This window comes from Nilaparvata lugens, chromosome 5 (assembly GCF_014356525.2).
Source record: "Nilaparvata lugens isolate BPH chromosome 5, ASM1435652v1, whole genome shotgun sequence".
NCBI classification, from domain to species: domain Eukaryota; kingdom Metazoa; phylum Arthropoda; class Insecta; order Hemiptera; family Delphacidae; genus Nilaparvata; species Nilaparvata lugens.
In genome coordinates, this window is record NC_052508.1 from 3757439 (window position 1) to 3999147 (window position 241709).

Genomic DNA, 241709 nt, shown 5'->3' on the forward strand with positions numbered 1-241709 from the left:
GGTAAGTTATCATAATAACTGATTCATTCTCCTTCAAACTGGCGTTGTTTTCTGCATTTTTTTAACAGCTCACAGATTAAAAATTGACAATCTTGTTGTGAAATCTCTGATAAATCGAGAGTTTATCAACTTCCAACCTTGGCTTGGATTATTTTCAAAATCAATTAGAAGAGAAGTTTTGGAGGTTGTCTGATATTGTTTTCTATTTTTATAAATAAATTTAGATATCATTCAACTTCCTATTCATTAAATAGAATTCATTATTCCCAATCTTAAAAAATTATTTATTCAATAACATCTGAAAAAGATTGTTGTCTTTAATATTTTCTATGTGGATTTGAACATAGCCTATTGTATTTTTTGTTCTATATGTGTGACATGGTTCAGGTATTTTCTATGTGGATGTACAAACTTGTTTCTATCGGTCAATATATCTATAACTCATTGAAATTCCTTGAGAGGAATTCCTTTTTACTAGCCTAACTGAATGATTAGAATATATTTATCTTATCCAATCCCAGGATAAACTCCTCTAAATCTATAAATCCAGCTTGAAAAGTGGCAGTAATTACTTGTATTTTTACGTCTGTAACCTATTACGTCTATTAACCATTTGATTAATAATTAGTATTCTCATAGAAGTGTAAATAATTATACTGTAGTCTTTTATGCCGAAAAATTCACTGATTTCAAGTGTCTGCAAATTTAAATTCCAAACTCTTGATGTCATGTTCGCAGTATTCAAACATGTTGTATATTATGAATGATCAAGTTCACCTTGCGTGACATGTTGTGGCACGATAATAACAAATATGAAGGTAGATAGATAAAACAAATATCATACTCGTCCTTGTAGATCACGTGACCTTCACGATTTCATGTTATAGATGGAGAACACAAATATTATTCTAGGTATTTCATTTGTTGCAGGCATGAAAGTATTCCCAAAAGAATCTCGGATGCATGTACTTATATGACTTGGTTGTTGAAAGTAGCCTATGGCAGCAAGGGTCGGGCAGTTATGGTTCACAAGCAAAACGGCCAAATGGTCATTACCAGATCTGCATCCCAAATACTAGACCATGTGATAACTGAAAAAGAGCTGTGCGATCCTGTTTATAAAATAATCATCAATTGCGCTAGAAGTATTGAAACTGAATTGGGAGATGGAATCAAACGTTTCGTCTTTTATACGAATGCAATTTGTAGAGTGTTGACTAATGATTTGAAACATGATGTTTTTAGTGAAAAATTGAACCAGTTAGTTTGCATTCAAAATGCTGTGAAACTAGCTGAGTTGGAGTACTCTGGAAAAATTGATGAATTAAATTTAGATTCATTGAGAAAAATCATCGACAACTTCTTTTCTACTAGATTTGCAGCTCCTGTTTGTAGTATGTTCACTAAAGTTGTACATAAATGGATCAGTTCATTCTCCAACATTGATGAAATTGACGATAGTACAATAAAGTTCATACATGAAAATTTCAATGTCCTTTGTAAAAGATACGAAAACCCTCATCTATATCAGATTCATCCGTTTGTAACGGAATTTTGTTGAAAGGAGAATTTATCAGATCATCTTCAATCCAAACCAAAGAATTCAAGAGTATTTTAATTGTTTATCACCTAACAGAAACCGAAAAGCGTACTCTTAAAAATACGGAACATGACTTGATGTCAATTTTGAATGAAGTGCTTGGCAAAAATCTATCTAAAACTCTGCCAATTTTATTGATCACGAATATAATATTATCAGACCCTGTTAAATGTTTTATTCGTTTGAAAAGAATATCAAGCTTACAGGGAGTTTTGGAAGAAGATGTTGTATTTTTGCAAAATCACTCACATTCTTATTTTAAATTTGGTGATTTTATAATTGATTGTTCACTCCTGCCTAGCATTAACACATTGAAAATATCTCCTGCCAATGTATCTCAATTGAATATAAGTTCACCCACTAAGGACATTGGAATTCAGTTGCATTCTTCTCTGTATAATTTGATTACCTTATTGAACTACACAATTAGTAATAAACTGTTGGTATTTGGTGCAAATAGTATCTTTCTAGAAACTTTATATTATTCTCTGTCATCCAAGGCGGCGCATAATAATTTACCACCGATTGTCAATGGTAGAAGAATTCTGAATAATTGGCATGATTCTGTGTCTTCCAATATTTCCTCATTATCACTTAATGAAAAATCTACCTCCTATGAATTTGTTTCTCACTCCATCAAAACTATTTTAGACTGTAAATACATGGATAACGATTCCTTGATATTATTGGGTAACATCATTTTGTCATTTTTCAACTCTCATACTTTTGTTGAGAATTCTCAAACGTTTCTAGAGCTTATTCCTCTAGAGTTGGCAGTTTTGCACAGGTCATTATCAGCTGCCGTCAAACTTTTGAGTATTGATAGAATCTTGTATTCTAAAAGGCTCAGCTGAGTGTCTTTTGACATTCAGACATGATGGAAGGATATTAGATAATATTGTTCGCTCATGGAGAATCATGCCAATATCATTCACTTTTTTATGACAGAGTCAATTTACCATGTTTTCCTGTGAGTAAATTTTTATGTTTCTATGATCAGTTTATCTGCAATACTGTACTCGTATTTTTATATTATTGAAAATTATTGTTCTTTAATAAATTATCCAAATTAAAAAGTACTGTATTTATAATTTCTTCCCGATCACTTTTCATATCTATATATATAAAAGCGAAATGGCACTCACTGACTGACTGACTGACTGTCTGACTCACTCACTCGCAGAACTAAAAATCTACCGAACCAAAAACGTTCAAATTTGGTATGTTCAGTTGGCCCTTTAGAGGCGCACTAAGAACGGATTTGGAAAAATTTCCAAAAATACGCCCAAAATCTGCGTTTTTCAAGCGTTTTTTTAGTGTTTTCTCAGCTTTATCGAGAACAAGTGAACAGAAAATGTTAAAATTTAGTACAGAAGCTCAGCTAGGGTGTAATAATGTTGTGTTAGGAGGAATTTGCAATAACGTCAAAGATGCGCCCAAAATTAGCGTTTTTTTGCTTTTTCTCAGATTTATCGAGAACAAATGAACATAAATTGTTCAAATTTAGTACAGAAGCTAAGCTAGGGTGTAATAATATTGTGTTAGAAGGCACTTGAAATAACGCCAAAGATACGCCCAAAATCTGCGTTTTCCATCGTTTTTTGCGCTTTCTCAGCTTTATCGAGAACAGATGAACAGAAAATGTTCAAATTTACTACAGAAGCTCAGCTGGGGTGTAATAATGCTGTGTTAGAAGGAATTTGAAATAACGCCAAATATACGCCCAAAATTAGCGTTTTTTTGCGTTTTCTCAGTTCTTTCATCAAGTAATAGACAGAAAATGTTCAAATTTGGCAAAGAGGTTTAGCTATGGTTTAAAAATTTTTTGATGAGGTGACTTTAATATTTCATCAAAGATACGCCCAAAATCAGCGTTTTTCTCAGCTTTTCTGCGTTTTCTTAGTACTTTGACTTTCTAATGGAATGAAGCATGCTCAAATGAAAAATGCAGGCGAGCGAAGCGAGCCCGCTGATCTCATTTTTGGACGATTCAGTCGGGGGTCCAGGGGGCGGAACCCCCTGGCTAGACGGATACAGCGAGCGAAGCGAGCCTGACGGCTAGTTCATAATAAACAACGGAATGTTCTCTGATCCCTAAACATTTTTGAATTTCAAATTATTGTTAATCAAATTATTTCTTGAAAATTCTTATGAATTGTAGGATAAGCTTATTGCTTCAAGAGGGCCTTTTTCTATATCATAGGAATTATTCATAATTCTTATAAAACAGATCAAATCTAATTTCCCAAAAATATTAGAATATATGGCAAGAATGAAAAAAGTGATTACAATGAATTACTCGTATAACAATGAAGATTTTTTTGATTTATTGTTCACTTGCCAATTATTATTATAACATGGAAGTACCGTCGATATATTAAAAAAATTACAATATTCTTTATAATTCAATTACAAATCATTATCTTACAATTAGAAACTATTCAAACTAATTATTTACATTAAAAGAAACTCGTTCGTCGTTCCAATTGATTAGGTTCTGTTGAATGTACATTAGACGAGTTTTTTTCATGAAGATTGATCATTTTACCAGCATCCATTGCTAATAATATTATAGCAAGGTGCGTTACTGTCATGATAATGAGAGGGAGAATTTGAATGAATTCTTCTGGGAATGGTGAATATTCCAATTGACATATTGACTGAGGTTTCTCTTTTCATACTTTTCTTTGACCCAAAATGATTGACATTTACTGAAAATGTCGGCAATTTAGTCCAATTTCTTTGTGCATTTGAAGAATAAGTAGCAGAGAGGACAACAATTAATAATCAGTTGAAATTTTTGGATGCATTATAGAAATAAAATTATTTGCCTCATTTTATTATTCGATCATTTCTATAATGGTAATTAGAGCGAATTAATGTTTCTTCCCTGACGGATTGATGCAATTAAATGCCTTATTCGATTTATCTTCCTAAATAATACGCCTGGAAGTCGAGCCATAATAAATTGAACACATATTGGTCACAACTTACATCTGCTTGAACTTAAATATAGGAACTTAGCACTTAATTATTGGTGAAACGTTATCCGGTGCCGTATCTTCACTAATTCGCATAGTAATTATTATCAAACATTTCATTGAAGAATAACTAATAAGAAATTCCCGAATTCAAATAATTTACTCATGAGTATACTGACTTAGGCTACTCAAATTATTCTAGAAAATATCTAGTTTGATCATAGCTCTCATGATATCATTCTAATGTCGCAATTATCTATATTATATTGTCATACATCAAATTCAGAGTCATTCACGGTTCTTATGAAATGCATCATTGTCAAAAGTCCATTATCATTAATTTTTAGGAGTCAAAAGTTGTCTGATGAATTAGAACAGTTTCAATTTCCAGAGCAATATTACAGTATTTCATACGATAGATTTTACTCGCATACGGTAAGTGCTGAAGTACGTTCAGTCTCGGTCACATAATGTTGATTCCTGGACCTCTTCACCTTTTCTACAGAATGAAGATGCTACTATGCATAACAATAACTTTCGATTAACCAGCTGAGGTTTCGCCAGCTATTCTTCTCAACAGTCTGAGCACGCCGTAATTTTATAATCAGGAATACAACAGTCAGACATGCGCATATGATTTGGCTAATTCCAACTTCCGCCCGCCCCCGCACCGAAAAACTAGGGACCTTCTAAAGCTGCGTACAGACTTATGAACACGCACATTTCGCTTTTCATCATGCTATTGTTATTCTATCTGTATATTACTGTTTCTGTACAAAAACAGATATAATAAACTAGCTATCGTTTTCGTGGCGCATAAGTCTGTGCGCACCTTATCATACCACATCTGTAATTTGTAATAATAATTGTGAGTAGCTTATTAGATTACAGAGACCTCAGATAGTTCACTCAACAAACGGTACCAAGAATTCTATTCTTTTAGTTATTATGACTCTCGAAATAATTGATTCGATTCAAGTTTTGGTTCACTAAAACGCCACAATATGAAATTAGTCCAATCACCATAACTTATCTCACAACACCTCAATATAGTCCAATCATATCAACTTATTTGACCCAAATACAGATCTTTGATAAGTCCATATTGGCGATTGCTTGAACACAATATAATTATGCTTGTTGATCGCCTCAATTCAGTCCAATCATCACAACCTATCTTACAGTAAAATTGACTCGATTCAATTACACTAGATTTGAGCTCAGTCTGTTTCGTTGAGTAATTGTTGTAAAAACGTGAGGTACTCCTGCTCGCCCATCAGCTGTGAATCGCGTCGTCGTCGCTTCTTGCTGAGGAGATGTCCGGTGACTTCGATGCAGAGCACTGCGAACCGGTTGTTGCAGGAGAACTTCTCCTGTTCGAGCAACCGGTTGTTGAGCAGAGAGGAGGCCAGACCGAACCGGTCCATGCTGTTCGAGTCCCAGGCGTCGCAGTACAGGTCGATCGCTCGCTCGCCCGACGGAAACGAGCCGTGCCAGATGTATTTCTGCGGCCTGTAATTACATTCGTTCGTTTCATTAGAGAACTAAATCAGATAATATAAAAAGGTGGTAAATAATGGAAAGAAACTATATACAAACTAAAAATCAAAGTACCCTTCTTTAATATATATTTTTAGAGTAAAATAAGGGTACTTGGGCATCTCTTGAGAACGAACTCTTCCTGGATTTCCAAACAAATAGTAACTTTCTTTATAAACCGAAAATCTTAGCCTTGGTGGATTAAAGAAATTGAAGAAGATATGAATGAGCATTCATCACTATTGTACGGGACTCAAACTTGGACACTGACAGCTGAACTTGACAGAAGATTAGAGACAACTCAGCCAAAAATGGCAATAAGTATACTCGGACTTCGACTGCGACAGAGAGTTAGGAACACGGACATTTAAAAAAATGATTAATGATCAATCTGCAGCAGGAAGCTCATCTAATCAAGTGGAGATGGGCCGGTCACGTGGCAAGGATAGAAGCTGACAGATGGGCGAAGACATGCACGGAATGGATACCACGGGACAAGGCCAGAGGAAGGGGACGCCTAGCACTCCGGTGGAGGGATGAACTTTCGCAACGAGTTGGAGATTTGTGGCTGACCGAAGCTAGAGACAGGGAAAGATGGGCAAAAATTATTGACTGACTCTGAATTGGAAAGTGAAAAATTTTATAATGTGTTTAATGTGAAATATTGTATTTGTTGCCAAACACATATACCTCATAAGAGAGGCTTTCGTTCTTTCAAGAATGCTATATTATTATTATTATAAACGAGCTCCAAATTTCAATAGAAGACCTGAAGGCTAAGTCCGGAAACTATCAGAAGCTGAAAACCACAAGTCTTCAACAGCGGGAACCTACCAGACGACGGGCAATTGTGATTTCTGATGAGGAGCATCGCAGGAAGTCGGAGAAATTACTGGAGAAAATTTATGGAGAAAAATACGATAGGGGAGCTCCAAGGCAATAATAACATTTTTTAATTTGTTGAGCTTATGTAGTCCAATGCGGATTTAACTTGAAAAAATAAGGGCACTTTGATTTTCATATAAATTCAAGTAGGGTAGCCCTAAACAAGAAAGTTAGCTATTAGTATTATTGTATTATTATAAGTTTAATTGTCTCCTATGAAAATTCTTATTATCTTCTCAAGTCGAATATAATGAATTGACTTTATACAGGTGAGATCACAACGCTTGAAATAACTGAAATACAGTTATTTATGTACTAGCAGTGATTGGCGAAGTTTTTGGATTAGGTATAGTATAAAAAATGAGTGATGATTAAAATGCATTAATGAATGCAATTACTTTCTGAAAAAGCTCTAGAGAGAGTAATTATGGTAAAAAATTACAGCTACTACCGATACCTCAAACGCTGTAAAGATTTATGTGGAGGGTAATTTTTCTAATAGCGTTAAATTACTCTCTATTCTCAAGACAATTGGGCTCTGACTAGCCTATGGGTGTAATGTTGTCTAGTTAGGCAATGACCAATCAGCAAAAATGTCTCTAGTCAGATCTTATATCTGACCTAAAATACGAGTAGGCCTACTAATAAGTATCCTCTTTAAGTATCTTTAATACAGTATAAAATTGAAAACTGGAAATGAATTCAATACGGTACACTGGAAAGCTGGGATGTGACTTTTCGTCTGTTACTTACCATGAGAAATCGGTTAGTACGTTTTTCCCATTAAAGCTGTAAAGTCTTGGTTGTTGTTGGAAAAATGCACCGTCGCCATTGAAAATATCTTTCCATGAGTTGAACAGCACGTCTCCCTGAAATAATCATTGTGAAAGTTCAATATCTATGGCCAATATGTGGTTGTTGATATATTTAGCTAGAAACATATTTTCTATTGTTAATACCTTCTTTGGACTAGTTTACAATCAAAATCCGGAATGAATTAGTAAGGGGTAAGCCTGTTATTTCATTTCCAATCATTCTATGATTATTTATTTTGATCGTTGACGAATGAATAAATGCTATTGCTATCCAGTATTCGACTAATATGCAAATTATAATTCTAAATTCCTAATAATAGGTAGCCAATTTGAATAAAATTTTTATCCTTCATCAAATACTATTTCTGTTAATATTAAACATGTCTTCACTCAAAGCCTAGTGTACGAGAGCCTCAAGATTAATTTAAAATAATTCTAGGCTCTGCTAAGGCTAGTTTATAGGCATACTCTCCTTTGACTCTGCCCACTTTCTCCTCAGAACTGTATATAACACTAGATAGAAGATTTAGTCTCTTGAGTGTTTTTCAATAGATTATCATATTGATTGATAAGGTATCATATTGATGAGTTGAAAGATCTTATTATATATAATATTGAACTTCCTCCTACACATAGATCTTTATTCTTGTAGATGATTTCCTTTATATCTTAATTGTAATGTAAATCCCATTTTGGGAAATAAATTGATTTGATTGATTTGATCTGATATTGCAAAGGAGAGAAACATTCTATCATTAGGTAGTCCTACTGTACGAAATGTCATACACAGTGTGAGCTATCTACTAAATCATAGAGGCAACAGCATGAATGCATGTAGCAAGTAGCGTATTGGCTACGGAATCTAACTAAATTTCAAAGTCTACTAGCCTATTGACAACCGTCAAGTCTTGGTCAGGGTTAGTGTTGGATACAAAATCTAACTGAGTTTCAAAGTTCACTAGCCTTTATATTGACAACCGGCAAGTCTTGATCAGAGTTCTTGATGATTGAGTCCAAATTCTGCACTCTGGACGAGAGGAAGGCGCGGAATGTACCGTGCAGACCCGCTCGCCTCGCCTGCCTGTAGCACGCGTAGTCGGCTCCTCTCAGACCCTTCACATCGCCGCTGTACGGCTCGTTCAAAGCTGCCATCCTCAACTGAATACCATTCAAATAGATAAGCTCAAAATTTAAACCATTCAAGACAACACGAGCATTACATCACACAAAAACTATAAAACTATTCAAGACAACAATTAAAATTACTTCACACAAAAACGAAATTAACCATAGGCCTATGTGTTTATATAATTGTATATATTTGATCATGTTGACCCTTCCCGAAAGTGATTGTACTCTAAAGGATGTGCAAAAGGCTAAAGTTTGAATTTTTAGAACAAACCATTTAAATTTAGTAACAGATAAATTCATGAAATTTTGAGGATGAATTCTCCATGGTAATGTTGTTTGAATAGAACAAAAATTCCCTAAAAATATCAATTTTCGAGAAAGTGATTCATTTACCAAAAATAATTTTCAGTAGATTTATTTGAAGTGAATCATTTCAATCAAGAACCCAGCTACTCTTGCGCTTGAATAAAACTTGAATACAGCACCTGATGCCGCTTGAATAAACATAGATACAATTGACAGTTAGTTTTGAGCATTTTTCTATGGTGGCTTCTTTCATTGTATTCCATTCAAATAGCTTATTGGAATACTTCTCTCATTCTGAATTCAACTGATCTTCATTCTTCCCCTGAAATTATCAGAACTCATGCTGTGTGTGTAGGATATAATACTATGATTTTTTCAATTTTTATAGCTTTATTTTGCAATTTTCTTATAGCCTACAAGAAAAACATGAAATCAGGAATTACTTTATTTTAATTTAGGAATAATCAGACACGTGGTGCACATTCAGACGCTTTTAACCCAACATCAGTCCACCAATATCTTTACAATTGGGATAAGGCATGTCCATTCCATAGTAGACATTTATAATAGACCATTCTATATTAGTATTTTTACTTGAGATGGCCATGACTTATGCCTTTGTGAAAGTGATATTTTTATTTTTAACAATAGTCTTTGGGAATTTGGATATTAAACATTTGACCCAAAATATATAGTTCACGATTGGGGTTATCTTCAATTCAGCTCGTAATATTTTATTTGGAAGTATGATACTCTCGTTCGGTTATAGAACCAAATATGCTCTCATAACTTGGGAAAACAAGCCAACACCGAGAAAATAAGGACGGTCTAGGCAAAATTCTGTACTAGGATAAAGCTAGTCAATTAGTATATATCAGTATATGATAGTGGTATCAATAATGCTTGTTTTGTCAGAAAATAAAATTAGTTTTCGAACAGGGAATGAATTAATAAAAATTAATAGTAGTAATCAATAACTTACCATCTTGGGATTCCACTTTTATGTGAGATCATGAATCAAAAAGAAAGATCGATTAGCAGGAAGGTTTTAATATATGATTTCAAAACTCCACAATTTTTTAATACCTATATAATACCATAGAGAAACAATAGCGTAAAATTATTCTATTGTTTCTCTATGATAATACGCAATAGCTTTTCAATTGTCGAGGTCTGTTTTTCCAATAATAAACAGTTACGAATATCAATGAATACATGAATCAAATCTGATTATCGAATTCCACCTCTTGATAAATCATTTCAGTTATATTGCTTGAATATATATAAAATGGTAATGTATAATGGTAGAAATAAATACAGACCAATTCAAAGAAATGAATGAACTACATAGAATGGATTATTGCCACGTCTCCAGTTTATATTATCTGTTGTTAATATTAATATTAATTGCTTCACATCAGGCATTGCTATAGTGAAGTCAACGTTACAATGGCAGTATTTGATTAAAATTGGTGCTGCTCTACTTGTCTATCATTCGACAAAGCAGATAGCTCTACAACGTTGCCAGATCGTTTTTTACCAATGCAAAAATATAATTAACAAAATATTTAATATGAATATGAACATTTATTATTTGAACATTGAAGAATATATTTTCTCAACGAATAAAATAAAGTTGTAGTTATAATATTACATCATAATAGTTATAATATTATAGTTATTATTGTAGTTATAATATTACGAATAAAAATAGTTGTAGTTGTAATATTACATCAGATATACCAGTATCAGCTATCCTCTATAGAAGGCAGTGGAAAGGTAGAGAATTGTCAACGCTGTTCTCCTATCCCTCCACTGTCATTATAACGTGGACCTCACCATTATGGCTGACAGTATAGACTTATAGTATAGTTATAGTTATATTTATAGCTGACAGTATAGGCTTATATCCTTTTTCTTCTGCACTTTCTACTTCAAATCCAATACCTTAGTTCAACAATAATTTCAAACGACAGATTTTCAATTCATTCATGAACTATTTGAAAAATATTATTCTATACTTTACCACAGGTCCATCCTTTGACGTTAAGGGCTGATTATTGATCAAATTTGATACTTCTAATGGAGCTCCATTGTCGTCTGTGCTCGGAGTGATGGAAGGTTCTGTAGGCATTGGAATCAAAGATCCCAGCTAAAAACAATAATTTCGTTATTATATTTATTTCAACAGTAACAATAAATCTGTGGCAATTATTGATACTCTAGTTGTATTATAAGGAATTTTCAACTCTTATCATGAATCCAACTTTTTCTAATTCTCTCTGAACTAAACATAACAGTTCCATTGTCAAACACTCAAGTAATATATTTGATTGTATTAAATAATAGTAACCGGTCAACCGGTACTTTTGCTATTCAAAGATAAAATTAATGGAAAACTATTTTCTCACGTTAAACCATTGGAAAAATATTGAGTTTTCAATCAATACACTATCACTACTGGTACGATATTATGATCTTTCATTGATTTAAGACTTTATAGATACTATGAATTATCTTACTGCAATATACTGCCATCCGTTTTTCACCCTCAAAAGTAGAGCTTCTTCATCGATGACGTATGCTAAAGTTCCCACTGGACTCACAAGTGTCATCTGCCATTGAAAAAAATTAATATATTAGTTTCGAGAACAATTATTGATGGACATGGTATACCATGCTTCATTGAGAGAAAGATTCTGATCATTTATTCTATTTTATTTCAGTACTATAACTACTGTAAGAAGACAATATAAACTATCCATCTCTCTAACAAAAAAGTTTTTTAACCAGATCACTCCCGTGTTATCAGATGGGCACGTTAAACTGTCGATCCCGGCTGAAGTATGACAGTCGTAAGGCCCATTGACGGCTTAAATTATATATTCAGGCGGTGGGTCCTTCCCGCAAGGGACTCCCCACCAACAAAAGCCATACGAATTTACATTTTTCTAACAAAAACCACTTTTACGTTTTCTTTTCAAGAAATAAATAATGTTCTTGCTGTATAAGCTCCAAAGAGGGAGTTTTCCAAAGAAGTTATTAATTGAAATATTTTTTGTCTATTCATGTGATTAATCAGTAGCCTACAATATTTCATAGGATAGCAGAATATACTAGTTTCAAATGATCTTCTGGGGCTCCGCAATATGTTTAAATACATAAAAAACGGTACCTTCTCATTTATCACTTCATTTATTATTCAAGAACACAACATGTTTTTACTCTGAAGTCATTTTCAAGAGTCAAAATTAATCTGAAAATTTTTTTGAAATCTTTTGGAAGCTGAAAACTAATTTTCCAACCAATCATGTAACTAACCCAGTAGAATGATAATTACAAGGATTCTGAATAGATATTTAGAATGGATACAACAAATTTGAACACATTTAATGGGCTCTCACAAATAGAAGAAGAATATTTTTGGCTCACCTTCGATAAAGCCAGAAGAGTTTGGAAAGTTACCGCTCCAGGTACAATTTTCGTCTGTTCCAAAATCTCTGTAGCAAATTTATCAGGAAGCACGGTGCGAGATGACGTGTGGTCTGAAAATAAACATATATTTCATCATTTAATTAAGCTTTTTGTTTTTGACGAGATGTGTTCGTGTGAATGCTACAGGTTTCTGTATTGAATGGAAGTTAATTTGATGAGTATCATCCAGATAAATGATAGTTTCATTGCAGTTTATGAACTCACCTAATTGAAAATATCTACAAGGAAATTAACAGCAAGGAAATATTTCTAACTTTATTTAGTACCAGTACCCAAGAATTGAAGACTAGCAGACATTTTCTTTATTCAAATGAAATTCATAGCTAACTGACATGAGCCTCTCTATATTCTCCTCAATAGGAGACCCTGACTAAATGGAGCTATAATAAGTGCAGAACCGGAATGATGATATCGCATTCCCTTATAATAGAAGAATACTATTATTTCATGGCAGGAAATTTATTGTAATAATGAATTCAAATCTATATTGATTAGAACTTTAATTCCATATTAATCACATACGTAACGTATTTCATTAGGACTTCATGATTTGCTAGTTAAAAATAATCCCAAAGTACTCTTTTTCGAAAAAACATTTTTATATAGAATACAAAAAACAACTAGTTTTGGATGTTCAATACATTTTAAAGTTTTTCTTGAAAATGGATTGAACATCCGAAACTATAGTTGTTATAGTTGTTTTGTTTATTTTAAATACAATTATTTAGAAAAGTTTTTCAATAAAGGTTACTATGACATTATTTTTAACCAACCATATAGGGGTGATTATCGCTATCATTGAAGAAGTAAAATTGAGCGACAGGAATCACAATGAATATCTCCTTACCTGAGAATCCTGTTTGAGGCATTTGATTTGAATTTTTGATAAAATGTGTTCGTGTGAATGCTACAGGTTTCTGTATTGAATGGAAGTTAATTTGATGAGTATCATCCAGATAAATGATAGTTTCATTGCAGTTTATGAACTCACCTAATTGAAAATATCTACAAGGAAATTAACAGCAAGGAAATATTTCTAACTTTATTTAGTACCAGTACCCAAGAATTGAAGACTAGCAGACATTTTCTTTATTCAAATGAAATTCATAGCTAACTGACATGAGCCTCTCTATATTCTCCTCAATAGGAGACCCTGACTAAATGGAGCTATAATAAGTGCAGAACCGGAATGATGATATCGCATTCCCTTATAATAGAAGAATACTATTATTTCATGGCAGGAATTTATTGTAATAATGAATTCAAATCTATATTGATTAGAACTTTAATTCCATATTAATCACATACCGTACGTAACGTATTTCATTAGGACTTCATGATTTGCTAGTTAAAAATAATCCCAAAGTACTCTTTTTCAAAAACAATTTTTATATAGAATACAAAAAACAACTAGTTTTGGATGTTCAATACATTTTAAAGTTTTTCTTAAAATAAAATCTTTTTGTTTTTCTTGAAAATGGATTGAACATCCGAAACTATAGTTGTTATAGTTGTTTTGTTTATTTTAAAATACAATTATTTAGAAAAGTTTTTCAATAAAGGTTACTATGAGATTATTTTTTAACCAACCACATAGGGTATGATTATCGCTATTATTGAAGAAGTAAAATTGAGCGACAGGAATCACAATGAATATCTCCTTACCTGAGAATCCTGTTTGAGGCATTTGATTTGAATGTTTGATAAAATCGTCATTATTACCCCTTTCCAAGGTCGCTGACCGTCCCTGTAAGAGGAAAGATTATTCAATAAATAAATTCCCAATCACTAAAATGTTTGATTACCTATCAAATTTCACCTCAGTGAAATGGAATTAAAAAATCCTATAATAGTAAAGTGGGGTGCCTGCTATTTGTGAAAAAAAACAATTTAAAAATACAAAATTATTTATTTATTTATTTATTCTTACAAAAATCTAGGAGTGCAACAGGCATAACAGCCCAAACGCACTCATGAATACAGGAAATACATTATTAAAAATTATTACAAAATAATAGATATAGATAAATACTAGAAAAGTAATAAAAGAGAATGTTTAAAATGGTACATGTGAAAAACAGACAAGAAGAATAGTATAATAGCTACTTTGAGAAAGAAGAGAATAATGTTAAAGGTAATGATAAAACTAATTTTGATTATTCAATAAGATCAATCATAACCACATAAATAACAACATATAACCTACGTATTACATATGGTACTAAGAGAAGTGATGAAAGAACTAGAGAAAAGGGATCAAAAGGGAAGTGGAAAAATATGAAAAGTTAGTTAGTGGAAAAAGGGTGACCATGGAGAGAACAATGAAAAGGCCATTGTGAACCAGAGTAAATTAAGAACAACAGGTCTATATTACTCTTCAATTGAAGAATGGTGACATTTTTCTCTTGAAGCTCCATTTAGACAAGGAGAAGAGATCCACCTGACCATCACAGCAGAGGAATGTACGAGGAATACGATTCATTGGTGAGTAATAATGACCACCGTGTTACATCTACAGATTGAGAACTCTTGCCGATTACGATTATTGAAGACAGGAACCTTAAAGTTCAGCCTTGCCAACAGATTGGACTGCTCACGGAACCGTTCACAAGACCATAGAGGAATAAACAAGAAAGTACCTTCCGTCTGGATGCCAAAGTCTCAAAGCCGAACATGCTGCGCAACACACCAGTTGGAAACCCCAAGGACAAGGACGATTCAGTTTTCTACAAAATAACAATCTCAAAAATTTATTCTGAACAATTTCAATCTCATGTATCAGACCCACCTGATGGGGATCCCAAATCACCGCGCAATATTCAAGCAAGCTCCGAACAAGGCTAGGAAAGAGAGCCATCAAGCCTTCAACATCTCTAAACCCAGCCGTAGATCTCATGATGAAACCCAGCATCCTATTAGCCCTACCAACCAAAGAATGGACATGGGGAGCAAAACTCAGAGAAGAATCAAACAATACACCCAGATCCTTGAAACTATCGACTCTAGAGAGTTGAAAGCCATTAATTCTGTAATTAAAAATAGGATAATTCAGCTTACGAGTGAAGACCATAAATTTACATTTGCCAACATTGAGATCGAGGCCGTTATCCGTGCACCACCCCGAGACAAAATCCAGGTCACTTTGCAGCAGAACAGAATCATTATGGCAATCAATCCTCCTGTAGATCTTCAAGTCATCAGCAAACATCAAACAATTGGATTGCAGCAGGCAGCCAGGTAGGTCATTAATAAACATTAAGAACAACAAAGGACCCAAATTACTACCCTGAGGCACACCAGAGGAACTGACATAAGTGCAAGATTTTAAATTCAAGACAGAAACATAATTAAGACGATCACTCAGGTAGTCAGAAAAGAAACTAACAAGCCGAGGCACCAAACCAAAACTAGATAATTTACAAACAAGCCGCTTATGACTGATTCTATCAAAAGCCTTGGATAAGTCAGTGTATACTACATCCACTCTACCCCCAACATCAAGCGCCTCTGAAACATCAGCCGTGAACTCAAGCAAGTTAGTTGTGGTTGAGCGACCCCTCAGGAAACCATGCTGACTATCAGATAGAAAGGGACTAATATGACAAATCACACAATCATAAAGCACTCTCTCAAATACCTTAGCAAAAGGTGACAATTGAGTTATTGGGCGGAAGTTGGATATGTCATTCCTTCTTCCAGACTTAAATATGGGAATAACCTTACCAATTTTCCATCTGGTGGGGAACACTGAAGACCTCAAGGACAGATCAAAGATGAACTTCATGGGAGGACCCAGTATTTCAGCACAACCCTTTACAATAAATGGAGGAACATTGTCAGGGCCACAGCCAGAACTAGGTCTCAGATTACCTATTGCTGCCAATATTGTACTCAGGTCAATAGAAGCAATTGAAGGGAAGGGTATTAATTCCAGGATTGATGTTGCCATCGTCGATATCAGCCAAGTGTGTGTCATCAGAAAAAACTGAAGAAAAATATTGAGCGAAGCCATCCGGCAAATCATGCAAACCAAAAACCTGATCACCCAAATGCATACCTTCATGAGTAGAGCCATTAGCTCTCCTTGAGTTGACAAAACCCCAAAAGCTCTTGACATCACTTTTGATACCTGACTCCACCCTGGATATATAGTTACTATATTGCCGAGCAATCAACTGCTAGACCCGAGTTCTCAAGCTTTTAAATTGTTCCAAGTGGTATAAAGAGAAACTCTTCTTTTTAGCACACCTATTCTTCCTTTTCATTAATCCAATTATTTCAGCATTAAACCATGGTGGATATTTAGTGCCTCCGGGCCTGACCCTCCTCTTTGGCACACAATTATCAAAGCACTCATAGATGAAGTTGTAAAATATATCAACAGCTTCATCCACACTAGAAGAATTATAAATAAGTTCCCAATGACAATCTCTCAACTGAGTATAAAGCATGAGATAGTCCGCCCTCCTGAAGTCATACAGTTCAATACAATTCGAACGGGAATTAGGAATGTGGACAACATCTGAACTGTAATGACAAGCGATGGATGGTGAGCATCCTCTGGAACCAGGAAATAAACACAACGCTCGACATTAATGTCAATGCTGGAAAAGACCAAGTCCAAGATACGATTATTACAATTAAGAACTGTATTACAGAGAGCCAGCTCATAAAAGTTAACGAAAGAGGCCAATCTTCTGGCAGAAGGAGAGCCCAGCTCCAAACAATACCTATCATTGGTAATTTCAGGTAAGTTAAAATCCCCCAAAAAGATCAACTTATCACCATAGCTGCATAACAAGATTCCAGGTGACTCAAATAGGTATCGAAGTACTGAAAGCTGGAAGAGCAAGGAATGTAAACAGCGATTACTGTATGGGTAACACCCTCAAAGTTGATATTAACACCAAGACTCTCGTACGGATCAAGAGTTAAACAGGGACATAGATTAGAGCGAACCCTACGATTAACAGCAATCAGGACCCCACCGCCCATACCTTGAGGCCTATCTCTCCGATAAATAATATAGGAGTCGGTGAACAACTCACTGTCCATGATTCCATTACACAACCACGTCTCAGTGATAACAATAACATCATAATCAGAAGCCAGGAGTGAAGTCAGAAATGAGTGTGTCTTTGTCCTCAAACCTCTAACATTTTGATAGTATATTGATATTGATTCATGCTGCTCATTTACTCTCTCCATGACAGTAACAATTTTTAATAAATAGAAGAAAAACAAATAGAATGATTGGATGGTAATAGTACTATTAAAATTGAAAGTACAAATTAAAATAGAATAAAAACTATTAAATTTTATAAAACTTTTAAGTGAAAAAACACTCACATTATTTGATGTGGCGACGTCCGTTTCGTGCTGGTATCGCACATTTTCAAGCCAAACAGGAACTGAAGTGTTTAAGGTTATGAGGGTGAAATTTGGTTGGGGTGGAGGGGAGTTTTGGTGGTTAATGGAGGAGTATTTAAATGAGTTTGTCAAACAGGGTGTGGGAGGAAAAGTTGATTTGGTCATTTAGAATATTGCTTGGCTGTTGTTTGGTGTGTTTGTATATTTCAAACTGTTCTAGTACATTTAATTTTCTGTTTTTGTGGGAATAGTGGAGTATTTCGAGGTTGTTGTCTATGTCAGGGTGTGTGTGGTCAGAGGAGATGATGTGTTCTGCAAAGGTGGAATGGGAGGACGGATGGGTTATGGCTCTTGTGTGTTCTTTGAATCTTATATTGAAATTTCTAGCTGTTTTACCTATATAGAATTTGCTGCAATCTCTACAATTTAGCTTATAAATTCCTGGTCTATTGTATTGATTTTGAGAGGTGTTGTGTGGGGACAAAAGTTTTTTCAGTGAGTTTTTTGTTCTGTATGCAACCTTGTATTTTATTTTCTTGAAAGATGCTGCTATTTTGTATGTTTTATTGTTGTGGTATGTGAGGGTGACGAATGCTGTATGATTATCAGTGTTGTATTTGTCAGAGTTTTGTGGATTGTTCTTGTTGTTTTTGATTTTTTGTAGCAGTTTGTCAATCATTGAGGGTTTGTATCCATTCTGTTGTGCAATATACTTTATTGTGTGCAGTTCAGTGTTGTAATCTGTGGTTGTCATTGAGATATTTATTAATCTGTATAGCATGTGGTTGTAGGCTGCAAGTTTGTGTTGGATAGGGTGATTTGAAGTGCAATGGATTGTGGTGTCGGTTGTTGTGGGCTTTCTGTATATTTTGAATGTTTTGAATGATTGGTTCTGTTTTGTGATGGTGATATCCAGGAAATTTATGCTGTTGTTGGTTTCTAATTCAAGTGTGAACGTCAAATTTGGGTGTATGCGGTTGAGGTGGGTGTGTAGTGTTTCAAGTTGTCGTTTGTTCCCCCTGTATAGTATTAATATGTCATCTACATATCGGACCAAGTGAGTATTCTATTGGATTGGATGTGTGATTTGGGATCATGGTTGTGTAGGATGTGTTTTTGTTCTATAGTGTGAATGAAAATCTCTGCTAGAATGCAAGATATGGGTGATCCCATAGGGAGGCCATGGGGTTGAAAATAAAATTTACTATTGAATTCAAAATAGTTTTGTGAGGTTACAAGTTTGGTTAGAGTTATTATTTCTTGCATAATGTCCTGTGGGGTGTTGTTTGATTGTAGCATATCTTCTAGGTATTTTATTGTCTCCTGTATAGGTACATGGTGTACAGATTGGAGATGTCAAATGAAGCCAATGTTGCATTATGTGGAATCTGGATTTTTTGCAGTTTATTTGTTAGTTCTATGTTGTTTTTTACAGCAGTGTGTTCATGGAATGTTATATGTTGTCTTATTGTTTTATCTAGATGTTTTGCTAGGTTGTGGGCCGGGGCTTGTATGTGGTTGATTAGAGGTCGAATGGGTACATCAGGTTTGTGGATCTTGGGTAGGGCGTTCATTTGGGGGCTGATGGGTTTATGTTTTTGAGGTGTTTTTTGTTGGTATGTGGTATAATATGTTGGGTCTGGTTGATGGCATTCTAAACCCATCAGCCCCCAAATTGAACGCCCTACCCAAGATCCACAAACCTGATGTACCCATTCGACCTCTAATCTGTACACCAATGTACCTATACAGGAGACAATAAAATACCTAGAAGATATGCTACAATCAAACAACACCCCACAGGACATTATGCAAGAAATAATAACTCTAACCAAACTTGTAACCTCACAAAACTATTTTGAATTCAATAGTAAATTTTATTTTCAACCCCATGGCCTCCCTATGGGATCACCCATATCTTGCATTCTAGCAGAGATTTTCATTCACACTATAGAACAAAAACACATCCTACACAACCATGATCCCAAATCACACATCCAATCCAATAGAATACTCACTTGGTTCCGATATGTAGATGACATATTAATACTATACAGGGGGAACAAACGACAACTTGAAACACTACACACCCACCTCAACCGCATACACCCAAATTTGACGTTCACACTTGAATTAGAAACCAACAACAGCATAAATTTCCTGGATATCACCATCACAAAACAGAACCAATCATTCAAAACATTCAAAATATACAGAAAGCCCACAACAACCGACACCACAATCCATTGCACTTCAAATCACCCTATCCAACACAAACTTGCAGCCTACAACCACATGCTATACAGATTAATAAATATCCCAATGACAACCACAGATTACACACTGAACTGCACACAATAAAATATATTGCACAACAGAATGGATACAACCCTCAATGATTGACAAACTGCTACAAAAAATCAAAAACAACAAGAACAATCCACAAAACTCTGACAAATACAACACTGATAATCATACAGCATTCGTCACCCTCACATACCACAACAATAAAACATACAAAATAGCAGCATCTTTCAAGAAAATAAAATACAAGGTTGCATACAGAACAAAAAACTCACTGAAAAAACTTTTGTCCCCACACAACACCTCTCAAAATCAATACAATAGACCAGAAATTTATAAGCTAAATTGTAGAGATTGCAGCAAATTCTACATAGGTAAAACAGCTAGAAATTTCAATATAAGATTCAAAGAACACACAAGAGCCATAACCCATCCGTCCTCCCATTCCACCTTTGCAGAACACATCATCTCCTCTGACCACACACACCCTGACATAGACAACAACCTCGAAATACTCCACTATTCCCACAAAAACAGAAAATTAAATGTACTAGAACAGTTTGAAATATACAAACACACCAAACAACAGCCAAGCAATATTCTAAATGACCAAATCAACTTTTCCTCCCACACCCTGTTTGACAAACTCATTTAAATACTCCTCCATTAACCACCAAAACTCCCCTCCACCCCAACCAAATTTCACCCTCATAACCTTAAACACTTCAGTTCCTGTTTGGCTTGAAAATGTGCGATACCAGCACGAAACGGACGTCGCCACATCAAATAATGTGAGTGTTTTTTCACTTAAAAGTTTTATAAAATTTAATAGTGATAATTATAGTGGAAACAAGATGGATAACCAACAACAGAATAAAAACAGTTAAGATATGGAATAAGATGAACGGATAAACCCATTCCGCACTCATCACCGATAATTAAGTAAACAAAACTAAACTCAATCTAGACAAAACAACCAAAAATTAATTCCAAGATAAACATAGAAGGAATGGATGAGAAAAAAACAAAATAAAGCACGGGTTTGCTGACCCAAAATTAAATAACTTGATAGATAGAAACTCTGTGATAACTAAGTACCCTAAACCATGTACACTCTCTCATTCTCCTTTCCTCGCTCACTCACACACACACACACACACACACACACACACACACACACACACACACACCACACACACACACACACACACACCACACACACACACACACCACACACCACACACACACACACACACACACAACACACACACACACAAACTCACAACCAGACATAGCCAGCGCTCAATAGAAAAATATTTAAATCATGCAGAATTCAACCAAATAAAAAAGACAAGAATTTCAGTATTTAATTATTCATTGTTAATGCAGAAGATGAAGGAAGAGGCAATAATAATAAACAAAATTAGGTTGAATTACTGGAAAATAATAATTCTCAATTACTTGGGAAATATTGCAATTCAATTCTTGAAAAAAGCTACGAAGGTGTATTATTGTTATGATATGGTATACAGTACCTATACATATATGAATAGAACCAACCAATAAGGTATAATAGAATAAATATTTTCTTGCACCAGGCAAAGTCATCAAGTTTCAAGTTTTGTTTGTTTTTCAACTGACCGGTGGTCCAACAGGTCCCGGGGGGCCAGGTGGTCCGGGAGGCCCAGGAATCGACACATACTTGATTCCATTCTCCTCTTTTATCGTGATGGAGCTTCCTGGCTCACCCTTCTCACCTTTTATCTGCAACATAATAAATAGGTCTGCTTAAACACAAGATTTTCTCTCCTGTTTCTTAAAGCTTCTTTCTTCCAATAAGTTGATTAAAAATGTAGTCATTGAGAAAACGTTATAGATTTTAAACCACTTTTAAAGCCAATGAGTAATGAAGACAACTTTTGAATCTATGAGCTAGCCTTCCGGTGGGCGCGTAGCAGCACTCCGTGCTGCCAAGTAATTATTCTTGTAATAAGTAGGATGACATTCATTTTACAATGTTAGGACATTCAGTACCTACAGTTGCCAACATTGGTAATACAATCCACATGCTAGATGTTGTTTACATTGATTGTTTCAGTCGTGAGTTGAAGACAAACACATAGACACGCCCTACAGGCAGCACTCTGTGTTCCTAATTTTCAAATATTCATATATGTTATTTTCTAAGAGACAATCCCAATTCTTTCAAGTTTCATTATCAATTATTATATGTGCCTTGTATGATGTTTTTTGATATTTTGACAATAGCTGAAATAAAATTATTATTTTAATGTAATCAGTATTCGTATTCAATTCAGTGAGTAACAATTTCCAGTATATCATTATTGAAAAGTAGTATAACATGTTCAAGATATGACTACAATTATCCAAATTGATTGTAAAATTACTTTTTATGATATAAACATCCTTTTTCTCCTAGCCTGAGCTGTATGAGGCTTAGAAACTAGGATATTTCAGAGGCAGCACTCAGTGCTGCTACGCGCCCACTCATGCAAGTTTCAAGGACGCGCCCACCGGAAGGCTAGAGCAGTATGAAAATGGGTTTTAATATGAAGGCGTCCGTCACTGAAGCGAGTCTCAATATAATGAATTTCACAGTTTACCTGAGAATAATCATAACAGTATTAGCTTTGAATGAGACCAAATCACAAAAAACAATGCTAATTAATAGTACATTGAATTTCAATAGCGCAACAGTCAATCGAACTCAAATCTTGTTGCATTGCCTCCTGGGTGTTCTACAGACATAGGCTAATCCTTTCAGGGCCTATATTTTTTATTGTATGTATTAGATGACTTACATCATTAACATTAAGTCAAGTTAATAAATGATCTGTATTTGTTCATTTATTTTAAATTTTTATTAATACAAATTCAAGAGAGATACAGTTTTGGGCTCTGCGGCCTGCTGTTGTCTTCTTCTGATCATATTCTAAAAATCATGCTCGATGACTCAATAAATTAAATAAATAATGAAAAATAATGATAGGCTGATCATTATAAAATACTTGCAGTTTTATGTAGATAGTATTTTATAGCATAATTACCAAAATTGGTTTCACTCCAATATTGTTGAAAACAGCTCGACCTGGAACTCCCTGCAATTTTCAATAATTTCTGAAGTTGTTCACTAAGAAAATACAAATGATAATATTACAACTATCATGCAAAACTCATCATAAAATTATAAAACAATAAAAGTTGAAATGTTTCCATCGTACTCACTAACTTATCCTTTCAATTGGGGTGAGCATGAAAGTGAGAGAAGAAAAAAATTGATAAAATTGAAAAAAGTAGGCTTGACAAAATATTGAAAAGCACGATATTATAATAATGATTCAAGGAACACATATTATAGTTCGTAAATAGCTTTGATATATTGATAATTTGAACACATAACCATCCCATACATAAACGACCCTGAACTTGAATGTAGAAATGAATATAGGTGTTAAGAAACCCTGTCATATTATTGAATGTGAAATTTAATTAAGCTTGTTACTGACAGGCATTTCTCATATAATGTGATGACTGAACCTGAATTATCTAAATTATAGTTTTCTAGCTGATAAGTTTATAATTTATCCAACTAACTTTACGAACTACCCAACTCACTTACATAAAAATTATTATGGAATTGATAATAATTGTTCATAAGAACACGATCTATTTTAAATGAATTATTACATAACTTATGCTATCATATAAAAACTATATATTTATGATATAATAATAGAATAAATATCTGTTCTATTCGATCACTGTGATTATTGTATAATACATAGTATTTCATAGTTATAAGTTGATGAAATTTAAATAATAATTATTATCAAACGAAAATCCAAATCATATGCTGTAAATCACCCCGAAGACTTCTGCTACTGCAAATATAGACAACAGGCTTAACAGCTAGATGAAAATTCGATGAGAGCTACTACCCAAAAATTGAATATTTAAATAAAAAAATAAAAATTTACATAGCTTTTTAACCACATCAAGATATACAATGGAATTGGAATTATTTCAAAAATAATTAATTTTTTTTGATAATTTGTTTGACATTAATCATTTCTACTATAAAGAACAAATTGAGTTTTAATAACTTCAATCTTACAATGAACAAACAATATTATTTGAAAAGCAAGCTTCTGAATCAGTATTGAATAAAAAAGTATAGGATAGTATCAAATCCTTGAAAAATTCTTATGGTTAATAATAGGATTGCAATGAGTTGATAAATTCACTAATAAAACTCACTGGAAGTCCAAGCTCGCCGATTGGACCAGGTCTACCTGGGGGTCCAGGAAGTCCCGGCTTGCCTCTCCGACCTCGCCTTCCAGAATCGCCTTTTTCTCCTTTCACCCGAAGAGCATCTCCTGAAACAGGTCCTGGAGGTCCTGGCTCTCCTTTCAGTCCTGGAAGGCCCTGAGGACCCACTTCTCCTGGCAGTCCTGAGTCGCCTGGTCTCCCAGTTTCACCTTTCTGTCCTGTAAGACCCTAGAATCACAAGAAAAACATAGTAAATACTTTTTTCACAATCGACGGTGTTGAATCTCGAACTCAATTCGCTGGAATGTCTCTTTAGTACGGTATACTAATTTTTTTCCATGTGGCGTTCTATACAACATAAGAAGTTATTCCACAGTGACGTACCATGAAATATGTACATTGCCATTGTAGAACTAACATCTTATGTTCTGTGGGGCGATAAAACGCAGGAGTTGCACATGGAAGAAATGGGTGTAATGAAGAAACATTTGATTGTGGAAAAAATAGTAAATTCTATTCAGGTGTACTTTGGAATTGATGCAAATTCAAGTAGCTTTTATGGTCGTCACATTTTCTGGATAAATGCTGTTAAAAGGTTTTTGTATGGAAATCAGAGAAATTTCATTAAATGAAGGTCTAGTTGGAAATATAGTACTGTATGTATCCTAGAATGTTATCTTCCTCTTCCTAATTCATCGAACTAAATCATAACACCATAAAAATATTTATTCAATAAACTTTTTGAAGTCTTCAATTTTATAAATGGTAATATGAATGTTTTGTTCTGTATCATTCCTTTCAACCATATGTTCTGCTTTTTCTCTATTAATAATATAAATTTATGAATATTCAAATCAATTTAGCACAATAAAATTCTTTGAAAAATAAAAAAAATATTCACAGAAATATAGCTGTATTTCGTTCGAAAGGTGCACATACTGTAGTCATATAGGTCTCAATACTGTATTTTATAGGTCTCAATACTGTATTTATAGGTCTCAATAGAAGTATCTCCAACTTTTATAGCTGTTAATTTGAGTTGTGTAGTTCTGAGTACACGCGTGGGCGTGGTGATAAACAAGATACAAAATTTGAATGCAGGCGGGGTATTGTTAATTCCGAACCACATAAGTATAGAATTCAACCCTGAATACTCTCCTTCTAGTATTGAATATCCTATTAGGGAAAGATAACATATCGAGTAGGCTCACCCGAATGTGGTATGTGCTGGTTTCGTAAGACAAAAAGTTAATTTTCTCATTATAATGAAATCTCACGAAAATGTTAACGAGAGAAACATCGATGACAACAATCATCAATATTCTAAAATAGTAGTATTAATACATCTTCGTCATTCATTGTGATTTATTTGAATTATAGTGATTGTCATTGTAATTATTTTCTGAAGAAATGATTGAGTTGCCTAATAAGTCACCTGTCTTCCTGGAGAGCCAGGAATTCCAGGAGTTCCAGAATCGCCCTTCTCTCCCTTCTCACCCTTCTCTCCTCCTGCTCCGCGGTCACCTTTCATCGACATTATTGTTTGATCTGCAAAGTCAATTTAAAAAATGCGCGTTTAAATATGAAACTAGTCAAAAGGTTGAAAATCTATTGAAGAAATATCGCAAATTCATTTGGTCAAATACAAATTGAAATAGCGAGTGAATGAACTCATTAGATGGGTTAGTAAACTACGGTACCAATGAATTATAAATCATCAGATGATGTATTCGTCTATTTCTCAATCCCAATTGCTTTCTATTAAAGGTATATTCAGTAAGAAAAAATGGAATCTTTGAAGTGATGGTTAGTCATGCATGGAGATGCATTATTAATTCATGTTTTATATTTACCTGTTATGCTTTCAATGTATTCAAAGCTACTAGAACGACCTGCCGGGCTTCCAGGAGGTCCAGGGGGACCTGTCATTCCAGTTTCACCTGAAATAGTAAAATCATTAACCATTGATGGAAAACATATATTATTTAGTTACAGAAAAATTAATTTATTATCAACTTTTCATCGATGAGTATTTTATCCATGCACCTCTATTTTACTAATATTGGAAGGAAAAATTGGATGATTATAAGATCATATAAAGATTCATAAGATTGACATTTTTTGCAGTAACCTTGTTGATATAAATACATTCAGTTTTGAGTACCGTAATCGAAAATGAAACGCTTGAAAATATAGAATAATGAGCAAACCTTTTTGTCCCTTGGGGCCTGGTAAGCCGTTCTCACCAGGGTAACCTGGCACTCCATCAACTCCTGCCGGTCCCCGCTCGCCCTTAGATCCAAAATCACCTGAAGGACCTTGGTTACCCTGAAAATAATTCAATAGGTTTCTGTTCTGAATTTGAAATATAGGATGTTTCCTCACAACATTGAACGACTCACTTGCCTTGTTTTTAGTATTGAAATGAATTAGCCTATGAATGCGAAATCAATACATTTTTTCATTGTGTATGATGCCCACATGAGTTTTTAGCATGTGCATGGGTAATGGGAAGTGCGAGGGTGGATTCTTTGTTCTTTGTATCCAACATTTTCGAAAGGTTTGGAAGTTCTAATAATTGATTACAGTCATAAAATGTGGGGTACGGTATTCAACAATCCTCCATTTACCTCAAAGTTCATAACAATCATTTATACTAGTTTTACAAGCATCTTTTTCTCAGCAAAAGCTCATTGTATTTGTATTTTCATAATATAATATCGTACGGTACCATAAGTCATATGATACTGTAATACTAACGATAAAATAAAATAAAAAATGTTCCAGAGACTGTGATTCTGAACGAAATAACCTCTTTCTCATAGAATACCATGAACAAATCACATTCTCACATTCTAATCTATAAAATTCCAGGAGATTTATAATTTCATTGAAACTATAAAACTCTGAAATTGACTTCATAACACTCTACAACATTTATAATCTTTGCAATATACAGGAAAATAACTGACTCCATACATAAAAAAGTTGATAAAATAGTTATCGGTACCGAGTATATATATAGTGAAGTCACTAAAATAATTATTAAAATAATACTCATGTATTATTAAGCATGAATAATTGATAACCATGTGATACGGTACTTTATTATTATCTCCCTTGAGTCGTTTATCGCCTGGCTCTCCCAGTTAGGTACTATAGTTTATGACTTACCTATTTATTAAAGGGTTAGCGCCTGCTTTTTCATTCTGCTACTGTAATTATGGTTCAATGTATAGGCTAAATGAATTAACCATAGTAATTAATATATGGTGGTTTATATTATAGTTACCGTACTGGAATACAGTTATTATGATAATGATGTATTACCTTGTCTCCCTTTTGGCCTGGCTCCCCTCGCTCTCCCTTCAGTCCAATGAAGCCATGGTCTCCTTTCGGCCCATGGCTACCAACTGAACCCGCTTCTCCTTTTGGTCCAGGTAGTCCAGTTTGTAGTAATTTCTCTATCGTCGGATCTGATTCCTAAGCAAATGGTTAATTGGTCGGAATTAGTGATAATTAAGTTGTCTATGTATGAAAAGTGTAAAACATATAGTAGGCTACATAAATTCTTACACCAAAATGACGTCTTGCAGACCAAAATAATTTTGAAAAATATGAGATATTGAATCACTGACCGGAGCATGCTTTAGAATCACATGGGATTCATTGGCAACAGCCCTATTTTCAACATAGTATCCAATTTATTATGGTGATTACGCTACATTTCAATAAATTATCATTTTTTATTAACTGTAGGAAAAAACTTGTACAGTATACGTTTCAGGCCCAAAGTCTTTGAAAGTTGATTTGAAAGCATAGGCTTTACTGACTTAAAGTAAAGTTAACTATAACTGAAAGTTAGATGTGCAGGCCAACATAAGCGATCACCCTCCCAAATGGAAAACCTGCTGCAACTTCAGTACTTGAAGGACATTAAAATGTGATTGGGCAATTGAACTGGTTGCCTAGGGTACCCACCTTTGAACTGGTAAACATTGATCGCGAATTCCATAAATCCTGTAGAAAGAAACAAATTGTTACAATAGAATAGAAAGTAGAAACTGCAGAATAAAAAATTGGTTATATATTATGAAGCCCACTTTATCTTTAAATAGTTTAAAACAAACGGATATTATATATTTTTTGACTAAGGATAATGTTTACCATATATCAACAAATTAATCAAATCAAATAAATTCAATTTTTATTTGATCAACCATTACTAAAACAACTACTGATAATTCAATACCTAGTCCACTAGAGTGGATTATCTTTTTTATTCGCTTGAAATGCTGTTATTTTGACAACAACCTCACTACAGACTGCACCAGTTATTAATTACGCGAAAAAGGATTGAAACTGAAGAAAAATTTAAACATAAAATCCTACAATACCGGTATCAATAATGATGAATGGAACGGATTAAAATACAGGTAGGCCTAGTTTTTAATATATTATATTCTCCAGTGGAGTTCGGATTGGTTGATCAGTAAATATTTTAACTCAGATTCTGGATTTGATTCTATTACAGGACTACAATATTATTAACAAAAATGATGCAAGTGACTGATAGTGATTAATTGATGTTAGTCACCTTTCAGAGACAAAAGCTTCAAATGGATTTTTTTTTAAATAAAAATTTTATTGTCTGGCTCTCATCATATATATTCATGAATCAATATACCGAAATTTATCTATAGCCTACACCAACATTCCCTGTTACTTATTTTGTAAACATCCGTATCTTCCAAAAAAACATTCAATCAACTGTTGTCAAAACTTCCTTTCCATATTCCATTCATTAAAATGTTTCAAAATGGAACATTTTACTAAAAATTCAAACTCTTTAAAAATACACCTATGAAACCTGTTCGTGGAAGCATTCTTCATGGGAAAAGGTAGGTATTTATAGCTGAGATGACGTAATTATTTTTCCAACTATAAGTCTATATATAGGCTATGTTTTCGTATGTATTCATAAATGATGATTATAAAAAAATCTTACCTGAAGCTCAGCTATATTGACGGATCCAGGAGGACCCGGAGGCCCAGGGGGTCCAGCAACCCCATCTTTACCACGATCCCCTGAAAATAGCTAAATCTATTTGATTCTCGACAATTACAATTAAATAGTACTTTATTAATTAATAGACGAGAACTGTTAATAAGAGGAAGATTTTTTAAATCAATTCTACCTTTATAAATGTATTGTGTATGTATTGAATGAAATTCAATCATTGGAAGTCTAGTATATTGAAACATTTTTTTCAAGAAATACACATTGAAACAGATTATTTTAAGTTTATGTAAAATGTTTTGAGTTGATTGGCAATAGGAAGAACATTCCAACCTTCTAATGAAATCTACCATTAAATTTGATAATTATTGGAGTTCTAGTGAATTAGCACAGTTTTGAAAATAATAATAATGCATGAACATATATTTATTAACATGAAACTTACCTTTTTAATACTTTTTAAAGAAATTGGGAGTAATAATGTACCTTTTGGTCCTTGAAGACCTTCAAAGCCTCTGGTGCCGCTGTCACCTTTACTGCCCTTAGGACCTGGAGGCCCGGGAATGCCGATATCACCAGCTGCGCCGGAAAGACCCTGCAGATCAGAACCATCAGTTCAGATCATCAGGCACATATTACACATTTCATCAGAAAATTAACATTAAAGAATTTTCATGCTTATCGACTTTACTTCACTATTTGAAGGTAACATACTATATATAAAAACAAATATTCATCATCAATATTAGGCCTATGACATAGGCTATCTGATAAGTTTGAGTGAACCATGTCCTCCCTCATAAGGGATGCCTCTTACTTTGAAAAACCCACACAGGTTTTCTAACTGTTGGAATTATTATTCAAAAACATAAATTGTTTAGCATACAATAAACGTAGCCTATAGTGAATATCTAGTTGTAAATGATATGTAGTAGGAGGATTATAAATTTATTTACTGTATAAGGCTCAACTCACACTCACGCAAAGAGACTCGAGAGCATGTGGTAAAATGGTGACACTCAGACCATTTGAAAACACATGCTCTCGACTAGAGTCGAGTCTCTTCTCGACCTGAGTCGCGTGAGTGTGAGTTGAGCATAAAAGTGTATCTTAAGAAAATTGTATGCATAATTATTGTTTTTTTGAAAAATAATATGAATTTAATTTGATTTGAGTATACAAACTATTATACTTTACTTTCACATAGAAATTTCCTCACCATACCAGTATAAAATTAAATACGGTTCCTACTAACTGTTCAATTTTATCTATCATGAGGCCTATAATCTATAGTTTCTAGTGTTCTATGACAATTCCAGTCATTTTCAAAGTAAGGCGTTTATTTTCATAGCTAATAATGAACAGATTTTAGTATGAATATAAGGATAACATGACTACACTCAATTCAACTATCTATTGGTTATTGATTATTGTTAAATAATCAACCTTTGTTATTGATTATTGATTATTGTTCTCAATTAATTGCATCAGTATTTGTTTCAATAGAATTATTAAATTTAATAGTTGTATATCGATTATTACATTTCATAATGTGCAAAAAATAAAACAAAGGATAAAGTGTAAAATGAATTTGGGTTTTTATTACAATTCAATCCATTAATTGAAATCATTTTATTTTTTTATTGTCAAAATAAAAATAACATCAAGGTAAGTTACCCTTTTCATATTTTGTTTCAGCTCATTATCATACCTTTATAGGCCTAAGTTAGTTCTATTTCAATAGAAGTTGTATTCTTTTACAATAAATTGAATACTATAGGCCTATTGTTATTATTTAATACAGTAATATTGAATGCATATCATTCAAATGTTTGGGAAATAAAGAGTGAATAATTTCACACAAATCTACATAAGTAGGCCTACTTCGATATTGAGATAAGTGATATAGGTAATGTTTTCTACTACACATTCTTTCAGATTGAGAAGATCTACATTGCAGTGTTAACATGGAAAGTAAGAATATGAAAGGAGAGAGAATATTCAATATTAGTGGAGTAAAGTGCGTACTGGTGCTCCAGGTAGGCCATCCTTGCCGTCGAGTCCTGGCAGACCTGGAGGTCCGGGAATCATGTCAGGAAGGGCAAAGTTGAGCAGCATCTGCGTGAGGTTACATGAGCAGGACCCCGGGGGTCCAGGTGGACCTCTCACTGCCCCATTTTGCTGCAAAACCAATTCATCAATTTTTCTCCAGTCAAACAATCAAAATTACCACAAACAATATGGAACCATATCGGCTGATAAAATTAAAAATCAATTCAAGGGTGCATGACATTATTATTTTATTCTCATGAGATAATCATCATCATAATTCTACTACATTGAGAAGCAAAGTTTCACTAATGTATTATAAGAGAGAGAGAGAGAGGGAGAGAGAGAGAGAGAGTCAAAGACTCTCGACCATGCGAGCTGGTCATGCATAGCCTATTTCACAATATCTTCCTTGTAGGCCTACAATTATTTTTCATTTTAAATATTCTAGGAAATAGTGTAAAGGTGAAAATGTGTTCCGTACTAAAGTAGGCTAAAAGTAGGCCTACATCACCCATTCTTTGACTCACTAATGAGAAATGTTTCTTAAATTTATGTGGGGTATCATAATCAGGACTTGGTTTATCATTAGTAATTTCTTTCGTATGTATTTTATAGTAATTATATATTTTCTTTTGTAAATAAACTCGTCTGGTTGCAATTTATAGGTCAGAGAAATTAAAGGAATAGTTATCTCAGTTTTATGAATGATAGAAGTCATATAGATTAGAATAGAACCAAGATCGAAAGTGGCGAGAAGAATACTGCATCCTTTTTCCAATTTCTTCAGCAACAAGCTAAATTTAATATTATAAAATCATTTTATTCAATATCTCATTTTTGAAAGTTCGCGGTACCTGCCGGTATTGTTTGATACCTGATTTCTCCTGTTTTGGAGACTTTTACGTATCATACATAATTTGGAAATCTAAATTTTTGTTAGTTGGATTAGTTGAAGTCTTCACTAGTGAATGGACAGTGAGATAATAAAATAAATAGAAAATACATGCGGATAGCGCTTTAATTTAAACCCAAGATTGAGTCTGTCGAAGGTTGATACCTGAATTAGCTTTTATATGATAGCCTATAATAGTATATACAGGAAAGTGGAAAAAACTGTCTTGCAAACGATACAAAATAGCCTAAATATAAAATAAAGTAGTCTAGTTTTTATCTCTTTTCAGTAGTATTAAATTTATTTACTTCATTTCACTTGAAAATGGCATAAATGTCCGAAACATGTAGTGATAAAATATTTCGAAAAAAGGGTACTGAGATTTTTATTTTCTTTATATTTAAAGTAGTCTATTGTATGCTTATTAAATTACCGTACCCTAATGAATTAGCCCGGTTGCACAAAAGCCTGTTAATTTTAATTCTGATCAAGTCCGCAAGAACCAATCAGAAAAGGCTTTTGTACAAATAAAGCTCGTGTGATTGGTTCTAGTTGCATTTCATCACGGTAAAAAATAAACAGGATTCTGTGCAACCGCAACCTGGCCAAACAGCAAAATAAATGAATATCTAGTGACTTTTGCTGATTCAAAAAGTTCTGTTTCACAAAGTTTAGAATTATTGTGAAACAGAAACATATGTAATATAGGGGGTCTATGTTTACCCACATGCAAAATAGAGGACAACGACAGAATAGGATAAAGTGAGAAAAGTAAAATATTGTATGCTAATTCATTTCAAAATAGTGCTTGTCTATTACTGTGTGCACATCCCACTGACGGGATTTCCGTTATCAATTGCTGTAAACCATTCAGAATAACAATTCTTATAGTAAGTTAGTTTTGATAAAACCAAATTCTGCTCATGGCTGAAGCAGTTATGGACTGTCAAAATTTTAAAGAATCGTATAAATATGGCTTAAAAAGCCCAATAAACGAAAACCAAATTGACTTGGATTAAAAATTCAGTCTTTAATAAGTAAACTCATATCTCAATCTAATTAATGCTTTTGCTTTTTTCAAATATTTTTTGAGGATATCAGGTCAACAAGGATCTTTTTTTTGACAATATTGTTGATCAGGTTTTATTGCTAATCATTGGCAACTCAATTTCAAAATGATATTCTTGATATGCTGATCGTCTCATACACATCATTATATTTAAAAAAATTGCATAGCCTATAATTGTTTCAGTGACGAGTAAGCCCCATCAATATAATCAACAAACCAATGCAAATAAATCAACAAGTAAATATTCAAGCATTATTTATTCATAATAAGAAAACAATATTTCAATACACAAAAATAAGTAGAATGATTGAGTAATTTAATCCAATAAAAGTTATTTTTTGTTAATCAAGCTACCTCTAAAAACTTTAGTCTAGGCCCTACTTATGAAATGTTCATGTCACGAGGATTGGAATAAGTCTTTATTGCGTAATTATTGTTTAAACGTAACTTTTGGATGGTGGCTTTTCTCTCACATACAACGGTACAACTGGAAGGAATGTCAGAAATGTCCTCTTTCAAAATGTCGTAATAAACAATTCACTTACATGAACTCTGATATATGAATTTTGGGAATGTTCCGCGGTTACAAACCACTTTTCAGTAGCACATACTGTTGAAAATGGACGATCACTCGAAAATGAGTTTTGAAAATCAATGCTGGTTAGTACCTTCTGAGATTCAGGAAACTTACCATTTATCGAATATTGATTTTGAATACTGTAATCCAACATATCCCAAATCTCCACAGATTCGCTAGTGTCTATTATAGCTAGGGTCTCAAAAAGATAAGTTATTTTCTTGCAGTTTACATGAATCTCACCTGGGATGGAGTTGAAGGCTACCGGTGTGCCATAAAAAAATATCAAGTTATATGTCAGTTCACTATCATCATGAACTTTTAAAAACTTTTTCTACAACTTCAATTTTAAAATATGAATCTGTTTCATAAAATGATTCTATGACTTTCAGATTGTGTTTTTTCATGACCTCAAAATGGTAAACGGGAAAACCATCAAAATAATCATTACACTTTCTTGTATCAAGTTCGACAATTCTTATCAAAATCCAGTCTCCACAAAAATGTAGATCTATGACAGTATATTCTGTAACACGTTTACATTGAAGTTCGCCCGCAATTTTATCCTCTAAAACCTTGTAAACCTCAATAAATGATCCAACCATGGAAGGTTTATCGTAACATATAACCATAAATCCATCTTTGAAGCATGTTATATACTTTCGATTCTCATACTGATATCTTCCATTATCAACTTGGAAATTATAAGTGAATTTTATAGCTTGAGATTTCTTACACCAAATGTACGATGAGTAACGAAAAGAAACAATTATATAGTAATCGTCGATTGAAGTATAGCTATGTCCTTTAAATGGACGTGTTGATTCATGTCTATTCAATGTCCTCAATGTTTGCACTTTGCAGCAGTCACAGGTTTTGTCACATGTGAGGAAAAGATATTGAACCTTGTCCTTCATTAACCACAACACATGATTTCTCAATATGCAAATACTTTGCACACACTCCATCCCGTCTGAAGGTTTGAATACTGATAATGTGTAAACGATTTTTGGTTTTTCTTTGAAATCCATTAATAGTAATACTTTTTCCTTGTTCTTACGTTCTCCTAAAATTGGGTAATAAACACAATCTTGTGGCGCTCTTGAAGGGTAATTTACTTGAACAAAATAAAACTTTTCAAAATCATATTGCTCCGGCTTAAAGATATATTCGGTAAAAACACCATTTACCCAATTGTGTTTCAGTGAAGCATGTTGCCGAAAAACGTTTTTGAAAGAATTAATCGGTGATAACAGGCGTTTATTATCATTAGGCTTATCAAGAGACTCTACACTTTTATTGAAATTCAGAACTGAATCAAAGCAGTCCGTGAAGGAAGCAGCATTTTCTTCTTGACTTTCAACATTTGGAAGCCAACTCCTACCAAAACATTCAATTACCAGTTCTCTCCATAGCTTTTCGCTATTAGCCACTTGGTGCCATAGAAAACATACCTCACTGCAGGCCATCAGGTCCTCCTTGGAAAGATACGAAAATATTTTTTCCAAAATTTCTGGAGGCACCAGCAAAACCTCATCATTGGAATCCATCGTTGCACCCCGCGATAATTGTATTATCAATCTTCAAAATATCAGAACCAACAATGTAATCTTTCGAAAGCAACCAACTTCAAGAAATTGGTTCTATGTAATAACAGCAGTTTGAGCTTTGAGTCACTTCCTGCCAATAATAATTCAGCTGTTTATTCTGACGTCCAATCCAATAGCTAGTCAGTCCATATAGAAATGTATGAATTGATTTATAAACAGCTGTAAACATTTAGTTGAATCTCGTTCAAACTGCGCTTAGAAAATATATATTTTTACTTTCCTTGCCCTATTACCATAGGTGAGGAAAGTATTGCTTTCCGAAAAAAATTAAGATACCCCAATTTCTAAATTTCTATACGTTTCAAGGTCCCCTGAGTCCAAAAAAGTGGTTTTTGGATATTGGTCTGTATGTGTGTGTGTGTGTGTGTGTGTGTGTGTGTGTGTGTGTGTGTGTGTGTGTGTGTGTGTGTGTGTGTGTGTGTGTGTGTGTGTGTGTGTGTGTGTGTGTGTGTGTGTGTGTATTAGTGTATGTGTGTCTGTGTACACGATATCTCATCTCCCAATTAACGGAACGACTTGAAATTTGGAACTTAAGGACCTTACACTATAAGGATCCGACACGAACAATTTCGATCAAATGCAATTCAAGATGGCGGCTAAAATGGCGAAAATGTCGTCTAAAACAGGGTTTTTCGCGATTTTTTCGAAAACGGCTCCAACGATTTCGATCAAATTCATACCTGAAATAGTCATCGATAAGCTCTATCAACTGTCACAAGTCCTATATCTGTAAAAATTTCAGGAGCTCCGCTCCATCTATGCAAAGTTTGATTTTAGATTTTCAATTATCAGGCTTCAGATACAATTTGAACAGAAAATTTCAAGTGGAATAGATTGAGCATGAAAATCTCTACAATCAATGTTCAGTAAACAATATTCACCTATAATTGAAAATAAACTCTAAATTCGAAAAATGTGAATATTCAATTGCAAATTATTGTTGATTCTATTAAATCATTCACTATGAAGAGATAGCAGACCTCGTATGTCTCCAGCGTTACTGCCCTGTCACCAGCTGGCTCAAATCTTTGAATAGTAGACTTGTAACGCGCGGGAACACTAGCGTCAAGTGATCAATTTTCATAACGGCAAGGAAAGTTGTGTGAGTGCGCCACACCAGATTTTTTATTATGTTCGTATTTCCGCAGACTATTTGGCCGTGAGCACCAAAGATTGGGACCTTGCCTGTGTATACCTTGCCTGGGACGCAGGACCTACCTACTACATAAATGAAAATGCTCTTTAAATAGTAACTGTATTTATCTAAATGAATTAAATTAATCGGGTTGGTCTAATGGTAGGAGCGTTACAAACTACGGTCTGCTAGCACCATAGGTGTTTGTGTAAAATAAGTTGAGACTTGGCCCTCCATCACAAGAAATTAGGGTTGCCAAATCGTGTCAAATTGCAACTTTCTCAAATTTCCAATTCAACGTCAGAATTGGATGTAGAATATTATCCCCGATATCCTAGTAGTGCTAGAAATGTTTCAGAGTTGAAGGATCAAAAGGAAATTTAACTTTTATGATAAAATTGGAAACATCGCAAAAATTTGTTTTCCTTTTGAATATCACCTCTCTGAATATTGGGGCGTCGTAATGCGTGATAATTTTATATCAAATTGGCGGGGAGAATGTCTCCTTTCTATTGGTGTCTGGATAATTTTTATCCGACCTATAGTTATTTTTTAATTGATGTTTATGTTCGTCAATGTCGAAACATTTCGAGCAGAAAACATGAAATTTTCGACATGCTAGGAACTGTTTTGTTTCAAAAGATGAGTAGGTGGTGAAAGCGAGAAAGTTTCTCAGAAATAATTGAAATTATTTTTCCAATTGTCAAACGTGCCCGGAAGAACGTATTTTGGCCTCTCAGAAGTTTCAAAGTCAAGGATAGCGGATGAATGGTGTACCACCATAGGCTATCAATAGCTGGGATCAACAAAAAAAATCTGGTGAGGCGCACTCACACAACTTTCCTTGCCGTTATGAAAATTGATCACCTGACGCTAGTGTACTCGCGCATCTCAAGTCTACTATTCAAAGATATGAGACAGCTGGTGATAGGTCAATAACGCTGGAAACACACGAGGTCTGCTATCTCTTTGTAGTGAACCAACAGTTGCCAATAGTTTGCAATTAAATAATCACATTTTCTGGGATTTTAAGTTTATTTTCAATTTTAGGTGGAAATGTTACTGAACATTAATTGCAGAGATTTTCATGCTCAATCTTTTCACTTGATTTTTTTTGTTTAAATGGTATATGAAGGCTGATAATTGAGAATCTAAAATTAAACTTTGCATAGATGGAGCGAAGGTCCTGAAATTTTTACAGATATAGGACTTGTTGCAGTTGATAGAGCTTATCGATGACTATTTTAGGTATAAATTTGATCAAAATCGTTGGAGCCGTTTTCGAGAAAATCGCGAAAAACCATGTTTTTGACAACATTTTCGTAATTTAGCCGCCATCTTGGATTGCATATGATCGAAATTGTTCGTATCGGATCCTTATAGTGTAAGGACCTTACGTTCCAAATTTCAAGTCACTCCGTTAACTGGGAGATGAGATATCGTCTACACAGACGCACATACACTCATACACACACACACACACACACACACACACACACACACACCACACACACACACACACACACACACACACCACACACACACACACACACCACACACACACACACACACACACACACACACCACACACACACACACACACACACACACACACACACCACACCACACACACACACACACCACACACACACACACACACACACACACCACACACACACACACCACACACCACACACAACACACACACACACACACACACACACACACACACACACACACACACACACACACACACACACACACCACACACACACACACACACACACACACACACACACCACACACACACACACACCCACACACACACACACACACACACACACACACACAACACACACACACACCACACACACACACCACACACACACACACACACACACACACACACACACCACACACACACACACACACACACACACACACAACACAACACACACACACACACACCACACCACACACACACACCACACACACACACACACACACATACAGACCAATACCCAAAAACCACTTTTTCGGACTCAGGGGACCTTGAAACGTATAGAAATTTAGAAATTGGGGTACCTTAATTTTTTTCGGAAAGCAATACTTTCCTTACCTATGGTAATAGGGCAAGGAAAGTAAAAAATACAGAACGATTGAAAAATTCAGCAACTGCAAGTCACATGATCATCTTCTCTCTATCTATCTATCTTGTATCTATATAATTATATAAAAGCGAAATGGCGCTCACTCACTGACTGACTCACTCACTCGCAGAACTAAAAATCTACCGGACCAAAAACGTTCAAATTTGGTAGGTATGTTCAGTGTGCCCTCTAGAGGCGCACTAAGAAATCTTTTGGCGATATTTTAACTCTAAGGGTGGTTTTTGAGGGTTTAAAGTTCTTTTAGCATGTATATTCTTCTTATTCCAATATCTTAAAATTATAATATTGAAATGTCCATACCATATGTTAATATAGAACTATAATCTAGAGAGAGTACCTCTTCTAAACAGTACAGGTAACTAAATTCAAAATTTTGTCAGGTTGGCATTAAGTTGAGTTGACTTTGTTAGGTTGGCACTAAGTTGAAGATTGAAATGCATTTATCCAGGACCTCCTAAATACCAATTTATCCAATTAGCCAAAATTAGCGTTTTCTCAGCTTTTCTGCGTTTCCTCACCTTTTTCAATAATTGATGGAGATATATTGAAAAAAATCAGTACACAGGTTTAGCTGAGGTGGAAGATTTTTGTTCGCCAAAGATACGCCGATATAGTAACAGGTGTTTCTCGTGATCAAATTGACATAATACGCTCAAATTCGGTATAGAGGTTCCGCTGAGGTCTACATGCAGGCGAGCGAAGCGAGCCCGCTGATCTCATTTTCGGACGATCCAGTCGGGGTCCAGGGGGCGGAGCCCCCTGGCTAGACAGATATGGCGAGTGAAGCGAGCCTGACGGCTAGTAAAATAATAAAACTGACAACCTCGCCTCAAATAATCCAGTGTTTCATTACAGCCTTTCTAGAGGCAATCAGCTGCTCACGTTTGAAATAATTCAGTCAAATATCTCGTAAATTTCCAGCTTTTAGCATACAATTTGGTACACAATGCATACCATGCAGCTGTTCTCCGAACTTTAAAATTCCTTGGAGTCAAAAAAACGATCTTCCGATTCCTTTTGACGATTGGAAAATTAATTACAATTATTTCTGAGAAACTTTCTCGCTTTCACCACCTTTTTATCTTTTAAAACAGAAAAGTTTCTAGCATGTAGAAGAACTCATGTTTTCTGCACGAAATGTCTCGACATTGATGAACATAAACATTAACTGGTAGTTCTGTGAACAGTAGACCTCACGCAGTATTCTCATCCACAAGTACCTGATTGAAACTGTAGACCTTATGGAAGTACAGTAATAGACTGGCTTCTCCACACATCTGTATAATCACTTGTCAGCTGATTTATGATGAATAGTTCTATAGTCTGATTTTTACTTTAATATTGGCGTATGAAGGAAGTTCCTTTTACTTTCCTTGCCCTATTACCATAGGTAAGGAAAGTATTGCTTTCCGAAAAAATCTGGTGTGGTACACTCACACAACTTTCCTTGCTCATATTCGAAACTACGATCAGACTTTTGTATATGTGTATATATAATTGTTTTCAGAGTACTTTTTCCTTTGTGTAAATTGTGGAATTCAATGATTTTTTCAGTCGTCATTTTTTTAAAGTCTTCAAAACAGCTGATCTACAGATAAAATATCTCGACTATGTGTTCTTTTTATGAACTGCTCTACCTACCTACCTCATGCACGAGAAGGAGGTTACAAAGTCCATTTCTCAAGGATGGAGTGGACCCCCCATTAGTTTCCCAGGAAGGAGACTCATGCCAGTTAATAGAGCTGATAAATAACTATACAGAGTATGAATTTGAAAAAAATCGGTCAAGTTATTTTGAAAAAATCGTGAAAAACATGGTTTTTTAGTAATTATCCGCCATTTTTCTCAAGAATATTACGGAGCTCCTGCAATTTTCCAAGGAAAAAACTCATGTCATTTGATAGGACTTATGAATAGCTTCCCATGGCTTGAATTTGAAGAAAATCGTTAGAGCCGTTTTCGAGAAAACTGTGAAAAACCTGGTTTTTGGTCATTATCCGCCATTTTTCTCAAGAATATTACGGAGCTCATGGAATTTTCCCAGAAATGAGACTCATGCCAGTTGATAGTGCTTATGAATATCTATCCATGGTATGAATTTGAAGTAAATCGTTAAAGCAGTTTTCGAGAAAACGGTGAAAAACATGGATTTTTAGTCATTATCCGCCATTTTTCTCAAGAATATTACGGAGCTCCTGAAATTTTCCCAGAAATGAAACTTATGCCAGTTGATAGGGCTTAAAAATAGCTATCCATGGTATAAATTTGAAGAAAATAGTTGGAGCCGTTTTCGAGAAAACCGTGAAAAACATGCTTTTTTAGTCATTTTCCGCCATTTTTCTCAAGAATATTACGGAGCTCCTGAAATTTTCCCAGGAATGAGACTTATGCTAGTTGATAGGGCTTATAAATAGCTATCCATGATATAAATTTGAAGAAAATCGTTAGAGCCATTTTCGAGAAAAACGTGAAAAACATGGTTTTTTAGTAATTATCCGCCATTTTTTCCGCCATCTTGAATTGGATTTTATTGAATTTCTTATTGTCGGGTCCTCATGGTATAGGGACCTTAAGTTTAAAATTTCAAGTCGATCGGTTAATTAGGAATGGAGTTATCGTGTTCACAGACATACACACACACACACATACACACATACACACACACAGACCAACACCCAAAAATCATGTTTTTGGACTCAGGGGACCTTGAAACGTATAGAAAACTTGAAATTGGGGTACCTTAATTTTTTTTGGAAAGCAATACTTTCCTTACCTATGGTAGTAGGGCAAGGAAAGTAAAAAATTGAGGTACCCCAATTTCCACATTTCTATACGTTTCAAGTACGTTTCAAGGTCCCCTGAGTCCAAAAAAGTGGTTTTTGGGTATTGGTCTGTATGTGTGTGTGTGTGTGTGTGTGTGTGTGTGTGTGTGTGTGTGTGTGTGTGTGTGTGTGTGTGTGTGTGTGTGTGTGTGTGTGTGTGTGTGTGTATGAGTGTATGTGCGTCTGTGTACACGATATCTCATCTCCCAATTAACGGAATGACTTGAAATTTGGAACTTAAGGTCCTTACGATATAAGGAACCGACACGAACAATTTCGATCTGATGCAATTCAAGATGGCGTATAAAATGGTGAAAATGTTGTCAAAAACAGGGTTTTTCACGATTTTCTCGAAAACGGCTCCAACGATTTTGATCAAATTTATACGTAAAATAGTCATTGATGAGCTCTATCAACTGCCACAAGTCTCATATCTGTAAAAATTTCAGGAGCTCCGCCCCATCTATGCAAAGTTTGATTTTAGATTCTCAATTATCAGGCTTTAGATACAATTTAAACAAAAAATTCTAAGTGGAAAAGATTAAGCATGAAAATCTCTTCAATTAATGTTCAGTAACATTTTCACCTAAGATTGAAAATAAGCTCGAAATTCGAGAAAATGCTATTATTTCAATTACAAACTGTTGATTCTATTAAATCATTCACTATGAAGAGATAGCAGACCTCATGTGTGTCTCCAGCGTTATTGCCCTGTCACCAGCTGGCTCAAATCTTTGAATAGTAGACTTGAGATGCGCGGGAACACTAGCGTCAGGTGATCTATTTTCATAACGGCAAGGAAAGTTGTGTGAGTGCACCACACCAGATTTTTTCCTTTTATAGTATCCTTGAAATGCAAAATTTCCAAAAACCTTGTATATACGTCGACGCGCAATTAAAAAAGGAACATACGTGTCAAATTTCATGAAAATCTATTACCGCGTTTCGCCGTAAATGGGCATCATTATATAAACATTTAAAGATTTAATCATTTGAACATTTAAACATTTAAACATTTAAAAATTTAAAAATTTAAAAATTAAAAATTTAAAAATTTAAAAATTTAAAAATTTAAAAATTAAAAATTTAAAAATTTAAAAATTTAAAAATTTAAAAATTTAAAAATTTAAAAATTTAAAAATTTAAACATTTAAACATTTAAAATTTAAACATTTAAACATTAAACATTAAACATTTAAACATTTAACATTTAAACATTTAAACATTTAAACATTTAAACATTTAAACATTAAACATTTAAACATTGAACATTTAAACATTTAAACATTTAAACATTTAAACATTTAAACATTTAAACATTTAAACATTTAAACATTTAAACATTTAAACATTTAAACATTTAAACATTTAAACATTTAACATTTAAACATTTAAACATTTAAACATTTAAACATTTAAACATTTAAACATTTAAACATTTAAACATTTAACATTTAAACATTTAACATTTAAACATTAAACATTTAACATTAAACATTTAAACATTTAACATTTAAACATTTAAAACATTTGAACATTTGAACATTTAAGCATTTAAGCATTTAAGCATTTAAGCATTTAAACATTTAAACATTAAACATTAAACATTTAAACATTTAAACATTTAAACATTAAACATTTAAACATTAAACATTTAAACATTAAACATTTAAACATTTAAACATTTAAACATTTAAACATTTAAACATTTAACATTTAAACATTAAAATTTAAACATTAAACATTTAAAATTTAAAAATTTAAAAATTTAAACATTTAAACATTTAAACATTTAAACATTTAAACATTTAAACATTTAAACATTTAAACATTTAAACATTTAACATTTAAAATTTAAACATTTAAACATTTAAACATTTAAACATTTAAACACTTAAACATTTGAACATTTGAACATTAAGCATTTAAGCATTTAAGCATTTAAGCATTTAAACATTTAACATTTAAACATTTAAACATTTAAACATTTAAACATTTAAACATTTAAACATTTAAACATTTAACATTTAACATTTAAACATTTAAACATTTAAACATTTAAACATTTAAACATTTAAACATTTAAACATTTAAACATTTAAACATTTAAACATTTACATTTAAACATTTAAACATTTAAACATTTAAACATTTAAACATTTAAACATTTAAACATTTAAACATTTAAACATTTAAACATTTAACATTTAACATTTAAACATTTAAACATTTAAACATTTAAACATTTAACATTAAACATTTAAAAATTTAAAAATTTAAAAATTAAACATTTAAACTTAAACATTTAAACATTTAAACATTTAAACATTTAACATTTAAACATTTAAACATTTAAACATTTAAACATTTAAACATTTAAACATTAAACATTTAAACATTTAAACATTTAAACATTTAAACATTTAAACATTAAACATTTAAACATTTAAACATTTAAACATTTAAACATTAAACATTTAAACATTTAAACATTTAAACATTAACATTTAAAACATTTAAACATTTAAACATTAAACATTTAAACATAAACATTTAAACATTTAAAAATTAAAATTTAAACATTTAAACATTTAAACATTTAAACATTTAAACATTTAAACATTTAAACATTAAACATTTAAACATTTAAACATTTAAAAATTTAAACATTTAAACATTAAACATTTAAACATTTAAACATTTAAACATTTAAACATTTAAACATTTAAACATTTAAACATTTAAACATTTAAACATTTAAACATTTAAACATTTAAACATTTAAACATTTAAACATTTAAACATTTAAACATTTAAACATTTAAACATTTAAACATTTAAACATTTAAACATTTAAACATTTAAAACATTTGAACATTTAAACATTAAACATTTAAACATTTAAACATTTAAACATTTAAACATTTAAACATTTAAACATTTAAACATTTAAACATTTAAACATTAAACATTTAAACATTTAAACATTTAAACATTTAAACATTTAAACATTAAACATTTAAACATTTAACATTTAAACATTTAAACATTTAAACATTAAACATTTAAACATTTAACATTTAAACATTTAAACATTTAAACATTTAAACATTTAACATTTAAACATTTAAACATTTAAACATTTAAACATTTATACATTAAAAATTTAAAAATTTAAAAATTTAAACATTTAAACATTTAAACATTTAAACATTTAAACATTTAAACATTTAAAATTTAAACATTTAAAATTTAAACATTTAAACATTTAAACATTTAAAAATTTAAACATTTAAACATTTAAACATTTAAACATTTAAACACTTAAACATTTGAACATTTGAACATTTAAGCATTTAAGCATTTAAGCATTTAAGCATTTAAACATTTAAACATTTAAACATTTAAAAGTTTAAACATTTAAACATTAAGAGAAATGCCAAACCGTTGACTTGAATCTTAGACCTCACTTCGCTCGGTCAATTAAAAAATAACTATAGGTCGGATAAAAATTATTTACACATTTACACATTCAAACATTTAAACAAATGCCAAACCGTTGACTTGAATCTTAGACCTCACTTCGCTCGTTCAATTAAAAAATAACTATAGGTCGGATAAAAATTTGCACCAAATATGCTACCCTACCGTGGGTGAATGACCTCTCCAACATTCAATTTCAGGGTGGTCATTAATTTCAAAGCCTTCTCCTCAATTTTGAGGAGACCTATTTAGCATTTCCAGGTATTAAGACAACCAGAGGATCAGAAAGGACAGGCCCATTGTTAGAACGCATGCATGAATGCATAATTGTGAATGTGTAGTTTGAATGGCATGTGGGAAATGGCATGTTTCATAGGATGACGACCAGCACTTTTCAAGCATGGTTATTTCAACACTTTCAACCAGGAATTTTAGAAAGTTGTGCACGTGGTAATTGAGGATTTTTGAAAAGCATGTGGCAGAACTAATATTCTGAGAGGTCAATGACAAGCCTCAATTGGAATTTAAAGACCTTTTTGTAATTGAATAAATAATGAAATATCAAGGGTAATGTAAATAATGATCACTAAAGCTGTATTTTGATACCGGTAATCCATATTATATGTTACATTACTCATGAGTATTAGGTAGGCTGTTTCTTATAATATAGGGTAGTGCACTACAAATAATTATGTATTAAATTTTTTAATTTTTACTGTAGACTACAATTTATTACTTATGTGATTGATGTTATGTTACTATGTCACATTTGAATTTAGATTGATGTATTTGGCACTTGTGAATTTGATGCATTTATTCTCATTTTTGTATTGTTTGTTTTGTATTGGTTTTGATGTAATATTGATGTATATATTCATATTATCGGAGTTGATTAAATCTTTAAGAGAGTAAAGAATTATTGTATGTCTTGTTAAAGAATCAGTTTCATAGCTGAGAGTCAGGGAAGATAATTTTTTTCTTGAATGAGCTTCAGCCTATTTTTTTATTACAAACTCTAGATTATTATTCCTCTGAAAGAGAACTGCGAGTAATTAATAAAGTTTGAAGTAGAGTCCCCAATATTGTTAAATACTGGAAAGATAAATATTGGCAAGTAGTGGTGGTAGTCACAGATCCCTTATGAAGAGGAACCCCACACATGAGCGACAGGTTGACACATTAGGCTATATATGGAGGAACGAGAACGTCCCAAGCCAGTCTTGAAGAATTGGTCATTGAGAGGTGTCAAGTGTCCTGTGTGGAGGTATTCTCTGGGATTGGCAAACAGCTGCATCAGATGTCACAATTCATAGGAGAGTGACGTGATCAAGCTACAGTGAGTCTTATCATCAGTTTTATTCTTGACACATACTAGGATTTCAATTATTGATCTGTGACTCCACTAAAGCCAAAAATAGCAACAACCTTCCAGTTTCCTTTTTCAAGTAGGGTTTAACAAAGAATTATTAGTAATTTCAGAGGAAGAGTTTTTATTCAATTCCATAGATTTCAAATTTATTTTAAATTATTGCTTTTGAATTTCAGTTTTGAACATTTCTTGAAAGATTTAAATTCTATTGATAATTGTATATATTGATTTTAATTACTCACTAGCATTTCTTGGATTCTATGTTATTATCAAATTCAAATTGAAAACTTCATTTTCAATTTTTAAATTGATTACATTTTTGAGTAAATTTAGTTTTGAAGCTCTATTCATATTTAATTTTCTCTCATTTGTGAGGCTTCTCAGCACTATTGCAACTTTATTTCATTTTCGTCTATTTGAATTCTCAATATAGTTTAGCAATAACTGATTGATTTCTTGTTTTATTCAACAAATCCCAAATTCACGACCCAGAGTGAGAGTTTCAGGTTATGTTTATTTATATTTTATCATTTTACTAGTATTTATCTATCAACTATTATTTTCCTAGTCAAAAAAGACTGGGTGGCGCCCAAAAGAAGCCATATATATTGGCAGATTATTTATTGAATTTAATTAGTTAATCCTTATTTGATTATTTTTTTTAATTTCGAGGTACTTTACTTAAAGAGCAAGTTGACAAAGAGCTCAAATTATTCAGACACCAATACAAAGGAGCCATTCTCCCCGTTAATTTGATATAAAGTTATCACGAATTACGACGCCCCATGATTCTGAGAGTAGTGATATCAAAATAAAAACAAATTTTCGTGATGTTTCCAATTTTATCATAAAAGTTAAATTTCCTTTTAATCCTCCAAAACTGGATCTTTTCTAGCACTACTAAGATATCTGGGATGATATTCTACATTTTATTCTGATGTTGAATTTGAAATTTGAGAAAGTTGCAATTTTACACGAATTGGCAACCATGTAATTTATTCGGATGGAGGGCCAAGTCTCAACTTATTTTACACAAACTATTATAGTTTGTGGATTCGAATCCCGCTGATGGCATGGAAGTTTGATCATCTCATGAATTCACCAACGCTCTTCCCATTACTCATGCCCAAGCAAAAAACTTGGTGCCATGTAGGCATGCATCACCCGCAATAGAAAAAAATATTTTCCAGGCATAATTTATACTAATAATACTTAGATTGGCTAATTAGCGATATTTTCCGTCTCCGAGCTATTTCTGTTCTAATATGAATTTGAATTCATACATTCAACTCAATCATCTATCGCAACTAAAAAATGATCCATTATAATTCTCAAAGTTTCATTCAACTTTGAATTTAAGTACCGTATTTTAACGTTTCATTCAAGTAGTTTTGGGCTTGAGCCTTTATACTTTTAAGAAAGTTGTGTAATTCTGAATGATTGAATTATCTAAATAAATTGCATTGTTCTTCAAGTGAATAGTAAAATTCAAGTGAATTACATTTTCATCTCTGGAAATTGGAAAACCTGGAGGCCCTGGAGGACCCGGTGGTCCTTCGATTCCTTCTCCAGGTGGTCCCTGAAACAATTCAACAATATAATTATTGAAGATTAGCAGGTAACCCGTGCTCCGCAAGGGTCCAATTGAAAACTTGATCTTCTGAAATCCTGAAGAATACAAAAATGCCTATAACCATCCTCGGTAGATTTAGAACCTATACACAAAATTTCAAGTTAATCAGTCCAGTCAATACCTACTATTGCTAGGTGGTAATAGTAATACTGTAGTAGGTATTGGTCCAGTACTGTAGTTCAGAAGTCGTGATTCGTGAATTTTTTTATCCCGTACGTATATAAGCTAATTCTTCTCTTTATTATAAGTTTTAGGAATGTCAGTTACAAATATAAGCTTTTTCACTAAATAGTGAGCCAATTTGGCTAAGCAATTTGAAATTTCCCAGATGGGAAGAAGAGTTACAAAGGAGATACATAGCTAAAAATGGTAGAGCAGATATTTTAAAGAAATAAAAAGAAGAAATCATTCTAAGAAATACAAAATTTATTGGTTTACAATATTTAAAAAGAAATAAATTTGAAATGTATAGTTTAAAAAGTGATATAATTTAGGCTATGAAGAAAAGGAAAACAGATTATTATCGAACAAGTCTTAATTATCTTATATAAAAATGAGTTCCTATTTATTTCAATTTGATTAATTTTTGAAAACTATTTAGGTACAGTATTTAATATTTTGAGGATTTTCCTCTTGGTTTGAATTCTCTACATTTTATTTATTATTTTTAAATTCCAATAAAAAAGAAAAACAAGACATTATAACTAATAAAATGACGAATGATTAATTGAGTACGATACCAATCCCCTTTATGATGACCATCTCGTCAGCTTTGGCTGGAAGGTGAGGTCTAGAGGAAGGTCCAGGTCCTGGTCAGTCAGAGTCTTTGGATGTTCGCGAGGAGCGGCACAAAAAGAGACTGACTCAAAAAAGTGGAAAAAGTGGGAAAATCCAATATGAAAATGCCAGCTGGTGGGGAGACTGGAAAGTTCCACCACTCTGAAGCTCTGCGATTTTTCATTCAGTCAGCGCAATTTGGCTTTCTAGTGATCCTGATTTTATTATTGAAAATTAAAATAAAAATAAATTTAAATTTTGAAGTGCTTTTGGAGCTGTCAAAACCCATGGTTTATGACACATGTTGTGAGTACATTTTTGGAAAAAGTACTTGGAATTTTTATTTCTTGACAATCTAAAATTGGTATGAGAGAAATGAATTGGAAATAAATGAAACTAATCTAATCCTATCTTTTCAGTCATACATGAAATATAATTGAATATTCAATATGATACGAAATGAGTCTTGCCTATACAGCTGCACCACAATAATTGCTACCGTTCTGGCAGCGGGAAATGATCATTACTGAGTTGGGGTATGCCAATACCTACTATTACTTAATATACCTACTATCAAGTGATAGTAGTTATTGGGTATGCTATCTCATCTATTGTTCATATGCTTTTCCTCCAACTTGATTGTTTCACTATGTATCAGCAAATAATCAAATCAATAATTAAACGGTATATTTACTCTCTGGTATCAGCCTATCAGCGACAATGAATACCATTCCATTCTTAACAAATCTTATATTAAAATATTGCGGAGGAAAGGTTTATCCACATAGATACTAGTAGTTCTTTGAACAATTATTGTCACTATGCGTACGCCAATATTCCCAAAATACTGATTATTTGGTTATGGCTATATGACTAAACTTTTCTATATACTTTTTCATCCAACGTTCAGAACAGACTATCATTAATTTATACATTACTAGTCCGCATTTAGCCGTGAATAAGGACTATAAAAACATAAAGATATAATCTAAACAGTCGACATGAGTCTTCCACCTTCCTTGGTCGATTATACAGAGTGGGTGAAAAGTCCGAGAACGGCCTGATATCTCATACACAAAGGTAATTTCACGGTGGGTGTTATTGGGGATCCTACTCATATTGAAAATACTACTTTACTATGACTTCAAAAATTTGGTTCGCCATCTTGGATCCGCTATTTAGAACGCAACTTTGTTTTTTAAATGGGAAGGTTGTCATGCGATACATGATTTCGATACGTAATTTCAAGAAAAAATGAATGGCGAAAACCGCATATCGATATCTCAAACCGTTTCGAAGATATTCACATTATTAATAAATACTATTAAAAGCAGAAAGGGAAGAGAAAAGTATGAGAACGGCTATCTCATGGAAAAATGTGATTGCGTGGTGGGTGTGATTGGGGATCCTACTCATATTGAAAATACTACTTTACTATGAATTCAAAAATCTGGTCAGCCATCTGCGATCCGCCATTTAGAATGCAACTTTGTTTTTTTCCAAATAGGAAGGTGGTCATGTGATACATGATTTCAATACGTAATTTCAAGACAAAATGAACGACGAAAACCGCACATCGATATCTCAAACCGTTTCGAAGCAGATATTCATTCATATTATTAATCAATACCACTTATCTATTTCATTATTCTGATTTGATGGTATTGATTAATAATGTGAATATCTTCGAAACGGTTTGAGATATGGATATGCGGTTCTCGCCATTCATTTTTTCTTAAAATTCCGTATGGAAGTCATATATCGCATGACAACCTTCCTATTTGAAAAAATAAAGTTGCATTCAAAATGACTGATCCAAGATGGCGGACTAAATTTTCGAAGTAAAGTAGTATTTTCAATATGATTAGGATCCCCAATAACACCCACCGTGAAATTACCTTTGTGTGTATGAGATATTAAGCCGTTCTCGGACTTTTCACCCACTCTGTATATGCTACTGCAGTAGAAGTAGCTTACATATATAATCTAGAGAACTAGAAAAACTACACTTTATATTCAACAGATTATAAAATGTTTCAATGAATGCAGATATGCTTTATAAAAGACGGATGTGTTCTTTTGTTATTGTACTGCTCTTGCTATCAAATCAAATCAATATCAGATTTATCATTTTTGAAAGTATTAGAATTATCATGATTATTCAACCTGATAGTAAAGTTATTCTGATTACTTACAGGTGGTCCTCTCTCTCCTTTTTCACCTTTCAGACCCACCGAGCGGTAGCTGTCTGTAAAACAAAGAAAACATCACGTATTGTGTTCCTCCAGCTCTTCTACAAACCAAACATTAAAATACTATCACTAATCCACCATCCTAAATCTTCTCATATTGTTATGGAGTGATGGTAGAAGACAGGGGAAACACATTTCTCATAATCGACAAAATATTAAATCAAGGCTGCTAATTTTTATTGTGTACTAAAACGTATATGAGGAGAACATTAGAAAATCGAAAAGATATATTGAAATATAATTCTGGGAGTTTTGGATTTGACTAAGTTCTATGACTTACATGCATAAGATATTTTATAGAAATAAAAAATAAAAATCCAAGTATCCTTTTTTAAAATTGTTTATTTAGGAAATGCTACGGCCATGATGCCATTATCAAGTAATTGAATGAAATTTTAGTTTTATTCAATTACTTGAATTCGGCATCATGGCCGAAACATGTCGTAAATAAGCAATTTAAAAAAAGGTTAATTAGGTTTTCATTTTTTATTTCTATTCAAGAGAAGCGCTAACGAAAAAATATGATATAATAATTGAGGGAAATTATATTAGAGGTAACTCCAGGAAATGCAGATTTGGATTCAAAAATCTGATAGCACTCATATTTGGTTAATGAGTGGACAGATTATTTTGATTGAGATACATGAATGAATAACACAACACAAGACTCATAAGTTCGAAGTTTCTGATTGCAGAACATAGTTGCATGAGATTGAAACACCTTGAGGTGGGATGTCTCGAAAGTGATTCCTTGAACTGCAGCCCCAAGCTCATTATTAATTAAATTTCATTCTTGCTCGGAAGCTCTTACAACAGTCAATAATAATACTGTTGCCTCTTCGTGAGTCGAAACACCTCTGACATGAACCATGCATGGTTCTCAGAAGTGAACTATTTATTTACTTAATTTAAATTTTATAATAATCATCTTTCATCTTGCTTTTGTATTTTTATATCCGATGGAAAATAACATTTATTTATCAACTCTGTTGTAGTTCAGACACTGTGTTACTTGTGAATATTTGAAAAAAACACAGTGTCTGAACTACAACAAAGTTATTATATAGTGTTTCGTCATGGAAAGAAACATCAATTTATTTATTATTCAACGAATGCAACATATCATAGTAAGAAATACCGTTTATTGTATCTAAGCTTATTATAGAACAGAATATTATTTTCTAGTATCAATGCTAAATTTCGAAGCTATCGCTCCCAGAAATGAATACGATAGCCTATTGAAATTTGATAAAATTCTTAAGAGATTTATTTCTACTAAGTTATATGGCATACAGTAGTTCCATATCAGTATCTCCCATCAGTTTTAGAGGTCTATTATAAAAGTGTGGAGTTATGTGTCCAATAGTTTATAAATGTATTTATTATTGTGTGTCACAATTCACGAAAGTAGCAAGGGTAACTTTTCATTAAAATAATCTCATTTTGACTAAGCTCTACATAAGCTTTTCCAGCTTTTAAGCTGAATAGAATTTTGGAATTTTAAGCTCTTCAGGTGAGAGAAGGGTTTATGACAAATATTCTCTTAAACCTCTATCATGGCTTAGGGCAATCACAGGGCAATCTTCAGGGTTGAATCTGCATATGTCATCAAATTTTGAGTTGTACTGAGATAATGGTTAGAAATGAAACAGAAATCATAATAAATTGAGTTTTAAGAGTAACTATTTTCAGACTTTTGAGAAGTATTTTCACAGTCACCATGCGATAGCAGCATCCCATCTCTTCAAGAATAGATGGTCACCAATAACTGACACTTCACGGCTATGAAATTGATCTCTATGAAATTTGCTCATCTTTCAAATATAATATCATCTTCTCCCATGAATGGTTCTACAGGGAGCTTCGTCTACATACTACTGTAGGTCAAAGAAAGTCTCACACATGCTTTTAAGAATCGTGAAGTATTATTCAACACGAGAGAATCTTTTTTGAATGTTCACTCTCGAGATGATTGTGATGCTGTTTCAATATCATTGAATATAATAATACTCGTATAAAATAATAAAATGAAACCTTCTGAAACTTTCACCGAAACATATTTGTTCACACAAGGTGTGTTGAAGTAGAATGCTTTTTTGTAAACTGGCATATAAAAATCAATCCGATTTTGTTCACTTACCTCCATTGTGGTCTACTACAGGAGAGATGTGATATGTATCTTGATTGAATTCGTTTTCTTCATAATTGTAGTTTTCAGTCCGTTGTTCTTTGGAAGCACCATTTTCATTAATCTGAAAAAATAAACATTTTTTAGAGTAGAGCTTGTTAAATGATCAAATTCAAATCGAAAAACAAATTCAATGTGACAGAATAAAGCACAGGTATTCAAGAATGTCATCGTATTTGTTCGAGACTGGTGTATGTACTGGTATTTGAGATTCAAGATAGTTTTGACCAATCTTGTTGATCTATTACAATCATATTATTATATGCTCTGCAACTCAATTCACAAATAAATATGAAAATATATACTATAATTATTCGAATCATTTTATTGTAACATTCGCTTCCTTCTTTGATTGACATAGTAATATCGGGGCACCGAGTTTCGCTAATTTTTATTTATTGATAAACAGAACACAATTCTCTAAAATGATTGTGTTTATATTTTACAGCTGGCTATACGTCAGCTTATGAATGCTATTTTACTTTCCTTGCCCTATTACCATAGGTAAGGAAAGTATTGCTTTCCGAAAAAAATTAAGGTGCCCCCATTTCTAAATTTCTATACGTTTCAAGGTCCCCTGAGTCCGAAAAAGTGGTTTTTGGGTATTGGTGTGTGTGTGTGTGTGTGGTGTGTGTGGTGTGTGTGTGTGTGTGTGTGTGTGTTGTGTGTGTGTGTGTGTGTGGTGTGGTGTGTGTGTGGTGTGTGTGTGTGTGTGTGTGTGTGTGTGTGTGTGTGTGTGTGTGTGTGTGTGTGTGTGTGTGTGTGGTGTGTGTGTGTGTGTGTGTGTGTGTGTGTGGTGTGTGTGTGTGTGTGTATGTGTATGTGTATGTGTATGAGTGTATGTGCGTCTGTGTAGACGATATCTCATCTCCCAGTTAACGGAGTGACTTGAAATTTGGAACGTAAGGTGCTTACTCTATAGAGGTGCGTACAGACTGTCGCTCTGCTCCGCAACCGAACGTCACTCCAGCAGAGCGATTGATGATCGACCGGTGTGTGTGTGTGTGTGTGTGTGTGTGTGTGTGTGTGTGTGTGTGTGTGTGTCTATGTGCGTCTGTGTACACGATATCTCATCTCCCAGTTAACGGAATGACTTGAAATTTGGAACGTAAGGTGCTTACTCTATAGAGGTGCGTACAGACTGTCGCTCTGCTCCGCAACCGAACGTCACTCCAGCAGAGCGATTGATGATCGACCGGCGAGCAACAGTGGTTCGACCGGGGAACGCGAGAATATCTAACATCTTCCGTAACGTTCATGATTGGTGCGTGGGCGGTGCGACTGTGGTTCGATGGTGGTACGAGGGCGGTACGAGGGAGGAGCGTGCTCGGTGCGGGCTGGAAGCGCGAGTATGTGTACGCTGCTTAAGGTTCCGACACGAACAATTTCGATCAAATGCAATTCAAGATGGCGGCTAAAATGGCGAAAATGTTGTCAAAAACAGGGTTTTTCGCGATTTTCTCGAAAACGGCTCCAACTATTTTGATCAAATTTATACCTGGAATAGTCATTGATAAGCTCTATCAACTGCAACAAGTCCTATATCTGTAAAAATTTCAGGAGCTTTTCCCCATCTATGCAAAGTTTGATTTTAGATTCTCAATTATCAGCCTTCATTCATATAATTTAAACAAAAAATTTCAAGTGGGAAAGATTGAGCATGAAAATCTCTGCAATTAATGTTCAGTAACATTTCCACCTAGAATTGAAAATAAGCTTGAAATCCGAGAAAATTGGGATTATTAAATTGCAAACTGTTGGTTCTATTAAATCATTCACTACGAAGAGATAGCAGACCTCGTGTGTTTCCAGCGTTATTGACCTATCACCAGGTGTCTCATATCTTTGAATAGTAGACTTGAGATGCGCGAGTACACTAGCGTCAGGTGATCAATTTTCATAACGTCAAGGAAAGTTGTGTGAGTGCGCCACACCAGATTTTTATAATTGATTATGATATTTCGGGGATGCGATATTTTGATTTTCCACAGAATCATTCGCTCACTTTCTACTATCCACAGATGACGAAAGTCTCAGCTGTTTCAGCCAAGGATGAATTATCCTTTTAATGTCCTTCAGCAATTTTTTCCAAGGATGAGAACTAGAAGTGCAATCGAATGAAACCTATCGATCATAAACCTACTATGTTCCAAATTTCGTGAAAATCGTTAGAGCTGTTTTCGAGATCCGTTGAACATAAATAACCATATAACCAGATATAAAAATATAAACAGATATTATACAGAAATTGCTCGCTTAATATAATAGGATTTCTCAACATTGATTAAATGAAAGGGGTTATGATTCCTCAACTTCACCCACAGTACTGATACATTATTGTGAGTTGTGCATGGAAATCGCTTATATGTCTTATATATTTGGTTCGAAAAGAAGGAACTATAAGGAGTGGAACAAGTTAGACAATGTAATATATCGTATTATAAAATTGGCTGGCTAACCAAACATAATTACTACGGTATTGCAGGTGTATTAAAGTAAATAAGTTTTGACTGAATGGAATGGGAAGTCGAACGTGGATGGATCGCAATGGATCATTCGGATTGCCTTCAATTGATTTTAATACGCGAGAATTTTTGGAGTTGGATGGCAGAATCCATTTATTTTATTTTCTTGATCTCGCTTCAAGGTGCTTAATAGGGATTAGGGCTTTGGTTTAGGGAAGGCAACTTTAGGAATCTCTTTGTTGTAGGGGGGATGGGGGACTGATCGGTTACAATACTGAAATTTCTGACTTGTAATCGAAACCTCTTCACGAGATTATCGTCATCTTCCATCAGACTCTGCTATTAATATGTTGCTTCAAGTTCAAAGATATTTTGAAGAGTAGTCATAGCGACCATAATGGTCAATGACCTGTCACAAGAATTGCACTGCCGATCCCAATCCAATATCACAGTCTTTGTATCAAGTCATGTATTATAACAAACGCATCGCTTTGAATTATTCTCTTGGGGTTGAAAGGTGAGCTTCATAGGCAACAAACAACAAAGCACCTATGTCAATAATACATTACAACCTGCTGGATATAATTGAACAGTGTAGGCTATTCAGTACTCAGCGCTAGTAGTGAATAGCAAAGTAACAGATGTGGAGCAGAGAATGATTCGCCTGTCCAATACATATTAGGACATTGATTCTCGATGAATAGCTGATCAAAGCTTGTCAATTAGGATGTGAGCTCCCAGTTTTCAATTCAAATAAGCAACTGAAATGCTTGATATTCCAGGGTATGTATTTACTCGCAGATTCATCAAGAGTAATTCAGGTATGATAATGCGGATCGTTTGATGTCTATTGAATGAAATACTGACATCAACAACAAGAGATTGACTTGCCTACTGATATGAAAATTCATTTGATCACCTTAAAAAACAATCGATAAACTTTGAAACCTGTTCAAATTTAATAAATTTAAAACTAATATAACACAATAATAAATTACTTCCAATTTTTCTTCATATTCCATCTTAGTTGAAGTTTGTTTGTTATAAGCTTAGGTTGAATACTCATCTAGTTCACTATCCATGAAGAGCTGAATAATAATTGAATTTATAATAATTAGAAGTGATATGATCATAATATTATTATTCCAAGTCCAGCTCATAGGGGCAGACTATGCAAAGGGTTTGTTCCGAAACAAAGACTGCCAAACTTTGCGTTTGGGAGAATCATACCGTTCCATGTCCTTTTTGTTTGAATTTATACAACTATGATGGTACCCAGATCTATGAGAGAAGGAGACTTCAAACAAATGTAGGATACAATCCAATAGATCCTGTAAGGATTATAATTATTCGAAAAAGTTTTCCTCAACACTCAGAAAGTATGAAATGTGTTCATACTAATTCATTGAATTCTATACTATCTGCCAACACACAAACCGACAACATGAGAACAAGAAGCACAAAACAGAGTGAATAAACAAAAATCCACAGAAATGAGGTGAATTTTACAAAAAAATGGATTTTCGATAAAAATTATCATGAAATAAGGTGATCAAATACATTTTAAAAAACTCTAGCATAATAGTACACAGAGGAAGTATTTAAAGGAAAAGACAATATACTACTGTAGTATTGTTAGTGAAAGACGAGAAATTACATGCTCATTAAAAGGCAAAAGTATTTACAGGTATATACTAGTATAGTTGATGAAAGACAATAAATTTCTTGCTCATTAGAAGGCAAACGCACCCAACAGCAGACAGTCGGAGAAAAATGCCTCCCAAGGTGTTCGAATGCTGCAACGAATACAGAAGTTCGTATGTGTGGACAGTGTGGTGTCTGTACAGGTCCGCTTACATCTGCATGTTGACGTTTGATTTTTCAGTCTGTTGCTGTGTGCATTTGCCTTTAGTCATTACTCTCGTATAATAATATTTCACTCTTTACTTACATTACTTTACTTTTCTTGTTCGTCACAATTACTGAACTGCATTAAGGAACCGCAGTATATGAACCGCAGTATATGACACGTCAAAGTTTAATCCAATATCTACCATCCCTCCTATTTCAACACAAGAGATCCCTCATAACATAGATCAATCAAACATTATTCAACAAGGAAGTCTGCTAACCTGTACGGACACAATACAATAAGGAATTCCCTGAGTGTTTTTTTGAATTCCTTCAAGCCATCAATTTCTCTTATGTGAGATGGGATTGAATTAAATATTTTCATTCCCATATAAAACGGGCCACTCTCCAGCAGGCTTAGTCTGTGATGTGGGTAAACAAAACCTCTGAATCGTGTATTATGGGGATGACTCCTGGTTCTCCTCATACATTCGTCTATTTTTAAAAACGAAGATTGCTAAATCTAATATATAAATAGCAGGAGCCGTCAGCAATCTCTTTTCCTCAAAATAAGGTCTGCAAGAGCGCATTGTATTAATCTTATAAATTATCCCAATGACTTTCTTCTGCAGTATGAATATTCCATTATTCTCTATACTTTTTCCTCAAAAAAATAACTCCATATCTCATAACTGACAAAAAATAAGCGTGATATACAAAAAGAACAGTTTTTTCACTCCCTACTCTAGCCATTACTCTTAATGCAAACAAGGCTCTCTATTCAATTTACCAGTGACATGAGAAATATGTAGCTTCCATTTGGAATCACTCTCCACCATCAGACCCAAGAATGTCGTGAAATCAGAATTTTCAACTCTACTTTGAGTATTTAAGTTTATTCCAAAACTTCTATAATCTCTTCTATAAAAGGGAATTACTTTAGTTTTTTTCTAGTTCAAACTAAGACTATTCTGAACAAACCACGAATCTAATTCAGCAAGACACCTCTCAGCCTCTCTTATCAAACATTCACTGTTCCTACTGGTGATTAAAGCTGTAGTGTCGTCCGCAAAAAAAGAGAGTAGGAAATTGACGTGACTCTCGATCTCATTAACATAGACCAAATGGCGAACCCTGCGGCACTCCCTGAGACATAGGTAACCAAGAAGAGCTGCATGTTTCATTACCAACAGATATTGACACTCTATGGAACCTCCCCGATAAATATGACTAGAACCATGAGTATTCCTTCTTCCCATTTACACAATAATATTTCAATTTGTGCAATAGAAGATCATGTTGAACATTATCAAAATCTCCCGACAAGTCACAGAAAATACCCAGAGCCTGTTCAGAGTCATCCCTAGCCTTAAGTGTACCCTGGTTAATTCCGAAAACAGCATCTTCAATGGATCTATCCTTTCTAAATTCAAACTGTGACTTGCAAAAAAGAGAGGATTTTTCAAGAAAAATAATTGAGCTGAGTATGAGAAGCCCGTTCAAAAACTTTCGAGAAAGATGAGAGCAGAGCTACTGGTCTAAAATTAGCAACATCATTCTTATCCCCCTTCTTGTACAAAGGTTTCAAAACAGCGTATTTCAACAAGTCAGGAAAATGTCCAGTATCAAAAGAGAGATTAATCAAGTATGTTAGAGGCTTAAGTATGAGATTACATGACTTTTTAATGATGAATATAGGAATGCCATCCAACCCCGCTGAACTCTTATTCTTTAAGCCTGACATTATTTTGAGAACCTGCCCTTCCGATAATGGTTGAAATCTGAACTGTCTAATACCCCTATTATTCTCTATTCTATGTCGTCTGAAGGCTTGTCCTCTGAGTTGCAACTATGTGCTTTGGATTTCCTGTTGAAGTGCTCATTGAAACATTCTGCAACCTGTACAGGCTCGTCAACTAAAACTCCATCCGCAATCAATTTTGGGCATTCGTTTTGAAAGATGAATTTCCCATAGTATTCCTTATTACCTGCCAAGTAGCCTTTGTAACATAATCCGAATTCTTAATCACACTATCAAGATACTTTTTCTTGGCCAAAGTAATTGTTTTTTTCAGTACCTTACTATACTTTTTAACATATAAATGAAAGCTAGGATCCCGCCTTGCATCATTCTTCAAAGACATTAACAACTCTCTTTTAGTTTTAAGTGAGATCCTCAAACCTGGAGTCAACCATTTTTTCATTGAACTATTTTTTTCAATCTTCATGGTTTTAATTGGAAATGCCTCCATGGAACATTGATTGAATCTAGAGAAAAACTTCTTGAAACACAAATCACAGCTAGAGGATGAAAAACAATCTCCCCAAGTTTCAACATTCAATAAATCTAAAAAGCGTTCAACATTTTTGCTTGAGAAAATTCTCTTACTTATATACTTCTCATTCTCACATTGTTTTCGACCAATAAGCCAGACAAATATCGCATGATGATCAGACAAACCCAAGTCAATCACCCCACCCACAACGCTCTCAGATACAACATTGGTTATTATGTTGTCAATACAAGTTGATGTAGTATGAAATGGCCCTGATTGAATTCCTGTTGGACTATTGATCAAAAGAGTAAACCCATGAGAAGACAACACATTAATGAATTGCTTGCACTGGATCGAGTAATGATCCAAGACATTGATATTAAAATCAACACATAGAAAAACATTCTTCTTCACTCTATAGATACTTTGAAGATAAATCGATAGATAAAAACTGTATCCTTGAAAAACTAGAAACTAGCCTGTGTAGATATCTAATATCTAGAGCTGAATAGATAAATAAATGAATACTCTGTAGATAAATAAATAAACTCAACTATTTTCGTCAAACCCATGAGTGAATGAATCTATTATTACGATGTATTAATCAAAGTCGTATCAAGGTAGAATTTGTATATCATATCTCACCGATATCACAAATTAGATTTGCAATAGAGTACACAGTTGATATTAAATATGGATGGATTATCAAATTTTCTTCTACAAAGTGCCGGGATCAAGCACCTGTGGTGGAATGAGAAAGATAATCAACATCTTTAACTAATTACGCAAGGAATATATCTGGCAGTCGCGTTACGGTGGAAGACTCTAATTGGGGTAGTCAGATACATTCCAGGAGGATAATATTGCTTAGAATGTATGCAAGGTTCGTTGATGAACTACATTGCAGGAAGAGTGATTGTTTCATTACCGCGAGGTCTACAAGTTATTAATACGACGACCTATTAATATTCGCTGCCATCGTCTGGCTGCCGGATAACAAATTTTCCGAGCCGAGATAGATTATTATTGCAGCGAGTAGCAAGCGGTAAGCAGCTAAGTCGGCATGCTATTAGCTGATGGTATCCATCATGGGCGCAAGCCGCAAGCAAACATCCAGCGCAATTCTGATAAGCTGCAAAGCTTTGCTACAGTTCTACTACAAAAATGCATCTTGACTCACAACGTTCATTCTGTTTCAAAAGTAAAACAGTTGTAGAACTCCAATCATCCGAAACAATTGGTTGACCTATTTCTTATAGAAATATAATTTTAAATGATCAACGATAATTTCGATGAGAGTTGAGGAAGTATAGACAAATTTCCACAAAAAACTACTGTTCAACTGGAGAATGCTGTATTCATTTTTAAAACTTACAGATAAAACAGATTTATTTTCAGATAAAACGGATTCATTCGAAAGTTGAGAAGATTTTGCAACGACTGTCTTTCATTTGGATGAGAAGGATGACCGTATGCATATGCAGCCTATTCAACGGGAGTATTCTGTGGAGTGAACGAATAATAATTGCATTGTTGGTGGTAAACTTATCACATAAAAGCAAGGGTTTGATTTGGATTTGTTTAAATAGCTACATTTGTCAGGCAAGTCATGTATCTCTTCAATTCAGGTAACTCTAATCAACACAATCAGGTTAAGAAACCAGAGTGAAGCATTCAACTGCACGTCACACCACTTATTCCGAGCAACAGTTAACAAAGTAAGAACTGCCATGATGGTAGCCAACCTCCGTAATGGAGAAAGTACCTGCAGAAGAAGAGTGAATTCGCAATAAACTCACTTTATTAAGTGGCTGATACCTTCTACAAGAGCAAAACTATCGAATTTTTCTCTACTCTGTTTCATAGTCAAGTTGAAGAGATTGGTAGTGATGATGGAGAGAGGAAGAAGTGAAGAGTGAGACAGAATTTCCAGATTTCTACCAGCACATTGCATTCTGTTTCAGTGCCATAAGGAACCATATTTTACTAATAATCTCGTATCATTGTGGAGGATAGATTGCATTGAGTCACGGAAGCAACCAGCATCCAACCACAGCCAGTGATTAGACTCCAGACTTGAGTAGGAATTGACAGTCCTTTCAGCGGCGTTGTTGCGTTGGGAATTACCGGCTAATTGACGTATATGGCTGAGTTACAATATTGCAGTAGCTAGCGGTGGTAGCAGCGTAGGTGGGCCGCCATTTTGCCATTATGACAATCGGGCCCAAACAAGATGCCGATGCTAAAGGGTGCCCTGGTTAATTAAGCAACCGCTCACAACACTGGCTATATAGCATTGTTGTCGAACATTGTTGTTAACGTTGTTGACGTTTATTTGTGGGATCGATCGGCCGGCGTTCATAGAGCAAATCTGATGGCCAATTGATGTGGGCTGTTGCTTGAGCTGTGCCTATTTGCTTAAGTGTAGTTGGTCACCAGGGCCGGCCGGCCGGCTGGCTAGTCATCCCCCGATCGCCGACAAAATCAATCATGCCGCTGCTGATGGAAAACGATCACACTGGGTGAGAAGAGAACCGGTTCGTAATGGAGTAACTCTAATTTGACACCCTTCAGCCTCACATTGTTGACTTCAATGCTAATCTAGTACTCGAGGTTGATATACTAGGCTAGAATGGGTAAATATAATACTAGGCTACCACATGTCAACAACACTATGCATCGCCACAGTGCAGAGATTAATACGGCACTAAACAGAATCGCAATACTGATACGACATTGAACGGAATCGCCATACTAAAACTTGAATTGGGGGAAACTACAAAATGTTCATGTTGTAAAATGTTTTGTCAAAGTGATTGAAAATAATTATAAAATAAAGTTTGTGGAAGTGGAGAAGTCGACAAAAAGTGGAGTTGATCAAAGATTGAAAGTTTCACAAACCAGCTTCGCTCTGATTACAATTCTGACTTATTACATCTGCTATTCATGGTACAGTATTATATTTCACCTCATCCACTTCCAATCTTTACAACTGCTTCTGTAATAAATACATTTTCTTCTAGACACTTCTAGGTAATCTAATTAGTGTATACCCCGTTTTGAATCAATAATGCCCGGGAGAAAATAAATTGAAACTAAAATTTTAACTTCACAGCCCACTGTCTCTCTAAGCGCTAATGAATGTTGAAAATACAAGTCACTATTTGATATGCTACGATACGGATAACATTCTGCTTTTAATAACAGCGTATGTTGCAACAGCATAAAGTAGAATCCCTGCGGCACAAATAGCACTATTGTGAGGCTAGGATAGTGCAAGATGCTTAGTTCTGGAGCGCAAACAGATATTGCTTTGAAGTTTGCGGGCTGTATTGTGTATTATGAAACTCAATACTGGATCGCACCACCCTATTAGAGCTCCATGTTAAGAGTTGAGATGTGTACCTCAGGAGACACAACACTGCCGCTAATCTAATGTGTTCAGCATGAGCCAATTTCGCAGGTAAGATCTTATACCTTCTCAGCCTATTATTGATCTGATCAATACAGTCAAGCGAACCTGAACTTACTTAATGTCGCTATACACATGAAGCGTTTCTATCTTTGATTTTTTTTTGTGTCATAAGAGCAACAATGAGAGCTCTCACATATTGCACTTTTTCAATAAACGAATAAATTATTGGAAAATGGTGATAAATCCAAATGAAAATGGGATTATTGTTGGAGATGAATGACATTCAAATCAATTCTTTCTGTATAAACAATTATTCTTTTAAAAAGAAAAATTTTAAGACCAATACAGCTAAATCTTTTTCTATTCTAAATTTAATAGTATTCCCTAAAATCCTTAAGACCGTTCGAGTGAGGAGTTCTATTGTGATGCACACTTTACAATCTCTTTATAATTATTAAATACATTAGTGAGATTAGTATGGTTCTTGAAGTAATCGGAAAGGTGTTTGGGAACGATCAACCCAACGATCAGCGTAATACCTCGATGGAAATCATATTATATTACTAGTGGTTATCAGTAATTTCATTCAGTCCAACCAGCTCTGAAAATGATAGTGAACAATGCCATTAAAAATCATTTCAAAACTGTTATAAACTGTTATAGCTTCTGAAGAGTTTGGAACCCACCTAATATTGGTATAGATAAATATAATTTTATTGCGGTTCAACATTACACTACCGTACTTATGGACGTCAGAAATTATGGTTTAGCAAACATGATCAATTTATATAACATGAAGGGCTAAATTAGAAAACTCCAGTTGAAATAACATACAAGAAAACTATAACATATTAGGCTGCTATGATAAATACAGCTATTACAAGATATATGTATTTACAATTATGAACCATTGAATGAAAAAGACTAAGAAATTGTCAAAAACCACTGATTTATTGATAATTAGAAAGACCGGTTTCGGTTATTACACCATTGTCAATCTCTGATAAAATAAATCAGTGGTTTTTGACAATTTCTTAGTCTTTTTCATTCAATATGAATAATTACCACAATATCAACTTCTCAACTACACAAAAAGTGAAAAAAATTATGAACCACCTTTGAGTCATCTCTCATCATCATTCCTCCTATCATGCATACAGAATCCTTGTGCTTATACAGCGTATGTGTGCCGTAAGAAAAATTATCAAACGACGTTATGGAAGGTGGAAATATACTTGTACCATGCTAGTAGGAGTGGAGATATACTTAAACCATGATTGACTGATTCAAAGTGAAATTCAAAAAGTGACCAAACAGGAAAATCAAATTCCCAACCAGCAGGTGAAGAGTAAATCAACATAATTACATCAAAACAAGGCTACTTCTGGCGTCACTAATGTGATCCAGCTTGTTTATCTATCTCGAGGGAGAGCGGTAAATTGTTGACTTAGAAATCCAATAGCTCTACAGACAGTCGCAGTAATTCTGGACAAGAGAGAAAAGCAAAGAAGGATGCCGCTGCTGCTGTGATTGGAGCAAGTGTGTGGGGTAAATTAAAGATTCCTACTGGCAGCGAGCGAGGAGCAAGCAGCAACCGAGGAGCGACCGAGCAGTCCGCTTTGTTCGCTCAGAGCATCGCGCGCTTTCGCAAATATTTAACTGAGAGTGAGCATATATCCTTTGCACGTCCTTGTTTATATGCGATTACGAATCGGGCTTGCTCTCACGAAACAACTTAGTTTACATGTGTACCGGTACATTAACGTCCCAAAGTGAAATTAGAGCTCGGCGCACAGTTCAACTACCAAATTAATGTACACCTACAGCTTCACTGACCACAATATTACAGCATAGGAACACTGGTGAGGCTACCAATAATTTTGGTTCAATAGCTATGACATGGAGTCTCTGATTTATGCACTTTATATATGGAAAACCTTATGATCAAGATTGGTTGCTATATTGAATGAAAACGAGTCGATATTGTCAAAACCACTAATTTATTAAATCAATTTGAGATACTAGTATTGGTTGTTACACTAGTTATTATCAATAACAAGTGAACTAAAAGCTAAATAAATAGAAGCCTAAACATTAGGCAGCAGAATATTATATAGTACTAGCAGGTAACCCGTGCTCCGCAAGGGTCTATTTTAAAATTGGTAAACTGAAAACCGAGTGGAATCTTGAAGAGTTTGAAGTAGGCCTACAACCATCCTCGGTTAATTAAGAACCTATATGCGAAATTTCAAGTTAATCAGTCCAGTAGTTTATACGTGATGATGTGTCAAACATAATTTTCCTATCCTGTACTTGTATGAACCAGTTCTTTCCTTTATAATAATATAGATAAGTTCTTCAACTTGGTGCTAACCTAATAAAGTGACAGAACTCAAATATTGTTTGGAAACCTTCCTCAACTTAATGCTAACCTGACAAAACTGGACTGACTATTGATTTAGTTGCCAATTTTAACCATCTCTTTCGAAGAGATAGTCTCTCTAGATTATATTTCTATATAAATTAATATGGTTTCTATTCATGTCTCATGAATTAAATTTGAACATTAACTTTGAAAAATCAAGAAGGAGAATATAAATTTTGGCTTCGAGGTGCACGAGATTGATATTTTTAGAATCTGCAAAATTTGGATATCCAAATCATTCCCGTTTGACGCGACCAATGAAGGTTGAACTGTTCTGTCATTGGCCGAGACTAGACACTCCCAAGTAGGCCTACTCTAGTCTCGCCCGGCCAATGACTGTAGAGCTCAACCTTCAATTTGTGAACAGCTAATGGACGATCGTGAGACTTCACTCAATGTTTGAGCTTTCAGTATACCTTGGGGCTGCTAATGGGCGATCCAAAAGTTTTTGACAACATCAAGTCGTTCCCATTCAATTTGGATATATATTATAACAACATCACCTCCAACAACACAGAAAATTGGTCTCCTCCTCCTCTCAGATAATCATTTCCGGAAGACAATCACTCAATTGTAGAATTTGTTTCGCGAATTACTCCAAGTTTATTCGAATTTATTCATTTAGAGTTTGATAAGATTGTTTTTGTTTTAAATCAAATTGCTTTTATAAAAACATGGTTGTTCTAGAAACTACAGTAAACGATATTGGGCGTGAAATCTATTTATTTATTCAATTTATTCAATTTCGTTTCCTGGAGAACATTGAAATCTCTTTCTATACTACACACTGTTATGAGCTTTGAGCTTATCTATGCATCTATTAGATCTATTGATTACACGTTAAAAATAGTATTATTTGATTGAACTGTGAGTCTTGGATGTAGATATTTTCACAATATAAGATTAGTGATGATATAGCTTATATGAATTGGCACTATTGACAGTCATTGTGGTAGTTCCTTCAGAATAATATTTCAGCTATATCGAGAGCTATTTTTATGTAATGAGAATATGAAATATATTCATATGTAATATATACGCTACTATTCACAATTGGATATTAGGAAAATCATCAACATTCGTTAATCAATTGTTAGAGAAAAAAATCCTGATTTTGAAGATGAATAAAAATTTAGATTACCTATAACACAAGTGTGAGTATTCCACCCTCTAGACAAATACAAAATAAAATAATCATATCTCACTTATTATCCATGTATAGTGGGAGAGATAGCCTGTTTCCACAGATTAAATAAGTAATATTAACTTCCTTTATGCTGTTTCCTAAATGACTCAACTTCTCAATGTTCATAGAACCCGACTCGGTTTGCGGTTTCCAAAAGAACCTATTAGGACCAATAATGCAAGTGAATTTCGGTATTGTTTGCAAGTGAAATTCAGTCGAACTCTACATAACTTTGGAGCTTGACTTGACTTGAACGCTACAATAATTATGTAACAGGCAATTTGTAGCCTATTCTCCTTCAACTCGATAACTACGCGCCATCAATGGGTGGATTTTGTGGTCCGATGAAATCAATTTCCTTCTGACGAATCTCTGCCACACCGTTTCGCCATGTTGCTCGCCTACTACCAGTTTGGGCGAAACTTTATTCTCAAGAAGAGAAATTAAAGTTTTTGTATGGTCAGCAGTTGGGCAGAGAGTGAGAGAGAGGGGAGACTGTAATCACCGACCGTCTGCCGCAGAACTCGATTCATTACTTCTTTTTCTTCTGCGTTCAATTTGCTTTTCATCGATTTTCCGCTCGCACAAAAATTAGAGACGCGTTTGTTGTTCATATGCAGCTGAAGTTCAGTGCTCTGCTGAGCGCTGCTTTGCCTCATTCAAAAAATGATCAATTATTTCTTTCATCCAATTCCTCGTCTGCCAAATTACAACATAATTGATTTGAAATCGGCCAGTATTGAAGTGGGTTTGATCAGATAAATAAGCAGACGGAGGAATCTATTATCTCCGATCGTAACTGAATTTTATACATTCCGTTTATCGCTCAAAGCGTTGAATCAAATTGACTTTCAACTAAATTGCATTCCTCGAGGGACATTTATGACTGATCACCTTCAGAATAAATTTTGTTCATTACTGGCTTATTGAGAAAAGATGCGAGTCTTCCCAGTCTCTATTCTCAGCTTGAATGAGCTCACCGATGAAAATTAATTTTACAAGATTCACACTATGTTAGTGTTCATCTTAAGTATTCATTTATTCATTAAGAGTCTGTATGCAAAGTTTCAAGGAGGAGAAAAATATTGAATTATTCAAGAGCTTTCCTCGACGACCTCTCAATAAGCTTTTTCAGAGTAATCCTACTCGCTACCAAGAAAGTTTTCCACCATTTATTCTTCCCAAGAATACAAATTTTGATTATTCAGTTTCTTTACTAACTAATTGATATTCCACAATACTATTATTATGATACCCACAAGCCTCACGATGTTCTAACAAATGAAATTTCTTAAAATTCAGTTTAATAAGAAACTCATCTTATGCTAAGGATGTTGTTGAAAAGTTTTCACGGAAAATGAATGAAGGTTATCAGGGTACTTGCAGATTTCTATGCAATTCTTGTGATGCATGATTAGAAGAAATGTAACCAAAATTCAAAAAAAGGTAACAAAGTCCATTCAGCTTATACAAGTCATGAGATACTGACATGATACTGTACTTAAGTTGTAAATTAATTCAGAAAATCTAGCACATGCTCAAATTTACATCCCTTCCAAGAAATGATTTGATTCGAGAAGATTCAATCGATTTCAGTGATTTGCAGTTCTACGCGATGTAGCTCTCATTGTAAAATCTTGCATCTTTTCAATCATTTTCCACTTAAATACACTTGGAGATTCCTGACAATTGAATAAAAAAGGCTCGAAGCAAGTTGTCACTATCACGATAAATAAAAAGTACCGCGGCTGCTACTCCATTATCAATCACTGATAAACTCAGAGGGTGACACTCTACTTCACTAGAGAGAGATTCATAATTGAAAGGCAAGCGAAACTGGTACTTGGGAACTGGACACAACTTTTACCATGCAGATAACTTGGAAAACCTTTTGGAGTATAGTAAAGAAGATCGAGATCGGTTCTGGATTATTACAGTGAATTATGAACAAACAACAACAAACCATTGAGATGACAAAACACAACCATCTGTCGTAAATACTATACTTGCAGTGTAGAGGATCTACACGTTGACATTTCTAATCGCGAGCTCTAGCTCTAGCCTACTTGAGCAGACTGCGTGGCAGAGGGCTTTAACTCGAAGATAAGTATTATTACAGTTCAATCTAAGTTCAACACGCCTGTACTTCATTCGGTAATCCCTTTATCCGCTTCGAAGCTTTTTGAGCAAGAATGGGCCGATATGCGCACTGCTAGCAGCTACATACGGAATAAGGGTATTAACCTACTTCTTATTATAAGCCTGTGCTACTGAAATGCGGATTTTCGGCTTTTTCATTGCACCTCGCCATCCGGCTGATTACAGTGAAATAATAATTTCCGATTAGGAGCGTGTTCATCAACTATTCATCAACAACAGGTGAATTTCTTTTCCTCCGCGAGCCTCAATGGGAAGGCATTGAAATATAGAATCACAGATCAACTACTCTTGTCTGTTAATACTAAGGAGTACCTCATACAGTCAAGAGGGGCATGAAACTGTATTAATATTTTATACCTAGACAGAGAGCAATAATATGATAGAAGTATAGAGTTGATAGTCTGAGTATTGTTAATAATTTACTCAATAATTTATTTAAGTGAAATAAACAAGTATAGAGTAGTAGAGTTCATAGAGTGGCCCATAAGTCCCTGTTAGGAGCTGAATGAAAGTCCAAATAGAGTGAACTTTTTTAAATGCAGCGATTCTGGGACTTGATACATGCCTGTTTATCAAATACAGTATATATTATTTTGGATGAAGATGAAAAACTTGAGAAAGTCTCAATTAAAATGTGTTAAGTAATTTGAAGACATTGATTCCTTTGTTTTATCAGAACGAATATTTCGTGAGTCTTACTGGATTATCGAGCCTGCTTTTTTATTAAAGATCAATCAATAAGACAATTATATTGTCATTTTGAAATCATAAAGGACAATTCTTGAAATAACAGATTAATAGAACTTATTTTTTCTGGAAGTTAACAGTGTTGAATCAAAACTGAAAGTGAAGACTACTATTGCCGTATGTGTAGACAACTTTTGTAATCCGTTTCGGAAATTGAATGAATTGGAGAGATGAAGAAATAGAAAGGGAATTATTTTGTCATGATACAAAGCTACGGAGAACGAATACTGATATAGATCCAGGTTTCTTGCACTGAAATTTGTTTTGTAGACGTGCGAGAATGAAAAATCACGTATTACAAGGTAGTAGGCCTACTTATTATATAATCAAGTGAGCTGGTTTGTTTGGCCATAATGTTGCAAGGAGTTTCTGATTCTAATTTAAATCGACTCTCAAGTGCTTCTCAAGATGTTACTAAGCTATTTTCTTGCATGAAGCGTAATCGGATTTGCAAAAGAAGCTTACAGGATCCCTGGACAATAATTAGGCTGAATCTGTAATCTGCAAGTTCCCCGTAGACGCATCATCGTCATTATTAATCGATTAGTATGAAAGATGAATTTGATGTCACGGCATAGTTGAATAATAATAATTATTATTATTACATTAAGTAATTTATCATCCGTTTACGCGTGAAGTTTTATTCGCTGGAAATCCTACTGTTTGTTTCGTGAATATTTTTTCAGAGTTACCCACGCAAAATTGACCTATGTAAATCGATAGAATTTAGACGCAGGGCTGTCTAAAGATTTGGGAATTTGGCGCCCCTAGGCTCAACATTTTTTCCGCCCTGACTCTAGTAAGATTTACTTTCGTAAAACATAATATTACTAAAATCTATAGCAGTCAGATTATGTGAATTGCTTGAGCACCATATCACCATGCAACTTCATATTAATCATTCTTAATGTATTTTTTTTAAGAATACAATGGTTTGTTCACTTTGAAAATTAATTCTTCATGAGAAATGATTCTAGCAGAGAAAGGCAGAATTAACTCAAGACACGAATACATGGGAGTGGCTTTGATAATGTGAGCCACGCCCCAAAATTAAAGAGCAGTCTCAAATTCTAATTCTATTCTAATTAAAATTATATTCTTTATTTCACACAATAGTGTATTTTACAAAAAAAAATAAAAAATACAATCGTAGTTGTAATACAAAAATAAAATGAAATACCCCTGTGTAAGTCTCATTACACAATGACTTATTTCACACAAAAGTGTATTTTACAAAAAAAAAAAAAAATACAATCGTAGTTGTAATACAAAAATAAAATGAAATACCCCTGTGTAAGTCTCATTACACAATGACTTACATGTGACATTCTCAAGGTGCTTACTCCCTTTTGGTAGTAACCTGGGAAGGTAAAATAGTGACTAATCAACCCATCGACCAATCAGACAGCTTCTTAGTTTTGGAGGCAAGGACTACTGAATCAGCCTTTTCTACATTTTTTTAAAGAAGTTTCTATTTTGATACTAACTGGCAGTCTATTTTTGACCCAGAGAAACTCACATTGACCATAATTGAAAGCAAATCAATTGTTGGGAACTTAATAAATGAATTATTGCTATCTGAGATGTTGATGAATAGTTTTTCAAAAAATTTTGGTTCAATGAACTTTGAATTCGTAATGTCTTATTAACTTGATTTTTCTTCTCAATTCAAAAATGTTGAGTTATTAATTTTCATTTCCAGTTTTCTCTCTCTGGTGGTGCGCCCCCTGAGAGCTTGCGACCATAGGCCATGTCCTACCGGGCCTATTGGGAAATTCTGTCCTGTTTAGACGATTAGGTACGTGAACGGCTTTTACGTGAGTTCAGTACGGAATAGTCTAATATTGATTTTAGAATAGTTCTACAGCAAACAAGATACAAGGGAAATGATAAACTCCCATGTAGATAGAACTGAAGGCAATAATATCACGATAGTCTAAAATGCCTCACAATCCAATCGCAAGAGAAAAGAAATAATATTGGCATCAAAGTTATACGTTTTTCATCATTAGGGAAATAATTATGTCGAAGAAAGCTTCAGGAATAGAAAATCTCAAATGTGCTAAATGAGTGAATCCACGCTGATTCATTGCAGACATTCACCTGATTTGTGGATGATTGAGATGATATTTGATGTGAATGAGAAATGTTTCTCTTATGAGGCTGAACCATCTCGGTTTAAACGAAGATCCATCAGCTATTGGTTTAAACCAGGAATCAATCACATTAAAATAAATGCGATCATACCTTCATGTAATTTTAGTTTAGTGTTGAATGCAGATGAATGTAAGAAGATGAAACATAAAGGTAGGTATAATGAACAAGAAAAAATAGAAGTACTCTTTGTTCTTGATACTAAATTTAGAGTCAGAAATTGCACAACAATTTTAGAAATGAATCAACTCAGATGAACCTTTTTGAAGAAATAAATCAATCATTAATGAACTCCAGAGTTCGAATTCTGGTCTTCAAATCTCAGTTATCAATAATGTGATCGGTGCTAGCAGAAGATACTGTAGCAGTAGCAGCAGGAAAAAGTTATCAGAAAGAGTTTCCTCGCCGGCTGGAAATTGAAGAGAAACTCGTTTCCAACGGGAGAAGACGCACATAAAATGACGATAGCAAGAAGTGACCAGCATTCTGAATAGGCTGGGAAACTGCTGCACTCCGACCAGCACTCAAGTCTCAAATCCAATATTATGGGCATCAGCGTAATAAAATTATTGGGTCAAACATTCCCAGAGACCTTACAGTCTCCACAGTGTATTATGCAAAACAATTGACAACGACAATCATTATTATTTATGCAAGAGCTTGATTACCCCAACACATCTACAATTTTAAGCTACCAATAAATGAGAATTGATTGTCATGAAATTATTAGCATCATGCTGTACTGTACCTCGAGCTAATATAGCCACAGCACACTGCAACTGTACATACTCCAGTATACATTGGAGCCGTGAACGTTGTTTATATTCGATACTGAGTTGTTAGTTGGTTTATTTTGTTACGATGAAATTTGGACCTGGCAGTTGAACTGAATGCAATTTTCAATGCTGTATTCGTAATGTAGGTAATACAAGAATATCACTAAAATAGTAACCATGAAATTCCATTGGACTGACGAGATCTGACGATAAAATAAATGAGAGTGGAGCTGCAGTCCCAATGATTAGATCAATGTCAGTCGGCTTACTATGGAAGATATTATTTAAATTGATTATTGGTACTATATTGGTTGGCTTGTGAATATATGATATATTATGTTTTATTGGTCAACTCAATAACATTAGTTTGGTATAATTACACTAAAATTAGTCTGGCAGTTTGCAGGTAAAGGGTGGAGTAGCCTGGATTTGGTTCTGGACTTCTGAAATACCTCTCATCAACTGGGTTCCAAAGTATCTTTACAAATATTTACAGATCTTTACAAAGTATCTTCCAGATATCTTGTACTTATAACAGTTTTTAATGATGAACTCTTTAAACAATACTCAAACTTCTTAATCTTAAAACAAAATAATGTCAGAAATAGAGAAATAATAAGCTTGAAACTGCGTTGATTTAATCTCACGCTTAAAAGAATAATGAACGATGTTCGGCTGACTCTTATAAAGTCCAAAATAGAAATAATAAGCTTGCATATATTCTCACTTCCATAAGTATATTCGAAAACACTATCCTAACTATGGAATTATTCTGAAAAAATAGGGACATTTCAAATCTTTCAAGTGTGGAGTAAGAGTTGAGGGTGAAATGTTTTGAAAAAGACTACGTTATTTGCCAATCAAATTAGGCACCCCTAGAAATATTTACTCCACAATAAGCATTTTAAGTCCCGTTGATGATGATGTGGGAAGGAATGATAATACAGTAAAAACTATATTATTATTTCTCATCAGGAGTTTCATGAGTTGAACAATGATTGCTACTATGAGATAAAGAATTATTTTCTCAGTTATGTGATACTGCTGCTATTGTAAGCTATAACTGCTTTAATGCCAATTATATACAACAACATCGATCGAGGGTTCGGTGCAGCCTCTTTATGTGAGGCTGGTTCATGAAAAACACATTTGGAAATCTGAAGCTGAAAACAAGGAGCAGACATGAAGGGCACGTAGTCGGTATGATGCATGATGGCAGTCTCCAAGGGCAGAAAAGCAGAGTCGGTGTGATTTATAATGAGGCATTTAGTCATAAACGTGTTGTGCGCCGTATACAGCTATATGTTCAGTACAGCCAACTCAACACGACCGTCCAAATTATTCATAAGTTTGCCAAGCATCCCCCATATGTAAAACATGTAAACAAATTGTTAACAGTGGTGGGGTATCCAACCACTCACCAAAGAGTAAACGGGGTACATTGCGCGGAACACTCATTGCAAACTAACTGGATAACAGATAGCTGGGGGTTTGGAGGTGTTTGGGGTGCTATGAAAAATCCCCTCACCTTCTTAGTTGGTCTTGTATTTCGAGCCGTCATACAAAAAAATGCTTGGTATCATCACATTGTCGACCATAATCGGTGTTTGAAATTTTTAGTAATTTGTTCATTCTTGAAACAAGCGATACAAATTATTAACTGTTCCACATTATTCGAAATGGCTAGACAAAAAGAAACAAATCAGTGAGTAGCAGGTTCATTCTTATCGTGCACAACTGCACTTTTCTAGTGAGCTCTTTGAAATGAATTAGACCAGAGAAAGGCCTGAATAGACTACAAAGCCCATAATGGCATTATTGAAATGACTATTTCTTGACGTGGGTCAATCTTAATGGCCTTTTTATCTCTCACCTGGATATTTCATTGAAATTGAAATCTAATATCTCATAGAATAATGAGGTGGTATTACAATAATAATGTTTAAAATTGATGAGCTGTTGATTATCATCGAAATAGTTTTTTAAAAAAACCTGTTTAGTTAGGTATGAGATTCTCCAATCTGCTTATGTTTCAGCTCTTTTCCGAATGATAATTATTCCTAATAATATGAAGGTTGTGGAAATGCAGGCTATCTAAGGAATGTATCAAGGAAAATAGATGAGAAAGATAAATCTTTAAAGATTTTTTGCTTTATGAGGAAACCACAAATGCGTGCATATGCAAAAAAGTGTTGTTGGTTAGTCTCTTAGAAATCGAGCTCTGATTTATTTAAAGGCGAAACGAGTATAAGCAAGCATACCGATTCGAAAGTGGTTGTTGCACAGGTTTTGGTGAACGAAGAGCATCTGCCTGCTTTTCTGTATGGTTGTATTATAATCTTGCCAGCTCGCAAGTTGTGGAATTCAGTTTGCCGCGTCGATACGTTGAGCAGAGAAGCCGAGAGACTCGGGCATTTGAACAAAACTTGTAGCCTAGCAGCGGATTCGTGGAGGGGTGACGAGACCACAACGGTCCGTTGCCAAATTTCGAAACAGGCTGATCTCCAGGATGATTATTCTAAATTTATTTTACAAAATGAACTTGTGCAACCCTGAGTTTCAGCGGCTACGGTGGGCTGAGCAACCGAAAAGTGGCCTGACGGAGTATTGTTCGTCTAACCAGTAAGTTCGGGATCTGCGAACACTGTTTTGTGATCAGTGAAGTTTGTGAAAGCTTCATTTGTAGACCAACCCGAACTCTCAAAAATTATGAGTCGGGGTCAGCATACCACTACCAAACCAGCATTAGCAAGTGTTCACAAGTTCAAATTCGAAATTGATTGCTGCACCGTCAGTCCCTTGATTAAATTCAAATTTTATTATTTTATGTTCATAATATTCAATTCTTAACTTTTTATAGCACATAAATGTAATTTCAGTTCAGAATTATACCGGAAACTTTCACAATCTAGGCATTGTGGTTTAAACTTGCTGATTATCATTTGTATTGGATGGAGTTCCTAATAACATTGTAGATTGAGAATTATTTTAAAATTATTCCTCCACCTGATATTCATCAACCTTCATGAATCAGAGAAAAATTGTTTCTATCCTAATCGATCAGGGCCTAATCATCAATCAGATGTGTGGAACACATGAATAAATTAAAACAAATGAAAATAATTGAGTAAAATAAAAGTGAACTTGGTTCTGTTGAAAGAATGCTTTTCCATGAATGAGGATAAAAATGTCTCAAAATTTCTCACAAGAATTTAATGTACTTTGAATGCCTAATTCAAATTTTCTAGAGAAGACCAGCTGCCATCTTCTAACAGGCTGACAATTGATTGCTCTTGTAATAGTTTCAGAGAATAACTCTTGAACCTGTGATAATTAGCTATTGCAGATCCGTTTTCCGGATCATGCAATGCTGTTCAATATTAATACTATTCAATCTAAATCATGGATTCTTGCTGGTTGAATATTGGAGGTAGAAGATCAATTATTGGAAGGCCACGTACGAGATGACAATAACTACGTGACTTGTTAATGTATGAAATGCAAATTTAAATAACTTACTTGAATTCAAAAAACTATTGTATAAGCTGTTTGTAAGTCGGAACAGGCAATAGTCTAATCCTTGCACGTGAGAAGATGATGGATTCAATAGATCATAGTTTTGTTGTTGATAATGCACTCATTCATTTTCGCAATGCAAGAATCTTGCCAACATGGATCTTATCATTTCGCTGTGCTTTCAAACAATGCTATTATGATCAAGACGTATGACATATCAATGGTATGTCAGTAGAGTACGACAATGATTGATTCGTCTCAACCCGGGAGACAAACATCTGAACGAGTGAGTTGGCAGTGATTTTATATTAGTGGAGACGAGATTGTTTGTGCTGTCGACTATTGTTGGGATGTCGGCCACAGTCGGCTGATACCTTTGTGCCGGTTTATCAGGAGCAGGCTCTCATTAATCCGGCCGTGAAAGACATTGGCGCTGCACAATGCTTTCCTCACACACTGAGTCGTCGTCGTCGTCGTCGTCACCAAGGTGATGCTAGTAGTTGTAGTTGGTTGAGACGAGGCGGCCGCCTGAGAAGAACAACGCCCAACAATGAATGCTGCCGGTTGCTTGTTGGCCACAATGCATGTGACTTTCGGCGAAACGTCACAAAGCATGAATTATTAATGGCAAGTGAATAGGTTTAAAAAGGCATTAGTGCGACGTGAAATTTGTGAAGTGTCATTTAACGTGAATGGCGAATCGCTCATGCGGCTCATACGAGTTGGTGCCGCAGTTGTACGTCTGTAACATTGTCAGCATTGTTCAAGTGAGGGAACATCCATGCTACATCCAAGGAGCACTGTCAAACTGAAGTGAATCTCACGATAGAAAACACATCCACATTCGCGAGAGACAAGTGGCAAGGCGTTGCTTTGCCTGCTCTGGTTGGTGACAGCCGAATAAACTACTTATTCGCGCGTTTCCTTCTCGGTTCATCATTGTTTCCCCGCCAAGGATTTGTCAATTTCAAGCGTATCGCCCGCGCGGCGCGCCATAAATCTCGACTATGATGGAACGCCTACTGTCACACCAATCTTGTGTTCTCATAGCTGGCGAATGTTTTCGCACAATATAAATCTGAAAGGATTATAATTTGAAATATTGGCCTGGTACGGTTGTGTTTGCTCAAAGTCTTCACTTGCCGCAATTCTGATTTTTTCAGACGGCTTGCTGTTATTGGTGGTGGTAAGACAACCCAATAAATTGTTTCAGACCCAAAACTAATTTTTCATCGTGAAGTGGAAATATACTTGACATTGTATACATTTGTGGTTAAAATAACTATACATTTTACGGATGAAATATCGTATAAGAGTATGGGAAATACATTCCATTGTTTAATGGAAAAACCTTATAATCATATTCTACATTAGAAACTGGGAGCTGATATTATGAGGAGTAGAAATCGAATCAAGTTTGAATGTGCTTCGAGAGGAGGAAGAGTGAGATTTGAGTAATCAATTCAAAGGAGGAGCAGCAGTTGAGTCTTGTTTGAGTGATTTGTTACTGATATTGAATTCAAAAGTGGAAGGTTCCTGCTAATGTTACAGATTTAATAATTATGACCAATCTACGTAATCAAACTGATGAAATGATGTGCAATAATTCAGAAGAAAATATATTCTTCTTGGTCCAACAAACATTAGAGAATCAGTATTAGAAAATTTTATGGAATGTATTTGAAAAGGAGACCTAGCATAGAGCTTTATAAGTGACAGAGAATCGAATCCAGGTGGAGAAACTACAGCATCTTATTCATGAGACATTATAGATCATGATTAATTAAATGATTATTATGAGAAAGAGACTGACTCAATTATTCTAACTCTCCCACATTCTCTGTTGGAACTCTTCACTAAAGACTGAAGATTGTTCAAAGACCATGAGATAAACATGATTTCTCTGTCCAATGGAATTTTTTTTATTTGAGTGAATTGGATAGTGAAAAAGAGCTACTTTCATGAAATCTCCTCGATTGGAATACTTCAAAAGCAACATAGAAACAACAAAAATACAACAGAGAATAGTTGAGTGGATAAATCCAGATAGATGCAGATTGATGCTGAGCATATTCTTAAAATTTGTTTGAGAAACTGATTTAGGAATCAGAATCACAATTTCCCAGCGATGCATAAAATTAATGAAGCTGTGGAAATCAGGAGAACAAAAACTGAACCAATTTATCCAACTAAGATTTGCAAACAATGAGCGTGCTGAAATAAAAGTCGGGAAAAATAATTCATTGAGTGGGCTCTGCTCCTCCAGTAGGAAATGATGTTGGCTTCCAACATTCTTTCCGCATTTTGTTTAGAAAAAAGACGTCTGAGTCAGAAACAGAAGGATGTTGTCATTTGAATTGTAAATGCGTTCACCAGCGTCCCTTCAATTAAGAAGCAATTTAGATGCATCCTCTTTCAAAATAAATCAATTAAACTTGAAACTGATAGGTCTGTTTTTGAAGGCTGAGTTGGAATGTTGTAATTGCAATTCAAATTTCTTATTCGCTGCGGGAACGAGCCTGTCAACACTTCTCATCCCTCTGATCATCGATTGATAAACAAAGCTTTCTTCCTCAGCCGTTCAGGAACAAAAATTAGGAGATAATAGAGAAAGTTGGTTTGAAAACTTCTATAAAGCTTGCAATACATTGGATTTTAGAATAAGATCCCATTATTTCAGCAAAACATTGTCCAATTTTGTAAACAGACAAATACTTTATAGAAGACCAGAGTTCATCAAATAAGAGAACGAGCTTATCAAATTCTCTGTAGAGTATAATCTCCAATTCATACAACAATACAACATGTCAGGTGAATTGGAATAATAAGAAATATTCTAAATACAATGGAACCTTAATGGAATGCGAATGGTATTTAAAAATAAAGGTTCAACTATAACATCATAGCCACCTCTAATACAAGGCCCCGGCCTACGATATTGCAACGTCGCAGTGTAGTCCTAGAATCTAATACATGTTTGGTGAAAGAGATTTTAAAAAATACCAGCTGATCTTTTTCACCAATCATGTATTAGATTCTAGGCCTACACTGCGACGTTGCAAAATCGAAGGCCGGGGCCTTGTATTAGAGGTGGCTATGATAACATAGACTATGAGAAGATCTGATTAACAATAATGTTATGTGTTTTCATGAATAATATATACATGTATTGTATCTTGTTGAACACTCATTTATGAAGAGTACTTTTCGTTATCTCTCATTCCTTCTTTCTCATTATAATTTATTTTTGATAATCAAGTTTAGACAGCACAGCAGGAATACAGTTTCAATTTTGCCATCATATAAAATAACAAAGTATGTTGAGAGAAAATTTATTAAACATAGTATTAGTTGTACATCATGAACTTTCAAGTTTCCCATTCAAGAGTGAACAGATTGATTGGCTTATATCTCTTCATTAATCAATTCTGATATCTTGATTGCTCCATAACTTTCAAGTTTCCTGTAAAATAGTGAACTGGAGAATTGATTCATACCTCAACCAATGTACTGTACCAGTAAATAAGGAGACTTGGAGATCAATTACGATAATTTAATCAACGAATACAGAGAGTGCGTGATTCTAAGCACACCTACATGTGACTACTATTTACTTGGAGCGCTCCATTGGTGTATCCCAGTCTCAGTTGCTCGGGGTTGATTTGGTTGACTATAAATAATAATCTGCGAGGATGGCAAATCGCAACAGTAAACACGGCACACACTGAATCCAGCCTGCCGTGTGTTTGGTCTGCACTCTGCCTGGCTCTGGCTCCTATGGCTTTATTATCAAGATTTCACGAATAACGAGGATACAAGCAAGAGTGTTTGTGTTGCATCCCCGTTGCTGAATCCCCGGCTGCAACGACGATATTCATGAGTTCTTCTGTCATCATACCTATTTCATATGTATAGCTATAATATGCAGTACCAACACGCGATCAAGCGTATCATTTTGACTTCTCAACAAACAATACAGAAGGTATGTTATGAAGCTATGCATAACATTAGTATCAACAAGCAAATACCTAGTATATACATATTATATATTATAAACAAAATCATGTTTCATTATTCAACGAACTGGAATGAGCATGGTTCATTATTCACCGAACAAAAATTCATGTATGGTTCTACAAATAGAATGTATTTCATCTCAAAATATCTTTAAAATTATTTCACTCTAGTAAGGAAAAAATAATCGATAGGGTGATAAGATATGAAATAAGATGATTAAAAATATGATGCAATAGGAACATTTAAACCAAAGAATCTTTGTAACTTTTGTGATTATCCTGCATTATAAATCAAATCAATTGTCGGAGAGATATTCTTGGAAGTGATACTAGTAATTTATTGTTGATCATTTTGAGTCTACTCTGATTCAATGTCAAGCCTTACATATTGAAAAATATAGACTTATACACTCATGAAATACGAATGTAATACAATGTCACATTGGAGAAAAATAAGAATACATGGAGAAAGAGAATACCCGCAAAGCCCTTAATATTAATGTTCTTGAACTCTAGTGATTGTATACAGATACTTAAAGGGAGAAATGTCTGCTGTTCGTTTTAACCCCGTTTGGAGCACATCATATCTAAGTGGTTCAAAGTTGAACGAAGTGTTAGCATATGGCCCTACGTATAGTTACAAAAACATCGATTCTTGGACGTACGATTTATTGCCGTTCTTATAAATTCTATAAGATTGAACAGATTATATCAAACAGATGTTGTTTGTTAAATTCTTCCGGTCAATCTGGTGAAATTCATAAGGACAGCAAAAAATCGAACGTCCAGAAATTGATGTGTGTGCAATTTTGGCAGAAGTATAATTATGGGAAACATTTAAGCATCTATCCACGCTGAGAGAGTCATGAGCGTTGGGATGGCTTGTTTCTCCAACACGAAGTATTGAAACAGCTTTATAGTCGTAATACGACAGTAACTGTTGAAACATGGTGTAAGAATGAAACGACATGATTATCAGAGCATAGAAGACAGTTCAATATTGCTTTTATAGAAGGAGCACTTGCATTGAATGAAATACATCAGTTTGTTGAAATTGCTAGAATTTCATACTAACAGAAAGCTCCCAAATACACTGACGTAAGCAAGTTGGCCAATATCCTTCTTGCACCGTGTAACCTCGTCCTATTGACCTGCGTCTACTTCCGGAAAGCTATAAAAATACAACGAGTAGTATCAGACGCTAAAATGGCTTGCAATTTTCTTTCGATCGTGTAATACAACGGGGAATTCAGGTGCATTGCATCGAGCTCATGGGCAAACTTGATGTGAATATAGAATTTGCCAATGTAGTTACTCTCAGATTGATAATACTCTTGTAAATTCCATTAAATGATCGATCTAGATCGAATCTGCTTCTTTTTAAAATTCAAATGCGGAGCTCATGTAGGTTATATGGGAGGTTAGTTCGTGATCGAGATCTACATGATCATACTAGTAACTAATAGTAACTATTAGATTCTTTACATACATCAACTATTGTATCTCTATGTAACAATAGTTTCATAGAAACTAAGGTTCTCTATGATGCTTTGCATCGACTATATTATACAATGCTGGCAAGAGAATGTTAAATGTAGTATGATCTTCCGATTAGGAGGAATTGTTGTACCATGTATAAACTGTTTCAACTTCATGTAAACTATCATCTTGAATTATAATTCATATCAAGATCACTTATACCATTATTGTAAAAGTAGAGTATGGTATCAATATTAATATTCATATTAAAGTAAATTGTAGCTAGATGTAGTAGAAATTTTCGTTTTGTTAGGTTATGAACAGAACAGTCAGATCGATATATATGTAGATTCCAACTCGCTAGCGTTCTTTCATGTCTATGTATATTTATTATATCCATCTTATTGACGTGCAAATCATCATTGCACAGTTGTTTAGTGGCATTGGCCTCCTTCACCGCGACCTACTCGTTCTGTTCGCATCTTTTAGAAAGGCTTCGATGGGAATTAACTGTTCAGTTCTCTTCAAAACATTGAGAGATTATGGGAAAAGCAACTGATAAAACACTGTTGCATGAATGATACTTTTATGAAATAGAGAAATTCATCGATACACATGTCGATACACATAGCATTTTCATTGAGAAGTATACTAGTGTAGATAAGCATTAATTGAGTCAGAAGTTCATTCTTAGTTAAAACTTGACTCTTCAGTTCTAAGATTTCTATGATAAATACAAAATTATCATAAAATTATCTCATAATTAACTTGTAACTTGATGATCTTTAAATCGACTAAATAATATTTAGTAATATGGTAATATATAGAAATATATGGTAATATTATTACCAGTGAACGTTCAAAATTCATAAAAAATATCGGGGCACCACGGTAATCATAGCCTCCTATAGATAGTAGTAAGCCATGACAGAACACAATTCTCTAAAATGATCGTGTTTATATTTCACAGCTGGCTATACATCATCTTATGAATTTCGGGGATGCGATATTTTGATTTTTCACATACTCACTCGCTCACTTACTTTTTTACTATCCACAGCTGTTTCAGCCAAGGATGAATTATCCTTTTAATGTCGTTCAGCAAGTTTTCCCAAGGATGAGACCTAGTGCAATCGAATTTTTATATCATAAACCTACTATGTTCCAAATTTCATGAGAATCGTTAGAGCCGTTTTCGAGATCCGTTAAACATAAATAACCCGATATAAAAATAGCCAGATATAAAAATAACCAGATATATAAATACAGAAATTGCTCGCTTAATATAATAGGATAGCCTTTTACTCACCAATTCTTGAATGGGAGCATCTGTTCATTCAAGCAATTCACGGTAATATCAACAAAGAGGCAAAATATTATTTGTTCTAAAGCAAAAGTCGGCTACTATTAAGTTTTCTGCTTTTGCTTGTTATAATATTTCAAGAGGGATCTAATCGTCTCTCTTGAATTGGATAAGTGAAATTGAATTCTGCTATTAGATTGTTCTGAAATTCGTTTTCAAATAGCAAGAACAAAGGCAGTGAGTGAATGGAGTGTGGAGAATTTGTTGCTGTTGCAGTTGGAGAATGAGGATTTAGAGTTACATTTTTGTTCAAGCAATTTATCACTCCACAAAACAACAACAACTTGTAGGAAGCAGCTTGTATGCTTGTAGCCTCCCTATAATTTATTTGAAAATTTATTCTTGAGACATTTCTGTATTCCAGACAGAGTTTTTTTCACATTCAAAGTTTATGAAATTTATGTACATAGGAGATCAAAGTCAGAACGGTTGGGGCTTGTTAGATAATTTCCTCACTCAAGTCTTGTATCCGCTTCAAAGGAAGCAGCTGTGTATGGTCTCACACTCTGCAGTGCACTGCATCTCCCATGTCAGCCAAGTGAAACAAACTGACTCTATCCAGAATCCCTCTTGTTCAAATGTGTCATCTCTTTCTCAATTATCAATTTGAGTTGAAAGATTATAGATCAACTTGAGATTAGCCTCTTCAACTTTCTGTGTCAATTTAATAAAATTGTTGAAAATTGAAATTTATCTCAAATTGAATCACAAGGTTCACTCACTCATTTCATACATTGTATCTTTCTTTCTTGTTTCGATCAAAACCCAGGTTTCTTTTTGACAGTTAAAGCACACGAAAATCTGCGAATATAGAATATGAGGAATTTAAGATATTGTTTTCAAATTGAATTTGATTGGGTTCAACACATAGTGAATTTTTTGAATGCTATTTCAAGACTTCAGTTTGCAGTTTGAATCGTTCCTTCACATCTATGAAACAAATCATAGATGAATCAACGATTCTTCATGCTACGAATCAATGCTTCTTCAAATTATTTACCAAGTATTTGTTTTATTTGAATTTACATTGTAATCATTCCCTTGAGTAATCGTTAAGCACTTGGATTGCATCAGAGTTTTATTTTATCTTTTTCACAATATTTGTGTCTGTTCTTATTCCATGCATCCAAAATTGCTGTAAATTTGCTAAAGTTTTCTTATATTGGAATTCATAGAAGACGTGACTGGATCAAGAGGCTTATTCCAGCCAAGCCAAAAATACTGCTTGAGATATTATTGTTTTGTATTTTCTTGTTTTCTTTTGCAATAGAAAATTTATTATCTATCCATGTCATGAGTTATTGACCAATATTTCAACGAAACACACTTAACTAGATGTTTAATGTTTTCAAAATGTTATGGTTTCTGGCAAATTTGTACTCCGCTTCAGAACGCTACATGGGTTGGAGGTACTGTGAGACGAAACTATTTTTTCCATATATTTTCAAAGAAAAGCATAGGCTTTGGTTAAATAAAGAATTTTTTCAAGAAAATGCCAAGATGACACCTTGATTAACCTACAATAATCCCCATTAAAATCTATCAATGAAATACAAGAGGAAAATATCAGCCTGGAAATATCAGAAAGGTTTTTGGATCCCAAAATTTCTCATAATAAAGGTGATAACACCTAGATACATTTCTGAGAATCAACATATAATACATTCCTTTCACAAATATATGGCAGAACTTAAATCATCGCGTTTCAGGTAGGATGTAACAAGGAGAAGACTGATTAATCACAGATTAGCAACATCGATCAGTTACAGATATTGCCATGTAACAGCTTATTCCAATTAACTAAAGGGTGATTGCTTCGTAGCATCGATTCCCATCATTAATTTGTTAATAACGTTTCGTGATTCCCTCACATAATGTTTCATAGTTGAACATGAATGTAACCATTGAAAAACGATAGCATAAGAAGATATCCCATCGTAAAGGGTGATATTCTAGATTTCAAGCCAATTTTTTGTTTACTCAAGCCTATTACTGTCAACCATCTATTTATCACTGTTTTGGCCGGGTGAGAGTGTAAGAACGACACAGTATGAGAGACTGGCAGCGTCACAGAGCTACACGAAAAGGAACTACTAGGACTATCGGCTTGATAATAATTGAGTTAACAGTGAAATTACGAACATAAACACCCTTTACCATGGGATATCCCTCTACGCTATATTCTCCCTATGATGTAATATAGTTCACAGAATTTTTAATATTCGTCCGTACCTCATTTCAGAGTTATTCGTGGAATATCATTCTTCAAATTTTATATATCCATTAAATAGAGTAATGAAATTTATTACTGATATCCATTTATCTATCAATCATATGCCTCATCTTGAATTCACTCGAATGAAATTGAAAATTCCTTGTTCGAACATGAACAAGGGAGTAGAATTCATCAATTTATAAAACTGAAGTTGAATTTTGAACCTTTTTTTCAGCTTCCCAGTGGCTTATAATTATAAGTATTTCCAATTTCGTAGAATTGGAACACTGGTATCTTGCATCTTGAATTGACGGAAATTATATTGGATGAAAAAACAAGAAGGCTCCAACGCCCATCAAAAATTTAATTACGCCTTGTTTGAACAGTTTGCAACTCAGCAACTGAGGTTTTCTCAATTTCACTCCCGTCATGATTGCTCTCCTACAGACTCGAAATGAATTTATTGTATCAACTTTATGAAGCTTTGACTGACAATTTGAAAATCCGGCTCAGAACATTTCCAACAGTTCTGAATCATGCATGATTAACTTCATTATTAATAATTCAAAATTTCTAATTCATCATCAAGGTATTGAGAGTGAGAAGTTCAACTTCATCTTATAGAGGCTTCAGGAAGACGCCGGAGAAGAGAGGAGATTTGGAAATAAAGATTAGAAGAATATAACACTGACATCCCAATTCTATGTGAATCCAACTGTATCACAAAAACACAATTTCGGATTTAATATAATGATGAACTAAATGCGTTTTACAGAAGATGGAAAATTTCATGATGTCATCAATGGAGAAAAATATTATGGTTAGGTCTACGTATAAACCTTCTGCCCTCATCTCTCACAATGTATAGTTATGACCTAATGAAAATTATTCCATTAATATGTGAATATTTCCTTTTTTTAGTTATAATAATGTGAAATATCCCTCCCATATTTTGTTTTGAAACATTCAAATTTGAAAATGTACCTTGTAAAAATATTCAACGACTGTGAATTTTGTGAAGTGAAAAACTACAAGACCTAACCCTATTTCGGACTATGTGTAAACTTATCTAAATTTGGGTGAGGAATAGCACAAGGCTACCTTATTTTTCCTCTCCCTATCATTTCGATTATGTACTTATTGTATGGATGAATAAAAAATTGAGAATGATAGTTTCAACCTTTATTGGACTCGAAGTAATGGCAAGAAATAATGATATTAAGGCATTTTTCCCCAATGCAACGGTGCTTTGAGTATATAGCGATATAATGGAATAGGAGAATCCATCATCAGGGAGAAAGTTTTATATTAAGTACCGCATGTACCTATCAAGTATATTCAAGTATCATATCTACTATTATAGATATACTCAAATACCCCGGAAAGAATAAAAAACGCAAAATATGTTGAAAATATCATTATACTCGCCACTCGTATCATCATTAACTTAAAACCTGCAGTACTTTCAAGTTTCCCACCATAATTATTTAGTAGTTATTACATAAATACTATAAGAGGGAATTTCTTACTACTGCTTTTATTTATAAACGAATTATGATTATGTTGCTTACAGAATCGAATGTGATTCAATTTGAAATATTTTCCATTTCAAAATATTCTCACAGCTCATAACTCCATGAGTCTTGAGAGAGAACCTTGAAACTGATAATGGAAGAAGACTTTGCTCTCTTTACTTTGATATTTTCTCTCCATCGATTTTTTTCTCGTACTCCCAGCCACAAACGAATCAGAAAGTATACAATCAATGGCCACGCCAATTACGCTTAATTGGGAGCATCACCTATTAGAACTGGTGTCACTCGACAATAGCGAAGAAATTGACTGTCAACACCAAAAAAACCAAACACAATTGGTTTCTTGAGACACTTCCAATGGATATTCTACCATCCAGAAAAAAGCTCTATAGAGTTGACTTCTATTATAATTAAGTCACTATATACTTGATGCTGAGTTTGGGTGCAAATAATGACTGTATAATAAACTATACTCACTGGTATTATCTATAATATTAATTAATATTATCCAGTACTATCATAGCTTCTTATTTGTTCGTTTGCTTATCCCTGAACTCCATACTGTTGACCTTACTGTTCTTACTTGTTGAACATACTGTTCAACTCAACATGTTGACCTTGAACTAAATTTGTGTTTGGAGTGTTGCCTATCTTGCCCCTTCCAACTCGCTGCAAGTACAGTACAGCACCACAGTTACTGAAATATTCACACAGGAATGAGAGTGATAACTGTACTGTCCATGACTTTTCTACTTTTCATAGAATTTAATATAAAGTAGAGTATTTCCAAAAGATAAAAATTCATGATAGTTCTTTGACAATTCAACTTGTTCTTTGATGAACTGGAATAATTCAAACGAATTATTAGTTCGAAGATTTTTTGAACTGGAATAATCAATGTGAATTCGGATGATGTTATGATTTTGGATTATTAATAAGGATAGAATTCAAAATGTTTTCCGTGATTATTGTGATGGAGGGGATCTGATATCAACAAAAATATATTTTTAATTATTATCGCCTTTTCATAAGTTAATGGTTATTTAAATGAGAAATGGGTGACACGTGCTCTTGGCATTTCAACAAATTGATTTTATTTAAAACGTTGAGGAAGTTCCACCGTATGATCGTTCAATAAAGAGCAATGACTGCTCCAATTCATCAAGATTATTGAATAATCAATCCAACTAATCGCGAACCATTTTATCATTTTGCTACGATTATTTCATATTTAATCATAGAGAAAAATGGACATTCATAGCCAGGAGGTGATGTATACTGTCTTAGATAATACAGAAGATTCAAGATAGAGAAAGATTTATGTGTAGGATGAAAGATTATGAGGAAGATGTTAATATTGTCTCTGATGAGCGGGTGAATATCAACTGACTGGTCGATTTTTCCCAGGTCGAACAGTAATAAATCTGTGTATAGATAAGATTGATAATATCTAAATAATACACTTATGCTGTTCCATTGGGAATAAATATGTTGTTCCATGATTAAGAAGGGAGTACTTTAAGCAAATTTATGAAATCAATGTTTTGTGATTGGTTAAAATCATTATTAAATACTAATATTATCCTGATTATAGGATAGGATTGCTATCAGTTAAAAAATAGAATGATAAAGTTGAGCTCAGTATAGATAGCAGAATGGATAAAGTCAGTGAATATCTCGCAATTCATTCACATATAATGCACTAATAAATTCCACCTTCACTTAATTATCCTATATTTCTTTTATTGCAGTTACCTTTTTATTTTTCTTCCAAACCTCAAATAAATTTACTCAGATTCATTCTCTGTCTTCTACTCTGAGATTTTTAATTTATTCTTCTGACCACAAATATAATAATATTGTAATTTTTATCCTCTAAGCCACATAATGGAATTCATCATTCAGTAATTAGGCTACTTATATATTTTAGTGCTTCAAATAACACTTTTGAAGTTACTTTTCCTTTTCATTTATACTATGTTTATTTGTATTTCCTTTCATATCTTGTTTCATCTATTCATTTCTTCATTGAATTTTTTACATTGAAAATTAATATCGATACTCGCTGCCAGCACTCAAACTTCGGTTTTGCAGGCAGCACCTAACATGTTATTTTGTTTTGACAAAGTTGTTTTTCGTGTATATTTGAATATTGATCAATATGTTTCTTTTTAAATTTGTATTGAGGATTATTATTTTTGTTGTATTATTTTTGTTGTGGCGAAATAAATTTGATTTGATTTGTTATTATAAAGAAAGATAGAGCTCAGTATTATAAAAGTTTATTCGTGATGAATTAAAATTGTTTTCTCGAAAAAGTTATTTTTTACTAAATTTTTATTCCAGATTCAAAGTTGCCACGTTAAAATGTATCGTATAACCAAAGTATTGTGATAAGATGGAGGCCTTCAATGCTTCGAGGGACATTTTTCCCTAATAATGGATGTATCACGTTACTCAGGAGCTGTCTGTGTTTGAGACGAATCTCTTAAAGGCCATCACAATGAAACGTTTTTTGTGTGGGATCTTTGACAGCGAAAAATGAGGAATGAAACTGAGAGCTGAAATACGGAACATTTCTGATTGTTCTCTCTCGTATATCTTAGCCTTCGGCAAGTGAACCATTGAACTTTGTGTTCTTGTCCTATTATTTTTCCCATTCTCACGAAACACATTTCATTTCTCCCTTTTTGGGTCTTGAGACTTTTCTTGAAAATAAGAAGCAATAAACACAACTCGAGACAGGATTCATTTCTCTAATGCGTTTTGCATTAGGCGTTCTCATTCCGTTACAAATATCTTACTCGGTTTCTTGCAATGCTCCGGGAATAAGGGAGACTTGATTGATGAGTTGCCGCCTACTCTTCCCAAGCCGCTTATACAGAAAATAATGAGGCAGCACCTGATTAACATTCATGTGGACGCTGGAATACCTTTATTATTGTGCAATCACCAATCAGTGAACAAGTACATATTGATTGATTGATATTCAGTAATTATGCAACAGAGAATCTGTGAATCCTTACAACTTTACATAATCTCTTGTCCCAGGAAAAATCTTGAGATGATGTTATGTACTTTAATGTTCTTATGATCAGCTCCGATGGCACGTGTCATACTGTAAAGTTCAGTGAACTCCTGAATATTACAATCATTTTTTATGGAAATTGAAGGTCGTTCACACCTTTATGGAATCCTGAAGTCAATAAAGAAGTGATAGATTCTCAAACATTTTAATGAACAGTATATTTTGGAGTATTCTATTCAAAATTCTATTTTCTTCTCTTCATAGCTTCAAGTGTTGTCATGCAATCTACGTAATAAAAATATTCTTGAGCAAGTCAGATTTTGTAGATCAATATGTGTTGCTTGTTGAATATTTTATTATTATATTGCCAAGCCAATACTGATTCAATGTTTTATTCATCACGATATCGATACATATTGTAGCATTTATAATATAGTATTTTACCATACATTGACGAAATATTTCGCATATTAAGATGATACGTATCAAGAAAACAAGGAGAATTGAAATAATAGTATTGCATTCAAATTTGTAATTATAATTACTTGAACGAGAAATGAGAATCCATTTTCCGGATATCTGAGAGCAACAATATGGAGTTTTCTTTAATCAATTAAAGTTTCATAAATTGAAAAATTGAATACCGGTACCCCGAAGATACTGTTCATAAATTTGTATTACTATTTGCTATCATATTGAAGGATTTATTAAGTTTCCATGGTACCACAAATCAGAATATTATTTGTGGTTGTATAATATCAAAGTGCTCTTTGTTTTTCTATTCAATAATTTCTATTTCATTATATTCTTCATATTTGTGTGCTGCCACAGGATCTGTCTAGCTTCTTAAAACTAATAGCAGTGTTGAACTTGGTTCTTACATTTGAAAAATGGGCCTTCTTTTTAATCATGTCAATTTTTTGTACCATCAGATATAATAGAAGTATCACGAATGATTAGAAACGAAAATCGATTATTAGAGAAAGCTTTCAATCTCTTAGTATCATGTATTCCTCTCACATCATGAAGACATTTAATCAATCTTATATGGCAAAAAGAGAAGTATGCTGAAAATGTAATCGATTGACAGTTTCGAGTGTAGTTCTATACTTGAAGTTGAACTGATGAATGTGTTATTGCATTTTTGTCTTCTTCTGTAATAAATTTCCATTTCTCCTCCCAACATGTTTGAATCAACGACCAAAAATAAATCGACGTAGGAGGATAAATGAGATGGTGTAAGAGGGAGGATTTCTACAATATGTGAGCCGTCTGTTGATTCCAACCAACAAATATGCTTGTATGTTTTCAAGAGAGAAAACGTCATGAATATGAAAAGGATTATATCATGTTTTTTCTGGCTACAATCGATTGCGGTGTTTGTGGTTACATCGTTTCATGGATTGTTGAACTCTCGCTCCATCACAGATTGTTTCTCTCCTCAAACCGTAACATTAGAATTCTCCCTATAGGCTACAAAATATTTCAACTGCGGTTTGCTCTGTACATAAAAGTGCTTCGTTACCATTCGAAATTCTCCATTGAAGATCAGTAGAGAGAAGTTTCGTTAGATTGATGTTTTTATTCAGACTATAAAGGAAAGTTTGTAATTTAGGATGGATGGATAGCGGATAGTGAATAATTTTCATACAACAAAAACCCATCACGTACGAAATGATTTCCACTCTATAGAATTTAGTTGAATTCTTCCAAACGAGTACATCACATTCACTACTCTCTCCATTCAATTTCATAGATACATGACACAAAAAATGATCTATGTTTTGTAAAACTTTGGCTTCAGTGTTTACGATGAATCCAATTCAACATTCTACTGATCAGGAATTTCAGAGCATGTTCTATCATCAAATCTTTTGTATTCGTTTGGTACTTTTATTGGAAAATCTTTATGATGATGTTGGTGTAAAAAACAGTTAGTGAGCCTCTAGAATCTAGCAATCTTCTAGCAATCAAACTCTAGCAATCTTCTAGAACTCAGTGATTTAAAGTTATAGAAATGAATTATTAGAGAATTCAAAAAAATTACCATTCAATTGTCACTATTGCCACTATCTTTACCATTTGGTGGATTTCACTAATAAGTCAAGTGTCTAATACTGTAGACCCTTGACTTATTAGTGAAATACAATACTATGTTACTCACATTGAATCGTCTGAGATAGAATCACCGATTCAATATCGAAGTAGATTGATTTGCGTAGTGAATAGTTTGAAGCAATGCAAATGACTTTGACTTCAGGCTATATAATTAGATACTGTATCCATGATATTGATCTTCTACTATATACAGAGCACAGAGGTGATAGTTTCAACTCAAAGCTTGAACAAAATTGAACATAGGTTCAGTGTCACTGTCGATAATTTCCGTTTTATAAGCTTGTCTTATTAGCTAGCATGCATTTTTCCTATCAGTTTGTTATGTAACTAGATATAACTATGATACATTTCTTATCTTGCATGTAGCTGGTTATTCAAGATGAATGAATGAATGAATGCAAAATATACTATCAAATGAAAAACTTCCTGAGAATCTCTTGTTATGATTCACCTGTTGTTCATCAATAAATTATGTCTGAAGTTTGGGCTTGACTAGTTATTATGGGTTATGCTAGGACTATTTCAACTTTTGTTCTCCAAAATCGGAAGCAAGATAATAATATCTTGCTTCATTCTCACAGAGAAGTTCCACCACATCTCCTAATTTCGAAAAAAGTGTTGAGAGACTTATACAAAGAGGTATTGAATATACATTTTTCGATTAATATAGGCTCAATTTTGGATATAATTTATACTAGAAGACTTATAACGTACATTTATTTCCTGAAGCAGATCATGGCAGATTCAAAATAATTCATTGAAACTCCACTGACATGCAATCGAACAATTTGCTCGATCCTTCTCCATCCATACCATCTCCAGAAGGGTTTGAATGAATAAGGTTTTTCGAAAAGGTATTTGCCAACTCTTTATCCAAGGAAATTGAGTTCATTCGTGGAGAATTCGCTGATTTTCTACAGCTTCAGCTCTTTACTCAACACCTCAATAATGTTGGGCAACTTTTACTCTACCGCTTTTCACCAAACTTGGTAAAAAACCAAAACTTTTCCCTATTCAACGTTTCCTTTTTGAGGCAGCGAGGAATTTTTCTCCTCTCAGCGATTGTGAATGAGATTTCTGCACCTAAGGTTGACTGCCCAAACCTGTTACATAGGATTTTGTGTAACGAAAAGAAATTTTCTCATCTCCTTCTTTCAGAAACGTCTTCGAAGCTTCTACTCCGAATATGGCTTGCAATTTTATACGTCAATAGTCTTGAAAAAAAAACATGCAGGAGAAAAGTGAGCGGGTGGAAATGTATTCTAACCAAAGACAGTTGGAGAATTCCACAAATACCTTATACAAGTTGTTAAATTTTTTAACGTCGACAAATCAAATCAAATCAAATTTATTCACCAATTTAACCTAGCAGTTTTATAAGAAAATGAATAAATTTTTGTTAAATAAGAATTTTTTTACAAAATAAATAATACATGCTTACTTCATCCAATTATATGAATATGAGTATTAAAATGTTTTTCCATTTAAATATTCAAATGTTCATTAGAACCGTGATGAGTTGATACAGCTCGATATGTTTTGATGTTGAATGGTAGCTGGATAGAACATTATTTCTCTATTAAGAATAGAACAATTAAGCTCATAATATTCTCACGGCTTTGATATTTCTTACAAGTTTGCCGTATTTTGGAGTGAATGTTGTGTGCCTATAAGTAAGTAAGTAAGTTGTACACAGCTTGTTACGAATGTAAGTTATGATTGATTATTACCTAGATATATTTCAAATTTGATTTTACCTCCCACCTTAGAATTCATTTCAGAGAGTAATTAATTGAAAATATTCGAGGCTGATTCAAAGTTTTGCTAAAAAAATAGTTCACGGAGATGATGATTAGGTTTCAGAATAATGTAGTCAGCATAAGTTTTTTGTACGTTCTAGAATATAATACGGTGAATACCTTTTTGGTATTGGTTTCATGATTCTCGAAAATACTAAGCTTTCGAAAGTTACCAGTGTGATAAGCAATCGAAGTCAATAAAAAAGTGAATAGTTACACATCGAGTTGAGTAAACTTTCTAGAAGTGCACCTGTGTTATCATCTACACGTAACACAACCAGTAATAAACACATTCCCAACAGGAAGATGTTTGAAGAAGAATGAAAAAGAGATTGGGTGGGGAAGCAGGTGGGAGGTGGGAGTGTTCGTTTGAGAGGAAAAAGAGAATCCTACAAACATGGAAAAAGGTTCCATTTTGAGCCTAATCCTTGGGCTGGTTGTTGGATGATGGCCATGTATAATTTATCAAGTTGCGAGCTTCGATTGCAATAGTAACAAGTTTAGCCCGAGTTGGGTTTGTGATAAAAAATTGACCAGTATTTGAGGCTATATCCAGCTTATGGAACGATTTTTCAGGTCTTCTATTTGGCGAAAGTTCATTTCAAAAGGTATTTGCCCATCACTTCTCACGTAGATAGCATACTCTGATTTAAATAGCAATCTTCAACAGATCCGATAGTCATGAGCAAATAATTTTTCAACACTCAATAAAGAGATTCTAATTTTGAGTTGTTGTTCAGGGCTGGTTAAATAAGTTCAATTTGAGATCGAACATTGGAGCCAAATACAGAATTATCTACGGTCAATTGTGTTGCTTGAAACAATACGTATCCAGTTCAAAAATGTCGTTGTAAACCTTACAAAATCTCTCTAGTTCACACCTGACAGGAACTCATTGAATAGTGGCATAATAGATGTGTTGAAACTGCCCTGTAGTAAAGTAATAGCAGTGGAATTTTTTGATAGGAGGATGGGGTTAAAAAGTCAAGCTTCGGCTTTGCTCGTTCACAATATTGGTAGATTCTGTTGGTCATTCATTAAACCAGCATTGATTGTGTTATTTTCCTCTTGATTGCTACAATTTGTTCAGTACAAATTGAGTTGATAGGGAAATTGTGTTCTGTTGTCTGGTATTCATGGCGAATTCAGTTTGCTTACTTTCTGTCTCACTTGTCTAAACGTCCAAAGGTGCGTACAGACTTGGGCGCCACAAACACGTGCTATTCTGATTATATCTGTGTTTGTACAGGAACAGTAAGATACAGATATTCATTTATTTAATCATTCAGAATTATTACACAACTTACAGAACAGGGCTCAGGCTCACGCCCAAAACGTTTCCAATTCTAATTTATACAACAGTTCAAATGTAACTAGGTATAAGATAAAAGGGGCATCAGCTGATGAGAATTGACATACAAGCGCATAAGTCTGTAGGCCTACGCACCTTAAGGCTATCATGACTCTTTCATTGATTGCTCCATCCACGCATTAAATTTACGAGTATTTTGACCAACTGAACTTAGAACGACTTCGAATCGTGTGTAAATGAGTGAATTGAAAAAGTCTACTAATTTTTTTTATAAATATGATTAGAGGGATCTCTTCAAATCCATATCTAGATGAAAAATAAGTCAACCTATAACCTATTTGCTCAAATACATAGTGGAAATTTTGGAAAGAAGCTGAAAATTTCAAATAACGTTTGAGTCATTCAATAAGAATACTGTTCTCATAACTTTGAAAAAAGGTTCAGGGGAGGGTCCATTGTTTGCGATCTGAATTAGTGCAAATGGAAATTCACCTATAACTTATAAAAAAGACTTTAAGCTGAAATCCTGACTTCACTGTTTGAGAACTGAATCGCTGCATCAATTTACTGAACTAAATAAACCCTATCATTTTTATGACTGAGTATTTCGTATGAAATAAGGAAGCGGTCAGCAAAGCGGACTCTGTGCACGTTACACCGATCAACTTTGTTCGCCGGAAAAACACGCGAAAATGAATGGCTCGTTGTCAGAGCTGAGCTCACAAGTTGTAATTGAGTATTCGGGTCTCGTTGGTTCAGTTAGACCACTTTATTTTCAACCCCCTAACGCCACAAGGGCTGCAACAGTATTTTCTTTGCAACACAGGAAACGGTCCACTGTCTGTGGCTTTAATATTTCTGGAATACCTTTCCATGCAAATGTGAGTTGTATTTTCCACCCAGAAAACTGGTTATTCTAAGCTCTGCAACTTCCAACTAAAATGTTCAAGATTTTGAGATTATTCTGGAATTATTTGACGGTTGGTGGAAAAATTGGAGATAAGCATCAATGGTAAGTATTCATAGATGCAATGAAACATTTTTTGGGAGAAATAGCATTAATATGCCGTTCATGTTTGGCTTTTTTCGCCACCAGGTTGAGAACCAGCTCTCATCTTCAAAGCAGTGCAATGACTGCAGCTACAAGAACCAACTGCGATTTTCAAAAGTTCTTATTCGCGAAAAAATGAAAATACTCTGCAGGTTTTGTAGTATTTTTATTTTGCTAAGGTAATGTGAAGATTTCATTCAATCCATTATTCTTAGTAATTTATGATAATCTGTATTTTTCCCTGTTCTGGATTTTTGTATGTAATTTGATAAGTAATATTATTTTGGCAAAACAAAACTGATTTGAAGTTGTATTCAACATTGAAGTTTTAATCGTGTCTTACCTACGTAGTTCAAGAAATGAATAGAAACTCTCACACTAAAATGAAGTGCTGAATTCTCCTGGAGATAGGAAAATGTAAACTTCATATATCTAAAAACTATCAGATTACTCATTATGAAGTGAAATTCTACTCAAGAATGAAAAATGGGTAGATAATCATCATAAACGTTTACAGTTGTAATCACAATGGAACACATTTTAATGCTCAAACCCGTTAATCCTTTGTCCATACGAGGCCGTTGTAACAAAGCCCAGTTATCATGGATAGATGATCAATTATGAAGCGTAATAAACTGATGACCGAATATTAATTCCAATCGTTTGATTATAACCTCAATTATGGGGCTGATACGGCGAAGCTGAAAGCTTGCTTGGCTGGCGTGCTGTGGTTTATCGTATCCATACCGGTAATTGAATAGGAATCCATAGCACGGATAGGAAGCACTTACCGCTAGAAGTGAGATTTCGTGTTATGGCCGGGGAGAGTGGGAGAGTGAACACCAATTAAATTAGTCGAACCCAATAAACTTGCTCCTACGTATCTGTCAAAATTGTTGTGTGCTGTTTCTCGACTATCCTCTTCCTTTCAACAAGCAAATATCAATCCAAGGTGGATTTATGAGAAGTCTCTGTGTAGTAGTGAAGGGGTTATTGTGGTAGATTTCCATATTGAGTTTGATCACTCAAGATTGCAACTGATATATCGGTGACAATTTGGATAGAAATCTAAAAATAGGTTATAGTTATTCACATTAAATGAGAGGTCAAAAAATAGATCAAGTATTTTCATTCATCAAGAGAAGTCAATGTCACAATAGAAGAAAAAAGTTTTTTTACGATGGCAATTCTTCACAAGTATAATAAGCCCAGGTGATGACGAGGGGATGGATCAATAACGAGATGATGAATAGCTGAAATGAAACTTGAGAATGAGTAGCTGAATGAGAGAGAAATTGATCTTTAATTACCTGTCAAATTTTGACTATAACCTGATTTAGATAAAAAAATAATGGAATAAATCATATACGTACTTATGAACTAAACCTAGTAAGACCTATGTGATACGTTGTTGAGTATGGTGAGGAGGATGTTGGGTATTGGAGTGATGAGGAAGAATGTAACTTTGAGTTTAGAGTTTCTATTGTCTGTTCAATGTATTTATTCTTCAGATGTTTTATCCACAATTTTCATTGATATCACGTATCGCACGAATGTATCATGCAACTTTTTAGATGAGGTGGATTATAACCATTGAATTAATTCTTATGAACGGTTATGTTATGAGCTATACTAAAATACCAGCATACGCTTGAAAAAGCAGTTATTTTCTAGAAGAATAATCTTCTCTATAATATGAATTGGCAGATGCTATAATTTATTAGACAAGAAGATAATTCTCTTATTCAATATTGGAAGTAGCAGTTTACAATTGAATTAGCTATTGTAGATATGAAAAAAGAGGAGTGAGAGAATATGGGTAGAATATTTCAGTTGGAAGAAAGAGTTGCCAACACTGTGAAAATTTGCTTACTCGAGAAATTGAATGAAGCCGAAGTTTTTCATTATGAAAGCATTGCATCAGTGAATTCAAAAGTGAGAGCCAACAGAAATCAGAAAGGTCAAATATTTGAAACTGAAGCTTGATCTCGGAAATTTATGAAAGGTATCGGATGAAGTTTGAGAGAAATTGTTCGAATTTGAAAGCAAGAAGGGCATTGAATACCTAAAATATTCAAAACAGCAGCTAGAGATTTAGAATTTGTTAAGAGATGTCAAAGTTCAGACGTGGGTTCATTTTATTCAACCGTTATCAAGGACTGAGAATTAATTTACTAGATCGTGATATCTTATTTATTCCTAAGAGAGAGTCGAGGACTGAAAATGGTAGAAGCTTGGAGAATACATTCTACAAAATTAATACATCATTCTGAGATCCGTGTCCATTGCTGAAAATTTCAAGCAAATTCGAAGGAACTGTATCAGTTATAATTTGAACAATTATCCTAGTCGATAAGTATCGGAAATAGTCTAACTACTCTTTGCTCAGTATGTGTTTAATTACTTGCATTTATGAATGACTGGGATAAAATGAAGACTTGTCTTCAAACTATATTGTATGAGAATATTCGAAGAAAAAAGTGAACCGTATACTTTTCGATCTCTTCTTTTCAGAATTCATAGCCTATTGGCGCATTGAGATTTTGAACATTATGTTTTGACAAACAGCAAATTTTACTTGATTGATGAGTATGATTACCACATCAACTCTAGGGTTATACTCGGGTAATAATCAATGATGATGGTGAAGAGAAGTTGTCCCATATATAAATATTTCAATTAATCTAGGAGTGATTTTGATTCGAATGTTTGTAAGTGGAACTGGCCTCAAGCAGCCATTTTTCAGCAAAAATTTTTATTACAAAGACAAAAACACATAATCATAAAATGATTGAAAATGGAAAAACAGGTACATAGACCTTACTCAACTATAAGAGGTTTGTGCTGTGAAGTCAAGCACTCATAATCTTTGAGTATCATCGAATGCCAAATATGAAATATATTCATGTGTTCCATTTCTCATAGTATGAAATTGAGGAATAATCTTTTTCAGGGAATACCTCCTTATTCATAAAATTCATCCCTTGATGACAAAATACTGTAATGATGTCAAGATTATTTCAATGATCTTTTTCAGAAATTACTTCCTTATTCATAAAATTGATTTGTGACACCTTAAAGACAAAATACTGCAATGATGTAAAGATTTCATGGGTGGAGACGGAGTAGGATTGTACTGCGCAGCATAAGGAGCAAACCGGAGAGCATGTGACATATTGTTGCGTATTATGCATGCAGATCATAATCTTGTGACAAAGCTCTCTAATCACTGTTCTCTGGCACGAGCTGTGAATAACAAGACAGAATCTCGCCTGCAAGTGTAGGCCTACGCCTTCTAATTGTTTACTGAGAGCCATCTCAAAATTTTGAGTACCTACTTCCTATGTTTCGAGTTCGTAAGTGATTTGACTCCAATACGAGAGAGAAGATTAATAGATTGGAAATAATCATGGGTTGTGAGGGAGGGTGCAAAAAAAGTCCAACATTAAGTTAGTGGAATTGAAATCGAATGCAATCGTAGATCAATACTTGGAATCGGTTCTCGGTTGAGATTATCAAGTATATATTGTGGGAAATTACCTATTATTGTGAAACAGGGATTGGTTCATTTAATCAGGGTAGTTTCAGTTTGAGAAACCTACTCAGTGATTAACACGTAACGACTGAATCAAAACGTTTTTCTTGATAGAAGATAAAAATGAGTCATACAAGATAATATTCATACAACATACGATAGTAGATGAATAATTGAATTCATCCCATTTTGAGCTTCAGTGGGAAGATTAGGACTAGAAATAAGATTAGGACTAGAAATAACGAATAATTATTAGTCACAGTAAAAGATCCAACATGAATTTCATATTCTTGCGTATGATAATATGTATAATTGAAAAATGTTGAAGTGACACATTACAACAACGAATAATTATTAGTCACAGTAAAAGATCCCTCAAAAATTTCACATTCTTGCGTATGATAATATGTATAATTGAAAAATGTTGAAGTGACACATTACCTAGCTAAATTTAGACTATTGTATAAATTAGAATTGGAACCGTTTTGGGCGTAAGCCTGTGGTACTCTTCTGAAATTTGTGTAGACTAAAAACCTATTATGAATGGTTGAATAAATAAATTATCAAACTATCCTAGAATTGGCACATTATTGAAAAATGTTATTTTGACTTATAATTGAATTGACCCACTTCCAAGAGATTATTAATTTATCGATATCATGTTTCCCGTTCACATTCTATTCTCCAAATTATTGAATAATAAACAAATGGGCAGAGCAGAAATCCAAATGCTGTTAGTATTTCTATGAGGGTGAGTTGAGACAACTTTCACACTCTTATCAACAAGTCTTCCACCCCATTTTTCAGTTTGTTGAATGAAGCCCACTACTAAATATAATCAAAAAGGTCTACGAGGACCGTTTTGTTGTAATAGGGGTGATGAGTTGTTCCATATCAGTTGACCAGCTAAGCATTATGGAAAAAGGTTTCGAAACATAAGCGTGGTTTGTGCCATTTGAGTAAGAATAGGCACGATCTGTCGAGCAGAGGCGAAGAGCCACAAAATATTACATTAGGAGTTCTCAACCGAGAAGAGCACTGGTTTCACTTATCCATACTAAAATATTTTTCTGATCTCGCTTTTGTTGAAAAGCGTCCTTCTGACTCTGGTTGACATGACTGTTATAAATAATGTGTGAGGGATAGATTTCGAAAATATATTTTTGGAGGTGAAATAATATTTGTTCAGAAAGTTCCATCATGCACTTTTTTTCTTAATTATTATAGGAACTCGATTAAAATGTTGTCATTATTTTTATCAGTTTCGGTCAAGAATCATTACGCAGCTAAAGTGTCACCCTTCTTACAGGCTACTGTCAGTCAACAGCTTGGAATGCATAGAACTCTAAACTCAGCCAATAGGTGTCAGCACTTGTTGGATGGAATCTCGACTCCGCCTACAGTCTCTCCTGATTGGTCGACAGTTTGGAGCATCTAACTCTAAAATATTCCAATAGGTCGCAGTATCTGCTGGATGACGAATTTACAAGTAGTATCCTTGACTCCGCCTACTCTCTTCTGATTGGACGACTACTCATAATGTGAGTAATTCCAAACTATGCCAATTGACAGCAGTACTTGCTGGGTGATGAGTTGGAATATAAGTATAGAAATATAATGTTATGATGTAGCTTGTAGTTGTTTGTGAATTTCTGGCTCAACATTTTCTTAATTCAAATTATTAAAATTAAAAATTCAAATTTGAAATTTTCAATTTTATTATTGAAATTATCAAGCTTTCTAAAAATATTACTAAATTAATGTTATTACTCAAGCAATTGTTATCACTGTTCAGTGATACTTAAGGAGTGTTCTCGGGACAGAAATGTGAAGTGCGTGACATACACTACACATAACTTCCATACACTTTTGGATTTCATTACGATTGAAATTTGAAAGAGGAATAGTAGGTATAAGCTAAGGTTAGTTTTCCTCTTTCAGATTATGATATCCATTGTCATCATAGATCATTGTGATAATTGTATTAATAAATAAAATGATTGAATCAAGAATGTTATTGCATTTATTCAAATGATGATGAATCCTTAATAATAGTTATTTCACCAAAAATCCAGATACATTTTCTCTGTTCATTCAACATAGAATCTCCTGCTAGCTTCTAGCTGATGTCACTGTTATTAATATTTGCAGTAGCAATAGCAGAAGTATCCGGGGGAGTTCATAGCAATTGATTCGGATTCTCGTACAAATAATTGCAAAAATGCTTGTCAGTTCAATATTTTCGAATTTATTGAGTCTTCAATGCCTCTGGGAAAAAAGAGGAGTATATGGGCTTATAGTTCAATTAAATCTATAATCTGCTTTCAAAAGGGAGAAATGTATTAATTGATTGGCTTTTGAGTTGAAAATGGATTTATTTATGGTAATATTAATTGAAATAATTATAACTATTGCAGGTTTCAAATAACTGACGTACCTCAGAATTGGATGTCAATTTTTATTTCTTCCTCTTTGGATGTTAAATGAAAGCAGTAAAGTATAGAAAGAATAAAATAATATGAATAATAGAAAGCTATGATCTAGTTCGATATATCTCCATATAATTAAAAGCATTGGGTTTTAGCATGTCCATCTATCATTGGATGTAATTATTGGCAAATTTCAGAGTTCAGTTTTCAAGTTTTGAATTACATTTTGTTGCAATATTTTCATTATTTTCTGTTTTTAATCTAATTAAATTCTAAATGTTGGTTTCTCCACTTCTGGACTCAGAATTTGATTCAAAGTGAAGCAACATGAAACTATGTTGCAGACATAAGTTACTTGTTACTTCTATCAGAATTCGGAAAGGGGACAGTTTCGGGCTAGGCCTGTTGGTACCTTTCTGATCATATATTTGATATGTGTATTATGAAATGGATGGACATAATTATTGTGTATCAATTGTGTCGCTACAGAATAGATAATGTTTTCATCACTACATGTTTTGCACTACTACAGAATAATACAAAAATAAAAAGTCATGAGCTGGTTTGCTGCTTTTCCATATACAAAAGATCAAGTTTTAACAAGATTATCTCGAAAATTCTTTTCAGCATTCATTACTATTTCCGTGACGAGATGTATCGGAAATTGGCAGTTGAAATTGAACAAAAAACTGCTGAATCCTTTTGTTGGCGTATTTGACATACGATGTTATCCTTTTGTTCTTGGAATTATTGTCAGCCGGTCTGGAAAACTCAGCGAATGTTATGATACCGCCCGAGAAGAATTGCTTTGTTGATCCTCACTGGGAATTGTCCATCATTTGAAGCGGTGCGACTCTCTCTCATTTGCAATTTTACACTTTTCCAAGAGCCGACTAATCCCATTTCTCTCTTCCCTTTTTCCCTTCTCCTTTTGCACTCATCCAATCAATAAACAAAAAGAGACTACGTAAAACAAAAAGGAAGAGTCTTCCATGGTCGATCAATACAACAACGATATTTTTCAATACAGAAGATCATAGGATTCAGTTAGTTAAGTATCAATAATTATCCAATAGATGAAGCAACCGTGATCAAATGTAATTTTCTCTGTAGTGCTAATGACATATTTTTTTAATTTCGAATGATAATAAAGTTTACCGTCTGTGTTCCAGCAAATACCTGCGACTATCAAGAGTGTTTGTTTTCCACCTTCCACCATTCAAGAGCACCTCAATTCGATAACTAAGTTATAAGCAAACGATGAGCAAATTGATAATATATTTTAAATACTTCAATTTCAATGTTCAAACCATCACATACTGTACATGATTCTAAACTTTTTCCTAGAGACTGAGGATTTCTACTGCGATTATAATTTTACGTTGACTAAATTCCTTACTTTGTAACTTCAATTTTATGTTGAGTGAATGAATGAACTAATTTATTTAAAAAAAGTTGAATTGAATTTTAGTATTAGCTGCTCATAGTTGTGAAAGCTCTACTAATGATCATAGATTGTTCTGACGTGAATAAAACTGTGACTTGAATTCAATTATTATATCCAGTGAAACATTATAGTTGACTACGTATTCTTTAGCTGTTCCAATTAAAAAGTTTCTGTATAGTTTTGGTTATAGTTGATACATCTCATTGCTCATCAGTATTGGATATTTCATTCTTAATCGATATCTCTGGTGTTCTATGTAGGAGTTCTTCTCTCGATCAGATCAAATTGAATGTATACCGGTATGTACTTGGAACAAGAGAATATGATAGAATTGGATTTCTGAGCTTACAAGTTTGATGTTTGTACTGAACAGTTATTAAGTAATAATCATTCACATTCATTCCATGAAGACAATTTTTCAGCTACTCGGAATGAAAGATACTTGAAGTTGTAAGAAGCTTATTATTCTGGGATTGATACAATCGTGATGATAAACTTTCTGGCGTGATAATTATACTTCTCCTTCGGTTGATGTGAACTATGAATAATGAAAGAAGCCATTCCACTGAATGAGGAAGCGCTACGAATATTGTTGTTGTTCGTAACTCAAAACTCTTGCTGAGTGGGGAATGAGTCTGTATAATTATTATTTCTTGACTTTCATCTCAACACGTTTTGCCAAACTTTCCAATGGTTATTGCATCAGAGTCTTGGTGGAGAATCTTGAACTACGATTACTGTGATGAACTATTTTATTGGAATAATAAAAGTTGTTTCAATTTATTCCAACTAGGAAGATTGAATATTTTTAAAAGCTTATTTAAGCAAGTACTGCACTCACAAAAGTATTATCTAAAGCTAATTCAGTATTTTCAAAGCAGCCTATTCCTGAATAGAGAACCAAGTTAATAGAGTAGTAGCAATCCTTTAGAAGTAGCTAAAAAACTTTTTATTTTCAAAACTAGTCTTGAGTGTATTAGTAAGACCTGGTTGAAATTCCCTTATTATCACAAAATTCCGCTCCTTTGAAACTATTACTGAGGACTGAGGTGAATTGAGCTTAAAAAGTCTCAAACCTGACTAGAAGGGCGTCTTGATAAAAATGTATAAACGAGCATATAATTTGATTTTGTTTCAATCTCTTTTGAAAATGAGGTAGTTTACAGGCTTACGTAGCATTGGCTAAGTAATGTGCTGATCATTAATGCATTTTGATATTGATGAAAAATTGATTCTCAACATAAAAAGTGACTCAAATAATAATGTATTCACAGCAATAATCTTATTGTCAATTATGTATAGTTGTAGAGCACAACTATTGACGTGGAATTTGCATGATTATTCTACGTGGAATAAGCCTTGAATTGCCGATCAGCCTTGCAAATCCTATGCTCGAGATATTTAATAGTAAGCAGTAGAGTAAGATAGGAGTACAGGGTTGCTGATTCTCTGTCGTTGTCCCCTATAGATGATATCTGATGTAATATTAACTGTTCTTTCTAGTTCAAAGTAATCAATAATTAAGATAATAATGATTATTATAATAATTTTTTCACCAAGAAAAATATTTTTATGATTGAATGATAAATCTTCATAATTTGGATTAAAATATTTTGTGGAATGATTGAATTTCCACATTGTAAGATAACGATCTGGCAACGTTGCGGAGCTAGAAGAGAATAGCGCTATCTGCTTTGTCGAATAATAGACAAGGATAGCAACACCAACTTCAATCAAATACTGCCATCACAATGTGAACCTCAGTGTAATGTTCTATCTATAATATTGTTGGTGTTTGTACCTATAACTGGAAAATAGCCATGATATTGTTGAGAGCTCTCTGCCAGGCTTTTGAACTCCGTATTATCTTGGTTGTTTTGATCTGAAGTGCCCTCTTCACTCTCTCATCTGACCTTGAAGGGTCAATGCTATTGTTGAGTGGGTTCTTCATTTCCACAAAGTGAGCTCACTGCTCAAATTTCTATCAACCACTCGAGAACTGAAGTGATTTCGGAAATGAAGATCAACTCAGGAGAATCGATTTCCAAGTTTAGTGTTTGAAATTCTATCATAGCCTTCCAAAATATGAAAGGCGCTTCCCTTGTAGGACTGTATCATGAGCATTTTACCACCAGTGTTTTTCCCGTGAGGAAATTGAAGAATGCAACCAATAAATGGATTGTGAACTAAAATTATGAAATGAAAATAGAATTACCTTGGGCGAATGATCACAATACGTTTCTGCGTTTCTACGATCGGCTGAGATCTTGAGCTCCTGAATGGATCCCTTTTGAAAAAATAAAACGAGAAAATTAAATTGATGAGAATGATAAATCATAATAATAATAATCAAAATCAAAGAACAAAATTATAATCATAATGATTCAAGTAAGAATAAATAAAAAATGAGTGTTAACCTTCAACCATTGAAAATGAGTTATCTCAAATTTGAATTTTGAATACGTTTCTGCGTTTCTACGATCGGCTGAGATCTTGAGCTCCTGAATGGATCCCTTTTGAAAAAATAAAACGAGAAAATTAAATTGATGAGAATGATAAATCATGATAATAATAATCAAAATCAAAGAACAAAATTATAATCATAATGATTCAAGTAAGAATAAATAAAAAATGAGTGTTAACCTTCAACCATTGAAAATGAGTTATCTCAAATTTGAATTTTGTTATACGTTATCCGTTAGAGGTTCCTTAGGCCTAGCCTAAAATCATTTGAAAGTTGTGGTATTGAGGCTTGTATACAATCTGTATTTGAGTAAACCTGTTTTTTTCGTTAGCGCTACTCTTGAATAAAAATAAAAATAAAAATTTAAGAACCATTTTTTAAAATTGTTTACTCGCAACATGTTTCGGCTATGATGGCATTATCGATAAAATTTCGATACATTATCAATCTATTCCTAGAGTAAACCTTTTTCGTCCATTATATAGTGTAATATTTAATATTCAGTTTTATGAGCTTCCTTGTTGAATAGTGATTGATTGATGTATGTTATGTGGGATCTGTTGTGTTGAAATAGGAGGGATGGTAGATATTAGATTAAACTTTGACGTGTCTTATACTGCGGGATCGTTGCTCCCTTAATGCAGTTCAGTAATTGTGACGAACAAGAAAAGTAAAGTAAAGTAAAGTATAATACAGTATTTATAGTATGAGATACTATAAAAATACTATCTTTACTGTTTTATTTCGAAAAGTGATGTGAACAGCATTTAGATCTGGGACAAACACAAATCATGATATCATGAATATTATTTATATAGTTCGATTACAATCTCAATCTCAATGAACGTCGGTCACTTGCATATTTAAAAGCTGTAACAGCAAGTAATAAAACGAACGATTGTTGTAGGTTGTAGCCAGCAATGGACATCCAATAAAGCGAGTAATAATGCGTTTTCCCAGTACAGTAGTTGTAGGAGAATGGGCTACGCTCGGCTTGGAGTGTTGGGTGGGATTTCAAGTAGTAGAAAGTAGCAGAAAACGGAATACGAACGGCTAATATGGTGAGAAGTGCGAAAGCGGCAAGCGATAAAAATGTTAAAATGAGCGGAAAGAATGGGAGATGGATAGATGGGAGTGGGGTTGAAGGAGAAGGATTGGGAGGAGGAAGTAACTTTTATGGCGGCCGAAGTTCAGAGGTGAGGTCACAAAAGTATGGAAGGGGGTTGCTATTTTACCGGTCCAAAAAAACCCGGGGAGTTGAGAGTTGTTCAATGTCTGTGAGCATTCTGCGGCTAGTCTTTCGCTTTTTTATTCAGCTCACCCCTGTTATGCTCTTGATCCGTGCATTTCCACCGTAATGGAGCATCCTACATCCTAGCAGCAGCAGCAGCAGCAGCAACAGCAGCAGCAGCAGCGCAACGCACAGCGAGCATTGAAATGTTTGCAACGGTCGTTTTCTGAAATGTTTGCAGGCATGTTTCGATTACTCCAACGCCTCTAAATCAAGTCCCTTTTAAGCTCTCCAATTGTGCGTTCATGGATGGCATAGATTTGTTCGTTTTGAATGATAAGGATCGGTTTCATATTTATATTGACGTTTTTTATCTCATCTCTGTGAAGCTGTAAATTTATTGATTTGTACTCTCAGTTGTTCCTAGTGTCCATCCAAGTATATCCACTTACATCTAAACTCAGTGAATGAGAAAATTCTACGTATGATGATAAATCATAGTATTTCTTCTTTTTCTTGTTGTTGTTATTGTTGTTGTTGTTGTTGTTGTTGTTGTTCTTCTTCTTCTTCTTTTTCTTCTTCTTCTTTTTCTTCTTCTTCTTCTTCTTCTTCTTCTTCTTCTTCTTCTTCTTCTTCTTCTTCTTCTTCTTCTCTTCTTCTTCTTCTTCTTTGCTGGTATTTCAAATGAGCGACTTATTGAAATAGTAATGTGGATATATGCAGAATGAAAATCCAGTAAGGTTCTACTTTCAATTTTGAAGTAATCTTCCAAAAATATTCTTCCTGACGTTGTGTTTTTCATTTCCTATACTATTAAACGAGCAACTCCTGTTCATATGTTCAGATGTTTGGATGTTTAAATGTTTAGTTGTTTATATGTTTGTATTTCACCGGATCTCGAAAACGGCTCTAACGATTCTCACGAAATTTAGAACAGAGTAGGTTTATAATATAAAGATTCAATTGCGCTAGGTCTCATCCCTGGGAAAGCTAGCTGAAGGACATTAAAAGGATAATTATTATTTATCCTTGGAAAAACAGCTGATAATAATTATTTCGTCGTCTGTTGGTGATGGAAGTGAGTGAACGAGTTCATGTGTGTGGGACTGTGTCGAAATTATGACTCAGCTGTTGAACTTTTGTAATCATTCAATCAGGTACTTAGTGTCGGTTGCAAAAAAGCCGGGTTATTTTCAATCCTGATTAATTCCAGTAGATCCATCTTTTTGAAATGGTCTTCTCTGATTTGGTTCACGTGAAGTTATTCAGGATTAAAATTTAACCGGCTTTTGTTTAACTGGGCCTTTGTGAGGGAAGTTTTTGCATTCCTCTGGGAATTAATCTCAATTTACTGTGATGAGATAGAACATTTCTGTATGAATGTTACTATAATTTCTTCTTTCATAATAAATATTTCATGCTTTTGTACTCCAGAGCGAAGCTCGGTCCTCGATATTCTGATAGTAAACGCTGACTTAATAAGATTATGCTCATTTTTGAATTGTTACATGACTAGTTAAATTTGGTGGTGACAGAATGGTATCAATTGCATTTGCCCGAGAACATTTATATGGAGAATTTGTTGAATAATCTCAAGTTTATAATTATATAACTCAATTTTCAAGTAGATTGAGTTGTGATCGTAACTATGTTTGGATGAAGCAATGAATAAGCATTGAAAGGCAATCAATCATGAGCAAATATGTTCCTCTCTGAAAAGTTACAGTGACATGTTCATTGATTTGAAATGCACGGTTTACCCAAAAAAAGATCCAAGGTGTGGAATAAAATTCTGTTCAAATCAATTCAATATGATTGCCTTCTCGTGGTTATATCAACCCGAACAATCTTACCTAATTTATGATGTTGAATTCTGTATTCATCTACCATAGAGGAATCAAATACCTACAATTTTCAATTTAAAATTCTCATTCAGTGGAATGATGTTTGAACCCAATTCTCTAATCGAAATTCTCGCATTTCTTCAGACATGGCATTAGTTCCTCAAAAATGGAAATTCATAATCCGCGACAAAATTCAATATCATGATCTTAATCCAGATTCAATTTTCGCTTTTGATGAGAGGCTACAATCAAGGTCTTTCGCAGACGCGAGATTTAAAAGGGTGAAAAGACGAGAGGATGAAAATCTTTCTTGATCTCTCACTCCATTTCACTTTCTCTCACAAACCCTCCCTGTCACTCTCTCTCTCTCTTTTGCTCGGAGGATTGTCTCATGCACTCTGCAGACTCAACAAGAATGAGCATTGAGGGCACTTTTTACTCCAAGATGATAAAGAGAGGGATTATGAAGATCCTTTGAACGTCAAGTGATTGTACGTCATCAGTACTCAACAGGTATTATATAAAAGAAAATCTCTCTCAAATGCGTTGAGGTTATTCATTTTGAAGGTATAAATCCTTCTTGAAGATATCCATGGAATGTAAGTAATAGAGCATATCATGTTTCTACACCTCCCATTTCCTCCTATTTGAAAGATCTGTAGTAGTGATATTGAATTCTTAGCTTGTTGGTAATAACATGAATTTTATCGACTGATTCTACATTGAATGCAATGTTTCGAATTTCTATACGCAGGTATCTCCCATGGGCATCGTTCTTGGAAAATTCTTTGCATTTTGTTGATTGTTGTACATTTGAGGAAGATCAAGTATTGGATTCGAGATGAAAAACTGTCATATCTGAGAATCCTATTATAGCAATTTCTGTATATTTATATCTGGTTATTTTTATATATTGCTATTTATGTTCAACGGATCTCGAAAACGGCTCTAACGTTTTTCATGAAATTTGGAACATGATAGGTTTATGATATAAAAATTCGATTCCAATAGGTTTCATCCTTGGGAAAACTCGCTGAACGACCTTAAAAGGATAATTCATCTTCGACTGAAACAGCTGTGGATAGTAAAAAAGTGAGTGAGTATGTGGAAAATCAAAATATCTCATCCCCGAAATTCATAAGATGACATATAGCCAGCTGTGAAATATAAACACGATCATTCTAGAGAATTGTGTTCTGTTTATCAATAAAATATTGGGGCACCGAGCTTCACTCGTTACTTATTTATTGACTTTTGAAAAACCGAACACAATCCTTTAGAATGATTGGAGAAGGACTAACAGGCACAGCCCAAAACTTTTTCTTCCCGAATTTCGTTTTATACACTATAAATAGTCGAGAAAGTAGGTTATGTTCCATACACTTGAATTCAGGTTCAATTTTCTGTTCAAACATTTGAAAACAAAAAAGTTCTAATTGAGATTATTTACAAACCAAATTGAATAACAAAATAACACTCACTAATCACTTAACATTGTCAAATAATGATCAACTTTGAAAAATATGATATACTTTAGTTTAGGAGGATAATCATGTCATGTCAACAAATCAGATTATGTTGATCTAGTCGATTAAATTGTCTAGCTCGATAACATTTCTCGCTGATTGATTATGATTACACAGCTGGAAATAATTCTCTCTCTCTCCCACACAGGCACACGCATCTTCTGTTATCGAGAGACGACGAAATTATCATCTGTTTTTTCATGGATGAATTATCCTTTTCATGTCCTTTAGCGAGTTTTCCCAGGGATGAGACCTAGGACAATCAAATTCTTATATCATAAACATAGTAGGTTTCCAAATTTCGTGAAAATCGTTAGAGCCGTTTTCGAGATCCATTGAACATTAATAACTAATATCGGAGGACCGAGCTTCGCTCTGGAGTGTAAAAGCATAAAAAAGTTGTAACGAAAGATTGAATTTATAGATCATATTTATTTATTCACTTTCTCAGTCGTACAATTATTTTTACAGTTATATGAGGAGGCACAACAGGCTTATGCCCAAAACTGTCCCTTTCCAAATAAATACTTCAGTCCAAATCAAACTCTAGGTTAAGCTACTATCACTTATCAAAATAGCAATTTATTCACACTTCAAGAAACAAACACATCATCAATTACAAATAGATATACTATGATTTCGATTAAGAATGATATGCTATGTTTGCTACAGTATTTGTTAATATACTATGTACTATTCTACACTAACAGCATCTAGTTATTATTTTGAACTTTCTGAAGTAAACATGTTTTCCAAAAAAAGAGAGAAATAAACGAAAATTATTTTTTCTTCCTGAATTTTTTTCGTGAGATCAGCTGAATGATCCCACACATGCACTTCTTCACACACTTCCATTACAGACGACAAAATTTCCAGCTGTTTTACCAAGGACGTATTTATCCCTTCAATGTCTTTCAGCGAGTTATCCCAGGTTTTCGACCTAGTGCAATCGAATTTTCATATCATAAACCTACTTTGTTCCAAATTTCGTGAGAATCGTTAGAGCCGTTTCCGAGATCCGGTCACATACAGATATATAAAAGCATCTAAACATATAAACAGAAATTGCTCGTTTAATAGTTTAGGATATAATCAGATAACCAGATAGCCAGATATGAAAATATAAACAGATATACAGAAATTGCTCGCTCAATATAATAGGATAAAAATAACGAGCGGAGCTCGGTGCCCCGATATTAGAAGATTAATGAAGGATTATTACAAATTAATTATTATAAGACGTTCCATAATGAATTTCCATTATCTTGGAAAATATAACTCAAAAATTATAACTCAATTTTCATTCATCTCTCAATTAAAAATGATCCTTATGTGAATGTAGATTGATCCATCAATCAGTAGCTTAGTCAGGTTCAGGAGCAGAAGTGTGTGCAATTCCAAGAAAAAAATTTTTTTAAGAATATTCTTTCCTTAAGGGAATAATGCTCCAGATCTCTATAGCAAGGCTTAAAATTGGTGTATCAGTTCATTACCTTGTGTTACCAGTTACAACAATGATTAAGACGAAATCTCTCTCCCTCTCTCCGTGAGTTATTATTGTTTATCTTTTTCAATGATGAGAGAGATCACCTCGATCAAATGCCAGTAGAAAAATGAAGGTTGTTCAGAAAAGACTAATTAGAATGGATCAATAATTAGTCCATTAAAATTGAGATTTAATTTATCCTTTCAGTGGAAGAGTCTCACGGTTATACTGATTTATCAATTGAATTGATTATATTCCCTGATTATTGGTGATTGATCCATTGTCAATCACCAATAAGATGATACAAAAAATCAGTGAGACTCGAAATCCTGGTATATCAAATGCCAAGTTCCCTCTGACACTTGTAACGTATCAAAATCTGATGGGTAAATAAACTCCCTATTTGAAAGAAATTTATAGGTCTAAAGTGGAATAATAAGTCTTGTATCGCCAAATGCGATAACGTTTTAAAAGATTAGATAATATCAGGTATCATGGCTAAAATTAGAACAGCCGAATAGCAATAGAAATAATTTGCTACTTATATAATATTATATAAAGTATTGAAAATTTGAGGTTAGGCGTAAAATATCTATTGGTCGGCGACATAATGAAAAGTAGAACTTGCCCACTTGCCTGCCAACCACTACCATGGAATGTCACCAAAATTTGTAGAGCACAATACCCTTATTGTACATTTTAAAGACTTAAAGTTTTAATCTAATTATTAAATTTCCATAAGACTTTGTGATGCTGTTTTAAAGCAAAAGTCATGCAAATATTTATTTAATCCCTTGGAAGAGACGACTTCGGCCACCAACAATCCAGGACTATCAGGAATTTCGGATCGTCGCCGACAACTTATAAAAATTCAGCACGTGAGTGAAAAATAGTTGAAATAAAAATAGGGCGCCCTCAGTGCTTCGAATGAAATAAAATAAAAGCTAGCTCGTCGGAAAGGATTTAAATATTAAGAAATTAACACAAAAAAACTTGCGCAAGTCTTGAAAGGGTATAAGAAATACTTGTAAGAATGAGTCAATTTATATATCAAAAGTACATCAATTAAGAGAATATAAGTTCTAAGCTTGTAATGCTAACATTCACCCAATCATTGATTTTATAATACAATTCGTAATAATATAATGTAGCTCTGGTTCTTGGGATAAATTGATTTATCTAATTCCATCAGGTGCCGAATCTTACACCCTGAGATATATATATTTATTATCGAGAAATTTATTGGGAACTATAGAAATTAATGTATATATAATTATTGATTTGTCAATTTACCATTCTCTGATTTGGGAAATAATATGTAAAGTAGGATTATCCAAATCGACAAGCAACAGCAAGTTGATGTCAAAGCTGCATGCAAATACATGCATATGATCAATGAATTGAAAAGCACATGGTAAAGTTTCGTGCTATAGAACTGAAAATAGTGTACTGATCTGTGATATTTTATTTGATTTTGTTCTTGTTCTATTGTATATTTTGTTGCTCTATATATTTTCGATATTGACCTGATTTTTTTAAAATTATTTTTCTAATATATGTATCAAATTTTTTATGGTGTACCATTCATTTTTACTCCCCAATACCATAGAGTATAAATCTTATAATTATATATTCGTTAATAATCAGTATTAAATTATTGCAAGAGCTCCTGTATGAGCCTATTAAGATTTTAATGAAATTGTATCCTAGAAAACCACGACCAGATTTTATAGTATTCAATTCTCATGCTCTACCGATTTACGCCAAGCCGAGGCGAATCGTTATTCATAAAAAAAAAAATAACGTCATACACTTAAAGTCAATAATGCAATTGTACCTCCCTAAAAATCCACAGTATAACCTGTTCCACTATCCAATTGACAATGAGAATTTGAACTACTCACAAGAATGAATGTCCTTCGACAATTGTATAAGATTTATCCGATTGGAAATGCTCAAACCGAAATTCTAAATAAATATCACTTAAAAATTAACGAAAACCGAATGATTATGAGAAAAAATAACGCTTGAATACAATTTCGACGCTGGAGGAATTCCAATAGTGCTTTCCAGAACGACGAGGAGTATGTTGGTTCTCCATGTAAAATGATGTGATATTTGAACATATTATGAAATCGAGAATCTCTTATCAGAATTCGTCAAAACTGGAGACTCCAATATTGAGGTCAGTAGTTTTTCGAACAATGTGTGTATTGAGCTTCAGAAGGACGTGTTAACTATACTCATAGTGAACTACTATAGAGTAATCATTATACTCATTGGATGGCTCTAATGAGTTGAAACTAGTTGTGATTTGATATAGTAAAAGGGGTACCTGATAACTTTTATAGTGTTTCAATAATTTCAGTAGCCCTATAGAGAAGAGAAAAGTGAGTGGACTACTATACTCTATACTACAGTTCATAACTTTCTAAACACAATAACAAACAATATCCTTTGGACACCTCGTTTGGCGACCCTAAATTCTGCAGTTTATTTGAAGGTGCATGCTATGAAAAGCCGGTGATATGAGTTTGCACCTTGCTGCGGGACTCACTCATAACAAGCGTTGATTTAGGACACTGTTGCTATCGATTTCCAAGTGTAGACGTGCGACGTGTCACAAGTAACACTTGCAAGTGTCACAAGTAGAATGTGCAACGTGTCACAAGTAACACCTGCAAGTGTCACAAGTGCCACGTGCGACGTGTCACAAGTGGCACTTGCAATTGCGTCCAGGCTCCTTGAAACGTTAAACTCATTAGGAAAGCGCTTATGGAGGAAGATTGTGACAAGCTTTAAATCTATCACGTTACTAGACACAGGACAGATTGAGTGCCTCCGTTGCAAGCCAAAGAAAAAGTCCATTGGTGGAGTGGAGACCGCAGCAGCTATAAAACAAGAGCCTGCCGTGATTAAAAGTGTCTCTGACATTTTATCCCCTTGTTTTCGCAGCACGCAGCAAACAAAGAAGTTGCAAGACGGAGAGAGTGGGAGGCAACATTCATTCAGAAGTTGTAAATTATGTGGAACGGAAGAGAAACTTTGATTGGATTTTTATACTGTACTGTCACAGGAGAGCCATGGATCCACAGGACACACTTAACGATTGTAATGTACTGTAATACTTTATCTCTAATGATTTTAAACTGCCTCAAGAGTAGAAAAACTGCGCTGTTATTGAATAAAAGTTTGGAAGCGGTTAGCGAATCTTAAACAAACTTTCTATTCTCTCCCAACTGGCAGAAGAGATAAATTATTGTTTTCCCATAACCTTCCTCAAGGAATCTCTCTTGCACAGTGGAAAGTTCCTTACTCGTGGATTCAAAATGTGGAAGTGGGAGTTTAATGTCATAAATCCTGTCACAAGTTCATAAAACACGCTTGAAAGCTATTCATTCTGATTTTTCTACATTGAATAATTCAAGTTATATTGTTCAGGCTATCACCATATTGAAAATCCTATATTGCTACTTATGCAATATGAAGTAGAATATAATAGAGAAAATATAGTATAGAATTACTAGTCTATGATAATAATCGGTAATAATAAAGTGTTAGCAATTGTAAGTGATTTTGAATTTATAAGATTAATCTAGTAGATATTCACCATTAGTAAATATTTATATCTATCATAGCAATGATGGAATATTGATAATTTTTCCAAGTTATCATTTCAAAAACGAATATTATTTAGAATCATTTCTCTATTCTGGAAGAACTTGTTCTATAGAAGTATATATTGATGATAATTTCAGGAAATCACTTAACACTGAACAGCAAACAACCGATATTCAGCTCTATTGAACGTCACTTTCCTAAAGGTACGTACAGATTTACGCGCCGCGAACACTTTTAATCAGATGCCAAGCTTTTTATATCTGTATCTTACCGTTTCTGTAAAAATACAGATATAATCAGCTGATTAAAAGTGAATTGCTCATGTTCGCGGCGCGTATATCTGTACGCACCTTAAGGCACAGCCAAATCTTTTCTCACTCATAAAATCTACCGTAATTTCTAATCTGGACAAATTTTCCTCACATCGCTTCCAAAACTTGCTTTAAAGATTGACTAGATGACACCCACACATATGATTTACATAATTATATAGAATAACATAACATAGGCTTATAGGTGTGCATTGACAGTAAAATAGGGGCTATCAGTTGGCTCTGAGGCTTATCTCCATTCCGCTCGCAGCATCCTGACACAGTTAGTGGGTGTGGGGTGTGTGAGAGGAAGAAGGGAGTATGATTGTGATGAGGAGGAGTGGGCTGGAGAAGCAGCAGTTGAAACCCTAGAGATGGAGATGCAGGTAGAGGTACAACTCGTGAAACCCTAGAGGTGGAGGTAGCCTGGTGGCACATATGGATCACGCTGCGAATATACGTGATCATTGTGGAATTGTATTGGAGAACGATTCAGTTGCGAGTTGATACTCTTGTTGCTTGCCCTGAATGTTAATATACCTTTCGAGTGAGTATTTTGTTGACTATAGTGTGAGCAAATTCGATAGTATTCGAATACATATACAGTCAGGCTACTATGCAAACACTCTAGGAAATGTATTTGTCGTATTCAGTATACGTTCAGCAGTGGTATTCCCACATTAGTATGAATTCTATTAGTACTCAGCGGCGTGGAGTATGGGGTTTTTATTTATTTGAATATTTTCACTTTATAGCAAGTCGAAAATATGAATAATTTCTCAAGAATTAACTTAGAAAGAGGTTCAAGAACCTTTAGTCTACGATTCCAGTAGTATCTTTAATCGTTGTAAAAATTTTAATACTGAATCCGATTCGTTTTGATAAAGGAGATTCTCTTGTCCCTTTCCTCTTGGTTTCAATCTCTACCAAATGTTATTAAGGTTGCAAAATTCTACTCATGCCAGACTTTAAAATAAAAAATTAATTCGTTCATCAAGAATAATATCTTTTTCAGATATGAAATACAGTGATCTACGAATAGCTGAACTAAAAACCTTACACTGAAATTACAAAACATACACAAGGTACTCAATAAATAATAATTCAGATACTCAATAATTTTGGTCAGTCAGCTATAGTCAGTCGAATATAATTATACCTTCTTCCAGCTTGATAATAATAGATGATGTAGTTGTATCACCTTGTTACATTTTTATAATACTAGTAGTATAGTTTACCTAATTCATTCGTTCCCAAGCTCCTTTATACATAGAAGTGAATAAAGAATCTTCCTCATCACTAACTATATTATATAAAGAAAAAGAGTTGCCCAGTGACACTGTGATAGAAAACTCATATTCCAATAGTTTATAACCAACCTGTCATTAACTACCCTAATATCAGTTCATCAAAGGTCTGCAGATAGTATTGTATTCAGGACAGTACAAAAAATATCGGAATCCAACTAGCATAGAAAATTTTCTTCACATAATCGTAGAAATTTGAAAGTAAGATTTTCTCCACTCGTCAGTATGCAAGAGCACCATAGCGTATCGTTTTTCACTTTTCAACGAAGATTATCATCAATTCCACACGCATTACGAGGGCCCACAGCAAAATAGAATATCAAAAGATCCGGTTTTAGACGTTTTTATCTCGTTTAGCAGACACACAGATGTGCTTCCACCTATTCAAACGGCCATTCATCTGCACACAAAACAAGCGTGGGTCTCTGAAATATTGTTCGGTGTTTCCGCGGTTTTGTTCATGTTTTAATGTGTGAGTGTGTATTTTGAAGGAAGAGAATGAATTACCTCCGTCGACCAACGGTTTCTATCGCGCCTCTTGCATGCGTCTGTTCTATATCGTTCAGTGTTTCAAAATCGTATTTTTCTTATTCTCCGAATATCAGTCTTCTATCTATCTATTTGGAATTTTGCACCACCTAGGAAATATTAACTTCATGAAGTATGTATAGAAATTATTCATTCTAGAAGACAGATATGGTACCCGACGTACAGTTTGAGAAGAAACTTTACCTTAAAAATCATTGCTTTCAGTTTGAAATAATGAGAATGCTGGCTCGATGAAACTGCACTTTCATTAGTTGAAAATAGAACAATATATGATTCTGAATAATTTTTAATACTTTGATTCCGGATTCAACAGCAAAGAAAGTTAAACAATGCTTTTGTGCTCATGAACACTATATTTAATCTGAAGTTGGGTTTCTGGGTATTATGAGAGGCACGAAGGAGGAGATAAAGATTGGTGAATGGAAGCCACTGCCTTCCATTTTATTATTGATATCTGTTCATTTTTTATATTAATTATATATCCACTACATTCATGAATATTTTACTCTTCATACATCGTAGTCATGTATTCCAAGTATTTCAAGTGCAGCTGTACATTATGTGATTACATTGAATACATTATGGAGCCTTCCCCCTTTAAACAGTTCCTGTACGGGATTGCCAATCGTTAGTGAGTAAGATTCTTCTTACTTTTGTAGTCATGATTTGAAATTATATTGATTTTATTGGTTTGCTTCAATGATGTAATAAGATTTATATTAATTTTCGATGTGTTATGCTCAAGTTATTCCTTGTGAGGTATAAAAGTGAATGATTAGTTGTAAAAAATGAAATAGTCTCATAATTCGCTTTCAACAGACAGTAAAAAGTTTTCAAAACCACGATAAAGCATGAAAGTTTTGAAAAGCAAAGTTTATGTGAACTCAGTTCATTATTCATACGCTAGCAGTGTTCAAGCTTGTAGAACATTTTTATCCGAACAGAATATTCCAAACGAACAAAACTTTCATTTAATGACAGCTGTGAGTTGGAGTGCAGTAAGTTGTTTTGGATGAGCTGCTCTAGAAGTGGTACAAGTGTGATAGATTACAGGGCTCTTCTCAGGACCATGAACAAATTATCCGGTCAGATGCTTCAATTGTTAAGCCATTTATTGGAAAAACATCCATCTTGTTTCATCTCAACTCCTGATGCCCGCAAATACACTTGATGGTCTTGGACGGGACGGCTGAACTGGGATAGGGTACCTATTCACTTGATAAATGGTCGTTGCTCGACACAAAGGTCTAATGAGTGGAAACGTGCTGCAGCCGCTGTCTCGGCGGCTCACTATTGACAGAGGTTAATTCCCTAAGTCAAGAAACTGTTTCGATTTGTCCGTGAATTTGTGCTTTAGTCAAGTGGTGCTCAGCTCTAGCCATACAACTTGCACAATCCTCTATTCAACAATTAACTTTTCATCTGTTGTTTGAAAACTCGGAGAAAGAGTTGATTTTGGTCATGCACTGAAATGAGTTCAGCTGTGTGATAGAAAACCATTCTCTCACCATTCCAAATGTTATTTGCTATCCTCTTGTGGAATATATCACAGATCATTTCAAGCAAACTATTTGAACTATCTGATTGAAGCTGTCAAATTGGGTCGAGAGTCGAGGAAATATTATGTCAAATTCGTGTTAATCAATCAATTATCTATTTCCAAGTGAATGATCACTGAAAACTCCCCAATCAGAAGTAGACCATCAAAATAATCATCTCAAGTATATTATGTTGATAATATACCAGGAAATCTTTCAAAATGTTCTCATTCCAAGTTTGATAGCGTGCTCTTTAATTTCTTACATATATATCTACTAAATCACTCTTACTGGGAACTTCTAAATCACTTTCAACTTATGACTAGTTAAGTTTCTGATGATATAAGGCTTTAATATTATAATTTGAGCTTTCGCCTTGTTTGAGAATTTGACGTCTTTTGAGATGGGTATTCTCATTTTGATTATTATTCAGTTTGCTGAAAATAAGCTTATGGAAAATAAGCTGGGAGTAATGGAAAAGAGTCCATCAGTTCGCTTCTTCAAATACCCTCCTCTTCTGGTCCATATTTTTGATGATTGAAATTTATGAGTGACGTGGAACGTGCATCTCGTAACTGTAAGCTAAGTAACTTCGCACATCAACACTTCTACCTACGTAAGAATTAGAGCTTTTCTCATAGAAGAAAAGCAAGATCGTAAAGAGAAGACAGTGCGAAAACTGTAATGAAAGCAACTTCAGCCACAAACTACAAACAGCTTCCCGGGGAAAAAAGCTAGAAGACGCCCGGCCGTTGGCAAGAAAGTGTGTGCGAATGGCTCCATCTGTTCTCAGCACAGTAGTTGGGCCTCCTGTCTCAGAATAACATACAATGCCACTGTACTGACTGATGAACGTACTCTTATTTATGTACCTCGAGAAATATGTACAAAGCAGCTATTGAAATACATTACAACAACAGAAAACTTTATCCACACTCAGAAATTGCCCTCTTTTAAAACGTTCTGCTTGATTGCTAGAGATCAACGAGTTGAAGTTTATGTTATGTTCATAAAAATTAGGCGAAAATCTAAACGTACTCATATTTTCATTCTTTTTCTACTACGTTGAGTTGAAAAATAAGAAAACTAGCGTATGACAGATATACAACACATATGAAGCTCATGAGTCTCAAATGCCTATTTTATAAGTGCTTAATAAGCCTATTTATAAGTGCCTATTGATATGCCTATTCAATAAGTGTATAATATACACTGTCTGTTTACAATTTGAAATGTTATGTAGTTTTTGAACAGGAGAACATACTGACCGCCGTCATTTGCTAGTCCATTCAGCGTGCAGCATTTGGAGGCGAACTAGCGTTACACATAATTTGAGTTATAGAAATTGATTGCTGGAAAATTTTTGATATTGAAGAAGATTTAGACTCGATCTTTCAATTTTCACAAAAAAGCATTTTCAAAATCATCTTCACCATTAAAAAATGTCCAAAATTGCTCAGATAGTAATCTATCACATATAAACAATCCAAAGATAAAATTTCTGTTTGAAATTTGCACCCGAAAAACGTTCAACTATGTTGCTAAGATGGTTACTTTTTCAAAGAATTGATACGTTATAAGGGAGGATACGTTATTAATTAGGAAAATATAATGAGACACGTGGGAGGAGAGTGGAATTGTCAATTCTGCTTTGAGGGAAGAGAGGAATACAAAAACAAAAATTATTCTCATTCAGACTTCCTTCTTTGAAACGTTGCTTCCCCTATCATTTTTCTCAATAACTTTTACACTACTATATTAAGATTATTCTCACGATTTTTTATAATTTTAATAGCTCAACATGAATTTGTATTTGCATGATAAAACAGTTATCGATTGCACGAGAACCAAAATCATGCTGGCATACTAGCAATTGTATTTTAATACCTAGAATCACTCATATTGGTTATCAGTGTATTGAAGTAAACGCTTTTCTAGCTACGATTTTTCATCAGAGATAAATTGATCGAATATAAGAACGAAGGTTGATGTTTTCAAAAATGTTGATCTATCCTAGTTGTATAAAAAACAACCAGTAATTTGAGATGATACAAAATAAACTAAATATAAAAAGAAATAACTATGAGTGGTATAATCCCTCCTCTCTACATTTGCACCCAGAGTACCTGACGCTCTTGTTGCACCAATGCAAACTTCCAGGAAGTTCAATTCTACTAATTTCCAATCAGTTGAACTGATTGTTATTGTCATCATATCTCACATTGCTCAGATGAATTATAAATGGTGAATCTTCAGAGTCACCCAATCATAAATAGATAGGCTATGATGATTCTACAATACATGAATGATAATATTCGCTTCTGCTACACTGCACATGGCAAAAGAGCGACAATTACAGAGTGTCTAGTCATGTAGGATTAATCCAGTTTATGTGAGGGTATTGTCATTCAGAACTTCAAACGCACATGTGACTATGTTGGCTCGGCCTAACTCATATTTCGTTTATCAAGTAGTATTAATTTCATCGATGCTATAATTCAACTTTCATGATAATATTATAATATATACGACCACGTGGATAACAAAGTACCTTCTATTCATCATATCAATTATTAAATACCTGTATACGATAATTCAATTCTTATATCATAGTTTATATGGGTCACACAGTTCATATCCAGGATCCTACGCAATATGAACTATATACGAGATCGATATATGATAAAATTTTAATAATTTCAAACTCGTATTATTATGTCCATGAATGGATTACATAAGAGGATATCGTACAAGCGCATACAACATGCATCTTTATGTTGTCAGTACTATTCAGTATTATGTTGTCAGTATTAATATATATCACTTAATAAGTACATTTAAATCACTAGCTGTCAGATAGAATAATCATTTTTGTTCCACTATGAATTTATTCAATGCTTCTTCCTCAGGATTCATTTTAATAATATAGTTCATATCAATAAGTAAGTTGAGACAAAGCAGCCTCTTTTTGGTAATTGAATTTCAATCATCAATAAATTAGAAATCCAGTTTGTGTTTACTCATTCAACCACGAATTTTACACGGAAAACTTTTTAAATATTTTCCTAGTGTTGATAAAGAGTCTAAAGAAATAGTAGGCCTACCAATGTATACGATTTTTTATATTATTGTCCATAGAATCAAAAATGAATGGAGAATTATATTTTTCGTGCAATATTCAACTAATTTTTGATAATCAACTAACATATATCAATTATTAGCAAAAACAATTTATGTTTAACGAAGAGTGATTGATCTTAATGAATAGTATAAAGTATAGGCCAAGGAGAATATCTATATTTATATACAAATAAAATGCAGGTAAAAACAACAGGCATTCACCTAAAACAGCTCTAAACCTTAATTTGGAATATACAGTCTAGAGGTTATGTAAAAATGATAACTTAGTACAAATACTATCTTGAGTATGAATGTATAGAACTATTGATATGTTGAGAGTGAAAAGTAAGGAGCATATATTGGCCAATTTAGGCTACTGATGGTATCATCATAAGCAATAATGATGACTTTTGTTCGAGTCCTATTCTCCTTGTTCTTCCAAATGATGCAGAACCAGCCTTGTATCGCGGCTGCTACTTATCAACAAACTTCGACAAGCGCGCTAATCATGGGCCCAACCACTACTGAGCGATTACTTCCGAATTGTTTGCCGGAATAAGTGTATAACTTCGATAAATTGCAACGCTTGGCTGGCGAAGAACGGAGACGTGACCCAAAGATGAAAGCGCTTGATTAGAATCCTAAATGTGGTTGGAGTGTCAAAGAACTTTCGGGAAGAAAGGCTCATGAATTGCAGCAGTTCGGCTGCAAAGAAGAAGGGAGGAGAGAAGTGAAGCCGGGTTGTTAGGCGAAAGTAGTGAAAAGGAAAGGAATGGCTGCAGAGAAAATAGACAGGCAGCATAGTGAAGAAACAGGAGTTTCAAAAGGCAGTGAAGCCGCCTTCTCACGAGCTGCAACTACGCGAAAAGAAAAAAATGGAGACGGCTCGTTTTGGTTACTAAACTCCTTTCTCGACAAATTTTTCTACTTTTACTATATATTCACGGACCTGAGTTTTTTCTCATTGGTTATAAATCAATATCCTTCTCTTTAATTCTCTATTCTGTTGTGGATGTTCCAGGTTTCTACTTGTAGGCTACTAATATATTCTATGATACATTTAATGAACTCTTTTTACGTCGTATATTTCAACATTAAAGATATGAAAATAGTCTTTTTATTCTTTCAATTGATAATATCCATAAATATGATAGAAAACGAAATATATGGTGGATTGTATAGCCACAATTGAGTGGTCCGAGACGTCGCAAATTCACCTGCTATTGCTAGAAATGGTAGTGGGTACGAATCATGAATCTCACAGAAATTTTTGTCGGCAACAGCAAAAATAGCTTTTTCTAGAGTTTTTAAAGAGTTTTATCACCAAAAATTCCGTCACAAATCATCAACCCGAATTTCTCTGTTTATGAAATATAATCCTCATCAAACTTGCAATTTGTGTATATGAATCTTATCATTTTATTCAAGTTTATAAAATTATTCTACGAAAATTCTATTGATATCATCGTAATTACTCTATACAATTTCAATAAGTCATGAATAATCGTTATCGCACCACTACTTCCAGACAAAAAACTGGTTCACTTCAACAAATAATGAATATTGGCATATTGTCTATAGTAATGAGCATTTCAATGCAACGCAAAATAATTCATTTGGATTTTGAATTATCTTATTGATCAACATACTTATCTTATCAATTAACGAGCTATTTAATTATAGCCTGTTTTTCATTTCCGACTACTGTCTTGTTTACTCCAATAAATAAATACATTTGGAAAAATCTTTTTAGAGAAATCAGAGGACATATTTTAAAATGTGAAGTATTTCTACGTGCATTTCGATAATTTTCCCTTTAATTGATTTCAATAACTTTTCAATGAACGTGCCTTTCAATCATGTGAGAATACAATCATAGAGAATTGATTCATAATCAAACGAATAATCGATACTCGTCAAAATTTCTCATAACATTCAAATATGAGTTGAAATTGAATTTCCCTGCCCGTGCCTATTCAGTGTACATGCATGAATGCTTGCACGAGTCGAGATGTCAGCACACAGAGAACGAGCTTTTAACTCGACTGAGAATGGGGTTTAATCCTGTTGAATCCCTTGAGGTGAGACATGCATGCTACAACGCAAACGCAAAACTCCTCCGACTTCCTCATCAAGATGAATTGTGCTGGAAAAATATTCACCTATACTAAGAGGACTCCATCTCAAGATTTCAAATATGAAAAAGGATAATGGGAAGGAAGGGAGTAGAATCGTGACAAAAAGGTTGGGTGATTGCGAAAAAGCAAAAGGGGGAGTAGTAGCACACTGCACACTGCACAGAGCTCAGTGCACACTGAAAACGCTGCAATAGGGAAGTAAGTGTAGTTGTCTCGTGCTAATAATTCCGGCGTGAATCTGCATTGTGAATAGTGTCCATTGTTGGGAATTCGCAGACTTTTCACGAATTCATCTCCAGCTGGAAATGAATAATTCGGATTGAAGTCGACGAAAAGGGGCTGTGATGATAGTGATTGAGGCGAAATCCAAGTTGAAGTTTCTCTCCAATGATGATTCTCAGCCTCAATAGAGAATAATTTCCAATGCAGAAAAGGAACTAGATACGATACTTTTGAACAAAATCAATGCTTCAATGCTTCATTATAGGAAATTTGGAACAAGCTTGAAGCTAGGGATTAAAAATAGTATATAATAGGATCGAATGTGTGAGTTGTGAAAAATTAAAAATTGATAAGTTGAATTTTCAGTGATGGATCAAGATACAGAAAATCTTTTGATAGTTGAGTGACAGTTTCAATTTTTCAATCCATTGGAAAAAAAGATACATCGTAGTGAATGTGGTGAATCAGTGTGCATGCGACAGGCACACTGCCCAAAACCGCACTCCACACAAAATAATACAGAAGAAAAAATCTGGTGTGGTACACTCACACAACTTTCCTTGCTCATTGAACTATTTAAAATTTTACATCTATTTTCGCTTAAAAACCTTTCCCCTTATTTTGATCAAATATTTCTCTTGTAAAAAAACATCCACGGAACAAAGTGCCCTTTTTATAACCCTACCTTAAAATTTCTAATATAGTTCGCTAAATAAACCTAAGCGTCATTATCAAACGAGAATAATTTAGGGGAATAACATAATGACGATTGACGGCAACATATTTGCAACTACGATCAGACTACCGTATATGTGTATATAAAATTGTTTTCAGAGTACTTTTTCCTTTATGTAAATTGTGAAATTCGATGATTTTTTTGAAATTCGTCAAAACAGCTGTTCTACAGATGAAATATCTTGACTATGACTGTGTTCTTTTTATAAACTGCTCTACCTACCCACGGTATATGGAAGAAGAAAAAGTAAAAACCGTGTTCCTACCTACCTCATGCACGAGAAGGAGTTTACAAAGTCCATTTCTCAAGGATTGGGTGGACCCCATTAGTACCCCAGGAAAAAGACTCATGTCAGTTGATAGAGCTAATAAATAACTATACAGGGGATGGATTTGAAAAAAATCGTTAGAGCCGTTTTTGAGAAAATCGTGAAAAACATGGATTTTTAGTAACTGTCATTTTTCTCAAGAATATTACAGAGCTCCTGCAATTTTCTCAGAAATGAGACTCATGTCAGTTGATAGGGCTTATAAATAGCTATCCATGGTATAAATTTGAAGAAAATCGTTTGAGCCGTTTTCGAGAAAACCGTGAAAAACATGGCTTTTTAGTCATTATTCGCCATTTTTCTCAAGAATATTACGGAGCTCCTGAAATTTCCCCAGAGATGAGACTCATGCCAGTTGATAGGGCTTATGAATAGCTATCTATGGTATGAATTTGAAGAAAATCGTTGGGGCCGTTTTCGAGAAAACCGTGAAAAACGTGGTTTTTTAGTCATTATCCGCCATTTTTCTCAAGGATATTACAGAGCTCCAGAAATTTTCCCTGAAATGAGACTTATGCCAGTTGATAGGGCTTATGAATAGCTATCCATGGCATAAATTTGAAGAAAATCGTTAGAGCCATTTTCGAGAAAAGCGTGAAAAACATGGTTTTTTAGTAATTATCCGCCATTTTTTCCGCCATCTTGAATTGAATTTTATTGAATTTATTATTTTCGGGTCCTCATGGTATAAGGACCTTAAGTTTAAAATTTCAAGTCAATCGGTTAATTAGGAATGGAGTTATCGTGTTCACAGACATACACACATACACACACACACACATACACACACACACACACATACACACACACAGACCAATACCCAAAAATCATGTTTTTGGACTCAGGGGACCTTGAAACGTATAGAAAACTTGAAATTGGGGTACCTTAATTTTTTTTGGAAAGCAATACTTTCCTTACCTATGGTAGTAGGGCAAGGAAAGTAAAAAAACAACTTATACAGAAATCAAACAAACTTCAGAATTACATTCTAAATCTTAAAATGAAATACTAATCATTTATATCATTATATTCGTATCGTACAATATAAATAAGTTTAATTAAAATAAGAAAAAAATTAGAATAAGTTCAATATAAATAAGAAATAAAAAGAGTTGACTCACAGTTGGAAAGTTGGAGGAGTTAATTAAATATATATCGTTCAGGATTCACTGTCTCAATCAAGTGAGACATAATTTTGATCTAACTCAATGATGGAAACTCAACAAAGAATTATGATCCAGAATTTCACGATTCACTATTACTCAAATTTACTTGTATGTTATTTTTCAATTGATCATCAACGCTGACTGTATTGATGGTACAGTCGCCTTTCAAGGCCATTCACCGCCATCTCACATCTAACTACTCGAATACATATTATAACTAGAGTTTATAATAATTGAGATTGTACCGTTTGTTATGGTAAGAGGTAGATTTCTCAGTCTGTTAATCCCCGCACACACATCGATTTTTGTTCGTACAATACTTTGCTGTCCTTATGAATTCTATCAGATTAAAAGGAACTTGATAAACATCATCTGTTTGAAATCATCTGTTTAATCTAATAGAAATTTAATATCGGGGCACCGAGCTTCGCTCGTTATTTCTATTTTTTTGATAAACAGAACACAATAAATTCTCTAAAATGATCGTGTTTATATTTCACAGCTGGCTATACGTCATCTTATGAATTTCGGGGATGCGGTATTTTGATTTTTCACATACTCGCTTTTTTACTATCCACAGCTGTTTCAGCCAAGGATGAATTAATTATCCTTCTAATGTCGTTCAGCGAGTTTTCTCAAGGATGAGACCTAGTGCAATCGAATTTTTATATCATAAACCTACTATGTTCCAAATTTCGTGAAAATCATTAGAGCCGTTTTCGAGATCCGTTAAACATAAATAACAAGTTATAAAAATAGCCAGATATAAAAATAGCCAGATATGAAAATAACCAGATATTAAAAACCAGATATAAAAATAATCAGATATTGAAATAACCAGATATATAAAAGACAGAAATTGCTCGCTTGATATAATAGGATAAGGATGGCAAAATACTGTACGAAGAAAAATCGATGTGTATGTGCGGGGCTGTAGGTAGATGAGCAATGCAACATTCAGTTATTGTTGTCGCACAGTATAGTTTTTATCTTGGTCATTCACCAAATCAACAATCCAAAAGATTTGACTGACTTAATTGCGTCATCAGTTGGAAAATGCAGAAGCCAATATAATGGGAGCCAGGAGACAGTCGATAGCCAGGGAACAGTACTGTATGTGGAAAAAAAACATTTGAAACTTCATTCAAGTCTTTTCCAATATTCTAGACGTGAGTACAATTCCATATAAGTAGGGTACTATTTCAAAGCGCTCCACTTATGTGCAGCAAGTATTGTCTGACCAGAACATAATACGAGTTGAACAAGATTGAACACCTGGAGTAACGAGTGAGTGTGCGAATTGGTATTCGCATGGCGTACAGTTGGCGAGCGAGTTTCATGATTAGAAACTGATGCAGCTGAGCAGCAGCAGCAGCAGCAGCGCAAAGAGCCACTGTAACATTTCAAATTAAGGGCGAATGGCGCTGCGTGCTCGGGACGCAGATCGCCTAATGTTCTTCGGAAACTGTCTTACGCTTTGGACATTAGAAGATGCCTCAGAACCTGATATGCTTGCCGCCAGAGCTAGACTAGACTCAACTCAACTCGCCTTTGTAACGCTCTATTTCCGTAACATGTTCTCTTTTCGTGCTCGGAAATCTGATTTTCTTCCGATCAAATGCCATGTAATAGCATTGCATTGATATTTCCCGGACGCCTCACCAACCGACCCTCCACCCCTTGCCTAAACTTTCAGAATTTATGTCGATCTTCAATAGGTCCCAAGGGAACTTTTGAACAATGTTTTTGGAATTTGAATTGTTCATATTGTGGAAATGAGATTGATTATTTAGTTATGGCGCAGTTGAGTTAGGTCATTTTTCTAGTAATTTGAGAATGAGGTCATCTATTAAAGTGAAAAATAGAGTCGGAATAATCCTGATTGAAATAATAAAATCAATCTCGATGCATGTAGATGTAGATGAAGCCAAGTTGATTATCCGACATAGATTGGTACAACTCATCCAAGGTAAGAAGCTTGCTAAGAGTAACAATATTAAATTGATGGGCCTATATCTCATGAATACATAAGTGATTGTTATTTAATTTTCTCTCAGCTTAAACTTACTAATTTGTTAGTTAATCATCATAATGATAAGAATGAGATCAAAGAGGAAGGCTGTTCCATTAACAAAACGAAAAAATCGATCAGAATCGATTCAGTTTTCAAATACCATTGCATCATGTCTATTAAGTGTTGGAGTTGCAGTTCATTGATGAAGATTCAAATATTACATTCTTGATAATTAAGCACAAGTAATGTGTTGAAATGAAATCATTTAATATCCGGTCGACGTGAAGTGAAATGCATGATTACCTAAAAGAGGATTACGGTAAAGTTTTTTCTTCAAATAAAAATAAAATATACAATACATACATATTGTATTGTTTATTCATAATACAATATCACACATACATGCATATACATGAGAGCAGAAAAAACAATTATAAAATTTCTAGGCATTACCAGCAAAAAGAAAAATCTTTGCCCGCTGGTGAGAGTTGCTTAAGAAAATCAAAGATTTGATTCTTGCTACAAAGTTGTATGTTGCTTGAAGATAAGCTGAATTTGGGAATAGGGAATAGGGAATTACATACGATGCCCAGAGTATCATGATTATCATAAAGGGGAACAGTCCAATCACATATTAATGAATAATTATAGTAATCCCAGAATTTAAGCTAAGCTAAAATTTTATGCTAAAAAAGTGGGTCAATCATGACTAGGGACTCAGTTACCAAGTTCACATGCATTGAGATCATTGAACAGACAAAATAGCGCTGCATAGGTCAGCATGTAGAAAATGTGTATGAAGAATCACGCAGGCCATTATCAGAGCAAATAACGATGAAGATAAATTGAGGTGTATTCATGGGATCCCTTGCTTTTTGGTTGTTTTTGTGAGATGTCATTAAAACTATGACTCCAACACTGGGTATATGAGAATGTATAGCTTTTCTGTGAAGTTCAAAATTCTCATATGAAGAAAAAAACGGTTCAAAACAGCCCTAATAAACTTCCGTTCACACGAGACAGAATTATCTAAAACATAGGAGCACTGAATGACACTACCATCACATGCTGAAATAAAAATAAATTTTTGGAGTGGTGAATCCTGTTTTGTGTTGAACTCTACATAAAATATAGCTTTGATCTTGTTTTACTGGCTTAGTACATTAAAAATGGTTACATTGTTGTTCACTGTTTCTGGTATATTTGGGTACGTTGAGAAATAACATGCTCGCAGAAACCAAAATGATGTTGTGCCCTCTCGGCACTCTGATGAAATGAGTTTTAATCAATATTAAGTTTCAACTTATTCATGAACGTATATGCTGATCACATTATTCTCCATTCTTATTAGGTTTCGTATTCTCTACGTACAATGCTTTGACGGGTAATATAGAGGTGTAATTGAGTGACAGAAAGAGCGTCATGGAACAAATGAGTGAAGGGTACTTTTGAAGAGTTATGTAAACCCAATATGAGGGTACAACAAATATTACTTCTCGAAATTTGCAAGTCGTATTCCTCAAGTTGAGTCCATTCATTCGATTGAGAACTCAAACTCAAAAGCTAATTGGCAATATTCACTATTGGTGATCACCGAGCAGTGACCCTATCCCACGAGTTAGAGGGTCTCAGATTAGCTAGATTACAATTTGTACCGCATATAAAATTGGATGAACATAACATAGAAGGTTGTAAAGAAAAATTTTATTTGGCTAACCCTATTTTCTTCTTAGCTAAAAAATAAGAAATGGCACTTGTACCCATTGTATTCTACCCCCTCGTATTTAATAAGTGTTTGAGGGTAAAAGGAGCGGTTAGGGAGGTTGATTTTTTGTTCTTGAATGACAATATGTTGATATTATTAGAAATGTATTGATAATTTTGGATAATGGATACAAATAACCAAAGCTGAAGTACAGGACAAACTGAAAAACAGGATGGAATGAATGGCACCCGGTTTGGTGAGTCACATATAGAAACTCAACTTAGGGAGAAATAGCATAATTAGTTTTTTTATTTCAAGCTAAGTTCTGTACGCCATTCAGGTTCACAGGCTAGCGAATCGATGTTCATAAGCTGAAATGTAAAAAATGCATCTTTTATATATTTCTGAACTAAATATATAGTGAGTGCAAACGAGTACAACTTGTATAGATATTCTACAATCATAGGCCTACACTGGAATTGCTCCATAATCCTTTGAAAAAATATTACCACCAGCTTACACGTCTTCAACAAAGGCTTGGAAAAGCCTTTGAAAAATGCAAAGGTTCAATGAGCTATAAACATGATGTTTTGTTTTACTAAACTTGCTATCCGAAAGGGAATTTTGTAGTTGAATACTTAATGTTGGGCAAATCCCTGATAGGCAAAGCAGTAATCTGTAATTTATGTGCGAGATAACCTGGCCTCTGGTGTATTGTGCTGCAGCCAGCCAGGAGAGAGAATTAAATATCTATTTCTTGCTTAGTGAGCCCTCTAAGCCCAACTCGGCTCAAACCTATAAGCGACGGCTTCTTTAGTAGGTATCCCTATACTCCGCCTTTTCTCCCTTCCTCAATAGTGAGGTCTCTGCATGTCTGGTTACTCTAACTCCATAGATAGCCACTGTTTTGATAATACCATCATTCAACTAATGAGCTGTTGAATACCGGTACCTTCTCAACCCTCAACTATAACATCATCAATCACCATTTCTCAACCACATTGATCGATTGAAGTGGAGATCAGTGTGTTCCTATTAATTTTTTCATGTGTTTCGAAATAAAATATTATTTTATAGCTTTCCACAATTAGGTACATTCAAACTGATCATCCCCCCTCAGAAGCTCATTTTCCATAGATATGATAGGATGCAATTATTCGAGTGAATTTTCATCCATAGAAAATCAATCATTTACTCTCATATCATATTCTTCCCAATGCTCCCCCAATCAATGAATATATTCCTCTCAAGCATCATCATCGTCCTCATGGATTAGGCTTTTCAAGCCTGTTCCGGCGTCCATCTCTTCCTCGGTCTACTAATACTTTTTATTCCCATTGGCTTGTGGAGTGCGTCATTCGATGGGAAATTGTCTTGTGGCATTCTAAGTACATGATCTGATCACTTATTTCTATATGTTTTTTATCATAAATATTATATGTTTTCCTCAAGCATAGAAAGAAAACAAACTTTCTACCGTACTAAACTGATTTATCAACTACGACTTGAATAGGTTACTTTCAATGGAAATTCGTGATAATATCTCTTCTCATAATCCAATTAATAATAATTTTGGATCAGTTAATGACAATTCCAATGAGAAATATATAATTTAAATCACAAAATATGAACTACTATAAATACTTGAGCCTCAAGCGGAAGATACTATTCGTGCTTGTCGACTCCATAACTTCCATGCATAAGCTAGAATAAGTCTAGTTCTGAATTCATGTAGCTCTGTGACTATTGATAGTTCAATAAAATTTCTCTTTTTTACATTCTCCATTGTATTATTTGTACTTTCTATCACTATAATAATTCTTCACAAGAATACTTGAATTCCACTTTCAAAATAAGTGAAGGAATGAATTTACTTACACATAATAGCTTGAGATCTCTCATTGAAAATATTTTTTGGATTTATATTAAAATCAATTATTCATGAACTACTATATTGTTCACTGAAAGTATTCATTAATTCAAATGCAGCTTCAAAGTAGTTTTGAAATGTTTATTGCTTCTGACGGAACTGCTATTATTGTCTATGAATTAATAAGGAAGTTGATATCCCTGAATCTTCTATTGAACATCATAAGTGATCGATTCTGGTGTGTCTTCCAAGAACTTCCTCGGGGCTGTCCTTTGATATAACCAGGCACAGGCCTACCATCAAATAACTAGCAATCAAGGTAAGAAATCCAAGTTGGTGTTTATTCACAAGTAGTGGTAATGGCAGGAGTTTAAAATAGTTTTGCTGCAAGGGTTGAAATTGCTTCATGAGGAAACCATTACATACAGCCTCCTTCACTTAGCCCGGGGCAATCTACCAGTAGACAGCCAATGAACGAACCGAATGAAAGCCATTACTCTGTTTAGTTCCCAGTCTTCTGTATCTCTCTGCCTTCAAACTGTGCCGCTGCTTTCAGTACTACAGACCCAGCACCCAGCACCCAGCACCCAGTGTTCCCTTTCTCTCAGCACCAACCAATCCCGCAATGTAATTTCGTCAGAAGATGTGCTTCTCAGAATTGTTGTTTACTTGAGCAATCTTCTGAAACAATTACAAGAATTCCTGACCTTGTTCATTCCGCTAATTGATCGAACTTTGAATATCAATAGAGCTTGGAGATTTTGTCATGTCTTGATAGAGAAAGATGTTTATTGTGATCGTCTCTTTTTTCCCAACATAACAGCATGTTTCGCGGGTGATTTCGTTTATTATACTTGGGGTGTGTAATTTCAAAATGAGTTTTTGTGTAGCCTGTGGCATTACAAAATCTATTTTTTCATTTTTTCACAATTTAACAAAAATAGTTCTCACCTCTACAGAAGAGTGGATAATACATTGTGAATCAAGTGATGGAACAAATTATTCTAAGAGCTTGTTCATAATATTACATAATTTCCATTAACCGATGGCACAGGATCGTTAGACAATTGAATACTATTAATGTAAAAGTCAGGAGTGCACAAAACAAATGGTTACAATTATTGAAGCTATGAAGACTCTTCCGTTGATAGGATAGAAAAAAATTAATATAAAAAATATTTCATTTTTATGGCAAAATATGCTACTTTTCACACAGAGAACAACAAATAATGTTCTTATTTCGACTAGTTTCAGAATATACACCTAGAATATCATTAATATTCATGTTGGTGATGAAGACTTCAACATGCCATTCCCAGTTGGACTGACATTCTAGCACACCACATTTAATTATTGTTCAATAATATTTTATCACTGTCGAATAGTAGTTGAAATGGCTTCGAGCATAACGACAATCAGAAGAGACATTTATGACATAATTGGACCAATTAGTAATTACTGGATACTTTTCAAAGCAAAATAGAGTGGAGTGAACAGGGAATTGACGCAAATTTGAATAATGACAATATGTCAATTTATTAGAATTCAGTCTGCTATAAGAACGATGTGATGATATGAACTATAAATGTGTTGGTTGAAAAATATGAGATTCGATTGAGTGTGTTGATGTGTTCTCTAGAATATTCGATGAGTAGAATCCTGTAGTGTTCTATGGAAGTATAGAAGTGTAATTGTCTGGCTCAGTCAGGTAACATCCCAGATACGTTATAACCCAATAAATAAAGGGCTGTCATTGAGGGAGATGCTTTTTCGGGTAATTAGCCTCTACTATATATCATAATATTATTGTTTAACGGCTGCAGCGGGACATACATCATATATATTTCGGTCCAGTGAGACCGTATCATTATTCCACACACACACAATGGAGAGCACTCATGTTATATTCCTAATAAATAAAAACAAGAGCCAAATACCATTGGAATAATCAGCAACCAGTACTAACACAGCCACTGCATTAGTCATGAGAACTCAATGCTTTTCAGAATGAGTGTTCCAAAGGTTGAATCTGAAAGCATTGGTGCTTGTTTATCCTCTCTTTTTGTGTGCTCAGACCAGATCAGAATATAGCGAAATTGGTGACAGGTATCAAGTTTCAAGAACCAATGAAATGAAGTGAATTTACTTCGTATTTGTTCTATATTGGATAGTGAGTTTAATGGAAAGTATTCGAAATGCACACTCTTCATTGAAAAGAGTGTACTAGTTTGAAAAAATTGATTACTGAAACAATCAATACGGTAATACTTGCAAATCCTATTGATCAACTCCCGATTCGTGTTGGATATCATATATTTTATCCAATAATTGAGTGTATGCATCTCCACTTCATTCATCCATTGAGTGATTTAATCTCAGTGAAATCAAACTTCTACTTATTCATTTCATGAATATCACATCGCCTAAAGGGCAATGTGATAGTAAATAATACACCTTCCGAAGATAATACGTTCAAGTATGGAGAATCAATCTATCTACCTCTCAATCATTTGATGCCTCTCTATTCATTCACATCTCATTCACATATTATTGACATGTGAAAGATAGTTACTGAGAATGACAGTGAATCACATTCAGGATACAGTTACATAACTTCTTCTTCTCAGATGTCAGTGAATAACTAGACTCAATCTGATGGAGATGGAAATTAAGTATGGGATATGAAATATCTGCATGTTTATTTCAATCCAAGATCAATAATATAATAACTCATAGCCATTTTCATGGATAGTTTTGTTTGTATATGGCATAAAGACAATATAGAATAATTTGTATATCATTAGTATGATCGACATCTGTTATTATTAAAAAAGATTCCGATAGATTTTTCGACGGTGGAATGCAAACTTCTCGTCGAATATAATAATATATATTAAAATAATTTATTATCTCAAATCTGTAGAATGCTGTAATCAAGATCCCTCTCGAGAATCGCAACAGCTCTCTGCGTCTGTTGATTTATTTTAATCACTATATAATACAGTAACTGAGGATAAGTACCAACTTTTGTTGAAATGTATACCTGGGGAAAGGGTATGGATGCTGACGCTAGATACCCTAATATTTTTTGAGGGGGAGGGGGACTCACAAATTAAATTGTTTGATGAAATTACGAAATTGGGTTTCAGAAACTGAAGACCATAGTTTTGTTTTTGAGGGGTTTGGTTTTGGTTTTACTCATTTACCCATGAGTATACTGTTTGGAATACAGTATTTAGAGCACGCGAAGTAAGAATATATTCATGTAAACAAAGTCGGAAACCGGGGCGAATGTTCCAAAAGTAAATGTGGCTGAGTGATAACAATTCAAAATGCGCTCATTTGATCCGTAGATCTATAATTTGAGTTAACGAGGCATACCGGATTAATTCATAAACGCATATTTGGAGCCGGCCGCAGCATAGAGCTTAGTGTATTGCCGAAATTGCCTAGATGTATCCGGACCCAATGTGTTTCCAGAGCTTGAGCATGATGAAAGCATGGAATATGATGCCGGAAGCTAATAACTCACAGACAATAATTTATCTCAAAGTCGTGTACAGCTATTTCGACTAATTTTGACCTCTGAAGAATTATGCATACTTCACTCATCCTAGCATTTACAGCAATGATGATTACAATTCTACATTGGTACATATATTGGTACTTTAATATTCCCCAGAGCAGTGGAAAAAACTGGCACAGCTTAGTATGTACTAGATAATAAGGGCTAATATAGCACGATGAAAATTTCTTGCTGAGAAAGAGCAGAGGTGAATATTTTTAATTGGAGCTAATTAGTTATACTTCTCTCCACAGTTTGGTGAGTTCTGTTTGTAAACTCTACAAAATTTCAGATACAGAATACACATATTGAACAGATTTGTCTATTTACACCTTGACTAGGAACGCCAAGTAGAATGGGGAAACGTTTCCTCGAGCGTTTTGTGAAGAATGAATCTTGCCATACATTTGAAATAGTATTTTTTAAAAATAATCCTGACAAAGATCAACAAACAGGAAACAAAAGTTTTGAAGAGATTTCAAGGTGCTTAGAGAAGATCAAGAAGAAGGATATCAATCAGTTTCGTTCACTTTGAATCAAACAACTAAGTTAGCCCTCCTAGCGATTCCCAGTTTACTAAAATCCAGTCCCTATGAACTGGATTTACCCAATAGGCTCGCCACTATGGGCGCAAGCTCTAAGGGGGCGCACAACTAAAGAGAGGAAAAACCTGCTGGAAATAAAAATGAGAAGACATAACCATAGAGAAACGATAGCATAAGTATTTTACGCTATTGTTTCTCTATGACATAACTCAACATTGACCGGAGAAATTTATTTGAATTGACTGAAGAAATCTGGATGATAAGTCTTCATTATTTACAATCAATGACGATCAAAATAATTTTGGGTTAAACTCTCAAAAATAGTCTGCCAGTTAGTACCAATTTAGTGATTACTTGCAAAATACCTAGTTTCAGGCCTACTCAGAAACAGACTAACAGTTTAAAGATAAATTGGTGGAAAGAAACTCTCTGAACTCTCAGCCCCGCCTTCCAGCTTCACTACTAATAGGAAGCAAGTAGCTTGAGAACGTCACATGCTAGTCGTTGTTCAATGAGACTGCTCATTGGAATGGGGCGTGGCTTACATTAGCGTAGCTACTCCCATATTTTTTGTGTCTTGCCTTTTGGCGTTTCTCCGCTAGATACAGTTTTCACCAAGATTCTCAAATTGAACAATCATGTACTATTTCAAGAAAATTACAAACATTATAAATAAGTTGCATCGTGATAAATGGTGTTCAAGCAATTGACATAATAGGCCTGGTATAGACTAAAGATCTTTGAAACAGGGGATACCTTTTATTAACGTTCAAATTTCACTCTAAATTTGTTGTTTTTAGGTCATAACTGTTACTGCTAGGGCATTGAACATAGCTAGCATTATAATATAGCCTATACTATGGAAAAATAAATTTTTGCGCTGAAACGAGGTGATAATGTTCTTCTAACCTCTGACATGAACAATATTCAACAATGTCTTGCAGATTGAATAATTCATCCAATCAAGAACACGTATTGCCTTAATTAGAAACGTCATGCATTTTCCTATTTCTTCCATATTGAAAAATCATTGAGCAACTTCAATAGCATTCAATATTACATGGGACTATCCAAGAAGGTTGACATCCAGGAAAAGGAATTAGAACGGTTTTAAAGAAGTGAATCTTTCTATTGGAGTCTGCGAATAACATTTCCAAGAATAATGCTCTGGATTGATGATATAGCAGAGCTGAACACTGGTACAAGCAGCTACAGATATATTACAATAATTGAAGGAAGAGTAATGGAAGCAAGCAATCAAAAGGCATATCAGTGTCTTCAGGCCTGGTTTTAAGGACAAATTTTATTTAATATGATGGAGTATCAGAACTCTATTTAATGCATCTAATTTACTAATCATTGGATTCAATCAGTGTCCCAGAAACCAGGCCTGAGTGTTTAACCATCAGTGTTAGTGTCGAGGCCAAACCTCAAGCTCTACTACTTGATTTAAAGAAACTTCAAAAATAACAATACATTTGAACAAAATCCTCACTTTACCTTATGATGATTATGCAGCTTGCTCCGTGGAGGATGGTGCTGATTGTTGATCTGCAGATTGCGGTGATTTTGTCGGTGATGGTGTGATGATTGCAAGTCTCCAGCGTCGTTGGGAAGTAGGCCTATGCTATTACCACTACTTTTGTACTTGGACGGAGCACTGTCTGATATCATTTGAGCGTCGCGACCTGCCTCTTCACTGCTGAACCAACCCCGCGTGCTACCCACCATTAGAGAGAACATCGCGCCGATTCCTGTCGAGCATGTAATGCCAGTACAATCAATGCTTGTCTCAATCATCTGCTGCTCTCTTTCCCAAGAAATCTTCAGCCTTTTTTTCTATATTTATAAAATCATCGCCCACTTTTCCAGCTATTTTCAAGATAGCTTAGACATTCGTCCTTGACATCTAAGGATTATGAAGGACTGTTTCATTTGAAAAATGAAATCAAATTTCCACTTTGTTCTATTAAAAGGTTTCCGCATCAATGGATTGTACTATTTCGGGAGTCTTCTCCCGAAGACATTTAATTGTGTGAAGCTTTGAATTATTAAACACATTATTCATTTCATTTGATAGATGCTCCCTATGTTCAATAGCATTTAAAAAAGGTTTCACAGAAACTGTGTGATAATAATCAAACCTCTATCAGGCTGATAAAGCTATTAAATCTGGAGAGATATCTTTGAATAAATTTTTCATTCCGCAATGAGAGAATCAATGAGTGATCACTTCCTTCTCGTCATCAAAGAATACAAAATTAAAACATGACTATTGACTATTGAAACACCGTCTGCAGTCTGTTGTGACAAAGCCGTATTTTCTTGAAGGAAATACTGTATTGTGATTTCTGGAGAAAGATGCAGTTTCTATAATTCACATAAAGATTGTATTTCATGAATAATAGCTGGATAATTCACTATCCAATTAATCTAGCCTCTTCATCAATACTAATGAATGTTTCATTCTTAATCTTTTTTTATACCATTAAGTTCTTATTGGCATTGCCTTTCATTGAATATTCCATGAGAGCTTGAATTTTATAGATTCGGTTTTTCTGAATTGATAGACGTAGTACAGAGATAGTGAACAATAATTATTCTTAGTATAGCTTCGACGTTTAAGAAATATCGATAGAATTTCTCAATGTACCTAGAATAATCTACTTATTTCCCATGAATAGAATAAGCTTTTGAAATATCCAATTGGTAAAAATATTTCTCTACCATGTGATTCAATTGTCTTCAGGCCTGGTTTCCACCATATTGGAGAAATCTCCCCACAGATTATCAAACATTTTTCAGAGAGATACTGACACATCCACGTTTCTGTAATCCTGAATGGATCAAATAGGTCAATACAAAACAATTTCTGATCCATCTACCAAGTTTAACTTCTCCTGAACCCTTTTATTTTGAAAATTCACTTCACTTTGCAAACAGCAATCGAGTAAGTAATTGTGAATAATTCATTTTGAGTGACCCCTTTAAATTTTGGTTGGAGTCGAACCCAGGTGCAACGATATAATGAGGATTAGAAGCAAGAAAATAAGTTCAGCAATAGCAATGGTGGATGGACAAGAAAATGAGGATCATTCCATCACTTGTACTCATATTTTTTTGACAAAAATATATACAAATCCTCCCCAACTAAACTTGTGAGAGAGTGAGTGTTGCAACAATGATGAAGAACTCTCTACTGCACGTACAATACAGGATATGAAAAGAGCAAGAAACCGCATTATTAGTTTCAATAAAGCACATGACTGTGAGAGTACTTGCATGTACCAACTGCTTTACAACAGAGAACTTAAATTGTGTTATTTTCTCTGAAGCAGCATCTGTTGTCTCAGTACAAAGAAACTTTAGACGCGATATAATTGTTTAGATCCTTTTGAAGCGGATTGCTCAGCTAGTACAATAATTTCAAGAAACTTTACAGTGGCTAATGGGTTGCGGGGGACAAAATACTGAGCACTAATAGAAACGCATCCCATTGTTCTGTACCCACTGCTATTGTGAAAACGAATGCTCGTATGCAATGAATGCATAGTCTCAATGTTCCTTCATTTTCAAAAGTGAACCTTAAAGAGTGTGGGTGAGTAACAAATAAAATCTATTCAGTTGCTCAACAGAGCCACTAATTAGCATATAACATAACATATTTGTTGAGAATTTTTTTCCAAAATATTGTGTTACGTCTTCATTCTTCTCATTCATATTCCTCGGATAAGTTCATTAAATTGAGAGCAACAAATTGACAACAATATTGCAAATTATAAAAATGAAGATAATAAATAAATACAATTACACGTTGTACCAAGAAATCACAATAACTCATCTACATCAATAGAAGGATAAATAATTTCAAGTACCCCGAGGACTAAAAGTCCTGTTTGGGGCACCATCATATTTTTAATTAAGAAAAAAATAAACAATGAACGACAAATCATCAACATTATTCAAGAGCATTAGACTACATTTTCCTAATGCAAATGATTCACATTGATATTTACAAGAATGCAGGAGATTGAGAATGGTCCATTATACTTAGAAAATTTTGAGAAAGTTCAGGAGACATATTTTTTAAATAAGTGTTATTATTTTTCAAGTGGGGGGTGAATTTGGATGAAAATTAATTTATTAAAGACGGTACACAATGAATTATTTCGGCCCTAACTTCTATGAGAAAGAAAGTTCTTAGGAATTACTCATTTATGGAGGTACTGACTGTCTGATTGCCTCAGTGAAGCCACTTATCTTACTGGGGAACAAGGATAAAGATACCAGAACGCTAAAGACAACTTTACAACAACGCTGCGTTCAAGCTTCATTCAATGGATTTCCATGCCAAGACTAGTTTGTTCCAAACAAAAAACGTTCCTCAGCAGATTTTTCCAAGGGAGAGTGGATTAATTATGCAGAGATAATTTCATTTGGACCATTCCGAGTCAGCTCGGCGGAAAAACACGGAAGTTTGTGATAAAAAAGCGTTCTCCAAGATACAGCGAGTCTTTTGAGAAGTTCTCACTACGGGACAGCTTGGAACGAAGTCAGGTTCAAGATAATATCCTTATCAAAGTGGGTAGAGTGAAACTTATGGAGTCTTTCTGAAAGTTGCCAAATGATGAATGGAAAACTTGCAGACTCCTGATCTATTGCAGGGACTATATCCAGTTTCTCTTTCATTTCCCGCTTTTCAATTAGCAGGTTTTATTTCAACTTGAATGAGGCTTTTAAATTATTATTCTGATCTCAATCTCCACAAACAGGAGATTGCAATCAATTCGGGTAAAATATCCTATTCAAATAAACTTCATAGGATTTTCAAATTTATCAATCATCCATAGCGTTTCAAGAGATTATAAAGACACTCAATATGATGACTGTAAACATTCGGAAGTCAGTTGAATAAAAGATTAATGGAATCATGATAAAATGATATTTAAAAAGTACACATAATTCTCATTTCTGTCCGATTTGATGGAGTGTCATCGACGCGTGTTTACTGTCAGGCAAATGCATTCCTTATTACTTCAATGGAATGGAATGTGGGACACGCACGTGTGGGCGTTGATGCTGAGATATCGAGGTATGTTTACAATTGAAAAACTAATGAATGTTACTGTGAGTCAAATTAATATTACGAAACATTTCATCCTCAGACTCTGCTTGATATTTGAACCATCCATGAAATCTTCTTATTCCAACATGGTAATTCATGGAGAATACTTTGAAGCTAAGTTTACAAGCGTTTTTCGAATTGAATCAGGAAAGCAATAATATTCTAATTGGGATTTCAGAGACAGAAATGAAATAAAAAAAGCAATGGAATTTCAGAGACAGAAATTCGGGTTTTCTTCACAATCCAAAATGATTTAATTTGAAAATAGAGGTGTAAGAGACTTTATATTAATTTCCATCATTCTCTGTGAATGGCAATTTTCGCTTTCAAGTTATTGTGAAGAAAATATAAAATTAACATTTTTCTTATCATTCTTTTTCTGATCAATTTTTCATCGTATTTCTATTTACTGAGAAATAAACTGGTTTCATTTTTTCATTTCTTTCGTAGTTTTTATACTGTTCTTGGAAGTGACGTTTCAGAACGTCTTCAAAGTTTATTGGAACTAACTCGTTTGAACTATATTTCCATCCATATCTGTATTTTATGAAGAATACATTTTTTATCACTTTTTTAGTGATGTTTTAGAAGTTCTTCAAAGTTTTTTTGGCACTAATTCTCATTTTAAAATTCGTGGGTGCAAATTATTGGAATGGTCAGGAGATACAAGTAGTGTTGAACGTTGGCATTTAATAATGGAACTGTCACTGAAGAAAAATATAGTGGACAAGGAATTTCACTCTATTGCAGAATTGAGTAGCATTGACCGGTTGGAGCCAAATAAGCTGCCAAATGTTAGTGACAGTTCACAAGGGTCGGATAGGGAGAATAGGGAGGCTGCGAGTTTTGCAGGCCCAGGTATGGCAAGGGACTCTGCAATAAAGTCACCGGAAATAAATGGTATGGCTGCGTGCTCGAGAATGGAACAGTTGCGCAAGTTATAACCCACTTGAAGCTATTTTATTTTTGCAATAAAACAGGACACGGCAATAGTATATGTGTGGACTCAATATGTATATGAATGCTCGCATATATATGGGAGTTCACCTACTCTATCAAACCCATTGTAGTTTGCAGTTTTTCTTTGTACCTGTGATTTAGCTTCTCGCTTTATTCCTAATTCACACAGCACGACTCCTCCTCCCCCTCCCCCACTGAAGCATCGTTTGTCTACACAAACAATGTTTATAGTGTTTTTGTACGACTTCCGTGCTGCATTGTGTTAATGTACCAGCGCTGTATAATGCTGCTGACACATGAATTTTAATATTATACACCTCAATTCAAACATCCCCATATAATGCAGCAGAATAATAGTCTGGCCGTCTAGCGTTCCCCTTCCATTTATATTTGAGAGGAACACATTTTCAGACTGCGCTTAATCCTAATTGAAATTCCGTGACGATTCCGTTTCGCAAGCTTCTTACAAATTGAGCGCACTTGCCATAAAACGCTGCACAACTCGATAAACTTGATGGAAAACTTCATGTTTCATCATATTAATTTTTGCTAGCTGACAGCAAAGTTTCATCTAGGAAATTGAGTCGAATCATCACAATTTATTCTCCTGAGGCTGAATCAGAGAGAACAGCAATGAAAAGTGCATCCACTCGATGCCAGTTAAGAGGCAAGGAGATTGATACAGAAGAGATGGGGGATGCATTTTTACATTATTCGTCTGTGATCTGAGCTACTTGCTCTGAATTAGAAGTTTTGTGCGATCATTCACGTAGAGTTGCACAAGTAACATATACTTGCCTTATTCCCACTGACCATGTGTGAACAAGGCCTGATACTACATCCAAGAAGCTTGATCTTTTTTATCCCTGTATGAATAACAGAATCTACTGAGATACTTTGAACTGAGTCAATTAGAAAGGCGATTACAGAGAAATGAGGGGTCATGAAGTAGTAATGAAATATCCAGATGTTTAAATAGAATTCGCTCGTAATTGTTATGAGAAAAATGTATGAAGAGAACAGTTAATACGCTTGAATATTCATTGTGAAGCCCATTGGGAATAAACAATATGAATTTGATTATCAGGCACTCCTCTAGCCCTTCATGAGGACGTAAGAGTTACTGTGGAATAATCAGGCACAATGAGAGGCAGTAAAGTTTCAAAAGTCCTACAATGGAATTCCTCTGGTTTAAAAAAATAATCATTCTGTTTCCGAGCTTAAATCGTATAAGTGGGTGAAGTGTCAGGAACAAAAGCAATGCTTCTCCAGAAATACGTTCTATTGGACGAAAATTCAGCGATAAGTATCCTAAAATCTAGAAAAATTCATAAAAACACACTTGAAATAATAAAAACGTTGGAACGCTCATCTTTGGTATTCTGTTTATATTCAGCTCAATTCAACTGGAATAACTGGGAAGCTGCGCTTTTTTGCTACGGTTCCAATTGGGAACGCTTTTGAAACTGTTCTCACCAACCATTACTTGAAATGTATTTCAAGTATTCCAAAGAATACAGTTCAAAAATAGATAAATACTTTAATTCAAGCTCACATAGAAATTCAATGAACTACTTACACTGAATGAAATGGATGAAATCTTTCTAAATAGAGATATGGAAGATAAACTCCTATATGTACTTCACTTGGAACAGTCGGACCTCAATTCTAGAGATTTGAGAATAACGAAATACAAATAGATGGAATTTAAGCGTTGAATTTAACATGATGTTGACGAGAGATTCAAAGAGTGATCTATGGAGAATGAGAAGAGAATGTAGAGTGGACAATGTAGATAGAAGCATGACACTCTAGTTACACACTATAGATTGTCTATGATAGAAGTCAAATTCGATAAAAATATTCTTCACCACAGATTTCTGGGAAATCAAACGTTGGCTGCGCAGCCAAATCAGGAGACTTGGAGAAATGCAATCTTCATTCACCATCTTTCTTCCATTATCACTATCACAGATCTACTTCCTCTTAATATAACTTTTCATCTCTCCCATATTCTCGGACAAATTTCTAGGAAATGAGGAGGTCAGATGTGAATTCAGAAATTTTTGAATAGTTACTCCTCTGCGAAGACTTGCAAGCCTGTTATGATTTATAGAACAGTGTGTTGTTTAATCAAATTATGAAAATGTATGCATTTATACAAAATACTTATAAGGAACTATTAATTTGGACTGAAAATTTCAATTTAGAGTTGATTGAGTTATTTTTGAGGTCCGACTGCCAATTAGTAATGCAATCTTCTAAACTTTTATGCTTATTTCTACCATAAAAATAGTAAAGAATTTGATGGTTCAACAATTTTTTGATATTAATAACATAACTATATAATTAGGAAGTTATTATTGAGTAGTAGTACTACATATTCTGTATTGAAGGATATGAATACCTAGTAGGGTATCAATTAGTTTAGCTAGTAGAGTTTTATCAATTTTAATACTTTTTTAAACTCAATCAGAATGTGGAACCTTATAGTGAGAATCGCGTTATAATGTCAGTGGAATAGGACCCTACTGTTGCCAATTATCCTTCCACAGCCTTCAGCTTTCTTCTATGATATTTTAGTTAATCTGATCTGATCAACTAATACTGTTGATTGATGTTAAAAATGATCTGTTCTATTCAAGATATATTCTATTTGTGAAGAATTTATATTTTTGATGATTTGTTGATATATTTCCATAATTGAGATTAAGTATTCCATTAGTTGATCATATTTCTACAAGTATTGAATTATAAAATAGGCACCTGCTGGGAAACATCCTAAGGTTTAGCAGGACCATATTCTAATCTATTTTCGAAAAATTATATGATTGATTGATGAGTCTACAATCAATTTGACAACAGTGCGGGGCTGGAAAGGATAGAGGATAAAGGATAAAGGATAGATATCTGCTTGGTTCAATGTCAGAGAGGTCTAGTGTCAAATCAATGTTGATCAGATGCTGACTTTATAACCTGAATCTCACTGAAGGTACCCCTACTTTAGAGTGATGATGGTACCTGTAACAATGAGAGCGGCGATCACTTTTGACCTAGCCGAAACCACAATCGCCATTCCGTTCAATGTCAACACTTTCGGAATGACAATTGAATTTTCTCTGCTATGTTCTCCATCTGTCCCAATGTTCAATCAGAAATAACTATTCTACGACGATCTCATATGTGATAGAGCTGCTGCTTCCTATGCAGCGACGCATACAAGACACAAAATCTAGCACTTCACATTGTAACTTATCATATTAGATCAATATGTGCGTGTTGTTGCAGACCAGACACTGTACTGCAATAAACAAACTACACGAATATTGCATTAACTTTTCACATGGGGATCAGTTCATTTCAAAATCGTACAATGCAGCTTGATAGAATATGCACTTCGGATTGTATGTATGAAACTTCAAAAGCGGATTAGTTTGTTGGAGATCCGAAATTGGACTAGTAACGGATTGGTATGAAACTTTCCATTCCTGCCAGCTAAAATAATAAAAAAGAACAATCAGACTGATGGAATAGTTCAGTATCACTGATCCAAACATATTGTGCAGCACATGATAAATCATATCATGACATGCTTCAGTTATTCCCATCCATACTTGTTTGTAAATGTGATGTGCATCTACCTCTTCAAATATTAAAGTATCTTTGAAACTCGGGTTGTTCATTCATGATTACAACTCAAATCATCCGTTCTGAATCAAACCACTTCAAACCTGTTTTAAAAATCTGTAATAAAGTATAACCAGCCAAATATAAGGTGTAACTAAAATTAATAAGGGTGAAACCAAATTAAATTACGGTAAATTTTTGTGTTGCGTAGGTGATGGATATCCATCTAATATAGTGGTAGATATCCACATTGAATGGGAATGACTTTTCAAAACCATTAGTTTATCAATTTCAGACACTGGTCTCGGTTGTCCAGCGTAAACATTGAGCAACAGCAAATGGCGGGTGCCCTATTAGCCCTATTTAGCCATTAGCTGTTGACCAATGGAGGTTGAGCTCTACTGTGATTGGCCTTGGTTACTAAGGTGGTTTTCATTCAATTAAATAACGGCGGAAAAATTGATGTAGTGGAAGTATTATGAGGATAGCTTAGAGCAGTTGAAACTTTCGGAAGCAAAATCGAAGTTTTACAGGCTGAAAGGTCAAAATCTAAGTTTGTTTAATATGGGCTAATACAGGTTAATAGTAGACTACCTCCATTCATTCTGTCATTATAATACTGTTAATTGATAAACTCCAATTGTAACTTTCTGTAATGTAATTAATAATTAATTAGTCATAACTATGGTTTCTGCTTGAGCTTGTCCTCGAAATGTGGACACTTTTTGAGAGATAAGTGATGATGCAGGCTCAAAGCGCGGACTATATAGGAGCTTTGGTCACAGTCACAGTGGAGCGAAAGAGCATAATGAATGCAGTCACTTGTCAGCTCATTAGATGCACTATATGAGTGGAGTGAGTGCTTTTGCAATTATTCTCTTGTAATGTGTGAATTTGCAAATGTTGAGGGGTGTGTTGATGTGAATTTCATTCAATCATGACACTGAAGCTGAATCATTTGACGAACATGACTTGAATGATAAGTAGGTTTGGAATTGCTAAATAATTCATAGTTTCCTATTATTTGGTTTAGTTGGAGGTTTGATCCACGGTATTTAGATAAAAATATTCTTCTATATACCGTGGTTTGATATATGCCATTCACGTGACAGTTGTAGCTATCAATATAGGCAATAATCTTTTCATCACATCGTTCACTGGTAGGTGAACGAAATCAGAAATTTTATTCATCATTTGAAAGCAAGTTTTAGTGGAATTTCATGAATACCAAGTTGATTCCACATCACATTTTGATCAATTCTAACATGATTTTCCAAGTTTGGATTAGTGATACTGATGATGAATTAATTTTCCTTTATTTTATACAATTTATTCAAATATCTAATACATTTTAATTCACTTCAAGATACAAGTTAATGGAAAATCTAAAATCATCAAACAATAAAGGTGACTTTCCTGACAATAAATATAATTATTTTCACCTATTCAATAAATATAATAGTAATACGCCACATTTGCAAAGAATGTAACCATGCATAATCACCAACAGGATCACTCACAAAGTTGTATGTTTGGATAGTGAACAACAATATTATTGTATTTTAAATATCAATTTTCATGAAACACCCTTTTCGGATGGAATTTATGGAAAGGTGTCAATATTATTCCATGGTTTAGAATGTCTGAATTGATAATCACCGAATTAATAAATAATTGATTTTACATCGATGTCATGAATATTATAGGTATTTAATAATATTTTTGAGAGATCAATAGAATTTTATAGTTCATGGAGTTTAAGTTCATGAATATCCTTGATAGATTAAATCAATTTAAAGAACTAAAAATTGACATGAGAGCAGCTTTTACCGGGAAAATTTGTGAAGCGTGATAGTGCATGGATGGAGGAGTATGTGTCACAATTCAACAGCAATGCGTTTTTAGCAGCAATTTTTTACTTGGTTTCACAGATAAATTTCAAAAACTAGAGTGCATACAGATAGGTTTTTCTGAAACGACTCCACCATCGGGAAAAGCCTCTGCTGACGCGCAGAGTTTCACGGAATTGCTCCAACTATTTTTGATATTCTGAGCACGTTTAATGCGTTTTATACGATAGAATTAGAGTCCTTTTTACGAGTTACTACGAATATTATTATGCTTGTAAGCTATTATGATCATGGTGGGAGTAAAAGTATGGTCGCTCTCCTAAATTGAATGTACAAGAAAATCAACTGCCAGACAATGGATTATGCTAAATTCTCACCAACTCATTATTAATCATACAGTAAGCTCTCATGAGAGTTGTATCCTTACTAAGTTTCTCAGACATTTCGTAGACATTGAATTTTCAAATCTGTAGCGAAATGAGGAGGAAAAAATTGAGGGATATCATTACCTAATCAACAAGAAATAATAACAAAATAATCAAGTTAATATTTTAACTAGGAACGGGTAATCGCTTGGAACTCTAGAATGAAAATACTAATACAGTATTTTTAATCCATCTTAAGCCCAAACAATGCTTTCATCCTACTACCCTTGTCACTTGCTATTTTTATTCCTCATCCTCCTTTGTCGAGATGAGCTGTCATATTCTGAATATAATAACGTGGAAAAGGTATAGCAAGAGATTATGTTTTGTTGAAAAGTCTCTACCTAATTTTCAATTCATAAAATTTGACCTTTCTGGAACGAAATATTACTTTGCAGATTCCATGGTTCTAGTCAAAAAAATATTACCCATTGGTAATAAAAGACCTCTCAGTAACTGAGTTGTCTAATTGATGATGATACTACAATATAAAACAGGAATTCCTGATAACATTCCTCAATAATTTATCAATACACCCTGTGGAACGGAACAAATTTAGCTAAGTTGGAACTAAGATACGTATCAAAAGGATACAAATGTGGTATTATTCATATTCCATTTAATAAATAATGGAATAAATTATAGATTAGATTAGTTTATCAAAACTTATCTATTTCGGGAAAGTTAGAGCATGGAAACTCCCACCATTCTGTTATCCCTATTACCAATATGTATTGTACATGATTCATGAATAAACTTTGATTTGACTACATGGCAATTTTTCTATCGTATCTTCAAATGACTTCATGTTTCCATCGAAATTTGAAAGAATCAAGAAACTAAATATTATACCCACATTGAAATAAAAACATTGCTCGATTGAATTTCAATAGAAAGTACAATATTATCAATAATCACATCATGTGATGATTATAATAATCTCTTGATTTATTATAGAGTTTCAAGTGAAACTGACCCAAATTTCGAGTTTTTGGTTATTATAATGATGGTGTATGAAGGCATAAATCAAGTGATTCAATAAGGCTAGCTACACACACATCGATTTTTGTTCGTACGATTTTTGCCGTCCTTATGGATTCTAGCAGATTAGAAAGATTATGTCAAACAGATGATATTTGTCAAGTTCTGTTTGATCACATAGAAATAATAAGGACGGTAAGAAATCGTACGAACAAAAATTGATGTTTGTGTAACTGGCTTAAGCTGAATCATATTGATCGGCGTTATTGAAATTTCGAAAATACTCAATACTATCGTTTATGCTGAGTGCAATAGAAGGACATGTGCCATCGATAATGAGACACTTTGTGTGTGAAAAGCAGGTCACTAGTGACACAAACACGCGCGCCATGTGCAATTTTCTGGCAAAATAATCATCACTTCAATGATTATCGGACTGGTGCAACCGCATTGATGGAATGTGGGTCAGCAGCATCAGGTGACGCCAGGGTTGGCTTCAAGTGGCAATGAAAGATAGCAAATTGGTGGTCGGCTGATGCCGGACTGACTGACGAATTCCATCCGCCGAAATGGGCTGAGAGCTGAGAGCTGAGAGCAGGGCAGAAAGCAGAGCACTATCTGCGAATGTCATTGCATTCACTCAGCTATGATGAACGCAGCCGCCACCGCTCTTGTTTGGCTGGAAACGTGTTGCGGTATTTCTAATTGGAAACTAGTTGGAGTGGAACTCTGTTCTAGATGTCTCTGGTATCAGTATTTTTGGTTATGTGTTGTGTTGGATATCTACGAAACATGCGACTCTATTTAATTTCTTCCTCAAAATGATTTTTATTTCTACTTCGTCATTTTTAATTAATGATTGCTGTTCTCTTGTTGAGATTACTTTTTAATTTCATTACCACAAAAATTTATTCATTGCAGCAAAGCGAGTAGCCCTTATTATTGTTTTGTCAATCAATACTTGTTATTGTTTTAGTAATCTTGATTGTTTGTATTATAATAAACATCTTAAATGTTAATATAACGATAACGTTTCATCAAATTATATAGTAATTTGATTTTATCATTAAAACCACCAAAACCTATTACATATAGTTTTTTTTCCTCCGTTACATAATTGGTAGAGGTTCCTCTCCTCCAGCTTACATATTTGGTGGAGGCGTCCTATCTAGCTTACATATTTGGTGGAGGCGTCCTATCTAGCTTACATATTTGGTGGAGGCGTCCTATCTAGCTTACATATTTGGTGGAGGCGTCCTAGGTGGCTTACATATTGATAGAGGAACCTCTACCAAATATGTAACGGGAGAAAAACTATATGTAATAGGTTTTGGTGGTTGTGATGATAAAATCAAAGGGGAACAGTTCGCTTTATAATTTATCGAAACGGTATAGAATTATTTTACGTTATTAAACGTTATTACAGAACAATTCAGTTGAGGTCTATTTTGTTAATTGAGCATAAATTTATTTGAATATCCATATCCACTTCGGGGAATTCTCTTATCCGATAATTTCGCAAACAAGACGGAAAAAAACAAACACTGTCTGAGAAGACAAACATACTGAGAGCACTCTTCAGTGCAATTCATTACTTGGAACAAGGTATTGTATCAATTCTATTGATAATTATATGGTTCTATATATTAGATTGAGATTTGGAACATGATATTGCAGTCGGAATTCTATTGCTGAATATTGCTATCGATAAGATTTAGAGTCACAGAGGAATGAGCATTAAGTGGGCACATATCAACGATATTCAGTGGAACAATTGTATCAGAGAATGAATCTCTTTGTGTTTGAAGAGATATGGAGCCTATCAGTGTTAGACTGGAATATATGAGAAGCACAGATTGGTTCATCAATTAAAGCATGCAAATCTTGGAATCCAAAATTATGATTTTCAAGAACTTCATTCTTTTGAACCTGACATTTTAGTTCCACAATATTCATGAAAGAATAAAAAAAGAGTAGACAATAGTAAGAATAACTCTTCAAAGCTGAAATCATTTGTTCAAACTTATCCATCAAAATATATCAAGAAATATGTTTGTGTTATGATAATGATGTACTTCCATGCACATTTTCCATAAATTTGATATTTTATGTCTCCGATTTGAGTTTTTTTGTTGTTCACGTGATAACAAATATCGCTTAGAGAGATTACAAAGTAGATAAAATGCGAAATATACAATAGTTCAATACAGAGAAATCAATATAGAGCTTTTATAGAGTTTTACACTCGAATAATAATGAGCAATTATGTTTAATGTTTATCACCGATAAGAAAGTAGAGAATTGCATCTCATATACTCATATCACATGCAGATGAACAAGAGGCTGCTATATAAGTAATATTAAAGAACATACAACTTTTTGAGTGATTGTACAATCTGTTTACAACGACTTTATGAGTGCTTCAAATATCAAATTGATTGATCTCCTCTAAAGAAAAAACTTTCACAATAGCTCAACTTATCAAATAAAACAGTGTTCCCACAATCATTTGGAATGTAGTGGCAAATCTAATACAAACGTATTACAGAGTGCAATCGAAGCCTGACAAATAGCTTTTTCACGCTTGACCCGGAAGGAGATGAGAAAAGCCACGAGTGGAAAATGGGGAGACGCGAACGCAGCACGAGTTTTCCGAGTCGGCTTTTCCGAGACGAGTTTCCCGAGCAACAGGGTTCGACCGGTTTTTCGACAGGCGGACGGAAAGCAACTGAGAAATGAGCGCTTGAAGCTCACTCACTCTGCGCAGCGCATCCCCAAATTCCTCCTGTAAGAGGAGTATTTATCCCCCACACCCAACCCCCTCAGGTCAGGGATGAAGTTTGCCAGGCCATCATTACTGCCAGCCTGCCACCCCCCACTCCATTCAACTTCTTCGCCTCTTTACATCGCTGATTGTGAATGAGAGCCAAATGATTGGCTCCAACTTGACCAAACACTCGGGACTGATTGTCCAACTCGCCATTCATAACATCACCTGAGTAAACGAGTCGAAAAAAGTGAAGGCCTCATGAATGGCTGATTCCACTCTTTGGCATGACATCGACTCAATTCATCCTCAACTCTACAAACGAAATTCTTTTCGCACTAATGGGAAGGAAAACATTTAAATGAGTAAGCTTATCATGAAGTCTCTCAAATCAGACTAGGTTCTGACCTTTGAGCTGAATCAAAATCAATAGAATATAGTTTTTTTACTCACATTTCCCAGAGATTGGTTTGGAAAATCAAATCTGAGGTCTACCTTAAGCTCCAGTTTGGTTATCGGATGGGCACTTTGTATTGACGGTCGCGACTGAAGTATTAAGCTGCCTACAGACTAAAGTGGCGCTAACTAACTTTATTTAACACGCGCATTCTGCTTTTCATCAGCATATTTATGTTAATTAATAAGATACATTAAGATACTGATAGATAATTATTATAATGCATACAGCATTAGCTGATGAGATTTATATCTAAAGTCTAGTTTATACGATGCCAGTTGGCGAGACAACTGTCATAAGGCAACTGACTTGAATGAAATGATTGTCTTCGTATAAACACTTCAGGCCAATTGTCTTGCCAACTATCCCGACAATTGGCCCGAAATTCAACCTTCTCCGGGAGTAGATTATGGACAGTCAATTGGGCCCAGCGAGTCCCCCACCACTCGGAATCCTAGTTGTCGTGTCAATTGGCGCCGTGTGAACGGTGTAGGCAGGTAGCGCTGTCTTGTTTTTGCCAGTTCAGCTGTTCAGTCACAGCAGATGACGAGAACTCGGACATGTTTAGCTGTCAACTGACGTGCCAATAGTTGGCCGCATATAAACATCTTCTCGTTTAAATGGCCTGGTCTCCGACAATCCGCAACCAAATGATGACAATTATTGTACAAAGGCAACTGTCTCGCCAATTGGCGATGTGAAAACTAGGCTTTACTGTTTCTGTACATGAACATATATAATAAGCAACCCTAAATTGATGAGAAGTGGAATGCGCGTGTTCGTGGCTCATATGTCTGTGAGCACTGATCCACAGTCTATTGAAATATAATAATAATAATAATAATAATAATAATAATAATAATAATAATAATAATAATAATAATAATTATCCTTTCCTTTTCCCTTCGTCCTGGTATCCCCAGAAGAAGGGAGTTTATTATAGAAAATATAACAAACAAAAATGAAAAATACACTTATAAAAAGAAATCTTACAATCAAAACAAATGAAGAATAATAAAAAAAGCAAGAATGACAAAAGATAGAAGATTCCCTTTCAGTGGAAAATTACAAATATTATAAACCAGACGAAATATAAATTCTCCAAAACCTTCTAAAGAAGGTTTGACTGGAGGAGTCAAGTTTTACATTATATTAAAAAAAACATAGAAATAGTACATTGATATAATCAATCAGTGATTCCAAAATAAATAATTTTCAATTCAAATCATATCAAAAGAAAAATAGTTGTCAATCTTGAGTAGAAAAAAAATTAATTGATAATTATTCATTTAATTGTATTGTGTAGCAATATGTAGCAATAAAATAATAAAACAATCGGATTTCAGTTGTTGCTTATCACAAAAAAACATACACAAGAAAAAATATATAAAAAAAGAAAGAATTTATGAAGATCATTCAAATTCACTCAAATTATTTAACAGAAAGTGTTTCATCTTATTTTTAACAATTGAAATTCTATCCAGACCAATTAAATCATCTGGCAACTCATTGAAAATAGTTGGTACAAGATAACTAAGTTCACATTTACCATGATAATTATTGTATTCGGGTACAATAAACCTCTTATATGCAGCACCTTGTCTTCGCTCATGCAAAATTCTACTTGACATTTTATAGTTATTAGAGAAATAATTATTTAATAAAATATCATATCTGAAAAGGTCGTTTACAGGAAGAATGCTATATTTTTTAAACAAATTTGGCTCAGGGTAACTCTCTTGTTTTGAATGAACTATTTTCAGCAAGGAATTTTGTAATCTCTTAACTCTATCAATTTCATAGCCACTTGCATTACCCCAAACATTGACACCGTATCTTACTACGGATTCAGCTAGGGCTTTATAAACAACTATCAATGTCTTCTTTGAGACAGATCACTGTAAGTTATATAACCCAAATAGACATGAGCGAAGACGCTGGCATACACTATCAATTTGATAATGTCTATACACTATCAATAATAATAATAATAATAATAATAATAATAATAATAATAATAATAATAATAATAATAATAATAATAATAATAATAATAATAATAATAATAATAATAATAATAATAATAATAATAATAATAATATAATAATAATATATAATAATAATAATATAATAATAATATAATAATAATAATAATAATAAAATAATAATAATAATATTGATGCTCTTGGGTCCTTCCTGCAAGGGTCTCTCTATACTAACAAATAGCCATGTTATTATTAATCTTTGTTATTATTATATTATAATCACCCAGGTCTTAAAAATCGAATAATTTTGTTATTTTGATGTTTCATATAGACAAATTTGAAGATAACTGCGTGGTTTCACTAGTTATTGAATAATATCTGTCATCCAAACTATGATATTTGGAAAATCATAATGTGAAATAAATACTTTCACAGAGTGATTACTTTCCCGTATGCCTTCACTCTGCCCTTTCTCTTCCCTTCCTCACTCACTTTTTCTCTTCCCTATTTCTTAATAATATCCCATTATTATTTTATTGTACTGTTAAGAACTGAACACTCGGCCTTTGCGCTCAGGTTCCTCGAACCTTGCAGCGACTTCCCGTTTTTAATATAGTTATGTATAATCCTATTTAATGGTATTTTTATTTTATTTTATATTGTATTTTACTTTTTTATGTTAAATTGAATTATATGTTGATCTTCTATTCTTCTATTGATTTGTTATGAAATAGCTCTTTATTTCTCTTTTAACTTCTGTGTATGTGTTGAGGCTCTTGAGGTGATTGGGGATGCTGTTGAGGATGTTCGGTACAAAGTATTCCGGTATAGCCTTTCCCATTTCTGTATAAAAGTCTGGTGTTCTATAGTGCAAGTGTCTTGTATTGTATCTATTTTCATTGGCCTGTCTATAATTATTTTCGAAGTAGTATTTCTGTAGTATTATGAATTTGTACAAGTTTTTGAAGTTGAGTATCTGTATTGCATTTGTGTCTAGATTCTGGAAAAAATGTCTTCTTATTCTGTCAGTCAGTTGAACTACTGGATTCAAGATATAATTCGGAGCATGTCCATAACGGTTATTCCATATCTTACTTGAGATTCCACTAGGCTAAGGTATACTGTACGTTTTGCTTTCATTGGTAGCAGATATTTTAGTTGGAAGCATCTATGTGCTATATACCTCAGTTTTTTAGCCAACACTTGTGAGTGAGTAAACCACTTCATATTCGAATCGAAATGCATTCCTAGGTACTTCACTGTATCTGAGTGTTTGATTTTGTTGCAGGTACACGGGTTGTTAGTTTTAAAACATTCGTATTTGTGGCTAGTTACTCTATTGTTTGGATCGATGGTATCTATGTTCAGTTTTGGGTTATGGAATACTATTGTTTTAGTCTTTGAACTGTTTATATGGATATAATTGTTATGAAAGTATTTTGTAATTGTGTTTATATCTCTCTGTATTTTTTCGGCTGCAACTGATAAGTTTTTATGTGTAGATAAGATTATAGTATCATCTGCATAGTTGTAGACCTCCCCTTTGAAATCACAGTTTTTTAGGTCACTGATATACAGATTGAAGAGCAAAGGTGATAGTGGTGAGCCTTGAATGACCCCGAAAGATTGCGATTTTGGAGTACTATTGCTCTTCCCAATTTGAACAATTGTTTCCCTGTTACTAAAATAACTCTTGAATATTTCCAAATCTAACCCACATACTCCCATTATATTCAATTTTTTAAGGATTATTTCATGTTGGATCGTATCGAATGCTTTGCTGAGGTCCAGTAGCACTGCCAAGGTCAAGCTTCTTCTATCTATATTCTTATTGATTGAGTATGACACTTTCTCCAGTAATTGGGTTGTGGACATACCAGGAACAAAACCATATTGGTTTCTATTTAGTAGGTTATGCTGAATGGAGTATTTCATAAGATCATCATGAATGATGAATTCAAGTATTTTCATTAGAATTGAGATTGCACCTATTGGTCTGTAATTTTGAATATATTTTTTTTGGCCGTTTTTATAAATAGGTTTGAGTAGGGTTGTTTTCATTTTCGTTGGGATTTTTCCTGTTTCAATTATTATGTTGTATAGGTGAAGGAGAATTCTTTTCAGGTATTCAAAATGGTCTCTTATATGTTTTGGTTTGATATTATCAATTCCTGGAGAGGCAGTTCTATTTAATTTTTCCACTATACTATGTAATTTATTCATCTGTATTTTTCTTATTATGGTATGTGGTTCGTTTCTCAAGTCAAGTTCATCAGTTTCAATCGTTGGCACGTACAGCTCATCTGTTGATATGTTTCTGTTCATTTCTTCTATCTTGGTTTTGAAATGTTCATTGAAGCTATTGCATAATTTATTGAGATCTTCTTCTTTCCCGATTTTGAAATTCTCCCTTATTATTGACTGGATTGGTTTCTTCCTCACATTGAGTATCTCGTTAACTGCATTCCATGTTTTCTTGGCATCTCCGATATGATCTTTGACTTTATTGTAGTAGTGGTTACGCTTTTCTCTACGTATTTCGTTAGTTAGATTGTTTCTGTGGTTTTTATATTCATTCTTCAATTGATTATTATTTGGTTGTCTTTTTAATCTGTTCCACAATACATCTTTCATTTTGATTCGGTCTTTAATGTGTTCGGTTATCCATGGCTGGGTTTTTCCATCTCTCTTATTGCGGATTTTTATTGTAGCTTTTGCATAAATGGTTTCAAATTTTTGAACAATTGAGTCATATATCTTTGTTGGATCGTTTGATGTTAAATGATCATTCCAGTTAGTATTCCTAATCATATTCCCTACAAGCCTATCCGAGATAACCTGTATTTTTTCATCTGTTACTGATGTTTCTGTTCCAATTCCATTCAGCTTGAAACCAATCATATAATGATCTGCTATTTTCGTTTTAATAATCATTGTCTCTATCTGATTTGGGTTTATTCTGGAATTGATGTGGTCTATGCATGAAGACGTTATATGATCAGCATACAGTTCTTCTCTGGTTGGCTCTTTTATTCCATTTTGCAGACCAGCTGTATACAATATATTAAGATAGCTTTCTGATTGTGGATTGATGTTTCGCTCCAAGATATCAATGTTCATATCTCCCATGATTATAATATTCTTTTTGCTATTCACATGTCCAGTTTGCAGCCAATTCTCTATTTGCTCATTGAATTGGTTAATACTTTTTGAAGGTGGCCTGTAGAATACTGCAATCAAACAATCTTTCTTGTTCATTGACAATTCAAATAGGAGTGACTCACTAGCAGGAAAATCGTAATCTATTATCTTTATATTCAATTCTTTCTTATAATATATTAGTATGCCTCCGCCAGCTCTTTCTTCTCTGCAGTAACTCAAATGATTATAATTTGGAATATCATATGACTCTATTTCGTTCTCTTTTAGATTGGTCTCAATCAAGATAAGTAATTTTATTCTATCTAATGTATTCCCCATGACTGCTAATAGTGTGTCCCAATGTTTTTTTATGCTTCTAATATTGATCATGATACATTCAAATGTGTTTTCCTCTACCATAGTATTTGTAAAGTCTTGCAAATTATGATATTTGGAAAATCATAATGTGAAATAAATACTTCCACAGAGTGATTACTTTCCCGTATGCCTTCACTCTGCCCTTTCTCTTCCCTTCCTCACTCACTTTTTCTCTTCCCTATTTCTTAATAATATCCCATTATTATTTTATTGTACTGTTAAGAACTGAACACTCGGCCTTTGCGCTCAGGTTCCTCGAACCTTGCAGCGACTTCCCGTTTTTAATATAGTTATGTATAATCCTATTTAATGGTATTTTTATTTTATTTTATATTGTATTTTACTTTTTTATTTTTGTCATTGTCTTCTTCTTCTTCTTCTTTTGGTTCCTATCCGTTCCGGATGTTGGCAACCATTCTGGCTATGATGACCCTGTTGACTGCCGCCCTGAACAGCTGTGCTGTGCTCATTCCATACCATGTCCTCAGGTTCCTAAGCCACGATATTCTCCTTCTTCCAGGACCTCTTTTACTTTCTACCTTGCCCTGCAATACAAGTTGGAGTAGCTCGTATCTGCTTCCGTTTCTCATTATATGTCCGAGATATTGGAGCTTCCTCGCTTTTACAGTATTGAGAATTTCTTTTCCCTTTCCCATTCTTCTTAGAATTTCTTCATTAGAGACATGGTCCACCCATGACACCCTCAGCATCCTCCGGTAGAGCCACAATTCAAATGCCTCTAGTTTGCGCTCAGTTGCAGCTGTCAATGTCCATGACTCCACATCATATAGAAGAACGGAGAAAACATAACATCGAAGAAATCTCATTTTCGAATTAACTGTCAAATCGTGACTTTTGAACATGGTACTCATTTTTAAAAACACAGCTCTGGCCTTTTCAATGCGGATCTTGATCTCTTGTGAGTGATCCCACTGGTCATTCAGAGTGGCACCCAGGTAAATGTATTTATTAACTTGTTCAACTGGCTTTCCTTTAATTGTAAGATGACATCTGGGGACATTGTAATTATGTTTTTTGGGACAAATAAAGATTTTAATTTAAATTTGAATTTGAAATGGATAGAATGCGGTTACAATAAGATCCCGAGATTCTCAAACAAGTGGTTTTATCCTATTCATAGCATTTTTTTTATTTATATTTTTCTCATATTTATGGATTGAGGATGCACTGAAGAAGAACTTGTATTTGTATTATTTCTATAGAATGACAAATATATTGAACTGAATTGAATGAAGAATGATCACCAATCAGGGAAAATTCAGATACTGCAATTATACGGCCTTTCAGTGAAACTTCACATGTCACATGTCACAGAACGAATAGAACAAACAACAATCGCCGTTCATCATTCATTCATTTATGAAGCATCGAGAGCCTGGTATATGGAGAGAGTATAGAATGTAATTATTATTAAATCCTATACTTTCTGGGTATATGACGAAATCTAGGAATATTCATTGTAGAGCGTATATCGATATCGAATCAATCAATTCCACTTCAGATTTAGTATCCGCAGCCTTTTGTTCCGCGTCCGTGAATTAATATTCCAGATTTTATTAATTTGTTTTTTATGTAAACTTTATCCTGCAGTGCAATGACAAAAACAACTGTGGAATTGGATGCTGTACCTGGAAGACAAAATAATATTCATTTGAGGCGATATGAGTGTACAACAAGCCTCAAGCGAAATTGATTTTTTCAATTAAGTATATTAAATTACCTCGGAATTCCAAAATCCCCTTCTCGTAATTCTACAATCCTTTGTTTATGAGTTCTTGTGGGATGATTGGGTGATTATTGCCTTCTAAGAATTGAGCGATTGTTTTTTCGTGAAGAACAGCATCAATAACCATTTTTGAGGCACAGAAAGTAGAAAGTGGAGTGAATGCTTCATAGAGATGAGATTTCGTATGTATTCTTCATGTAGGAAGAATGGTGATGGACTAGAAAAAATGGGTAGTCATTAAAATAAACATCAATGGAAATTGAGAATCGTATGAAAGTGAATCTGAAACGTGCAAAAAATTCAGTGCAAATAATACTTTTTGATGCGTTGTAACTGAAACCTCAACACCGCAGGGCATGCTGTGATGCATTTTCCTCTCAAAAAAGTGCACCAGAACAGAGAAATTTGTTAATTGTCATATGAAAAAATTAATTAGACTAGGTATAGATTGTGCCAATCCATTCATGCAAGTTGGGCCACAGCACAGATACATTGTTTCTACGACTTGTTGAAAATCTCACACAAAATTTGAGTTTCTACCTGTATAAATTCACCAAAATTACAATTCTATCATTTCAAATGGGAGTAAAATATGATTATGTGATAGAATGACGAAATACCACAGAGGACATTCGTTTTTGACAACCAAAGTAATCTGTCAAATACCGGAGTTGAACTAATTAATTTACCCTGCGTTTCCCTGTAATTCGCAGTAATCAACTAATGAAATAAAGATAATTGGACTTATTCATACAATTTTGAAATTAAATCTCGAGAAAAATCCATCCATTCATTCATTCATCCCACAAAGGACTGTTTCCATTTATCATTTTCATTATCTTAATGAATTTGTTCCAAGGTCTATAAATACAGGTCATGACACAATCCCGTGATGCATTGCAAAATCGCCATTTTATGGGGCTCTAGTTCACCAATTTTCAAATTCATCATCTGTTATCATTATAGATTGAACAACATAATGTGTTATTTTGTTATATTCTTCGAGGATTATTTCTTGCTTTAAATTGACAATGAAATTAATTCTTCCCACAGAATAATCTAATAATTGGATTCCAACTAGGAACTGAATAATTGTTGATTTTTAGATTGGGAACTTCAAACTCTTTGTGAGGTTTGCCTTTTGTCCCAATGCCTTATGAATCATAACAAGTTACAAGAATAAAAAAAATTTTAATAATAAAAAAATGAATTATTGAACCATTTATTATTAAAATTTTATAATAATTTTAAAATCGAAAACCTGGAATAACATATTATCTGTACCAGACTATTGTTTTTAAAAAGCATAATGCATGATTTTGTTATGAACAGATTGGAATATTTCAAATGTACCGCCATAAAGACTCCACATAATGGCCACTCCATAAGGAACACGAGTGTCATGACCTGTATTTATAGACCTTGATTTGTTCATATCAAAATCAATAGTTTTCATTACGTAATTTTCTGTCTTTTTCAACTGACATGAATCACACATTGCTCCAAGCAATTCATTCGTAGCTCAAGCTTCCAACACTGAACAACAAGTTTTGGATAGTTTCACAGCTTGTCAGTAGAGTATGATTTGCATTGTGGATTGAGAGATTATACAGAATGATGCAGGGAAACGCAACATTTTGAAAATGCTATTTTCATAAAGCCAACTAGTTGATTATTAATGAAAAGGCATTCGTCATTAACAGTCCGAGTTACTACTATCAAACTCACTGGTTCAAGAAAAGTTTATTTTCCTGGTTGATTGATATTGGAGTGGAAAATTGTGGAAATTTAGTTAGAATGTAAATATTGAAACTATTTATTCTTCATTCTTCTCTTTTACTGTTTTTCATTTTTCTAAAAATAACCTTTCTTATTATTATCCTTAATAGAACATTAATATTTATCTACTAATTTCATAATTTTGTTTGTATTATAAATTTTTACTAATTTTATTATAAAAAACTTTAATCCCATATCAGTGAATGAAGTTTTTAAATAGTAATTATAACACGCAATAAGCAACTAATTACTTATACACCAACACATATAATTTATAGTGGGTTGTATATTTATTCATTGAAATTATCATTTATTCATTGTTGAAACACCGCTGATTTATGTAGGCTAGTTACATTACAATACTATATTACCAATATTCTAATGTTGCATTCAATCTACATTGTAAATAATAAGTTCTCATAATATGTTAAATTTATTGCATAATTGGCTGTTGTACTGTAATTTATTGTAGATTTGTGTATAAACCAGAATGTATTGTATTGTACTACAATCAAGTAGTCCAAAAGAGCTTCTCCACTATTTAATATAACATTGTAAAAATGTTCCGACATTAGGCGTTCACAGCTTCATATGGGTGGGAAATTTTGAAATTACCGTTTGTACAGAAGATGACCAGAACTGGAAAAATAAAATTTACCGATTAGAATGAACCTCAAAAAATAACTGCTTGTCCAGAACTGGAAAAACAAAATTAACAGTACCTCAAAAAATTGCGATAGGCTAAATTTACCAGCTTCTATCCAACATAAGTATAAAATTGCATATAAGAAACGTCACTAGAACAAGAGATATAATATGAGATATCAGAGAAATTTTCATATTTTCTAGAATTGTGACATAAAATTCACTCTCTTCTCAATCGAATAATATTCAGTTAAATTCTGATTAAGTTCTGTCTTTTGAATTAGAAAAGGAGTTAAGTTGAATGTTATTGTGAATAACAACATAATTACACTTGTAACTTGTGAGAGAAGTAGTAGTGAAGTTTTGAAGAGGAAGAGAGATGTAACTATGCATTTATGACAAAAGTGACACTGCTTCATGTCCCAGAGATGGATATTACTTGTGAGTTACTCGTCTCAATACAAAAGATTAGACATGGGCTCCTCGACGCTCTAATTCCCAGAAGTATCCGATACTTTTCGTTTGTGAGCTGCGGGGTGGGGTGAAGGGGTGGAGGGGAAGCTCTTGTGTGTCAGTGCATAAGAGCCAAGTTCTCTTATCTAGACATATGGAAGACAATAAACCAAAGAGTCTACAGTGACGATACGATTATTCGCAACTTTGCCGGGGAAAAGTTGTGGAGCTTGGCGTCCTCTTTTGAGACGGAAAACGGGACTTCGTTTACATGCTTCATCTGCTCTCTTGAGATGATAAAAGCGATCTCAGAATGGCGAACACATACAAAGATAAGGCGTAGAATAAGAAGCGACAAGCCCCACATTCCGTTTGCCGTCGAGTTGCTTTTCAATTTATTTCGAAAAGAAGTTGGGCAAAACTAGTGAGCTACTGAGTTGGTGTTGCCGTTTCACTCGGTTGAGTCCTCCTCTCCAGCAAGCATAATAACTTCACTCTGCTGATAGAATGAGCTGGAGATGTACTGACAAAATGGATGGCAGAGGTCTCATCAGTTTATAGCTGTGAACCAGAGCACTCAAGCTCATGAGTTCGACTCTATTAATTCAAAGTGCAAATACAACGTCCCTCCATTAGTTGCCAACTGACTGATTAATTCCTTCAAGTCAAATGCTGAATACAGCTGTCATCGAATACGTCACTAACGAAAATACTGCCTTAGTATTATACGCTAATTTATAGTCGATTTGGATGAAGAATCTACTTGTCTACAATTAACAATGTCTCTATGACGTCATCGAACAGAGAAATCGATCCGCAGTCGATGTGTCTGCATAAACCCTTCGGAGGTATCGAAAAAACAAAGCTTCAAATTCTACAGTATTTGCCAGTAATTAAGATAGTATAGTAAGGAATGAACAAATCAAATGTAGGATTTTGAAAACAATTCAAATTTGTAGAACCCACAAAAATACTGGAACTTTTTGTCGACAGATTTTGCGAAATGAATAAATTTCTCAATTCGCTTGTAAGTATTGTTATACTGCAATTTGCAATGAAAATTTCCTATCATTTTTCGTACGAGATGAAGTGTCTTTTCACATGACATTTTTAATTTGAAAACATTTCAGTGAACTTTTTGAAAGAGGGCCATGAGATGATGTATTCACTACGAAGTATTATAAAAAAACATGGATTCTCAGATATCATTCCAACCAGAGAATTTGTTCCAATGAAGAAAGAAGAGAAAGAATCTCTTGTTTTTATAAAAGGTTGAAGAGCTGATATGTTTCAGAAATTTCCGAGCCTTTGTCGATCTATCATGTTCGAGCATTTTTCAAAGCTCGGACGGATGGCAAGTTTTCGCGAATGCATCGTTTGATACCGTCAACAGAGTGATTAGAGCCAACACGTCACGAACATTCTGTAATCAGACGAGTTGGTAGCAACTTTAATCTGTTTCCCAATTAATTCCGGTTGGCTGAGAAGTTTGAGATTCCAATGTATTTGAACTCAGTATGCATAGCATGGACTGCTGAGAATTTGAAATGGTAAGGCGAGCTAACATCTATTGCAATAGCGAACCAAGTCAACAGTTCCGCATCAATTTACCCGTCATTCAACAACTTTGTTTGATTACCTGGCAAAAACAAACTTGGCCTTTATTATTGAAATTCAAGAAAACACTACTTTACTGAGGCTTCATGAATGATTACGAGTTTCTGTGAGTGTTTTCGAAAACAATAGCTCTGTTTTCGATTATAATGAGTAATAGTTCTATTCTACTCAGATTGATGAATATGATCTAAAAACTGATGAGACAGCAGTTTCTTTGCGCGACAGAGTGAGGATAGAATGAAATACATTCTATACTCTCTGGCGCGACATGGATAAGTCTAATTACACACACATCGATTTTTGAACGAACGATTCTTTGCCGTCCGTACATGAACTCTATCCTATACTATTAAACGAGCAATTTCTGTTTAGATGTTTATATACTAGAATCTATATATAATCTATTTATATATAGAATCTACTTTTTCACTCGCTAACCATCCGCGCATGCGCAGTAGATTTACTTTACGCTCCCAAATCATTCGCGCATGCGCAGAAGAGTTTCTTTACGCTCCCTAATCAGCTGATTGTAAGCAGCTCGCCAAAAAGTCAGATCTTAACCTTAAAAGTCGGTAATTGTAACTCCGCCAATATAAGTAATTTAACAGGTTTGGGCAGTTGTAGAAAAAATGTTGTATGTAATTCACGCGTAATGCTTCTTTATCGCTCTTGCAAAATTATTGATAACTGTTTTGCGCGAGCGATAAAGTCGCGCATTACGCTCTTAATACATAAATAGCTATTTGCCCGTGGTGCGAACGCTATTTTTCGCCACACAGAAAAATGAACAATATATATATATAAATATATGTTAATAATTGTTCACTAAGCACTTCCGAAAGCAGAAGTGGAAGGTCATAGCTCTAACAAATCTGAGGTAATCTGAATATCAGGAAATTGTCCAAGTATTTTTATTTTTTATTCTGATTTGTCTAAATAACCTAAAAGATTATGTTCAATTATGTGGGAGGTTGAGTTTATACTTTTTTATTCTTTCAAATGACAATAAGATGATATTATTATAAATGTTTTAATTATTGAATAATGAACACAAATAATGAAAAGTTTTTTGATCAGCTGTTTTTTGATCACCTTTCTTAGTTCCATGTTAGCGGCTGGAAAGGGTACTCTTGAACTAAACCTGTTCTGACGTCAGACGAGAGTCGTCTGCAAACAATGTCTTTCAGATCTACGTAGGGACTGGAAAACAGCTGCTTCCTGTGCAGTGTGGAGAAAACATTTTTAATAGGACCTAAACTGAAAGAACTAAACATCAACCTCACTGTTCTGTTCGAAGCCTAGAAAAGAAGTTCCCATTTTTTCGTATCGATGAACCCATAGGTGGATAGGCCTATTCTGTGAGCGAAAATGAATAACACTGTAATCACAAAATAACTCCAAGCTTGATAAAGATTATTGCAAAGGCATTTAGAAAGTGAAACCATTTGAATGTATTGGCAGACGACAGGACTTCAGGAAAGCAATTTACAATGACCAAAATAACAAATATCATAGTCAGGATAATAGAATCGGAATTCTGATGCGAGATAATGAAGAGCCAGGCACATATTATGGCCATAATGAAAGTCGTCCAACGCCTCAATTAAGGCTGAAGATAGGAGAAGCTGCAGTGTGCTTCAAGGCTTGAAGAGCCGCCTCAGAGAAATCAAACGAAAGTTGGAACTGTCGCTACATCCTTCGATTGAAGCATACAGATTAACCTGATAACTGAATCGCCTTTTCACTCGAAGCTCATTGGCAAATCCGCAAACAAACCTGACTATCCGGGATCAGCTACCATGCGAGAGTAGCTGTGGAAACTTCAAAAGTAGAGAAGAACGCGTTCATGAGATTATGAGGAGCATAGAATACCGGATAAACGATTTATTGTTCTCCTAATACAGTATTCATCAATTACCCAATTTATGAATGAATGAACAATTTAATAGTGCTGGGATAGTGAAAATCGATGTTTCTAAGAATGACCGATATCAAATTATATTCTAGCAGAGTACAAATTTAAAATAAATATACATTTGCGCTTCGTGAGAGGTTTTTCAAGCTGTCACATGTCACGTTATTCTTTATATTTAAATAACGATTAGCCTCCTGCTTGGCATCAGTCGGTAAAGCATGAGATTTGATATAATTATATAATTAGGTCGTGGTTTTCTAATAGTATTCAGTCTTAAAAAATCTTGATAGGCCTAGATATGGGCTTCTCCTATAACTCTTGTAATTCAATAAATAATAAATATATATAAATATGATACTTATACTATAGTGTTGAGGAATAAAAAATAAATTGCACACCATGAACGTTCATACATATATTAAACAAATAATGCAAAAAATAGATCGAGGCAAAAAATATATAAAGAGCGATAAAAAAAAATATAATATAAAAATAGAACAATAATTGAAATCAATAAAATATCACAGGCTAAACTTTATATTCTAGATTTATGGCACGAATCATTACCATGTGCCTTTATCTTAAAATCATATGCATTCTTTTGCATGTAGCTGCGATATACGCTTGCTAATACTTGTCGACTTGGACAATTCAATTAAAAATCTGTGCTTTAAGATCAGCTTGATAAATTAGCCACTAATAATCCAAATATATATATATTAAAATCTCTAGTACTTAGTAGATTTATTTGTATCGAATATATATTTTTATCTCAGGGTGCAAGATTCGGCACCTGACGGAATAGGTAGAGCCATTCATCTAGTGAATTAGAACTATAATAAATTATCGCAAATTGTATTGCAAAAAATTAAATATTATATGCATATGTTTTAATAGCCTAGATTTTGTACTTCTTTGATTTAATAGAAATTTCTGAAATATTGATCTATATTTTTCTTTCAAATAAATACCTTTAATACTAATTTTACTTGCGCAAGTATTACTCTTATTAATTTCTCAATTTATAATAAAACCCTTTCGGCGAGCTAGCTTTGATCATCAGATTAATTCGAAGCACTAGGGCGCCCATCACTAATTCAAATTTAATCACTCACGTGTCGAAAATCTTCTTGTAAGCCGCCGATGTCGATCCAACTCCATGTGGTCCGGGAATATGGTAGCCGGAATCGTCTCCTCCAAGGGGTTATAAGTTTAATTCAAAATGAAAATGACTTCTGCTTCACAATAGCATCACGAAGTCTTTTAAGAAATTTAATAATTTACTTTAACTTTAACTTTTACAAAATCATTAGTAAGGTACTACGCTCTAAAATATTTGGGGTCCTCTTATGGTGGCATTTGGCTGGCGAGTGCTGGTTCTTCTTTTTCAAGTTTTACAGATCCTCTTTCCGACTTTCAAATTAGCATAAAATTTAAATATCTTAGTCCTCCGCCATTTAGGTTCAAATAGATCTTACAAAAAATACCAAAATATTGCTTAGATTGTATGATTAATAATTTCTTTGCTTTCGAGCCATATCGATAACATAGACTATATACAATTCAACATAGATTCCGAACATTTATAGAAATATTTATAAATATTTTTGAATTGGCCTACAATTGCCGCCTATTAACTGCCGTTTTACTATTGGTGCATGCAAATTTTATTCGGTATTCATGCGCCTGGTACCTCTTATTTCCTGAATACATTAAATTATTTTTATTTGGTTTTTTATTTATGCTCTTTACATGCTAGCTAATATTCTATACATTAATATTAATTCCATGCTACTTAATAATTAGCCACGTGATCAGGTGTTTTTTCACATTGCACACCATCTGATTGCAATAAAGCTCTGCCAAGGGGTTTTGGTCAGATTCTACGTTTCTCGGTTTGATCGATCTCTAGGTCACCGATCCGTGAATACATGTACATAACCTCAATCTTCAAATATTTTATATAATAATCTATTTATGAGCAATAAAATTCCTTCAAATCCTTTTTAGGTTTTTGTACCATTTAGCCAGAACAAGCTGATGCTATCTAATCTTAGTTATTATCTATTGGCGATATTAGCCAGTTACTTTATTTTCAGACCTATTACTGTTTCTGTTAGGGCTTTTTATCTACCCAGATTTAATACTTTACACGCGCCCCTGGGTTTGAATTCAAAATATTTGAGAATCACAATGTTTTTAATGAAAACCCACCCTTCAATACATCGATATACACTATACTTTATTTATAAATTATACTCTCATACTTCTATCACAGTTCGCAGACATATTTGCTGCATCTCCTTTATACCTTTATCAAATACAATAACAAATTCTCCTCCTCAACACACATAAAATATCATAAATATAAACTTCTAAACGCACTCCTCCTGACAACACTTAAAACATAGTAATTTTTAAATTCGCCGCTTGCAGGGCCGCCAACCTAACTACACACATTTCATAATTCTCATAAATGATTCCTTTTAGACAATAATTTCGATTCACAAAACTTCTGGGCTTATATCTTATAGTATTTCTTAGGTCTTAATATAAATAATTTTTTATACATCAGGTACAATACTTTTCCTTTGCTAATGGCTCTTTGGTTTTTTGATAGCTTGTATTCACTTTAAGTCTTTTCAGGTAACAAACGTGGCATAATTAAAAGTAATAAATATAAAACATATAAATAAATATACCGACATTAATAAATATAATAAATAACAGTAATAGATAACTTTTCGGGTACAGTACTTTTTCATAAACATATGTTTAACAGACATTACATATTTGATTTAGGTGGCTTTGCCCAGCTGGTCACTGGTTCTATCTACAGAATTTGCTGTCGAATTTCATAATTAACCTAACTGCTGCATTTTTTCCTTTTAAAGGTAATTCACAAATTTTAATTTTACTATCCCCGCTTGTGTCCTTTTTTATTTGATGTATCTTATTTAATTACATATTTAAAAATTATTCTTTTTCTTATTGCAGGCTTCTAACGGTTGGAAGAAATTAAAACACTGGATTGTTGCCATGCGGTTCTATGCCAAGATTAAATTTATTAAGGAAGGTCAGTAATCGGTTTGATAATAATGTTTTCCTTGACTTCTTATCATATTTATTTCAAATTTGACGATATTGCATGTGGAAATGTTGTGATTTACTTGCATCTTCTTGCATTCTGTTTGTAGATTGTTGCTGTAGGCCGTTCGGTTATCTGCTATCCGTTGGTGAGGCTGTCCTAATTGATAATTTATCTTCATGAATTTAAAGCCCTTGTATCTGGTGTATTCCTTTAAATAATTCCAAGCTTCATTTATGATAATTCCTTTTAATCCATTCTTTTTCCAATCAATCTGTACTCTTAACTCATCCTTCCTTTCATTATCATTTAATATTCTTGATCTCGGTTCATTATAAATTAGTAGGCTCACAACAATAACTATTTTTATAATATTAACTTTCCATTCATCAATACTGGATTCTTTTAATAATAACAATATAATATTTTCCATCCTATCTACAACACAGTCTTTTATTAATATCACAGCCATTATTACAACATTACACACCATATCAAAACATTTATCAACTTCTTAACAATATAATCACTCAACATATAGCCAGGTACTTCCATTTTATTAGTATAATTCCTTATTTCTCTCACTCTTCTTAGACACTTTCCATTCTTCATTAGCTCCCACAAGTAATCCAATTTATTGTCTGCGCATGAATCGATAGTAGTCCTTCTAATAGCTTCGGTTCTATCCCATTTATTTGATCCGTTTTTATCCCGTTTCCTTAGCCCATTCTTCCGGTCACATCGCTCAATATCTCTCTTGAAGCGTATGTGCCGCGGATGCACGCCGTCGGTCCGCTCCTGTCCTCCTCGGTGTCGGTCCGGTGTTCTTCTTTGCCTCTTGAAGCGTGCATGCGGCCTCCATCGGCGCGCGCGGTTCCTCCGTTTCTTCCGCCTCCGGGCCTTGCGATGCATGCTCCTCTTTCTGTCCTGTAGTCTGTACTCCTCGTCCTGATGCCGGTCGGGTGTCCTCGGGCGCCTCCGTCTCCGGGCCTTGCGGTGGTCGCTCCTCTTGTCCGGTAGTCCGTCCTCCCTGGTGTCGTCCTCTTGGTCCGGGTCCTTGGTCTGCTGTGGGGTCCATTGGTGCGCGGGTGTGGTGTGCAGATACATGGTGGCGGTCTCTTGATGTGCGGGCTGCTCTTCCTGCGGTGATGGGTCTTCGGCGGGAAACAATATACTTAAAATGGGTTGTTGCTTGCGGCTGGTTTTAATTGCATGGTGGGCGGCGGTTTTTGGTGGTGGTTTATCTGGTATTGGCTTTTGTTCTCCTAATAATATTTTCGGTGGATCATTTCTAAAGGTGGTGTATGATGTTAAAATATCTTGATTTTCTTTGTTTGTTTCATTGGAGTTTATAGGTGTTATATCGGGGGTATCATATAGTCCTGGTTTATTAGCTGTAGTTTTCTGTATTTCTGGTGGCGGGTTGTTGGGTGCTGGGTTCCGTGTTTTTTGTTGATTTAATCCTGTGGCATGCGCTAATGTATAATTTGTACTTACTTGTTGAGGTGGCGGTTTATAATTTCTGTTGTAATTGTTTTGTGTGTGATTATTATGTGAGTTTAATCGATCACGGCCATCATAGTGATTTTTACGATTGCTCTGCTGGGCATAGTGGTTGGTTGTGCGATTTTGAAATTTTTCATTATTCCAGTTACCATTTTGCCTGTGCTCATAGCGGCGTTCAAATTGAGGGGCAGATCGGTAGCGATCATATGATACCGGTTCATAATTTTGGCTGTTATACTGACTAAATTTTGAGTTATGTTGATTTTGTGCGTATCTCTGGTCTGAACGGTGGTTTGATATTGCCATCACAGACTGTATGCCATATAAATGATTTATCAGCTGCTTACAATCAGTAATGGGTTGTGTGGCGAGTGCAATTCTAACTTGATACGGTAGCTTCTTTAAAATAATACTTGCTAATGCCGATTCATTAATGGGCTCGCTCAATTGAGAATTTTTAAACTGTAGGGCAGTGACGAAAGTGGTACATGCACCGTCTAAGTTAGGGTTGAAATCACATGATATAATGTCCGCTAGCACGTTCAACTGTTTACTTCTGCTCCAATACTGTTCCAGGAAGACAGCGACAAACTCATCCAATGATGTAAATTCATGGGCTCTACTCCGAAAGAACATCAGGGGTTCGCCAATCAATAAATTAGTCAAACGAAGACGCCAAAAATTCCAAGAGGTAGGTGCAAGAGTTTGTACTAATTTTATCTGATCAATGAATGGTTGAGGTTGCAAATGGCGATCAGTATTATCAAATTTTCCTAGTCCTTGTAATATACTATGTACGTTGAGGTTGTCTGTTTGAATCCCTTGAGGTTGTTGTTGAATATGATTTTCCAATGCTATTATTTTTTCCTGTGTTATCTGCCATTGACTATTATGTGTAATTTTATTTGCGTTTATTTCTTGATTTAATTGAGTCAGAGTGGATTTTTGAATTAGTAGAGTTCCGTTTAAAGCTTTACAGGTTTCTGTATTTTGGTTGATGCTACCTTGCAGTTGGTTCATTTTTGTGGACATATTAATCTGTTTGTTTTGTATTTCTTTAATACTGTTAATATTTTTGTCAACTGTAGTTGTTAAGGCTTGATTGGCAACGGTAATTTGTTTGTGGATTTCTTGGTGGCAATCGGCCTTAATGTTATTTGTTATATCCTGAATGGGTGTAGTGATTTGTGTGGTTAGGTTATCTATCCTTTCATTGAGTTCACATGTAACCGTATCCAACCTTTCGATAATCCTGCCGTAACTTTATCCTGACTTTCTTTTTGTAGGGTTATCATTGCTTTTAATTCTTCCCTATGATTCTCTACTTTAGTTTCAATATTATCCAACCGTTGTTCTACTGATTTTATAGCGCCTGCGGTCTCTTTCATGCCCTGTTCCACTGTTTGTTTATTTTCCTCTTTTACTGTAGCAATCTCTTTTTTAATCTCCTGCATCATATTATCCATTGTTTTTTGTAACATAATATTGAAAGTACTGCTAGTTTGTTCCATTATTACCTTTTGAAGCGGATCTAACTCTGTGATTGAAAATATACTTTGTTTGCTCAGGTGTGACTCGGCCTCCGGCGATGCGGGTTCTGCAGGCTGCTCCTCGCCCCCTTCAAAGTTGATCTCTACTATCCGTTGATTCAATGGTGTGTCAGCGGCGTCGATTCGAGTGGATGATAGAGGTTGCAGACCTGGTGGATCGAAGACTATCGACCCGACGCTTCCTGGTTCCCTTTCTCGTGGCGTATTGGCATCTACCGTGGTGGGGTTTGATGTGCTTGGAGTCGACAAAGTGGGATCTGTGCAACCGCCGTACATATATGAAACTTCAGAGTTTGCGGGAATGTGATTCATTATGTCAAATATGATAAATGCTAATTAAACAGTGATAAAAATGATAAGCGAAAATGCTTAAAAAAGAGACACAAACCGGGACTTACAGTGAAACAGTGATGTGTAAAGTGTTTGGATACTCATACAACAAGGTATTTATACTTAAGTTTTTTATAATGCTCTAGCGCCCCCAATGTTTTGTTTTGATTTATTCTTGGCTAGTTTACAGGCTGTGACTTATTTTCCAACCGGCTTAAACACATAATATATTTTTGACTAGAAAGTAATAGCAGTTTAGGCTTGTAAAATATAATCTCTCTCTATAGACATGTATTTTTTTTTACAGTACTAATAATATAAAATTTTCTTTAAAACATATAATTTCTCTTTATTTAAAGCTATTGATTCCCCAAAAAGTAATACAAATTTCCCTTTGCCAGTTTTCCTCACAACTCGTATAAGTTATCTATAATTTTCAATATGGTTATTGACTTAATTTCAAATAATTATTCAATGAGCTTGGCTCTCATCATCAGTCCCACGTTGGTACGGCATGTCTTTATGTCGTATCCGTGGCCTATCACGTTGGGCAACATGTCTTTATGTCACGTTATTCTTTATATTTAAATAACGATTAGCCTCCTGCTTGGCATCAGTCGGTAAAGCATGAGATTTGATATAATTATATAATTAGGTCGTGGTTTTCTAATAGTATTCAGTCTTAAAAAATCTTGATAGGCCTAGATATGGGCTTCTCCTATAACTCTTGTAATTCAATAAATAATAAATATATATAAATATGATACTTATACTATAGTGTTGAGGAATAAAAAATAAATTGCACACCATGAACGTTCATACATATATTAAACAAATAATGCAAAAAATAGATCGAGGCAAAAAATATATAAAGAGCGATAAAAAAAAAAAATAATATAAAAATAGAACAATAATTGAAATCAATAAAATATCACAGGCTAAACTTTATATTCTAGATTTATGGCACGAATCATTACCATGTGCCTTTATCTTAAAATCATATGCATTCTTTTGCATGTAGCTGCGATATGCACTTGCTAATACTTGTCGACTTGGACAATTCAATTAAAAATCTGTGCTTTAAGATCAGCTTGATAAATTAGCCACTAATAATCCAAATATATATATATATTAAAATCTCTAGTACTTAGTAGATTTATTTGTATCGAATATATATATTTTTATCTCAGGGTGCAAGATTCGGCACCTGACGGAATAGGTAGAGCCATTCATCTAGTGAATTAGAACTATAATAAATTATCGCAAATTGTATTGCAAAAAATTAAATATTATATGCATATGTTTTAATAGCCTAGATTTTGTACTTCTTTGATTTAATAGAAATTTCTGAAATATTGATCTATATTTTTCTTTCAATAAATACCTTTAATACTAATTTTACTTGCGCAAGTATTACTCTTATTAATTTCTCAATTTATAATAAAACCCTTTCGGCGAGCTAGCTTTGATCATCAGATTAATTCGAAGCACTAGGGCGCCCATCACTAATTCAAATTTAATCACTCACGTGTCGAAAATCTTCTTGTAAGCCGCCGATGTCGATCCAACTCCATGTGGTCCGGGAATATGGTAGCCGGAATCGTCTCCTCCAAGGGGTTATAAGTTTAATTCAAAATGAAAATGACTTCTGCTTCACAATAGCATCACGAAGTCTTTTAAGAAATTTAATAATTTACTTTAACTTTAACTTTTACAAAATCATTAGTAAGGTACTACGCTCTAAAATATTTGGGGTCCTCTTATGGTGGCATTTGGCTGGCGAGTCTGGTTCTTCTTTTTCAAGTTTTACAGATCCTCTTTCCGACTTTCAAATTAGCATAAAATTTAAATATCTTAGTCCTCCGCCATTTAGGTTCAAATAGATCTTACAAAAAATACCAAAATATTACTTAGATTGTATGATTAATAATTTCTTTGCTTTCGAGCCATATCGATAACATAGACTATATAACAATTCAACATAGATTCCGAACATTTATAGAAATATTTATAAATATTTTTGAATTGGCCTACAATTGCCGCCTATTAACTGCCGTTTTACTATTGGTGCATGCAAATTTTATTCGGTATTCATGCGCCTGGTACCTCTTATTTCCTGAATACATTAAATTATTTTTATTTGGTTTTTTATTTATGCTCTTTACATGCTAGCTAATATTCTATACATTAATATTAATTCCATGCTACTTAATAATTAGCCACGTGATCAGGTGTTTTTTCACATTGCACACCATCTGATTGCAATAAAGCTCTGCCAAGGGGTTTTGGTCAGATTCTACGTTTCTCGGTTTGATCGATCTCTAGGTCACCGATCCGTGAATACATGTACATAACCTCAATCTTCAAATATTTTATATAATAATCTATTTATGAGCAATAAAATTCCTTCAAATCCTTTTTAGGTTTTTTGTACCATTTAGCCAGAACAAGCTGATGCTATCTAATCTTAGTTATTATCTATTTGGCGATATTAGCCAGTTACTTTATTTTCAGACCTATTACTGTTTCTGTTAGGGCTTTTTATCTACCCAGATTTAATACTTTACACACAGTACAGAAATTCTATTCGAATTGGTATCAATCGTGGAATGGGAAACATTGTCAAGTTGATTTGTAAACGAGCAACACACCTTCATGTTGGGGAAATTAGAATCGGTTGGAGTAAGATTGATTTAGAATAAATTGTTGATACTGTGTAAACTTGACAATCTCTAAGGAGAAAATTTGTATCTATATTTGAAGTGATTATTCACTTCAAAAGTTCCCTTTTTCGCGTCCACACTATTCAACTAGTGGTGTAGCATGATTGATGTCGTGACATGATAACCCAGTTAAAACCCAATATTCTTCCATTCTCCAACCTGTAAACAGATTCACTAAACCTTGATTTCGGTTGCTTCACAAATTTTCACCGCAATACTGTATTATTAAAGAATAACTTAATCAGCGAGGTATTCAACGAAAATATTGGTAGATATGGAAGAAGATGATTTTTTATTTCTTATTTTTTATTGTACAAAATACTACAATCCAAAAACTAAAATCCTAAAAACCTAAATCCAAAAAGGGACAGTTTTGGGCATAAGCCTGTTGCGCCTCCTCATATAACTTTAAAAATAATTGTACGACTGAGAAAATGAATAGATAAATATAAACTATAAATTCTATCTTTCATTAGAAATTTTCTGTGCTCTTACACTCCAGAGCAAAGCTCGGTTCCTCGATATTTCGATTAAACAGATTTAGTTTGTCAATCTACGTAGAATATTAATAAGGACGGCAAAAAATCGAACGTCCAAATCGATGTGTGTGTAACTGGCTTTACAGAAAACGAGGACTTGGTGGAAATAATCAGTGACTTTTGAGAGAAAATATACTTTTTGTAAACCATAGTGACCGGTACCTTTGAATAAGGTTCAAATTAGAAATTCTCACTTAGATGTATTTTGTGAGATGACAAGTGCCTAGAAAATAGTTATACTGAAGCGAATTTATTTGAAATGAAAGGTGAAGGAGAAGAGTCTTCAAAATTTCATTTCAAGTTCGAATTTAGAGTCCTTGGTAACTTGAAATACTCAAAACTGGGAATTGAATGGATGGAAATATGTTCTAGTCTCGTTTATTCTTCCTCCGGTAGCACAAGCTCTTGAGAATAAGACTTCCTCCAGAATAATAGTAAATTCTAGCGTTTCAAATATCGTTTGAGTTGGTGTTTAATTTACAGTAATGTTCTTGCCAGCGTTATCGTTTGCTGCTCATTCTAATTCGAGCTTCCAGTTGCATACTGGGTATAGAGGCGGCGGGAACCTATATTGTTATCTATATTTATGTTTAGGGAGTGGGAATAGCGCAATAAACGTGCTGCATTCTTCTGCTGCCAGAGATTGACCAATAAAAGGTGATGATAGCATCAGAATGAAAACGTGCATTACACTCAACGAGGCACCGTACAAGAAATTGAGATGTTGTAGATTGCAAGAAGTTTCAAGGTCTGGAAAAATTGGATTCTCTCGTGAATTGGAATACACTTGAACAGTCATTGTAGAAAAGTATAAGAAAAATGAGGTTATAAGACTTGCAACAAAGCCAACCACCATGAACACTTTCTTGGTTTCACAATTATTGGATTTCTTCTTATTTTAATGGAATATGTTGAGTTATATTTTGAACGATATCTCTCCATACCCTCTTGAAGGAACTTCATGGTGAATAAAAGAAATTCTCTAGACATCCTTTTTGGAAAGCTATTGTTATCAACCTTCAAATCATGAAGTTTTGCCACAACTTTTCAATAATAAATGAAAAAGTAAATGATGAATTGATTTCCAAGTTCAATGATTCATTGTTCAATCTTCAAATCATGAAGTTTTGCCACAACTCTTCAATAATCAATGGAAAAGTAAATGTTGAATTGAATTCAATGATTCATTCACTTATCTTTTGAGTGACGTATGGGAATGTTTTATTACGTTATACACGGTCAAAGTTAACTATTATTCAAGATGAAATGAAGCTCAACCGCGATATGATTAAAAAAATACAACACTTGATTGAATTGACTTTCCTGTACAGTGGAATTTGTTCATTCTAGAAATGAAATTTTATTTTATTCATTCTGGATGCTGGAAAGCACATTCGAATGACTAGAAATTGGTATGTATTCCAACTAGTACTTCTTCTCCTTCAAGTACAGTCTCCATTGCAGAAGTTGGCTACCATCATGGCAATTCTCACCTTGTTCACCGCCGCTCTAAAAAGGGTTATGTGTTGTGCAATTGAATGCTTCCCTCAGGTTTCTCAACCAAGACATTCTTCTACGTCTCACTGAGCGCTTAACAACTATTCTATCTTTGATTATTAGGTGCAGAATCATGAACTTTGGTCCTCTCTTAATGAGTCCAAGGTATGTGCCCTCGATGTCCTTTAAACACACACAACCACAAAGCCCATGGTTTTTTATATTTCTAACATTTTATTGTATTTTTTTGTTTTGTATTTCTTTTTTATTTTGTTTTGTTTTGTGTATTTCAATAAATTGATAAAATAATAAATGTCAACTATCGTATTTATATCAACTATTACTAGTTATCATAAATTATGTTACTTTGTTGGCCATTCAATCATTACAAAAAGCCTGTTCAGCAAAGTGAGTGAGATCAATCTGTTGAGGCTACATTGTAGCAAACAAATCTGGAAATTGATCAAATGCATTTAATTGTGCTAGGCTGTAAAACAATTGTTCCAGTTTTAAAATTTCACGGACTCATTTTTGAAAAGTAGTCGAAAGATCAGCATGACTTTCAAAAGTGTAGGTGTGTTGAAGTGGGTGTAAGGAAGCTTCTTCTCAACGTGCTGGAAGCTCTTTTAGCGTGGGAAGCACTCTGAAACGAGGAAATTCAACATGGGAGTAGAGTAAACAAATCGTACAAGGCTAATCGGAATATCATTGGAATACACCCGATTCACAGTCTCTCAGATCAGAGGTTCAAATTGAATTCGCTGTTAAAATTCATCCAGACTTGATTCAATATAAAAATGAGAAGATAAATTGTTAATTCCAATCGAAAAAAATATATTCTGAGGATTTGGATATGTATATGAAATTATCCATCTTCATTATGATTTACTGATCACTTTTTTCAGTTGACAATACTAGGAGGCCATTATTAAGTCAATAATTGCAATTCATGAAATCCTTTCAAATTCTATTCGAGCTCAAAACCTATCAAACTTTTTTGCAAAGTCTTATTTCACAGACACTTTTAGAGGGAAGAGGAAGTGACATTACACGAATTAATCTATAGAAAAATTATTGAAATCCTATTCTTGATGCTGTCAGTTGGTTTTATAGAGTTTCAATGTAATGACTCATTCAAATATTGTTGATCAGATGATGAATTGTGATATCTTGAATGAGAGAGAAAGTGCATCACTTTCAACCCTGTTACACTCTATTAATGGCCGGCCCTTCATTGCATTCTCTCTGTACTACTCTCAGTCCACTACGAAATTTTCATGGAGCAAGAACCACGTATGGGTGGAATCCCACCCAAGTATTCTTCTTTGAATTCAAGATTCTTCATCAAATTCATTTGGGATTTCAATGTTGCCAAGTCGGTTGTTGGTTGATGAGTTCAAGGGATCCCAAGAAAATTGTGATTAAATTTTATAATACTGTTATTAAAAGTGGTTGAAGAAGAAAATTATGAGAGGGCTGAAAAGAATTGTCAGGCACAAATACGTTAAATAACTGTCTCCTATTAAAGGTTTATCCTCTATCCTTCAAATATTAGACACTTATTGCTGTATTTCCAGCTATTTTTATCGAGTTTACGATTACACTATTGAACTTTTTTCGTTTAATGCGTTAGCATCTAGGTCTATTCATTATTAACAGTAATTGAAGCAACACTGTAGAGAAAAGACAAAGATATGGAAGTGGAACAGATGTGATTAGGTTGAGAAATTGGAAGAAAAATAGAAAAGAGAAAGTAGAGAATTATCGGCGTGAGGAAAAGCAAATTAGAGTTGGGAGAAGACTGCTCGCGTTACAATCGAAGACTACGGGCAAACTGTGTATCCTTAATTCCGTTAGAGTGATTTAATTGCATTAATATTCAAAAGGCAGAGATAAAAGTAAAGCCAAGGTGTAGCTAGACTAGGCTTTCCGGTTAAATGAGCAGTTTCGATGGCTAAAGTCTGCTCCAACTCAACCAAGTGAGAGAGAATGCTGGTTGGTGCTCCTTGTAGCCTATTACAGTGCTCCCTTGCAGCTTCAGAATTCTCGGTCACTATTTTCCGAGAATCATACTTTCTCGCCCTCTTTGTCAATCTCTCACTCTCTCCTTCTCTGGCTCCCATTTCGGCCTTACTCACTCTCTCTCTTCCTCTCTTTGGGTCACAAACATCTCCGAGATTTCCACTCACTCACACCCAGTCACTCACTCACTCATTCTCTCACTCACTTTATTTTTCACCTCGAAAGCTTCCACACTTCTCATCTCACGTTCCAACACAAACATGTTGGAATACATCAACAGAGAGTAAAGATCAACACAATTATTGCTGTTAGCACGACCATTCTGTGAAATGTAAGTAAAACAGAATGATAAGAGATGGATAACTTCTATTTGTCTGGTTTAACAACTTTACAACTCCTTTTTCGTTCGTTATTAGTATGAGAAACTATAAAATAATGGAATCAATCGATTTACTGAAAGCAATAGAAATTAACAAAGTGGTGCTTGAATAGGGTATCTGAAGTTAGTTGGATTTTGAGTGCGTTTCAATATTGCCTGATCATCAACCAACTTGAATTGGCTCTTTTTAGAGAATGGAAAAATATGCTTCTACTTGGTATGTTTTAGTTGAGAATAAAACATTTCGATTGTGAACTTTAATATATTCACATATTGACCACTATTAACAACTACAAACCCAGCTAAATGAAAACATATCCTATTCAATCTCAACAGTAGTTGATTCAACTTTGGACAGCAGTGTAAATTCTATTCATCAAAGCTTGATCAAAATCAACAATATGCGATTAGTTGCGGATCATTATCATCTTATTATAGACTATTGTTCAATTCCGCGGAATGAGGATGTCCAAAATCCGAGCTTAAAACTACGCTATAATCCTTCTTTGAATTGTTGCGATTATTCAGTTTTGAAATTAATTTCAAACCAGGGATTCGATAACAGTATTACAACAACTGTCCTGAGAATACTGTAACCATTTATAATCCTTGGGCTCACAATAAATATAATTCTGGATATTCCGAATAAATAATACCTTAATCCTTTCTTCCATTATTATCGAAAAGCCCGGTTATTTGCATATTTGAGAATATGATTAATTCAGATTCTAATTTGTGAGGACATGAGTTGATGCCTAATGAGCTGAATGGTATTCATTACAAAATTCAATTTTCATCACCATAGCTCATTCATTGACCAATCATTAAATCGAATCATTTACGTTCAATTCTAGGCCAAGTTTTTACTGATAAATACGATTTTACATAGCGATAGATAGCAATTTTGCATTATAGAGTAAAACGTTTCGTGTGAAAGATAGGTTTATGCAAATGTATCTGGATTTTGAACCTGGCATAATGTTCAAGTATAGTATAGCGTAGTATTGGTATTGGCAGTTGAACCTTAGTAATTTGAACTTCTTCATTCAAATAATAGCACGTAACCCGTGCTTCACAAGAGTCTAATTAAAAACTTGACAAACGGAAAACTTGACCTACTGATATCTTGAAGAATTTAAAATAGGCCTTTAACCATCCTCGGTTAATTAAAAATCTATCTATGCAAAATCTAAGGTAATTCAGTACCTACTTCAGACATGATGATGCATCATTTCTGAATTCCCTAACCTGTACGTGTATTAAGCCAATTCTTCCCTTTATTATATTATGGATTCCTTCACTTTTTGAATGTGAGGCATATATATTTTTCAGACTGCAAACAGACTTATATTTCACAAAATGTTCAAATAATACAATATCGAGAATCCCACTCCACATCAGCCAGAATCCTCAGGATTGCGTAGCCCATACCCAAACCAATTCATATCAAATCGTCTACATTCACCACAGAAACGAGTAAATTGATTCCAAGTATGTTGAACTAATGTTGATTATGAATTCCCAATAAGCTTTGGTATTCTGGCACTGTCATTCATTCCTCCATTTCTAAATTGATCGACCACATCATGCATGCATTATAACAAACAACGAAAATTATTCGGATGCAATATGAACTCTGGAATTAGAAATGGATTCTCAATACATTCTCAGTTACCATCACTGCACTATCATGTATCATTCAGCCTGCTTGTATTGTATTTATTCCACTTAAGTATGAATCATAACAAACAAATTATTTCCAGTGGATACAAGGTATATATTCTTCTATAGGTACTATTTCTTCTCAATTTCTAAATACAAAAGAAGCCACTCAATCAAAGTCAGCATAATACTATGTAATGTAAATCATCAAGAGCTTTCATAAACTGAGAACTGAAAATTTTTGTAAGCATGTCGCTACATACAGCGATTGATAGTTGAAGAGTTGAAGAGTTGAAGCGATTGATATATTTATAACGCATATTGAGTGGTGCATTAGCTCACAATAATAGAGCATTTATTCACGTGAAAGACTGCGTGAGGAAAAACAGTATCAGCAGTATCAGATTATTTCGAGAGATTTAGCGAAATCCAAAGTGTAGGCCTTCCCTAACGCAACCTCATGAGGAGAAATAATCCAGTTGATAGCTTACTTTGGGTGTCAATCACAAACTTTGATTTGAGACTAAATCAAAGTACGATCTACTGTAGAGAGATTCCACAACTTTATATTAGATGCGAGGTTGGATCAAATTCATCGCGATATCATTTTTCTCAACATTTTTTTAAATTCATGTGAATATTTGATGATCTTTACTCACACACTGCCTCTTATCCGTGGGAAAATTCCACAGATTTTTATTATGAAAAATCTCTGTATTTAATTTTCTTGTTGTTGTGAATGACGATATTCTTATTTTGATTGATAAGATTTGATCCGATCAATACACATAACTATGAATTTATAAAAGGAGAATAGTATTGTACTTTACAAGTTATCTTACAACCATTGCTCCCAACATATAGTAACACAACCACTCTGGATTACTCTCTATATTACACAGAATATTATGGAAATTCAATTTGATTTGGTTCGATTAATATACATGAGTATACTCGAGGATTAGAACCTCAGGCATTTTACCTTATGATTTGATATCTAATCTCTATCTTAGTCTTCACTAGATCTTCAATCTCTATTCTTAAGAATCGTACAATATAATCATTGAATTAGAGACACAATTACTCTCATCCTGGATTGATTTTTGGGTTACATAGACACTCTATAACCATGGAAACAATACACAATCATTCAATAGATCAACACTAATCTTGAATCTATGTAATAGTGCATGATTTATGCTACCCTTGTGCACAATGTAGCCTACTATGTGTCGCTCAAATCGCTATCACAACAGTGTATAGAAGGAACTCCTCAGTGGCCCTTCTTGAAGTGAACACTAGAAGCTGTCACTTTCAGCCCACTGAAAAGGTCGAATTAAAACTGAATCCTTTCAGTGAAAAAAGTTGCAGTTGAGTGACGATAAAAACAACGGGTGACATGTTGCAGCCCTAGTTTTAAATTTTCACCTCTCAGCATTTTACTAACAAGAGCTCAATCAATTTTGCCGCTGGAAAGGCTAGTCGGTCGGGTCAACCGAGTACAATTAAGGGAAGGGGACTAGTTTATAAACGAGACGAGTTGAGTGCTGAGAATGTGGCCGGCTCAAAGGAGGAAGCAGTGCTGAGGGAAAGGCTTCCAGCTTTATATTCAGAAAATAAACAATTAATTAAAGCCTTTGTCAACAGGCTGTACCTGACCGAGTGATGAGTGGCCATTCAAAATGCCTTCTAATTTGGTGACAGTTTAATAGAAGCAGGTAGGCCAGCGGTCGATATCTCACACCTCAACATCATTTTCAGCTTTTCATCCATCTCTTGTACAAAAATTTCCATCACACGTGAATTTCCTACTGCAGTTAATTTTCTATCAATGTCAATCAGACTAGGATAGAATAATAAGTAAACCTGATACAATACTTCCCTTCCTCACACAAAGACACTGGTTCTAGGTGAGGAGTATTATCATTATTTGTTGTACAGTATTATTCAATTATTAATGTTATTCAATTATTTTTACTCATCTCCCAATTAACGGAATGACTTGAAATTTGGAACTCAAGGTCCTTACACTATAAGTATCCGACACGAACAATTTCGATCCAATGTGATTCAAGATGGCGGCTAAAATGGCGAAAATGTTGTAAAAAACAGATTTTTTCGCGATTTTCTCAAAAACGGCTCCAACGATTTTGATCAAATTCATACCTAAAATAGTTATTGATAAGCTCTATTAACTGCCACAAGTCCTATATCTGTAAAAATTTCAGGAGCTCCGCCCCATCTATGCAAAGTTTGATTTTAGATTCGCGGGAACACTAGCGTCTGGTGATCAATTTTCATAACGGCAAGGAAAGTTGTGTGAGTGCACAACACCAGATTTTTTTATTCGTGAACTGATGTGCTGGTTTGAAAGTTCTCAATTATTGTGGTTGCGAGTTAATTTAGTGCTCTGCCTTCAAAATTGTATTAGAGTTTTTTGAAAATCTTCTTCTTCTTTATGTGCCGTCTCCTTTAAGAAGATTGGCTATCAACATGGCAATTTTGATTTTTGAGGCAACCGCCCTGAAAAGATCAATGGAACTACTGTTGTACCACTGTCTCAAGTTATTTAACCAGGAGATCCGTCTTCTTCCTATACTTATTTTGCCTTGTATCTTTCCTTGTATGATGTTTTGCAAAAGTGTATTTACTCTCTCCTCTCATTACATGACCCAGGTATTGCAGTTTCCTGATTTTGATGGTGATCAAGATTTCTCTGTCCTTTCCCATTCTTCTTAATACTTCCTTGTTGGTTGTCTGCTAGTCCAGCTTATTCTGAGAATTCTTCTATAAGCCCACATCTCAAATGCTTCTAGCCGGTCGGTGTCGTTCTTTTTAAGAGTCCAGGCTTCCATTCCATATAATAGAACTGGAAATACGTAGCCTTTAAGCATTCTTAATTTGATATGCAGGCTAAGATCAGTACTACTCAGTACGCTCCTCATTTTATTAAAAGTAGCTCTAGCCTGTCCAATTCTTGACTTTATTTCTTCGTAGTAGTCATTGTTGTCAGTGACAATTGTTGCAAATCTATATTATATTAAACCTGCATATTATTAATATCAGGTCATAAAGGTGTTGGAAACCGTCTATAGAAATCTGTTGTCTATAGAAAACTATAAATATCAGTAGGAAATCATGTGAAAAGTATTTTTCACCCTCCTTCAACGAAATAATATATTATCCTGAGATCGCTTACACAACAAGTAACATTTAAACTGCTTCGGGTAATAATATATGTATTATGAATAGTGGATTCAATGTATAAATTCTCTTTGAATCATTCCACTAAATGATTGCTCTAGTAGAATTTTTTATCCGATTTTTTAGTGTGATATGATGAACCATATGTTTTCGTTGTCATTGATTCATTCATAAATATCAAATGTTGTTGATCCGTTACTAGTAGAAAGTCATGTTCAATTTTATTTGATTAAAGCTCTACAAATGAAGAGTTTACTTATTTCAATTTAATCAAATAAAATGCCGACAAAGAAAAAGACAAAAACGATTGAAAACCGTAACTACGAAGAAGATAAGATGGAATCACATATTGACAAGTTTCTCAAGCCAAAGGAATTATCTATCGACCCAGATTCGCCTACGGCAGAGAGAGAGTGGAAACATTGGAAAAAGACGTTCGAAAATTTCTTAGAAGGAACGACAACCAAAGACAAAATGAAAATATTGGTAAACTTCTTATCACCTGCTTTATACGAAATTGTGGAAAGCTATACTTCATATGAAGAAACTATATCCATGTTGGAAGATATGTTCTTTAAACCAAAGAACGAAATTTATGCACGATACTGCCTTGCTAATGCAAAACAACAAATAGGTGAGTCCATTGATCACTACTATTCTGAACTAAAAAGATTAAGCTTATCATGTAACTTCACTAGAGTGTCAGCCGAAGAAAACAAAAACATAAGCTTGAGTGAATCTTTCTCAGATGTTAATGCTGTAACCCAAAATCGACAGGCAATTGTAGAGAAATCCGTTCAATGCCAACGTTGCGGATATAAAAAACACTCAAATTCTCAAGAATGTCCTGCAATAGGAAAGACTTGTCATAAATGTTCCCGAATTGGACACTTTTCCCATGTGTGTAAAAGTAAAACGCTCAAAGAAAAACTAACTACGTCAACTATTACTGCAGCTGGTATAGCCAGTAATCTTTCTAAAGCTACAATTATTGTTTCGGTGAATGGAATAAATACACCAGCTCTTATTGATACCGGAAGTGTTGCCAGTTTTATTGATGAAAATGTACCATTCATAATTGAGACAGATGCATCAGATTTTGCAATTGGTGCAACATTAACACAAAATTCTCGACCAGTAGCCTTTTTCTCACAAACTTTGTCCCAAAGTGAAACCAGGCATTCAGCTGTTGAGAAAGAAGCCTATGCCATTGTGGAGTCTATAAGAAAATGGAGACACTATTTACTACGAAAACAATTCACTTTGATCACTGACCAAAAATCAGTCACATTCATGTTTGGCACTCAACACAATAGAAAAATAAAAAATGAAAAGATACAAAGGTGGCGCCTAGAATTATCTGAATACAAATTCAACATAGTCTACAGACCTGGAAAAGAAAATGCATGGCAAAATACCATGATGAACTTTGTCACCCTGGTGTAACTCGTTTCTACCACTGGCTCAGAATGAAAAATCTCCCCTATACTGTAGATGATGTAAGGAAAATTTGCTCCAATTGTGCAATTTGCTCTGAAATAAAACCACAGTATATGAAGACAAAAGGAAATCTCATAAAGGCAACAAAACCTTTTGAACGAATTAATATGGACTTCAAAGGACCCGTACAATCAAAAACAAGAAATAAATACCTACTGGTGATGGTTGATGAGTACTCAAGATTCCCTTTTGTATTTCCTTGTCCAGACATGACTGCGAGAACAGTCATAAATTGCCTGGTCTCATTAATATCAATGTTTGGCCTTCCAAGCTATATTCACACAGACAGAGGAACATCCTTCATGTCAACTGAGTTGAAGAGCTTTCTTGGCTCAAAAGGGATAGCAACTAGTAGATCAACGCCTTACAATCCGAGAGGGAATGGTCAAGTAGAGCGATATAATGGAATTATATGGAAAGCAATAACACTAGCTCTAAGATCACGAGGACTTGATTCAAATCGATGGGAGGAAGTGTTGCCTGATGCACTTCACTCTATTCGATCTCTTTTGTGTACTACAACAAATTGCACCCCTCATGAACGAATGTTCCTACACATGAGATCCTCAACAAATGGACAGTCACTACCATCTTGGCTAATGAGCCCAGGACCAGTTTGGCTGAAGAAAATGAACAGAAATTCAAAGCAAGATTCATCAGTAGAAGAAGTTGAATTGATTGAAGCAAACCCAGAGTATGCTCACATTCGTCGCCCTGATGGACAAGAGTCCACTGTGTCGCTCCGTCATCTTGCCCCTAAGATAACACGAAAATCTAGCCGGGTAGAATGATATGATAAACCATATGTTTTCGTTGTCATTGATTCATTCATAAATATCAAATGTTGTTGATCCGTTACTAGTAGAAAGTCATGTTCAATTTTATTTGAATAAAGCTCTACAAATGAAGAGTTTACTTATTTCATAGTGAAACACTTATTTTCATGAAAACATTTGCGGTACAACAATCCAAGAATACAATGCGAAAAATTATTACAGTAGATCTATGTTAAATAATAGTGTTCTTCAATGTGAAATAGTGTTCCTCAAATGAATAATTGTGCATACATTCAAATACGATTTCCCTTGAATCGAAGTGCAATCTAGACGACGGGTTGGTGGTGAATAAGCTGCTCAGACATGGGACAAAACTTTGACGAGGAGTTATGTTTGTGGGCGAGTGACAGACAATCTCGCCCTGCAAACACCCCACCACATTCGTCGTCCAATCCGTCAGCTCATTGGCTATATCGAGTTAATACCACCACCAGCAGCAATAGCACAGAAACCAACCAAGAGGTGAGTCACTTGAAGATTGAGTTGGCACAGCGATTGTAACCTGCTTTGAAGTCATTTGAAGGGAATTTCCAATTTTCATTCCAGAACCTGTCACAAATTTGCTTGCGTCAGTGTCACACGTCTGTTTGTGCTCTATGTCATCGTATTTTGGCCCTGATTCCTGCCTGATCTGTGCACAGTTGTTGTAAGCCGATTTCACTGTCGGCTGGCCACAGCTGTTAACAACTGAACTATTCAAGCGTCTCACTCCGCCGCTAATTAATTTCGGGATTAAAATATGCGCTTCCATCGTGCCAACTCAACACCCCCGCCCCAAACCCTCAAACCCCCAAAACGTGGGCTTCGAAACTTCAGTGCAGATGCTCAAACTCTCTTCCACCACCACCGTTCCTCTTTCACTCTATAAACCATTCTCTCTCAGCTTTGCCCTTGAATCGGCGTCCTATCTCAAAATAATTTGGAGGGACTACATCGATGTAGGCCTATGATCACCGACAGTCATTTGCTCATTAGTGCGTCCATAAAGTAACCACTCATGTACTTGGTCGATCAGATACATTTCACAGTTAAAACCCTGTTTAAAATGTTGGTAACTTTGCTTGCTAATTTTCCATTCAGGTTATAATGAAAAGGTTCAATCTGAAAGATAAATATCGATTAAAATGTAATAAATGTATAACTGATTGAGATATTTCAAATTCTTTAGATTCTAAATTCCTAGTTTTATATATATATTTTTGACTCAAAATTGGACAAAAATCATGAAGTGTAAACATAGCCTGTTTTTGGACAATTTCTATCTGAATTTGGGGAAGGAACAGTTTTGGGCTTACAGCCTGTTGTTCCTTTCCTAATCATTCATAATTGAAAATGATATTGTACGTATCATTGTATAAATGAATAAATAAAAAAAATAAAATGCTATCTAATATCATATACAGTACTATAGAGTTTCCCATGATAAAGCTACAAAAGAGTCAAGTATTAAGGAGTTTTCATCTGACTGTAATGATGTAGTTTGTTGTTCAAAGAATAAACTGAAGAATGAAATATAATTTATAGGAAGTATGTGCTTTATCTTGAATTATGACTTGAGATGTATCACGAAGCAAATGCAGTCGATTGCTTATAGTTGATGCAATGACATTACATCTAAATTTCGGGCTTTTAGACTCCTTCACGAGTATGAATGTTTCTTGCGGATGAATCCCACATGAAGCTTTAGCTTGTGCATGTATAGGAATCTTATAAATTTATTAGCTTTCTTTTTTTTACTGATTGTATACATAGATATTCACTTGTGCGTGGATGATGAGGAGATATTTGATGACATGATTTAAAATCTATGCTAATGGCGAGATTCAAAAACTATAGACCTACTGTTTCTTTAGTAACATAGTTAATAATTTATATTAGTATCAATTTATATTATAAGTGGGTTGATTTCCAAAAGAATTAAATTCAATATTTGTTTATAGACCTATTGTATTTTATCTTAGATATTTTGTACTTTTTATGTTTTAATTGCTTGTTTGTATTTTTCAAAGGAAATAAATTTATTTTATTTATTCATTAATATCAATCAATAGAGTCAAGGTTTCAACCTGGAAAAATGTTCGATTTCGCTCTGTCGAAACGTAATGGGAATTTTAATTTAATGCAAAAGCTTTTTAATTAAATGGTTTGGAGCCTCGTATGAAATAGCAAGTGCCAAAAGAGAGAGCACTTGAAACGTTTTGATCAACTGAGCTGGTTGACTAATGAAAGTACTCATTGTATGATTCTGGAATACTCCATCGGATCATTCTCGGTCAAGTGATACTACAAAATACACTATTCATACAATTTTATTTCAGTTACATCTTAGTTTCTTCACCACTGAGATTTCATTTAAGATTAATTGAGCGTTGTAGCCAATCTGTCAGCAATCTTTGATCTGATTCTCTCTACTCCATTTACATTTTGAGTTGATCCAAATGGTCAAACATTCTATAGTATTCTTGTTGGATATTAGTAGTTTTTGTTGGAGATTGGTGAGAAAAGATCGTTTACAAGGGAAAAGTATGTGAGAATGGTAATTTATCCAATGCAAATCATTGTCTAAGCGTACAATATTTTAAGAAGGAAAACGATGAAGAATTGCATCGAATATGAATATCATATTCAATAGTTATTTGTGCAACTAGTGCGCAAAGTGGCAGTTTGCTGCACCGAAAGAAACGTTTTCGCCACACTTGGATGTAATGAGCTGGTTTACGTGCGTCATATGGAGGCCGAAAGTGATTGTTTTCCGACCATGCCGGTAAAACTTTACGGCCCTAGGGCTGTAAAATGACCTTGAATAACAGCTGATCGTGTCCGATCTCACAAAAATCATAGAGAGATAATCTCATAACGACTGTAATAATCTATATAATTATGTATCGTGAATCGCGGTATTATGTCTATAATATATTTTATAAATTACTGTTTAATAATTTAATATTTATTATTGTGTTTTTGATATCAAACAATGAATACAATGGCTGCATTGTCCATTGTCAGAAAGGTACGTATCGCAAGTATTTAAAAGTGAAGAATCGAATTTGAAATCAAAGTACAATAATTGTATCAATATTTAAAAGTGAGGTAGAGTAATAATTGTTTCTTTTTTATTATCGAATTCCACTTCTTAATGCAATACAATCAACTATAATAACAAGAAAATACAGCAGAGATCTGAAGTTTAAGGTAAGCCTACTGGTGAAACTCAGCCTTGACTAAAAAATTCCTAGTAATTTTTCCGTAATTCATTATCAAAACTTTTAGATAATTTTTCTTTAATATTGAACCATATAGAGAAAACATTAGGCCCACTCAAGATTGAATCTTCGAATGTTTTCTCTATGATTTCAGAGCAATATTTTGTTGTGAAAATGCCGGCAAACCGGCTTCAAATTAATATGCCGCTATACACTATATTATAGTAGCCTACATACGTTACCTGACTTAATTCAGAGTGTAAATTTTATTGTGAAACAGATAATAATATTAAATTTAATAATATAAGTCATGAGCCAAAGTCTGTTGTACCTTTGACTATAGAAAGAACCTTCTTCTATAGAAAGAAGGTTGTTCTTTCTTTGAAGAACAACCTTCTTTCTATAGTCAAAGGTTGTACGCTTTTTAGGAGTGAAGTAAACTTTTTTAGAAGTCTAGTTTACAGTATTACGTGTACGCTAAGAGTTATCAGTCAGGCTTCTACTTTCTACATTATGCAATAGCCGAGAGCATAAAGGCGTAATACAACAGAATTTCAAAGCTCAGTGAATAACACGATCTAGGTTCGAACCTCGGTCAATGACATTTTTTTTTGTCGATGAATTTCGACTTTTATTAGCTATTTTTTATATTAGTTACCATAATTTAAATTTCAATCAATTTTTTAGATATATTTTGAGACAAAACTGTGAAATATGCAATTATATTAATTTTTTCATCACATTATTTCAAAATAGTAATGAAAATTCTATTCATCCATCTATCCATGAGATATTGCACCGGGCGCAAAGCGCGAGCTATAAAAATTCAAACAATTATTCGAAATATTAATAGTATAAAAATATAGTCACTATTGTAAATTATTAATTAGTAATATTGAAATTAATTGACAGTAAAAGTTGTCATAGAGAGATTCAACCAAGATTCAAACTATCAAAATAGGCTGTTTGAATTTTATTAATTTTTCAATTTCTTATAAATATTGGGAAGTTTTTTTTTTTTGGTGTGGCGAAAAATAGCGTTCGCAACACGGGCAAAAATGTTTTTCCGGCTCTCAAACGCTTCAAGTTCTCGACTTCGTCTCGAACTTGAAAACCGCGATCTCGAGCCGGAAAACGTACATTTTCGACCCTAGGTGCGAAATATACTATTACGCCCGAGCCGTAGGCGAGGGCGGAATGGTTTCTTGAGTGCAGCAGAGGAACTTTGCACACGTATTTCACATTTAATTTTTCCTACAGTTACCATTGAATATGAAAAGTGGGTAATTATAGGTAAAATTGCCTGAAATCCATCAACTGTTTTTCTGTGTAATTTTATTATTGATAAAAAACTTAATTTATTGTCAAATTGAATAAAAATGTTGTCCTTGGTTATAATATATACTTAATAATTTGCGCGTTGTGCTTCGTTGCACCTCTGCTCACTATAGCAGCCCAGTCACTGTTACCAACTTCATTTTGATTTTGCTGCACTGTTGCTCCATATAACCTATTAAGTATTTTGCGTTGCAATGTTGCAAATCTGGAGTGCAGAAAAATTTTTCCCGCACTAGAGCGGAAAAGTGATTCTTTGCGTTCTGTAATCAGTGCAGTAATGGCCACTTTTCAACGTAACTGTAGGAAAATGTAATAATGAACGATGGAATGGAAATTCTAATGTATTGTCATCATGTGTAACTTTGTAAACAATGTTCGATCTTTGAACCAGTGCAATATCATGCAAATTCATTGAACTGCTTTAACCCTTAGACTACCAAATTAAGGAGGAGTTTGGTATAAGAGCTTATAATAAGCTTCCTGCACATTTAAAGGAACCAGAAGTGGGTAATTTCAAGAGAACCATAAAAAGGTTTTAATAGAAATATGTCCATATAGTAGAGGGGAGTTTCTAATTTGACGGTATTTTGTTTGCGTGTTTGTATGCTTGTGTTTGAATTTTTATTCCTTTGAATTTAGCTAGCCTACTTTGTATTTATCATGTTTGATTTATGACGACGTTGCTATGCATTTGTATAAATGTTTTTCGCAATAAAGGAATCTTGAATCTTGTGAAATTGAATAGATTAGCAATTCAACAAACTCGAAATTTGATCTACAGTTGAGGCCTACGGCTACTCATGGAATATGTTGCATGAAACCCAATTTAATTGGAGTTGTCATTATTGAAAATCACGTTGTCGACTGACAACTCCATCCATATTGACAGCTATAGTATTGATATATTGACTTATAATAGTATTAAACGGAACAGCTTTATTATGAGACTTGAATTAGTTAATCTATTCAATGAAGATTAGAAGTAATTCAGTTTGTTCTATGATGAAGAGAGGAGAGTTCTATGGAGGAGTGAGTTCTTCATCGCAGAGATACAAAAGAGTGTAGTAGGATCGAAATTCCATCAAGAAAGTAGAAGTTTGTCTCTTCGAACTCACAACGTCCTATATACGTCCAACGTTCCCATCCAGAACGTACTAGTTCTGGAAAGGGTTATGGGCTAAAGTATAGTTCAGATATCGCCTAGCTCAAAGGTGATTAATATAAGACAAAAGTGGAATAGAATTGAATACAAAAGATGGAAGAAGAATGAATTCAATCGGATTGAACGAAATAGATAAAAAATATAATATGATTGTAGTGCTCACCTCGAAAGCTCCCTTGATGAGCGAACCAGCTTTGCCCAGGTAGAGTGTCGATGCCGAATCGAATAGCAGCTCCTCCAAACCACCATCTATTTTCGCCGAGTCGTAATATTCGCAGTTGAAGTATAGTTTTACATCCGGCACTGTCACTTCCAGAGCTAGCTTAGTCCATTTTCCGAGAATCAAGGGAACGCGGAATGTTGCCACCGTTTGCGAGGAATAATGTTTACTGGCGTCCGTATAGATCAGGTTGACGTTTGTGCTCATATGGTCACCGCTTGTCAGACTCACTCCCAATTGGATAACCTGAAATTTGAAGTGAAGTACGCTGCGTTAAGTAAATAAAACGGTCTGAAACTTTTTCATGGCATCCCCAACGGATGAGAAACTTCTAGTACGGTATGCTTGCTCTCTTTGATAAATAAGGAAATGAAAAGTTATTACATATTTGTACAGTGAATGTTGACGAATAGGTACTCTCACAGCTTATCTTGCCTAGGGTAAAAGTAGCAAAACTTATATCAATAAAATAGAAGTGATACAATTTTATTTTAGAGGCTGCGATTTTTTCTCCTCCTGAACCTTTTCCTTGGGAAGTTAGAAACTATTTATAGTTTGTTCCTCCATGAAATCAAAGTGTGCATTATTCAGTGCTCATATTGTACCGCCAATGAATGGAATTCCTCTAGATTGAGGTGAACTCAATTGATAAATCCATCATAATGACCATGATTATTCTTAATTATCAATATTAATAAACCAATCGACATTGAGAAGTAGCAGCATAGGAAAATTGCGGTTATAATCGATAACGCACACTTAAATGGATCCAATTTTGAAGTTGTTAAGGATGAACATTCTCAAATATAGCCGGTCTGTAGAGAAATTTCTATATGCACGTTCAACTGAACAATGAAGATCATAAGACTTCAAAAAAGTATAACTCATTATTATACATCATCTTGATACTTTGATAATTTGTTTTTCGAAAAACGGAAGCGTAAACTTTTATTCGACAAAATTTGAAACATATGAGGTGAAAATGTCCATTTTTTCTGGCTTTGTATGGAAATATCTCCCTAATCATTAGTTAGTTCTACAATGAGGTGTTATACAACATCAATATCGTAAACTGTAGATCTCTTGCAGTTTCGGAAACATTGCGGTCCTAGGATATGTACTACCTATTCATACTAAGATACAGATACCAATGTTAAAAATGGTTTACTTTGCAATTGTACAGTCCCTACTGCAATATGGATTAGTGGTTTGGGGGGGGGGGAACATTCAACACTCATCTATTAGCTCTATTTGTAATACAAAAAATGATTATAAAAACAATACTTAATAGACCCATGATATACCCTTCTATTCAAGCCTTCAATGAAATTAAAGTGATGACAATCCGCCAGCTGTATGTATTGAACGTCTTTAAATACTTTCAGAGTAACAAAAATATATTTTTTGAAAAAAATAATGAACATCAACGAACCAGATACAATATAAATAAATATAAAATGTTATGACTCAGATCTGACAATCATCCGTAAGCAGCTTATTTATATAGCACCAAAAATAATCAATAAATTACCTTCAGATCTCATTGAATTTCCATGTATCAAAACTGTTCCTAATAACATAAGAGATTGGATTTGCCAGAATTTTTATTTTGATTTGAATATTTTGTGATTTTTTTCGTATAGGAATTGCGATTTGCCAAGATTTTTTTTTTCCAATATATTTTGTGTTTTTTTTTCTTCGTAGAAGTATTACGATTTGCCAGAATTTTTATTCCAATTTGAATATTTGTTTTTTTTTCGTATGGGAATTACGATTTGCCAGAATTTTTTATTTTCAATTTAATATTTTGTGAATTTTTTTGTTTTTATAAGAATATTATGATTTTCCCTTTTCCCTTTTACCATGAAATGCGTTCTATATACCCTGTTTACACTGTATTTATGGATCACTATATGAATAAGAGAGTACCATAGTTATATAGTATATTAAGATACTAGAGAGAATTTTTTAATTTCTTGTTGTGAATTCTGTTTCGATTCCTCGTTTCAGAATTTACTATTCTGTAAAAATATTTGCTTCTGTGCTAAATCAATTTAAATCAGGTTAAGCGTATAATAATTTCATCTCCTACTCCCACTGGCGAACAAGAGTCATCTTATGCCAGTGGTTTTTTCACTTACCGTTTATTATTATTACACTTTGGTTGTATTGTATTGTCATGTTGAGCTTTGTTTGATTCATGTACGTATATGTATTTATGAGTGTGGAATAAAAATAATTTGAATTTGAATTTTGAATTTGAATTTGAATACTAACACCTAATTCAGCCTTTAGCCCAGTCAACGAAGTGTTATAGAGGGAAAAGTTTGGAAGACAATTTTTTAACCCGCAGTTCTGTTTAGGGTAGTGAGGAGGAAAACATATCAAAAGTCCCCACCCCTATCCCCTGTGCTAAGGGGGTGGAGGTGGCTCAAAGGTGCCATTTTTTGGTTTCTCGCATATAGCTCGAAAGTTATGAATTTTACAGACATGAATATTCTCTAAGAAATTAATGCTTACATAATCTCCTACAATATTGATCTCCCAACTTTTTCTATATTTCTTTCACTTTTTGAGATATCCGCTCTAAAAGATGTGACATTTTTGAAAAAACACATTTCCCTTCAATTTTTTGCTATTTTTGCTCTTATAACTTTTTTAATATGGATGGAAAAAATCCATGCTGATCATGAGCATCAAGATCTCTTCAATTCGATGTATAACTTCACAAGTTTACGCACATCCCCACGCGACTGTTGCAGCATCTTCAGTGTTAAGTGTGATATCTACAGTTATGCAAAAATAGACCAATTGAAAAGGAATTTGGAGAGAATGTTATAAACACAATTTTTGACTTTGCAGCTTTGTTGGGACCAGTTGGGGGTGAACATATCAAAAGTTCCCATCCCTACCCCTTGTGCTAAAGGGATGAGGGTGGTTTAAAAGTTGAATTTTTCAATGTTTTGCTTACACGATAATATCTAAAGAAAAATGCGTTCAATCGACATGACTAACTATCCAGAAATGAAGCTTGATAAATTTACTACAATATTTGTTCTCTGGTGATTTGTGATATCTCCAACAGTTTTCGAGATATACGCTCTTAAAAGTGTAAAATTGTTAAAATAACAGCTTTCAATCCTATTTCTTGATGTTTCAGGGCCTACAACTCTCTAACAATGCATCTTCAAAATGAATGCTCACGGTAGATTGTAGAACTTTGTTTTCTCTTCAATTTGATGTATTATTTCACTATTCCAAGTTTTCCTTCTATTGTTATAGCAGATTCAATGTGGAGGGTGAAATTTCAATTTTGTAACGATTGATCACTTCACAATGAAATTCGAGTCTGGAACATCTGGTACACTATTTTTGACTTTGTAGCTCAATGAAGACAAGTTGGGAGGTAAACATAGCCAAAATACACATCTCTAGCCCGTCTATTGAAGGTGTGGAACTGCTAAGTTGACACTTGTTGCAGAGTTAAAAATTTCACCCCCCACATTGAATCTGTTATAACAATAGAAGGAAAACATCAAGTAGTGAAATAATAAATAGTTGACCGAACGTAGTAAGGTCTATGTTTCAACTCTATTTGCTTTTGTCTGTCTATATGTAACGCGATTACGGCCAAACGCGTTGATAGAATTCGATGAGATTTGGCAGGAATATTCCTTTTTCAACTACGCGTCAATGTATATATACAAAAGGTTTTTTGAAATTTTGAATTTTAAGGATAATATGAAAAGGAAAAGAATTCCTCCATACTCTTATATCACAATAATAATTATAATATATAATCTATTTTGAAGATAGGATCAATCAGACTATAGAATTATTCATAGTCATTCAGCTGACAAGTGGATAGGCCTATTCATTGCATGCATTACACAGATGTCTGGCCGTGTCTATTTCTATAAGGTAGGGTTTCAATATTTTCTATGATGCGTGTCCAGCGCATCAGTATCAATATTTTCACATTTGAAAAACAAATTTAATAGGTGATTGAAAATAAAATAAAAAATTATTAATTGAACTGAATAATGCTGAAGAAATCATAATATTCTTAATTGAAAAAATTAATTTTAAAATAGTTGAGAAATATTTGTATCAGATGGAAAAATTATCACAAAACTGGATAAATCATGAGCGTTTAATGGCACATGCGCTTTGTATTCAATCGTACTTCATAGCCGCTCTGTCATGGTCTCATATATACAGCGTGAATTCGAGCGAGACTACTACACCTTAGAATTTTAATTTTGCATTTATAAAAAGAGTTTTAAACAATCTAACTCAAGAACTAATGAGAGAGATTCAATTCATCAAGAATGAATCAATCAATAATTACTTGATAAACTTAACAGCAGAACGCAGTACAGACTACTCACTCTGGAAGGCAGCTAAAAAAATAAAAAAACCCATTCATCAATCTCTCGTCATCATTCATTCATCACGGAAAAAAATTATTACCGTGAATATTTGAGGAATATTGAAGGACAAGGTTCAATATCTTTTCCTCAGGTGTAACAAAACCTGTGACTGCTGCAAAGTGCAAACATTGAGGACATTGGACCATCATGAATCCACACGTTCGTTCAGAGAACATAGCTATACTTCAATTGACGATAACTACATTAATGTTTCAGTTCGTTACTCATCTTACGTTTGGTGTAAGAAATCACAAGCTTTAATATTCATTTGTAATTTCCCAGTTAATAATGAAAAATACTATGCGAATCATATAACTTGCTTTAAAGATGGATATATGGTTATATGCCACGAAAACCAAACAAGGATGGTTCAGTAATAGAAGTTTACAAGGTTTCAAAGGATAAGGTTAAGGGTGAACTTCAATCTAAACGTGTTACAAAAGAAAAAGTCATTGATCTATGGTTCTGTAAAGATCTGATTTTAATATGGTTTCTTGAATATAGGCATGATGTATGTCATATCATTTTAAATTAATGGCAAAACACAATTCAGAGCTCATAAGTCGATTCGATGTAAGAGAAGAAGTATGTTTCATGGAAATTGTTGGAGACGATTTGCTAATTCATCATGAATGTTCATCAAAATTTAAAATAGTAAATATCCCAACAGGTGAATGTCTTCTCAAACGTAATCTTCCTACCAAGTGCCATAAAATTACTCATCTTTTTGAGAATCTGGCAGTAATTGACACTAAAAAATCAGTCGAGGTTTGGAATTGGGAAAATGGTAAACGTTACGAGTTATCAACCAATAATTGTTCAATCCCGAAAAACCAACCATTTCTAACATTATGTGCTAATAGTAAGTGGTTTGTAACCGCGGAACTTTTCCAAAATTGTTTTATCAGAGTTTTTGTAGGACAAGTGAAGTGAGTTAACTTGAATAACTGACATTTTGGAAGAAGACATTTCTGACATTCCAGCAAAAACTGATATGAAAAAAGCTATTTGTGAAGAATATAGCTTGAGCTTCTTCTATATGCTATTGTTATTGAAACGTTGTTAATTTCTAAACCACGTTATAAAAACATTATTGTAAGTAGTAAGGTTTTTTGATTTACAAATACCTATGAAAACGTTGTATTAATAGAATTTATACTAAGACTAATAGTTCATAGAAATTGTTTTCTGTTGATTAATAAACAAATGCTTGGATTACTGTATTTACTTGTGGATTTATTGTCATTTGTTAATTAATAAAAAAGTAATTTCTATAGTAGCCTACCCTTTTGTGTTAAAAACTTTTTCATAATTGAAACACAACAACGACTAGTTTTGTGTCATTTCCAAGCAGTTTTGAAGTTCTATTTAAATCAACTATTATTTTTTCATCAATTAACAAATCAAGCCCCATTAAAATACTTTGTTAGAAAATATGACATTTGTTAACAATATTAGCTAAAGGCTTGAATATTCACTTATTTAGTGCTCCGACGCTAAATGTTAACATTTAACAACGTTAAATGTTGTTAATTACAACATGTTGTAATATAACACATTTATACCTCAGCTGAGCCTGTGTACCAAATTTGAATATATTTTGACAACATAATTTCCTGAAAAAGCTAAGTTAAGTGAACACAAAAAAAACCTGGAAAACACAAATGTTGAGCGTATCTTTGCATTTTTTCCAAATCCTTTCTTAGTGCGCTTCAAGATGGCAAACTGATCAAACCTGCCTAATTTAAACTTTATTTGGTCCAGCAGATTTTTAGTTCTGTTGGTTATGAATGAGTAAGTGCCATTTCGCTTTTATATACATATAGATAAATTACCCTAATATTAAAATATGGTAACAGAACTAAAAAATCCACTCTGTGTTATGAATAAAAAACTTCATTAGTTTTTAGTATTGAAATAGAGTATTTGAAATAGAGTAATTTATTCAATGATAGTATCATGAGGATGAGGAAACTGTTCTGAGACAATGGAAAAGTGATGCAATTCGCAGTCACTTGAAATTGTTTTGTCCACTGATCCATCACTTGGCTGTTTCATCCCCGAGACAATTTATTCTGCTTGTTTCGGAATGACATTTATTTGAACTGGTGAGAACGACTCTAATTAGAAATAAAAACACGTCGCAAAAGGTCTGTGAGCAAATCTTGGCGAATGAAAAAGCTTCAATTTGACTTTTTTTCTTATTTAGCTCAATGTTGCTGGAAATTTCAACAGCAAGGGAATTCCTTAATCGTAATTTCACACAACGGATTTTTTGTGTAAGAATAAAAGGCGGCCAAAGAAGATCTATAAGAAGCTTACTTGGCTGAACGTTTACTCGAACATTTAATTGATTATGACATTTCTATTCAACTTTATTGATTGATTTCAAAACCAATATCGATCCTGATACTTCTCCATCATTGAGTTATCAATTCATCATTATATGTTATTTGAAAAATTAGAGAAATTCTTATTGACTGTCGGACGGAGCAGATGAAATTATTGGATAGCATTTGCAAAACTAATATATTATCGTTGCTGCTGCAAATTTCAATAGATCGATTCACAAAAAATTCAACTAGTCATATCAACTAGGTACCGTGTACTGTATTGATATCTTGTCTTTATGAAAGGTTTCAATATTCAACATTGCTAGATGCCTACTTTAATATTGCCACGTCTCATTAAATTATTGAGAAAAAACATGAACATCCAACTGACAGGGAGATTGATAGGGTTGAAAAGCCTAATTACTAGTAGAAGATTTCCTTTTTTACTTCAGGAAATATTGTTTATCTAACAACACACAGTTCACAAACTATAATGTGGGCTGTCCAGTGTCCACACATTCTAAATTTGGTTGAAATAATCATTCAAGTTATATCTTCAAACATCTATGATATACTTTGCTTCCCTCTTGCCATTTTATCTCAGACCCAATTTCCCTACAGCCATGATTAAGATAAGACTTCTTCTGTAGATCGGTTGAGAATCGCAGGTTCAGTATAGGAGTGACTAATACAAAAAAGAACATTGTCGAACCTCAATCAAATCCCCCCCCCATGAATAAAGAACCCAAAAAAATGTCGTGGGTAGTCATTTTCAACACTGCTAAACTATTTTGGGGCCCCATCCAAGATCTGATTTTTTGCCTTCCCCCTCCCAAGACAAGGACGAAGTCAGCGTCTAAGCCCCTCGTGAAGACACTCCTGCATAATGTCTGGCACTTCGTCTCTTATTCATTTGCCGATAATATCGGCAAAAAAAATTCTACTTTTGGAAAAACATTCATCTAGAATATTATAACATTCATCAATTTATCAAAATAATTTCTACTCAATTGAGTTATCTCCCATTAGAATGTACGGTACTGGAATCTGGAAGGTACTATGATTGTTAGAAATTTATTTATATCTCATTAAGAATAGCCTTCCATAAAAACTATATTTATTTACATCTGAAAATCTACTATGCACAATTTACAATCAAAGAATAATGTAGAAACAAAGAAAGGAAGAGTGTACAGTATATAATATGCGAAGAAAGAATAAGTGGGAAACAACTATGTGTTATCTCAATACTGATAGAATAATCAATCAATCAAACATTAGTTTATTGTTATTATAATTATATACAATGGAATAGTACATTAATAAAAACAATATAAAACTTGTAGTACCTTCCCGTTTTATTTTAAAACTTTAAAAAACAATTCAACGACTAGTTAACTACAAGTTTTATATTGTTTTTATTAATTTGAATGAAAGTAGCCCATATAAGTGAAGTGATTTTTTAGAATAGTAGGCTACATATATATGTGATATAAAATATTGTATGATTATGACCATAGAGAAACGAAATCTATGATTAAATTAGATTAATCGATAATCAGATTAGTTTATCTCTGTTATCTTACATTAAATAACGTATAAAAATTTTGATGTACACAACTTTAGATTGCTCAACTACACCTCAACATAGTAGGCTATAGGCTTCTCATTTTTATTACCTACCTTCTTGAAGCAGGGAAATTTCATGAGGACAAAAATAAGAGAGAAGTCAAAAGTCACTTACATTTTCTAGGGAGTTGACAACAGAGAAGAGAAAGCCACCTTCGGAGCTCTCCAGCTTTACGTGTGCCGTTATCGCGAACTCAGCGAAAAGTCGGTCTGGGAATAGCAGAATTAGAGGCAGCTTGATATCGGCGCCGGCTCTCAGTCCAAATGCCGGCGAAAATCCGAGGCTTGTGTCGAAGTACACCGATCGTGGATCCTCGAACGGAATTTTAATCGCACTTAACAAGTCTATTTCAGCTGGAACAGTAAAAATACTCTACTCAAAATTTCAAAAAAACGGAATAATAGGAGATTATTGATGTAAAATCAATTTATAATGGAAGTTCTAGTAAATAAAAAATATTTAGATGAAAAATAAAAGTTTCTCATGTCAAATGAATGAATGAATAATGAATGTCTTGCCGGTTCAGTATCTTTTTGTATTCAGGGTTCTGTGATTATTCTATGAAAAAAGTGGAAATACGGGTACAGATAACTTGATTTATAATACTAGACGAGCAGTTTCAGATTTTTTTAGATCTCAAAAAGTTAGTACAATGATTTTCAAAAATTCTTTTAGTTTTACTTGGGTACACAATATTTTAATAGTTTGCCAATGGATATCAGGAAATGTAAAAATAAGAATATTTTTTTAAAGAAAATTAAAGCATGGCTATGGATACAAACGAATGTTGATGTTCTAAGAATTAACCCGGTTTGAAGTTTTTTGTATTACTGTTTATTTAAGAGTTGATTATGTTGATTAGAAATTCATGAATCCAGTAGTTCTTCAGTTTGGGTATTGTTTTTGTTTGCTGCTTTGTTTTTTTGTTAATTGTATGTTTGTATATCATTGTGCTGTACAGAGATCTACTAATGTATATTGTCTTGTTATATTTGATTTTTTGCTTCTTGCTGGTTATCTTGGCTTGTTAGGAATAGTGATTAAAGTTTACAGGATGCTACAGACGTCGTGCGCTAAAATGTCTGTAAAGTGATGAACTGAATTCCAAAGAAAATTAATCTATGTCTTAACAATTCAGTAATTACAATTGACCACAACTAACAATGACCACACAACTTTGTAAAAGTGGTCATATAATTTCCAAAAGTTAAAATGAATGTCAAGTGAAATTTATGATGGAAATAAAATTATTATTATATTATATTATTTATTATTTATTGCCAAATTCAATAAATATATTTTTACAAATAAAAATAATCATTAAAATACAATAGTTTTTGGTGTGACTGGAAAAAAAGCTCCAGCCACGAGTTCTGAAAATAAGAAATACATTTTTTAATCTAATAACAGCAGTACAAATGAAACAATTCTGTTGATGGATGATAATCTATGGAGGTTGAATTTTATCAATGATCCAAGTACTTGATAAACAAAATATGCTTAGAAAAAAATATAATAGTTTATTGGCGAGTTTTAATAATTTTCACACGATAATAAAAAATTAATATTGCCAAAATTGGTGATTCAGCCAAAGTTCTCAATTTTAAAATAATAGTTTTGTTTTACCCACGATTCTATTAATCTCAATTTGGTTTATGTTATTTTATCCTTAATAAAGTCTTACAGAATTTTATTTATTTGTTTATTACTCTGATATTCAAATTGGTGTTTACTAGATTTTAATGAAGTAAAATTAATATTGAAAGCATTTACTATAGTTGAACATATTATATTATAAGGGATTGTGCGACGGGTAAATTGATGTGTATTTTTATAAATGAAAATAATTAAATTTGTCACATAAGTTTGACGTAGCGTTGGTAGATCTATCTCTTCAAATTTTAGTCTGCTTAATGTGAAGCAAATATGAAATTTCTCAGAGGCTCGAAGAAATGAAATATTCATGATTTACAATTTACAATAAATTTAACAATTCAGCTACATAGACTAAAACGTAACAATGGACCAATTCAGGTCAACAACGTGTTATCGTATGGGAAAGTTGAACTGTCGGTCTCGTCTGAAGTATGACTGTAGTAAAGCCCATATTGACGGCTTAAATTATTATATTCAGGCGAGGTGGGACCTTCCCGCAAGGGATTCCCCACCAACAAAAGCCATACGAATTTACTTTTTTTCAACAGAAAACAAACAGAAGTGGAGAGCTTTCAGTTATATAGAATAATCAATTTATGCCTACGACTATTCTCTGCTTTGAGTTTCAAACTGAAAGCATTTATTATATTATTGCCTATTATCAATTATCACAAAATAATATTATTGCACCTTCAAATCCAAATAATATAATAATCAGCATAATTCTGAATAGAGAGAGCATCAAGTGCTGTATATGGATGCCAATGAATACATGATTATAAAAGCAAATAATAGAAAGTGACAACAATAGTAACAACAATCAGCCTAATCAGATATTAACTTGTAATGATAATAGATTGGAAAATATTCTTTGGATGAATCTCACTTTAGTGTTCAATAATTCGAGGATATTTATTTGAGCCAGAGTACATCAATACATAAGCCAGGTCACATACAAAATTCAATATACACAATCACCCAATCAGATACACAATTAGATACCTACAGTCAATGAATGCTAAGTAGGTACCTGAAATAAAATATATTTTTCCATTGTTGCCAATCAATTTAAAAAATAAAAACAAAATCAAACAATTGAATATGTGTCATTATTTTATTGTTATAAATTAATGATAATAATTTATTCGACCGATCCCAACATACAATTTTTTGAACAATAAGCATAACTGGTGTAGCAATCATCTTCGCATGCTCAAGAAAATTGTGTATCAAAGTCTGAATAAAACACCTTAGGTGATCTTGTGTGAGGCCAATTTAATATAAATATGGTCAATATAAGTATATTGGGTAAATATAGCCTGTCTAAAATAATAACAATGCTCTATTTTTTTTCAGACGAAGACACATGACTTGCTACGCTCATGTATCATTGCTGTCGAAGTGATGGATCTTTGATAGGGGATCTTGACGCGTTCAGTACAAGTGAAGTTCTATGCTACAAATTTTCAACACCTACTCATTATTTGACCACTAGGTCTACCTCCTATCTACTTCAAACAGGAAATTCATTTCCATCAGAAGATAAACATTGTAAACATGCATATAGACGAGAGAAACTGAAAAGCTCAATAAAATATTTTCAGAAAAATACGATATGTAGGTAGGTAGTAGCTATTGACTATACCTTTGCCATTCAAAGAATGTCAACTAGGAAATACAAAGATGGTGAGATTCACTTGAATGTGACAGTATTGATTGAATAGGAAATATCGATATTCTGCTAATCTTGATATTGTTGATAGCCAGCTCTTACTCAGTCTTTCTCTTCTAGTAGGCTGCTTTCATAATTGCTGCTTTCGAACGCCCTTTTGATTAAGAACGCCTCTTATTTAAGAAGTTTTTGCGGGATGGGCCCCCTTCTTTGCACCTCTAGGCATGTCCCCTCCACAGAGAAATTGATTCATACTGGATCCTATAGTTCAATAAAACTACAGTACCCATGATGTTGTTTTAAAGCTAGTTGGGAGCAAAGATAAAATTCAGGGAAAGTTAAGAAAATATTTTACTTTTCATTTTTTGTCCCAAGAGGTACCGGTACGCGTACCGTCACAAAATCAGTACTGATCAGGAATAATTCTTAAAAATATAATCATTTGGACATTTATAATTAATCCTGAATTCGCCCCCTGTGAGTTGGGGGAGCTTTGAGTCGAACATCGTACTCAAGAATGTGTTGAAAACCAGAATCCACCCACAGTATCTATGCTTGTCGTAGGAGGCGACTAAAATGGTAAGTTGCCTTGCCTTCAAACCCAAGGGATCTGCCCAGGTAAATTGGTTTCCTAACTAACATACTACTTGGGAACACAATAAGCTTCGGTTGACGTGTGGGGTTCTTTGAACCTTTGGATCCTTGAATCCGTCCCTTCAAAAACAATAAACCTGAATTCCAATCGCATGAACTTACACCAATATATAATGAGGAATAAATATAAAGGAAATAAAAATCTCAGTACCCTTTTTTTTAAATATTTTATCACAACATGTTTCGGTCACTTATGCCATTTTTCATATACTGGTGAAAAATGGCATAAATGACCGAAACATGTTGTGATAAGATATTTTAAAAAAAGGGTACTGAGATTTTTATTTCCTTTATATTTATATTACAAGTAGCCCTATACAGGAAAGAGATATATAATGAGGAAGTCTGAATGAATGGTTTAGTTTGTGACATAGCTCGTATTACATTAGCCACGCCAAAAATGTCTTGACAACCAGTGGGTCGCCAAGTGTCTGAGCGAGTCGGGGGGCATCAGTTGTTATTGAGCTCATTACATCAAGGTCATCAGATCCTGGCGACTCGGCTGGTGTCTTATAGGGTCCCCTGCAGCCCGGCAAACACTCCTGTATTGTCTCACTGGGGCCTATTTCACAAAGGTACAAGTATTGTTACCAACCATGGTTACGATACGAACAAGTACTTGTAGTTACAAGTTTACAAGTACTCACGTTTCACAAAAATTTATGATCTACAAGTTTACAAGTTTACAAGTCTACAAGTACTTCAATAGTAAACATAACCTATTTTCATGATAATTTCCTTTTCTCATCCTTTATAAAGGTTACTTGTACTTTCCAATAATTACTTTGAAAATATTTGAAAGCAATATAATGTTTTTTGTACAGTCTACTTCATTTATTGCTGAATTTGTAACCTACACAGTATATGTACTCTGTATATATATATATATATATATATATATATATTATATATATATATATATATATATATATATATATATATATAGTATATGTACTATATTATATACTGTGTGTACTATATACTATAGTACACATAACCTATGAGGTAAAACATTAATAACTATTTTGGAAATTTATTAAATTCAATTTCCTGTTGCATTTATTTCCAAAATAATGAATTATAGAGGAATATAGGGAATTTTTGGATATTAGAAATATTTATTGAATATTTAAAATCATTTTAATGATCACTTGTAAATCCTTCACATAGCCTACCTTTCCACTTAGGTAGAAATTTCATAGTTACGAACAAGTAATTTCGACAAAAATTGTTGGCTACAATGAAAATCTTTGTGAAACACTAAACTTGTTCGTAACAAGCAAATCACTTGTAAACTTGTAGAAGTTCATTGTAACTACAAGTTTACAATTCTGCTTTTGTGAAACGCTTGTAATCAGTTCTCCAAAACCATGGTTGGCAACAAGACTTGTAACCTACTTGTACCTTTGTGAAACAGGCCTGCTTTACACTCAGCCGCCAATCGCCAATGGTTGCTCTCCGGCCACCCACTTCTGACTGAATGTAAAACGAGCCTGAAAGGTTTGGCTCACATAGTATCGTATTTGGATATTGGAAGCTATCTAAGGTCTCAACTATAGACGAGCACCTCAGACGCGCAGGAGTGTTTTAGCGCGGATGAATTGTCTCTCACGGGATGAACTTTACCAGCGAAATAGACGCTTCCAATAAAAATCCATGCTGAAGTTTTTTAGCTCATTAGCCAGATGCATTGTCTCTTATGTGGTAAACTATCCTAGCGAAATAGATGCTTCCCACAAGGGATAATGCGTTTTCTAAAGACGCGCAAAATAAATTCAGTGCAAAAAAATGCTCGTATAGTTGGGCACTAATGTTGGTTAATAGCGTGAATTCATTGTGATTTTTTATTGAACAGTACAGTAATTCAATTGTTTGTGTATAGCTCTAAAATATTTATTTTTTCAAAACATTAAAAAAATTCAACAGAGGAAAATTCAGTATTTAAGTACTTGAAAATACACGGAAAATAGTGTGAATATACTTACAATTAATGAATGGAACTCTTTTTGAATGGGATTTTCTGAATCCAACCGTCTCCTTCAACACGATGATTGAGAATATGAAATGGATGCAACCTGAAGACATTGTTGTTTGACCTGGAAAATAATAGAGCTTTTTTCAAATTGTTGTGTAGCCTATCGTCGTAGAATAAACAATTTTTATAGGGTTTCTCTGGTATCGTACTTGAATTCTCAAATCTAGAAGAAATTGGCAGACATGATGACATAATAACTTATATATTTCGGGGAATGGCGGGAATATTACTTATTACAATATTACTTATTGTGAGCAGTAGACTATATTTACCATAGCAAAAAATATATATAAATAAAAGATAGCATAAGAAGATACCTCTTGGCATATAGATGCTCCTATAGTTGGCATTTATGCTCCAAATTTTAAGCTGTTTTTTGTTAAGTAAAGCCGACTACTTTCGACTACTGTCTATTATTACCGTACTGATTTGGCCGGGTAAGAACACTACCTCCGTAAACAAAGCCATAGTGCATTTATGTGACGTCAGCACAGGTAGGGCTGATATATACACCAATAAAAATTCATTGATTTCAGCTGATCTATATCAGCTAGTGTTTTCATTGGTGTAGGAGCCCTACCTGTGCTGACGTCACACGAATGCACTACGGCTTTTTTTACGGAGGTAGTGGTAAGAATGTCTCAGTTTCAGTTGAGAGACTACCAGCATCACATGACTCCACAAAAAATAACCAATAGGATTTTATCGGCTCAAGTTAACATTCACATTTGGAACATAAATGCCCAATACCATGAGATATCTTCATATGCTATCTTTTCTCTATTGTGTCACTAAGTATTTACTTGGTCAGCGGTGTTCACACTCATCATCATTCGCAATAATTCGTTCCAATTAAATACTACGAGTACCTATTTTAAAAATTGTTCATAAAGGCTGCTATCAATCATCAAGACTGATGTTTTATTAATCATTCAGGATTTTTCTCCCAATAGAAATACTGGAATTCGTCTATCTCATTCTTTATTTGATGCAATTGCCGCCACTCTATGAATTCAATTTGAATGTGATTCAATTTTTCTATGAATTTAAATTTCCACTCAATGAAATTCTATGAGTTTCACAAAAATTTTCACAGTTCAATATATTCTTGCTGGAAAAATTGGCCAAGTAGATAGTTATTGTGATATTTTTTAAGGAGAATCAAACATAATTATCCTAATAGAGTGTAGAATACAATTACCAGAAGTTTTATCCTATTAAGTTGCAAAAATCAACAAGTAAATTTTATCCAGTTACTCTTAATTTATGTTATACACGTAAGTCAGCTTTTTTATATTCCTTGATATGAGACAAGGCTGTGAGACAAGGTTACAGTGTTTTATAAAATAAATGAAAGGTCATCTCAATTCTAGGTATATAATTTTTAATAATATTGAATACCCATTTTACGTACCGGTGCCGTATTCCTCGAAGTTCTTGATAAGCAAACTGATTTATCCACTGACAACACTGTAGCACACACTTCACAATTGAACTGGTACAATATCAAACGGTGAAAATCTACCCATTTTCTATCGATGTAAAGCAAAAAGAACTTTCTGAAATGATGATACTTTGTTAACAGGTCTGAGACACTCCACCCGGCAATCGCCAATGGTTGCTCTCCGGCCACCCACTTCTGACTGAATGTAAAACGAGCCTGAAAGGTTTGGCTCACATAGTATCGTATTTGGATATTGGAAGCTATCTAAGGTCTCAACTATAGACGAGCACCTCAGACGCGCAGGAGTGTTTTAGCGCGGATGAATTGTCTCTCACGGGATGAAAATAGACGCTTCCAATAAAAATCCATGCTGAAGTTTTTTAGCTCATTAGCCAGATGCATTGTCTCTTATGTGGTAAACTATCCTAGCGAAATAGATGCTTCCCACAAGGGATAATGCGTTTTCTAAAGACGCGCAAAATAAATTCAGTGCAAAAAAATGCTCGTATAGTTGGGCACTAATGTTGGTTAATAGCGTGAATTCATTGTGATTTTTTATTGAACAGTACAGTAATTCAATTGTTTGTGTATAGCTCTAAAATATTTATTTTTTCAAAACATTAAAAAAATTCAACAGAGGAAAATGCAGTATTTAAGTACTTGAAAATACACGGAAAATAGTGTGAATATACTTACAATTAATGAATGGAACTCTTTTTGAATGGGATTTTCTGAATCCAACCGTCTCCTTCAACACGATGATTGAGAATATGAAATGGATGCAACCAGAAGACATTGTTGTTTGACCTGGAAAATAATAGAGATTTTTTCAAATTGTTGTGTAGCCTACCGTCATAGAATAAACAATTTGTATAGGGTTTCTCTGGTATCGTACTTGAATTCTCAAATCTAGAAGAAATTGGCAGACATGATGACATAATAACTTATATATTTCGGGGAATGGCGGGAATATTACTTATTACAATATTACTTATTGTGAGCAGTAGACTATATTTACCATAGCAAAAAAATATATAAATAAAAGATAGCATAAGAAGATACCTCTTGGCATATAGATGCTCCTATAGTTGGCATTTATGCTCCAAATTTTAAGCTGTTTTTTGTTAAGTAAAGCCGACTACTTTCGACTACTGTCTATTATTACCGTACTGATTTGGCCGGGTAAGAACACTACCTCCGTAAACAAAGCCATAGTGCATTCATGTGACGTCAGCACAGGTAGGGCTGATATATACACCAATAAAAATTCATTGATTTCAGCTGATCTATATCAGCTAGTGTTTTCATTGGTGTAGGAGCCCTACCTGTGCTGACGTCACACGAATGCACTACGGCTTTTTTTACGGAGGTAGTGGTAAGAATGTCTCAGTTTCAGTTGAGAGACTACCAGCATCACATGACTCCACAAAAAATAACCAATAGGATTTTATCGGCTCAAGTTAACATTCACATTTGGAACATAAATGCCCAATACCATGAGATATCTTCATATGCTATCTTTTCTCTATTGTGTCACTAAGTATTTACTTGGTCAGCGGTGTTCACACTCATCATCATTCGCAATAATTCGTTCCAATTCTAATTAATTACTACGAGTATTTTAAAAATTGTTCATAAAGGCTGCTATCAATCATCAAGACTGATGTTTTATTAATCATTCAGGATTTTTCTCCCAATAGAAATACTGGAATTCGTCTATCTCATTCTTTATTTGATGCAATTGCCGCCACTCTATGAATTCAATTTGAATGTGATTCAATTTTTCTATGAATTTAAATTTCCAGTCAATGAATTTCTATGAGTTTCACAAAAATTTTCACAGTTCAATATATTCTTGCTGGAAAAATTGGCCAAGTAGATAGTTATTGTGATATTTTTTAAGGAGAATCAAACATAATTATCCTAATAGTGTGAGAACAATTGATGAATATTGCCTGATAATTTTTTACAACGCAGAGTGGCGTGACTCGCTCCCGTGCGCGCTCTCTCTCTCTTATTTCTCACCGTCTCTTCCACTGCAGTCGCTGTAATTTGGTGTTGGATGACACCTATTGTCTTAGTAAAGGCTACAGCGTTACTGTACACGATTATTAGCATTTTAAAATTGATTTTACCTGCTGGATTGAGAATTGTAGTCAGACGTAGTTGAGCAGTGCTTGTGGACGGTGCTATGGTTTCGTTCACTCTGATTGTGCATTTGGGTGAGTGTTTAATAAACTATGGAAATTCATTAGATCCATTGTTCAGTTCATTACAAAATTCATTATTCAAACTCTAAGACAAGCTTTTCACCCGCTATCACCCAGGATTATCAAAATTTATTTCAAAAAGTTATTACTTTCAAATTCCAGTGTATACAGAGAAAGAGAGAGCGAGAGAGATGGCAAAATTTTTTTTTGTATTACGTAGAATGTGAATTGTTTAATTAATCGAGATTTTTCTGTAACTTATTGATTGCTCAGTAATGCAGTGTTGTGCTATTGATGCCTAGTAGATTGTTTAGCTTTGTCCCTTTTATTGCCATTATGATTTTTACTTACTCCCAGTTTTGTTTTCTATAATGAGCTTGTTTTATTGAATGTGTTTCGTATTATGTAGAAGGTGAATTGTATATTAATCGAGATTTTACTTAACTTATTGTTTGCACTGTAACGCAATGTTTTGCTATTGATAACTATTAGATTGTTTAGGTTTGTCCCTTTTATTGTTATTATGAGTTTATCTTACTCCCAGTTTTGCTTACTTAATGAGCAGATTATTGAAATTTCCTTACGTTATGTGTTCGATATTCTTGAGTAGAGGAGAAAGAGGAGTCCCGGGACAGAAAACTTGATCATGTTGGTTGTTGATGTTTGGCTTTAATCTTTGGGAACTTTTGCTTTTATGTAGTGCTCAGAGAGACACATATTAATTAAACTGAGAATAATGGAACTCAATTTGATTTTCTATAGAATTTAGTTGATTTTGTTTAATGGAATTAAGTTTGATCTTTCATAAAAATTAGTTTGATCTTTCAGTGGGATTTAGTTTGATCTTTCATGGAATTTAGTTTGATTCTTTTATGGAATTTAATTTGATCTTCAATGAAATGTAGTCCAATTGTTAACGGATTTTATGTTTGTCAGTTGAAACTTGCTTGTAACTTGTGTGAAACCGTGGGATTAGTGTCAAATGATATTCTTATCGATATATATTGGGTAATAAATTTATCTTTTATCCCAGCTTGTGTCCTGGTTATTGCGTCTTAGTCATTAAGTTTACCCCATTGTAAGAGTAGCCTTGAGGAGTTCTGCGCTGGTTACATCTGTTTAAACCGAAATGGTGCATTCGGGCATTAAAATAAATAAATACAAATACGATATTTGGTGCAGATCATAATCAAGCTGTAGATTATAGCAATATATCGTCACGATAAAAATATTACAAGAATTTAAAATATAAAAGAATTGAGAATACCAGGAATAATTATTATAAATATATAATTATGGAAAAAATATTGTTCTTTACCTACTAGATAGGTTGTCTATTATCAAATCAATACTGCTACCAATGATATTGATTACATTTATGGTTCAATGCATATGTATTCTATGATACTATATTTATCTGTTCATCGAAATTCTATGTAATTGATAGAAATGAAGCTTTTGGTTTACACCAAAGTTATTAACAAAATGTTTATTTTTCCGTCCTTATAGATTCTATTAGATTGAACATAACTTATCATACGTGTACATATGCATTTATGTGTTTGTCAAGTTCCATTTAATCTAATAAAATCTATAAAAGAAACATTTTGATTTGAATGAAAAAGACTAAGATATTGTCAAAAACCACAGATTTATTGATAGTTAGAAAGACCGGTTTCGGTTTTACACCATTGTCAATCTCTGATAAACTAAAACTTAATACAAGAGCAGCAGAATTTATACTAGTAGGCAAGTACTGCTATTAGCCCAATCAAGTAGTACATTGGACCAAACAAAAATTAAGGTAATTTATTGATTTTATTGCTTTAATCAGTCCATTGGGGTTCTAGTAAGAGTAATCTATGGCTTCCCACCAAAATTTCTGAAGGCATAACTTCTGACAGCCTAAAAACCACTAAATTTTCATACTTTTTTCAGTTTTTCCACGATATCTCCAAAACCAATTCTTCTATCAATATTTTTATTCTTTACTTTTTTGAAGAGCATTAAATTCTCCACAATTTTCATGACTGAAACGTTCTTCTATCTCCTATATGAAGCGAGTTATAGCTTGTCAAAAATTGGTAATTTTTTCAACTTTGCGAAAAATCACGAAATCAATATATTTTTCCTTTTTACTTCTTATAAAGTCGTATTATGTATTATTTGATCGTAATTAGAGTATTACTGAGATGTTAATACAATCACTGATGGAACATTTTGAACAAAAAATGTATATTTTAGGGTAGTGGTTGAATTTATGAGACTCATGATTTGGCGCTAACTGGTTGAGTGAATTCAGAGTAAATGCTAATTGCTAAAAACGTCCATTGTTGGGAATGAAATGTGCACGTTATACAGTATTATAGTGTGAAAATTATCAAGTACTTACTAGATAGTCCAGTTGAGGATGAAACAGCAGAATGCCTCCATGTAAGTAGTAGTTGCGCCAGTTTTGTGGAAGACATGCCTATTATTGCTGCCTCCTTGGACATTTGGATGGGCCTGGTTGTATGTTGCTTTCCTCCTGGAACTCTGGTGCTTTGCCGGCCTCTCTGTCATAATCGTTTTCGGGGTTGCTAAAGTCCGAGGACAGGTCATCATCTTCATCCTCAAGGGTTGCCTCCACGATATTTTCGCAATTTTTGCAGATGGGTGAACATTTTTATCCTGCTTTGATGCAAGTACATGCTTACTACATCCAGTCTTACATTTGCAGGACACAATGTGCAGAAGAGACTCTGGTGCAGGCTGCTGCGACATTAGTGTGGGCTGAAGAACACTGCCATCACTACTTAAAGACCACCCCCAATCTGTATTAGTTAACTCTTCGTAAGAAAACTGACACTCATCAGAATCAGTCTCCATATTGAGAAAAATATGGTCCATGGCATCAACATCTCGAGATTGTGGTCGCCCCTTCTTTCCTCTCAGACCAACTGGCAGGTAAAGTTTTTTGTTACATTCACTATGGTACCTTGCATCTGCAGCTATTAAGTCAGTCTCACTCTGGACACGTTCAATCAATTTCATTGCCCACTCATCACCCCTTTTCTCTGCAGCATCCAAAACAGAGCGTCTCATTTCCAACTTTGTCACCTTTCGAATAGCAGCTCGTTTTGAAAAAGACTTCTTGCCTTTCTTTTGCTGGAAGTACTTAGGATTCCCTTGCCCACACATGAAGCATTGCTCTCTGAAGTTGAAAGAGCCTCGTGATGGACGGGACGGTCCTGCTTCAGGTGAATCTCCACCCCGACGAGTGCATGCTGCTATTAGTTTTGGATTTACATACTTTTTTGACAGAGTTGTGAATACTCACGTCTCCGCTTTTCTTGAGAAAGCGTTGATGGTGAGGATTTTGACGTTCAACACCACATTCTAACAATCTTTCCAGTCCTCTCTGGGTCACAATGTGACTCGACTCATCTTCTTTAGTTGTCTGACAAATAAAACACAGTGTATCTTTCCCACTCATTGTTTTACACGCTAGTCACAGTAACAAACACTACAATCAAGGTAAACTCGTAAACTGAGTAGCTACAGTTCACGCAGACTCCTATGTGAGGAGAAGTGTCACGTGACCATTCCCCGTCCATATGCGTTTGGTCTCGAAAGGGTTTCAAGAGGCTCCATTTAGGTTCTGCTCGTCCTTCCACTGTCACTACCACTGAACCACTACACAACCTACCCCAAGAATGGACATTCATATTATGTTCAAACTTTACTTTTTCATTTAGATAAACATTTGTAAAATAGTATTGCAAACAACTCCTTAAAATAGCATAATAATAATTGTTGAAGATTTCGAATACATTTAACCACCATTTCGTTGAATGACTTCTAGAAGTTTATAAAACTTTCTGAGTAATTTATTTTAAAATAACTTTTATTTCACTTATTTTTATTGCAATCTAGAATCTAACCATGAATACTATGTTATCTATTTGAATAAATTAACTTATCTGACCTAATCTTAACCACACAACTCATTAACCTGTAGCAGTATTCATTGTTCCAATTGTGAACGATGAGGAATTTGCGAATTATCATGAGAAGTCAGCCTTTTATGAAAATGGATTTTTTTTTAATCGTCACAAAAGTTGTGAAAAATTAAGTTACCTAGATTTTCTTCCAGTTTCCTATTATTTTATTTTATTTAATCATTTTTCCATTTTTATGTTTTATTAACGATCTACCTTCCTATTCTTCTACCTTTTCCCGTTTCTTTCCCCTTTTAAAATCAATTACTTTTGCTATAATTATTATTGAGCATGATTCTATATCCTGTCTGTATTATTCCTCACTTTCTTATTACCCATCAAATAATATCTCTAAAAATTCAAGGTCACCATACTAAACCAACACTATAATTTATTGAATCTCCCTAATTTATCCTCACAATACTGCAAAAATTATCAATTATCCATCACAAAGTAAAATTAATTTTCATAATTAACCATCCCAATACAATTCAAATATGATTTATTTATTTTTAATTTCCCTGATTTCACTTTACCGTATTGGAAATTTGGAATAGATTACTCTCCACTGTCTGCATCACCAAATTAACTGTAGCAGTACTTATACTATTTATTATTACAAAATCCCAATTAAGCTCTGTATAATTTTCTCAGTTTTCCTTTCATTCATTATACTTATTTAAAATTCACATTGACTTATTAATCGACAATTTAACTTTCCCTATTGAATAAATCTTTAGATTTTCACTACCCACATTACATGCTATAGGAACAGATGGTTCCACAGCCAAATACTAATCAAGCCTAAAGCTGGCATAAAAGCAAAGATTAACACTAAGTACTGATCAGACTACATTATTCAATTCTGCTAGCGACAATGGACAGACGTTGAATGAATGCACTACGCTTCTGTCGTCTTGCCGTGGACAGCTGTAAACGGCCTCACTGGATGGGAACCTAACCAACGTTAACTGTGATTGGCAGTTACTATTTTCTAGAAAAATTTCCGCCAATAGAGAGGAACGGTACAACAATAACTCAAGATACATTCTCCCACCAAGTGCCAGCTATTTTCCAAATTCCTAACCTAATAAGGCATGATTGATAATCAATCGGACACAAATTCCTTGCCTTATAAGGTCATGAACCAGACTGATGCTCCAGGAAAATCGTTGTGCCTCACACATCCCTTTTCTGTCATCTTCCTCTGGGAACCCCAAATGACAAAGCTGACTTGGCTCCCTTACAACAAATAACTAATTCTCATTTTCACCATTATGAGCCAGTAAGATTATGACTGACCTCATAAACATCATGACAACACCATTATCACGATCAATTAATACTATAGACGACTAATTCAGCCGTGAATCCGACTAAAAAACATGAATTTGATGATTATTAGCAGAATTGATAAAATTACCAATTTTCGACGAGCCATAACTCGCTCCCTATAGGATATAGATGAACGTTTTATGGATTAAAATTGTAGAGAGTTTAATGCTCTTCAAAAAAGTATGGAACAAAAATATTGATAGAACAATTAGTTTTGGAGATATCGTGGAAAAACTGAAAAAAGTACGAAAATTCAGCGGTTTTTAGGCTGCCAAAAAGTTATGCCTTCAGAAATTTTGGTGGGAAACCATAGATTACTCTTATTAGAACCCAAATGGACCGATTAAAGCAATAAAATCAATTACCTTAATTTTTGTTTGGTCGGGTCGCTTTATAATGACTATTTGACTGGGCTATATTGGTTAAGGGAATGAACGCCTAATTTCTGCTGCTCTTGTATTTAGTTTATCAGAGATTGACAATGGTGTAATAACCAAAACCGGTCTTATCAATAAATCTGTGGTTTTTGACAATTTCTTAGACTTTTTCATTCAATATGAATAATTACCACGATATCAACTTCTCAACTACACAAAAAAAAAAAACATTTTGTTATTAACTTTGGTGTAAACGCTGCTTTACATTCACTATTTATTGCCAGACTTGGAGGCAGTAAGAGTAGTAATTGAGAAGGTCTAATACATGTTAACATGTACTTGATAAAATGTTCCAAAAAGAACAAAAAGTCAATGACAAGTGAAGTTATTGATTGTGATATTGTACAATTTAATGGAAAATGAAGGTGGAGTATAGCACTGAATGTCACCCTCATCTTTATTGGTATTAAAATATAAAATTGTGATATTTTGAAGCACCTTTTTTACAATTTCTTTAGGAATAGGTGATTTGATTGCTGTTGGTTTGCTTTTCTAAATTTGTGATTATTTTTTTAGAATTAGTGAGATTATTTTGGATTTATATTACTGTAATAGTTATTATTGTCATTATTGTTCTCATCATTGTACTTGAGTTGTAAATTGGTGTAACCTTTGAAAATCGAATAAATAAATAGGTTTTGTATGATTTTTTGTAATTCAAATCAAATTTTCCTAAGCTGCATCTGATATTATGCTTGTTCAAAGGTTCAACATAATAATAAAAACATTCATTTTAACTCTTTATTGATAAATAGTACAATACAGCAGAGAACAAAATGGTTGTCTTCTCTACCATAATCTCATAGTGAAACTCGATTAAATATACAATATCGTTCCACTAGATAATTTAAGTAAGCACTATATGTATAGCAAATCGATTGCATATAGCTGGTTATAAATTAATATGCTTGTTCAACATTTTTCAGGTACAATATTCAAGTTTCAAACTGAGATAGGCTGGATAGAAATTTGAAACTCTACTCAATTTTTCAACCTTATTGATAATAATTAAGTTATATTATGTTACTATTGAACACAAGAATTTTTTACAATTGAGGCTATAAATTTTCGCCAAATGGCATTCTTCCTAATAAATAATTGAAGCAAATTATCAGGTTTCCGAAATAAGGAAGCACCACTAAAAATTAAGTATTCGCCAGGAAACTTTTCTAAGTAGAATGTTACGAATATTCAACCGATTCAGATTAATCGTTTAAAATAATTATTATTACCGATTAAAATTGAACGTAATTAAGAGCTGTCTCGTAGAAAATAAAATTTTAAATTCAAAAACAATGATGAAAATGACACAGTATTAGCTTAATAAGTTTAAAAAATAATATCAATCGAAGTAAGTATCAGAAAATATATAAAATTATTATTATCTAAATCAGAGGTATCCAACCTTTTTCCTCAAGGGCCAGATTCTAAAATTTTGGAGAGGCGGGTCACCAACGTCGGGCAGAAATGTAATTTCCCCCCTCCCCGACTCTATGAGGTTGTTTTATTAAGATATCAATAGTGATTTTATTATTATCTTGCTAAGTTTCTTTCAAATTGCTATTTTTGTAGGTAAAAACCAATTACATTGACATGAAACTTGTCAATTCATGAGTTTATTAATAATTTATTCGAATAAGTAATATACATATAATATTATTAAAAAGCTTAATAGAGAGAATATTGCATTTGCTTGCCAATTAAAATTTCCGCCCATTTATCTTCAAACTTTGTTGTTCTATTCGTTAGGATTGATTTTGGATGCTCATTTGACCGGACATATCTGTATTTAGATTTTATAAACTTAATTCAAAGAGGAGTCTGCTCACAGTTGGGTTAAGAATACAACTGAGCCGGGATTCCTACCTTGTCCTTATTACGTACAGTCCGCGCCGACCACTAACTATCGCTGAATGAAAGAAAACTTCTTGCTGACAGAAAGTCAGCATATATGTTTAGCCAATTTTTCCATCTTTTTTCCAATTTTACATTAAAAAAAAAAGCGACAAGAGGTAAAATGCTCAAAATCTTTACTAATTTTTTTACCATTCTAGCTTTCCCCGGCCCGCATAAAATCTGTTGGTGTGACGGATGTGGCCAGCAAGCCGCAGGTTGGAGACCCTTGATCTAGATAAGAATCGCCTTATCAGCGAATCGCCTTAAAAGATACCCTGACATTCAATTATGATCACCAGTATATTCAAAACTTTTAGAACTAACAATTCAACTAAGTACATTGAATAAAAAACTATTATAAATTAATAATACGAAACCTCATTCTGAATTATATCAGTTAGAAAGGCATAGCTTAAGTAAATATGCTATAATTTTTATTGCATGAAAATAAGATCTGAAATTGATGTAATCTTAAAAATGTGAGCTACTATGGAGCTAGATGAATCTAGAGCAATAATCATTTGAAATAATAACGACTCAGTCTTCAAACAATTCTTCAGTCAAACAGCATCTTGCATTACAGCTTCTCTCCAACGTCCAATTTCAGAATAGATCATTTCTAAATCCATTTATGTAATCGCCTAAGGAACATGAATTATGAGGTTTAAAAGTTCTATACTTTACTTCCATTATTATTAAGGCCTTCTACAACGCTATGATTACACTTTGGCTCCAAAATTAGCACCAGAGCTTCAAATTAACTACTAGTTTTACATTCTATACTTAATTCAAATCACTCATCTGACAAAAAATGGATAAAATTACAATGGTCAATGAAACTGATCTAGGAATGGAGTAATTCAGTTTACAAGTGTTAAAATATCCAATAAGAATTTTAGAGCATCAAGTTTCTCGAATGTATATAGTTTTTAGTATAATTTTAAGGCAGATACATTCGTCTAATGAGGGATATTATTGAGGTATTCCTTTGTAACGCAACAAAGTATTCTTAATAAATCTAAGAAAATGAACACTAATATTGGATTATATTGAAAACAATTGAGTTAATGCGTTTGACTTTGAGTAGGAGTTCGGATAATTCCAAAATTGGCAATTTAGTCATTGGTTGCTACATTCACAATATGAAAAATTCTCAGCTTCATATGAGTCGTTATTTAGTTTTGGATTGAAGTGTTTAATAGGATTTATTGCATCCAACAATACTGATTTGACTAATATTTGCTATCAAAGTAATAGAAGCCAAAATTTTTGAAATCATAATCTATCACAAAATCAACCATTAGGCAACAATATGAATTCCAGTCTAGAGCGATTTGAAATGACATCCGTTCAACTACCACTGTCAATACCATTAAACTAATAGGAATCTTAGAATGCATAATGGTCTTTTTAGACAATCGTTTTCTTAGCCTAGGAATAATTATTTCTAAATACATTATACAAATTATGTTCTGCCTGCTATTTGCCTGTCACTATCCCGTATAATCAGGACATTCTGTATACTTTTGCAAAATCAAAAATCGAAGTAAATTAATATATTTAAATAAGTACAAAATTCAGTCTGAAAATATTGATTGTATTCATCAAAAATACTATGCAGAAGAGAAGCAACACAATTTAATTAAACCGTGAACTAGAGATTTCATTGAATAATTTAAACTGAAATAAAATATGACTTTCAATGATCAGAATCGTGCTTCAACGTACTTTTTCGAGTACAGTATATGGAAAAGATTATAATTTTTTTTCACTGTGATATGACAAAATTTCGATTTTATTGAAATCGAGGTACAGTGAGCTATATTAAATTATCAGTGACCTGAATTGTCTGTGAGCTTGAGGAGACATGAAGAATGGAAAAGTCAAAGTCTTGGAAATTTGAAATGATTAAATAAATAGCCCATACATCTCGTTACGTGAGATCAATGTGTTCAAGAATGTTATCTATACAAGATAAAGGCACTAAGGGCCGGTTTCCGAGCTCGGGATTTAGCCTAGACTTTGAACAGCTGGAGTCAGAAAATTGGCTTTCCAAATCGGGGCGTAGTCGCAGCTTTTATAACAGTAGTCGTATTTTTATTTTCTCATTTCTATAAAATGGAAACGTTTTTCCTTGACAAAATTAGACATTTCTAAATAATTCAAAATAGCAGAAACTTTACACTATTTTCTTTATTTTGTGTTCAATTTTCTAGTTTTTCGAAATTTAATTCAAACGTGACTATGACAATGACTGCGACTACGCCCCGTTTTGGAAAGCCAATTTTCTGACTCCAGCTGTTCAAAGTCTAGGACTTAGCTAAATGCCGAGCTCGGAAACCGGCCCTTAGTGTCATTGCTAACACACAAATCTATCTCAAGATTTTTGAAATTATTTTTACGCTGTTATTTAAAACCACCAAATAAAATAGATAACATCTATTAGGATTATCGATTAGAACCTAGATAGAGAGATCTCCACCTTTAATACAAAAAACATTATTTCACACTGAAAATACTGTGGGACACTTAAAATTAATTTTTATTTTTAGATCAGAATAAAACCGAGATTAAAAAGCTCTGATTTTGAACTACTACCTTATCAACGCAAAATCATCAGAAAAAAATGATATTGAGAGAAAAATTACAATAAAAAATTTAGTTGATACTAATGAATCAACTAGAAGTTATACAACCATATTCATTGATGATACTCAACTGCAGTCGCGATTTTTGAAACACTGCATTTCAAAAAAAAAAGAAGTTTACGCAAATACAGTGTAAACGAATGGAAGTTATTTATGATGTATTATCCCATGCTAATTTTATGTCCAGATAAACATAGCAATCACAAAATTGAAAAAAGAAAATTACGCTTTGGATTTGTTGTGAGCATGTTAAACATTTTATCACAATAAAACTGAGAAAATTTCTTACAGTAAGATGAGCTTTCAGCTTCCAATATCAGAAGAGGATTTTATCATAATGAATTTTTACATATGAATTCTTTCTTAATTTCTTCTGGAGGTTCATGTGAATACTGCAAGGTCAGGTTTAATAGAAAAGGCAAGGCTCAAGGCTCAGTCACAGGCAGAACTCACAAGGCATCACAATAATCTCCCCCCCCCCACACAACACACAACTGGTATGTGTTACAACACTAAAACCGCTGGTGTTATAACACAAACGTTCTGTACCACAACATCAAATGGTGAGTGTTGTGATAGTGGTGTTCAATCACAAAGTCCTCCCATATGTACACAGTACATATCCTGCAGTAACGATTCCTACATCATTATCAAAATATACAAAAATATCTAATACACGAGAATGCAAGTTTTTCACGATTTCGCTCGCAGAAAGAGACAGTTCCTCATCCAGAATTAGGATTGGCAGTCGACGGTTGGTCGTCAGGACGCTGAACAGGGAGAGGAGGAAGAGCAGTGGGCCACGAAGCAGGCCGGAAGACTGTTGCGTCGTCAGTAGAGGTCGTCGGGAGGCAGTTCGATTCCTCCCAGCAGGTTGCGCTTCTCCTCCTTCTTGTTGTTGTTGTCTTTCCCTGACGGCTTACGGAAGTCTGGCTCAAAGCAAGGCTGCAACACACCACACATCGGTTATTCCATATCTGCATATCAATCATTCCAAAACTCAACCTTTCCTAGTTATTTTAAATTTTGATAAATTCATCTAAACGACTAAGAATGAAGCTGGAAGTTAAGCATGCGATCTGCGATCCCATGGATTTCAATATCTAGATCGCATAACTTACAAAAATATATAGAAACCTAAAGGATCATAGATAGCTCTGAGTGTGGCCGGGCCCTTATAAAGATGTGAGAGCTAGTGGAATCCTAGTTCAAAGCACGACAGCCAGACACATCGCATCTATAATTTGATTGAGAATATTATTCAATATTAATAATTAAAAATTTGATTTTACACAATTATTTGATTGAAGATTATCTAATATCAATTATTTCAAGTTTAACAATGTAAATCAGTTTAAAGTGGGCCTTCATTTCAATGGATTTATTCAAACAGCTTAGAATAACCATTCAATACTTCAAGATGTACTTGCAAAAAGAAGGTTTGAATTTGAAATTAATAAATATTATACTTTCTATCTAGTTTGGTGAATGTGATGAAGATATCCTTAATATTGATAGAAATGATCAAAATTATTGGAGCCATTTATATACAGCAGTTTTAATCTCTTATATTAGAGAGATTGATTAAAGATTAAATTGCAATAACAAGAATGAAAAAACTTATTCAAAGGCGATAAGTAAAATATTATAATATCAATAATTATATTACCTAAATATCAATTTAGGTTAAGGTTATTAAACTGAGCTATCATATAAAATTAATGTAAGTTATGAAGAAATTTGAATATGGGTCAAATGACAGAGAACAGTGTAGATGCTTTAGCTACTATGAGTCAGTAAAATAATTGGAACAAGTCAATGAAAGGGGTGATTCAAACGAGAAATGAGTACTTCCACCACTGCATCATACCACCACTGGTACATGGAGAAACAATAATATGCTACAATCAGCATGAGATACATTAAATATTAATTTTGTTATCAAACATATCAACGCAAAATTAATATGAATATAATAATTACTCAAGATCATGCATATGTTTTAATCAGGCTCCAAAATCTAAACTATTACTAGAAATATACAGTAGGCTTTTTATTATAAAAAGTAATTTATTAGTAAGAATTGCTTCGTTCATGCAACAAGAGTGATTGTAGAAACAAAAGAGAATGTGTCTATGTAAGTATTTCAGCTTAAATAGTGAAAAAAATATTTTTATTAACTATTGTCAAAGAACCAGATGAGTCATAATTAGCATAGACAATTGAAAAAAGAATTTGAAAATTAAAATTAAGAAGCGTTACAAAATATCTCCATTAGTAATAATTTATTTGAGATCAGTTGAATGATTTGAAGATTCTTTGATCTCCTTATTATTGAATAAATAAACGATATTGGATGTAGCGCCTTATGACATGTTCTATGCATAGATGATAATTCATCTTCAAGTGAGTGTTGAAGCCAATTCATAGTAATTCATAATTAAACATTGAAGAGAATTTAGAGTTATTGGCACATTGAAAATATTTGGTTAGCTATAAGAAATTATCACATTGAACCTGAAAGCATGCAGAGTTTGAAAATGACCTATTCTCTGTTAAGATTAAAAAAAGTGATAGGCTATCTCATTTGTTTTACCAGTCATTTGTTAATGATCACAAATTTTCTTGTTCATATTACAACACACTTAAAAAAATCGGAATTGATTATACATACACATGTACTAAATACAACAATAATTTGAGAATATTTCATAGGAGCTTACAAACATTCTAGATTTACTCGAGGAAAGAGAAGAGTCCAAGAATACCCCATGAAAGAAGAACACGCAGAAGAGATCCCGAGCTAAAAATAAACAATTCTTCGCTTACCGGTGCAATAAAATAAGCATAACCCCAATGAATGTATAAATCAGCAGCAGTAATATACAGATTTGTATCCTATACAGGTATAGAATCTGTATGATTCCCCCTGGCGCTCCATTGCATTCTCATTTTTTCAATTTCCTAGAGAATATGATAGAGTGAGAAACAAACACAATCAAGGAGGTACAGAATTTGATTCAACATACAAGAATCCACTTTTAGGATTTTTATAAAATTCATCGTGTATACACACACCACAAAAATATATTATTCATTATTGGCGGTATCGTGAAATTCCACAACTCTACGAGATAAATTTGTTTGGTATCATTGGCTCCTATTAGATTTGCTGCCTTCTTGGAATGCTAAGAAATAAATGGAATCATTTATAGGCAACATGAATCAGATAGAGTTGATATTATTCATGATCCAGCAATTCGATTTTGAACTGTTTCTATAAGGAAATTTTCCATGGATGTGTTCAAGTACCTGAGTATTCAATAATGATTCCAAGTAGAAATCAGTTAGTGGAGTAAAACATGAAATCTATTATGAGATTGATCATTAGAATGTTAATTCGCATTCTCATAAAAAATCGAAAGCAATGTTTTAGTATGTTTATTTTGCTGTAAATAAAAGTAAAACACCTTCCTTCAGGCACTATTAAGTTCCTAAGGTCCGGTTGAACAAAGGCCTGTTCGATTTTAATCATGATTAAATGTCACGAGAACCAATCAGAAAAGATCTTTTTATGAATAGAAGGCTTCTCTGATTGGTTCTTGTGGCTTTTAATGATTACAATTTAATAGACTTTTCTGCAACCGACCCAGAGTATTGAATTTGTTAAATGATAGCTTTCTTAATTGAATTATTTTATCATGCATTTCAAGGCTGGAGTCAAAATACTCTACAATAATGGTTGAAGTTTGCCCAACTGCAGACAGATTTATCAAGTAGTAGTACCACCTAGTATCTCCTACAGTTTAAAACTTAAGCCAAAATAATTTTCTGTTAATCTACCAAATGAATCATAATCCTCTTTTACTAATCAGTAATCGATATGAATAAAGCAATCTTCAGGCATTCAGCTCCCAAGACGTTATCGATTTCCAAAATCTAAATTAGATTATATTTGAATAATATAAAGTATCTGTAGGTTGAAATGAAATCCTAGTAAAATGCACTGTTGAGAAACGAAATAAAAACACTCTGAGGGCCAAGCTACATGAGGCTTTTTTCAGACGAATCGGCAGGGCAGGAAGCTCTCCGATTGGCTGATTGGGTTGGCGTTCGGGAATCAGCTGTGTTGATCATCCAATCGGAGAGCTTCCTGCCCTGCCGACTGGTCTTCAAACGCATCATGTGGCTTGGCCCTAACATAAAAAATGTAGAGCGGTGATCTGGAGTATCAGCCAGCTAGGTTACTCGATACTATTATAGCCTACTTCCATTCGTGATCCACCCTGTATCATGCACGATATAAATCCTGTGTTCGAAATTACAGTGTTTTGTTGCTACAACCAAGATAACAATATCAAGCCGAATATTGAAGCAACTAGTTGACTACTAAAAACGTATCTGATGATGTCAATACTCACAGTTTCACAGATGTTCATGTTACAACAGTTTTCGATAGTTATTTCGCACTGTTCGTTTTCGGTTTGCGGCCTGCAGGTGAGAGGCTGTTTGTTGACAATGATGCGCTTCTTGATCCTGGGCCGCTTGTGCAGGTTCCACGCTTTGACGGCGAGCACTGTCACCAGGAATAGGAGGATGCAACATACGCATATCAGGATGTAGAGCATGTTTGCCGCATTGCCACTGAATACGTTGTCGGTCGCACACTGCTCTGGACTGATTTCCTCTATGGTAACCGAGTTGCCTGTACAGTTTTCTGCCGCCTTTGGTTCCGGACAGCTACAGAAAGAAGAGAAATTAAACCTTTTATTACAAAAATTATTTTTATGATTATTCATTCTTTAATTACTTATTTTTTTCAATGATAAACTTGTTTTAGATGTCACCAAAATTTAAAAAATCATTACAGGCTGTAGACTTATATATATGGTGTACCCTTTTCCAGCTTTTATACATAGTGTATTATTTTATATAAAGTAGATACATGAATAATGAATCATTTATAAATAAGCCCATGAAATCGGATTCAATCTTAGAATAAGGGAGCAACAGAAATTATTATCTGTCGAAAAGCTAGGATTAGCCTAGTACCGTTTCCATCACGAAGCTCACTTATGCAATGAAAAATTTACCGATAGGATTGGACATTTGAATCAGCTTCATTGACCCATTTTTTCATCTTAAAATGTGTATATTCTTAAAATGCATACATCCAACTCAATTATCATACACTAATCTCTCATCATCATCAGTTTCATCAACCAGGCACAAACTTATAGCTCATGTAGGCATCACCCTCAGCAAAAAATAAGTTTATTCAGTTTTTTAATTTATTGTGCTTCTCGGAGAAGAAATTTAGAAATAATAGAGGAGTCAAATCAATCCATATTGAGTAAAAAGACTTGAAAGTGCCACAAACACTTTTCTACTAGAAAAACCATAACTAGCAACTGCAAGCGTTCAGTGTGAGTGTTCCTATTTTCGTTCCAGATTTTGTTTCTCATCTGCGCACTTGGTCATGCATAGCCAAGCTTGCACTTACACGTATACGCATTCAATAAGATTAGAACCTAATTCATCCTACTCTAAACTAACTTAAGGCTGTACAAAGGCTAAAACTACCTACTGCACTACTGGTGATATTTTTAATGTTTCTAAATTTGTATACTATAAAAATGAAAAAGTTTCTCAGTAAATTTTTTTCTATCATTACATGTTGAGGTATGAGCGCCTAAAGTTTAAATTTTTGGGACAGAACATTTCAAATTCGGTAAGAGATAAATCCATGGGATATAGAGGATAAATTCTTCACGGTATTGTTGATCGAATAAAACAAAAAATATGAAAATATAAATTTTTAAGAAAGTTATTCAATTTATTATAAGTGATCAAAAATAACTCGACTAAAAGTTATTTTTAGTCATTTTTGGTAAATTGAATAACTTTCTCAAAAATTGATATTTTAAAATTTTGTTTGTTTAATTCAATCAACAATTCCGTGAAGAATTTATCCTCTGAATTTCATGGATTTATCTCTTACCGAATTTGAAATGTTCTGTCTCAAAATTTAAACTTTAGGCGCTCATATCTCAAAAAGTAATGATCGGAAGAAAATGTTTTCGTGAGAAAACTTTTTCATTTCGATATCTTGATAGTATAAAAATCGAAGAACTTTGAAAAATATCACCAGTGGAAAGTTTATTTTTTCAGCCTTAACCCAACCTAACTTCAACTAACCTAACCTAACACTTGCCTGCAGAGGTCAGGTCGTTTGGAGAGAATGGGCGCCAGATTGTCAGAGTCCAACAGCAGTTGTCTGTACTCGTGGCTGATCTGCTGCATGTGGCAGTAGATGTTGCACAACTTGTTGTCGGACATGTTGGGCAGCTTGTGCTGGCACCTGTTGCCCGTGTAGTGGTCGGCGCATGAGCACTGCAGCTCACTGGTCTCGTCCAGCGAGCACGAGCCGCCGTTCAGGCAGTAGCCGGCGCATCTCTCAACCTAACACAACATTCCAATGCACTCACATTACAACATAATAATTATATAACATAACACGTTACAAACACAACAACGCTATTTGAATGTGAACCTGCTCAAATTTTTGATTTTAGTCAACTGAGTTCAACTATACCTAGAGGAAAAATAGCGTAAGAAGATATCTCATGTTATGGGACGTTTATGTTGCAAAGTTAACTGTTAACTCAAGCCGATAATCCTAAGGAGGGGCTCAACAAAAAAGATGTTATTCTAATTATTTCAGAGGGCTGCATCCATGGGCCTGGAGGAGGGGGGTGGTCACCCGTGATTAAACTATGACTCAGATTTGTTGATTTTAGTTGATTTGTTGATTCAATTTTCTTTCAAGAAATTATCCTATTCAAGATGATTGACACATAAAATTGATTATATGACCGTAAACATTGTTACCAGTTATTGTAGAGGTTACTCCTCATTCCAAACACATTCTAATTCAAATTTATTTACATACATTTACAAAAATAAAAATAAAGTTCAGCATTACAATATAATTCAACTAAAAAATAATAATATACGGTAAGAGAAGAAAAACTGGCATAAAATGACTCAATTGTTCGCCAGTGGGAGTAGGAGAAATATAACATTAGCAGATAGAATACTTAACTTGATTCAAATTGAATTCAAAAACAATGATGCTCTCAAGCAATGTTTATTGGTGCTCAATAGTGATAGTTTATTTTATATTGATAAATGAATCAATAAAGAACAAACAAATTAAATTGATAAAGCTTTGGAGTAATAAACCAATTTTTAGGGCTGAGTCAGGCATTAGTCAGGGCTGGTGCATGACCCGAATCGTTGAGGAACAGGTAAATTTGAATCACAATATGCGTTATATCATTTTCAAACTGTTTTGAATTGAGTTTCATCTAACCTGACACCTGGATCCAGAGCGGTGCGGCGGACATTGGCAGCGAGGCGCCCCACCCAACATTCGACACTCGCCGGCCACACAGAAGTTGTGACACAGGTTGACCTCGCAGCGAGGCCCCTCGAAGCCCTCGGGGCAAAGGCACTCGGCCTTGTCGGCCACCAGGGTGCCATAGTTCAGGCAGAAGTCGAACTTGGACAGAAGCTCCTTGTTCTCGAAGTGCACGGCCACGTGACTCTTCAGCTTACTCTTACGTTCTTCTTCGATCTGTAACAATAAGTTCAAAAACAAATATTAGGAAAAAAAGAAAACACTCGAGAATTTATTATATGACATACATTATTTATGAGAATACAAATATTGGGAAAGAATAAAAACACAAGAGAATAGATATGACATTCATTATTTGTGAGAAGTTACAAATATTGGAAAAGAATTACAGATCTAACCAAACAAAGATATTTAGTTAGTCTAGGATACAAAGTGAGAAGATAATAAGAAGTGTGAGAAGAAATTGAGAATAATAATTGTAGATAGAACATTCATTATTTGTGAGATGATACAATTTGATAGATGATACCGTTAGAATGAAATTTATTTGAAACGGTCAACAGAATAAACAAAAAGTTATGTTCAAATTTGCAGACTTTCTTAAAGTAGAATTAGTTTTATTTTTATTACTCAAAGTAGCTCTTGTTAAATACAGAATATCGAATTATATCTTAATTCAATCATATTTAACACAAAAAAGTTATCAAGTATCCTTTCCATTTTATCAAAACACACTAGCTTGATAAATTTTGTTTTTCAATAATTTCATTAGACCTAAAAAGAAAAATGAGTAATTTCATCGTATGATAGAAAGAGATAATATGGGCCTTGAAGCAGCTTCCACAATCACTTTGTAAGCTTTTGAAATATTTGATTTTTCAAATGTCAACCCATCATATTTGTTTGAAATTATTTATTCACCACATCATCAATGAAATAACTAATTCCAATCATTCCAAATAGTTATTCTATTATAAGCGGTCATTTATCTCGACAAAATAATAATATTTACCGAAGGTTCTTTCACATGCATTGACACGTTTTATTTTGAGATTGACTAGGCTTATCAATTAAGTTGATTGATATACAACATAGTGGAGCTCAGCAATTTGATAGGGATGTCTCAAGAAGTTTGTGAGCAATCACCCTCTATTTACTGTAGAGTACCTGAAAGCCAAAAAAACTGGCGTCTCTAACATTATTTTCAAAACTATTGCTTAGAAGTAATTCAAATTCAGTTTTTAACATTACCTGTTTCTTTTTGTCAGCGATGGGTTTGCACTCCTTGCTTGCAAGATTAGAGTCCTGCTGAGAAGTGATTATACCAAACGGAATGCTTCTGAAATTTCTCAAAAGTTTTGGCTGTACTTTGGAAGTATTGGATTCGTTGTGGAGGATATCGATGCTGAACAGAGCTTTCCTGGAGAAACTTTCAAGCCAATAGATTTTCTTCTGCACTACAACCACTGACAATGGCAAATAACTCAATTCTGGAACAAAGAGAACAATATTTTTAAAATATGAACTACATACTACATTGGATTGATAAGCTGAATACAATATAATTTGATGTTGAATATTAATAAATGTTATCTCCAATAATGATTTGCTGGCAACGCCTATTAATTTTAAGAAATTTAATCATTATGTATTTTTTGCACTTGAGTGATTTTTAATATGTATTGTTTTTGTATTATTTTGACGCAAAATAAATTTGATTTTTACAAGTAAGATACAAGTTATAATTGCTGCACTCCAGACGATCCATACATGGCTAGAGTTGAGTGGAGTTTTACGTTTTAATGAATAGTATTTGGCTTGAGATTTTACAATAATTACAAAAGCTTCATTTAATTTCAAGTTCACAAACTTAAGACATAGAGGAAGGTTAGCATAAGAAGATATACCTATTGCAAACATCAACAGCAATTCCATGAGGCAGATCTTTCTCGAAGCTTATCAGAGTGTTGCCTTCTTGCGGAGTGGTTATCTCTTCGGACACATTCAACCATTTGATGGCATTATCACTTGTCCAGTAGAGAATTGATGATATCGGATCGACTGCTATACCTCTCACAGTTTGATCTGAAAACAAGTTGAATTCGAAATTACAATTTATTCGACACACAGAAATACCATGAGAACCACTAATAATAATATTAGGTATATACTGCATAGGTGTTTGATGCTCTCTCCCAGACGGTGCTTTGCCATGGGGTAGAAATGCGTACAATGAATTACTAAGCATACAAGTTTGACGGAATAATTAAAAATAATTAAGCCATTCATTTATTATTCATTTTTCTATTTGCATATATGTGCATGACTAATTTCTTCACATTAATATTAAATAGCCTACATCATCAGAGCATAGTAATTTCATTATTAAAGAATTTGATTGACAATTCAATTTTAAAGTTGACGCTGATTTTCATTGAATTATCATTACTAATAATATTTTGCAAATTGTAATCAAACGAGAACCTATAAAATTGGGAAATTTGTAGTAATGACTACAAATCACAAAAAAACTATCAATAGCAACTGAAATTAATTATCTATTGAATATCTATTATTAATAATCATTCACAATTAAATATCTAGGAACTTCAATATTGAGTCACAAAACTCAAAAATTGACGCAATTGTTGTTCATGACGCAAAATAATAAAAAGTTGAAATCATTGATGATTAATAGCTTTTATTAAATTCAACACTACTCAAATATGTTTTGGAATTGTTCAATAATTGAATAATAACAATACACAATCTGTTGGTTTGTTCTACTCAGATTGTTCTATTTACAACAAAGCATGTACCCTAGTTTCAATGCGCTTGAAATCATTGTTAATAACTATGATACATTTTATACGACTGACGATGATTACATCGTTTTGAATTCATTTTTTTCATAAATAAATTCATGAAGTTGTGTCATTGAAGCATCATCTCCCACTATTTAGATTTTGGGTCGTCAATTAATTGTTTGAAAATTGAGGAACTGTACTTGACTGAATCAAGACAAGCACCGAATAAATTAAAATCAATTGGGAATTTTAAACGATATCGAGCCATTGGAGATTATTAAGATTATTTAGACAGAAAAGATTGAATGCATTAGAGATAAATGAGACATCTTTTGAAGTAAAGATCAACTGATAACTTGATAAAACTTTCAAATTCTTACAAGATGGTGGGTAAGAGCACCACATTAGTGCTGTCACAGATATAATGTAGCAAATTTAATTATCTATGGTGCTGTCATACAATCCATTGTAGCTACATTTGGAGCATTTTCAAATAAATTTTTCATTGTAGATACTCTGAATTTTAATTAATCAATTCTTATTTCTCCTAATATTATATATAATTAGACTATAGTGAGATTCACGTGTCAGTCAGTGAGAATTATATAACAGTATTGTATCAAGTTTATTTTTCCACCGCCTTCTACAGTAGAAAGATTGATGTGATTCGAATCTTTTCTTCATATCTGATTTATTTAGTTGTTGATTCTTGTTAATAATGTTCAATATTAGAGATATTATCTTAAATATATTATAATGATTTTATTCACCAATAAAATATATAAATGTGCATGCTTTTAATGATACATTTTCATAAAATAGATTGAATATTCTAGAAAGCTTCTGATATATTTCCAGACTTATTGAAAATAGCCAAAGTGATTCCTCTCCTAAAAAAGGTAATGTTATGGATATTGATAATTATAGACCTATTTCCGTTTTAAATACGTTGTCAAAGGTTTGTGAGAGGCTCATTCATTATAGAATTATGAGCTAACTGTTGAAATTCGATTTGCTTTTCAATTGTCAATGGTTTTATGAATGGAAAGTCAACAATTGTGAGAAAAATTATTATCATTATTGTTGCAAATTTCATGAATTGTTAAATGTTATAGGTAAGTTTTATTTTATGACTGATATTTTCTGTTATTCTGTTATTTATCTGTGACGTTTTTCAACTGTATTAAATTGCTTTGCTATACTTTTGTTGAAAATGAAATATTATTATTATATCTTCATAAAATGATTTGGCAACAGAGAGAAATACGAGAAGGCTAGAGCTATCTGATTTGCCTAATGAAGATAGCAAACCAATGTTAACCAGGTGCCGACTTAATAACGTGAATATCACTACATAGACATAATCTTAAACATTACTATGAAAACAAATAATTTATGACTTTCTCATAGATTGAATGAGAATCGTATCAATTACATTGAGTGTAGTTTGCACAGTGGCAGTTCAAACTGATCATTAGTTTGAAATGGATTGAATCCACATTACAGTCCCTATGCAGATACTCGGTTTAAACGGAGAAATGTCAGCTGCTCGTTTAAACCCCTTATGAATTACATTATAATAAATGCAACCATATCTACAAGTAAACGTGATTTAGCGTTGAACTTAGATGGTGCTTATGGCCCTAAGTGCCATTTATGCTAACACTACGTTTAACGCTAAACCACGTTTACTTGTAGATATGGTTGCATTTATTATAATGTGTTTCATAAGGGGGTTAAACGAACAGCTGATATTTCTTCGTTTAAACCTAGTATCTGCATACGGGCCTCAGTCTCAGTATTTGTTGAATTATAGCTTATTTTGAGAATAAACCAGCAGCTGATTCAAAACAGTTTAAGCTTTCACTGTGCAAACAACCCTAATAATATAATTATTTTTTTGGAAATTACTCACATGTAACAATGGGTTGACGGCGAAAATTGTTGCCGGTGAGATTGACTCGGAAGATGCTGATGCTCTCGTCGTCAGCATCCTCGTAGTACAGCTGATTTCTAATGGAGTCGTACCCGAGGACGTCGGCCACACCCTTGCCGAGAGGGACATCCTCCACCACCTCCACTGCCTCGTCGGTCGACAGCAGCTCCACTGTGTGTTGCACACCAACCGCGATGTCTACAACAGCAAATCAACTCATCATTCATTTATTCACAATTTCAATAATCGAACTAAGATGTCTGCACAAATTAATCTACAGTTTTTATCATTTAGAGGATCACCACTTTGATCAAAATCAAACTGTGGTGACAGCAACAATAAATAAATATACAGTTTTCGTCATTCAGATATTCACAACTTTGATCATAATCAATCTGCGATGTCTGTAACAATAAATAAATATACAGTTTTCGTCATTCAGAGATTCACAACTTTGATCATAATCAATCTGCGATGTCTGTAACAATAAATAAATATACAGTTTTCGTCATTCAGATATTCACAACTTTGATCATAATCAATCTGCGATGTCTGTAACAATAAATAAATATACAGTTTTCGTCATTCAGAGATTCACAGCTTTGATCATAATCGAATTGTGATGACTATAACAATAAATATAAAGTTTTCATCATTCACAATTTTGATCATAATCAAAGTGTGATGTTAGCAACAATACAACATAACTGAAATAATAAATACACAGTTTTCGTCATTCACTTATTTACTACTCTGATAGTAATCATAGGAAAGTTTTGCAAAACTAATTACTGATGACTATTCTAATCTGCCGATCTATATATGCATAGAATAAGAGATTCATGAAATTTGAAATTGAAATAAGGATATCGAATATTAATCAAAAAGTTTTTCTAACCACTGAATTCAATGTCAGACAAGAAAAATTTCTCACCCCAACTACATTCCATTAAATGTATATTTCAAATGGTTTGAATTAAGTTAAGAATCAAATGAATAATTAGTAATATTGTAGGTGGAACATTTTTCCACAATAGACCTACAATATACAACTGTAGAATCACTTCAATTTTTGAAGAGGAATGAGTGATTTGTAAATTATTACTATGTGACTAATTCCTTTGGAATGATGTGATCGATTATAATCAGATATTATACCACGATTAGGAGTATGACCAATATTCAAGTACGAGGTTAATTAAAATTGAGTTCTAAGAAGTTGATTACTGGTTTTGTAAACTATTTTTCGAGAAACAGAAAAGTAAGAATATAGATACTATTTCTCATTCATTTTTCTAGGGATACTCTTGATAGGTTTTTCTACACTAGAAAAATAAATTATTTCTGGAACGAGTCATAATTTGGAAAAAGGAAGAAAGGTACAAATCTATTCGTAATAATATTCTTATGAATTAATAGAGAACTTATAAATGTTTCGTAAAGATTTCTGTTAAAATTTTACAGAATGGAATGGAGATATTCGTAATAAATTCTGTAAATCAGAAAAGCAAAGTCTAGCTGTTCAATCAATTCAAAATAGATCTCTCAAACTTTGCAGAATCATTTCATCAAGGTCAAATCATTTACAGTTAAGTTGGCATGAGCACAATTGATGGATATCATAATGACCAAAACAGCTCTGTAACTATAACCAGCGTGCACGAATGATATTACAAATTATTAAAAAGTCATAAATCGGATTTGATGTCGACGAATTCGCGCCAAATCTAGCAATTAAATGGATCATTTAATCATATTATCACGCTTTGTAATTGTATTCTAACAGGAAAATTGTAAGATACAGCGCACGGGTCACTGATTTATGATTTGCAATGAGAAAACTGATGAAGAGTTTATTACTTGGATTGTAATTAATAGCTCTCACTCTTCTACGTTTGATTGTATTGTATAGTGAGGTTCACGTTATAATGACAGTATTTGATCAACTTTGGTTTTGCTATCCTTGTCTATCATTCGACAAAGCCGGTTGTACTATCCTTTTCCAAGTCCACAACGATGCCAATAATGTTTTTGACAGTGTAGAAATATAATTAATTAATGCAGAGAATCACCATCGCTATTCTTTTATCTTTATCCACTGCCATTATAACGTGGACCTCACTATAGTAACTGGAGATTTTCAGTCAAATATTTTAATTACGTCAGTCAATCATTTTTGTATGTGGCTTGAGTAAATCTGCATCCAGATTGGTAATTGATTGAACATTATATTATTATTATATTGATAATGGATATCTATATATCACTATATTTGGTAATGGTGGTGTCAAATATAGTGGTGAGAGATAATGATGAATAGAAACGATTCTGACATAAATACACTTGTAAAATTAAACTTTCGGCTGGAACAACATGTAATAAAATTATGAAAAAGAAACTTGTATACGATTGACAAACTTGCAGCTTCTTTTTGCAGTCTCAAGTAGACTGAAATAAATAGGCTAATCATTTATTAGCAGCTTAGTAGGCAATCCAAGTATCTAAGCTGCTAAGTACAAGGTGTTTGTATAACTTCATCTATAATTCACTTTGTTTAGAAATTATTATTGAATGATATTATATTATGATATTGATGTGACTAATAAAATATTTTAGTTGTGATTGAGTCGATAACGGGTGGCTTTCCAAGTACCATAAAGTTACGAGATTTCAATTCATTGAGAAACTACATAGTGAAAACTAATAACGAAAAACGAATGAATACTATTCCTCAAGAATCACGAAAAATAAGAAAGTGTCTATAACTACAATTGAGTAGGATTTTTAAGAATAAGGATTGAAAAAAATACTGTCAAAAATAAATGATTACAAGAGAAATAATCATAGCTGCATGAAGTGGAAATGATAAATCGTACTGTAGTTTTTTCAAACTCATGCTTAGAATATTTAATTGGTAGGCTAAGGAATTACAGGAATATTTTGTTTCTATTGAAAATCATAAAGATTTAACGGAATTCTCGTAGAATACCAGAAGCCACAATTGTAACATTGCTGGAGGATAATAGGAAACCCAACAAGTGTTTAATGAGATTTAAAGCGAAATAGTGTACTATGCACCGTGAAGGAAGGTACGGTAGTCTGCAAAATTAATCCATCACTTCGCACAGAACAATCAAGCCGGTGATAATGACGTCGATTTATTTCAAATAGTCTGAAAGCTATGGAAATCATAATAGCGTAATGAGTAATGAGTTGGGTAATAATAAATATTAGGAAATGATACTTCGTAATGGCGTTATGGAATAGTCTGTTCAGAATGGCTAACAGTATCTTAATAGCCTGGAAAATAGAAGCAGACAGGAGTAACCTTGATAAGAAAATGAAAACTAATAGGTCGACGAATAAAGTATTATTATATAACAAGAACACTTCTTTTGAACCTGGCTGAAAACTCTTCTTTTCCTTGAATAATTTAAACTTCCTCGTTGTAGAAGAACTACCAGAAAGAAAATCACGTTTGGTTGTACATTTCCCCAAATTAATTTTATAATTGAGAATGTATGGTAATCAATAATTGTTCTATTATATTGAATCACTAGTACTCTGTTATATTATTTGATGTCTCGAGCAGTGAGTATAGAATGTAACATTCTATACTCAATGTTACATTCTATACTACAATGTTAAAGAAAAAAATTATTTCCATCGGAATGAGCTGATTCAAATAATCAATTCTATAATCAGATATCATCGCTAATTATTTGGTTTATTGACGTAATGAAATATAAGTATTAAAGTGATTTGCAAGTGGAAAAAATCTATGAGTAGGTCTAATTACCGAGTAGTTGCTGAATAGCAATTATTTTTATGAGGCAACACTAGGCTATAGCCGATTTTTCGTAATAGAGCATTTTCACACGAGACGGAGCAAGTGCCTACGTGACATGATGCACGCGAACACTCTGGAACTAACGCATCTGTTGGGGTGGGCTGATGGGTGGCATGGCAATGAGGGGAGGGGTGGCATCCTTTGTTAAAGATTACTCCTCCATTCAAAGGATCAGCATGATTCTGTGGTCCGGTCTTAGGAATCGAATGAGCCTATGAAAACAATGATGTCCTTCGTGTATTATTTCCAAGCAGAACGAATTATCAATCCTCTACAATTTGAAATTTGTAGGTGGAAAGAGGAGGTTTACGTTTTGCTTGAATCTCACGATGTACTTCATAAATTATAGAGTTAGATGAGAACGTAACATCCAATAAATTCTTCAAGGAAAAACCTAGTGATAAATAATGTAATTCTTGGAAAAAAAACTCTGGAAGAGAAATAAGAATTTTTAAAAATATGTTTGATTATTTTATCAATTTGATTTTATCAATTAATTACAAGTTGAAAAACTATTTCTCATCATTGGGAAATACATAAACTTTGAAAAGATCACGAAAAAATCTCCAGCAATTCTCCTACGTGACTTGAAGCACACAAACTCTCTGGAACTAACGCATCTGTTGGGGTGGGCTTATAAGATGACTCGTAACGAATGGATAGACGAGAACAAAAAAAAAAGATATAATTTGGAGGAAATAAATGTGAATTTAGTTTTTCAGTAAAATAAAATGTTACCGGTGGACCATTTTAAACTTTATGCAGCTTTTCAACACTGTTTTGGGCACCAGTATACACTGCAATTTGCAATGTAATTAAATTCGCGAAGTAAATGCATTTTCGAGCGATCATCTTTCCTTTTCCTTCAACTGCATTTTCACCCTCCAGTTCATGCTTGGAACGTATAAATAACAAAATTGGATCCTTCACACTAGAAATTTCGTACCGAGTAAAGGTTTAGGATTTGTACTCAAATTATTATTATTCTTCATTTATGAGTGAAAGAGCAAATGAGTCACTTATGAGTTATAGATATAGCATAACTACAGCGATGCGATCGAAATTTGATTGATTTGAAGAGGAAATCAAAAAGAATGAAATAAGTTGTTTGCCTTGCACAATAATGCTGTTTACTTTTCTGTCAAAGAAATAGTAGGTTTACCTACAATTCAATTTGATTGAAAACAAAATTGCAGTAGGTAGAATTGTAAATGATGAGGGGATGGATTTTATATCAATCAGATAACCAAGTAAATTTCAATACAATTCTCTATAAGTTCATTTACGCTGTTTAGAACCGGTTACCAGCGGAATTCGCTGATAGGATACACAATTTACAGCGAACTGAAATTAATAATAATATATTTATACGGAAGAGAGTCAATTAGGAAATAAAAGTAACTCGTCAAGGCTCAAAATCAGGTCAGGAAATACGTGCAGCCTACTAGGTCGAGAAACACTAACCACTAACTTGTAGTGCGACTTTACGCAATGCACACGGCAACGGAACTGTATTGCAAAAAACTCATATCGTTCATAAAGCGTGATGGGTGCAGCTCGAAAAAATAAATAATGGTGCTAGGGTAAACACCAAGGCCGAGACTCCCAGAAGAACACTTTCCATGCGATAAAGCAGACAGTAATGATGTTGTTATCTATATGTTAAAAGCCGGTAACGGTAGTCGCACTTGGACCGGACACTACCAACATTCCGCTAATAGTATTCAGTTATCAGAAATCATGAATCACAATATTTTTATGCAGGTATACAGATAAACTGTGTTTTTTCAATGGACGATTTGTAAATTGATCAATTAAAAAATAGTCCAGTCACTATATACATTGGTGCATGCAATTTTATATTGTAGTTCTATTTATTTGGGTATTATTTGGGTACCTACATAAGAGAAGTCCAGAACCAATTTCTTCATGCAAAATTTCCTTGTGCTAGATACAGAGTGGCCCAAAAACCTCGTATTTCCGGCTCATTTTCCAGTTTTCAGCTATTTCTGCCAAATCTCGTAATTGGACAGAAAAATTTGCTCTCGCCTTTTTTCTAGATTATAAAATTATGAATCAAATGAGATCATTCGGAACTCTGTATCTAGCACAAGGAAATTTTGCATGAAGAAATTGGTTCTGGACTTCTCTTATGTACCCAAGTAATATATTAAAAAATCAGAACTTTACAATATAAATTGCAAGCACACTATAAGGCCTATACTTATAATGTAGATCAGTGATGACTGAGATCATTTCAGAGTAATATCACTGAATACTATAATATTTTATCTGACAAAATATTTTCTTTTGTCAATATTTGTAGTGACTGTTGTGGAAATGAATTTATTTTTTTGTTTTGGACACATTGTATGTAATTTTGTTTTATTTTCGTGTTTTGCTGAAATAAGAAGTCATTTTATTTTATTGTTTAGTATTATAGTATTAGTATTGTATTTATTATTATATTATTAGCTTTACAAGCTTATGCTTGTAAACTACAGCAGTAGACAGTCAATTTCTTCTTTCTTGTATTGTACCTATTTTTGTATTGACTCCTCCTCTAAACACGGACTTGTTCCATATTAGGGGAGTAATTTTCAGGGGAATATATTGTAAAATATACTTTCTGAAAATAAAATGAATTTGAATTTGAATTATACATCTGAATATTCTCTTACGGTGTCTTGATATTGATGCTTGATTGACTATGTTCGGTTATTTGTAGCTAATTTGCGTACGGTGTAACTACTTAGCTTATTTCTCGTAATTATGTTGGCTCTACAAATGTTTTCTCACCTACCTACCAAAATATCAAGTTATGAAAATAAGGCAAATTTACGTAGATGGGAAAATTTTCAATGAACCAAAATAAAGAGGGAACCAAATAGTCATATAATCAATTCAAATAGTTTTCCTTGAGCAGTTCCAATTAAAATACAGTTGAGAAGACCTGCTGACGTAGAGGAACATGAATAAATATTAACTGTTATCTTTTAGTACTATTAACTTAGTAGATGAATAGTAAAGTGGAAACAGGTTCAACTTAGATATAAATCTGGAAAAAGGAAAATTTGCAACAAATATGAGATGGAAATGGGAAGCGCAATAGAATAGTGAAGAACGTTAAGCTGTATGAACCGCATACCACGATAAAAAAATCAAACAGCAAAAATTCAGCCTTCATTGGATAGGACTAGGATAATCTACGTCAAAAGAGAATGTAAAACGTAATTCCACACCGAAAGCGAGAGATGGCCCGCAGCCAAAAGACCGGTCTTACATGTGTGAGATATTCGATAGTCCGGCAACTTATGTCTGATACGCAGTTAACACCAACAATTTTCAATAGCAAACAACAATACAATC

General features: G+C 33.8%; 3 protein-coding genes across 12 annotated transcripts in view; 1 reads left to right on the forward strand and 2 right to left on the reverse strand.

The window, feature by feature from the left end:
- The window catches only part of LOC111043463 (FAD synthase), a 21299-nt gene extending 18623 nt beyond the window's left edge, over positions 1-2676 (forward strand). For all 4 annotated transcript variants that reach the window (XM_039429735.1, XM_039429736.1, XM_039429737.1 and 1 more), the window contains 2 exons: position 1; positions 931-2676. The exon at position 1 is cut by the window's left edge and continues 129 nt beyond it. In XM_039429735.1, the coding sequence (XP_039285669.1) occupies position 1; positions 931-936 (7 nt within the window). In that variant the 3' untranslated portion in view covers positions 937-2676. The remainder of the gene's footprint in view (positions 2-930) is intronic.
- A 1228-nt stretch (positions 2677-3904) lies between these two features.
- Positions 3905-210641, reverse strand: LOC111043473 (collagen alpha-1(XVIII) chain). 7 transcript variants are annotated; one of them, XM_039429739.1, is made up of 27 exons: positions 209789-209977; positions 208325-208435; positions 202472-202710; positions 193905-194207; positions 106280-106351; positions 53719-53830; positions 51522-51574; positions 48418-48495; positions 31765-31917; positions 30223-30331; positions 29725-29804; positions 28698-28736; positions 28047-28199; positions 26927-27044; positions 26570-26656; positions 26152-26264; positions 24705-24944; positions 23495-23545; positions 22068-22190; positions 14418-14499; positions 12690-12802; positions 11780-11872; positions 11284-11409; positions 10240-10254; positions 8784-8978; positions 7759-7874; positions 3905-6093 (listed from the first exon to the last, which is right to left on the reverse strand). In XM_039429739.1, the coding sequence occupies exons 2-27, from the start codon at positions 208422-208424 to the stop codon at positions 5802-5804; spliced, it is 3255 nt and encodes a 1084-aa protein (XP_039285673.1). In that variant the 5' UTR covers positions 208425-208435; positions 209789-209977; the 3' UTR covers positions 3905-5801. The 7 variants fall into 7 exon arrangements, with proteins under 7 accessions (XP_039285673.1, XP_039285676.1, XP_039285674.1 ...); XM_039429742.1 differs by lacking the exon at positions 23495-23545 and adding an exon at positions 23673-23681; XM_039429740.1 differs by lacking the exons at positions 208325-208435; positions 209789-209977 and adding an exon at positions 210515-210641.
- An 8399-nt stretch (positions 210642-219040) lies between these two features.
- On the reverse strand, positions 219041-234701 carry LOC111057940 (protein cueball; the record flags this gene model as incomplete). Its single annotated transcript, XM_039429344.1, has 7 exons — positions 219041-223269; positions 226746-227064; positions 228539-228786; positions 229700-229963; positions 230999-231366; positions 231641-231832; positions 234470-234701. Coding segments are annotated over 7 exons (1737 nt in total), but the record flags the coding sequence as incomplete, so codon positions are not given.
- Positions 234702-241709: the final 7008 nt, after the last annotated feature.

Coding starts and splice junctions, on each gene's coding strand:
- LOC111043473 (XM_039429740.1), bottom strand. CDS start 210,614: ATGTCTTCTGGTTGCATCCATTTCATATTCTCAATCATCGTGTTGAAG. Junction 53,831..106,279: donor ATTGTGATCATTCGCCCAAG/GTAATTCTATTT, acceptor TTATTTTTTCAG/ATTAATGAAAATGGTGCTTC. Junction 26,657..26,926: donor AGGCCCCAAGGGACAAAAAG/GTTTGCTCATTA, acceptor TTACTATTTCAG/GTGAAACTGGAATGACAGGT.